Source organism: Mchenga conophoros, linkage group LG23 (genome assembly GCF_057382185.1).
Source record: "Mchenga conophoros isolate Kocher_MC1m ecotype Shallow Benthic linkage group LG23, M_conophoros_male_GT1.1, whole genome shotgun sequence".
In the NCBI taxonomy this organism is placed as follows: domain Eukaryota; kingdom Metazoa; phylum Chordata; class Actinopteri; order Cichliformes; family Cichlidae; genus Mchenga; species Mchenga conophoros.
The window spans coordinates 15,182,598-15,468,513 of NC_140547.1; the positions used below are offsets into that span (position 1 = coordinate 15,182,598).

The 285,916-nt window shown below is 39.8% G+C and overlaps 17 protein-coding genes and 1 non-coding gene across 37 annotated transcripts; 10 read left to right on the top strand and 8 right to left on the bottom strand.

Moving 5' to 3' along the window:
* The first annotated feature begins 333 nt into the window (after positions 1–333).
* Positions 334–26,339, top strand: btbd8 (BTB domain containing 8). 2 transcript variants are annotated; one of them, XM_085264275.1, is made up of 19 exons: positions 334–428; positions 1,258–1,379; positions 3,942–4,121; positions 6,192–6,316; positions 6,686–6,803; positions 8,913–9,002; positions 9,697–9,777; positions 9,864–9,960; positions 10,418–10,506; positions 12,063–12,165; positions 12,619–12,801; positions 12,910–13,080; positions 15,151–15,280; positions 16,200–16,261; positions 16,829–17,372; positions 17,985–18,072; positions 20,074–20,198; positions 20,283–22,235; positions 25,400–26,339. In XM_085264275.1, the coding sequence occupies exons 2-19, from the start codon at positions 1,273–1,275 to the stop codon at positions 25,897–25,899; spliced, it is 4,746 nt and encodes a 1,581-aa protein (XP_085120401.1). In that variant the 5' UTR covers positions 334–428; positions 1,258–1,272; the 3' UTR covers positions 25,900–26,339. The 2 variants fall into 2 exon arrangements, with proteins under 2 accessions (XP_085120401.1, XP_085120402.1); XM_085264276.1 differs by lacking the exon at positions 334–428 and adding an exon at positions 475–687.
* Positions 26,340–26,710: 371 nt separating this feature from the next.
* lg23h1orf146 (linkage group 23 C1orf146 homolog) lies at positions 26,711–62,841 on the top strand. 3 transcript variants are annotated; one of them, XR_014890667.1, is made up of 8 exons: positions 26,711–26,896; positions 27,127–27,220; positions 27,768–27,939; positions 28,422–28,500; positions 28,605–28,722; positions 61,546–61,675; positions 61,795–62,019; positions 62,497–62,841. XR_014890667.1 is itself a non-coding variant. In XM_085264289.1 (5 exons), the coding sequence occupies exons 1-5, from the start codon at positions 26,831–26,833 to the stop codon at positions 28,743–28,745; spliced, it is 552 nt and encodes a 183-aa protein (XP_085120415.1). In that variant the 5' UTR covers positions 26,711–26,830. The 3 variants fall into 3 exon arrangements, 1 of the variants encoding a protein (XP_085120415.1); XR_014890668.1 differs by having other exon boundaries at positions 26,712–26,896; positions 28,605–28,718; XM_085264289.1 differs by lacking the exons at positions 61,546–61,675; positions 61,795–62,019; positions 62,497–62,841 and having other exon boundaries at positions 28,605–28,745.
* On the bottom strand, positions 28,723–35,657 carry LOC146546888 (glomulin-like). 3 transcript variants are annotated; one of them, XM_085264284.1, is made up of 18 exons: positions 35,447–35,657; positions 34,910–35,035; positions 33,940–34,050; positions 33,754–33,862; positions 32,773–33,022; positions 32,567–32,657; positions 32,303–32,469; positions 32,167–32,220; positions 32,049–32,079; positions 31,879–31,968; positions 30,905–30,946; positions 30,727–30,800; positions 30,369–30,453; positions 30,181–30,290; positions 29,511–29,574; positions 29,296–29,431; positions 29,096–29,190; positions 28,723–29,010 (listed from the first exon to the last, which is right to left on the bottom strand). In XM_085264284.1, exons 1-18 carry the CDS (start codon positions 35,486–35,488, stop codon positions 28,915–28,917), a joined length of 1,773 nt encoding a protein of 590 aa, XP_085120410.1. In that variant the 5' UTR covers positions 35,489–35,657; the 3' UTR covers positions 28,723–28,914. The 3 variants fall into 3 exon arrangements, with proteins under 3 accessions (XP_085120410.1, XP_085120409.1, XP_085120408.1); XM_085264283.1 differs by having other exon boundaries at positions 29,096–29,187; positions 30,774–30,946; XM_085264282.1 differs by having other exon boundaries at positions 30,774–30,946.
* gfi1ab (growth factor independent 1A transcription repressor b) lies at positions 54,085–60,101 on the bottom strand. 3 transcript variants are annotated; one of them, XM_085264287.1, is made up of 7 exons: positions 59,962–60,010; positions 57,462–57,800; positions 56,751–56,939; positions 55,878–56,257; positions 55,414–55,551; positions 55,103–55,268; positions 54,085–54,923 (listed from the first exon to the last, which is right to left on the bottom strand). In XM_085264287.1, exons 2-7 carry the CDS (start codon positions 57,664–57,666, stop codon positions 54,745–54,747), a joined length of 1,257 nt encoding a protein of 418 aa, XP_085120413.1. In that variant the 5' UTR covers positions 57,667–57,800; positions 59,962–60,010; the 3' UTR covers positions 54,085–54,744. The 3 variants fall into 3 exon arrangements, with proteins under 3 accessions (XP_085120413.1, XP_085120412.1, XP_085120414.1); XM_085264288.1 differs by having other exon boundaries at positions 54,122–54,923; positions 57,462–57,575; positions 59,962–60,101; XM_085264286.1 differs by lacking the exon at positions 59,962–60,010 and having other exon boundaries at positions 57,462–59,471.
* evi5b (ecotropic viral integration site 5b) lies at positions 60,214–103,976 on the bottom strand. Of its 5 annotated transcripts, none has more exons than XM_085264277.1 (20): positions 103,688–103,976; positions 95,953–96,185; positions 89,088–89,277; positions 85,872–86,096; positions 85,629–85,703; positions 85,414–85,539; positions 85,182–85,325; positions 84,354–84,443; positions 84,071–84,168; positions 83,537–83,597; positions 83,388–83,441; positions 82,406–82,438; positions 81,871–82,023; positions 80,969–81,100; positions 80,683–80,823; positions 79,709–79,867; positions 79,093–79,239; positions 78,849–78,944; positions 66,399–66,494; positions 60,214–62,118 (listed from the first exon to the last, which is right to left on the bottom strand). In XM_085264277.1, the coding sequence occupies exons 2-20, from the start codon at positions 96,102–96,104 to the stop codon at positions 61,843–61,845; spliced, it is 2,448 nt and encodes an 815-aa protein (XP_085120403.1). In that variant the 5' UTR covers positions 96,105–96,185; positions 103,688–103,976; the 3' UTR covers positions 60,214–61,842. The 5 variants fall into 5 exon arrangements, with proteins under 5 accessions (XP_085120403.1, XP_085120404.1, XP_085120405.1 ...); XM_085264278.1 differs by lacking the exon at positions 103,688–103,976 and adding an exon at positions 97,338–97,498; XM_085264279.1 differs by lacking the exon at positions 82,406–82,438.
* A 3,692-nt stretch (positions 103,977–107,668) lies between these two features.
* On the top strand, positions 107,669–115,858 carry rpl5b (ribosomal protein L5b). Its single transcript, XM_085263739.1, has 8 exons — positions 107,669–107,797; positions 108,297–108,366; positions 108,459–108,574; positions 110,671–110,805; positions 111,031–111,233; positions 114,530–114,707; positions 115,406–115,494; positions 115,698–115,858. Exons 1-8 carry the CDS (start codon positions 107,795–107,797, stop codon positions 115,795–115,797), a joined length of 894 nt encoding a protein of 297 aa, XP_085119865.1. The 5' UTR covers positions 107,669–107,794; the 3' UTR covers positions 115,798–115,858.
* Positions 115,859–115,902: 44 nt separating this feature from the next.
* Positions 115,903–127,944, bottom strand: dipk1ab (divergent protein kinase domain 1Ab). The gene is made up of 5 exons (XM_085263737.1): positions 127,690–127,944; positions 117,753–117,887; positions 117,550–117,657; positions 117,290–117,463; positions 115,903–117,200 (listed from the first exon to the last, which is right to left on the bottom strand). Exons 1-5 carry the CDS (start codon positions 127,741–127,743, stop codon positions 116,388–116,390), a joined length of 1,284 nt encoding a protein of 427 aa, XP_085119863.1. The 5' UTR covers positions 127,744–127,944; the 3' UTR covers positions 115,903–116,387.
* An 8,972-nt stretch (positions 127,945–136,916) lies between these two features.
* On the top strand, positions 136,917–139,237 carry LOC146546893 (uncharacterized). The gene is made up of 2 exons (XM_085265966.1): positions 136,917–137,298; positions 137,400–139,237. The coding sequence occupies exons 1-2, from the start codon at positions 137,118–137,120 to the stop codon at positions 137,615–137,617; spliced, it is 399 nt and encodes a 132-aa protein (XP_085122092.1). The 5' UTR covers positions 136,917–137,117; the 3' UTR covers positions 137,618–139,237.
* Positions 139,238–153,553: 14,316 nt separating this feature from the next.
* On the top strand, positions 153,554–165,166 carry scinla (scinderin like a). Its single transcript, XM_085265952.1, has 17 exons — positions 153,554–153,679; positions 154,512–154,704; positions 154,805–154,959; positions 157,302–157,463; positions 157,579–157,728; positions 157,843–157,929; positions 159,002–159,134; positions 160,031–160,119; positions 160,227–160,439; positions 160,517–160,650; positions 161,455–161,545; positions 162,124–162,294; positions 162,391–162,565; positions 162,645–162,760; positions 162,901–162,978; positions 163,073–163,133; positions 163,686–165,166. The coding sequence occupies exons 2-17, from the start codon at positions 154,527–154,529 to the stop codon at positions 163,829–163,831; spliced, it is 2,139 nt and encodes a 712-aa protein (XP_085122078.1). The 5' UTR covers positions 153,554–153,679; positions 154,512–154,526; the 3' UTR covers positions 163,832–165,166.
* Positions 159,670–159,741, bottom strand: trnac-gca (transfer RNA cysteine (anticodon GCA)). Its single transcript has one exon. It is a non-coding gene; the product is annotated as a tRNA-Cys (tRNA).
* A 153-nt stretch (positions 165,167–165,319) lies between the features above and the next one.
* On the top strand, positions 165,320–167,909 carry LOC146546896 (retinol dehydrogenase 8). Its single transcript, XM_085265955.1, has 6 exons — positions 165,320–165,564; positions 166,329–166,490; positions 166,589–166,768; positions 166,846–166,939; positions 167,312–167,495; positions 167,580–167,909. The coding sequence occupies exons 1-6, from the start codon at positions 165,468–165,470 to the stop codon at positions 167,808–167,810; spliced, it is 948 nt and encodes a 315-aa protein (XP_085122081.1). The 5' UTR covers positions 165,320–165,467; the 3' UTR covers positions 167,811–167,909.
* Positions 167,910–169,579: 1,670 nt separating this feature from the next.
* On the top strand, positions 169,580–172,816 carry dr1 (down-regulator of transcription 1). Its single transcript, XM_085265956.1, has 3 exons — positions 169,580–170,455; positions 170,580–170,743; positions 171,624–172,816. Exons 1-3 carry the CDS (start codon positions 170,236–170,238, stop codon positions 171,768–171,770), a joined length of 531 nt encoding a protein of 176 aa, XP_085122082.1. The 5' UTR covers positions 169,580–170,235; the 3' UTR covers positions 171,771–172,816.
* A 126-nt stretch (positions 172,817–172,942) lies between these two features.
* LOC146546898 (protein wntless homolog) lies at positions 172,943–177,345 on the top strand. 2 transcript variants are annotated; one of them, XM_085265953.1, is made up of 12 exons: positions 172,943–173,126; positions 173,714–173,977; positions 174,076–174,200; positions 174,280–174,447; positions 174,560–174,696; positions 175,287–175,455; positions 175,542–175,639; positions 175,715–175,767; positions 175,895–176,016; positions 176,144–176,227; positions 176,362–176,527; positions 176,636–177,345. In XM_085265953.1, exons 1-12 carry the CDS (start codon positions 172,943–172,945, stop codon positions 176,734–176,736), a joined length of 1,671 nt encoding a protein of 556 aa, XP_085122079.1. In that variant the 3' UTR covers positions 176,737–177,345. The 2 variants fall into 2 exon arrangements, with proteins under 2 accessions (XP_085122079.1, XP_085122080.1); XM_085265954.1 differs by having other exon boundaries at positions 172,944–173,126; positions 174,292–174,447.
* A 1,625-nt stretch (positions 177,346–178,970) lies between these two features.
* Positions 178,971–207,482, top strand: gng12b (guanine nucleotide binding protein (G protein), gamma 12b). 3 transcript variants are annotated; one of them, XM_085265318.1, is made up of 4 exons: positions 178,971–179,223; positions 183,405–183,468; positions 205,192–205,312; positions 205,422–207,482. In XM_085265318.1, exons 3-4 carry the CDS (start codon positions 205,220–205,222, stop codon positions 205,545–205,547), a joined length of 219 nt encoding a protein of 72 aa, XP_085121444.1. In that variant the 5' UTR covers positions 178,971–179,223; positions 183,405–183,468; positions 205,192–205,219; the 3' UTR covers positions 205,548–207,482. The 3 variants fall into 3 exon arrangements, with proteins under 3 accessions (XP_085121444.1, XP_085121445.1, XP_085121446.1); XM_085265320.1 differs by lacking the exon at positions 178,971–179,223 and adding an exon at positions 179,345–179,364; XM_085265319.1 differs by lacking the exon at positions 183,405–183,468.
* A 2,191-nt stretch (positions 207,483–209,673) lies between these two features.
* Positions 209,674–211,534, bottom strand: gadd45ab (growth arrest and DNA-damage-inducible, alpha, b). Its single transcript, XM_085265257.1, has 4 exons — positions 211,404–211,534; positions 210,996–211,097; positions 210,687–210,894; positions 209,674–210,482 (listed from the first exon to the last, which is right to left on the bottom strand). Exons 1-4 carry the CDS (start codon positions 211,451–211,453, stop codon positions 210,369–210,371), a joined length of 474 nt encoding a protein of 157 aa, XP_085121383.1. The 5' UTR covers positions 211,454–211,534; the 3' UTR covers positions 209,674–210,368.
* Positions 211,535–212,252: 718 nt separating this feature from the next.
* On the top strand, positions 212,253–228,583 carry sec16b (SEC16 homolog B, endoplasmic reticulum export factor). 5 transcript variants are annotated; one of them, XM_085264892.1, is made up of 26 exons: positions 212,259–212,404; positions 212,740–212,814; positions 212,889–213,167; positions 213,410–213,498; positions 213,596–213,698; positions 215,758–215,960; positions 216,036–216,187; positions 218,029–218,090; positions 218,214–218,352; positions 218,475–218,705; positions 219,138–219,235; positions 221,403–221,484; positions 221,585–221,702; positions 221,780–221,891; positions 222,058–222,163; positions 222,803–222,940; positions 223,036–223,149; positions 224,784–224,859; positions 224,939–225,098; positions 225,211–225,374; positions 225,478–225,506; positions 225,662–225,769; positions 225,857–225,952; positions 226,031–226,145; positions 226,460–226,503; positions 226,892–228,583. In XM_085264892.1, exons 3-25 carry the CDS (start codon positions 212,905–212,907, stop codon positions 226,474–226,476), a joined length of 2,775 nt encoding a protein of 924 aa, XP_085121018.1. In that variant the 5' UTR covers positions 212,259–212,404; positions 212,740–212,814; positions 212,889–212,904; the 3' UTR covers positions 226,477–226,503; positions 226,892–228,583. The 5 variants fall into 5 exon arrangements, with proteins under 5 accessions (XP_085121019.1, XP_085121017.1, XP_085121021.1 ...); XM_085264893.1 differs by lacking the exon at positions 212,740–212,814 and having other exon boundaries at positions 212,253–212,404; XM_085264891.1 differs by having other exon boundaries at positions 212,257–212,814.
* Positions 228,584–229,020: 437 nt separating this feature from the next.
* Positions 229,021–231,378, bottom strand: znf648 (zinc finger protein 648). Its single transcript, XM_085264896.1, has 2 exons — positions 231,282–231,378; positions 229,021–231,004 (listed from the first exon to the last, which is right to left on the bottom strand). Exon 2 carries the CDS (start codon positions 231,002–231,004, stop codon positions 229,538–229,540), a length of 1,467 nt encoding a protein of 488 aa, XP_085121022.1. The 5' UTR covers positions 231,282–231,378; the 3' UTR covers positions 229,021–229,537.
* Positions 231,379–245,302: 13,924 nt separating this feature from the next.
* On the bottom strand, positions 245,303–252,998 carry glulb (glutamate-ammonia ligase (glutamine synthase) b). Of its 2 annotated transcripts, none has more exons than XM_085264378.1 (7): positions 252,877–252,998; positions 247,202–247,385; positions 246,931–247,092; positions 246,701–246,847; positions 246,476–246,603; positions 246,189–246,388; positions 245,303–246,104 (listed from the first exon to the last, which is right to left on the bottom strand). In XM_085264378.1, exons 2-7 carry the CDS (start codon positions 247,365–247,367, stop codon positions 245,786–245,788), a joined length of 1,122 nt encoding a protein of 373 aa, XP_085120504.1. In that variant the 5' UTR covers positions 247,368–247,385; positions 252,877–252,998; the 3' UTR covers positions 245,303–245,785. The 2 variants fall into 2 exon arrangements, with proteins under 2 accessions (XP_085120504.1, XP_085120503.1); XM_085264377.1 differs by lacking the exon at positions 252,877–252,998 and adding an exon at positions 247,755–247,883.
* Between the last annotated feature and the right edge of the window lie 32,918 nt (positions 252,999–285,916).

Below are 285,916 nucleotides of genomic sequence, written 5' to 3' on the forward strand. Positions count from 1 at the left end.
TTCTAAATGTGTTGAAATCTTCATATTCCTGCCATATATGCCCGCTCCAGTACGCGACCCCCCACCTTCTAGTTGTTTGATAATTCTAGGTTTTTCTCTTGCTAATGTCACTTTAGCATGCTTTCATTCTTTCTGTATTTATAATCACTTCTACTGTATAAAAGAAAATAGATTTCAAAATGTGGAGCTACATTCCATGTCTCTCATCTCTGAAGTATTCACCCAAACAAACCAAACAAACCCGTCCATTCTTGTGTTTGTCTGTTTAGAAGAGGCTGTACGTGAATGCATCGTTTTCTTTAGCTAGGTAGCTTTTTAGGTGTACTGCGCATGTTCCGAAGCTTCCGGCTTGTCCACTCCTTTTTCGTTTGACAAACCGCGTCGTAGTGGGTGGCGAACAGCGTGTAGCAGTGATGTCAACAACATTGGTCAGTGGGTCAGCATATTCATTTATTTTATCCTTAACGAGCAGTTACCGAGCCTCGTGCTCGCAGGCAGCTATCGACTGGAGTTAATTTGTGCAGGTGTATTTTTTGACGAGGGTAGTTAAAGGTTAAAGGGGGTAGCTTACTGTTAACGGTAGCTCCTCGTAGCTAGCATGCTAGCAGCCAGAGGAAAATGAGATTGATTTGCTTACAGTACCAACTGGAGCCCACAGAGAACGAGGAAACACCTGAGCTAGAGCAGGTGAATTTGGGCTCCGTGTATTTAATTTTGTAAAAGGATTGCTTTATTGAGTATTAAACTTCACACAAACAGACACTGGTTAATATTTGCGGTGCTGGGTGTGTTTTCTGTTGGAAACACACGAAAGCAGGTATTTTACCATGGATAACATCATCATCCTTTTTAAGGGTACGGCTAAATAAATTTCTCGGTCACGTAACGTGGTGATTTTCTGTCGTTATTGCGGTCACCTCTTCCAGGTTTCATTGATTTCGCTAAACTTTGCTAACAGCGCCTCTTTGGATAGAAAAGGAAAGCGAATATGAGTCAGCGACTGTGGAGAAAGATGGTATTGCAGCACATGATTACGGGAAAAAAAAAGGTGAACGCAGTAGCCTTTTGTTGTCCTGGACTATGTGACAGCACTTGTCAGGTGATCCTTGTTGGTGTAGTTGTCACAGTTTGTGATGATCTGCCTCACTTTGTCATAGTGTGCACACAGCATGCCACTGGAAGATGTGGTTCCCATTCCACCAGAACACCTTTGAGTTCACAAGCTGAAGTGTGTCTTCCCTCTTGTCTCACTTTTAGAGAACATAACACACCATGATCACCAGTGAGGCAGCGAGACTCGAATTCCAGGTCAAAGAGCGCAAACACAAGGATCAGCTGAAGAGATGTTTATCTTCTGCTTTGTCTGCAGACCTGAACAGGTAAGGTGTCTGACACTGACTCATAAAGCTCAGTGTTAAAGGCTGGGCTTTGACACATGTGCAACAAGTTTTCATCCAGCTGTCCAAGGCAGTTCCGAGCTGTCAAAGGATAAAAATTGACCAGTTCTTGTGTCCAGTAATGTGAACTTGTAGAAAGAGCTGATTAAATCAAACAAAAAAACACCACTTTTAGCTTAATTAATTCAATATCAGATTTTGCAAAGAAAGAGAATCTTCAATTTAAGATTGAGAAAAACAGGGAAAGAAAATGTCACTGCAGTACTTCACTTTTCAGGTAAAGTGTAAACCTATCCCAGCTGCCATAACGCGAGAGGCTGGGTACACATTAGACAGTTCATCAGTCTGTCACAGGGCTATCACATAGAGGCATTCAGCGATTCATACTTAAGTTCACACCTGCACCCCGTTTATAATCACCAATTAATCTGATCCCACTGCCTGCCTTTGGACTGTGGGAGAAAGCTGAAGTATCTGGGGAGAACTAGGGCTGTGCGATATGACCAAAATCTCATATCCCGATATTTGAATTCTATCATCCAGATAACGATATAAATCACAAAAATGTAACATTTTCTGTAAATTCTGTGACTCTCTGGCAGCTCGACTTGCGGGAAGTGTTTCCAGCTAGGCGTCGCGTACCTGGAGTCCAGTGTTTTAACAATGTATGAAACTATATATTTTTAGACATAAGTTGTAACGGCCGCCGTTTTCTTTGTATTTATTACACGGTGTGCTGCAGGGAAAAGCCTGTTCTAACGTTTGAGTCTAAGGTTTATTTTTTAGCACCTGGTGTCTTTTTTTTTTTTACTTCTCATCCGTAAATAATCTGCTCTTTCACGTGATTCAGTTTATTTTGAAAAGTCTCAACAGGATCTTGAGCTTTATTGTGAAAGGTTTATGTGGAACATAAACAAGCGGACACGCGATGGTGTTACTATCGTTGTTGCTAACCACAACGCGTAAAAACAGGCGCTTGTCCGTCTGTAGTGTGGTTATATTAAATATAAGAGAAAGAGAGAACTTTAAGAAATTAATATAGCCACTACAGTGACCATCAAAACAGTGAAAAAATATTGCCATAAACAGTTTATTTTGCGACACCACAAAACAAACAATAGCATAAAATGAAACGATAGACTTTTTATATTGTCATCCGATATATATCATTATATCGAACAGCCCTAGGGAGAACCCATGCAGACATGAGGAAAACATGCAAACTCCACACAGAAGGGCCCTGTCCAGATAGCAGATTTGAACCCAGGACCTTCCTTTAATGTGAAGCAACAGTGCTAACCACTATGCCACCTTTGTATGCTACTTAAAAAATATTTCTAAGATTTAATTAAAAGCTTCTAAAAAAGCAGCAAAATGTGGTTATAGAAAGTAAAGCTGAAGTTAAAATCTAGTGTCTGTACCTTAATAACCCAGGCTAGATTTTCTGAATGTTCAGTAACACACACACACACACACTCATAGCATTTAAACCAATTGCACAGCCTGTCAGACAGCTTTATTGATTAAAGATTTGGTGTCACACTGAGATATTCATCACCATAACTGAGAAAAAAAAACTTTTTAGCAGTAACTCCAGTGCTGTTCAAATGTTAAGAGTATAGAGCTGGTTTTCACTCCTGTATTCGTTCTTTCTTTGTGAAATAGTAACCCATGTCATCTGACATATTGTCAGTATTTCTTTGTCTGTTGGATGAAGGCGCCTGACATTTTCTTGTCTTTTTAACAAGCTTCATTGGCATATACGTTACCTACATGTACTTATCGACCATTTTGACACAGTCTAATAAATGATGTTGTTTCACAGCCAGTGCTCTTTTGAATCAGGCCAAGTTTTCCTTTGGGGGAAAAAAAAGATTGCTTTCCAAATGTCTCTTAAACGTGCTTGGCTCCATATTAGAGTTATAATAATAAGAAATGACAGAAGTGTATTTGTAAAAACCATAATTATTCATGATGTGTTAAAAGAACACAGAAGCAGAGGAATTATTGTTGAATAACCTCTAGAAGGTACAATGTTTACTATATTTACTTACTTTCAAACTTGCATTTAAGAAATGCCTGCCGTGGGTAGAGCTTTTCCTCAGATAATAGGATCAGTGGATCTGGAATAGAAAACTTGGTGCAAGCAAAGTTGCACTAGGTTTCACAGATAAATGGAAACTCTGGGATGTGGATCTCCTTGGTGCATGGGCAGCATTTCTAATCAAAGGGTAATACAAGTGGACACAGCACCGGAGTTTGAAGTCATAGTGTCACAGTTGGCCATCAGCTGACTGGTTTCTGGATCATTGGTTATTGAGGCTGAATGAGATGATAAGACCACCTCAGGACTCTGCTTGTGTTGTTCTCAAGTGGAAAAATGGGCCATCAGATGAATCTTCAGAGCCTTGGGCCTTTTCTTCATTGTCTCCTTTCTGTGTTTGTTTTTAAAGATCAATGAAATACGAAACTGTTTCCCAACTTTTGTTGTTTTATTTATTTTGTTAAACACCGCTGTTAAAGTGTTGTGATGTGTTTCCCCAGGCTACTGCAGGAGGAGCTGGAGGCTGATGTTTCTCTGTATGCTGGCTCTGGCTCGATCCGAGCACACAGAGCTGTATTGTTGGCCAGAGCTCCTGATGTCCTTCAGGGACAGACGCACAAAGATCCCATCATCATCCATCTGCCAGACTATGAGCTGTCTGGGCTCAAAGATTTCCTTAGGTAGGTCATTTCACTGAGTATACATGAAACCTTTGCTCTACATCTGCTTCCTTGTAGGGGTGTTATGAGACGGTAGTTATTCCCTGATGTGTTATCTTTGCTGCTTCAGTGTCTGTCTGACAGGGGGCGCCAAGTGCTCCATATTTATTCTGAAGCGCTGGTAATCTTGATTCAGTGAGCTCTGCAAATGCTGCAGCTATTGAATAATAAATTACACTGCTCATTTTCAAGTTCTTGCTGAGACGCACAAATAGCAAACTGAGTTTTAATCAAAGCCTTGCAGCGCAGGCTTTGATCCAATGAATGGAGTCTCATTAGCAAATTAAAATTAGGACAAGAAGCCTTCCTCTTACGACTGCACTGCCACAGAAATGAGAAGTCACTTTAAAACTTCTTTCCCAGCAGCACTACTTATTCTATTACCTAGTTCTGGAAGACGTTCTTAATAGTTAGACATAGCACTCTAAATAAGGTCATATAGAAACTGCTGCTACTGAAAGGGTTCAGCTTTGTTTTGTTTTTTCCTGCTATATGTGGTAGGTGGGAAGCAAAAGAGTGATGTTTTGTGGATGGTGAAATTTAAATGAAACCTCACACTAAACCTTATTACTAAAATGAATAAACTGCTCAGAAATCCTTATGAAAATGTCCACCGTTGTGGTGGTGCAGGAAAAAGTGATCTGTGCAGCAATGTCACCAAATTTGTTCAAATTTTAATTAAACTTAAACTCATCCTGTGTGTCATTTACAGTGTAGCTAAGCATGCTAGTTAAACAAAGAACTCTAAATTTTATATATTAATTCAGGAGATTAAGGGAAAGAAAGAGGTGGGGAGAAGCAGTATTTCTGGATGTTTATTTCAATTAGAAGACTCGTCAGAAGTCTTTTAAAATGTTTCGGTTATTTAAACAAGAAATAAGGACAGTGGCTGAAAAAACACAAAAAAATGGATAGGCAGAAAGAGAGGGAGAGATCACTATTCAACATGCTAAAAACATGAAAGAAAGAAAAAATGTTTCCTAGGCCAACATTAAGTACAGAATAACTCTTAATCACATCTATGATAAAAAATTATGTAACAACAACAGAAAGTTGACGCATACATAAACTGATAAAGTACAGAGGATATCTTATAGCACTGAACTGCACCTCAGTCTTATAGAGTGAGGACACGCAGCGAGGAGGGAGGCTCTCGTGATAGTCAGCTCCCTGTTTCTGCATCTGTTTGCACTAACTTAAAATAGTTAAAAACAAGTAAGGACAGTTGGTTGTTAGATTTGAATAGAGGAGATTACTAAAGCCTCATTCATTACACCAGCAAAAATGATACGTTTTCGATCTTTAAATGGCCACTGGGAGCAGCAGCAGTGAGCAAAAAATGAATATACTTTCAAGCATGTGGCTAAAAATTTGCATTTAGCTGGTAACACCTAGGCAAGGTTATTATAGTGAAATAAAACAAAATGAGGTGTGAAAAAACATTTTACTCGCTGATATTATATTGTTTATACACTAAAATAAGTATATATAGGAATGTCTTAAGTTGTAGTGTTTTATAGTTTGTCTAAATTTGTTATGTTTGCTTTGTTGCTTTTCTTTGAGACTCGCATGACAAGCAGTGTTGTGTCTGTATTATATTTCTGAACTTCAATTAAAAAAAAATTGAACCAAAATGAGCAGATCTCATTTAAGTGATTAAGTGATTACACCATCCAGCTGACTTGGTAAGACGTAAAGAGTTTTTGTTTTTTCTTTGTTTTTGTTTGTTTGTTTTCTTTCTGGGGGAAACCACTCAGAAAATGTCTGCTTGGTTCGTTTTTCTTCCTCTTTTGTTGTTTTGACTATGACCGTGACTCAAACTGATACAATAACACAATACCCAGAGCAGAGCAATCGCCTTTCAGAAGGTGTTAGGGCAGAGGTCTGGCCTGCTAGCCTCTTTATTAAATGCTTCACTGAGCAGGAACAGCAAATTCGGCACACTTTAGATCGCCTAGCTGCGTCAGATGAGACTGTCATTTTAATATGTATGAAAGATTCTTAATTAAATTTAGTCTTTCTCCCCTGCAGGCGAGTGTACACAGCAGACCAGAGCATGCGCTCGGCTCCAATAATCCCAGATGTTGAGGGCTCCGTGCCAGAAAGTACTCTGCCTGCTCCCGACACAGCAGACCTTCATAGATCCACTGAATCAGGTAAACAGATCCAGCCTCTTTTCCATGAAGGGTTTATTTCAAGTTATGTGACGGCTCAGCTGCTCAGCAACTCTCCCGCCTCCACTTTCTTCCCATTATGTTATCTCAGCCATAATCCACTTAAGAGCTAATCGCTTTGAGATCCCTGTTGTTGTTGGTAATTACAGCATGGCCACGCTGTGGTTAGTTCATGATTTTACTCTGCTTTTATATTTTACAGTATTTTTAACTTGGTTTACTGAGAGCTATCTCATATACACACATTCTGTGTGTGGTCTCAGCAGATTAATATAAGCCTAAAGCTTTCCTATTTTTTTTCCACCCTCCACTTCCTGTCCTTCCTCATTATCCTTCTCAACTCGTGTGCAGATGCTGTTGTTCTCGAGCCAGCCTCTGGCCTCGGAGCTGACCTGCTGGATCTGTACCAAAGGGGAGAGCAGTGTGACATTACTATCCAAGTAGCAGATCAGGTCTTTTCCTGCCACAGGTAGATCTATTCATGGCAACATTTTCAGCCATCTGTATCCAAACACTGGGAATAAAAAACGTTTTTTTGTAGCTCAATTTACAATTATTTCTAAGCTTATATGATCATATACAGAAATTACCCTTTTTTCACCGTAACTCAAAACGTGTAAAATTATATGCAGTTTGAAGGAAAACAAGCAAAGATTAAACCACTGGGCGGTGTTATATGAATGAAAAAGTGAGGTGACACTGTAAGACACAGTTAAGTTAATTCAGGTCATTTCACTGAATTAGAGTTAGCCAAAAATCGGTGCAGTATTTGGATCGGATATTGTTTGATTCTGACTCAGAAGGCTGAATTGGGCTGAGCTACGTAGTGTCTGTTTTATTCTTTGTTCATTACACCACAGAGCAGCAGCAGCAGTTCACTAATGGCTGGCTTGAGAGCTAACATAGTATGGAAGAAGGTAATACAATTTAGAGGTATTTCACATCTGCTACCCCAGCAGCTTTGCTTTGTCTCTTTGCAGCTGTTTTAACTGCAAACTCCAACCAAGTGACTGAAAGCTCTGACCATGGTGCTTTCTTTGTCAGCTCCTCTCTTTCTCCATATGTTTGGTTTCAAATTTTTGGGAAGCTTAATGTTATTACTCGTTACCTGTCTCTTGTCAGCTGTTCCCCACAGGTGAGGCTGGAAAGGAAACAACTAGGATGACCATAAAATAGTATGCAGTAAAGACTCACTGAGCTCAAATAAAACTCGAGCAAATATTTTTGTTGAATAACATGAATTAGTTCATGTTGTCCTTCATCTTTGTCTGATGTAATTTGTTCTTTTAATAATAATTACCAGTCCAATGTTCAGTCCAGCAATATTGAAGTCAAAAATTGCCTTGGTATATCTTTATTTGCCTTATTATGTTCTTTGTTTCCTCTGATAAATTTCCCATAGATTCTCTAAGTGTTATGTGTTGATGGGATTGAATTTAAAGCGCCTACGTGTGGTTTCCATTTAATCTTGGTTATTTTTTGGTTCACAAAACATCGGAGGCAGCGCCTCACTTCAGCACATCACAGACACATTTATCAGATGTTAAACAATAAAGCGCTTGTTGACTCATGCAAATGTGAAGCAGCGGTGGTGGGCGGTCATTCAGCAGTGCAGAGGTTGTAGTAGCTATGGAGACAGGATTTTCCCAGCTCCTGCTCAGGGGACCCATTAGTCATAAAAAGCTCAGCAGAGAGGAGAAGCTGGGCTCTTTTTCTTTTTGTTGTTCTTTTTTTTTGGGGGGGGGGGGGGGGGGCTTTCTGTGTGGAGTTTGCCCGCTTGGTGTTCTCTGGATACTCCAGCTTCTTATGGCATGTCCAAAAACATGCATGCTCAGTCAGCTGGTGATTCTTAATTGGCTAAAGGTGTAAATCTGAAAGTGAATGGGTGTCTGTTTCTGTCTGTTAGCCTTGTGATGGACTGGGGACCTGACCAGGGTGTACCCTGCCTCTTGCCTAATGAACACATGGGATAAGCTCACCATGACCCTGGATTTAATGAGTGGTGAAGAAAATGGATTAACTGTTAGAGTTCAGCTGTAGTCAACCAAAAATATTTGAACCCCTCAAACTGTACCTACTGTTAAACCAATTGACTGATGACATATCTTTACCTTAACAAAATCTGCCAGAAGCATTTGTGAAACAAACTGCCTGCTATCCTATTTAGCCTAAGAAAATCAAAGTCATTAATTAAATGTGTGGTTTACCACATTTAGACTTTATTTTACATGCCACTAATATTTGATAAACGCTGCCATAAGACAAGAAAGAAAGCAATGTGGACTCAAGGGTGTACAGTAAAAAAGGAATTTATAGAAAAATCTCTCGTGTCTTTAATGCCTTTTATAAATATTCTAGTCTGGTGTATTTTTACACCAGTGATGGTACAGTGAGGTCAGAGAGAATAAAAATAGCCTTTAAAGATTCAAGAAAACTCAATTTCTTTTATTTAATTTTTTTCTTCTTGCTTGTCACTTCAAAGCTGCTTAAGTGCAAACAATTTCAGTTGCAAATGATGTGAAGAATAAATGGTAGGTGGCTCTCTGACATGCAGCTGTCTGCTTTATTGGGTTTCTAGGGCAATCCTGTGTGCACGATCTCAGTACTTCCGAGCAATGCTTAGCGGGAGCTGGATGGAGAGCTCCAGACAGTGCATCACTCTGCAAGGGTAAGGCCAGTACATCAGCATCACGTAGCAGCAGGACATAGAGATCAATAATACACCTCCACTTCTGGTCTAACGTAATTTCTGAACTGTGCAGTTGCATATAGAGCATTAATTATTCATGTATTGCTACAGAGGTGGCTCTGCACTGTATGTGGTTTCACTCACAATGCCATGTTTAACTCCACACTTCAAAAACAGACACAGCCAGTGTGCTGTCAGTGAAATCTCATATAGTTGGCTCAGATTTCAACCAAGCAAAGTTGGAATGTTTCCTCTGCAAGGCACATAAATGTCTTCTCATCCTTTTCCTCCTGAAGAGCCCCCGCTACCACCCGCCCACTCAGCATCACCATCACCACTCGCATTCTCCTTCTTTCAGAATGACAGAGGCAAATGAAGCCCATTTTTCCCTCCGGGGAGAGACGTGTCACACACCTCAGCATTACTGATCTAAGGGTAACGGGGAAGACAGAAATCAGAATAGAGTGCCTGCACATGTAGGGGAACCTGTGAGGCCCGTATATTGCACATGGATCGAGTGCTGCATGATAAATTGATTTTTATTTACTGGCTTATTTGGCTTTATAGCCAAAGAAATGTGCATAGATTGAGAATATTAGAGTGAGATCTGGGGCAGTTTCGTTTGTTAACCTCCAATTCAAGGCTTATAAAGAGTTTGTTTTAATCTTTTTAGCTTGGGGCCAGATGAGATGGAAATCTTGCTTCAGTTCATGTATGGAGCCATTGTGGATCTGCCCAGAAGAGCCAGTGCCAGGTATTGTATGTACAGGGAACTGACAGAAATAAAACTCAGAACCAAGAAAAGATGCTGACGTGGATGTGGTGTCTGTTGTTCCACAGTCAGGTGGTGCTGGCTGCAGACATGCTGGGTTTGGAGGGGCTGAAAGATGTAGTGGAAATGGTTCTGACCCGAGACTACTGCCGCTTCTTCCCTAAGGTGAGCTATTGACAAGCAGAGTACTTTGATGGATGGCTTTCATGGACTTGAATGAAAATGTCATTAAAACCAGCACGTCGTTGAAGTTTGATTTTTCAGATACGTTGAATTTATGATCACACGGCAAAAAATAGTTTCAGCCTTCACACACAATCTTCACACAGTCATGTGTCTTCAATGGCCTCAGAAAAGTCCCTAGTTCTAATGCAGGATGTGTCCTTTTTTAATGTACATAATAGTATGTGGCATCATGGATTTAAAAAAAGAAAAAAGTTTTTGTGGTCTCCACACATTTAGCTTTACGTGTCCTTAGAAAATCTCTTCAAAAAGGTAATCATCTCGTTTTCTTTAGTCTCTCAGTACTGAATGCTACTGCATCCTAAATGAAACGGTTTGAAAGCATTTTATATATTTGTATTGCTGTTTGGTTTTTTTTCTTGTCTGTGTGCGGTTGCAGCCAGCTGATGGAGTTCAGAGAACAGTCCTTGAGTGCCTCTCTTTCACACATGCCTTAGGTCTTCAAAACCTCCATATGCAGTGTAAGCGGTAAGTGTCTGCACTCAGCACCGTTTGGGCAATTTAACAAGACTCCCACACTTTTGGAAGCTTTCTTACGGCTTACAAATGCATATACTCACAAGGTTTCAGAACCCAGAGGGTGAAGCATCTCTCCAAAAGAATGGACTGCTGTGTCTTCTTAGCCTGGGCCTGGCTGGAGTCTATTCAGTGCAGATGTCCAACTCCAGAGTAGCAAATCACACGTATAGACTCGAAGGTTCCCGCAATGGTGTTTCAGTGTTGATCCATCGTGGTGTCTGTTAATGCCAAAACTCTCAAACTTAGAATCAGTCAATATGAGATTTTGTTTGTGGCTTAGCTCACCTCTTTGGCTTTGTTTCTCGTCCTGAGATTTGTTTGAGACTACAACTACACAGCATTCATTTGACAGATCTTTTGCTGATTGGAGTTATTCTAAATAAAGTAGTTCTTTATTTAGCTCTTTCTTTATTTGTTACAAAGTTTATTTTCAGTTTTGATTCATTGTTTACTTTTGATGCTTCTAATTGAGCTATGGCTTCGAGTGATCCAGAGCACTGCCTTCTTAGGACCTTCACCGAGCTGTGCTTGACGCCAAGAAAACAGGAATTTGACTTGTGACTTTTTCACAAATTTATCTCATAATTTATCTCATAATTGCCAATGCATCATTCATAACTCTCATAGGAGTTAGACCTATGCACAGGATACGTAATACCAGGGGACCTGGGATAATTTTTAATTATTGCAAACAAATATGTGATATTTGTCCCATGCTAGGCTTGTGTATTTATAATTTCAGTGTAAGTTACCAACCTCTAAATATTAATGCTGTGTGAATTGATGTCTGGGTGTCTACATTTTTTGTTCTGATTCTGTGCTTCCCATTACAGAGCCTTTCATGGCGTGTTTCAAACTACCACAGTGCTCAGTAAAGACATTTACTTTGGCAACCAATGAAGCAATCACATCATCACATGAGAGTGAATGAATTTTGCTTCAGTGGAACAATGAAGCTCAAAGAAATCCGGTGTTTTGCACCAAAACAAAACACCAGTTTTACAGCAGATATTACATATTTTCATTCTGCTCTCGGATTTTATACACTTCACATGCGATGCGCATCTAAGTCTTTTTTTTTTTCAGTTTCGCATCTGATACTACTGCACACTGTGGTGTTGCACTCTGCAGTGAGTGGGCAAGAATCGTGTGAATGTAGGTCAGAGGAATCGGATGTGTTGAGGGAGGCTGTGAGCTGGCTGTGATGGGTCTTATTTGAAGTGGTGTGTGTAGATGTAAGTTGTGGGGAGGAGGGGCTGCCCTTACCCTGTTGTGTCTATTGAGTCTGATGAGTCACGCGACTGGGATGGTGAACCGAACAGTGCTGTTCTCTGCAGCAGTGCGTTACCAAGCCTCTCATGCTCACTCAGTCATTCATTGTTTTTTGCTGCTGGCTGATACTCAGAGCCTCAGGGTTACGGTGCAGAGAAATTATTTAGGAATAAGTGATAGAATTGCTGAAATGAAAATTAGCCATCCTATTAATCTCTAATATGTCATTTTAGGTGGGTTGCAGAGCATTTTGTGAAAGTCTGGTGTGAGAGGAACTTCTCCCTGTTGCCACCTGAACTCCACAGAGCCTGCCTAACAGCTGTAACTGAAACAATGGTAAGTCTGTCCCTCCCAGAGTCTGCAGCTGTAATTATTCATATAATAGATGGTCATAAAGTATCATCAAGCCGTGTTGTTTGGGGGTTTTTTGTCACAGGAAGGAAATTTGAACATGATCTAATTAAAGATGACCTTTATTAAATTCTTGGTTATTAATGGGTGGGTGATTGAAGAGTATGATGCAGACAGATGGGGAGTGAGCCAGCCTTTTTATTGATAATTGAGTCGTGAGCCTGTCTTACATCACTGGGGGGATATATTGCTCATGCTTGCCAAGTACTGGGATTCTGTGCTGGCCAAGAGTGGTTGCACAATGCGGGGGAATTCCTCAATTGATCAATAGGTCCTGGGCAGGAGTAAAAGAGTTTTGTATGGAGTTGTGCTCATTCAGCTTTAATTTGTTTTGTCACGTAGCAAGAGTTTCTTTAGCTTATAGATATTTCCATGCAGACTGTGCAGAACGCCGTGACCATGCTCTGTAGAACTGAGCAGCTGATTGGCTCTCTCCCTGAAGTCAAGTGGGCCCAACAGGTGAGAAGCCTGGCCACAGAGCTGCAGGAGGAGAGCTTGCGTGTCATTGTGCAGCACTTCCCCAAAGTCACCGACACTCAGGCTTTCAAGGACCTTTGCATAGTGAGTTGGTGAAGTAGCCATACAAATACACTTTGATTTATTATGATCGTCTGGAAATGTAACAAGAAGCAGCCCCCATATTTATCTCTATGTCTGATTGCGTTACAGAGAGAAGAGTTTACTAGAGAGCCCACGCTGTTAAGGAAGCTTTGTTCAGCCATCAGGGAAGGTGTGACTGTGGATAACTGCTGTGACCTTTTCACTGCTGTGCACTCGCTTTGCGAAGATGACTTTGAGGAGGATTTTTGCATGGAGAGGCGATTGCAACAACTAGAGGAGGTGAAATGAGTCACAATTCTATTATATTACTGTATCACATCTGTGTATGCAGTTAAATGAAACTTCCTTGCTTAGTTCAGTCCATGTAGATCTGTAACATTAATTACAATCAAAGGTGGGTAATAGTAAGTCACCTAGACCACCTGAAAAAGCAAGCAAGAAAATTTTAGTTCACCCAGGATATGTTACGCCAATATTTTTGTTGACAAGTTATTAAGCAAACATTATTTTACCCTCGTATTTAATAATCTGTTAAATCAGCAACATTATAGGAGGACTAAATATTCTAACATTGTGTTTTATTAATGTACGACACCACTTAACTGTTGGTTCTTAGATTTTTCGCAGCCACTTTAAGTGGTAGGTAATGGGGGAGCACATGGAAACAACCCTCATAAAAAGGCAAGGTGGAAAATGAGAGACAAACAGATGATGTTACAGGATTTTAACGTGCAACATGGATGTTGCATTTAGCCTTTGTCAGCAAAAACTTATACAAACATACGTTACCACTTTCTGTACAATCAGCTGGATGTTGACCTGTAGGCAAAGAAGGCTACTGGTGGTAGCACTGCTAATGTTAGCTATGTTTAGCAAACTAACCTGTGTGGAGTGTTTCACGTGCCACAAAATGTGGGTTATTGGTTAAATATTTGTTGACACATGTGAGTCATGAGTTGAAATAGTTTTCAAATATACACACAATAGTTAATCTTGTCAGTCAAAATGTTCTCAGTTTTGAGATTCTTCCTTTTTAGGAAATTAGTCGCCAGAAGCATCCTTCATATTCTCTGCTTCTGTCGAAGTGTAAATGCTTGCACACAGATGCTACCACCTCATGGAGAACTACACGTGTGACAGTTTCTGCTTGGTTGAGTGTTGGTGAACTTACATGTACTCCTAGTAATCTCCTAGCATCTTTCACCAAGGACAGAAGGCTTGTAACATTCATCCTGTGCATCCAGTGTTTATTTATTTATTATAATTTGCAGTTTGTTTGGTTTTTTGTACTCACTTCACCTTTTCTCTTTAATTTTACCCAGCACAAGAGGTGTGGGGCTACAATGAAAGTTTCATGCGAAAGTTTACACAGCCTTTTTGGATTTAAATCAGGAGGACTAATGATATTACACAAAATACAATGCAAAGACTGAAACATCTAAGATGTAAGGAGGAAAATATTCATTAAAAGCATTTGGCCTGGAATACTTTGATGTCTTTAAACGGACTCAACAGTTATTAAAATTAACCTGAGGTCTGTAGATAGAGAGCACAGATGTCTGAGCAAAGCACTGACTTTGCTTATCCTGTGCAAATGCACTGTACAAAACACACTCTTAATCCTGTGACTTTTGGACATTTGGTGAAATATTTTACAATATTTTTAATTAAAAAAAATTACAGACATGACAGATTAAACATTTCTAGAGGCCCCTTGTAATATGTTTTCTATACAAAAGGAACTAAAATGGAAAAAATGTGGATTCTAATTCTGAGTTATTGGATGAGCAAGTATAGAAATAGTGGCATGTAATGTGTCACTGTTTATTTAAAGGGACTAATAAAACCATTCAAACAGGAACGTTAAGCTTGTGAGAGGACTTTCAGGAGAAAGTGACCTGGCTGAACATGTCAAAGCACATAACCCCTCTAAATACTGTACAGTACGGCACAATGGATTAAGCAGAGGGAGACTGTGACGTGTAACCCTCACTAATCTGCGTAGCCTGTGTATCTGCCAGAGAAGGGTATGTGTTGTGGGTAAGGCGGAAGAGGTGGAGATCGCTCCTCCCTACTTGTCCAGCCTTGTTTTTTTTTTTAGAATCAAGCGAGGAAAAAGGAGTGTCCGCATCAGCCCGTGACATCACAGATTTCTCTCAAGGGAGCCCAAGTTGATTCTGCAACAGAGACGGGGAAGGAGAGGGAGGGGGCAGATTCAGCGAGCAAAGGGAGAAGGGAGGGGGTATTTGTTGCCATGGAGAAGGGTTCTTGAAGCAGCTGCTGATTCGCTTGTGCTTTAGCGCACCCCTTCCATTCTTCTCCTCCCTCTCTCCTCTGTATTACCGCCAGCCGTTCAGGCAAGAGATTTGTGCGCTACGCGGCCGGCTCTGGACCTTCCTGCTTCAGACGTTTTACGCGGTTCGCCACACGCAGGGATGGGAGACTCTATCATCCAAACACAGAGAGAGGATACTGGCAGGTAAATAATTTTATTCCATTTATGGGACCTATTATATCCAGGCACACAGAAGGTTCTTAATGCGGTGTGTGGATGTAAGTGGGTTTTTTTTTTCTTTTTTTCACTCTCCCTAACCCAGCCTAGTGCTGAGGCAGTGGTTCTGCATCATCAGAGAGGAACCAAAGCTCCGAAGCATATGCTGTTGGCTGATTTAATACTTCTTGGCTTCTTTCTGCACTGTAACCTGGCCACTGCTAACCAATTTATTGTCTAGCCAGGGCTCTTTTCTACACATTTAAGCTATATTTTAACAGTGTTTGACAGATGTGTGCACAGCAGTATGGTAAAGGCACCAGATACGCCATGCTTGTTTTTTAATGGGTGTGAATGAAAGGCTGGATTCCTGTTTTTTGTCGGTCTGCACTGCTTTGCACGTATTAATAATACACTGCTTTCTTAGAAGTGTGTTGAAATGTACTGCATGAATAATATATTTGGCTGGTGTCGGTGTGTGATTATTACTGCTATATTTCTTGCCTATTGCAATCAGAATTCACTCTTGCATGCAAACATAACAAATGCACTTTTGGCAAATAGAGTAAATTTGACTTTGCTTTAATTTTTAGCAATATTAGATATGAAGTATAGAAATGGCCATCCTCTGTCTGGACGAATGCTTACCAGACACAGGTGACCCCATCAGTCCACTGATTTAATGTTTGTTTCTTTAGTGGTAAACATAGGGTGTGGAAACAGGAATTTGTGAATGAACAGAATGGCTGCTTTAGCTCAGATAACGAACGGGACATCAGGACGGTGTCATTTACAAAAAAAGAAAATGGTTCCACCTTTTCATCTGTGTTATGCTCAGATTTGAATATTGGCAGAATCCTGATTGGCTTATTGAAATGAACTTGATTTCATCCTTTTTTTTTGACAGATGCGATTGATAAAGGGGACAGTCGAAGACTTGGAAAAAAGCCTGTATTCACTAGTTCACAGGTAATAATTTTAAATGGTTTGTTTTCTCATTTAAGGTCCTTTTTTATTTATTGTGGTTGTTATTAAGGACTCTGAGTTTTATGATTGCGAGGCTGCTTTAGCTCAGAGAAAAGTTGTGGCCTGTCTGTTGCATGCCATATGTCATCATGGCTTTACCCTCACAGGAGAAGGATACCGTATGAAAAGAACAGCAGATGTGTCGATAAGATAAGCTGATTGACGCATTTCAGATAGACATTGCCAAGAGTGGTTAGGAGCAGTGGAGCTGCTGAAGATTTTCAGGAGGTGGTTTGAAGCAGTGCGAAGAGGAATGTACAGCTGATAGACTCTGAGTGAAAAAAGACATAGAGATACATAATAGAATTCATAGCTTAGCTCTAACTATAGAGTGCTCAGGCGGCTGTCTAGATCGGAGTTGATAGATGGCATTGTTTCTAATGGTATGCTCTAGTGTTCCGTAGGAAACTCTAATATGATTTACTTTCTTAAGGCAGCGCTCTGTTTTGTGGCTTATTAATTCACTTCAGTAATACTGTTACATAACTAATGTGCTTTTTTCCCCTGCAGTCAAGGGCTATAAAATGCCCTTCATCTGCACCTGAGAGTCCTCCTGTTCATAGGACCCAGCGGGTGTCTGTAAACAGAAATCCTTCCTCTCGCAGTGCTGCATCAGTCATGAAGTCTGATGGACTTGGGGCAGCTAACAAACCAGGGGATGGTCAAACATCCAAGGCAAAGAATGTGAAGAAACCAGCAGACAGAGGTGTAGCAGCAAAAGCAAAGACAGCATCAGCTGGGGTGCCAGTTGTCAATGGCACGGGAGCTGCGGGAGCTAGACATGATATAGCCAGTGCCAATGGCCCCAGAAGCTCTCCTGGGGCTAAAGAGCATGAAAAGAAGCCAAATCCAGGTGCAAGGCCTAAAACCTCTCCCACAGGCGGCACATCTGCAAGCCAAACAGCAGGAACGAAAGCTCAAAAGAGCTCAGCAGGAAAGGCTGACAACACTGCTGGCACCACCCAAGCCCAGCCCAACACTTCATCTACATCAGGCAGTGCATCTCCAGAGAACTGTGCCAGCAGCCCTCGCAATGACACCCACTCTGTTCCAGGTTCACATTCTTTATTGACTTCTTTACATTCTGACTGACACCAATTACTGTATAGTACATCACAGCAGCCAGGCTGAAGTGTTAGTGAGTCAGCTCACTGACACTTCAGGGATAAAACTGTAGCTGAAATATGAAGGGGCCTCCAGACTAATTAGTATGATCAAAGTGGCGTTGTGGCCAGGAGGGATTTTGTGGAAGACAAGGGCAGTGTCATGTATGAATGTTGATTCATGAGGAAACAAAGTGCATGTGCCTGTCCTTGGAAACAAAACAGCAGAGGTCAAAGCCCTTTACAGCTGTCACACAGGGTGGTGTGACTGATTATTTGAGCTTTTTTTTTACTGAGTGAAGCTTTAAAGAGTTGATATCAGTGTTCACAGCTCAACTGGGCCTCAACTGGTACAAATGCAGCATGTGTCCCCCTGTACTCCACCCTGAAAGCAACTGCCTGTAATGTGAGCTTAAGCGCTAAGAGCACCTACATTAGGCCACCTTTCTATTATTTCCTTCTACTCTCTTGTTTTTTTAAATATAGTTGGAGGGATGAAATTAGTGCACTCACAAACTTCTGCTTGCAGCAGTTCTGCATGTGATCCATGTTCTTTGTTTTAGGCGCAAAGCCCAAACACCAGGCCAAGGCAGTAACCAAATCCCCAATGACAAAAGCTCCTCAGAGATCAGATGCAACAAAGACTAGCAGGTGAGTTTAACTCTAGCATTGCAGCACTTAATATGTTAATATATTCAGTCAAATGCTAATGGTTACATTTACCCCTTAGATGTTCCCATTTGGGGGCTTAGTATCAAATGACATTCAAGTAAAGTTTTAATATGTTAAATGGACTGTCTCTTGTATCTTTTTTCTCCTCTAACTGAGCACTCAAAGCACTTTTTACTCACTCACTCAATCATGGTCAAACAATCATGCAATGCTTTATTCTTTATCTTTAAGTGCATGCACCAACTCATGCACTGATGGAAGCATAGGGAGCAATTTGGTCCCAAGGACCCTTAAATGGTAAATGGTAAATGGCCTGTATTTATATAGCGCTTTACTAGTCCCTAAGGACCCCAAAGCGCTTTACATATCCAGTCATCCACCCATTCACACACACATTCACACACTGGTGATGGCAAGCTACATTGTAGCCACAGCCAGGCGAGGCTGCCGGGCACTGGCGCCACCGGGCCCTCTGACCACCACCAGTAGGCAACGGGTGAAGTGTCTTGCCCAAGGACACAACGACCGAGACTGTCCAAGCCGGGGCTCGAACCGGCAACCTTCCGATTACAAGGCGAACTCCCAACTCTTAAGCCACGATGAGACTGAGCGAGTGTCTGCTGGATGTGCTTATTTTACAAATTACGTTTAATATACATGAACACAAAATTCTCTGCACTCTCACACCTCTATTTGGGTGACTGAGTTACATAAGATGACCCACTCCACCTCCTGAGCCACAGCCAGCTGTTTACTTGAAGGGTTTGGGAAACAAACAGTCACTTCCTTTTGTATTTTGGTTGCTAATAACTTTCTGTAAATAAGCAGCTTTAAAAGAAAAGTGTAATAGACAACGCTCTTCTATAACTCAAATTTCTGTGACCAAAAAAACCCACTTTTGCCACCTGCAGTACTGGAAATATGTCAGAAGGTCAAAAACAACTCAGTCACCCAAATAGAGATGTGAGAGTGCAGAGAATTTTGTGTTCATGTATATTAAACGTAATTTGTAAAATAAGCACATCCAGCAGACACTCGCTCAGTCTCATTGGTTTCAAGCAGTCAGTATGTAGAAAACCAAACATGCATGAGACCGCATGTTTAGCAATGTAAATCTAGGGCAATTAAGATGTGCACTGCAGCACACTATTGCCTTATTTATTTCTTTTTTTTTTTAGGTCACATGTGGCTGTCAGGAGGATAAAAGCAACTGTGTAGTGTATTCTGACAAGCCTGTTATGGGTCTTTCAAAGGTGTTAAAAATATCGGTTTCACAGTCAGCATCACCTGACGTCTGCATCACAAGGGAGCACATTAATATTTCATTGGCTCCCCAGAAAGAAACCAACAAATCTTTTTTTCTTCTTCCTTAGCCTGCAAATACTTGAAAAATATCTTTGTTGCATTTTTGGGTCCGTTTTGAGTTTTCATCTGAGTGTGGTGTGGGTGGTGGATTGTGGTAAATGGTTATCGCTAAATTGTCTTTTCACATAAATTTTTGTGAGAAAACTGATCGTTTTTTCTGTTTTTGCTGTTAGCAATCACAGCTATCAGAGGAAGCTTCTGTTTACCTCTGCTGTGTAAACTCTCTCCTAATATCTCAGCTAAAAAAGACATTTTGACCTTGAGCCCACAGCATGTCTCAGACTGTAAAATGTCCTCTGTGTTTGTGTTCCTGAAGTCTGACTTTGTTAAAAAGCCAAGAAAAACATCCTTCACAAGGACACGAAGTAACCACTAAAAGTTCCTTGGATTTATAGTCTGCTCATGTCTCAGAAGCTTGCCCTTGACCAAATTGGAGAAATAACATTGCTGCCCCCCACTGGTGTTAAATATTAATTCATGGTTTGTTTTTTTTGCAGCTCTTCCTGTAAATATTTTTATGATGATATTGTCCCGGAGTGTTAATTAAGTATTTGTTTAAAAAAAATAATTTTCTCACATGGTTGTTTTTATTGCTTTGTCTGCCTGTTTCATCAGTCCATCCAAAAAAACTGGTGGGAGAGAAACTAGCAAATTAAAGACTGGTCCAGAAGAGAAAGTGGCCACTGCAGTGACAGCAGCAAGAGCAGATACCAAGGGAAGGAGCACACCAGATCACCATGGTGAAGTTTTAAAATCTTCTTAATTTGTCTGTCTTTACACCATTTGCATAGTATTAATGTTCTGTCCTTTTTTTTTTCTTTAAGGCTCCAAACATGGATCCTCCATAAGAAAAACGGCTTCTCCCAGGAAAGAAGATGGCAAAGATCCTTCAAAACCATCAGCAACAGATAAAACAGTTAGTGAAACTCCTAAAAAGAAGATCACAAAACCCGTTTCAGCCACTGGAGTCTCTGCGAAGTCCAGTACTAAACCAGCAAAAGCCTCCTCAGCTCCTTCCAGGCAATCCTCAGTAGCAGCTGCCAAGTCTGGATCAAAGCCAAAAAGTACTACAGAGTTCTCTACAGAGAAATCTTCACCAAAAGCTGCAAGAACCTCTAAAACCTCCGCTACAGCTGCTGCTGCCTCCAAGCAATCAGAACCTAAAGGAAAAGAGGCAGGGAATAGTAAAAAGGCAGACTGCGAAACAGAGCCTGGTCCAAACGAAGGCTCTGGAGATGCTGTTGAGCAAAAAGATGTTGCACAGTTAGTACCCTCTGCTCAGCTTGCAGCACCTAGTACGCAGCCATCAAACCAGGATGGAGAAGAGTCACGTCATCTAGAGTCAAGCCCCAAGCAGAGTCTCCAGAAGTCTCAAGTACAGCTGGAAAACACTGCTGGTGGAGGAGACAAGACCAGTGATGCACCAGCAGCTAAAAACGCCACCCGTGTCAGTTCTCCAAAAGCAGACGTTTGTAAAAAAACTGAAGGCAGCAAAGTGAAACAGCCTCAAAGCAATGCCATCCCAGCTCACATCAGCGAAGATGTTCATGAGATCAGCTCGCCAAATCCCCCAAGAGACACTCAACAGCCCGTAGATAACCCCTGCAGTGTGGGAAGCACTGAAACCCCTGTAGAGGATTCTTGGAGCGGCATCCACCATCAGGTCAGCCCAGAATCCGAGACCGGCAGCACACACACCACTTCTTCTGACGACATCAAGCCCCGCTCAGAGGACTACGATGCAGGAGGTTCACAGGATGATGATTGCTCCAACGATAGAGGCGTGTCCAAGTGTGGCACCATGCGTTGTCACGACTTCTTGGGTCGCAGCAGCAGTGACACCAGCACGCCGGAAGAGTTGAAGATGTATGAAGGTGGGGCTGGGTTGAGAGTGGAGGTCCGCCTGCGTGGGAGAGAAGCGGAGACCACCAGCGAGGAAGAGGGAGTAAGGCGACGCCCTCGTTCGTGGTTGCAAAGAGATGAGGTGCCAGTGGAGGAGGAGCACTCAGAAGTTGAGGCCACTGTGACTGTAAAAAGTGTCCCTGACCACCAGCTCTTCTCTTCTGAGGAAGAGGAAGATGAGGAGGAGGAGGAGGAAACAGAAGACGAGCGATCAGAAGTTGAAGTGATTCCAGGTCAGGGTCTGCCACTGCCAACTGAACCCTCACCACACTTTCAGGGGATAGTCAACCTGGCTTTTGACGACGAAGGTGTGGACCAGGAGAACGAGCAACCAGACTATCAGTCATCTAACTTCCGTCGGTCAGTGTTGCTATCTGTTGATGAGTGCGAGGAGTTGGGCTCAGAGGAGGGCGGTGTCCAAACTCCACCTCAGCAGCAAGATGTGACTCCCTGTGATGTTTTTGATAATGACTCTTCTGCTCCTCAGTTCAGTAGCGCCCCTTTGAGTGACCAACAGAACCACCAGCCACATCATGTTGAAAACACAGGTATGAAGCACAAAAAACCTGAGGAGGACCAGGAAGAAAAATCTGTATTCCTTACAGAGATCCAGGACACCACGCAGAAGGAGGAAAATCACATCCAGGTAGACAGAGTGAAGTCCAGCTGTCCTCCCCTGGGCTCTGACACCAGAGATACGCCTCCCCAAGAACGCCCATGCCATCTGGATCTGCGTCACACTGAACAGTACAATGGAGGGATGAGCAAAAATTACTCCAATCCTTCAGAAAGCAAGAAAGCTGATTTACATCTAGACTTAAATGAGTCTCAGTTGACAGGGGACTCTCCTGTACATGCTGCACAATCTCCAGCAGGTAATGTATGATCTCCGGATCCTTCCTAGACCCCAAATCCAAACCCATCTTATCCCCCCACTCTCCATCAGTGAAGGTATATTTTATCCCCACAGGATTCATTTACTTTTACTTTAATTCCTTTACCTTACTTACTTCCAGTATATACCTTACCCCACCTTCAGAAAAAAAGGATATTACAAAGTGTACTAGTTTAGTAACTAGTAACAAATAGAAGTTCAAATTCAAATAAAATCTATAGTCATAATTCTTTAATAGCTAAAAACGTTCTCTCATCTCAGCCCTCTCATGTAGCTGGTGTGAATTTGAATTTGCAACATCAATATCCTTTTACAGATGGAAATTGGTCCCATCGAAACTACATCTTTTAACAACTGAACTACCTTTAGTTTGAGGCATGTAGGCTCAAACTCAGTTTACTCATCAAAGAGAAAAACAGTGTACATTTCATTAAAAATGATCATAAAATTGTATCTGCCTAAAATAATCTGCCTTGTTTCTGACAAGGCTTGTGACATAGGTTTTTCAATGCACTTTTATGTACATAAAAAATAAATTTCTTTATAATTTTTTTTCATTTCTTTTATGCAGTGGAAGAATCTTTGGCCGTTTTGAGCCACAGATCATTTGAAATAGCTGAAGGTGCTACATAAAGCATTTTAATACCAGTTTATCGATTCATTTTCTTTCGCTTGTATGATTCCTCGCACTATAAGACTATAGTTTAGTTGATCATTTTGTTATGCCAGTAATCAAGATATTTTTCATAAATCTCACTGGCTGCTGTATGAGAACATGCTGCTACAGCACCTGTTTTCTTTCTGACAATCTATTTGTGTTTGTTTTTCTGTTGGTGTCTTCTTAGGGATAAATTGCACTGTAGCATGTAGCTTGGCTTTTTCCCCCCACATGGACACTTGTACTCCAATTCTAATTGTATTAAAAGCTCAAAAATGATAGAATCCAAATTATAAACCACAAAGGTTAAAATAAACATTTTGTCTTGTTTAACTAAATTGCTTTCTAGCTGTATCCTTCCCGTTTTGACGGATATCAAGCAGCAACCTTCAGGGCTGAAAAATGTAGCCAGAGCGGAAGTGTTAAAAACAGTTCCTCTGATAATAACCACCTGAGGCTGACTCCAAAGTCACACCAGATCAGCTCCACTGTTGAATTGAAAATAACTCTGTTACAGACTGGATAGTTTCTGTCTGCGTGAGTGAAATTTTAGTAATTTATTAGCCTGTTACTCAGCACTACCTAACAGGTGCAGTTTATTGATACAGCTTGCTAACCAAGCATACAAACATCAGCTGATAACTTGGCACTCCAAGTCTAAATATGTTCATCTCTTGCTCAAGAATCGATGATGAGATTTAGAAGTGCAATGAGTCCATTAACCAGTAGGTGGCATCACAGTGGCTACATCCAGCTTTTATTAGAGTATGATTTAGTATAACAGCGGTTTCTGAGCTCCACTGTTCCCCTGCAGGGTTGTTTTTTTTGTCGGTTTTTTTTGTTTTTTTAAAATAAAAGTACAAGTACTTAAAAAGAGGGAGAGGATTTAGCACAACATTATAACAATGACTGCTGCACTGAACAGTAGACATCCATCTTCTGAGCAAAAACATGGCAAAGAGACGCATTAAGAAAAACTAATGCATGGTGCATTGATTCACTTTCATGGTTGTCACAATGTTGCACTTAAGTGCTTCTACGCATGGAAACACCAGACTGTAATAAAAGATGTTCAATGTCTTATTACATGGAAACAGATTACCTCAAATCTTCAGTAAGACTGAGAATCATGTGGGAGTGAAACTGCAGCGGAGTGATGTTTTATTTTGTTGTTCATAGATGATTTTATTTTTATTTTTTTGGTGTTAAAATGTTATACGTAGCACCTTTTCAAAATTGTAATCAGGTAAATTACTTGTTAGGGTTTTTTTTCTTTTCCTTTTTCTTCCAAATCTTTGGAGAGTAACTACCTGACTTAAAAGTCCAAATATACAAACTGTTTGTACAAAGTAGATGACACCAAACTGCCACTGCTGCTCAGAAAAGATTGTTATGCTAGGAAACGTTTCCCTGGCTTTTCTGTTTCTTTTTATTTGTATTCAAGATTGTACCTCTTTCTGACTTTTGTTTACCTTTTTTTCAATTTTGCACAGCACACATGCATGCCGTTGTTGAAATTGCTTTATCATTATCAGCACCATCCTTTATTTATGTTTTATATTTTGATTTTTCCATCATCTTCCATCATACCCAGTAGACCTGTGTCTAGACACGTAGAGGTCCATCTTTTAAGGAAAGTGTTTTGTTGTCTATACACTTCTGTTCAGTAGGTTTTGTGTAGTGTCAGTAGCCTCCTCTGTAACGTACGTAACGTGTGTCTAGAGCAGTCTTCATTGTCCTGCCATGTCTCTCTTTTTTCACTATCATATTCCTGAAAAAGAAGTCCTGCTGCACCACTTCCAAGGGTTTATCCCTATGCAACCATGAAATATTTTGTAATTATCAGTCTTTTGCCATTTTTGTAATTTGTTAAAAGTAGAGAAGACAGAGAATGTCTAAAGAAACATGGTGTTATGCCATCTTTTGTGCAACTAAGTAAAAGCATTGTTGCTCGCATTTCGGTTTCTGTGACAGTATTTAAGTCTGTTTCTTACGTCTGCCTGCACGTGAATATCAAAACATATCACTGTTACTTTCTGGCAAATGCAAAGCTCACTGGTGCTGGTAGTGCATGGCTTACTTTGTTTGAACAGGTGGATAAAGAGATGCATCCTGCAAAGCAAACCTCTGTACATTACCTTCAAAGCAACTGTTTGCCTTTTGACGTGCATATCTAAAGTGATGAGTGAGTTTTGAACTGATGAACTTGAAATTTGTGGTGATAATCATATGTGATCATCAGTATCACTGCTCGCTCACTGTGTTGTCGTCACCTGACATCACTACGGGGTTTTGTGGGGTTTGTTTGTTTTTTTTGTTGTTGTGTGTTTTAAAGGGAACAGTTGCATTAAGGGTAAATTTTCTGTCATGTTTTTTTTTTATATTTTTTTTATTTTAGTTTGCAGCGATTAGTCTCTGATTTGAGTAAAAGACCTGTGCAGGAATGATTCAGTTTGTCATTGTGCAGTATTGTCAATTGTTTTTAGGGGACATTGGTTGTGACAGATTGGATCAAAGCTGCAAACATGACCGCCGACCATCCAAAGCCCTGTCCCCCATTTACGAGATGGATGTGGGGGAAGCTATTGAGCACTTTTCGGACAAGGACAGGAATGTTAAACGGCAAGCAGAGGAAGAAAAGCAAACAGGGGATGGGGATAAAAGCAGCGATTTTGCCGAGCGGGACTGGAGCCTGCTCAAGCAGCTCCTGACAGACCACGCGTCCAATTTGGGTGTCATAAACCCTGTACCTGAGGAGCTCAACCTGGCCCAGTATCTTATCAAGCAGACTCTGTCTCTGTCACGTGACTGTCTGGACTCGCAGGCTTTCCTGTCCCCAGAGAAGGAGACCTTCAAACGTTGGGCGGAGCTTATCTCACCCATGGAGGACTCCTCCACTAGCATTACTGTAACCAGCTTCTCCCCAGAAGATGCTGCTTCTCCACAGGGAGAGTGGACCATCGTGGAGCTAGAAACACATCACTGACTTCAGCGGAGAGCCCTGCCGGACAGTTGACGCCTTCTGTTTGAACTGAATGTCATTACGTTGATTTTTGTCTTATTTTATTATAATTTAAAATATCATTTTGTCTCTGTTCTTATGACTGGTGTCTTTTGTTGGACTCTACGGAACTCTGGATTCTGTTTATTTGCATTCCTCATAGTGCCCTTATTGGGCTGTTTCTCAACACAAACAGGCTTGTTATGCATGCTGACATTTTTGTATGTTTGACTGTTTCATTGGTGTTGCTTCAGAAGCTCTAGAAAAGAATAAGGGTCAGAACTATATTTCCTTTTCAGAAAAATCCTTTGTTGACAGTCTTCTAATTATAATAAGAACTGAATTTCTTAAAGAAGAATAAAATTAGCCTCATGGCTTGCATTTAGTGTCATACTGAAAATAAAAGTTTGTGTTTCTGAAAGAAATGAGCAGTGTGATTAATAACTTTGGGTCAAGTTGACTACTTTGTGCATTTTTTTTTCAGACTACGGCTAGAAATATAAATATGCATTAGCACTTGCACGTGCCAAACTTTATTTTTAATTGCATGACAGCAAAATACGACCAGCATTTGTCTAATTTTAATATTTTAAGTTTTGAAGTCTACAAATTGGTCCATATTTAATCTTAACACTTTTTAACTTCAGCTTTAAAAAAGCTGGTATTTGGAATGGCAGATAATTACAGGAACTTTTTATTTCATGCCCCATTTAAAGGAGAAAGGGAAATTAAACAAAACAAACGCTTTTATCGATGAACAGGACGTTACGTTTTACCGCAGCGCCCCCTGGTGGCGTCCTGGTGGCATGACACAACAGACGGCTGAATCCGCTGCAGGAACAGCTTTGGACCAAAAACCGGGTTGAGAGTGTCGTCATCGGAACCGTGTCGTTCACTTGTTAATAACTAGCAGGCAATGGCGACATGCGGAGAAGGGACTCCTCAGTGGAAAACAACGATTATTGTCAGCACATCGCTTCAGGTAATGTTAGAAAGTTTAACCTGAACCGTCAAAAATGTTTTGCTCGGTCGGTTTCTGGTGGCAGTTATAAAAAAAATAAGTTAACATAAAGAGCTTTAGCCATGAAGCCAAGGCACTAGCACCGACAAAATACGTGAAATATTAGTTATTTGCCCACCTCTGACTTTGAATAAAGAACTGTACCAGCTAACGATGCTAGCAGTTAACTTATCTTCATTTTGTTTCCACAGAGCCACGAAATCATTAGGATGCTAAACGCTCAGCAGCACCGCATCAGGTTTTCAGACAGTGTTCATCCCGGAGCCTTCATTTTTCCTCTATCGGGTAAACCCGAGTCCCCCAGTACACCTGCCGTGTATTTTATAACCCACTATAAGACATTATTCTGTTTTCTATAAGACACTCAGTGGATTTTAATAATGTAGTGTAAAGTTTTCATTGTTCACAGTAAATGACCTCATACTTTGGTTTAGTGTGATGGTAGTGGGGGGTCGGGGTTTATATCAACTGGGAAAGCTCTAAAACTTATGAAAATGCAGTCAAAAGTTCAAAATCTTTGCACTCTTTCACATTTTCTAAAGCTGTCCTAAAGCCCCTGGGCCTTATGTTTAACACCCCTGATTTAGACTCTTTACTTAAGTCATAATCCTATTTAAGTAGCCTAGTGGGAATGTTTTAGCATCAAAATATGTTTCAAGTGATTAAGTAAAAAGTACTCCTACATATACATTAATTTAGCACCAGAGGAGAGGGTGTGAGTGTAACTCGTTTGGTCTGATCCCTGATTGTGGCAGAATTAAAGCCCATACTTACAGATATATATATGTGTGTGTGAGGTTTTTTTGTTGTTGTTGTTTTTTATTTATTGCAGGTACTGCATTCCTGATGGTTGACCCGCAAGACCTCCCAGAGCCCTCTGAAGAATCGGGAGTCTTTGAGAGGATAAAGAAATTTGTGCAAGTCCACCGCAACTGCTTTTTACTCCTTCGTTCACCATTTAAAGGAAAAAAGGAGCTGGAAACGCTGACTGTGATTCAAAACCGGTAGATTAATAGTCATGTTGTGTCATTTTTGCTTTACTTAACTGATTCTAACGCTCTGGTTACAAGGCTTTGTGACAGCAGCTTGAGGATATAATAATGATGATGTCGGAGTACCTCATGGGTCAGCCCCGGGTTCTTTATTATTTAGTTTGTCTATTGATTGCCAACCTGAAATTTGTCCACCTACAGTAACTTCTATGTTGATTATATGGCTATCTACATATTCAAACCAATAAGCAGGCTACAGGAGAATAAATAGCCTCTGAAAAATCAACCATAGATATTTATGACTCTGTAAGTATTTTCAGAGTAATTGTTTTTTTTAATTGTCATTATTGCTATTGGTATCTTTTTTGTATTTTATCTCCCCTAACTTTGCTTTTTTTCTTGTCTGTCAAAGAATTTGTGGATTTTGTTTTTAAAGGTTCTATATTGAAAACAGAATAACTATATTGTACTAAGGACGTCTTTATCTCTTGCAGATTCTTTGGCAGCAATCTCAGGATCCTGCCTGTGCAAAACACTGATGAAATTGTTAAAGGGATGTTAACAATTGCCAAGGTAACAATGGAGGCGCAGCTATTTGGTATATTTTAAATATAAATGAGATAAACTGATGTGTCCTTGTGAAACCTTGAATTAAATTAAGCCACACCTTCCTGCAGGCCACCAGTAAACCCCATGTAGACAGCATCCGGGACCGGATTTCTCTGGCTCGGGCTCACATCATTGAAAGCAGTCCTGTGTGGGAAATGTTAAGAGACATGCTGCAAAACCAGGCAGGTGATTCGACATGTTTTATTTAATGCTAACCAGCAGGAGCCCAATGTGCTGAACATAGAAAAGCAGACATTTCAGTATATAGTATCATCTTGTATACATTCTTGTATATAAGCACACACTTTATTCAGTCAAACAAAGCAAACCAAATAAAGATATATTTAGAAAAATATTGAAGGGTCTGAATTCAGAGCCTCAGTTTAGTTTGTTCTGCTTTTCCTCTGTGATCTCTTCGATTCGGACTATAAGACTCTCCATGAGGTCAAATGTCACCAAAGCACTCTGCAGCACCTGAGAAACATGACAAAAGTCAGCTTGCTAGTCGTAGAGTCCAAAACATAAATGAAAATTATTAAATTAGAAGAGTTTTCCTGACCTGATGCTGGACCTCCGGGGACATGTTGGACACTTTCTCCTTCCTTACTGTGATGCTTTTGACTAATTTAGTGGGTCGAGCAGCATCTCTGGCTTCTGGGCAATAAGAAGTGTTGACAGTATAAAAATAGACTCTTAAACTATTCGTGTAAAGCTTATTTCACTGGAATTTTGTCACACAGATTAGTAGCTAATTCCTACCTTTTGCTTTTAGCTTTTGGTCCTCCCTCAGTGCTTTCAGTTCAGAGGAATAATACGCTCTTGATATGCTGATACATACACGCAGCATTTTTAGGTATTCCTCTTTGATCCTGCACAACTCTTCCCACACATCTTCCTAAAGGAAGGCAGAACAGATGATCAGCGTCCTGCCCTAACCAGGCATTAACTGAAAGCTTTGTATTAGACTTACTTACATTGGTTCTCAGCTCTTCGTCTCTGATAAGAACATAGCGTAGCAGATTTAGGCTCTCCATTACCCTGGATAAACAAAGAGTGCTACTTAATGGCTCAATCTGGATGAAGCTTCCCAGTTCACACAATGACAGACTTTTGTCTTTGAATCTCTGCAGGATAGTTTTTAACTTGATTAGATCTGAAGTTGAAAATTGCTTTAATTTAGTTCCATTAACTCCATGTATTTTGGTAGCAGATACGGTTTTCTGTATTTCTTTCAAAGGTCAAAATATTCTAAGGATGCCTTTGAGCCTATATTCCATCCATCCATTCGCTTCCGCTTATCCTTTTCAGGGTCGCGGGGGGCGCTGGAGCCTATCCCAGCTGTCATAGAGCGAGAGGCGGGGTACTTAAGGGTAATTATTTCAATTTCCAGGTGTCCCAAAGTCTAGGTTGTAATTATAATGACAGTTAAATGGAATTTGCTTCATTAAAAAAAGTTTTTTCTTTTTAAAGTATAATAAAGCTACTATTATGCTCTCAGCACATGCCAAAGTATCCATGTTTACGATTTTGCCATAATCAAGAATTATAATTACGTCTCACTCCACTGACTTTGTGCTTCAGGTAACCAGGTTCCACCTCCTCCAGTCTGCTGTAATAATGCTTCAAACTTTTCTCGTTACTCACTTGTCCATACTGCTGAGCAAATCTGTCTGAGCACCTTGTGGCAAGCACAGCACCAGTGTCATCAGTGAAATAAACTCCGTTCCCAAGAACCACTCATTGGCGTTACCCCACTGTAAAAGAGTTGTAGTACATTTAACGTGTAGAGAAAAAAAATGCAGGCTATGGCGTGACTCTCGTGTTTTTCTCACCTTCATAGAAAGTTCAAATTGATTCCTGATGTTCTTGATTATATAACTTTCTATTCCTGCGTGATTGCTGGTTTTTAACATGCACCTACAACAACAGCAAAAAAAACAAAAACAGCAAGCGTTACGTTAAAGTGTTAGAAGACTAAGAGAATACTGTAAACATTTGTCAGCTGGAGTGTAACTGGAAACGCTAGATGGAGAGAAGCAGCAGTAAATTAATAGAGGGACAAGTTAAGAATATTCTGTGGGCCATTTGTTTTTAATAAAGTGTTAAAGTAGTCTATATATAGCTGTATAATGGGCGTTAATTTCACACCTGGAAAGAAATTGCAACTGCAATTGAAACTGTTTTTCTCACCTGAAGAATTTGTGCTTTGCTTCTGCATCTAATTTATTGATGAATACCTGGAAAACCTGCAGGCCCGATTCTCTCTGGGGGAGCAATGATCAGACGGAAGAGCGAACAGATGTATGCCTTTTATAGTGTAGCAAAAGTCAAACATTTTCCCCATATTGACCACTAATGAAGCACTCACCAAGTGCTGTATTGGGCAGTCGGTAAGAACTCGCCGCAGGTTCTGAGAATTTAAGCACAAAACAGCTCACTGAGCTTTCGGTGTTATGGTTGAGTCATTTAAGTCAGCTACAGCTGTGAATCGCAGTAAATGTTACAACTATAATATTATAGTTTACAGCCACTTCACAGGCTGAGTCTCAAAGTCTCATCACGTTAAAAAAAACAAAAAACAGCTTACTAACTGATGCTTATTTTGTAGTTTTGAATAACATTTTTAGGCCACTAGAGGGGAGCAGAGAGCTGTATCACGTTAAAGACACGGATCCATCCTGCAGTGCAAGCAAGCATTCTTCAGCTTCATTTGGAGCTCCCTTTGTTTTTGCCAATTGGGTTGCTTAAGTTACTTGACTAGCTTGTTTTGATTTCTTAAGCGCTTTTCACTGAAAACAGCTGCCTGCTGAGGATAAAAGCACTGAGAGCAGTGAGTGCGAACAACAAATGGTTTATGTGTGACAGCTAAACAATGAAACATAAAACCCTATGAAACTGAGGTAGGCTGCAGATTGACAGTTCACTGTCAGTTCTTTACCTAAAGCAGCTTGGCCTCGAGAATGAGGATTTTGAAATTTGCTTGCTTGGAAATTGCTTCTACTAAAAGTATCAGATGAGTTTGATTTTCAGTGACCTTGAACTCAAGGAAAGGTCAAGTTTCTAAAAATCTTGTAAATAATAGCTCGAGAATGAGCCAACTTAGGATTTTTAAATTCATACCATAGAAGCAACCACGAAAAATCTCGGACAGGTTTTGAATCTCAGTGACCTTGACCTTAAAGGTGAAGGTCACAGAGTGACATGCATGCACTGACAGTGATCTCAGTGAATATGCAAACAGACTTAAGACATCTCAGGTTTTTCTGTAATTCTGCTGCTCCGGCCTGTGTGTGTATGCAGCCTGAGAAATAGAAATGAGTCTGGCACGGCTGCTTGTCTTACCTGTGTCACACTGTAGAAGCTCTTCAGATCCAGCAGACTCACTGGGAGGCTGTTGTCCTGCACACGCTCCAAGCTTTTTGTGAACAGCGCCTAATAATAGATAATTATGGGCAATTAAAATGAACTCAGTCTTCTGCTTTCAGATGTTTTTCATACTGATGGGCTCTTACCAATCCTTTGAGCAAATGTGATTCTTTTTTGCTGTCAGAGAAACACAGATATGACTCTGATTGTAAGTTTGTTCTAAAACAGAAAACATGTTCACTTAATGTTGTGTTAACAGCATACCTGCTGAGCAGCTGACTGATGTATTCCATGTTGCACTGGAGAATAAACACATGGCTAGAAAGGCAGGAAAAGTTCAACATTAATAGTTTTTAGTGAAAGTAAATTTAAGTAAGTAAAATGTGGCTGCTCACGTTACCTAAACACTGCTGGAAAGTTGTCAATGGTAATGAGCTGAACAAACAGCAGATAAGCCAGACATGCTCTCGCCTCCTTGAACTGATTATTGTCCATCAGGATGTTTTTCCTCAGTGAGCTGAAGAATAAGAGCTCCGGAAGAGGCTCTTTGATTGCAGAAAGTGTGACCTGCAATGCACACATGTGACTTGGGACTAAACAACTAAAACATGTTGTGTTCTAAATAAAAAAAAATAGAAGTAAAGTGAAGTGACTTTGCCCGTACCATTATCTCTACTGCAAAGAGCCACAATGGTGATCTTCTGTCGTGCTTCAGTTCAGCCTCAAGCAAAGGCTCTCTCAAACTCCTCATGCAGCTAAACAGAGAATGCAATCAGTTATTCAATTCGAAGTCATTTTGCTTTGCCATTTGTATTTAATATCATTAATAATAATAACTACAAATAAACAGAGTTGCAGAGAGAAACATACAACTTCAGAAGCTCAATCTTTAGCTCCTCATCTTCAGCTGTAGCAGCACAATTTCCGTCTGTCCTTTTCACCTCCTCCACAAAAGGTTCTGTGAACACAGTCAAGGCAGCGCTGCAGCGGCACAGGCCGTACTCATCAGCCTCCTCCTGCTGCTCCGTGTAAGGCACAGGCAGCCGGGACAGCTGCTTCTGCAGGGCCGACAGAGTCGAGCCCACACAGGCTGCCTTCCCCTCATCCAGTCGGAGAAGTACTGTTTAAAAACACAGTTTGTTAGTTTACAGTAAGCGTACAGCAGGGGGAGCCCTTTAAAGAAAAAGAAAAAGCAGCATTTACTTGTTCACCATAACCCACCAATGCATGGAGAAGCAGTAACCGCACTCAGTAAACCAGGCTACATGTGATGCACATGATCTACATGTTGTCTAATACAAGAACCCTGCAAAAAAAAAAGGTGCTATGACGGTAAAGGTGTTCAATGTTTGTCAAAAGTGCTGAAACTGTCGATTCAAACGTATTGTTATTTTGGCCGATTAGTTTGAGGTGTTTTTGGATCGTGTTAAATTTTTCTTATTTTATCCACTGCATTTATGTCAGCTTAGACAACAGCAATAACAACTCTCCCCACTCACCTAATAAACTAGCAAGCGACTCCACTGACCTGAGCGCGTCCACCGAGCTGTTCGATTGATAATGTTACCAGGCCTAATGGGGATCATTTGATTATTGGTTATGGCTGTGCAGTTTAATGCGATAAAAGCAATTCTACCATAAATTCATTTTTACTATTGCAAATCTAAAAATGTTGTCAAAAAAAGTTGTAATTGTAGTTTAATATTGCCGTTGTAGTGGATGATGGTGAATCAGGCTGAATCTGCAGCTATTCCTAAAAGCTGTGTTTGTTTCTATGGTAGAGGTAGAATTTATGGCCGAGACTGTTGTGTTGATTTAGTAGTAGTACTGTTGCATGATTAGTTGTGTTACCTGATTGAAGATGCGGAAGAAGGGCTAGGATTGTCTCGGAAATGGCACCTGGATCAATGCCTTCAATTATTTCAAGCATGCAATCCAGGAGTTCATTTGGCCTGCAAGTCTTAACGAACAGATGCAACGTTTCAGGTGATGCACGGGGAGCGTGTTTCACTATGTAGAAGAACTGCTTGCACCTACCCTGGTCAGATGTGTGATGGCAGCTTGGTATTGATCCAGACCCTTAGCTTTTTTTACAACTTCGTTTAGAAGAGGTGCCAGTATAACACAGCCCATAGATTTCACAATAACCTGCAAGTGCAACAATAGGCAATCAGTACACGTCACCGGGAACCTTAAAAGCGACCCTGTCGGCATATGAATTTGATAGTCCCTTCCTTTCCATTTGCATGCATCGCTGCATAAACTGATGCATGCAAAAGAAGTGCAGTTTCATCTTCACAACTGCTGGTTAAAGTGTGATCTACCAGATCACACACACACACGAAAAAGGAGTGGAAGAAGGTGCAGGTTTCACCTTCTGAAAATAATTTTAAAAAGGCATTAGACTATATAGATAATCTGTGGAAAAAGATTCTTATTAAAATCATTTGTTGCAGAGCTGCAATCCCATGACTGTCAGTTCACCTATTTGTTCTTCTCCGCGCGGCTTCTTTTTCGGCAATGGTTTTGAAAGTCAAAATCCAGGGATTTCTCATTTTATAATCAATCATTTGCAGCCCTTGAGATTGTTTTAGCTCAGAAAGAGGAAGGAGTGAGAGATGACACATGCTTTAAATGTAGGCTACAAATAACTGCACTGAGCGTGGAGAGATGGGACAACCAAGGGCACTTAGAGAAGCGCTGTATTGAAGAGGGTTATCAGTGGAGCGAGAAATCTGACTGAATATCTGCTTGTTTTCCCAGCACACCTCCAGGTCAAGAGGCTAGGAGGCACAGAGTGGTAGCTGCATGTTAATGTTTAGCATAGTTGTGTAGCAGGCAAGAGGCTGCTCGCTTCAGTAGGTACGATCCTGCAGTGTAGCCGTGCTTTTAGAGCTGTATGGCAGATTAACGCTGCCAATCTGCTGTCACTTCATATCTGTGAGGTGTAACTGCTACGGAGGAAACAGCTGCCCTGATCTGCTGTGTTGGCAACGACGAGGAATACCTGGTTTTTCTCATCTTGTATGAATTTTAAGAGCTGTTGACTTTCACCCTCACTGAGACTGGCACATCCCAAAGTCTTGAACTGCTGGTAGTCCTCAGGCTTCAGATCGTCTTCTTGAGTATTTCTCTAAATACAGGACACAGTATATTACGTCATAATGTTTTCTTTTACTATTGCTGATAAACACCATTGAGCTTAGTCATGAGTTTCCTCTCAGAAGCAGTAGATAGTGCTAGTATAGTGTGAGTAGATGTCAGGATATCCTGCATAAACCCTAAGAAACAAATATATTTATTTAACATGGACTTCCTCTTGTAATGTTACTGAGTGAGGAGGATCAAACGAGATATAATGAAGGCAGCGTCACCCAACGCACCAGTTCTTCTATACTCTAATGCTAGCAGCTAATCTGTCAGCCGTTATGCTATTTTTCCCCACACTTGAAGGTCATACTTCATTGCAACATCAGGAGAGGAGATCCTGAGTACGATAGCCTCAGCTAAAATGTGTTGCCATGGCGCAATATTGTTGACTTACCCATCTCTGGATTATCTCTTTCACCTGATCTTCATTCATCATCAGTTTCTCTTCAGCCCTCACAGACAATCTTATTATCAGTTGGCCTTTATTTTGACAGATGATGCAACAGCACAGAATCAAAATGATCAAATATATAGCTCTCCTGGTGTCTTGAAAGAGAGACAGAGAAAGAGGGAGAGATTCACTCTGTAAGGAAGCGAAACATAAACCTCTTAGGTCTCTTTGTGCTTGACATGTACCGTAATAGGATTAAACCAGAGCAGTTCAGTGTGGTCACAGAAAGTGCAGACATGTCTGGAAGGATCCAGTCACATAAAAACTGTACAGAGGTTGTCACTGCTTAGAAAGAGTCCAAAATAGGAATTTAAATATGACAAAACTGAAACTTCGGTGTCAAAACTTGTGCTCATGATCTATTTACACCTGCCCTACCACTGAGATATTTACCTAATTTCCTGCAGTGTAGGTGGGGATATGCCACTTTAGCATAGTCTGCAACTAAAATAGAAATTAATATGCATGCTAGCAGTGTAGTTTGTGAAAATACATTTTTAGTAGATTATATTTTAAAGTTCTGCTACCTTAAAATGAGGTCATTTACATAGAGGGAAATATAATTTGTGTATTAGCACAAATTTAGTAACCTTCATTGTAGTTTGGGGGTTTTTTTTCTTCGCCTTGTGAAGTACACCTAGTTTAGTACACGTACGTTTAAATTTATTTGGGATTTTTTCTTATCCCCAGGGTTAAAAGTATACACAATGTACCAAATACATACATACACCTCCACTAATATTTAATTAAATTCCCCTTGTTCCAAAAATTTTCAGTAGGGTTGAAGTCGAGGCTTTGGGAAAGCTGTTCCAGAAACTTAATGTTAGCTTGATTTATTCCAAAACAAGTTTTAATGTCTGTTTGGGATCATTGTCCTGTTGGAACCGACACGTTTCAGCTGTCTAGCTGCTGCTTTGAGGTAACATTGAAGAATTTAGGGGTAGTCCTCCTGGTTCATTTTTCCATCCACTTTGTGCAGTGTACCAATAACACCAGCAGAATAACAGCATAACAGCATCAGACCGTGATGCTACCACCACTTATGCTTGACCTTTGGTGCAGTGTTTTCAGGTTTGAAAGCCTCGGCTTTACTCCTGACCTGAAAACCTTTCTTCAAAGGGCGTATGGTTTGTCAAATTTCAGTTGAGCCTGAAGGAGTCTGTTTTGGAGCAGGGGCTTTTTTCTTGGTCAGCCCCCTCTTAGTCCATGGCAATGTAAGACCTGCTTCAGTGTGGACAGTGGGAGCAGTTTTTAGTTCATGGCAGGCTTGAGCCTTGGTGTTTCCTGAGTTGTTCCTCAGTAACCTAACCTCCTAACCCATTTCCTCTCAGCTGAGGGTGACAAGTTGTTTGTTTTTTCCAGACCTTGTCAAAGTAGTAACATGGCAGGGGTTAAAGTTCATTTTATATGCATTGCAGGTATTGTTTATAGTGTAAATTATATTGGAATGAGATCATATACATATGATTTGTAGTGTACTAAAACATCAGCTATACTTCTTTTCAAATAGATTTAAGGAGAGAACAATGTGTAGGACCCATTGTGATGTGGCAGTATCTATAGAAAAAATAAATCCTGTGACACACGCTGGCTGCAGCAGACTTCTCAATGTAATTAAAAGGAAGTGCCTGCTGTACACAGATGCACAGGGATTACGAATGCCTTTCCATGATTGCTTGATGACAACATATTGCTCTTCTGTGCAAACACAAAGGCCTCAAAGGCTTTGATCGCCTCTCCCCCCTCAGCATTTACGTGCGTGTATAATATAATACAAGCACAATCACTGACTTCCTGCTCCTGCTTCAGCAGAGGAGAAGCTCATGTCCTGATTTTAGATGAATAGGTGTAGAGGCGTGTTTGAACGGTCGGATTTAGCCGACATCTGCCGCCCAGGTTTGCTCTGTGTATTGCGCTGTGATGAAAGCCTTAGACAAAAGCCACAAAGCAAATACAGTACACAGACTGCTGCTCAGTCCGTCTTTGTCCCTGATTTTGCTGTCATTAATTGCAGGCTGATGAGGTTTTGTTTTGGCAGTGCTCCTGGGTACACAAAATATTAAAGCACACAAGGTCTAGGCTTAGGATAAACAAACGCAGAGTTAAGATTTAAAATAAGCTTAACAGTATTTGAGTCGAAAGAACCATTATGTCACAGAATAAGTTGTTTTAACTGGTATGTAATTCCTAATTTAAAATTTCTTCAGTTTTGTTTGAACAGTTGATGCTCCACAGTCGTGAAAACATCGTGTCTCTGATTAACAGATTCTCGTTTTAAAGCGCAAGAAATCGGAGGACAGAGTCAGAGCAGTGATCCCTTTCCAACTCAGGAGGGCACTGTTTGTCTTGAGGGCTTAACTCTGATGGCAGAATCAGTCTGTGGATTCAGCACCTCATTGTTAAATTCACACATAGGTGAAAAAGATCTTTTAATTTTAGACCCATGCTAAAGTTCAACTTTAACAATATAGCAACACAGGTAAGAGACTTGGCATGTCTTCCGAATGTCTGAATAAGCAATAATCAAAGAAAAAACATTTTGGCTTAACATTCTTAACATTTGGCTGGAAGGTAAATATGGTAATAAACATGCATCACTATCAAAGCAACAGGGATTCCTGAGCATCGTCAACAAATGTCAATTCGAGGCTCACAGTCAGGGTACTGAGGCTGGTGTCAGAGCATCAAGAGCCGTCAAACACAGATGTCTTTAGGAAAGGAGCTGCCACGGTCTTATTCTGAGAGATGTATTAGCTGGTCTAGGGAGAAAAAGAGCTCAAATGCTGCTCGGTTGACTAAAGTCTTCTTTTCACAGCAAAGTCAAATTTTGCACTTCATTTGGAAGTCAAGGTCCTGAAGTCTGCGGTGTTTGAAGTCCAGTGTGAAGTTTGTGAGGATGTTGGTTGCCATGTCATCTGCTGATCTTGGTGATAGTTGGTCCTCTGTATTTTATCAAATCTACTCCATGCTGAGAAGCTTTATAGATATGCTGATTTTATTGTCCATAAAGAATTAGTACCTGCTCACAGAACCAAAACTATTATCAAGTTGTTTGCTGACTGTGTTATTACTGGTTAAACTTTGGGGTAATGTCAAGAGGAGGATGAGAAACACCCAGCTCAAAAAATACAGAGGAGCTGAAGGCCGCTACGAAAGCAACCTGAGGTTCAGTGACACCTCAGCAGTCCCACAAGCTGATGCCATGCTGCACTGATGCACTTACACTAAATGTGTAACGTACTGAGTGTATTTTCAGAAATATAATGTTTCTGTTTATTAAGTCATTTTTTTTGATCAGTCATATGGAATATTCCAACTATGTGAGATCTTGAGTAGCCATAATCGTCAAATTTATCACAAAAAGGCTTAAAAAAAATCACTTTACTTTAGTTTCAGTTTTCTTTAAATTCAAAGCGAAAATCTCACCAGCAAAATTGCATATATTATTTTATAATGTCAAACAAGAAATTTCATGACATTACTGTGGATCCAGTAGAGAGGCCATTTGGCAAATATCAATAACTAATAAAAAAATATTTTAAAGAAACAAATACAAATATCCTTATTTGTACCCTTAATATACACAGTATAGCCATTAATACTGCTACTTGTATCGCTGTGAAATGTGACACTTAGTCTTCATGATGCAGGATGTTTTACACCGGTATCATGTCTTTGATTAACAAGTGAATTCATTTGAGAGTCAAAGAAGTATCTGTTTTCATGAGTGCGCATTCTGAGCAATCATTGGAGTGGTGGAGATGCTGTCTGGCAGTCTGTAGGCATGTGGAGAGCAGTTTGCAGTGTTCAGAGCCATATCTCAGGTCACTGATATCAAATATCCATTTATATTTAATAGATCTGTGTTGCTACAGCAACCAGTATCCACCTCCAACAGATTCATTCAGGATTTGGTTTAAGGTTATATTCAAGGGGCACTTTTAAGACCTTGACCGTAGTTTCTTAGATTGAACGAATGAGTAAAATGGACCATATCTTTTCAGTTGCGGAGCAGATGTGTGCAGTATTCATAGAGCAGTCTAATATGCAAACATTCAGCAGTCCTGTGAGAGTGGGATAAAGCCTCTCCATTTTCCTTCCATATTTCCTTGGTGACCTCTTAGAGAGCAAGAGAGTCTAAGTGAACTATTTATCCAGTCTGCTTCCCCCCGGAGGCCTCTGCAGACTGCTTCAAGCTCTCCTGTCTGCCTGAAACCTCCCCAGGCTCTGCAGTGCTTGTCAGGAAAAACTGCCATGTTTAGGGCCTCTCCCCCGGGTCCTGCATCAGCTACACTGCTGCTTTATGAGGCACGAAGATGAATTTGATTTTGAGATATTTCCTTTATACCGTCCAGATTTGCTTTTGTGATTGCTGCATTACTATTGGGAGTGTTTTTTTAAATGTCTCTTAATTTGTGAAATCCCAAAACTGTTTCCTCATTTACCCAAATTCCTTTGATGCATGCAAGGTGCTGATGAAAAAAATCAATCACATTTTTATTTCAGACGTATAAGTAACAAGTGTTAAAGAACAAATAAAATCAAAAAGAAATCTCATTTAAAATCTTTAAATTTTTATCTTATGTCGACCAGGGAACATTGCAATGTGTGCACATCCTGCATATATTCACATGTGAGTCAGCTGGACTCTACAGAGATATTTATAGCATGTCTAAATATCTCTGCGTCCATGTCTGTGCTCTTCCTTTTCTGATGGGTAGATTTTGATTGATATGCCGGTTACCACAAGTGACGCAACTTTTAAACTTGCACAACACATTTCTGCCAGTTTAAGGGTACAGACGTGCCCTGTTAATGCATTATCAGGGAGTAAAAAATAAAAGTATGTGTGATTTATTTCTTTTATTTCTTTTAATAAAACATGCTATGGTTCCTCAGGATAATCTGCTTGTCACGACTGTTTCTTTGGTGGAAATCATTTTCAGTAAGACTGTCTACACTTTGTGGATTTTCTAGAGCAGTGGAAAATGCATACAAAACAGCATGAGGGTGTGTCTGATAACGTGATTCCAGAAAAGTTGGGGTGCTGTTCAGAAGATATTCCAAAGGAAAAAACCTGCAGATGTGCCACTTGTTCCATATGTCACAAATACACAAAGTGCCTTCATCTGACAAAACAATCAAAAAATGTACTGAGAACATATAACATGGGATTAAGTGTATTTTGCACTCAGTGTGTGCACAAAATATTTGAGGCAGGGCAGGGAAAATGAGTTTCTCCGTGTTTTTAGCACTGCAGCCGTGCACTTAGTTTTTAGTGAATGTAACTCAAACATAGGGACATTGTACATTACTCAGAGACTATAGTCAACCACTGATTAATACATATTTGGATTTTTGGCAGCTGGAATTAACTGTGGGATTGAATAAATTAAAAAAAACTGTGTTGTGCATGTTTGTGGATACAAATGAAGGATCGGTCAGTGTAAGACTACTCATGTGTTTTTTAGATGAATAAAATAATTGAACTCTGTGGCATCGGATCATCTTTGGAATCAACGGTACTTGTGATACCTGATCAGGTCGTTGTTAAAATTGCTACATGCTTTAAGCACTACTAAAGATCTGTTGAAGCCCATTTTATTTTTGTGACTGATGTCTCAAACCTATGAAGAACTTGATATATTTGTGTTGGTATGGTTAATTAAATGAAATCTTGATATTGTTTTGGTCAGTACAGAGATGCACGCTGGCACTTTTGTTCTTGTTTTTTCTTCCATGAACGGTGCTGTGGATGTCTGGAAGTTGAATATCTTTAGGGAGAAACGGATACCCCAGTGAACTGAGAGCTAATGGAGGTGGTGGTCTCACTAGGGAAATACTGACCTTGGCCCCTTTTTGTAAAAGCTTTGCCTCTGTGGCAAACAATTGCAGGGAGGGGCTGTGCAGGCGCGGTCCGAGTGTGTTTAGTGAACATCTGTTTGCGCTTTGGCAAAGACTGTTGCTATAATGTCGTCCTGTCTTTTGCACATCATTCAACATGCCATAAAGCAGCTCTGTCTACCAGTGTACTATGAGTTGAAAGCTCCCAGGGTGAGACAAAGGCCCAGGCTCGACACCTCAGTGTTTCCTGACCTGCAGTGCCTGACTGGTATGGATCGACGCTCGGGAACTGCAACAAATCCATATCTAGTGGACCACGCATGCAGACTTCATCACCGCCTGCTCAACCTTTTGTCAATCGGCATTTTGATGACAATTCCCAGTGTCGAGTTGTTCCCAATCAATACACACAGAGCGGACACCTTCATACACGCAGATAAATGCTGCTTGCCGGCTGTATCTCTGGGCTGTGGAGACTGACACCCTGTCTGACTCTGATCGATAAGCGGCGCGCGGTGCGGCGCACAAGCTCGGCCGTGCCCGCTCTGCTTTAACACACGGGGCTTGGTTTCCCCCGGCAGCTGGGTAAAACTGCCCAGCAACTCCCCAAGGTGGATGAATCGGAGATGTTACATGTGAACTGGCTGTCAAAATGATTTTGTCATCTCCTCTTCTCTCCGGTGTTTAAAGATGCTGACACACTGTTTTTTGGGTTCCAACGTCTTGTTGAAAGTGATGGAAGCTTTTAGCCTTTTTTTTTCCCTCCAAACTCCCTTTATCCATTTAAGTGTTCGCTCAAGTGTTAGAATTTCTGTTTCACCTGCCACAGATGTCTCCTGGTACTTCCTGCCCGCTCACAGCTCCCTTTCAGGTCATCTGATTTGAACCCTTCTTTGAATTTACAGACTTTACAACTTCATTTAGAATATTTACTCTTGTTACTTGATGAAGTCTTTTAGATGCTGCTGTTATACTACTTTTTGTTCTTAGTTTCCCAATTTATTGATTTGCTGAAGCTTTTACTTTCTGCCATTTAATTTCGTTAGATTACATTAGCTTAGCCTAAAATGAAAGTAAATCTTAACACAACTAATCAATACTCCTTTTTTATATACGTGAGAGTGGCTAACATTAGTGGGTAGATAGATCAGAGTAAGAATAAAACAGTGAGTAAAAAAGGCCAGATCAGATTCAGCTTGGGGTCATTAATGTTTCAGAGGATGCCAGAGGGAGAATGGGAGAGTCACTGCACCGCCGGGATCCATTTCCTTTGACTGTGGCTTTGTCATTTTGGATCAATCCCACCATAACCAGGCCTATTGTAAAGTGACTTGGCTCTAATGGAGTGATAGGCAACATAATGGCATCTGGTTAATAATAAGGTACTGGGTTAATGTGTTTTAAAGGCAAGTGAGCCGATCATTTCTAACGGATAAATAGAACTTGCAATGGAGGACTGCAAAAACATGTTCTTGTGCAGGATTTGGCAGCAGCAGCTTGTGTTAATATAGTTACAGTGACCTCTCTTTCTCACTTCGTGTTCCCTAGCAGTGGCCCAGTGGAGATCTCAGGGGTTGTGGAAGTACTTACCGTTTCCTCCTCTAAGCTGTGATCGTCACAGTGGCGTTACTCCCGCTTTGATCCTGCTGCAGTCTGACACATGACCACACAGACCCCTGAATGGGCATTAGTGCAGGCTTCAGCAAACCCAACATCTGTGCCTCCCAGCACTGCCACTGCTCAAATCATTCATTAAATCAGAACACAAAAAGTAACTTTACTTGAATGCCTCAGCATAAATATTTGATCATGGCTGAGAATAAATCTTTGTCATTTTGTTCTCCTTCCTCTGGCTGCGGGCTCCTCTTATAGATCTTCCTCGCCTCGTTCTCATTTTGCTGTTTAGATACAGGCACGTGCTTGGCTTGGTCATTTGTGAAATGGATCTTATGAATTTTTTAGAAAGATTCATAGCTACAATCAGCCCTGGTTTAAGGGACGACTGTATCACAAAGTAACATCTTGTGTTGCCGTTCTCACTCACAAATCGTCCTCTGCTTGCGTAGATGATATAAGCTAATAGTTTCTGTGTTACTTTGACAGAGATGCTAAACTTTTATGTATCATAACAGATTTTAACACCTTGTTAGCATTTGGCTTACACACTAGTAATCTGATTTGTTTATTTTTGCATACAACAGAGTCATTCTAACAGTATTTGCTTAGTCAAGCTCTGGTTTTATTGCTTTGCATCAGTATAAACACAACAGGAAAAAATCTCAGTTATTACTAATAGATTACATGTTTGCATTTATATTTACCTAATAGTCCTACTGTGCATTGTTTTTGTTCCAGATAGCAACTCAAAGCATTTAGAGTGTCGAATCATTACTTGTTGGATGCATCTCTGTCACCTTTACAAATCAGGGCACAGCCAATTTTTTCATTCTTCTTCCCAAAAATGCTTAAGATCTGGCAGGTCACATGGGGAAACTGAGGGTTTCTTAAAATTCCATCTTCATGCAGTTTTTGAGTACAGCCTCCACAACGGAGATTTGTAGTCTTGCTCCCATTTTCACTCCCTTTTTTCCTTTTCCCTAATTCTACTGGGATAGTCAGAGACTAGAAAATGCTTTGACATTTAACAACCTCAGCCTACTATGCTGTGTTTTGCGGTGTTACCAAAACAGCTCATGCCCGCTAAGGTGTAAACGCTACAGGGCCATCAAAGGTGACATTGGACATCGTACTCCAACCAGTCACCAGTTTTTCCATTCATTGCTGACTATAAGATCCAGATAATCTTTGCTTTTTTAGAGATGCTCCAGCTTAGTTGTCTGTCTGTAATAATGAGCCACCACTAAAACTACTTGGGTCTTATACATGCCTTTCCCCCCCATGTCAATAACGTCGTCTAAGACAGCATATGTCCCAGAATTTGAGGCATTTTTACAAGATTATTAACATTAATGTGTCATCAGTCACTGGCTACGCCCAGTTGTTCTACATTCAACTAATTAATTTACTTCTAAAAACTAGCTGTACCAGTGCTGATGTAGTTGTGTTTGATTAAAGGGTTAAATATTTACACAAACCTGTATATTATAATAACTGAGACAGAGCATTTGATTTATGCTTTAGCAATATGTAGGTGGCATCCAAAATGTTATGGGACTCATAATGCGATTCATATGGTACCTTTCTATAAACACCAGCTTAAAACGAGCAAGCCTGTGTTGTAAAGAGTTGAAAAATATATCTGAGAGTATCTTGTGACTGTGCATCATGGGAAATCTTCATAGTCACTAGTGGGAACTTGGACAAATTTGACACTGGGGTAAGAGACTATTGTCTGTTGATGTTATACTAAAGAAATCCATCAAGATTTTCGAAATGATAATCAGTGGATAAAGGGAGAACTAAAAGCATCACAGGGGAAGAGGAAGCTAGCTTGCAGATTAGCAATCAGGTTAGACTGATGCAGAAAAAAAGAAATCAGGCTGTTTCTCAGCAGGTGTAAAAATATGTTTAAGCAGAAAATGTCCACGTAAGGTCCTGTGAAAATGTTCTTTTTGGCATGACTGTGAGCTGATCTTTCAGTCACAGTGCAACATATTGTACTGTTGTATAGTAACTGCTGAACAGTCTTGTATTCAGCATTAACAACACTGTGGTTTAATCAAAGCTTCACAGATTGACATGGCGTGAAAGACTCTACTTACTCTACTTTTAATTCTTTAACCAATTAAAATTCCAGTTTTGTGGTCCAACATTGATAATTGACAGTTTTTTTAATACTCTGTCATATGAACATATTTCAATCAGCACTAAAATAAGATACTGAGGTTTATTCTCTAGTCTTGAAAACATTTTTTTCGCACAATTTAACGCACATCTTAAACTGTGTAACATGCAAGGATTTGTTGCAAGTTCCTCACAGCTTTACCTTCCACCCTCCATCTCGAATTCCCAGCCACGTAAAACCTTTTACGACTGAACACGAATATCGTGCGCACATTAAAAGGCTGCACAGCTCTGTTTCTTGTCACTTGTGTTCAGAAGATTTCTTTTTCATGCGTTTTCTTTCCCCCCAAAGACAAGAGGATCTTTTGTTATCAGAACCTTTTAACCAAAGTGGATCCTTTTAACGTCACCTTCAGGATTCATACGTTATTAGACATGACTTCAGATGAAAGACAAAACCAGGCCAATGAGGTAAAAGTGTGGTGTAGAAGCAGATACAGTACAAGGACTGAACACAGCTTCGTTTTAGTACCGGTGCAGAATATGAGATCAGTTGTGTAAATCTGTCCAGAGAGGAGGGGGCTTGTGACCGAGCTGCAGCAGAGCAGCTTTTTTGTTTCTGAGTGACAGCTCACATCCAAGTAGTCTAGTGATATGCAATGCTAAATGAGCCGGATAAACATGTCTTTAAATGAGCGAACAGCTTTCCCAACCCTCCTGCCCTTTTATCAAACCAGCGGGTCCCCAACCCTCCACCCATGCACACACACACACCCCTTCCTGACCAGCCCCCCCCTTCCTCACCATCACGGCCTCACGCTGTTCAGGGCCTCAGACCCTCAACAGAGCCCGGCTAATGGAAAGCTTTCAAGGCGGCGGGAGCAAAACGTCGGCTTTCATTTGGCCTCCACCATTTTCTGATGCGAGGAGTGTATAGGGTTTTTTTTGTGTGTTTATGTGGTCGTGGCTCAGGCATCACGTAAACACACAATCACCTAGGGACGTGCCTTTATAAACAGGCCTGGAAACTGAAAACAACAACACTGTCGATGCCCTCCAACCCCCCATCCACACGGATGCATGCACGTAAACACACACACCTGCATAAAAAAAATGCTGGTTGCCTATTTTTATTAATTTAACACTGGTGTTAGAAATGCACGTCATAAACTCAATTTATAAACAGCTGGATATAGTGTCTTGAAACTTAAATGATTAAATTTCTGAAATATTTCTAAAATAAACAAAGAGCTAGTGTAAAGAAGCTGGAAGAGGTGTAAAATGATCCAATCATCTATTTCTAGTTTTGAACAGCATGTAGTGAAGGTAAGGCCAAAGATTAATCACAGTAATAAAGACAAAACTAAATGAAGACATGCATGTTTCAGTAATTTGACCAAATTGGTTTGGAGTATTATACAGTACTGTGCAAGTTTTGAGCTACCCTTTATTTCTTTATATTTGCCACCAGTGAAAATGTGACTGTCAAGAAGGTAAAGAAACAGGGAGAAAATCCCGAAATATGCCAGATTACACTGGACTGAAAATCAGTGGCAGCAGGTCTTATGGAGCGATAAATCAAAACGTGATATGTTCGGCTCAAATCGTTATCAGTATGTACAGAGGAGGTCAGGAGAGAGATGCGAAAGCTTCTCTTTACCACTATTTACCATAGCAAAAGAAAAAGCAGATAATCCCTGCTTATTAACCATAAAATAACAACACTGCTGATCTTGCCCTGTAAAGCTCTGGTTGTGGTTTCTGACTCTCAGTCACACCAACGCCGCTGACTTGAGGCGCATCCCCAGGAATTCCATGCATTTTCCAATTTTTTTTCAATTACATTTTTAATATTCACAATATTTATTAATTAATCAATTTTTTCCCCCTTTCCTCTCCTATCTATCAATTCCAGTGAACCAGACTGAACGAAAAGAGCATACTCACCATACTCCACATTCATTCACACGGACACTTCTTCTAACCTCTTCTACCAGTTTTGTCTGTGTTTTTTTCTTATTTCTAGAAATGAAAGTCTTAAAAAAGATTGCTGTAGGTTCTGTCATGGTCAGGTCTCTTCTCAAAGATGTGGGGGTTCTTTGGGTGCTGGGGATTTGGGGACGTTTGCGCATGCTTCAGCACATCACTGCACCTATTTTAGATGTTCCTAGACATGTATAAAGGAATTAAGGGTGGATCAAAGCTTGTGTACTTTATAAAATTGGATAAAATTACATTCAAATGTTGCGCAATATGAGTCCTGTGTCTGATGTAGCCCTCTTCTTCGACCTATAGACTTCACTACACCAAATTTTGCATGTCTTCCCTTTATCCTACTGGCTTCTTTCTGAGGGCTGTGATTTCCTCCCACAGTTCAAAGATGTGCATGTTAGATTGATTAGATTAGTTGTGGGTCTAAATGTAAAACCAAACCACCATACAAATGTGGCTTTGAGAGTGATTGCGTCTTGTAGCGTAGAACGCTTTGACTGGTCAGTAAGACTAAATGAGCGTTATACACAGTCTCAGTCCATTTCCATTCTCAGAAACTGTAAGTAAGCGTGTCTCCTTGTTCACTAACACACTGCAAAAGTCTGGAAGTGTGCCTCAGCCACGGCTGGCCTTCCACGAGGAGGAAGCTTGTTAGCCCGAAGAGGCCTGCTCTCCCTGCACATGTTCGGCCTGTCAGCTGCCTCACTGATGTCTCTTGTTATTATTTTCCTCTCATTCTGCTGCCTTTTCTTTGCGGAGTCATGAATAATTTGTGTCTACGCCTTGTTGCTTGATGACAGCTGTGCAGTTGGTTTGCAGTCTGTTTTTCAGATCAGGTGAATAATGAATAAGCCTATGCAACAAAAGAGCTGTGTTCTATATGAGCCCTGCCTCTCTTCATCTGCCCCAGTTTACTTGGCGTGTCAACCACAGGTAAGCAGGAAAGTGTCTCTGATGTTGAAACTTTCCCGAATTAAAAGCGTAAACAGAAGAAAACGGTTTCATTTGATATCTTTTAATCTCCCGTGAATTTTTCCGTGTGCGAACATCTTAATCACTGCTTTTTCACCAAAGCTTGCTGTCAGAAATCCTGCATCTCTGTCAGCTTATCTCACCTTCGAACTCGTCAAACCTGTGTGAAATCTGCTGAACAGCGTATGAAAGCAAATACCGCATTATTATGACAATATACACAACAGGTCTGCTCACCCTCAGGGAAATAATCACGTTTGTTCTCTCTCTCTGTGTCTGTCTTCTCCCTCATAAAAAGTAAAACACCGTTCGGCAGATGTTTTCCAGATATTGTCAGCTGCGTGGGTGTGAGCTTTATATTTCTTAATCTGTGAGGCGCTTTATATAATGCTTTAATCGTTTCTTTTCTTTAGTCCCTCAGGTGACATATCACAATTGTAAATCATTTCATGGGGATCTGGTTTTAAAAGTGGTTCCAGCTTGCTGACCTGGGGCAATGTCTCCTATATCTTTTCTGAAGCTTTATTTCAAGAGTTTTCTGCCTTTATATGGTACAAAATTAAAAGAGTGGTTACATCGAGCAGTGGTTCCCAAACCTTTTCATCCGATCAGCTCCAAAGGCTTTTCAGTACTTAAGAATCCATCAACAGCAATGTAGCCCCTCCAATATGCTCATTTAACCCATCGTAAGCATGATCTCGACCACTTTCTGCTTACCATTGGTCAATTATGGCTAGTGAACTCTCTCAGACATTTTTCTATAGTTATTGACTTACTATGTCACCCGTTTGCTCCCTGTTTGATGTTACTCCTGCATTTGACAGCTGTTCATACCGTTTAAAGCCCACAATCATTTATCCATGCTTTTGATTAGTAATGTAAACTTTTCTTGACATTTCTAGACTTTTTAAGCAGTTTGAATAAATTTTATGTTCATTTTTAACTCTTTTAGACTTCATCATTTGATCGATGCAATGCAATACAACGCATTCATAACATATTCTCATTTTTGCATTTCTTTCAGTTCAGGTCAGTTACATTTTGCTAATATAGGACAAACTCACAACACCAGTCAATTCAAAGGTCGTTATAACATAATGCGAAGATCCTACAATAACACAGAGCAAACCGCAACAATCAGACGAGCCCCTGTGAGCAAGCACTATGAACAAGAAACAGCGGGAAGGAAAAACTCTCTTTTAACAGGAAGAAACTTGTTGTGCATACAGACAGGCTGTGAAAAGAGGTGAGTGAAGAAGAAATAGTCAGTGAGAGTCATGGGAAGCCCCAGCAGCTTCGACCTATTAGCATACGGCGAGTTCAGGGTCACCTGATTCAGCCCTAACATTATTCCTTATCAAAAAGGAAAGCTTTAATTCTAATCTTAAAGGTAGAGAGGGTGTCTGTCTCCCATATCCAAACTGGTAGCTCGTTCCGCAGATGAGGGGCCTGAAAGCTTCGCCCTCTATTCTACTTTAAGAAACTCTAGGAACCACAAGTAAGCCTGCAGACTGAGAGTGAAGTGCTCTAATCATGTGATATGGTACTATGAAGTCTTTAAAGTTCTTTTATTGGTTTTTAAATGTCTTAATGGTCTTGGGCCTTCTTATCTCTCAGATCTGCTTTTACCATACGAACCCTCGCGGACCCTGAGGTCCTCTGGTACTGGCCTTTTGATTGTCCCTAAAGTCAGGACACATACTCACGGAGAGGCAGCTTTTCAGTGGTATGGTCCTCGTCTGTGGAACAGCCTGCCGGAGGAGCTCAGGGCCGCAGAGAACGTACATGTTTTTAAGAACAGGCTCAAGACCCACCTTTTTAATTTAGCTTTTACTTAGCGTTTATTTATTTTTTATGCTTATTTATTCTATCCTGTCATTCTATTATTAATTTAGGATTTACCTAATATTTTTTGATTTTATTCTTATTCATTTTTTAATCTTCTTACTCTATTTATATTTATATTGTATCCTGTTCTTATTTATTTTATCATTTTACCCTGTATACATCGTATTGCGTCATATCTCCAGTGTTTCCTCGGAGGGCGCTCTCTGCACCGGGGCTGTTATTGACCGTGGCCGCTGGGTCTCTGGGGTCCTCTCAGCCTGGTTGGGGGGCTCCTTGGCCTCCCTCCTGCTGTGTGCCCAGCCCGGAGGCTGCGGTCTGTGACCGGCTCCCGGTGCAGACGGCTCTCTGTTATAATGTTTCCTCACTTGGCTCATGCGAGCCCAGCCCAATTTTTACTCTTTAAGCGTGCGCGTGTGTGTATGTGTGTGTGGGTGGGGGTGGGGGGATATATGAGTGTGGGGAGTGAGTTGGAGGGTGGGGTGGGCTGCTTTTAACTATGTAAAGCACTTTGTGCTACATTTTTTCTGTATGAAAAGTGCTTTATAAATAAAGATTGATTGATTGATAATATGGGGCCTGATTATTCAAGACCTTGTATGTGAGAAGAAGAATTTTAAGGACTTGATTCTGGATTTAACAAGGAGACAATGAAAATTAGAAGAAAAGAAGCTTATATGGGAGAAATATGCACTTCTTTTCTAGTCCCTGTCGGTACTCTTGCTGGATCAACTGAAGCATTTTAGAACAACATAGTCTACAGCCTACAATTAAGAACTAGTTTTTCAGCATCACTCTGAGACAGGATGCTTCTGATTTTAGCAATAATATGTAAATGTAGGAAAGCAGTCCTACATATTTGTATAAAATGAGCATTGAAGGACATATCCTGGCCAAGGTAATACCATCCACAGTATCATGTTAGACACCATGTTTCTAAGATTTTGGGGGCCGAGTGCAATAACCTCAGATTATCTGAAATTAGAAGCAGGAAATTAGAGTTCATCCAGGACTTTATATCGTTAAGACATTCCTGCAATTGAACTCATTAGTGCGTGTCATCCGGCATCTACATAGCAGTGAAAATGTATGCTATGCCTTCGAATGATACTGACTAAAGGAAGCATGTATAACGTGAACAGAATAGGTCCTAGCACGGAACTCTGTGGAACTCCATAATTAGCCTTAGTGTGTGAAGAGGCCTCTCCAGTTATTTTAACAAATTAGAAACTAGATATAATTCAAACTGCAGCAGCGCAGTACCTTTAATACCTACAGTGTGTTCTAATCTCTGTAGTAAGATATTGTGGTAAACGGTATCAAACGCTGCACTGCGGTCTAGCACTACAAGAACAGAAAGGAGTCCACTGTCAGAGGTCGTGAAAAGATCATTTGTAACCTTCACTAAAGCTGTTTCTGTACTGTGAGGAATTCTGAAACCTGACTAAAACTCTTCAAATAAATCATTCCTCTGCAGACAATCCATTAGCTGTTTCACAACTACTTTTTCAAGAATTTTAGAAATAAAAGGACGGTTGGAGATTGGCCGGTAATTATCTAAAACAGTTGAGTCAGTTGATGGTCAGTTTTTGAGTAATGGTTTATGGTAACTTCACCTTAAAGGCCTGTTGTACGTACATTAATATTAATCTTAAATTGATCATATTTAAGATTGCCGCATTATTAAATGGTAAGACCTTTTTGTGGGAGCTTGTAGGAATGGAGTCTATTAGACACATTGATGGTTTAGAGGAAGTACAGCTATATTCCCTCAGTGTACCCAGCGGTTCACATTTTGTTTATTCAGACATGTAGAGAAACTTCCTGTCAACCACCGCACTCAGTTTGGGTAAATCAGAGCTTTCATTATGAAGTTATGGGAGGTCGGGTGTAGCATGTCCCATACAACTTGGCTTTATTTTGAAGTTTTTTCATGTATTGATTGTGCAATAATATCTATATACTTGACCTCTTTTCAGTAGATTATTTTTATACAAAAATATTTTTTGTATAATGGGGGGGAGGGGGGGGTCATCTATCCCATAATACCCCAAATATCCCATAATACTAGCTAATAATTTGATTAATGTCTGTTTTTTCAGACATTAAAAATCAAAAAAAGAAAAAAGAAATTAAACACCCAAGTCTCTCTCCCATCTTTTATTATTCATGTATAATCTCAGATTAATAATAGATCATCCAAGACCACACAAACCCAGACCTTGAACTTTCTAATTGCACAACTATGTCTGTCAGAAAAAATTAATCCAGCCATACCTCTGCATGCTGTGTGGCTGCGTGCACAGATGAGTGCATGTTTATCCACCGTGTGCACTTACGGGCCAAAATGCAGGCCTCAGACTGCAATGCTCTGATTATTCGCCCACTCAAATCAATCGAGCCATCTCCTATTCATATTTGATATGCCTTTAGGCAGTGGGATAAAGTTTAAAAGAAAAATCTAGCCATGCACTTGGAGGAAATCTGGTCAGCCTATTGACTCGTTTGAAGATTTTTACTTGAGAAGCTTCACTCTGAGATTGTGCTTGAAGAGCATCTCTCAAAGGGACTCGTCATACAGCACTCTATGAGGTAAAAAAACAAACAAAACATCCATCATAAGCGATCTAGGTTGTTCAGTTGCTTAAACAGTTATGAGAGGAGCTCAGTGTCACAAGTTCAGCTGAAGTCGACCTGCTCTGCCCAGCAGTGAAACGTCCCACCTGAGAGAACCTGCTTGCTTGCTTACTTCAAAGGTGAGGTTGGCGGCTCGGGGCTCTCTGAGCGTTAAAGGCACTGGCATCAGGCATCAGGAAATTCCCCTGTCACCAGATTCAACCTCATTCAGTCTGAACAAAAAGTGCACTCCTTTCAAGCAGCGTAACCTCTTATTTCCTTTATAGATTTATTTTAAAGGAGCTTCAGTTTTGAAGTCTTTTCAAAACTGAAGCTTTTTATTCGCCTTGAAATGTGTGGTTGCTGCATATAAAATGCATTTTCGTTTGAAAAGAATAAACACTGTGAGTCTCTCTGCCATGTAGCTGTAATGCGCACAGCTCCACTAAATCTTGCTTTAAATGAGCATGCCTGTTCCTGTTCTCCTTTAGTCTGTTCATCCTGGGGTTTAAAATATTCAGTATTTTCGCAGGCCTGGATGTTGTACGATTTTGAGGCAAGTGAGGCATAGAAAATCCTTGTGAGTCAGTGATTTCAATCAATGTTGAGTGAAAACGACAAAGTGATTGTTCCTCTTTCCGCCTCTTTTGTGTCGGAGGTTAAAAGATAAGAGTTTGGAAGAATTGGTAGATTAATAAGGCGACTGTTTATAAGCTCACCTAACCAGTTATGAGAGGTATTTTCACAGTATTAAACTGATTCTATCTATGGAAATAGTCTCTATGACAGGGATACCACCTGTTTCTTAAATGTGCTGTAATATTTCCAGGGAGCGTTTTTGTTTATCAGATTAAACCCTTTAATCTATTGTTTATGTAGCAGTACAGAAACTTTGACAGGGTGCTTCCCGACTCTCATTTTTCCCAGGATCACAGCTGCCACATGTGATATCTTTTCTGCCAAAGCTCGTTTTTTTCCTCCCCCCCCAAATAACAGCCATGAGGGTAAAACGCATTTGGTTAACGGTTAAATCAGCTCATACTGTTTGAGGTCCAAACAAATGTCTGCAGTGGTCAAAACAAACAGTAGCCTCTGGGCAATCACACAATCACGGCAGCAAGGTGGCTCAACGTCCTGGCGCCTTTGTTTTAAAGTTTACACTCTGGAACGTAAAGCTCTTATTCGATTAGATCATAGTTTTATTTCTCTCTCTCCCTCTGTGTGTGTGTGTGTGTGTGTGTGTGTGTGTGTGTGTGTGTGTGTGTGTGTGTGTGTTCGATCGAGAAAAAATCTGAAATAACTGTTGCTAATGACCTTAAATCTACCGACGCGTCTGCTGACAACAGTGAAAAAAAGACGCTCTGTGGAATTTTTTTAAACTTAGGTGATGAAACCCGACCTTTACTTTAATGTAATCTGTTTTATTTTTATGCACGCTTTTTCCGTTCCGTCTCTGTTTTCGTTTGGAAAAACTTAACTCATCCATATTTTTAACTGCATTGAAATTTTGATAATAATAATAATCATTTTAAAACATCAACAAGAAACTGGAATACATATTTGAAGAGAAGTAATATTTATTTGTAAACGATAGAAGTTTAAATTTGACAAGAAAATGTGCAAAATAGACCAAAGATACCAGCTTGGTAATGGAAGCGATTATTAAATCAGACAGTGGAAGAACTGTTTTGCCAGCATCGCTGTAGCTGACAACAAAATCCTACGTCTGTTCTTTTGGAGAAGCGCAGATTTGCATCTGTTTCTTTATGGCTCTGCCAATCCTGTTATTGAAGTGTGACTGCTAATATTTTGGGCTTAAGACACAGACAATTTTATTATTATTGTTATTATTATTATTATCGCGCTTACATGTCATGTATTTTAAAGTCCACAGCTTATCTCTGGTTTTGTGAGCATGTAACATCCTGCAGCAGGCTGGTCTCGTTAGTGTTGCTCGTCTTCGCACTGCAAAAAGTCGCCCGTTAAACGTTTTTTTCCCTTATAAAATAAATAAAAAAACACCATCTGTCGTTGTTAAATATAGGTTCAATGCACGTTTAACAAGCTAAATGAGAGTCAGAGTCGATCTTGATCCGAAAAATGTCCTCAAGGTGGATGGCAGAAGGAGGAAAAGTCGAAAATGCCGGATGTCTAAAAACGACTTCCTAGGAATGAGCAAATGATTGCTCTGAAGTCAGATTAGATTGACTCCATGGTGCCGCGTCAGTTCATTTCAGCCCGTGCTGCGTCTCCTTGTGTCTCCTCAAATCCACCTTTCTCTGGAAACCTTTGCCGCAGAGGTCGCAGCCGAAAGGTTTGTATCCGGTGTGTTTCCTGCTGTGCGTAATGAGGTTGGAGCTCTGGCTGAACGCCTTCCCGCACACCTGGCATTTGTGTGGCTTTTCACCTGAAAGAGAAAAAAAATAAAAATACATTTGATTTAGGGTTTAAAAATATATATATAATAAAAATAAACGAGAGGTATACATTTTGCTGCTTAAAAATTGGATTTTGCGCACAGATCTTTTACCTCGGTTACAGAACAATCAAAACAACAAATGTAGTTTCGTCCCTTTCTTCGCTCACCTGTGTGGATGAAGGTGTGTTTCTTCATGTCCGACTTCTGATGGAACCTTTTGCCGCAGTACTGGCATGGGTACGGCCGCGTGTCGGAGTGGATAAGCAGGTGAGTCGACAGAGTTGACGACCGCTTGAAACTTTTACCGCATATTTTGCAGTCGAAACTTCTTTCCTGAAACGTGAGCAGAGGCCTGTTTTAGTCAAATTTTCGAGTCAGCGCATCCACGCTTGACAGGAAGGCGGGTTGAAAGTAAGATGTGAATCCAAAAAAAGAAAAGGGTGCAAACTGCATCTTGTGGTTTGAGGTGTGAAGATACCTGAGAGTGCACGGCCTTGTGTTGTTCCAGGCTCACTGCGTGTCCGAAAGTTTTGCCGCAGATTTCGCACGCAAATGGCCGGGTGCCGCTGTGTGATCTGCGGACGTGCACTTCTAAACCGTGGGGAGTGGAAAACACCTGAGAACAACAATGAATTGACGATAAGAACTTTTTAAAATTTGCAATAAACCATCAAAGAAAAAAAAAAACAACCAAATTCGATTCTGTGTAACTGGAGAGTCAATTGTTTGTGTTTTGTTCCACCTATAGAGAGGTCAGAGGTCAGCCAAAAGACAGCAGCTGCAGTGAGTCTTTGCTTGGGGCCAAGTTGAGCGGAAATCAAATTATCCCAAGTTTTTAAATTATTGGTGTTTTCTTACAAACATGCATGCATTTTATAGAAGACACTATATTAGACTGGACTATATGAAATCACACCTCTCTTCGTTGCTCTCTGTCCTCACCTTACTGCACTTGACGCACTTGTAAGCCCCATTGAGGATGAGGCTAGAGCACAGCAGATCAGACTGCGCGTTCACGTCGTGGGTTTTTCCGTGCATGCCTGCCTCAGGAAACAGCAGAGCAGCAGCGTGCCTCCTGTAGTTACCATAGGTCTCCTCTCCCAGAGCTCGGTCTGCATACAGGGCAGGATGGGTGCTTCTGTCTCCGTAGAAGCCCATCGCAGCCGGGCCTCTTTCTACCTCCATTCCCGTATGGAGGCTTGGCTGCACCAGCGGCCTCAGCTCCGGCCTGGGATAGCTGCTGCTCCAGGCGTACGGCCGGAATGGAACGGTGAAGGGCTGAGTCTCGTCCACCAGGGGAGAAAGAGATTTCTCCGAATCAGCTGGAGAGGGGAACAGATAAAAATTTAATGAAAGCAGTGAAGTGACCGAAGAGGAGCACTTCCAGGGATCTACGGGGCCTCAGAGGAATCATTGAGGGGAAAACTTATTTCAGATTCCCCAAGTGATGATTTGTGGTTGAGTCCGATTAAAATGAAATTAGATTAGATGATATCTGCTCTGATTTATTATAAAAACTGAAAACGTATTTGTGTGAAGAATAACTTCAATTTAAAACAATCTCAGAAAATGATTAAAACAGCAAAATATGTAAACTATCACAAAGGCCTGTTTTGCTTATTTAGTTTGCCGAAACGAACATTGTATTGTATGTTTTCTAAACCATGGTGGAAAAAATACAAATCAAAGTCTGCATTGGATCTGTGCGTCCTGGACGCTTTACAGTTTCCGCTCTGGGTCTTTCATGTGTACATGAAATGTAATCTATTGCAGGATCATCAGTATGTGTGTATGTATGTGTGTGTCTTTGTCTACCTGGCGAGGCGGAGGGAGATGGAGGCCTCCAGAAGTCCTCATAGTCCGGGGAGCGAGGGCACAGGCTGTCGGCACAGCTCAGCGGAGACTTGGGGGAGAAATCTGCTGCGTCGCCCAGGTGGGAGTCCGGAGACAGGTTGTACCTGTCCACCGACATATCCGTGTCTTCTTCTGGGAGTTTATCTCCCTCTGAGAAGCACAAAACAAATGACAGTCAGCATCGTAATGACCGGTGACTCAATTAAAGCCATTCTTATGTTGTTTTTAAAGGGCTGATAAATGACGTGGATGGTCGCCAGTTCGGTAATTTGTCAAAACAAAACTGGATTTTTGGTGGACAAAATTAGTCAGAGATAACGTCAATTTTTCTTGTGGTAATAGTGTTAATACATGATATGGTATAACAATAAAAATAATGTTGTAATATGTAATAAAACTGTGAATAACCCGAGATATTTAAATACATGCATTTAACCAAAAGAACAGTTTCAGAATTGAATACAAAACACTACAATGACTCTTAACTGTAAAGTGCTTTTCTTTTAAAGCATTATTCATCTTACAAATTATTGGCAAGTGTTGCGATCAAAAATGTATTTTACTTTTGAAAAATACCCCTCATCCCGTCAGATTATATCGATATCAAATACAGCATTGAAAGTGTCATCTGACAAAGAGGGGAATATTGAAGAAAAGCCTCCTTTTGCATACCCGAGCATATGTGCGCTAGTATCGTGTCCAGCTTGTTGTAGTCATCCTCAAAACTTCGGGGTTGGTGATAACTGTGCGCCTTCTTACTCTTCACCAAGAAGGAGCGGGGCATCTCTGAAGCGGAACAGAACAAATCAGTGACAATAATCCAGCTGTAGAGAGCAGTCCTCCTGCGCCCGAGGCCGCTCGCTCCAAGATTTGACATCTACTGGTGTGGTGATGTTGCTCCCAAGTGCTTTAAGAGGTTTCAACCTGACAAGGGAGCATGCGCGGACTGTCGGTCACGCCTGCCAGGTGTCGTCGGACAGGTGTCGAGGCTGCTCGCCACAGCTCAGTGCGCTGTAAAAAATATCCGCCTGCAGAGTTTTAGTCAGAGCAGGCTGTAGGAAAACTGTCTGCAGCGGGGGCGACGTCGTCTTGCATCTTTAGAGCAAACGGACTCATTTCAGAACCCGACAGTGGTTTCCTTTCTTACAAGAAACGCAGGTGGAATGAAGAAGAGAAAAGTTTATTTATTGTTTAAAAGTACAACTTGGGACGATAAGTCTATGAGACACTTTTTGCAGTGTTTAACTTTTCCACAGCTTGGGGCTGCCGAAGTTCTCGCAGACTGCAGCTCGTGTCTCCCATGGAGCCCGTGGCAGTCGGGAGAGGTGATACAGGCTTTATCGGCGCCTTTCTCAATCTTTAAAGGGGGCAGGGGGAGAGGAAACGGGGAGACACACCCCAGGGTGCCTTGCTGGGGAGCTTGAAGTAGCACGTCGTGGTAAAATAAAGGGGTGGGAGAAACTTTGAACCGGCGGGGTAGTCTTATTATTCTTATAGGCTGCAATTAAAATTTGACCAAACGCTTCGGGTTTGCCAAGAGTGTCTCCGGTTGAGTTCAGCCAATAAAACGCTAGAGGAAAAATAATTCATTGAGAATAAATCCTCACATAAAAACGCACCGCAGTGTCTCTCTGATCAAAACTCACTGCCGGCTCCACACAGGACAAAGTGTTGTCCCGGTCTGGTGGTCACTTGAGCCCATAAACTGTTATTATGTGACAGACACTCTCCGTCCTAACGCCTGCGGTGACCGTTTCACATTACCCCGAGAGGAAGAAGCAAATAACGGAGACAGTTTGTTTTCTGTTCGCACAGGTCGAAGATTAGAGCGTCATTACGCGCTGATCAATAAGACGGAGTCGTGCGTCCTGGTGCCTTTCATCCACTGCAGGTGTAATAAAACAGTTTTGAGACGGCATTGAAGTGAAAGTGTGATCAAAAACCTGCATTCGTTTGCAGTAAATACAGGTGGCTATCAGGCCATGTTTGCGCTTTAAAGTTTTATTGTTCGTGGCTTGAGACGGTTGAATTGCCACGGAGCCGAAATTCACACATGCGCATTTTGGATGACTTTTCATTTCATTGCGTTTCTTTACTTATTATTTTAATATATCACCAGGTAACCGTTAGTAAATCCGCTCCGGTCAAATCCTCCACGCCTGTAAAGGTGTGAAGTTTCCTCCAAATCAGACAACTGGACGCCCAAAAAGGTTTCCGACCGTTTACACGGCTTTGGCACCAACATGTCAGTGAATGCATTTATAATGTCGGCTACATGCAAACCGTTATCAGTAAATAAAGGACAGGAAATTAAAGGACCACATGTCCCAGCTCGATTAGACGCATCACGGCATCCGGATACAGTTTTTTGGAGAAGATATGAAGCTCGAACCGATAAAAGCAGCTGCAGCAGGGCCTGCTGCCCGATAGGCAGACGGTTTCTTAACTGTAGCATCATGCCATCAAAATTAAATACACGCACATAATAATAATAATAATATTAATGATATTAATAATATAAATACATTTAGGGATTTGATGCCGCAGGTTGTTAGAACTTCGCGGTTTGAAACTAGATTTGATTTGATATGCGGTTGTTTATAACCGCACAATTAATTAACTGCGTCATTATTTCTGCAGTATTTAAATATTTTCTTCTCTCCGTTGAAATTCAGCTTTTAAAACGCCTCTACATGTGAACTCACCAAATGATTCACGCCTCCCACACTGCGCCACTGTATCGCGCTCTCCTTATAGTAAACATTTCAGGACGCACGTTTAAATCTGCTCGAATATTTGCAAAGGTCAATCAAAGAAAAAGAAATCAACAAAATACATAAAATCAGCTGTATTCACACACCCGTGTCTGCGCAGGAGTACTGCTGTTTAGGTTGTGCTAAACTCGGGTATTATTAATAATAAAGCCGAATTTTGAGATTAAAATTGAAATGATTAAAATAGAATTGATGTGGCTGTAACATCTGGCACCCGCTATAGAAATAAGCGACCTTCCACTGCGCCACGTTAAAAAAAAAAAAAAATCGCCAACCTTACTAGTCAACGCAAGTTCTAAAAATCTGAGCTTACATCACTAACAGACTGGCCTCACTGTCCAACACAAACTCATCATCAGCATTTTGTGGGGGAAAAAGCCAAAAAACCAAACACAAACCTGGTAAATGTTTCAGTGCCCGAAGAGAGATGCTCTTTTTAAAATGTGGTTTTCTGCATGAAATGATTAGTAGTTGAGGCTCAACTTTGAAAACCGCGAGAAAAATCACTTCCTGAAACAGTCAATCTAAGCTAAGAATCTTCAGAGGAAGGCAGCGCTGAGACTAAACATCCCACATGTGCTGTTCAGCCTGCACGAGGAGACTCTGGTTAGAGGTTTGCAGCCACCATTACAAGACAGACCAGGCCAGGAGTTTATCAAACAATTTTATTGTGAATTCATCCCTTTCGCTCACTCGCTCACTCGCTCACTCCCCCTCTCTCTCTCTCTCTCTCTCACACACACACACACACATGCACATACATATATATATATATATAAAACAATCTCATTTAGTTTGCAGAGTGTGCTTGACTGCATCCATCATAGTGTGTCCATACTGCACTGCAGACTCAAAAAAAGTGCCATTAGGTGTTCCTCTTCTATTCCATCAGCAAAGAGACATTAACATCATCATCACCTGCTCAAAGTCAGAATCTTTGCTGGTTCCTGGAGACTGCGGCTGCCTCGATTCATACAGAAGTTAGTGTTCAGACATTCAGAGAAATTCACTTTTACACATCCAGGTCATGAAATGGAGTGGCTTGTAGATCCAGAACATAGGCCTCGCTTTGGTAACACTTTGCCGGTCCCGATTAGTTTCCATGTTGTGTTATTGAGTGTTGCTTTATCTCGGCTTCATCTCCTGACCAAAGTTCTCTCAGACTGTCATCAATTCCGTGCAAATTAGTGACACTCAGAACATATGAGAGGCATCATTCAGCTTTGAGTCATCGGTAGATGCATTATGCACTGAAGTGATTCGCCTTTTACCTCATCGTGAAAGTGAGATCGTGATACTTTCAGAGAACTTTGTAAAACAGCAACAGTAGCTAAGAAATAAACCTGTCCCCATCTGCACTTATTAACATGCTGACTGCTTTAAGAACGGAGAGTTCAAAAGCATCTAAAGAGGGGTGACTAGTTATTCTACCAGGAATTCACCTCCCTCGTCTCAAAAGCAGGATTTGTTATTTGTGTTAAACTACATTATATGTCCCTTTACTCTCAAATGTACAGCATATTCTAAACACCAGATATGCATTTTCAAGTTCAAAAGGAAGTGGGGGGAAACAAACAACATGATACACATTTACATATCTACTTGTACGCAATGTCACTTTGACCTTGAAAGGCATGTGGCACGTGCTAAGGCCAAAGAAAGTCATCAAGTCGTCGCTGGCTGATACAAGCGAGTTTGATACCAGGCTGTGATGAAGCTCTTCAAGACATTAGAAATATAGATATTTATACATGCGCACGCACAGCACTCATACAAATCTGCCTCTGCATGATGGAGACTTAGTAGTAACGGCATCAATGCATTTCTGATGTTCATTTATAAAAAGCTTTAAAATATAAAAACATGAAGTGTGTAATATAGAGTAAAACGTTTTTATTGCACAGTCTCTTTTTCTGTGTTGTACCTAGAAGAAGCGGTCAGGAGTGATAGACTGAGATCTCCCTTCTCCTCCTCTTTGTCAGGTCTCTGTGGCCCAGTAGAGTCTGAGACGCTCCACGTGATTTGAGCCTCTACTGAGGTTCAGGCTGAGCTTCTGGCTTTACTCACAAAACCCCCCCAAAACAACAACAAGAAAAAAACTGCAAAAGGAAGGTAAAGAAAACTAAATCCACGTGTGATTCTCAGGATATCAAATGATGATGATGCATTTCATTCTTCAAGTTCAGGAGTCTCCTCTGAAATGGTTTGCTGGATGACCCTCTCTTCCACAGTTAGTGCTGACAGCCTCCGTCTCCACTTCAGCAGCCGGCGGGCGCCGCTCACACGGAGGTGGTCTTGTGGCTGCTGCTCTGAGGAACAGAGATCCGCAGGGCCTCTCCGTCCTCCTCCTCCTCATCGCTGTCGGTGTCCTCGAGTTTGGGGTGTAGTTTGATACGGCTCCTCTGCTGGGGGACCTGCAGGGGGGAGACCTTGACCCCATCGTCGTCCGAAGACTGGTAAGACTCATCATCCGCCCTGTAGTGGTTGACAATATGGATCCCATCAAAAGTGGGCTGATTGGCCAAGCGCCCCCTCTGTCCTTTTAAGCAGCGAATCTGTGAAAGCAAACAGTGAGAGTCAGGAGCCACACAATCTCCCACAGATCAGACTTCTGTGCCTGAAGGCAGCTGCATGAACACCAAACCTCTTGAAAAAATTACAGCTAACATATTACGCTTTTCTTTATTTTCTGTCATAAATACACTGTTACAGTGGTGGATGCACACATTAAATATAGCCAAAGTTTCAAAAAAATGAGGTCAGCAAACATGCAAGTTATCCCAGTAAGCCAAAAGCTCCAGACTCTACACACCTGGTTTGTGACCAGGGGGCTCTACAGGATGTCAGAGACGGTGGATATCCTGACATTGTCACATGTGTGAGCACGCTCAGAAGAAAACTGGCTTAAAGGAATCTCAAACTGCTTGTTACAGATGCTATATGACCCGAGGTGCTGTGCTAAGGCCTGGATCACCTCCCTGAGATCCTCTGCTCCAATATCGTCGTGGACCAGCTCTATTTTTGCTTCACTGTCTTGTGTCTCTGAAGCAGGTTTAAGTGTGAATGATTAAAATGGGTATAGTTGTATAGACAGCTCACTAATTTATTTATTTTTTTCGGTTGCTGTTATTGTACTCAGAAGGAAAGAGGGAGGAAGAAAGTCTTGGTCAAACCTTCTTTTAGCCAGGTGCAGGAAATATAGAGAGCGGATATCTAGTTCAGCACTTCCTGTCCTGTCCGCTGTTCATTGTTTACTAATAAAGAGAAATTTAAGACAGTTTTCGGATTGAATTTCAACAAATGTGTTTCCTGTGGCCAGTTTTACTTAGTAGTGCGACTTATCAGAAAGTTTACAGAATCATTTTTCCCTTTGATTCTACAGAGTGATATGTTTTAATGCAGCTGAATTCACAACATAATTATATCCACATTTTTTCTGTTAGTGTCAAAGTAGCGCTGCTACAGAAAAAAAAAAAGCAGCCAAGCTGTGACGCTAATGTTTAAAATGAATAACGACAGAGAAATATGACTCTTGCACGGCTTCCTGGACAACCTGTGACTGCTAGCAACTCAGTGAGATAACAAAAACTTGACACACGTGATATGAACAAACTGTCAGTGGGAGCTGGTGACATTTTACCAGAAACACTGAAACAAATAAGATGAGATGTCCTCTACAAATTCAACATGCAGGCACCAGTTCAACCAAAAATAAAAACAAAAGGGAACAATGCAATAAAATCAGAGCCATACTACACACCAAGAGTATACAACTGGTGAGTGTCCTGTTTGTATAATTAGTAGACATGAAATAAATATTTTTACAGCACTCACACGGAGGAAGACAAGTTGTCCCTTTTAAATTTGTAGTAAAAGCTTTTATTCACATGTCTCAATATAAAATTATATAGAGATTTAGAAATGTCACCGTCCAATTCACAAAGCCTATATGCTGTCTTTGCTTCAATCTTTGATGAGTTTATTGAATGTGTGCACGAATGTGCTTTATAATCTCAACACTTAAAGTCAATGTGTAGTATGGATTTGGGACAAAGAGTCATATAATTATGTTCCATTTAAGACTGCATGGTAGCAGGAAGCACCTTAAACCACGTTAACAGTTTAAGGTGCTTCCAGAGCTTCAAGGCAAAGGAAAAGTGTCTGAGACTGGAGGATTTGTTTTCTCTCGGAAAACAAAATACCTGGTAAGGAACTTTTTGCATTGACTGTATATAAAAGATGGCTATAGCCAATCTGGCGTTCATCCATTAATTTTTTAGACTTGCATTGCTGCACTTTTTTTTAAAAGTCAGAAATATATTTAGATGATAGAGAGCAATGCTATAAGCTAATGCTATCCAGGTTAGTTAGAAATAGGGCTGCCACGATTAGTCGACTAGTCACGATTACATCGACTATTAAAATCGTCGACGACTAATTTAATAGTCGAAGCGTCGTTTGAAGCTTTGTAAGATCCAAAAAGCGCAGGAATAAGTAGCAGGATTTAAGAGTGTAATAACGGACTGAAACAGAAGATGGCAGCACTGCATGTACAAGGATGCCAGCTGCCGTTAAACCCCAAAAGAGAAGAAGAAGCTGTGTCCCAGAATTCATAGCGCGGCCCTGCTCAGTTTCCAACAATGCCGGCAGCTGGTTAGTTTTAATATTACTCTTATTATTCTTTCTGGGTCACAAAATAAACGTTTAACATATTTTCAGCCGAGAATGTAGCTGTGTAAACCTCAAATATCTGCTCAGTTTATCAAGACACCGCATATTTGCAAAAACACTCCGACGTTTTCGGAGACGTCTGTTACCCACCAGCTCGATAGCTAGCCGGGGGCAAGGCTCACTAGAGCCCGTGAGAACACCGGACTCCCGGCAAATCGTTTTCAAACCCACCGCCATCTTTCACTACTCAGGTTAAACGTGATATATAAATCACTTAGATAATTTAAAAAATTTTTTTAGTATTTTATTTGTTCCTGAGTAAATCGGTTTGGCTGAGATAAAGTTATAGTTTTTACACAGCTGAATAAACGTCAAGCAGACAGCTGATTATCAGAAGTGTGAGATGCTCGAGAATATACTCCGGTGTCCTGTTATATTTTAGATAGCAAGGAGCAGACGGCTGAGTTTATTAAACTTCACCGAAACAATCTGCAAATGTCATTAAAATTTAATAAACTATCATCTTGTCGTTATTTTTAGTTAGCACAGACCTTAAAACACTTAAAGCTGTAAGCTAATGATAGTTATAAGAGCAGATGCATGCTGGTGCAATAAGCTGTACGCTTTACGTCCAATGGATGCATGATCTGATTAGTCGACTAATCGCAAAAATAATCGTTTTATTGTTTTTAATGAAGTGCTGTCCGAGGATCAAAGATCACAGCATCCAGTTCTTGGCCTTTTCTGCACACAGAGATTTCTCTAGACTCTCTGACATTACGTACTTTAGATGATGAGATAGTTAAAGCAATCAAAAGCATACGCTATTTTGAAACTGTTGCTGAATTTGTAGACTCAGTTTATAAACCTTGCCACTCTAAGATGCTCTTTTTATACTAATTCACGTTACTGACCTTAATTAACCTAATTAGTTCCAAGATATTCTTTTGTTTCTCCTGTCCCAACTTTTCTCTTACATCCAATTCAAAATCAGCTAATAATTTTCATGTCTCAGTTGAGATTTGCAAATCACTGCATTCTGTTTTTATTCACACTTTGCAGAGTCCCAACTATTTTGGAATTGGGTTTGTATTTTCTCCGATTATCTTTCAGCTATAAGTTCAAAAAGGGCCTACATATGCACTAATTTTAAATTTTATTTTGAACAGTGTATTTTCAGTTAACGTCCCCACCTCCAGTTTACAGCCGTGCACGGCCGCTTTCTTTAGCTTTACCTTGAAGCACTTGGGATGGTCTCCTACACCATGAATTAACCAGACTCAAAGAGGGGTTGGGTAAAGATCAACACATGGTCAGGCTTGAAAAGCTGGGGGTGTTACACAGAACATCTGAAAACACTCACCTGGGTTGGCCTGCCATGCAACAGACAGTCATGTAGAAAGAGATGCATTCAGAGGCCAGTTTAGAGCACAGTACATAAAAACGATAACAACAACCCAAAACCCGAACAACCCTACATTTACCTGGGTCTCTCTAAACTTGGCACACTGCCTTCCTGTTGCTGTCATGTGAAAGGAAACGGTGATCTAATCAACATCTGAGATGCTGCACATAAAATTTCAAGCTGTATGATGTTAATTGAAACTGTGCAAGAGGTGCATGACGGGACTTAAACCAGTTTCAGTTTTGCTCATTGTGCATGCTTAAAATAATAAGAATCATTGTCGGGCAATCTAAAACTCAAAGACAACTGGCAGGGAAGGGAAACGACTGAGACAGCACTCTTTAAAACACCTTTTCTCAAACACATGACATAGGTCAACAAGCTTGACAGGACCAATAATAATGAATAAAGGTGACTAAGACTGTGGGGAATGTGTCACTTCTGACGTCATATGTGACATTTTACTCATTCTTAGATATCAATCATTTGAATGTGCATCCATCTTTGCATCGTGCCTCAATGTTCTGCCATATAAACCTCTGTAAGTCATGTTTGTGAATACATCTCTAAGAGGTTCGCAACTTCAGCACCACACAGGAAGTCTCTGGGTGTAGTTAACACTTCAACTAATCTGTTCAAGTCAAAGTAAAACCATATCTGAGGGATTGTTGTGAAATTTCGATCAAAGCATTTACACCAACAACGAAAAACTGGTAGTGTGACTGAGGTGAACATGTAGCTTGTTTTTAGGAGTCTCACCTCATGTTGTAGCTCTGCTATCTGGTCTTTGAGGTCGCGGATGTACTGGCTCGAATCTGTGTGGTTCAGCTGGCCTTGGACCTTTCCTTCTTCTTTCTGTTGAGACAAAATACACAACTTTCAAACATGTTCCACAGCTTTTGGAAAAAAAAGGATTGTGTTAATCATCTACAGGGTCAAAATATTTTAGATTTCTGGCATATTATACATACACTTAAATAAAAAAGGGTCTGTGGAAATTATACTTATGTCTTCTTGTTTATGGTTGAAAACTCCTGCACAGGCAGGAGAAATAACGGCAGCTTTGAGAGCCCCGCTGCAAAAAAAAGCGGCATCGCGCGGTACCCTGCATGTATGGCGGGCGAACAAGGTGACAGATGTCTGGTGAAACACAAAACAGTGTCATTTGTGCTTGATTTCCTCCTGGGGCCCTGGGGATGAGGCTGGTTGTTGCCTCTAACAGTTAAACAGCCCATGCGATGTTTACCTTCCTAAGTGAAGACATCTGCAGGCACTGGAGACAAACACATATTCTATTTCAAACCTCAATCACACCCCTGAACCTGCCAGTTCCACACTGAGATAAGTTCAAAACACAGGCAGCAGCACTGAGGCAAAAAAAGGGAAGACGCGTGCTCGGTAAGGGGTGGGGTGTCGAGGTAAAGCGGTGACACCGAGTCTTCACCACCTGAACAACACCCCAAAATACAGATAGGGTTTTAGATTCCTGTGGTGAGGTGGGGTTCAATATGGCGGGTCCCAATAGGCCTTTTTTTTTTTCACATGGAGAGGTCTAAACAAGAGAGATTATTCCAAGAACCTGTTGTTTTTGAGGTTTTGCTGCTCCAAAACACTGCAACGACAAGGACAGGCAGTTAATAGAGACTTCCTGGTGTTCAGCTGTGTGAATCGCCAGGTGTCAGGCTGTGGCCAGGGACAGCAAACGTCTCACAGAAACATCTTACCATTGTATCTTCAAGTCCCAGTGTGTTGTGGTTTTGTTTAGTTCAAATAGTGCAGTGTAGGGGCTTTCTGCATTCTAAAAAGTACACTACTAAATTTGTTCAGTCTCCTGGCAGATCTGAACTGAGCATCAGATAATCTGAGATCATCCTTTAATCATCCGCCCATTTCATCACATCCTGGGCAAGTGGGCAAAAATCACAGCTCATAAAAAAAGTGCACATGAAATGCCGATTGCATGCGACGTTTCAGTCGGCTTTACGCGCATCTCCAACATTGTGGTAATGACGTAAAGGTTATTTTGAATCTGCAAAGACGTCTATGAAAGATGTGTGAAAATTAAGTGCTAAAATATTTTTTGTTCCTCTATCAAGTTTAAGAGAATTTAGCCTTCTGCTGAAATAAGACAAAACTGTGACTAGGATAAATATATGGCCACTGCAATGATAGTCATCATACAGATTTGTTTCCAGCATTAGCGTGACACGTATGCAGTACACATCTGAGAAGTCAGGGGTTTTTTTGGTTTTTTTTTTTTAAACACACTAAAACTTTTAGTATAAATCTCTGAGTATGTCATAGAAACCTCAAAATAAACCATGCATGTCACCTTTGGCAGAGTTGCTGCTTCAAGATGAAAAACCACTTCCTTTAAAGCCCAAAGACAACAGACGCCATGGTTGCGATAGTGAAAGAGTCCTACACACAAACCCTTCTAGACATCTTGGTTTCACTGAAATGTGTTTTCAGTGAAACACTGTATATTATCATTATTGTTCATCTCTTCGTTAAATCTCTGCAGCATTTTCTGACTTGATACTCAAGCATTTGATCTTCAAAGTAATGTCCTACATCGATATTTGCTACAGCTCTAAGTACTAAGAGTCGCAACATTAATCTGATTCCAGTCTGACCTCTTGTACGAAAACCGAGGTGCAAACTGTCACCAACATGTGTCACCATCTCTGACGACAAAGCTATGAAACTTCTGCTCTTTTTTTACCTTTTCTTCTAAATCAAACCAAAATTTTACCCACAGGGTATATAGAGACGGTAACCAAACCACAGACCAAGAAGCCCAAAAGGCACAGTGATTTCATACTGTGGCACTGACAAAAAACAAAACAACGAAAAAATCTGCAATTTGAACTCTAGACATAATTTAAAAAAGAAAGCGGTAAAGGTCTAAAAATGCGCGACCCTTGTTGCTAACGTATTTGAGTCAGAGTTCATTAGGCAGATTAAGAAAGCACGAGGGCGGCAGCAGTAAAATTTTTGGTGTTGCGTGTTTTTGCTCCATCACTTAGTAACCAAACCTCAGACCACACTCTGCTTCTGAAGGGGAAGAGGGGGAGGTTTTTTGTAGGTGTCAAACTTATAAATAGCATGGCCCTCCAGCTAAGATGATCAAAAACACCCTAAAACTCATGAATACAGAGGTTATTTAAAAAGCACTAAGTCACAACAGTTTCCATCAGGACTCATCGGATAACCAAAGTTTCCAATTTGACACTGAAAGGAAATTATATTTACCATAAATCCATAAAACATAGGAAGTATAATCATCAAACAGAACCAGAGAAATGCATTAACTGACTAATTCACTCAGTGTAGAAAATTATTTGTTACAGTGCTTCAGTATTACTCACGCTGCATGCGTGATTGCCAGTTAACGTGACAACACTAAACTTTTCATCTACCCACATATCTGCAAATCCAGAAGATCTTTCTTTTGGTAGTCTATTTAAGTATCACCACAAGGTCGACGGCCAAGTGAGTGAAAAGCAGTCCTTGCAGCACTTCACAGAAACATTTTGTGGTGAGAGTGACTCCACTGTAGGAAGGAGTTCAGACAAAACGTGAGACTCTACAGCTCTGGTTGTCTCTGCTTATGTTACGCTGTGCTGTGCTTGGGATCACTGTCCTGTTGCATGATCTAAGCTTTAGCTGGTGGACAGATGGCCTCAAATTTGACTCTGAAATACTTTGGTATACAAAGGAACTCACATGGTTGGTCCCCAGGCGTGGCTGCAAAACAAGCCAGAATCGTCACCCCTCCACCGCCGTGCTGACAGTTGGTACGAGGTGTTTGTGCCGATATGCCGTGTCTGGTTATTGCAAAAATGTTGCTGTGCAATTTGGCCAAACATCTCCAAGTCTGCTGTGCTGCCACATTCTTTTAAGAGAGAAGAGGCTTTGTCCTGTCGTCCAGTCTTATTCTAATCATACTGTCATTATTTTTTATATTTAACATGTTCACCGAGTTCTGTAGAGTCACAGATGCTGAGTTCTTCAATCTCTCAAGCACATCAAGCACATTTGATTGATTGATTGATTTGCTACTAGTGGAACTAGTAAGGGTGTATTTTTCTTTTTACACACGGCTGTATGCAGAACTGGGAAAACTCTTTTTCACATGACTGTTTAATCCCAAGTAACACAAGTCCTCCACTGATTGTTAGGCTACGTCCACACTAAAGCGTTTTCGTTTGAAACCACATTGTTTTCTCTCCATTTTGGCCTCCCGTCCACACTGAGACGGTGTTTTGAAAACGCTCTCGAAAACAAATACATTTGAAGACAGTGCGTTTGCGTGGCAGTGTGGACAGAGAAAACGCAGACTTTCTAAAACGATGACGCATTTTAGTCATGTGATGCAGTCATGTGACCAATTAAACTAAGATAGCGGAGGGCATTAAACAGCAGTTGTTTTGTTTGCTCTCAATTTTGACAGCCCTATTAAAGGTTAATATCAGTTTGTACATGCTCCAGATAGCTTTTCTTCAAATTCTTTAATTCTCACTCGCTTTTGTAACGTTGTACTTTCGTGTTACTCGCAGCAACAACTCCACCTCATTGTTAGTCCATTTAAAAAACTTGGTGCTTTTCCTCGACCTTTTGCCGCGACGTTTCAACGAACCGGAAAGTAAATAAACGGCAGACAGAAATGAGGCAGGCTGAATCTTCTTGTGCTTCACGCATGCGCAGCCCTATGTTGAAGCACAGTATGTATTATTACTCTGCGAGGCTCCTGACCATCAAGCAGTGTGGCTTCATAGCTTACCAAAGTCGTGCTAAAACATTTTGACAGATTTTTTTAAGCACCGCGTACAACATAAAATCAGTTCGCGGTCAGTAAGCAAAACCAGAATTCATACATAAGGTGCACTTTTGAGGATTTTAAAGGATTTTAAGTGTGCCCTATAGTCTGAAAAAATACGGTACTGAAAAAGTTCTTGTGCTTAACGTGCTTCACTGAGCTGAAATTTAAACGTAAAATATCTTACGATATATGTACAAAGAAAGTCAAAATTAAAAGTGCCTTAAAGGCTTTGAACTGAACATCTCAGTATCTGAACATCTTACCTTGGGCCCTTGACTATCTCTAATTGGTTTAGACCACAATATGGGCATAATGTGTGTCTATTGTTGACCACATGGAGACTTTCAGAATTGCAGAGACTTTTTTTTTTGTTTCTTTTACATGAACAGCTGGTCGCACCGGTGCGATCTAGGATTTTTTTGAACATTGGCACATTGGCGGAATGTGCAGGTGTCGCCGTGTGCTATTGGATTATTGTGGGAATTCCCTATGTCATTTCCCCTTCCTGCGCGTCTGTGCAGAGACACGCGTGTGACACACAAGTCAATCGAACAGCTACTCTAAGCAGCACCTTCATGATCAGTTAAGGCCTCGATATTGGCATAATGTTGTGTGCTGTTGGCTACACAGAGAATTTCAGAGTTGTGGAGACCTTTTTCCATTGCGCCGGTGCGGCCTAGGATTTATTTGTTTTGTCACACCATTGAGAAATTGGGTCGCACTCTAAAGCCCTGACAGTAGTTCCAGTGTGTGCAAAAGTCTGAGAAACCTTTTAGTTAAACCAAGTGAAAAGTCAATAGAAACAGTCACCTGACTGAGAAACTGAAAATGAAGATGTGCCTATTACGCACAGGAAAGTAAAAAAAACAAAAAACATAAAGTGCTTTCAGAATTCAATTTCCATCATCTGAAATGTCGTTCAAGAAACAACAGTTAAAGGAAACTTCTAAAGAAAACTGGGCAAAAGGGTACAACATAAAAATAACTTCACAATAGCTGCAGTGAGGTTTATGTGATATTAGAGCCTTGCTGCATTGCTTCACTGACGTGCAACCAGTTTAAAAGGAAGAATTATAAGTAAACTATCTGCCACCTCATCTCAAACCATTAGATACATGTAAAACAATATCTGGATAAACCGAGCAGCTTTTGTAACAGGTTTTAGATAGATCAAAATAACTGAGCGCTCTATTCCAAAAGCACGACAAATATATTTCATGGATTAAAGAAAAGTTGAGATAACATTTTAGCACAAATGAAACAATCCAAACATAGAACTTTACTGGCGTTTTGAAAGTCTTTTTAATCTAAATTTAGGAAAATTGTTAGAGCACAAAGAGCAAATCACCATATGACTAAAAAAAAGAAAAAAGTAGACAATCAGAGCACTGGGAGCTGCATTTGCATTTACCACAATTCCTGTAACACCCTCGTCATTTACCCGACACTAAATTAATCACTGTCTGCCACAAATGTTTGCACATTAAGTACGAATTACAAAGAATGTCATATTGCTCACTGTGCACCAATACCTTCTTATACAAGTTTGCCCTTTTGATGCCCTGACCTTGAAAATTTAGAGGGGGAATTTGAACATGTTGCATGTGTAGGAGCCAAAAAACCCAAACAAAAAACAGCAGTGGCGTTTGCAGGGTTACTGAAGTTGGACTACCTGGTATACAATGTTGTGCTACGTGATTGCTAGCGACACAGCTATGTTAGCATAACATTAGCACAGTGAAGCTGGAGGATGAACGCCAACTTTTTTCCACTTGATAAAAGTTAACGTGAGGGATTCTGGTGGTCAGGGACAAATGCAATTGCATAGCAGGATGCTATACACGGGCAAAACTTCAGTCAGGAGAACAACTGAGATTATTCATCCACAATACGAGGTTAGTTATTAATATACTGCAACAACATGGGAATAGAGCAGCTGCGAGAGAATTCAACACTAATGAATCAATGTTACGGAAGTGGAGGAAGCGCAGTTTTTGGCTTTCCCCATATTTCAAAAGTGCTTCATCTCTTTGCTACGACTGTCGCCCGGAATAATTTGCAGATGATAATGGTTGTAGCCGCTTTCGACCAAAGCAGGCGCAGCTTGATGACATCATCAACATGCGCTATCGCAATAGAGCGGTATATGGCCTGTATTTATATAGCGCTTTACTAGTCCCTAAGGACCCCAAAGCGCTTTACATATCCAGTCATCCACCCATTCACACAAAATCTCTATCGTTGGCCAAATATATTGTTTCTATCGTCCACCCCTATCATCAACGGATTCAGAGAATTTGAAGAAATCTGAAGAATATTAAAAACAAGTATAATTTTCTGTCAGAGAAATTCCTGCATGCACTCAGGAATGCCTTCAGAAATTTCCATCTGTGAACTCAATTGTGTCAGTGCCACCAACATATACAGGTTAAATCTCTATCAGGGAAAGAAGAAGCCACACGTGAATATAATCCAGGAATGATTTTGTCCTCTCTGGGCTAAAGATAATTTAAAATGAGCTGAGGCAAAAAAGAAAACTGTTCTATGGCTTTTGGAAAAGCTGGACACTGTGTCCTCCAGACTAAAGAGAAGATGGACCATCTGGATTGTTATCATCTATGATGATGCTTAAGTAATTGACAGCTCGTGCACCTGGAAAGGCACTATCAGGTTTTGGAGTAAAACATGCTCCTATCCAGATGACGATGCTAAACTCCACATTGCATCTATTACAACACCATGGCTTCTTACTAGTAGTAGCAGTAGTAGTAGTAGCAAGAACTACATTTGGAAACCCAAGAAAGCACAAAACACTACACAGTAAACGTCTGTTTTGTGTAACTGCAAAGCTGCAAGGAGAGATTGCAGTTTTTGAGAATTAAAATGAGCATAAATCACCAGCTGCAACATCAAATAATTGACCAAGGGTAGAAAACAACTATTCCATCCATCCATCCATCCATCCATCCACTTATCCTTATCAGGGTCACCGGGGAGTGCTGGAGCCTATCCCAGCTGTCACAGGGCGAGAGGCACAGTACACCATGGACAGGTCGCCAGTCTGTCGCAGGGCCAACACACAGCGACAGACACACATTCACTCGCGCATTCACACCTATGTGCAACTTGGATTAACCCTTTAAAGCCGGTCGGAGCGGGCTCGCTCTGTTTTGCATAACTAGTTTAAAATCCCGGTAGCACTGCAACCACGTAAGCTAGCTCAATAATTTTTTTTTGGATATGAAACCGGACGCGTTGTACTTACATCTTATGCCATCAGCTTGTCCTAGGTCACGGTTTCCTTCCACATATAGCTTTGCAAAAACTGCATAAAACGCACTTGCAGCAACAAAAACATAATTTTCCAGAAACACGCTTTGCCGATCCTATCAGCTGTTCATAACATTTCCTACGTTGGAATAGACGTCAGCGCAAACTTTCGCATGTCCGCCATTACCTGCCCGAAACCGGAAGTGACGTCATTTTGCGGAAATGTAGTTTTTTACCATCAGGGCCTCATGAGCCTATACTGGTGTTTTTAAAAGTTATCTTTGACTTTATGACTTTCTGTGTCATTTCTGGGATGCTTAGGACTAATATTGCACTGCTGGAAATAGTTTATTTTGATGCATATGTTGCTTTTTTGCAAATTTGCACTATAATATTTATTTTCGTTTTTCCTGCAGTATATAAAAATTGGTGTATTTCAAAAATAAAACTATGAAGACACTTAAAATAAATTTCCTGTGGTGGGAAACTATTTTGTGCAACTTTTTTGTATTTACAGTTTTGAGGGATAAGCCTCTTAAATTTCTCTAACTAGAAATATATGTAAAAAAAACAAAAAAGATTTAAATTTTTTTGTAGTTTATTGCACTTTTTTGCAATTTATGTAATTACTATGCACTTAATGCATACATATTATTAACATTTGGGCTATAATGGTTGTATTGATGTATAGCAACTTGAAATGCTCCCAAAAATGGCACTACAGCATGTAAAAATATAATATAAGCTCTGGCGGACTTGGTTCTATGGTAGGTCTTAAAGGGTTAATCACAAGCTGTGTGCCTTTGGACGGTGGGAGGAAGCCGGAGTACCCGGAGGGAACCCACGCAAACACAGGGAGAACATGCAAACTCCACACAGAAAGACGCCAGCCTGATGGTGGAATTGAACTCAGGACCTTCCTGCTATGCGGCAACAATGCTAACCACCGAGCTGCACAACTATTCCAACCTGCCATATTATTTATAGCTTCAAGCATTTTATTAAGAATCATTTCAACCCCACAGGATGCCTGATAGCTTGAAGTCATGCGAGCCCAAGTAAATGGTCATGCCCATAGCCTTTGTTTCTTCAGGTTACATACAAGTATTACTTTGGCAGAGGTGCGTGACGCATCAGTTCAAAAGTAAGATAAGATAAAAAAGTAATTTTTTATCATCATCATCAACAATGAAACTAGCAATTTTCATTGTTAAATGAAAAATAATTCTTCCCTCACCCCAACCCACAGTTTTTAGTGCCTAAACCTAACCGGCAAGTGAAAGTGAAACCAAGTAGATCATACAAACATCCTAAGGAGACCCTGACCACAGTTTCCTGACTGATAAACCTGTTCCTGCCACCCCTCCAACACCCTGAACTTTGTGTTTTTTGCATCAAGCCACTTGTCCCAAAGCACGCCTTTGTGCATAAATGTGAAACTAAGGGACAAGCTGACAAAACTATGGTATTTGACACAGTGGGATGGAAAAGCATTGATCTGTTTTATGCGTGTAACTACAGTGGTCCCTCGTTTATCGCGGGAGTTACATTCTAAAAATAACCCGCGATGGGTGAAATCCGCGAAGTAGCGAACTTTATTTTTTACAATAATTATAGATGTTTTAAGGCAGTAAAACCCCTCACTACACCACTTTATACACTTTTCTCAGACAGACATGAATATTTTCACACGTTTCTCTGTTGTTTGAACACTCTCGAAGTTCAAACCTTCGAAGAAAAGTCCAGTGTTATAGAATGAAACCAAAGGCACCCGCGGTTGCTTTTGATGGTGCACAACGTTTCGTCGACATTGTTGTTGTTGTGTTTGTTGGGGAGAAAACTTACAAACAGTACAACACTGCAGAGCCACACTGCTAGTGATCGAACATTTCTGTAAATTTGACAAGATGAATGCATTCTGTACTGTACAGGAGACACAGCACGAGATTGATTGACAATTGTCTGCAGCCGATCAGGATGCAGAACACAATGCGCTGTAAAAACAAACAAACAACAACAACAAAAAAACATGCAAAATTGCACACCAAGAAATGCACGAAACAGCCAGGCCACGAAAGGTGAACCGCGTTATAGCGAGGGGCCACTGACTGTACACAGGTAATCTGTACATGACTGTAGCTTGTGTTGATACAGATGAGGAGCAGTAAAGCTACTCCTGCTAACACGGGGCTCATGCTATTCCTCTACTGTGTATGCACTGTGCAAGGTGCAAACATGCCACACTCATGTGCCCACACTCCGGTGCTTACAAAAAACAAGAACTACTTGAGAAGCACTTAAAACTGAAAACTAGGACTGCGCGATATATCGAGGTTTTAAAAAAAAAAATATATATATATATTTTTTTTTTCATACGAGATATAAGATGTGACAATATTGTTTATATCGATATAGTATATGTTACGTTATAATTATACTTGTGGAGCCGCAAGTTTGTCTCTCTTTCGTCCACTTTTGTCTCTCCGCAACGTAACTCGGCCTCGCCTCTCCTTCACTGAACACAACTTCCCCTCCCCCATAGCATTGCCTGCAGGCAATGACAAGATGGACCGGCAAGTTTCCGTTAACAAGTTACCCCGGATCGCCCCGTGCGTGGGGCTGAACGGCGTCAACGTGTTAGCGAGCTAACCGCGCTAACGCCATGGCCTAGCATGGCCTAAAATCCTTTCATTTTCTCATAAATCGACAGTGCGCCTTATGTATGAATTCTGGTTGTGCTTGATGACCGCGAACCGATTTTATGTTGTACACGGCGCTCAGCAATCTGTCAAAAAAATGTTTTAGTACGATTTTGGTAAGCTATGGAGCTGCACCGCTTGATGGATTGTCGGATCATTACGGCTACCGTAGTCTGGAGCCTCTCGGAGTGATACGTACTGTGCTTGAACGTAATATTACCGTATTGTGTGTATATAAGGACCACAAATTGGCACCTGTAAGAGACACGGTTACGAAGCGGGTTTCAAACTCCAGGCTGTCAGTCACGCAGTAGAAGTTGGGAATAGAGCAGCTGTGAAATCTGACTATCTTTGTTATTATGCTCAGCGTCTTTTAGTTTACATTTTGACGGTACAATTGTGAGCTTTTTGTTATGCACAAAAACAACATTGTTTTCTTTTATTTATGGAGCATTATTATTTAATAAATGCTGATAATTTATTTTTGAGTAATTTCTTCATGTACATCTACGCTGTATGTTAATAAAAGTGCCTGTGTGACATCTGGGACACAGCTTTGACTAAGAACTCTTTTTGTTCTTGCCTTATGTCTTTAAAATATATATATATATATCGAGATATATATCGTATATCGCCATCCAGCTAAAAAAATATCGAGATATGAATTTTGGGTCATATCGCCCAGTCCTACTGAAAACATTTAAAACTTTCAGCTGACAAATTTTGAAGAAGCGGCTTGATAATGTCACCAGCTCACTGATATTTAAAGAGAGGGATATCGATTGTGGTGCGTGTGAAAAAGTCTGGTGTTACGTTCAAAAGCATGGGAAATTTCAAAAAGATCTGGAAAACTGCAGTGGGTGGTTATGCAAAGCAGATGTGACAGAAGGGCCTTCTTCTTGTAGGGCTGTATGTCCTGCTATACTGGAGAAACTCCTGAGCAATTCCAGGTGCACGCAACAGGAATAAAAAAAAAAAGCACAAAGTTGAGCATCCGCAGAGTTGCTTCAAGTGTTTCAGTGCAAGGCATCACTGGACATCCCCCAGTTTCTATAACTGAAGACGTCAGAAGTGTTCTATGAAGGTGTTTGTGACTTATCTCTGTGTGTGGGTTCAGTGCAGCCACACAGAGAAAACAGGAAAATAGATATTATACTGGTGGCTCCCACAGCCAGCTTCCAAATAAGTGGATTGAAAAATCCCCCAAAATCTGTCCCAAAAATGACAGAAGACTTTAACCTTATTCAAACCTTATTCGAATCAGGTGGGGATATTTTCCTAAGTTTTCTTTCCTCATATGGAAACACTTTGGCTTGGAGACCATAAGACACACATGACACAAACTCACTAGCGGTGAAAGCACTGGACTCTGTAATAAGGATCTAGCAAGTTAAGGACTGGTTAATGTCAAAATGCTCAGGGCTGCATTGCGTGTTTTTTCTAGAAGGGTGCTTGTACAAGCCAAGTGTTTAAAATCATAACGGAAACCATCTTCACAGATATTTAAATTCCATTTTCACACCCATGCCCTATAGCCAGTTTACACACAACAAGATTATCTGCTTGTTGCAACACTCACTATTCATCGAGTATCTTTACTTGTATGAAAGTGGCATGGTGTGAGAAGTGTTGAACCCATAAACACCTTCAACAATATCAAGTCTTTTTAGATCACTTTCTCTCTTTAGTATTGTTGAGTGTTGTCACTGGGAGAACAGGCCTGTATTTGTTTTTGGTTAAGCTTGTGGAGTATGTTGAATTCATTGGTGGGATAAATGCTACTACTTCCTTCTCTCCTGCTTGTTAAGACTTGTAATTCCCATTTACGCTGGGAATAAATATAGATGAAGGGGACATGCTTTAATATTTCTGATTTGTGCAAAAAAGCCTTTCCCCCCCAAGTTTTCCACATCAACTAAAATCAATTAAAGTGCATTTTTTCAGAATTTCCAACAGATCTGCATATGTATTTGGGTTATGTAATAACAGTTTAAAAAGTTAAAATGCGCTTCATTGGAACCGGAAGAGGTTGCGGCTTTACCAGATTTGATTGACACTGGTGTCTCCTAGGCAACATAAGGAAACAATACATGAGATTCATATCATCAAAGCTTTGAAATGCTGATTGATTAATGGAAATTCAGACATTTTCTTTCCCTTCTCCATATCTTAAAACAGTAAAGAAGCTCAGACTGAAAACCACAAATCTGCCAGGTCAAACAGTCACTATTATGGTTATAACTTTGGATGATGTCTTCATAGGGCCCAAAAAATATAACTTGGGTTTGTCACCACATCCTTGTATGGGACATTTCCTTTTATGGCTGAAGGAAGCTTACATGTAATGTGGTTTGTGAGGGAGTTGAGGAAATCCAAAGCTTGGTGCAGTGGGTGAAGTGTGAGTCAAAACCTTACCTGAATCTCGAGCTCAGAGATCTGTTGCTGGAGTTCAGCCATAGCAGCAATGTTGTCAGCTTCCCTCAGCCTCACTGCCATTACTTCTTCCTTGCTCTGCAGAAAACAAACCAGAGAACTCTCAGGCGACAACCTCTAAGAAATCAATTCTTTTTTTTTTTTAACTTCACAGATTTAAACCACAATAGCGCTGCAACGGTTTGCCCCAAAGGTGCAAAGTGTGGAGTGCAGCAGCAGTTTGTACCTTGCATTCAATCTCAGCTTGTCTCCTCTTGATTTCTTGCAGTTGCACGTTCAGATCTTTGTTTTGTGTTGTCAGTTTCTGCACGCGCTCCTGCAGAGAGCGACTCTCCTGCTCCGCTCGACGCAGCTGGTTGTTGTGAATCTGATTCTGAATAAGCACATTTAAAAAACAAAAAGCAAAAGCGGATTATTTCACGTTATTGACTGATAGGTTCAGGATAAAGAAACTGAAACCTAATGCGACTTTCAGCACTACTTCACTGTTCCAGTTTCTGTGTTGCATACAAAGATAAATGCTGCCCCCTGAAGGCTGCTGTGTGAAATTCAGGGAGGGAATTTTCTTACTGATGTTTTCATATTACAATGTACCTTTAATTGTCTGTAATTAACTGCACTGCAAGTACATAAAAACTCTGAAAACAAAAGTCTCTTCCTAAAGACTGCATACAGTATGAATTGTATCTCTGGACTGAGAAGGATATCTGAATCACATATATTTGTGAACATGTGATGAGGAATTTGAATAATGCTTTTAAAGATCTAGATCAGGTTATAATCCAGATAACAAATCAAATCATAAATTATATTAGTGCTGTTAGACCGATTCAACCTCTGACCTGTGTCTCCAGCTCCAACATCCTTTGCCGCATCTCTCGAAGCTCTGCCTGAGCCTCGGCCTCACGTAGCCTGACGCTCATCAACTCGTCCTGCAGCTCGCTCATGGTGTTCTTCTTAGAACTGTCCTTCCAGCGGCTAGCGGTGCGTGCCAAGTGACGCTGGAGAGGGCGGGGACAGTCAGTCCTGTTTACCATCACTTACCAAATAAACACTTGACTTTTACCATTTGTGTGTCATACCAGATCTGTGCTCTGTAACTAGCAGGAATTACAGGGTACCTGCAAATCCTCTTAATACGACTTTAAATGGAAATACACATCAAAAGGGAAAATGTACCCTCTTCAAATAAACACACAGATGTGTCTAATTAGAGCAAGAATTTTTTCAAAATGTTTTTAATAAATGTGAGAAGAAAACAAAAATATTATTTTTACTCTAAATGATAAGCCATTGTTCAAGGTTTTAAACAGCTCCTTTAACTAGCTTAAACTTGCATCTTCATCTTTCTTTAAACTAAGTACTACAGCTGAGTTAACCAACCTATCTGTTCAAGTTTTCACATGCTTCATGTTTTCAATCAGCCTGAATGGATTAATTAAACGGCAATTAAGCCAAATCAAATGTTCTGAATTAAACCCATTCTATCTTAAATAATTACTGTAGTCAAACTCATGAATCACTGTTTGAACACAAGTTTACTGTGCCGTTAAAACTTCACAGCCTTAATTATGCAGTTGCGTTTAAGTGTGCAGAGGGAGAAAAAACAGAAGCACTGCATATGAGCGTTTCTCACAATGGCATGACTAAAAGCAATCTAAATTTAGAATATTTAAATACTTTTTGAAAACCAAAATCCACTCTGATTTTAAACAGCGTAGTTTGGTGTGTGTGTGTACAACATTTGCATTATGATTTGTTGGGGTTTTGATCAGCTATTTCAAGTTGTCCTGCGTGCTGAAATCTTGGTGCTCACCTGCCAGTGGTCCTCCAGATCTCTAACCTGCTGTCTCAGCTCTTTCAGTCCAGTCAGCGCCTCCGCTTCTCTCAACTTCACCCCGATCAGCTCTTCTTGCAGCCGCGCCACATTGGTGTCATCTGGTAGCGACGTGTTCCTCTGAAAAAGGTGGAAAAATCAAATTTTTCTTAAACCTTTAAAAAAAGAAATGACAGGGTAGGCCTAGATCACAGTAATACTCTTTGCCGGCTGAGGTTTAGGCAGTACAGTCCCACTGCAGATGCATTAAAATGACACAACTCACTTTTTCCATATCGAGAATCTTGTCTTGCATTTCCTTGAGTGCACACTGGGACTCTGCTTCCTTTAGTCGGGCCTGCACGAGCTCTCTCTCCAGCTGCAGGACGGACTCCTCAGAGAAGCGTGGGGGTCCTTTCTACAAGGAAAAAAAAAGAAAGAAAAGAAAAGAAAAAACAGAACAAATGAGCACGCAGAAAAAAAGCAGGAAGGACAGCAAACATAGCTGTGTGCACTCACCTCAAACTAAATTCAATCTCCAGTAATGTCCACAATACTTACACTGATCCAAGTACTCTCAATTCCTCTTTACATTCATTTCAGCTGACATCAACCATTTTTCCTTTCACTTCCACATAAATAATTCATGAACAATCTTTGTGTAGCAAGATAGCAAATTATGTAAAACACAGTAAAGCCTGCACATTATCATGTGGAATCCAACCATTAATAATTAAGGAGATGTGTTGTGCAAGGTGAGGATTCAATGAACAGTGGGCCATGTGTGAAATCTACCAGCCTGAGATACAACCTGCTTACAAATTCATGAAAGCATTTCTGAGAATGCAGAAGAACATAAATTGAACTTTGTAGAAATCTGTGTCTCAAAATGAATCCATGCATGCCAAAACAGACCATTACCTAAAGTGAGAAAAGTCCTGCTCTGCCATTGCAGATGCCCCACCATGTATCCAAAATCAGTTGTTTGCAATGTTTACAGGCCCAAAAGTAATTTGTAGCACACCTAATAATAATAATAAAATAGTCATCCTGAGGTTGTACGTACTGCACATCACACACAGACCTGGGCAATACCCCAGTCTCAGTGTCACAGCTCCAGTCACACTCAGGTCAGCCAGATGAGCCAGTGCAACCTGCCTGCCTCAGACTGTCTGTGGCTCTTCTTACCCCTTGTGGCTGCTGCTGCTGCTGGAGCTGCTTGATGGTTTTCTTGGCCTGCTCCAGCTGAGCACCGGCCTCCTCGCTCTGCTGTTTGACTGTAGCCAGCTCCCGTTTGACCAGGTAGTTTTCCTCTGCCTCTTGAGCTCGAGTCACTTGTCCCTTTGGACATAACCAACCGATGAGGGGTGGAGTGAGCACGACAGGAAGTGAAACGAAAGGACGGAATGGGTGGGCAAATCAGAGAAGATGAAGGATTGGATTTTCTAAGGACATGCTTGTTTTTAACTCTAAGCAGCGGGTGATTTAGTTTTAATTCCTTAGATGTATTTAGCATCTTTTGTGATTCTCTTACTTTGTCTAACATGCCACCATGTGGTTTTCCATGCAGTTATTTAATGATGTAATCAGCTGTCATAATCTGGATTAGCACTGTCACTGCCCTTTACTAATCATAAGCATGCATTGCTAAAGAGAGACAAAAAGATGGAAGAAGGAAAGTCCAGCATAAGTTCTAAGGGTAAAAAGAAAATGAGGAGTATACCTGGATCAATCTATCTGCCAAGGAAGCGCTTTCCTACAAAACAGAAATATCAACAAGAGACAGCAGAGAGAGAGAGAATCCAGAGGACAGTTTAAAGCACACAAAAGAACAACTGATTCTTTAAAAGAAGACGTGCAATGTTCATTTTCCCTCCAAAAATATTTGGTTTACGCAATGAGGTATAAAAGGAACATTGCAAAGCAGGTGTGGTGAAAAAGGTGCAAAAATAAGCTGGTGACAGAGTGAAGAATTGGGCGGTGCAGATAACAAAGAGGTTTCAGACAGGAAAAAGCACAGGGCAGCCCGAGAGTGAAGTTTGCTATAATAGCAGCATGACGACAGTGTTAAAGAGCGGTGTTTTACTTAACAGAGGCGCTGGGGCTCTGTGGTTTATCCAAGCTTTTAGCGGTTTCAGTTAGTGGAGAGTTAAAAGATCCTGAGAGTTACGTGACGAGGAGCAGCAGCCTCGAGTTTGGTTTAAACTAACGGACTCGTTTCCGCCCTGCAGGCAAACACAGCGTAGCAGACACCCTTAATATCCTCAACAGACCTCATGCATGGTGCCTTTACCAGGCAGTAGAAGTGCCCATTCAGAGAGACTCAGTGTTGTGCACAATGACACAAACAGTGCACCCTGACATGCAGTGCTTTGTATGGACGTCAAGTATCAAGCAGCTCCGTTCACATTTCAAACAGGCTTCTCTGCTTCTGTTAGTGGGGTCAGCTGGGTTTTTAAATTCTCCACATGACCTAAAGCCCAAATCCATCAATGTTTCTGACTTTATCTACAATCAGAACATTCACCATGCCAGTCCATGATGGCGTACCAGCAACTTTCAACTAACACAGCTCAGTTAGTGAAAGACAAGACTCCGTCATTAGGAAATACACATGATATATGGACATAAACAGCAGAATGGGTTAATGTAAAGTTGATGAGGAGAGCGCAGTGTCTGACTGTGACAAACACTGATTCACTCACTTTCTCTAGTGTGTCTATCCTCTGCTTCAGAAGCCTGTTCTCTGTCCGCAACCTCTGAAAAAGACAGAATTGCAAAAAGACATGAGAAAAAAAAATACTACAAATTGTTTACATGGGATGCTCTGGGACTTTAAAGTATGTCCACACACCTTTATCTCCACCTGTTCCTCCATCTCTTTTGTTTTGATTGTAGTGTACTCTTTTTCTAACCTAAAAAAAAAAGCACAGAGCATCTGTTAAAACAAATCAAGCACAGAATGATTAGAATGAAGTCGGCTGAATTGATTTCCATGTATCAATTTGGGATACAATCACCTTTCCTTTTGTCTTCTATATTTTATTGCTTCTAAAAAAGATATACGTTTCTTTAAAGAGACACCATTACAAATGGAAACTCTGGAATTTCCCTGGCCCCTATACTGAACAGGTACACAGAACGTTTAAATGTGTTGCTTCCTCCACTTGGAACGGGTATCAACCAAGTTTTGAATTTGCAGCATTCAAATATTAGCAGTCAATTTGCTCCAGTGCTGACTGAAAAATCTTGTCTAAAGTTATGCAACAGTTTAAAAACAAAAAAACAAAAAGGGGGTTCAGCTGTAAAAGAGGAACAATGAAAAAACAATCACAGCAAAAAAAAAAATCTCTGAAAAAGGAAGTTATGAAATGCCTGCTGCGCTTACTTTTTCATCTTCTTGGCGTTGTATTTAACTTGATAAGCAACCTGGATGACCTTATCTGGTCCACTGTCCAACTGGTGTGGGATGACCTTCTGAAAGTGCTGAAGCACATAAAGAAAGCGGGGGCAAGTGTCACACCAGAATGCATGTTTTAGTCACAAGCTTCTCTGACCTCAAAGGACCGCACTAAACATCAGCATGCCCACAAACTGGGACGAGATGAGAGGTTGCACATAAACAGAGGGTGATGGAGGCTTCTCCCCTGGAAGTGCTGCTGGTGATTCACCTGTAACATTCCCTCCATGTCGAGCTGAATGAGTTCCGCCTGGTTCATCTGCAAGATGGCGAGCCCCACGCGGAAAACAATCTCCAGGCCCTGAAAAAACCCCACCAGTAATGAGCATGAAATAATACTCAGTGTGCTGTCAAATTTATTGGACAGTGGACTGAGAAGAAACAGCCCGAGTGATTGTGATTTAGAGAAAAAGAAAAAGGCCACACTGCTAAAGGTGACTGTAACTGTAGTGCTTAATTTTGTCCAACAGGTGGCACTAATGGATAACTTTTATTTGATAGCTGATTTTACCTAACTGTTCTTAAAGCTGTAGAATAAGTGTACTGGCCTGAAATCATCTCTAAACAAATACTCTTAAAATTTTAAGCACAGACTCTGTTTTTCTGAGGTGGGGCTATTAGTTCACAGTGACTTACAATAACAGCAGCTTAAGATATAACCCCCAAACCCTTTTCAGATTAGACACTGATATAATGATGGCTCATTTCCAAGTGGACCTATTGCACTCATTTCCAGCTCAACGTTTTTATTCACAGGCTTTACTAGAGTAGCCTTGCATGAGTCACAGTTCAAAATCAATCCTGGGCCTTGGTGCACCCCCTCAGTTCATACACTGGCAGAAACCAGCAGTTTTAGTTCCTCTTTTAGATCGCAAAAACTACAAGCAAACAGAAGTTTAAAGAAAAAAGAAGACAGAAGAAGCCAGTGTTGTAAGAATGTGAACACAGGTGTAAATTTCAAGCTCAGTAAAGAGAATGACAGAAAGATTCATACAAGTTTACAGAGCTTATCGTTCAGCCACAGTTTGCTTTAACTGACCTCACACATGAAGATGTCAAAGATCCTCGTAGCAACGGGCAAAGGGAAGGAGGTGAGGAAGATGGTGAGGAACCAAGAAGAGGCATACATGGAGGTATGAAAGCTCTGAGCTTGGAAATGTATATGAAGCTCTGGGAGTTGCTCCTGTGAAAAAAATAACAATCAGACTCACTATTGTTGAAGCTTACATGTTGGCAAAGCGTTGTTACTCCCCAAGCTATGAGGTGTCTACCTGGATCATGTACTCAAACTGATACATGCAGAGTCCCAGCTCAGCCATGCTGGGTTTGAAGAGTTCTCGTAATCTGTAGTCCTGCATCAACTTCACAAACACGCAGAATGCTTCCTCTTCGGGCATCTAGAAAAATATTATGATAGTGATCAAATTACTAGCTGGAAGTTTGTGTTACAGTGTGTGAGAGTATGTGTGGAGAATACAATCATTACCTGCATGAGCAGCAGACCCACAATGAACGCACTTCCCTGACAATAGCCGACCTCACGGTCCACCAGAGAATATGCCTAAGGTAATAGAGATTATCGTTACAGGAGTCTCACTGAAGATCAGATTTCTCTCTTTTTCTTTATTAAACCACCTTAAAACCAAATACCAGTTCTTGTTACTGGAACACAAGACTTATCTCTTTATCTGCATGCAAACAGGTTTCTTAGACACCGCAGAAGACACACCTTCATGACATTGAAGAGCACTTCCTGACCCAAGCTGTCTTTCTCCTTGAAGAACTCGTGTTCGGGATAAGTGCGAGCGATGTCTCTGCGTATGAGCTTTTCGCAGGGTGACGTCATCTTTAATAATTCTGAGTACTGATCCTTGATGGGCATATTCTGGGCATTACCCAACAGCTGCCACACTATAGCTCGAAAATGATGAGGAATCCCTTTCCTAACAAGATCCTGTAGAGAAAAAAAAGAGCAGATATTTTCTTGATGTTCTTAAAGTTTTCTGCAGGGTGTAGGCAACAACTTTTTAAAATGAAACAGTTTTGTTCTTTGTTCAGGTTTTATGATAGTGTCAGATTTAATATCCAGTCACACAATTCACCTGAACAGCTACCCTGAGACACCCCTGAGCAAGGTACCGTCCCTACACACTGCTCCCCGAGCGCCCAGTGGCTGCCCACTGCTTCACTGAGTGAATGTTTTAAATGCAGAGAGGAATTTCCCCACGAGGATCAATAAAGTATACATTTAAATTATGTTTTTTGTGTGTGTCAAAAATCTTTTCATGGGAACCGCAGTCTAATAACGCAAATGTATCCGTTGCAGGTTAAAATAATTAAAATCTTTAGTGCACAGGTCTGTCAGAGAGTCAACTCAGGCTCATCAGGCCAATGAGTTTCTAATTCATTAGTGGAAATCCAGCATTCGCGTACACAGGCATACACGTGGTAGTGTAAATCACTGTGGATGTCTCTTAAACAGTGTAGTCATGCAGCTAGAGCATGTAGCTGATGTTAATAAATAACTTTTTTTTCTAAAAAGTCTGCACTTCTTCACTTTTTGTAATGTGAAAAAAAGCTTTTCATATTACATCTGCCAGAGTATAAGTGAAAAAAATACTAAGAGCTCCGCAACTCTATTCATTCATTTGAAACACCTTTATACTGCTGCACTGTATTAGCAGTGCAGAAAAATGATGACTTATTTCCACTCAACTTGGAGGAATCCTTATCAGTACTGGTTTCCCCTTCAGTGGACGTGTCGAACCACAAATGGATCGCAAAAGGTTGTTTTTTTTCCCCACACTGAACAGTTTATCATAAAAACATCTCCCCAGAGAGGCAGTGGACTAGCTTCATGAGTTTAATGGTAGGGGAAACCATGACAATGTAAAATGAATCCATGGGAACCTAAACGCACATTTGGGATTCTTTTTTCAGCTCTGAATGTGAACAACAGAAAGAAAAACACCAAACCCTTCCGTGGAGAAAAACAGAGACCTGCATCTTAAACAGGATTAAACCATGGGTATGCCTCAAAGCCTAATATTTCTTTTTCCACTTCAGCACACTGTGCATCTTTTTTAATAATACAGTTTCCACTGCCAAACATAATCTTGTCAGTGATACATTCTGTAGAGTGATTTATTTCCATATACTACTGCTGATACAATTTGATTAAGCAATTTCCTGTGCTGACAGGGAACAGTCATTTTTCCTGCTATGCGGCCACGTGAGTGAGTGTGTGGTTGTGTATGTCTGTCTGTGTGCGGTGTCTGCGTGCATCTGGTCAGTCCAGGGTGCATCTGGAGCAGAGGTCCACCCACACATGCTTTCAGCAGGGGACCCCTCTCCCCTCTTAGAGGTTAGATAAGACAAACCAAGCTTTGTTCTAGACTGAAACAATGCACCACAGTCTCAAACCTTGACTGTTGAACGAAAGCTGCCTTATGAGTCACAAGAACTATTCAAGAGCAGAGGGTCTTAGAAGATTACATATGAAATATAAAGTATTAGAAAGACGAACAAATCAGGGATTTTGCTGACAAGTGCAGAAAAAATTTACGTTTCTTCCTTCGTGCAACAGAAACTGTGTTTCTTGTAAGCAGAGCGGAAGAAAACAGCAATTTTGCGGAGGCCTCAGCAACTGTCATTAATATCCTAGGCTAGTTGCACCCATGCGATGATGACTACTTCTGTTAAATTACATAATAACACTGTGTATGTTCACAGCTCCTTCCCAGCACTTCCCCATTTAAACATCCAGCAACAAGAACAACAGAAACTCCGTCCCTACAGAAGACATTAGTCTTTTGCATGATTATTTTAATTAACAGAAACTTTACAGTAAAATATTTCTCTGTGTCAGTCATCTAAGTAACAAAAAGAAATGGGCTTGAAGTCTCTATGGTTATAACAAACGTCTGACCATAAATGCTGAGCACCTAGCTGTTCTGGCACAGCTACTGGTTGTCAGTTTTCCTAAATGACCCAAAGAAGGCTTCAGTTTGAGTAGAATTCAACAAAACTTCCATTAACAACACTCAGTGCATAAAGATAAAAAGCACCAACTGTAGATCCCCAGTAACTTTCAAACTGTTGCAGCTGCACTGAGTCGTTTAACATCCGGACACACCAGGCTTTCTGCTGAATCACCACTATCCCAGACTTGTGGCTACAATCAGGTGGTCCAACACACACCTGGCACGGTTTTACACAACAAACAACAATCACTGTGTATGTCCACAGTCTTTGTGCAGTTTAAATCAGACTGCCACTGCCACTGTCTGGGCACAGGATTATTACGGGGCTTAACAGAGTAACTGTAGAAACAAGCAAGCTAAAATTAGCGTCAAATATCTACGTCTGAAATAACAAGTTCAAGGGCAACCCCACAGGGTCACTGAGGACAGAGATAGCCTTTAAATTATCACTGGACCAAGTAAACAGTCACGTGAACTGGGCCTTTGTAACATTTGAGCCAGGGAAATTCAAATGGCAGCAAAAAATTATAAACACAATTATAATAACAATAAAACAAATAAGCCATGATTTGAAATATGTTAAGTTAAACAATCTTAATGCAGAAACAGCAGCATCATTGGACCCTTTTTTGCAACCTAGAATAACTGTCATGGAGTTTTACTGTTTTTAAGTGTAAGTGTGAAGAGGTTTATACAGGTTTGAGACTAGGAGGAGACGCAAATCCCATTTGGTGTTTTGCGAGGAATGGCATCAAATTCTGCTAAATCAAATATGCACAGCTATCTGTTTTGCTGACCCCGTGTGAGTAAAGGAGCAGCTGAGAGAAGGCTCTTTACCTCGTCTTCGAGGCGTCAAATGTCTATTTGTAAGCTAGTAAAACAGCCCAGGCTGAATAAGCTCTTAAGCAGGTCTGCACATGATCAACCGTCACCTCACAGGTAGTCATGTGCACGAGTCTCACCTTAAGCTGCTTCTCTTTCTTCTTGCGCACATCCTCCCATTCATTGACAATTCGCCCCCACAAGATCCATGAGTCCTCCTCCAGGTGGGAGAGGTTGGATGAGGCGGAGGAACTGGACACCAGGGATGAGCCACTGTTTCGCCTGGAGCCATTCATGGAGCGCAGCGACTTGCTGTCTGTCTCCAGTAGCCTTTAGAGAAGGTGAGAGGCGATATATACTGTGAACATTTAAGAAACTGTGCAGAGACGCAACTACATTATACCGTGACTTTGTCAATGTCTGTCCATCAGACATCCCATTTACCAGGCAAAGTACAATTTCACATCTTCAGGGAAACCCAGACCATAGTGAGATCATTTTGCAAAACACTTTGCAAATGCAAAACACAGTTTGAATGAAAGCTGTGTGGATATATATAGAACTTTCAACATGACAGGTGCATGAGATATTATATGAAAGCTAAAAACAAAACTAAAAAAAGAAGAAAGAGAAAGGACTGTAAAACTATAGCAAATGGAAATATTTACTTAGCTAGTTTATGCATTCTTTTGAGGACTATTATTTACACTAGTGTATCTAAACAGCTACTGTTTTGACACATAATAACCGTCTGCCCTTTATTCAGATCTGGGTCAAAGGCCAGTGGAGTGAGTAGAGATGCATAGACTTTCTTCTTTCTAGGGATGCACCAAGGTATTGAAAGCCTGTCTTCTTCTGGCTGGACGTGTCCCAAACACTCGAGCTAGGGGGAAATCCTATGCAGCGGGATCTTTTTGATGTGGACAAGCAGTGGCTCTACTTTGAGCCCCTCAACCTCTTTCTAAGAATGGACACTCTTTGGAAGAAGCTACTTCTGCCACTTCTATCCTCAGTCTAACTCTTCTAGTCCCTACCCACAGCTTGTGGCCACATAAGAGAATCAGGTAAATGCTGTGACCTAACATTTATATTTATATATGAGCCAAATCTCACAGGTTAATACTGAATCAGACTGAAAGCTGACCAAAAAAAGGGTTTAAAACACTTCTGTTGAGTGAGAGAGAGAGATGACATTTATTTAAAATCTAATGGCTGCAACTGTAAGTGGTTGAAAATAAGCTGTAAAGGTCAGTAAAATATTTTCTGACTCATTTTGTTAATATCATTCATTTCTTTCATATGTGCTCAGCATGTCAAGTAGCACAAAAAGCCCGTATGTCACATTTATCACACACTTCATCAGTCTTATCAGTCTTTCACTCACAAAGTGACCTGATCAAAGATTAGAATGTGGGGGAAAAACGCGGTGACTCCCAACCTGCGTGGCACCGAAGAGCTTATGTCACACAAACAAAGGTTCAGACACCTGATCTCGGAAAAAGGACGGGGCCTCTCCAGTGGAGCCTGTGATGTCACCGAGTGCGCTATCCGAATGGCTAGGGTTACAGCCAAATTTGGGTTGTGTGGGAGGGAGTGAAACGGACGGCCCCGACAGAACAGCCTGCAAGAGGGCCTCTCTTTACTTGTATTCAGCTTTGACACCGAGCTAAAGAGAGCGCTAAAGTTTCACAGGAACTACCCGTTTTTCAAGCAATTCAGTCAAATGATCGAAAACAGTGACTCAGAAAAATTACAATACGTGTTAAACATGAGCCTAAACATACTTACAGCTCTGCTAGTAACTCACTAACAGCCAAATACAAAACCAAAGCCTTCTGAATATAACAAACTTGTAGCTAATATTTTAGTGACAAAAACACATTCCAGATAAAGTGACAAGTGGGGAAAAAAGTGCGTCATGCCCACAATTTTCAAGAAAATAAGTAATGAAATACTGCAAACTTACCAAGATAAACTCATGATGTACTCTACATGTCTCAGTTTTCTAAGAATTCAGGAATTCTGGCAAGTCTCATTAACAAATTGAAGGCAACAGTGCAGGATTTCCTCGACTGTGTGACACCACTGAACCAACGCTTCGGACTTTTATCTGCTCTGAAGAGTACAAAGGGCTCCCCAAACACACATGCACCTGATAAACAACCACAGGCCGCGTCACAGAATCTGTAACTAAGTCCTCCTGCCTGCCATTGCACCTATCTTATTAACACCTAAGTGACAAAATGAAAAGATTTGTGTATTAAGGTTGCGTTAGGATTTTGCGGCAAAATAAAGACACTAAACGGGCGTCGTGAAGTCAAGGAAGGGTCAAAGGTTAGACGAACTTGAGCTCTGTGATACAAAAAATTTTATTCGATAGATATGGATGTGGTTTGAGCTTTATAAAGGACATTATGAAGAACATGTCTCTGATTATTTTTGATCTTGCCTAATCAAATGCCACTTGGCATTATGGGGCAGGAGCTGTGGTAGGCGTTACCGATGAGTCAACGACCGCTGCGTTCAACAGAGCTTTGCTGTGACACAGTCTGAGTGGCACACTTGGTTTCTATGCTGACACAGAGTGTACTATCCATGGGAGAGATCTACAGCAGGGAAAGAATTCACAAAGCTGGCTTTAGAGAATAGTTGCGTCATCCTCTAACAGTACTTTTATGTGACGTGAACAATGAGAACCTCGGGGACTGCACACTATAGTCTTCTCTCACTGATCCAATATTTAAATAAACCCATCCACAGCCAGACATGCTCTGTTGTGGCTTTGAGAGTCCTTATCAAATTCTGGATCTTGTTGCAAGAACCGTTTATCTGATCGAATCTAAATGAGGAACCAGCACAGGAAAAAAACACTCCCAAAGAGGCCATAGTCTTCATTTTAATGTTTAATGGACATTGCTTCAGCCATGTGAGCTGTTTACTGTTTACCTAGCAGTACAGTGTGCACAAATATGGGTACAATATGCGAGTCAACCTGAGGGAAAATTTCCATTCGGAGTCTACATGCAGGGAACCTTCACCCCGGAAATATATTCCACACCCTGAAACAACAAAACGGTCAACAACAAACTAAGAAACCTTCGAGATGATCTGAATATAATTTTTGTGAGTTGTTTGGTGGGTTCAATCGAAGCTTTACCCAGTGAGCTGAGTCAAAATCAAGTACACGAATTAAAGCTTGCACTGTGAGTAGGGCTGCCACGATTTGTCGACTAGTCACGATTACGTCGACTATCAAAATCGTCGACGACTGATTTAATAGTCGACGTGTCGTTTGAAGCTTTGTAAGATCGCAAAAGACGCAGGAATAATAGCAGGATTTAAGAGTGTAATAACGGACTGAAACAGAAGATGGCAGCACAGCATGTACAAGGATGCCAGCTGCCGTTAAACCCCGAAGAAGAAGAAGCAGCTGTGTCCCAGAATTCATAGCGCGGCCCAGCTTAGTTTCCAACAATGGCGGTAGCTAGTTAGTTTTAATATTACTCTTATTATTCTTTCTGGGTCACAAAATAAGCGTTTAACATATTTTCAGGCGAGAATGTAGCTGTGTAAACCTCAAATATCGGCTCAGTTTATCAGGACACCACATATTTTCAAAAGCGCTCCGACGTTTTCGGAGACGTCTGTTACCCACTAGCTCGATAGCTAGCCGGGGGCTAGGTCACTAGCGCCGTGAGAACACCGGACTCCCGGCAAATTGTTTTCAAACCCACCGCCGTCTTTCGCGACTCAGGTTAAATATATATGAGTCACTTAGATAAATTAAAAATGTTGTTGTTTGGCTTTTTTTTTTTTTTTTTTTTTGTATTTTATTTGTTCCTGAGTAAATCGGTTTGGCTGAGATTAAAGTTATAGTTTTTACACAGCTGAATAAACGTCAAGCAGACAGCTGATTATCAGAAGTGTGAGATGCTGGAGAATATACTCCGGTGTCCTGTTATATTTTAGATAGCAAGGAGTTTATTAAACTTTACCGAAACAATCTGCAAATTTCATTAAAATTGAATAAACTATCATCTTGTCTTTATTTTTAGTTAGCACCTTAAAAGCTTAAAGCTGTAAGCTAATGATAGTTATATAAGAGCAGATGCTGCTGGTGCAATAAGCTGTAGTTTTACGTCCAGTGATGGTTGCTGCATTTTATTTTTGAAGGACTTTTTGTTTATTTTGGATGATGATGATGATCTGATTAGTCGACTAATCGCATAAATAATCGGTGACTAGTCGACTATCAAAATAATCGTTTGTGGCAGCCCTAACTGTGAGGCTTGCACATTTCCATATAAAATGATGATGTAGAGAGAAAGAAGCAACAGACGGTCTCTTACTTTCTTCACTTCACTCTCTTTAGAACACATGGTGCCTGCACCATGAGAGCAAGCTGTTCTTTGCAAAGCAGTACGATACTATTCAAAGTAGACTGGAGCCTTTCCCAGGGGGAGGGGCAGGGCACGATCTGAATGGTTAAATATTTGATAACATTTAAGTTGAATATTTAGGCCCTAACAAACGTATCAGACCCAATCTTCTGATAATGTAGCTTCAGAGGAACAGTGTTTCGGCTTCTGGTGCAGCCAGCTGATATCCTGAAAAGACTTCTGGTAATGTTTACAGTTCTGACTATAAATAATAATAGGAACAATAACAATAACCTAATTATCTTATATGGATAAGGGAAGGTTTCAATGCATTCCTCGTTTGTCCTCCCCATGTGCCTTTAACCTCCCACCTTCAACTACCCCAAATTCCAAGAGTAAAAATGAAAATAGAAAGCTTGCCTATTCCTAAAGAATCTTTATACTCATATTCAGATATCTATCAGATATATTATATCAAAAGCAACACACCATCTTGCATTTATTGGAGAAGAAGGCATTATTAAAGCACCTAAATGTTAACAGACTAGAACCTGACTAACTACTGAGTGTTAACTTTTATTCCATCAATACTTTACGCTCTTTCATCTAAAGGTGGCTAGTTTGCAATCTGAACATCACTAATGTGTTTCTGCATGTGTAGCAAAAGATACATTTGTAGGATCTGCAAAATGATTCAGTGACGGTAATAAGAGAGGTGTGCACAACTGCCCAAATACAACATAATAAGACAAAGGTTTTGTGGATTTGAGATTTTCAATAAGGTTTAAATAATTAATATTCAACCACTCCACTATATGATTAAATTAGGTTGTGACTTATCTTAGATAGTATTTGCACCGATAAGAATAAAGAATTTTTTCACTTGCAATTTTGAGTATATTATTGTAAACACCAGCAGAACAAAACCAGACCAGAAACAACTGTACTTCCTGAGGAAGTTCAACTTGTTTGGGGTGTACAGGAAGCTGATGCCCTACAACATTTGCACATTTCAGTGTGCCTGCTGCTGACAAGAACAAACTGCATAGAATAATGAGTTCCTTTTCACATCATCCATCATAACCTGCTTCCCATTTTTAGGCAGGAGGATGAATATTCCCTCAATGCAATTGTCACAGTCTGAGTTTAGTCCATTAGCACTTACATTTAGAACATCATGAGCTAGACTGGGTCACACTGAGGTTCTATTCCATCAACTAGAGCTCTGAAGTGTGGACCAAAAAGCTCATATTCATGTATTTTCAGACTGAATAGTGGCATACAATACTGGTATTTTCTACTTAGCTCAATACATGATCAGATGGTACTGAAAGCCATGTGTGATTTATCACACTATTAAAATAAACTGTGACCAGAACACACAAAAAAATAATTTCATAGGTCATATTAAGCCACAAGTTTCTCAGTCACGAGCTACTGGAAAATCCCTGAAGCTTAGTAAGACTTTCTGGTATATCTATTTAAGATAAATAAAATAACAATACTCAATAAATGTGATTCCAGCCAATGTTTCACTGTCTCCATGCGGCTGTACCATAAATACATGATGACACGCACAACTAAATCCAAACAGTGTATGCTGACTCTGCCGTACTTTTTGCTTGTGTTGTTTCAACAAATCAACAAACCATCGTTCACAGGTGCAAACTGGGCTTGCACATGGCCCGTTCTGGGTTAGAATGGGCATTTAACCGTACAGCTATAAATTAATGTCATTAAAAAGCTCCAAATGATAATACTGAAGTAGTGGACATGAACCATGAAAGACAAACAGGCCCATGTTCACCTATGATACCCGTGTTTAAGTGGTAAGCCTCACAGCCTGCCACTTTAAAAAAAAAAAAAAAGTCATTGCAACGCCGGTGATTTTCTTTTTGGCTCTGGCTAAAATAGCTTTGGGAAGGCTCCAATGAGGTTCTTGCCAGGTTTGCTTGCAGAGCACAGAAAGAAAGTGTATGGGCAAGCACTACAAAGAGTAAAAGAAGCAAAATATAAATGCTGGCACAGCTTTACACAAGGTAACCTTTCTCAAAACGCCATAAAATTAAATTCAGCATACTGTAAAGTGTATTATCAGACCCCTTTTAAATTTTAAATCACTTTGTGACTTTTGTTCTTGAACAGCCCTATATGAAGTAATTTTATCTATTTACCCTATGCCTAATTTTAATACATATCAATATACTTATAATATACTCTCCAGCCCTACTATCAACTTTCTAAAATCTTACTTCATAGTTAATACTACTATTAGCAAAGTTTACCTTAAATGGTCAGTGAGTATTGCTCACATGTCACATGCCATCATAATCTTGGTAAATGGTAAATAGAATTGTCAAGATTCTATTCTATAACCAAGGATTGTGCTTCATGACTAGCAAACAGAGGTTATAGTCTACATTGTCCAGAGGAAATTAACTTTGTGTCTCTGTAAGATCTCAATGTCCAAAAACCAGTTCTTCCAACTATCTCCAAACCAGTCAGACTGTATTCTCCACCCCTCTATAACTACATCACAAACTGTCTCAAAGAATGGTTCAATACAGTCCATCCTGTGCCACGCAACCTGAAATCAAACATGAGTCAGTTCGCACGAGAAGCTTACCTGTTCTGCTCCTCGAGCTTGGCAAGTAGCTCCACATCATCAGGACTGAGCTGGGCCGGCGAGGATGGGGAGAGGCCAGGCGAGGACAAAGAGGTGGAGGAGGAGGTAGCAGTGGTCTGCAAGGATGTGGGCGTGGCCACCTGGCTAGCCATCTGACTGACCGTGTGGGACACCGAGTTCTTCACCCATGAGAGAGTAGAACTCAGCTTACCAGCAACCTTGTCTGTCGCCACCTGCAGAAGATGAGAAGCATGAGCCCAAGCCTTCTGAAATCTCTCAGTTTCATCAAAATACAGTATTAAACACTTTCACTAACCACATCCTAGTCTGAACTACACCACTTAACATCACTTCCAGTCACTTACATGAAGCCTACATTTACAAAGAATTAAATATTTATCAAAACATCTTCCTCCTGATAGAATATCAATACATCCCAGCAGCCTTTAGTGCTACATTATCAGCTTTGTTGGAAGCAGCGCCAGGAGTCAGTGTCAGCTGGATCGATACACCTGCTTAGTTTACAAAGTCAGCATTGGCAAACAAATCTGTCTCTTTCTGATACCACAATCAATACTTTAAATGACTTGCTCGTATTCCAGTAAAGGCGCGTTGACCAAGGACGAGATTAAAATAATTCTGTCACAATTCTGGAGGTTCTTAAAATGATGTTCTGTGGATTTTATTTACTTTATAGGAGAAACATTATGCTTTTACTTGCATATTTGCAATATGTGCGTTACAATGGTTGATGCTCATATTAAAAAAGGTCCAAGTTTTAGATAATGAGGTCAGTACACGTGCAAGTAATCTGTACGAGACAAATGTTCAGTTACAGACAGTTTAGCTGTGAACACAGAAGCTCCAGTTTGTGGGGGATAGCCAAACACCATTTATCCATTTAAAGTGGAGGTAACCTTCAAAGGACAGGAGCTAAAACTGAGGAGCTGCTTCAAGTCAGCGCATGAAAAGATTAATGATTATTTTGAAGTATAAATCAAGAAACCAGTTGGAGAATAAAAATATATATGGTGTAGGAAATAAGAGCAATAAATCCCTTTAAAATAAAGATACTGCTTTCTTTATCTGTAAACATTACTAATGCACAAGTACCGTCCATTCTTTTTGGTCATAACTGACATTTCAGGTTTACCGAGGACGGGATTTTTGTGCACTACATGCCACACCACTATAATCGGTGACAATACTGTCTCTGTTTCACTGGACACTACTGACTGCAGCATGAAGAATGGCTCAAAGCAACACTTGGAAACTGATAATCTATTATCATAAAGAGAGACTATACTGGATAAAAATAAGAAAAGAAGAACAACCATCAAATAACAGCATAAAATGAATGCAGGACATCTTAAATCCACTCCTACCTGCTACTCCAAACAATCCAAGCTACAGCTGCTTTCCATGAGGAAATCCAGCATGCCTTCATTAAAAAGGACAGCTTAAATATTTCAAATCCAACGCAAAAAGTATTCCACTCTTAAGAACCTTTGATCGACTCAACGACACACGGTCCTTTAGTCATATGATGATCAAACTCAGAAGGGGTCAAAGTGCTCCAAACGACCGGCTTCCTTGAAGTGAAACAAGATTAGAGCAGGAAGCATATCACTGTGCTCAGCAGAAAGAAATTCACCTCACACCTGAGAAACACTTTTTAACTTCACCTTCACCCCGACAGGAAGTCTGGATACTGAGACCTGACAGGAAACCAATCATTTCAAAAACTACCCTGAAAAAGATGACTAATTTCTCTGTATCTAGTATCACATCATAGGAGGAGGGACAATTTGTGGTAAGTGTGGTGATAGGAATGAACTATGGTGCACACTGAAAGTGTCTTAGCTAAGCTTTTTTTCCTCCTGCCAAGAGAAACAGCCAGACTTCGTGACAATATAAGAAACCGTCCTTTAATATAGTATCTTCACTATGAAATGATTTGATGTTATTGAGCTTTGGATACCACTGACGTGAAATGCAAATCTGAAGTAACAGATCTAAAAAGGAAACAGAACAGTTTTTTTTTTTCAGTCTCATTTCACCACAAACTTAATGTATATGACATCGAGCAGTCATCTCACAAACAGGAGCAAAACTGCAATGCAAAGATTACAAAAAACAAAAACAACTCACTATCTGAGAGACTAACTACAGCAATGACTACCAGTAACACTTTCACTTTGAAACCATTAATCAATCATTATTATAAACTCAATCACCCAAAAAACAAACAAAGACCACGAACAATATGCAGAGAAAACACATTAAAACTCAATCCATCACATATACAATGCAAAATTAAGGACACAACAGCCTGTACGTGTTACACTATCGGGCTATTGGCTCAAACTGCTCTAACACAACTGTGTCAGCTTAGAAATGCAATGCCCTCTCTGCAGCGCATCCTATGGCACTGTCTGAAATCTTATTATTTTGTTTGTTAATTTTCCCTCTTTGGGCAACAATGCATGCTGGCTCCCTAAAACTGCACAAACCCTTGCTCCTTCAGTATCATCTGTGTAGGTCCTCAGTCATCCAGGTCATGGTAGCCTAAGGAGCTTGAAAAGACGGCGACTGGACTTTGCTGGTTCACTCAGCTGTTTACGCATAGTTTAGCATCTCTACTCTGAATGACTAAAAAAAAAAAATATATGATTTATCCCACTGAATATGAAACATCTAGAAAAACAAAGATGCTTTACTTTGTCATAAAAGACATAGCATCTAATATAAACAGGGGCCTGTGCCAAGTCTATTCTGGAACAGAGAGAAACAGGAAGTTGATACACCAACTTTACTATTTTCATAACACCACCCAGCTGCTGACCTGTCACCGTGGGGGACACATTTACTGACCTTCATCGGCGATATGACGACAGAGCTAAACAAACAAATCCTCATTCTGCAGCTCTACAGTGTCTCTGCATTAAGTCAACATGGATGGAGAACAAAAAGACATCCGAACACACAGAGGGTAACATTAACCTTGCAGAAAAACAAGACAAAAGCAGCAAAGGTCTGTGCAATGAGCGCACTCCCACAAACACATGAAGGGTTATTTAAAAAGAGGAGCAGAGAACAAGGCAGGTAAAATATTAACCATTTACTATAACTAAACCATGAGTGCATCAACGAATTCATTTCCATTTGATTTGTGAAATCCTACTAAAAATGACGGTTTGCATGACCATCAAGACCACTGGCCTTTACATCTACCACTAAGCTTTTTCCAGTCAGTCCAGCACTCACAGGACAACTTTCAACAGCTGTTGAGACCTGCATAGAATGAGTTACTAAAACCAGCACTAACTGATGTGAGCAGTGCAAGGTCTCTGTCAGATTTTACTCAGCCCATTTCAGCAATCAATCAAACAAACAATCAGCAAAATGAAGCTTAGAGTCCAATCAATTCATTCATTCAATTACAAAACAAAGCATTGGCAGTACTGCTCCTTGATCGGAAAATCATGATAAATATTTGAATTACAGCCATGTGAATCAAATTAAAAAAAAAAAAACTACCATAAAGATAGACATTATTAAAAGAACATCTTAACAAATTTATTCTTTGTGAAAACTTAAACTGTCAGGGAATCATTAACTGATCCTGAGAAATGGACCTCTCTAGGTTTTATCTTGCATGGAGGTCTCTTTTAACTCAAAGCTTTGTGCATCACTGAAATAGAATACACTAAATGTGTAAAGTGAACATCTAGCCTTTTCAAAACTGATGTAAAACCTGGCTGATGTCACACAATCGTCAGCCATTTACATTGGGTAAAACCCATGTTATTTCCTGACATGCACTGGAGGATTCCTATAACCCAGCTAAATTGTGAATCTCATTAATAATGAGAATCATTGAAAAAAGTAAAGCTCAAAAACAAATCCTAGTGTATTTTATATTAGATGTTTCTGTCAGGATATACAAGCATTCTGAGAGTAGCAACTAAAATGTAATCATCTCACGACAGGACATGCTTAGACAGATGCCAATGTCCAGGTGGCCTTAGGAGACATTCCTTCCAACAAGGCACGCCAACTGCAGCAAGGCCTCTCTATAAATCCTGGATACAGAGATTGTTGCTTCTTTTGTTTGCCAAAGAACTCAAAGGGGCCCTGAGATGCAGTGTGCATAGCTAATGAAACCCACAGAAAGGCCAGAAGAAGGCGTTAGGGAATAACTTCATGGGGAACTGAGAAAGACCACAAAGGCAGAAGCATTTACTGTCTTTACTCAAAATGAACAACACCTAACAGACAACTCTCTTAGCTCAATGTAAAGCTTGAAGTTTCAGTCAAGAAGATATTTACAGTCACTCGGCTTTCGTGTTCCCATTTCTAGGAGGGGAATTACATCAAATTTGTCTGGCTGAGCATGAGAGACCCAAATCTCAGAGGAGAAAAAAAGTCCATGTGCTTTGTGAGGGTGTTAAAACACAGGCCTGACTTATAATAACACACACAGACACACACTCTGAGGTGGGAAGGCCTTTGACTTCACACACACAAGTGCAGATTTTCCCAGTGTACCATCAGCATTTCAATGGTCTTGCTGAAGGCTATTCTTCAACGTGCACCCACATAATGAGAGCTACATTTGGCCCACAAAAATCTAGCATTACAGTAGTGTGGGAAATCATATGTGCTGGCAGCAGCTCATTTTATATAATACCAGTACTTAAATTCCAGCAATGGATGGTTTATTCACTGGGAGAAACAGCTACAGCCAATCTAAAACATTAACTATAAGGCTTTTTTGTCTTGCTTTTTTATATAAATATACACTAAATATAATATAAATATAAGTCCAATCTGCCTGATCATACTTATTAAATAAATGAGGATAACATAAACACCAGTTAGTGAAATTGTGGGGAAGAAGAGAAAAACTCACAAGGGGGAAAATGGTGGCCGGGGGGGATCAAAACACTGAAACTACACTGAAGTGACAGCATTACTGATTTGTGGCTTTTAGGATTCTCTTTCTGAGCTACACAAATAATGTAATGCATTACTGGTGATTGTATTTGTAGGTATTATCTTTGCTTTGATGCGCCACAGGGTGGAAATCATAGGCTTAACTGGATGCATTCAGTTAGGTACTGCAGTTATAAGATTTCTCACGGGCCACACGCTAATATAAACACACCTGACACATTGTTTACAGTAATAATTACAGCTTGGCTTTTCGTCTCACGACAAGTTAAATGTTACTTTTTGTTTTCAGTACTAGTTGTTGGCGATAAGTTCTCTGAGGGAGAAAACCACTGTAATCTGTGTAAAATGACCAAAAATGGATTCAAATGTACTTTTTTCTTGTTCAGCCACAGGCACATACATAGAGTGTAGGTGGCGAGTACATAACACGATCATCCTCTGCTTCGCTTAGTCACACACGATTTATTGTAACTCCTTGATCCATGTTCTCCAAGGACTCTTAAATATGGGGGTCACAGGAAAGTTCTTGAAGCTTCATGTCCCCTGGGTTCACAGATTTGACTTGCTGACATACAAAAAGAGTGAGAAGTTGTTATGTGTTTGTTGGGAATTTGGCAATTGACACCACATGAGCCAAAGTTGTTCACCGATGCACTGTGGCTCAAACTAGGGCTGTTCGATATAAAATATATATCGGATGACGATATAAAAACGTCTATCGTTTCATTTTACGCTATCGTTTGTTTCGTGGTGTTGCAAAATAAACTGTTTGCATATTTTTTTCATCGTTTTGATGGTCACTGTAGTGGCTATATTAATTTCTTAAAGTTCTCTCTTTCTCTTATATTTAATATAACCACACTAAGGACAGACAAGCACCTGCTTTATGGGTTGTCGTTAGCAACAACGACGGTAAAACCATCGCATGTCCGCTTGTTTATTTTCCACATAAACCTTTCACAATAAAGCTCAAGATCCTGTTGAGAATTTTCAAAATAAACGGAATCACGTGAAAAAGTATGCACAGTATTGACGGGTGGGAAGCAAAAAAAGAGTCGTCAGGTGCTAAAAAATAAACCTTAGATTCAAACATTAGAACAGGCTTTTCCCCGCAGCACACCGTGTAATAAATACTCACAAAGAAAACGGTGGCAGTTACAACCTGTCTAAAAATGTGTAGTTTCATGCATCGGTTAAAACACTCGACTCCGGGTACAAGATGCCCAGCTGGAAACACTTCACCTACCCGAGATTCACAGAATTTACAGAAAATATTAAAATATTAAATTTTTTGTGATTTATATCGTTATCGGAAGATAGATGTTTTATATCGGGATATGAGATTTTGGTCATATCGCACAGCCCTAGCTCAAGCTACAACAAAAAAATAAATGCTAATCTGAGGTAAATGTGTATTGAAACTGATTATTTATTATTATTTATTATTTGTGTATTGAAACTGATTATTTCAGTGAAATGATGAGCTAAGTACAGGTAGAGGAAACGATTATTATACTGGCATATTGGCAAATAAAATGACATTGATAGCTGATATTTATCCTTTGTGTCACATCAATTTCCACCTGGCCAAATGATCATAGCGATATTAGCAACTTTTCTCTTCTCTCTCACATAGTTTGTTTGTCATCTCTTTTCTCCTTCTCTGAACAGTTAAGGTAGATAGCCCTTCCTCACTAAGTCTGGATCTGCTGGTAAATTCTTCCTGTTAACAGAGTTCTTCCTCCCCGCCATTTTCAAGCTCATAGGACATCTGTGATCGGTACGGTTTTTACTCTAATATTGCATGGTCTTTGGTGACGGGAAGACCATGCAATATTAGAGTAAAAGCCTAAGATGACTTTTGTGAATTGGCACACTCTATATTAAACTAAAAAACACAGTCTGCGCATCCCTCAATATAATGCACTGTATTAGGTTATTAATCTGGCAATATTATACATTTAGATCAGTTTAAATTGCTTTAGGAATTTAAAGTACGAATGAAATGCACTTTAATTGAGTCTGGTGACGTTTCTTCCTGTTATAATAACTTCTGGTGGGTTAAAAGTCCGCTTGATCTCTACTTTGAGAGCTGTTGCAACTTGCAAGTCACTTCTTTGCAGCTGGACTGACGCATATGCTTAGCTGCAACACAGCCAACACTACTGCTGAGCAGTTTAAATCCTTTGCTTAGTCTACTGACACACACATAATATTGTTTACCTATCAAAAACACTTTAGGGGACGGGCAGTAAGCTGAGTACAGATGCATTAGACGCCGAGCTCCCGATTCCTTTTATGGCTTGCTGATGTTGTGAAATGACGAAATGGAGATCTAGCATCAAATGCAACAGTATGCACACTGTATGTCTTCCAGAAGGCTCTAAAGTCGACGCCTCGGACAACACTACAGGAGGTTACATGTTGAATAAATGTGACTTTAACAGACACTACCCTGCAAGAATAAATACACTGCTTATCAAAGGATGAAGTGTTTTTTAGGTTTGGGTTTTTTGTTCCAGGCGATAGCCAGAGTCCTTTATAAAGTAGTTTGGAGATCAACAGCAAACATTTAACACAAGCAACAGCGCCAACAAGCCGTGATACACGCTGATACTAAACCGCAGTTTTTGAGTTAAGTAAAGCTAATCTGCTTTACTTTAAAGTAATGTCGCATTGTTCACGTTAACAGTCACGGGTGAGAACTAAGATTTTACGAGTTACTGATCGTTCCAGTATTTAGACATAGCCCGAAAATAGCAAGAACATCATTTACCTTGAACCGTCTTTAGCCACACGCAGCAGACGTCGCCTGCTTCCCATGCACGAAAGTGTGCTAGTCCTGATACTATGAGAAAACGACAGGTTTTCACACGGTTCACCCAAGTACATATGTTACCCAAGATAGCCTAGATCGGTTTCCACTTGAAAGCTAGCCAGCGTTAAGTTAGCTCGTTCCCATTGACTCTTGGGTCCAACCCATGCAGCCGTAATACGTGTACACAAATGTCTGCGGAGCTGGGACAGACGGCGGCCTACCCGAGTGTTTACATCCCACAGAGCATGCCTGATTTGGAACAATACTGACACCAAGCGTTCAAACTGCGCAACTGCACCTCCAATACGTCATTTCTTTCATTCGTTGTTAAAAAAAAAAAAAAGAAGTATAATTTTAAAAGGGAAAATCATGCATTTGTTATAGAAAATATTGGAATTAAGTCACGTTTTTCTTCCCTATGTTCCTTGTGAATAGCTTTAAGATCATCAGCTAGATTGATGATGACAGATGATTTAGCTGTGCTTCTGGCTGTACCCGAGGACGTCAATACTTTTGCTCTTTATGATCACTCTCCGCGGCAACACAAACTGTACAAACACAACTAAAGTGACACCTTAAACCTGCTTGCCAGGACAGGTTTTTCACATTATGTTAAATATCTTGTTCAAAAGCTGGTTAGTGAATTAATTAAGTTTCATTAACAATATTTATAAACTAAGAGTGAGAGTGAGTGAGAAGTTGTAACCTGTTTATAAAAAATATGGATAAGAAATTTTAAGAAACAAAATACGTAAAGAATCCTGTTATCAAAGACAGAAGCAGATACACATGAAAGATCTTTGAAAGGAATCAAAATTATAAGGCTGTATTAGGTTTGTCTAAGTATAATTATGCCTTTTTTCCTTATTTAAATTTAGCTCCAAAGTGTCATAACACGCTACAGAATGCACAAGGCATTCAGGGAACAGGATATAAAAAAGCAAACCATTCACACACATTCAAATTAGGCTCATGTGTCTTTTTGCCAACGATACGACAGACATCACCTCATGTCATGTCTGTTTTTCAACAGCTTCTAATTTGGAACCAGTGTGTCTATACAATGTAAAATCTTCAAGTCAAAGAAAAGAGCTCCACACATATGTTGTAATGCTTACCTAATTTTCTTACCTGAAATTCATTGCTGAGAGAAAACTACCTGTGTTAGATGAAACCTGGAGGTACAAACACTTTGGTTGTTATAAATTTCAGTTAAATAATCTTATCTTCATTGAAAAATCAGAAAAAGACCAAAAACAAGTCCAGAAAAAACTCTGGTGTAAACCTTTAAAAACGACTTTAACGTATGAGGAAATATTAATTTGAAAAATATCTATAATATGACACCTCAATCAAAGTGCCTTCAGTAGCTATATGTAGCTCATAATGCAGCAATCACTTGCTCTGGTAAAAATATGACTCGACTGACTAGAATTACATACCATGCACTCATGAAACCTACTTTTCAGGTTTCACATGAGAGCAGTGACGCATTTCTTTTGTTGACAAGCTGGACACTCCTTCCTCGATGACAGTGGCTGAAAAGCAGCTCGAACTGTAGATGACACTTGGCAACACCACAGTGAATGTAGGCTTCTAACTCTGAGACACCGTCAACAATGACATCTCAGCCCGTCAACCATAAATATTTACATACTTATGGCTACGCACCCAAATTGTAATGCACACTATTAGGGTAGATTATGACGAAACAGTTGAGTCACAGAGACCTTAAAATAGATGAGAAAGTTGGCTGGCTTTTTATAAATAGATCTTTATAATGTTTTGTGCTAATATTGGCTGAGCCAGCAAAAAGCCAAATTATTGTGAAGGAGCATCATCAAACTGTGACTTTGCTTGTGTTGTTTGCAGTCACACACTCCTAACTGATGTCTACAGTTATCGCTCAATTTTTGATGTACACTTGATTAACATCCATACTACTGTGCTATCTTGATTTTGACCACACTTCAAAGTGCACTGTCAAAGATCAGGACATGGAAAATGTATTTTTATGTTACAAGGTGGATTCCCGTAATTGCATAGAAAATAAAAAATTCCAATTAATTCAGTTGCATTTATATATCACCACAGCATAAGTCCAGTGTCCTCAATGCAGTCTATGACTCCTTTTCTGCTTTGGAACCACAAACATGACTGCACTCAGAGAGAGATCTACTCTAATGGGATGCAATGAGGCCTTTATTTTCTCTTATATATGCTCGCCCACAACTTTATTAGTTTATTTGTTTATTTGTTTATATAGAAGGAACCCCATTAGCTTCCACAACACTGGTTGCTAGTCTTCCTGGGGCCCAAACCATCAAATACCATCGAATAAAATGTTACACAATGAATTGGATGCAAAATATCCACGTAATTTAGCTCTTACATCCACAATAAGGTTTTACAATTCTGAAAATATAAGCATGTAAATATTAAAAAATATAAAAAACACTCAAACAAAATACACAATTTCCATTACAAGTGACATTGCCCTCTTACAATATTTACAAATAAATTAAAAACTGCCTAAATAGGCTTTTAGGTGATTTTTAAAATTATGAATAGAAGCCAATTCTCTAATTGCATAAGGCAACTTATTCCACTGAAAATATGCTCTAAATATAACAGAGTTTTTCAAAAAGTTACTTTTAACTCAAGGAGTTACTTAATAACACATCATCAACTGCTCATTAATGAAAAGCGAGCATCAGAATAGGAAAGAAAAGTCATTTAAGTGACTTGAACAAGGCATATTTGTGGGTGCCACATAGGCTGGTCTGAGTATTTCAGAAACTGCCGAGCTACTGGGATTATCTAGGGTTTACAGATAATGGTCAGGGGGAAAAAAATCCAGTGAGTGGCAGTTCTCTGGTAAAAATGCTTTGCTGATGCCAGAGGTCAGAAGAGAATGGCCAGACTGCTTTGAGCTGACAGGAAGGCAACAATAACTGAAATGACGACTTGTTACAACCAAAGTATTCAGAAGAGCATCTCTAAACCTTGAGCAGATGAGCTACAGCAGCAGAAGACCACACCAGGTGCTGCTCCTGTCAGCTAAGAACAGGATACTGAGGCTACAGTCAGCATGGGCTTACCAATACTGAAGAACAGATGACTGGGAAAATGTTGTCTGGTCTGTAGACGTGGACTCGTGTACTGGTGTCCAGTTGATACTACCGCGATGAAATCGATACGTTGTTTCTACCCTCTGAGTTCAGTATGTAGCTCGGTGAATTATGTTAAATCAATTATTTTCTTTGGAAACAAAAAATATAGCTCAATGGCACCATGAAAACTGTCTGAACCTTTTGTGTTGATGGTCACATCTATTTTGTTTATAGTCTATAATACAGTTAAACAACATAAACTGACAAAAAGTGCTTTAAAGACAGACACATTTACATTCCACGTCTTCAAAAAACCCAGTTTCCAAATACATGAAAAGCTGAAAAGTGTGTCTTATTGTGTTAAGACACACCCTCTATTTACTTGATTTCTGATTGATACCAAATCAATCAGTGCAGTATCTCGCAGTGCTAGGCTTGAAATTGACTCTATTCATTGTCCATGACAGGGTGTGTCAGTGGCTATGCACAAAGAGTCTGAAACTGAAGGACCTAAGTGGAATGCAGCTGCAAACTTGACATACACCTCAACTTTGGTGACGTGTTTCATGAAACATGCATTTGTCGAGACTTACTATCGCTTTCTACAACAGGCTGAGATAGGAGCAAAAAGACCAGCTGATTCTGAGGGGATGAGGTTGGAAATGTGATGTAATCTAAATGATTTTACACGGGAATATTAAAACACCAAAACAAAACAAACAAAACAAAACAAAACACACACCAAAACCCCAAGCAGATAATCGGGTAAATAGCTTCCCCAGCTCTCTAGGAGGCAGTGTTGTGAATCCAAGGTTCCAAAGCGGCACGGCTCATCCTGTGACGCGGTACTTACTGAGCGTGCGCACGATGATCTTCCTTTTTCCAGTGCAGCGGAGTCAAGCCCCAGTCTTTGGCTCCGGGCTCCTTCATAAGGAGACAAAAAGACTGCAAAATGGTTTGTAATCTGTCCACATATGTGCCTATATGTATACATTAGGCGTACATCTTGTGCTGTGTGGTGTCAGATGTTTGAAAACACATTGCTGCTGTTCAGATGAAGATAGATTCAGTCTTGCCAATGCCTACCCTGGTCTGCTTAAACGTGGCCTACCTGCTGCCTTTACAAAGTTACCGCTTCCTGTTGTCTGTAAAATGTTTGAAACTTTTACATTGATGTGTGACCAGTAGGTCCTTAAGATCACGTCCTCTTAATTAATATTTTTAAAACTACGTTTGGTCCTGTAGCTTAGCGACTGCCCTACTTAGCAGTTAAGCTAACTCCTCCCGTTGATTTTCATTGGGTCGGCTAGCTGATGTTAACCGACTGTAGTTCTTCTGACAGTGACAGTCCAGCTCATAGCAGCATTATAAACCAATCTCCAAGTGTCTCACTGAGGAGTTAAGGTCTGTATTAGTTTTTGAACTTGCTGTTAAGTTGATACTTCTTTTTTCAGGGTTTTGTTAAAGTGGTGAAGAACAAGGCCTACTTTAAGAGGTACCAGGTCAAATTCAGGAGGAGGAGAGGTAACCCATACCCGTGATGCTCCCAGTCGTTTTATGTTTGTCTTATTATGGCTGTCGTTCTGTTAGTAACTCATGATTTCTGTGTCTGACAGAGGGCAAGACTGACTTCTTTGCTCGCAAGCGCCTGGTCGTTCAGGACAAGAATAAGTACAACACACCCAAGTACCGGATGATTGTCCGCTTCTCCAACAGGGACATCATCTGCCAGGTAAGCATTTGTTGCACCTGCACCATTATAACTGCAGGAGGTCAAAATATCTGACAGCCCCTACAACATTTGGCTGAGAAAGGGTCAGAGTATATGCTGTTGGTGTTCCTCTGTACCTCACTCTGAGGTCCACTTTTTACTCAAATCAGCTGACAGATCCACCAAACCACTTGTTAATCATTTATAATGCTGATGTCAGGGGTAGAGAAGTGATGTGTATATTTTTAAAAACATGTTAATGGTAGTAGGTGTTTGTGACGTTGGCTTTAATAATTTGTAGGCTGTCAAAGTTGATGTGTTAACGCGGATTAATCCATCATCACATGTCTCTGTCAACGCATTTCAGGCAGTTTGTCCAAAGATTGTCCATTCTGTCTTCCAGATGGGTTAAATACATTAAAAATGTTAATCATGTTAAGGTTGACAGCCCTAATAATTTGATAACTAAAGTGTTCGTCAGTCATTTTTACAGAATGGCACATCAGTTTCGTTTCTTCATTGCATTAATGTTTAGAATTGCTTAATTTGTCAGAAACAGCTGGGTTGCTGTTAAGAACCTTAACATCCTGCCATCTATCGTACCATTTTTGCCTTCGTAATGCAGGAAGATTTGATTGGGAAAATGGTTCTACTGTTTCAGCCATGTTTGCTGGGTAGTAGCTGGCTTGTAGATCATTTTAACAGCTCATATCCTTCATGCCCATCTTAATTCAAGGGTAAAAAGCTGTGCACATGCGTACTTCTCAGGTACAGCACAGTAGTTTTTGATGAACAGAGCCTTGCAGACTTAAGCTAATTCAAGTTGGTGCTGGTATAACTATGACAGCAGTAAGTCTGGCTTGCTCATGCAGATCAAAATTAAGCGTCAAAAGAAAAGAAAAAAGCACGCACCCCGAAATTCACTTACCGTATTTCCCGGACTACAAAGCGCACCTAAATATTAGCCGCACAAGCTAAAATCAGGGGAAAATCCTGTTTTGTACATACATTAGCCGCACCTGACCAAAAGCCGCAGGTGTTTCAATGTTGACTTATCATATGTAAGAGAATATGCACAAAGGGAATTGTCAGGAAAGAGATGGCTGTTTGGAGACATCACTTTTATTAATATTTTGAAAAACAAGTTATGGGTACATATTTGCACATGTAGTACATAACAGTAGCCTACAGCACACCAGAAAAATAGATTCGGACTACCTTTTAGGCTCAGGTGCAGTGACACAGCTTTAACAAGAAGAAAAGTCAGTCATTCACCACCATCTTTCTCTTCTTCCTGCGCACTAAAACCACCAAAGTCCTCTTCTCCAGTGTCGGATACAAACAGGCTCAGGATGGCTTCGTCATCCACTCTTCTTCTCTCCTTCGTTGTCACTTTCAAAACCAAAGAAATCCTCATTGTCAGTGTCAGAGTCGAACACCCTCAGAAGGGCCGTGGCGGTGTCCTCCTCTCCATCATGCAGCAGTCCAGCCCTTCAAAATCCGTTGGTGATCGTGGATGTTTTCACACTTTTCCACGCTGTCAGAATCCACCGGTGGAGTTGGGCATAACTTGCAAGTTTATCGCCGCTCATCATCCACGACTCCCGCTGAACGCATACCGCTACTTTGAAGTTTGTTTTTCGCGCTACTTCGTACGGCACTACGTTGCCTGGCGGACGGACATGTGACTAACATACCACTCTTGAACCCCGATCCTTCCGCCAGGCAACGTAGTGCCGTACAACAGCGGAACACACAAAACAAATCGTCTTACGATATGACAAAAATCACAGACAATCCATAGAAAAGCCGCACCTGACTAAAAGCCGCAGGGTTCAAAGCTTGTGCAAAAAGTAGCGGCTTATAGCCCGACATTTACGGTACTTTCATCTCTAGAGATCAGGTTTATTTTATTACCAAGTCAGTTTCCCTTTTGTTAGCTGCAATATTCTAATAACCAAATCTCGCTAAATCTATAAAAAGTTTAAAATTAGTTGCTATTAAATCACTGTGATGTGCAGCAGCATCATGCTGAGCTGCTTTATAGTCCAGAGTATAAATACACCTTCAAGATTTTTCTCCTCCTGTGAATTCATTTCCTTGCGCTTGTGTTGCAGATCGCCTATGCCAAGATTGAGGGTGATATGATCGTGTGTGCTGCCTACTCACACGAGCTGCCAAAGTATGGAGTCACTGTGGGCTTGACAAACTACGCCGCAGCCTACTGCACTGGTCTGCTGCTGGCCCGCAGAGTATGTATTAAACCTGTTCCAAGAGACTTAAATTGACCTGAAATTTTAGCGATGAAATTCATAGTCCTTTGAGAATGTTTAAGCAGATGTCAGCCTCTTAACGATTTGCTGAAATCGGGGCAAATTTGTATAGATAAAGTCTTGGAAACCAGAATAAAGGTTTTTGATTGCTGATCCAGAAATATCCAGCTGTTAAATCTCTTAAATGACATTTTCTGTGCGCAGCTCCTGAACAAGTTTGGCCTGGACAAGGTGTACGAAGGCCAGGTTGAGGTGACAGGTGACGAGTTCAACGTGGAGAGCATTGATGGTCAGCCAGGCGCTTTCTCCTGCTACCTGGATGCTGGGCTTGCTAGAACCACCACAGGCAACAAGGTGTTCGGTGCCCTGAAGGGGGCTGTGGATGGAGGCCTGTCCATTCCACACAGGTAACTTCTACAGACACAAAAAAACAAAACAAAACATACCCAGGTGTGAGGTGTGCTGCCTGGCAAATCACATTTTGGTGCTGGGCAGCAAAAATGCTTTTCTAGCTCCCGTTGCAAAAAACGCTCCAGCAATTTAGTTCTTAAAATATTTATACTTTTGAGAAATTGCTTAAGGGACGGTCTTACATCCTGTAATATTTTGTGTGGATGTCATAAGGAGTAAATCATTAGGTCTAGTTAAAGTCTAAAAGCCCTGTAAATGCCATAGATGCATGCAGAAAATAAAACGTTCAAACATCTTGGTGCTACAGACCTTCATGGAATGCATTTGGCCAAGTCTCAGCAATTAGAAGTTGGTTTACATGTAAGGGTTAGTTTCGGTCTTGGTATTGCGTGTGCTGACTGAGGAAATTTGACAGAAAATATTTATCATTACCGTTATTAGTGTTGCCTGCACCTCGCCCGCTGAGAAAAATACCTTTTATGTTGAGCTTGTTGTCTTTGAGTTTTCCACCAATTTTTTGATAAAGCGTCTTTGAGTTGAAGGCTGTTACTACCGTGTCATAAAGTGATTACTGAAGTACCTCAGTTGGTTTGGGTGGCGGTAGAAAAGCAGTTGTTTGTGAATTGAATCCTATCGTGTGACAGTGCTGTGAATTATTTCAAGACTCTGCAGTAGCAGCTCGGTAAAAGTGGTTGGTTTCAATCACAGTACCTCAGTCAGAACCACAGGTGTTTTGAGTGGGAGAATGTGTCACTTACCTCTCTTCAGCAGAGAATAAGTAGGGCTATTAGGTGTGGGAATGATTACATGTTAATAGTCTGTCGTCAGAGAGAACATTGCTTTGCAAATGTGTGCATCTCGTAACACACCCACTACCTGGCCCCTTTTCTTTCAAATTACCCATCAGCTTGTCAGTGTTGCGAATTTTGAATGAGACTGCCAGTGCATCGTGTCGGATGAGTCTTTGTAGAAGATGGACTTATAAAAAGAACAACAAAGCGGTCGTCCGAATGCTGTCAGAAACGTCCAAACTTGTGTTGCTTAAACAAAAAACGAAGAAAAGAAACAGGTCTTTGGATTGCCGCTTTAAGTGCTGCGGTGAACACGTGGGACGGTTATCTTTTCCTCAGCATGAAAAGTAAAAGATAAAGCGATCAGATTCCCGCTAGCACAGTTAAGGATCCGCCGTTTTACGGAGTTAATCGCTGCACAGTTATTGAGTCGGACCGAGCAGGAAAGCAATAATAAAATAAGCATCAGGATTTGTATTTATTTTTTCATATACAAGCTACAAACATTAAACTACTGAATGTTATCCTGCTGTTACTCGTCTTACAAACGCAGACACGTGGAAGTAATTGATGGATCTGAAGATCAAGTGTAAAACGAGGCAGCTGATATCCTCCGCTTTCGGTTGGCTGTATTACTCACTACCATCAGTGTATCTGAACTCGCAAGCTACACAAACAGTATGCCTGATTGCAGGTGGATAATGCTTGATCCTGCAGCGGTTCTGTGTGGAATTGTATTGATTTTTGTAATTGAAACAGAGTTTTGCAATATGTGAAGCCTGTGAGACAAGAGAGCAGCAATTAGTGGCATGTCTTTAAGTCTCCAGCCATACAGGGTGGATCAAAAAGAATAATCTCATATCAGAGTCCTTTAATTTCGCTGCTATTCATCGGTGACGATCGATGTTGGGGGGAAAAAAGGCATTCGTGAGTTTCTGGTGATTGCTAGTAGCCTAACAGTAGCAGTGTGTCCAGACTTGCAAAAGTAACAGTAAAGGTTGACTGTGGATGGCACGGCATATTTTACTTGTGAACATTGTAGGTTTTGTATGTAAAATTGTCCATTAGTTAAAAAAAATAAAAATAAATATAGATAGCGATTTGAGATCATTGATTCTTTTTATACATTTATGACATTTAGAATACTTTACACTGCATTGCACAAATATGAGTAAATGTGTTGGGTTCAAAAATAACTTCAGGCTGTATTTTGATCTCGATGCCTTTTTCTTTTAAAAGCATGTTGTTAAGTAGATTTATTTCACTAGTTCATCTTACCCGCTATCATTTGCTTGACAGAAAGTATATTTAGTTTGTTCTGGGGAGGCCACTATTTTAAAAAGCGCATTTTTAAAAAAAAAATTAGAAATAAAATGGTTTATGTAACTAATTCTTAAAATAATTTCTTTTACTTCTTAGTCTGCACTTGATATCTTGTAATGCACCTATGCTCCCTGAAGATGGCAGTAATGCACCTAGAGGCAGTTTGTTTGACCTCATTTACTGAAAGTGTTAGCTGCGTGTGGCAGGGAGAGAATAGATGCTCCTCTGCAAACAGTAGAAACATAAAAAGCCAAAGAGACTGAAACCGCATTCTCAGTGAGAACAGAAAACTAGAATGTCCAAATCTTTAAAAACAATGCCCGATCACTGGAAAGTGGAGTAGGGTAGGCACACTAGCCCGGATAGATTTGAAAATGGCATTTTTGTCTGAAAACACTCCGCGTCCACACTAGCGTTTTCAGTCGTTTTCAGAGTTGTGCGTCCACATTGAAACGGCCGAAAGCACTTATGCTCCAGTACTGCGCACGCTTGAAACGAAAGAAGTTTTTTGACCTGCCTCATTTATTATTTCCTTTCTGGCTCTTTAGACCGTCGCGGCAGAATGTTGAGAAAAGCACAGAGTTTTTTTTAAAATGGACTAACAATGAGGTGGAGTTGTTGCTGCGAGTAACGCAAAAGTACAAAGTTGCAAAAGCAAGTGAGAGTTAAAGAATTTGAAGATCTGGAGCATGTACAGACTGATATTAATCTTTAATAGGGCTGTCAAAATTGAGAGCAAACAAAACATTAAACTGCTATCTTAGTTTAATTTGTCACATGACTGCTTCATATGACTAACATGCGTCATCGTTTTAGAAAGTCTGCGTTTTTGCTGTCCCCACTGCGAAATGTGTGCTTTTTCGAGAGCGTTTTCAAAACGCTACGTCTTCCATCAGCCAAAATGCCGTCTCAGTGTGGACAGGAGGCCAAAAGGGAGAGAAAACGATGCGGTTTCAAACGAAAACGCATTAGTGTGGACGTAGCCTTGGTCTTGGCTAAGTGAACTTATTGGAAACCGAAGTGAAAATCTGACAACTTGCTTAACTGAGCCATTTTTGTATTCGAAGACTAATTTAAATAGACACAGATAAGACCAAGTGTGTGGAATCTGCACTGCATATCAACAGTGCTTTCTCTCTTTTTTTTTTTTCTTTTTTTTTTTTTTTTTTTGTCTGCAGCACCAAGCGCTTCCCTGGGTATGATACAGAGAGCAAAGAGTTCAACGCTGAGGTCCACCGCAAGCACATCATGGGCATCAATGTGTCTGAGTACATGAGCTATCTGATGGAGGAGGATGAGGACGCTTACAAGAAACAGTTCTCTCGCTTCATCAAGAATGGAGTCACCCCTGATTCAGCAAGTTTACTTTCTGCATTATAAAATTACCTTTGAGTTTTGTGTGGATTCATAGATTTAGTCAAATTTCAGGTGGCAGGGGGCTCTAGTTTTCTTTAGTGTTGGAGTATATTGTTTTTTTTTTTTGTTTGTTTTATTGAACCTTGTGCACTGTAAGTGTAGTTAATCTAGGTTAAGCTTGGGCTTTACTAAGCAATGGCCCTTTGCCATTCACAAAGTAATTAACTAGAACATTCTAATCCCAGTGACAGGGTATTGATGATTTTCAAAATGTGTGATAATGGTTTGAGGTTCAGTTCTAAAGTGATCTCATGTCACTTCCTGAGGCTAAGCTGTTGACTTACAAATCTTACATCAATCACAGCAAATTTGTGCCTTTGTACGTCTCAGCATAGAACATTTGCACAACACATTTGCCAGCTTAGTTTTGTGTGTTGAGCAATTTTAGCGGAGCTACTTCAGCTGGTAAAATGAGAGCAGGATTTCGGTGTGGGGAATGAGCGATGCGGTGCACGAATGAAGCATTTCATCATTGATGTAGTTGCCACTATTTGAACATATTGGTTCTTAGAATAGTTTAGGGCTGAAAAATCAGCCAAATGATAATAATCGAATCTATTCTTGTGTGTGTGTACATTGTGAAATCCAAAATCTGTATTTTTTTAGGACATAAGATTGAGTCGTTATCCATTTTTCAGATTGAGGAAATGTACAAAAAGGCTCATGCTGCCATTCGCGAGAACCCAGTCCATGAAAAGAAGCCTCCCAAAGAAGTCAAGAAGAAGAGGTGAGAAGTGATACCTGGGCTTTGCTTTACTCTTTCTCAGAACTGAAATTTGAAATTGGGAGGGAAATGTCAGTTTGAGATCTAGGCTAATTCATAGGGAATACCATGACTCCAGTGCCTTTTTGAACTAGTTTTGCCACAGCGGCTCTGACGCAATTAATTTAAACTAAATTCTAATTGTGTCTATGTGTGTTTCTGCGAAGGTGGAACCGTGCCAAGCTCTCTCTGGCCCAGAGGAAAGACCGCGTCGCCCAGAAGAAGGCCAGCTTCCTCCGGGCTCAGGAACAGGAGGCTGAAGATTAAGGCGTTGGTCTGCTCCGTTCCGAATGAGGAAATTTGTTCTAATAAAGCTATTGAAAAGGAATTGGTCCTCTTGTGAGTTTTTTTTTTTTTTTTTTTCCTACGGCATTTGCTGTAATGGGTGGCTCTTGAGACTATTTTAATATTAAAAATATATTTTGTTTTTGTAAAGTTTAGTTAATCTAAGTAGGTCAAAAAGAGCAAAACAGGGATTTGCCAAAAATTGTGTTGAACTGGATATCCACTGGAAGCCTTGGAAGACTGTTCATTACACCCATAGGCTCAGTCAGCATATAGTACACAAGCTACCCAAAAGAACATGCAGGACCTTACTTCAAATTTATTATTCACCTTCATCCTGGTTTCAAAAAAATTGCACTCAGTTTACTGCAGTTAATCCTAACGGAGTCCGTTTGTGTACATTATTTAATATTGGTGATGTTGCTGACACCTATAGTGCCAACTTAGAATACATCTGTTAAACATTGAATACCACAGGATTATTAGTTTCCACGGTGAAAATGATTGTCCATTTTATTAATAAACTTAAAGGGCAAGCGTCAGTCATTGTGCTGTTGTGCAATCCTCGCTTATTAGGAATCTTTCGTGTGAGAGATTTTCTTCCACAGCAAAGTCTTGAGGTTGTTTAGAATGAGCGAATGTTCAATTTCCATCTGTTCTGCTGAACCTTTCAATGCGATGCAAGCGTACAGCTGCTTCTCGAGCTCCTCGCTCATATCAGATGGCGCTCCCCTCAGAATGTAGTCCTTGAGTGCGTCGCAGGCTTTGGCTAAGTTTGGCCTGGTGACTTCTGTTGTGCAGCGATGCTTTGTGAGGTCACAGGAAGTTAGGCAGTCGGCTCCATACAGACAGTCCTCGTCCACGTCGCAGCGCTGCTGCCTGATGACTTCTTGGAAGATGGCTTCAGGCACGATGTGGCGCGCGTCCATCACCTTCAAGTCGTGGCGGTCGTTGTAACCGAAAGTGGTGGCGCTCACGTCGCACATGAGGAAGCTTCCGAAAGTGCCGTGGAAAATATCCTCGACCAGCTCCAGCAGTCCGATGGAGATCTTGGCCTTGTGTGGCCAGGATGGAGTGAACCACTGGTCCATGCTGCGGCGCAGACCGGCAGGGATCCACATTTCGATAATCCAGGGTAGACTAATCCCATACAAGGGAGAGTGTGGTACTTTCTCCATGACATATAGATCTCCACAGAAGCCCAATAGCTTGGGTGTGTGCTCTCTGTCGTGCAGGACTAAAGCCAATAGGAATTCATTGAGCTGCAACAAAGCCCATGTGGAGCGAGCCTCTGGCAGTGAGATATGGCTGTCCTTATTGCCATCTGCAATGGACAATACTTGAGTTGCCAGCTCAGCGAGGTTTGCCTGATCCCCCACTTTGGCCTGTAAAGAAATGTAGTTTAAATGAGGTTTAAATCCAAACTGAAGCTTTGAAATTGGATCTGACAGTATTTAGTGTTTGGCTTTCTAACCTTTAGGTGGTCAGTGATCATCTCTCTGAACTTTTCCACTGAGGTTCCCTTGGTTGGTTTGTTGAAGGCTGCAGAAGTCTCTTTCCTGGGCTCACCTCCCAAATCATAACGAGGAGCCTCCTCCATCTGGCACTTAATAACACCCTCTAGGTCTCCCCAGCTCCCCGAGTAAACCTAAAATAAAGATGCAGCCAAATTAATAAAAAGCAGACTGGAGAGTGATGTTTGCATTTATAAAAAAAATAAATAAAAAAGCTGACCTGGCTGTTGGGGTTGGCAGTGAGGCACTTTCCCAGGTAAAGAGTCTGTTTCTCACACAAGCTGCTGCAGGCTGAGCCATCAATGACTCCTTTTTTGTATTTGTCACACTGGAAAATAAAAAAGAAATTGTCACAGAACTGTAAACATTTTGTAGGACCTGATGGGATTGGGCGGGTACATAATGGGAGTATGAAATGCTCACTATTGAGTTTTTGCACTCGTGCCCACGACACATCTCTGTGTAGGACGAGTACTCCACATAGACTATCCAGCTCCCCACGAACACTGCCAGCCACGAGAAGAACAGGTACTTCATGTGCAGGTAGGAGAACCTCGCCTGTTGGCAACATATTTCAAACATTTACGTTACTTTTGGAGTGAATTGCAACTGTAAAACTGTATTATGGGAGTTCATTGTTTTAAATTCATACACAGAGTGATATCAGGCTTTCAAAAAAACCAATCTGCACTCTATTATGTTTCAGTACTGTAACTGCATGCAGATATCTGGATATTGCATTAAACTGTCAGATCTGTTAAACTAGAGATTTGACACATCATAATGGAGATTAATGAGAGAATAAGAGTCATATTTGTTACTTGAGGCCAGTTCATTGCTCTTCCTTTATTTGATGAGCACACACTGTACCTTACTTCATTTTTTCTAATTCACATTTACAGATAAAATCAGGACCCTGCTGCTAACGTTGACTGAAGCATCGCTCCACATATTTTAGATGTCAAAGCCAGCTCGCTTGTTATGATCAGAAATCACTAACTTGAAAACCGCAACAACGGTACAGTGACATCAATTGCATTGTGCAGGAACACAAATATGCATAACAAATCGGAGGCCTTGAAACAAAACTACAAGTTAAACTTTGGGGAAACAGTGTTTTCCCCCAAATCAGCATTCAGGATAATTAACACAGTTTTGTCTTTTGCAAAGGCTGAGGTTTTCCACACACTCTGCTTCTTTAAAAACTTAATTCAACCGCATCAATAGACTTGTGACCTGTCCAGGGAGTACCCCACTTCTCAACCTAACACAGCGGGGACAGGCTCCAGGCCCACAGCAATTCTGATTTAGATAAGAGAGTAACAAAATGGATGAGTGTGTCTGACACGGTTAACTTTAATGGGTTTATCTTCTAAAAAAAACAAATTTAAGGCCAGTACACACAACTTTCAAATGAACACTGACATCATTCATTTGGAGAAGTGGCTCAGGAGTTGATTCCAATGTCCTTGACTGAACTGCACATTGTTCTCAATGGTTAGTTGTGTGCCTTGTACAACAGTATGCTAACAGTGTTGAGGGCGGGGTGCAAAAAAACCAAACAAAAAATGGCAAAAATTAATTTTAGTTTTTGCCACTTGAGGGCAGCAGAACAATCTCTAAACCAAACACTTTCATTGCACGTTATGTCCTCCTTGAGATTACCAGTTTATATACCCAGCAGACATAGAAGAAGAAAGATTAGCATTCATTGAGAATATTCATTTATTCTGCTGTTGCTTTGTTTGAGCACCGTTTTTGTTCTCCACCAGTTGCTGACAAAAAGCACTTAGAATTCCACCTTATTTAATTAATGTTAAATGCTCTGGCTTCCTCCTACACATGCATGTTAGACTAACTGGTGATGCTTAATTATCTGTAGGCATGTATGGGAGAGTGTGTGTGGTGGACTGGTGACAGGATGTACCCCTTCCGCTCGATGACAGCTGACAGAGCAAATGACTGTTGACATTTAAGGCTCATCGTGCCCTCTCACCATCTTGTGTGTCTGACCTCTTTCTTGCATATGATCTGTATATAGCCTGAGACTCTCAGGCAGAGGGCTTTTATTTGTTCCAGAGGAAAAGCTGCAAACTAGTGATGGCATTGACGCAGAGATCCAAAACTGAGTAACAGGCTGCCTGAAGAAATGAGGGCAGCAGAGTCAGCGGCCTCTTTAAAATCTCTTTCTAAGACATACTATTATAGGAAAGCTTCTTCTGATTCCATTATGTTTTTTGTCAATTTAGTGATTTAGCTTTTTTTCTGTTAAAATGTTTCCTTGCTTGCATCCTGTACACGGTGATGGTTTGTTTTGTTGTACTGCCATTCGTTATTTGAAGCTGTATAATTATTATTATATTAAATGACAAGTTAATGGTGTTAGTGCTTTGATCCTCAGAAAAAAAAGTGAAGAAAAAAATAGTTTGTTTTTAGCTAATAAATAAAATTGCTACCAGTGGTAATGTTACTCTTCTTCTACTTCTTTATTTTGGCTTCTCCCTTTAGGGGCACCACAGTGACCCCTACAGTCCAAGCACATGCATGTTACTGCCTCTGCCTCCATCTCACCTGATCCCTATCATCCTACTCCGCATGTCCAGCTTCACTACATCCACAAACTTCGTCTGAGGTCTTCGTCTTTTTTCCCCTCATACCTAGCAAGTCCATATTTAACAGCCACTATCCCTCCTTTTTACAAACCATTTTACCCTTGCCTCTCCAAACTGCTTAACTTAAGCTGTCTCTCTGATGTACTAAATTCTAACCGTGTATGAAATCGTAGCATCTTCAACTCTGCCACCTCCTATCAGTGCCAACATCTCCAAACCATACATCATAGCAGGTCCCGCTTCCATCCTGTAAACTTTCCCTTTCACTCTTGCACTATCTTTCTGTCACAAGTCACCCTTGACACTCGTCTCCACCCATTCCACCATGCCTGCACTCTCTTATTCACCTCTCTTGTGCATTGTGCATTGCTTTGGATGGTCGATCCCAGGTATTTGAACGCATCTAACTTCATCTAAGGAGCTCGGAAAGACAAGCGACTAGACTTCTTTAAGTTTCTTTAAGACGTTTCACCTCTCATCCGAGAAGCGCCTTCAGTTTTAAGCCCAAATGGTGGCTAGTCCCTGATTTGAAGTTCCCTAAGAGGGTCGTCGACTACTATTGATCATGTGCCTCATCACATGAGCCAAGGTGCGGAAAAGGCCATCGGTGATTATCAGCAGAGGTTATGGGTGCAACCATTGTGACACCCAAACTTCTTAACGTCCACTCACATCTGTCGCATGTGTCAGTTGATCTCAATAAGTCACATGACAGGGTGAGGCAGGGTCTCAACAATGTTTTCACCTGAAACCTCTGCTGATCGTGGCATGGTGTGCTGCTTTTTCAGATGTTTTAGGGCCTTTAACTTTGCCAGACACGTTCTATTTAAAGTATTTTTTGATTCAACAGGTGTGGGTAGTGTTAGTGACATTTAACTCAGCTTTCCAAAAAATGTGGTTAATGAAAGTTATTATTATTTTTTTAAGAATAATCAAAATAAAATTTGTCCAAGTATATGAAACATTTACAATTATGCCAAAAACGTAGAAATCAGGAAGTATTCAAATACTTTTTCACAGAACTGTACTACCACAGTACCACTAATGGATGTCTCCCTTTTACAATATTCAGACTCACAGTCATTAAAGTAATTAACACAAGCTTAAGGGCTAAAAGATGAATGAATTTGTTGCTACACAGCTGCTGAGAAAATGCTAAATTCAAACTTAGCACTGCTTTAACACAGTATTATCTATGGCTTTTATTTATGGGTGAATAAAGGACTCAAGCAGGTCACTTACAAGCCGTAGAGTGCACCTCAGTACCATCATTAACATTACTGTTCCACTTTTTGAAGAAAATAATTATGGAAAGCTCAATCAATTTGGAAAATAAGTATAAAAAATGTGTTTACAGTTGTAATGGTCTGGTGTAAGTGAATAAAGAGACCTTTTAATTGATGTTTTCAGTGGTCATTTGGTCTATTAGTAAGGGAACAAGCCTGTAAAAGGAATGCAAATAAGCTCTAAACTGAGTTGTATCACTGAGTACATCATTAAAGCAATTGCTTCTAAATAGGTGCTCAGTAATTAACAGTAAATGGTGTTTGCGGCCTGCTGTGTGAAACATTTAGAGTGACTCCAGACTCATTACTGTGTCTTTTGATTTTCTTTCTAATTCCCTGCCTGATAAAATATACACTCCACTTAGATCTATATGGCATTTTTCCAACTGGAGAACATTAGTGAACAAAAACAGACTTTTTCGCAGTCCCACTTCCTTCTCTATTAATGGTTCTTGCACTTAGTGCTTGACAGTGATGGACACCCCCTGCTTCCCACCTCTGCCCCTTTCAGATCCAATTTATTTATTGGCATAAGTCACTCTGTCTCTGTCCCCCTCATCTTCTTCCTCTCTGTAGCACTCTACAATCCATCTTCTTCTTTTGTCCCATCAATGATAGTTTAATAGCAGTTGTAAGACAATCTAACAATGTAATAAAAGTCAAATATCTGATTTTTTCCAGTATTGGAAAGTAGATTACGCAGTATTTGTCATTCGTATCTCTTTCCAAATGGCTTTGTCAACCATTTTCTGCTTTCAGCACCATAGATAATGCAGAAATTTTGCTTTCAGACAGCCTCCATATGTCACTATCTAATCTAATTTTCTGCCACGCAGTGACCTCAGATCTCACGGTACTCAGTCCTGGTATTATTAGGATGAAAGGAGCAGACAACAACTAAACATTTAAAAGCAGAATTAGATTAATTTTGAGTTGTTTGTTGGCAGTGTATCATGCCATAAACACACTATTGAACCATTATTTTGTTGTAAAGTTAAAGGCCCCATAATACCTTATCACCCCAATAGAGCACTTGGCACTCAGACTGCTGACTTACTTGTGGTTGGGATATTTAAAAGTAGAATGGGAGAAGAAGCCTTCAGCTTTCAGTCTCCTTTTCTGTGGAACCAGCTTCCAGTTTGCATTTGCAGACACGTTCTCTGCTTTTAACATCAGGCTTAAAACCTTCCTTTTTGATAAATCTTATAGTTATGCCTTAGTTTATTGTTCACTCCCTGTGTGTTTACACACCTCTTTGCATTTAATTATTAGTTATTATTAATCTCTGGCTCTGTTCCACAGTATGTTTTTTGGTCCTGTCTCTCTCCCATCACCCCCAACCGGTCGTGGCAGATGGCTGCCCCTCCCTTAGCCTGGTTGTGTCAGAGGTTTCTTCCTGTGAAAAGGGAGTTTTTCGTTCCCACTCTGGGTTTTCTCTGCATCACTGTAGGGTCTCTACCTTACATTATAAAGCACCTTGAGATGACTGCTGTTGTAATTTGGCACAATACAAATAAAACTGAATTGAACTGAATTGAACTCTCACTAGAAATTAAATGCTGAACCTATTTCACTGGCTGATTGCTAACAGTGGCTCTCTACCATTTGGGACTGTGAAGTTTGAGTACATTATTTTACTTTATGTTTCACTAAGGTCACTGAAAAAGCAACACACAAAGTCAGTATCTATTTATTCTGTCTCTATGGTGTTTAAAGAGGTTTGTGTCCTGTTGGTCAATGATGCAGAAACACAGTAAAGGAAGTAAGATTTAAAACCACAGAAACATGTCAGTTATCAGTCATTCACTCCCAGCAAAGAGTGAGGAGGAAGAGAAACATTCAGATCATTTATGTACCAATGAAACCTATTTTGGAAAGAAAATCAAACCCCGGTGCAGTGCTTGTTCATGTTTTTGCATCTACAGTTTCAAAACGTCCCCTAAACTTTTTGTTCATAAAGTTACTGTTCTGAAAAGAGGACAGCTGTAAGGCTGCATCAACTGAGTGTGGATGTGTGAGTGTGAGAATGATCGTGACTGTTAAAAACGTAGCCGTGCAAAACGGGCAGATTGTGGGCTGTCACTTTCTCAACCAAACAACGCTCAGCATTATAGAATGGCTGAGTATTTGTAACAACAAACCATAGAGACAGAATAAATAAAATTTGATAAAACATTTTGTCGGCCCCAATTTGAGTTTTACACCATCAGAGTGACATTCTGTAAAGGTTAGCACCTTGGGCTGCATGTCACTTTTTCCACATCTCCACAGGATTATTTGAGATTTAAGGCTTAGGTTTAGTGTTTAAATTGGAATTAAACACCGGCTTAGATTGTTGAAACAGAGGAAGAACAGACAGACAGACAGACACTTAAAGATTCATGATGCTATTAGTAAAACTCCATTTTCTCTTACATTTTATTTATGTAGTGACAATTTATAATAATGGATTGGATTTATATAGCGCTTTTCAAGGCACCCAAAGCGCTTTACAATGCCACTATTCATTCACTCTCACATTCACACACTGGTGGAGGCAGCTACAGTTGTAGCCACAGCTGCCCTGGGGCAGGCTGACAGAAGCGAGGCTGCCATATCGCGCCATCGGCCCCTCTGGCCAACACCAGTAGGCGGTAGGGTAAAGTGTCTTGCCCAAGAACACAACGACCAGGACAGAGAGCCCAGGGATCGAACCGGCAACCTTCCGGTTACAGATACGCTTCCCAACCCCCTGAGCCATGGTCACCCCGAACAACAACAACAGCTTCATTTATACCATAAGGTAAAGACCCTTGATTATTAGAGAAAGAACCTTAATGATAAGGTTAGACGTCAAACATTTCTTTTTGATAAAGCTTAATGTCAGGACTGAATCAGGTATCTTAATTTTCATTCCTCTTTTGTTTATATGTCACTACCAAATGTCATTAACTTTTGTCATTTCCAGTTTGTGATTTGTCCTTGTCTCTCTGTGCTCCTGTTTTTTCTCTACTCTTTCTCCTCACGCTTCAGCCAATCGCAGTAGATGATTGGCTGGTTCTACTGGAGGTCTCTTCCTGTTAAAAGGGGTTTTCTCCTTCCTACTGCTGCCAAGTGTTGCTCATAGGGTGTCATTCCTTTTTTGACATTTTAAAACAATCGTTCATTCTGACTGGCGCTGAGATCTGCTGGCCCTCACACATCTTATTCCAAATTCTACACTTTGTCAATGTGTCTTACTGATAATGTTTTAAAAAAAAAAAGATGCACAATCACTGTGCAAGTGCCCTGCAAAAAACCAGGAAATCCACTGAACTCTTGCTATTTAAATATCATCGTTGTTGCTTTGTCTATTGATTGATGTACTTACAAATCTGATCGTGCAGATCCACAGCAAATTTAACAGCAGTAACCGCACGAGTAAGTGCTCTGTGTACCTCCCATCTATTGTGTTGTAGTTGAAATATATCAACAGCAAAAACATTATGGAAATGGTGCTCTATGGGGAAAACAAATGCATGGTTGGCCTTTTTCTAATCGATAGTTTGTGGCTTTCGTTTCAAGTCTGGCCTATGCTTTTCTATCTGCTGCATCATGTATTGACCCTTTGTGAGTTGAGAGAGTTACACAAACATGGCTAATGAGCCCATATTGATTGTGGCTGCTGTGACAGCTATTAATTAGAGACTGACTGGGAACTGTGGCCATATGCTGAGGTGGGTGGAAAGAAACAGTCTGTCTTCATCTGGTTGAACTCTCCTCTAAACCAACCCACGGCTCTGTTAAAAGGCTTCTGTATTTAGCCCTGAAGGTCTTGTGAAATAACATTGAAAAAATCGAGGACGTGCTGTACTATTACAAAGGATCACCTGCTGTTGATCTGTTGAAGCAGAGAGGAGATTTAAGCTGATCACGAGCACCACATCACTGTTCTGCTGTTCTGACACTTGGTTTTTGCAGCGTGCACACCATTCATCCATTATGTATGATTATAAAGCTATCCCTCAGAGGTTGCTGTTTAATGGGCTTCTGTGCAGGGATGAGAACGGCATGAGAACAGAGAAACAAAAGATGGAGAGGCCAGGAGGATTCATTTGCAGAGAGGTTGCTTAATATCACTGACAAATAGAAAAGCGGGCCAACATAAAGAGAGATGCAGCTAAAGGACTGATAGAAAGATGCATCAGAAACAGCCCGGCCACGCTTCTCCGCTTCTTTATTCTTTGAAGTCTCTGATGTGAGAAGGAGGCCACATTGTTGGAACAGACATTATGAAGATCTGACTCATAACTGTACAGACAGCAGACAACCCCTCCCCCTGTAATATCCTCCTGAGTAATGCAGCAACGTTAACACATGTGAACTTTATCACCAGTTGTTCTCTCTATTCTGAAGTTAGACATCTAGCTCTTTGACATCGTGGCCATTTCCTTTGCAGCGATGCATGCAATAATAACTTGCAGACCCTGCCATTTACTTCCCGTTGTTCTAAAACAACAAATCTTAAGCATCTTTTCTCTTTTACTGATATCTTTGCAGTATTTAAATAATATACATAATGCGCTGTAGTACGACCAACTAACAGATGAGCTTCTGTAGCTCAAACTGAGGAAAAAGCTCATGCTGCTTCTGATAGAAAGATGTCAGAATTCACAGTCCATCACACTTTGTTGTGCATGGGGCTGCATAGCCACAGACCAGTCAGCCACAGACACCAGTGGGCACGTGAGCGTCAAAGGTGCACCACAGAGCAGTGGAAGAAGGTGATAACACGTTTCTTTTAAATCATGTGGATGGCTGAGTGGATGTGGCTCGTTTGCCTGGGAAATACCTGGGACCAGGGTGTACTATGGGAATAAGGCAAGCCAGAAGAGGCAGTATACCAGTTTGGGCAATGTTCTGCTGGGAAGCCTCCAATCACGCATCTGTTGGATGTGCTGGACAAACAAGTCCAATCCATGGAGGCCCCACATCGCCATTTAAAGGATCTGTTGCTAACATCTTGGTGCCCGATACTACAGCTCACCTTCAGGGGATTAGTGGCGTCCATGTCTTGATAGGTCAGGGCTGTTTTGGCAGCAAAAGGGGGCCCAACACAATATTAGGCCGGTGGTCATGATATTAAGCCGGATTGGTGCATATGTTCGACCTTTCTTTCTTATTTCTTGGTTGAAATTTTACATCTTTTGAATCTTTACCTGTGATGAAATGCTTCATGTGCAGCTCCATTTGGAGACAACATCGATTCTTGCTGATTTCAGTTATAATATATATACAGTTGAACTACTCATGGAATTTGAGTCATTTCAAATAATACCGTTATTATTACAGGCAGCCTTAGTAGCGCAGTGTTTAGTGCTGTTGCAAAAAAATACTATTTATATGCACCCCCCCCCCCCCCCCCCCCCCAACAATAAAATAAAGTATTTCACTATTTCAGTGGAAATAGCTTCTCTCAAAGGATGACTGAATGACACTTCTTAAGTCATCACTGGAAGGCTAGGGTGGCCTAGAAAACTGAGCGATACTGGTGGCTGCGCCTTGAGACTGACTGTCTCTTCTTTTTTTCACTGCATTTGACAGTTTTGTTTCTAACATGCATGAGTACGGACAGGAAGCAAACAGGAGCAGCTGCCGAGATAAAAGAGTGAAGAAAATGGTGCCGATTAGATAAGGAAATTTGTTAAATTAGGTAAAGCAAACGAAACAAAATGCAATAACAATAGTTTGACAGAGAAGTGAAGCATTTAACCCTCTTTAGCCAAGTGGAAAACACGCTGAAGTTGACTTGCTACTCGTCTGTGCATTTCGTTTCCTGAGACCTCCACCTGTCCTTGAGGGACTTCCCCAGTTTAATTTTTACTTATGAACAATTCCTCTGTGGACTTCACCTAATTTCACTCACAGAAAATGATTACACAATATTCTTTCAAAGATTCTCAAATGAGGAGCATAATCATATCAAACAGAAATCTAGAACTTTATATTAACTTACATCAAACGTTTGCAGTGCTTAATCTAGCCGAGTGAAGGTAAAACAGCCATTAATATCTGGCGACTCTTCTAGATATGTCACACTAGATCTACGTGACATATCTGAATGACTTACATAATCAAAGGAGATCTTAAACTTTTGCAGCATAAAAAAGCCTCTTTTGAATGGATGGCAACCAGCTAAATGCATCATGGAAGTGGTTGCTACAGTAACGGAGATCAGGAGGATGGTTGAGTCCTGTCGAGTCGTCGAGCATCAAGTGACTTTATGACTCATTGTAAGAAGCCTACACAGTATTCTGTAAATTACCTCCAAATCCATGTGAGATATCTGAAGGTTAAATAAAAAAATATATATATATATTTAATTAACAGTAATCAAGCGCAGCGTCACTCATTTAGGCTCCCTGTAACATCCGAGCGCATGCAAACATACATCGACAGATTTTTAAATGGACTTCACACCAGAGTGAAGATGGATTTTCTTACCTGGATGTACAGAGGCTTTCTGAAGAACCCCCATGGAAACAGACCTCTTGCCATGGCAAATGCCGAACATCTCACAGCAGCTGCTGAAGCAATAAATTCGGTGTGCACTTCACATTCGTATCAGGCAACGCCTGTTGGAGTGACCCTGGAAAATTTCCACATATAAATCATCATTATTAGTGTCGGCAGCACCGTGGATGTGCGTTTAGGCGCCGAGAGACAGCGGACTGAGCTGCACCGCTTGCTGCAGCGAAGTCAGACTCATATTGGTTTATGATCACTTCTGGAGGCGTTTTGGCCAATTACAGAAAGAGGATGCGCACCAGTTTGCTAACCTCACCGCGTTTCCTTAACAAATGCTGGCGATTTGGTTACGTTTTGGTTCTGTTTTTGCAAATTAAGCCATAAGGTAGTTCATTCAGTATTTTTTTGTTCATGCGAACGCTTCGGATATAAGTTATTTTAACGGGTAAATCATTTCATACCACTGGCAAGCCATCATTCTGCTGAATATTGATTTTTCAATTCTGCCATGTTCTTCTTTTAATCATTAAATAGAACAAAAACATTCAGATGAGTCAGAAATAAAGGCTATTTTTTCCTGTTATTCGGCTTAGTGACAGAGCACTACGAAACAGAAACAAAAATACCTACATCAAACAGTAATAAAAAAAAGGATATTTATATTTGTCTAGGGGCAGGCGGAAATCGAAAGCTCTGTAGCTTTACACCTTTACACCTTTCTGTGTAAAGGTGTAAGGCTCAACTTTAGGACTTGAAATATAAACAAATCAGTCAATCAGATAAGTGGATTTTGTCATAGTTTCGTTTTCTTTTGTTCAAAATTATGTATAATGTGAAATGCTTGCTTACATTACTAGTAATTAAACGTAATATTTATTATCAATGTTGTAAAGAAAGTTTGTTTATTTCGTTATACTTAATTCAAACAAATTTTGATTTTTGAAAGTTGAACATGGAAATGAAGATAAACCAAATGATTCCTGCAAGTGGGAAAATATTGTGTAAGTCATAGACTGTATATAAAAGAAGGACGTATGTCGCTTCCAAATCTGAAAGGTGAAGCTGAAGTATTCTTTAAGTCATAGTCAATACGGAATGGTTTTGACTTTGTAAATTGTGGTCCCATTTAAAGTAAAAACAAAAACAAGTGATGACATATCAACCCTATTTCTGTTTCCAGTTCTCTACTGTATTGATTGAGGTCGTCATCTTTTATTTTACTGGTTGTAATGCTTTGTGTCTCTTTTCTTTAAATTAGAGTTCTGAACCCTAAAACTGACCAATTTCCAGCCTCTTGTGCAATTTATGTGCAGCATGTTTTCAAGCAAAGTTTTTAGAAACCTTCAGAAAGTGTTAACTTTAAGTTTAAGATCACGACATTTTCATAGCAATCAATCCAAACCACGGAGTATTTTAATGACTAACCTTGTTTGGTGGACAGTGTTGGGGAGTAACGGAATACATGTACTCGCGTTACGTATTTAAAATACAAAATATGAGTAACTGTATTCCTTTACAGTTACCGTTTAAAATGGTGGTATTCAGAATACAGCGGTCTTTTCTTGTTTCATATGTTAGGCTATGCCCTCTCTATTTTTGGTAATTCCACGCTGGTGGAAACCCAAACAAAACACGCATTAAGAGGCTCTAATGCCTCGGTCTCAATCTCGCGGCCCATTTATAGAATGTAGCCTTATGGGCATTGTAGCCCAGTTGTAAGTAAGCTATTAAGACTCAGCTGTACACTGTGTTCGTGTTTTTCTCAGAAACCATAAGTTCCGTTGGAGCAGCCTTTCAACGCCTCTCTCTGTCTCTCGTTAACAAAGTTGACCAAGACAACAAAGTAAAGCTAGTTTTTGGCCACGAGCCCGACACGGAACCCGACCTATTAACCAGAGGTCCCTTTAATAGAGCTGCTGTTTTATATACGCGCGGAACAGTTTTCTATACGAGATTACTGCAAAAAGTGCAGCCTTACCTAATGTCCACCCTATTGTTACTCATTTTGGATTAATATTTAAAGATCTAGTTGGTATTGGTATGGCGAGTATCCTTCAGTAATAGTAATAAATCACACAGCAATAGTACATTCATGTAGTTGTAAAAAGAATGATAATGTATTATGTAATCCAAAGTATTCAGAATACCTTACTCTCATTGAGTAACATAACGGAATACGTTACAAAATATGTTTTGGGGCATGTATTCTGTAATCTGTAGTGGAATACATTTTAAAAGTAACCTTCCCAACACTGGTTGTGGATGGACAACGCGTTCTCATCCCAACGCGTAAAATACAGACAAGTCATCTGCATTTTACGCTTTGGGAATGGGTTGGAATAAATCTATAAATGTGTTGAAAATAATAAACCTAAGAAAGCATTATCCTGATCACTCTGGAAAACACCATGTGATGGCCACAACATGAAACTATTTTATTGTTGAATTATCAGTGATACTTTCATGTGTTTGTGTTGGAATGGACGTCTGGAGCCTCTGCTCTAAGCGTCTCTTACCACTTACCTTGAAAAGAAGATGACCTATACAAGTTATCGCAGGTCCTGAAAAAAAAAATCAGGAGCTTCAGGGGAGAATTTTAATCATTTATTGGGTAAAAACAACAGAAACACACAGTGCACAAAAGCAGAGTAATTCCTGGCAGACTTTCACAGTTTCCCTGGAGAAAGAGACAGTTCCCTGGTGATGTTCCTTAAGGATAAATCTCAGAGCTCAGAGGGAGCTTGTATCAGCAGAGGAAAGTGGAGAACCAAAAGCATTCAGCTATAATGCCAGAGTAGGATCATGTATAAAAACATTCCTGATTTGATGTATATTTTAAGAGGTTTTGGCACATACCTGCATTTTCTTTTAATGGTGTATTTCAACAGGTGTAGTGGATCTCTTTATGTCCTAAGATTACAAAGATTCCTCTTTACTGTATTTTGCTTTGAGATGAGAGTTCTGTTTCTGGTATCTAATAAAGAGATACAGTAAGTCTGGATCTCAAGAGAGTGCACCAGCAAAAGGTAATGGGCACTCAGTTATATGGCACATTAGCAGGTCCAGCACAGGTATTATCATCCATCAAAACAGACAGCCGTCTTATATTTCTGTGATTGTTTTTCATGAAAGAAGAAGTGTTGCCGAGCAGATGGATTGCTAAAATGTTTATGTAATGTGGTTTCCAGGTTTGACCAATGAAAGACTGTTTTAGTGTTTAATGACTCCCATTCAGTGCTGGTGTTAAAATGTTAATAAAACATGTTTTTCTGTAACTGTGCAGTTTACTGGGCACAAAAATGAACCATTACCGAAATCTCTGTCTATTTAAAGTACACCATAATGTTAATGTAGTGTAAAAGTGTACTTATCTCTCCTGGACTTCAATTTGCTTCATCAGCGTGGACTATAGGTAGCCAAGGACTGCTCGTCTGCATGCAGAGATTGTCTGTTGCCAGATGGAGGCAGAGTTCAAAGTATGTGATACAACCAGCCTGTGGGCTACTTTTGCTTGGGCTGTTGGTCCATTAGCCAGAAATGGACGGCAGCAAAGTTATAACATACAAAGAGCTGAAATGAATTAGAGCATGTAAAACAATGAAAGGTGAACAATTAAGAATGTGCTCGGAGTAGAACCGCTGCTTCTCCCTGTCAAAAAGAGCCTGTTGAGGTGGTTGAAGACCGGTTGCCTTACTTTAAAGGTTGGCAGGAGATGCCAATGTAGTCCTATAGTCTGCTGGAGATATGTTATAACTCATCTGGCCTGGGAATGTGAGGATTCCCCCCCAGGAAGAACTTGAAATTGTTGCTGGGGAGAACAACATCTGCAATACTCTTCTTTGTCTGCTACCACCATTAGCAGGAGATAATGGGTGTATGAAAATACTATTCATTTAAAAAAAAAAAATCAAAACGTAGTGGTCGTTTAGTTATCCAGCACGTTAGCAGGTGAAGCACAAGCATCCTCATCCATAACAACAGACTGCTCTTAATACTCCTATATTTCTGTGATTGTATGTAATGATCACAGAAATATATGTAACAACATATTTAGACATTAGTTAGACAGTTTATTTCGACTTTTCTAGATGTGTGTAATGTGGTTTCCAGATTTGTCCAACAAAAGGACATAATGACTAAGACTGCTGTAGCATTAAAGATTCCCATTCAGTGCTGTGCTTCAAATGTTAATAAAATTGTTAATAAAATCAATGTTTCTGCAACTGTGCAGTTTACTGGGCACAAAAATGAAAAATAACTGCAATCTCAGCCTTTTGATGTGCACCATAATATTAATGTAATGTCTTATCTTCTCTCTCATGGGCTCAATTTGGTTTTCTGTTTGGTAGCGAAAAATCAAAGTATGTGCTCTGCTGCTCTTTCTTGGGCTGTTGTTCAAGGCTGGTCGCCTGACTTTAAAGGTTTTGCAACTGGGAAGAGACGCCAGCGTAGACAGACCTATGCTATTTTCTATTATTATTTATTTGAGTTACACTTTTTAGAAAAAATATAAAGCTCTCTAATCAAAACTTAACTGTTTTTCAGTGGCACAAACACAACCTATCCAATTCTGAACTTTTGATATGATTTATATGGAGGAGGGGAGGAAGTTGCTCTTGATTTAAAAGATTTTAAAAAAAGAAAGAAGATCCTATAGTTGAATGAGATACATTGATGCTCTGGGAGACTTGTTCTCCCATTACAATCAACATACAAAATATGCCCTACTTCTATACCAAGCTGTTTTAGTATTGTTATAGCATTTAAAAGATATTTCTTTTCCCCTTTTATTAGACCTTATGATATTTAGAACAAATACAATGAGTTAAGCCTTAAGTTATTCTTTAACTCCAGTTACAAAAATTTTGTGACACTGTAAACTATAAATAAAAACAGAGTGGTTTGCAATAGTAGGTAAAAAAATATGGGAACTGAAGACACCAGCTGCTGAACTTTTGGGAGAGAAATGTTGTTCCATTCTGATGTGAAACATATGAACTGCATGAGGCTACAAGATCTGGACTGCAGGTAGACCATTTAGCACCTGGACTCTTCCACTACAAAGCCATGCTGTTGTACTGTAACAGATGCAGTTTGCAGTTTAGCAATGAACTGGCGAAAAATGCAAGGACTTCCCCGAGAAAGACATGGAAGCATATGTTGCTATAAAACCCATATGTACTTTACAGGATTAATGGTGTCTTTTCAAATGTGCAATAAATACAATATAATTATGCCTGTTTTAATGCCATGCCACCTGATGGCCTGAAAATCACAGGAATTCAATACTGATTTCTGGCCTAATTTTTTCCACACAGAGATTTCTCGAGATCTGTGGAGAAATCCATAGATATTTCTTTTCGATGATAACATGAATGACATATTAAAAAAGGTTTGAATTTTTACACTGAGCAATATTATTCTGAAATTATTCCATAACTTGACATGCAGTTTTTTGTAGATTGGTGAACCTTTGCCCATCTTTATTTCTGAAACTCTCTCTGCCTTTCAGTGGTATTTAAACTTTTTCCAACCCACATATAGAAATTTTTATCACCAAGAGTAAACGAAAGCTTGGGGTGAATTTAAACAAACAAGCTTAGCACTCTTTTTTGCTTCCATTCATAAATCATATTCATGCATTCAATGTATCACTTCATGGTGTAAGTTAAACAGCATTTACTATATTTAAAAAATAAATAAATAATTAAGTAATAAGTAACACGCAGCAGCTACACCAGCAAGGATCCCAACAGTGAATCATCGGCCTCCATCTCATTAATAACATCCTCTTCTGACACACAAACTCTCTCCGTGTCCTCCATCACAGCATCCATAAATCTTCTTCTTTTTCTTCCTTCGACTCCATCTTCTCCATCCTTGTATGAATGTGAAACTTTGATATGTTAATAACACAAATAACTACTTTCAGCTGGTGCCTTATTTTCTAAGGGGTCGCCACAGCAGGTGAATCTACATGTTTGATTTGGCACAGATTTTACACTGGATGCATCTCCTGATGCAACCCTCTGATTTACCTGGGCTTGGGATCAGCACTAGGAGTACACAAGCTTTTGACCCGTTCTCCTCCTGCTCTCAAACCAGGGATCTTTTTCATGTTAGGCAAATGTATTATTAGAGGTGGAGGCTTCAATATAGAGTATCTTAATCTGTCATTCTTGCAATACAATTACACTAAACAGTAGGAGTGCTCCCTGCCAGATCAGCCTATTTTTAATCCATGTTTTTTGCTTTGTTGTCCGTACCTTCAGACCCCACGTGAGAGTCTGAGAACCACTGCTTTAAATGCATATACTGTTTGCCAAAGCTCAGAGGGCTTCTACTGAAGAAGCCGATTGTATGAAAGGGCTGCAATTGTTTATCTTCATCGGCACAATGAAATTCAGCACATATCGTGGGATGTGTTTGGGTACATTTAAGCACTGAACCTACAATAAAACCACCATACACTTCCCTTCATAAAACCTCCCAGATGGTTTAATCATTCAGTATTTTGTGCTTTGAAGTGTTTGAGAATTTCCTGAGATTATTTTATACATGCCATATGGGGAATTATTTCTGGAGCAGCATTTATAATAACATGCTGGTATAGCTTAAAATTACATAACAGATGGTGTGCATCACTGCAAGTGACTTTTATGTAAATGTGATGACTAATGTTTTCAAGTTGTGCCTGCATGTGAAATGAGGTGGTGAAACACAGTGGCCCTTCTATGTCTCAGTCTCTGATGTGGATATTTTTTAGAAGCAACTTCTAACAAATGGGTTTGTTGAGAGCAGATTTAGGTGGATAAGTATGGCAGGATTAGCAAAGGCCATTTCTGTTCAGAGTCACAAATTAAGTCACAATTACTAGGCTAAAATTAGATTGTGAAATGCAGAAGGGTAATTATGGGATTCTATGTAGTAAGTAAACAGTAACTAGAAAGTAAATAAACAATATCTCTATTTTAATTAATAAAACCATTATTTAAAGTGTCCTCGCTGTGTTCACAGTTCTTTATACAAATGAATATTACTAATTACCATGCGCTCATTTGATCAATTCTGACATTGTCTCTGTCTCTCTTTCAGATATAAAAACAAATCCACAAAGACAGATCTGGCTTATCCATCCATTTGCTTCCCTTTATCCAGTTCATGTTAATGTTGAGCAGGCTGTGATTCTGTGTGCATTTTTTGAACGCTTTCAAGAGCACAAGGGTTCATTGTTGATCAAAGTACACCAGCTTATTCACTGACATTTTAACACAGTGACCTATTATGAGTCACTTGTCTAACTCGGTTGGCCTGAGGGAAGAAGTTTTTTTTTTTCTACTTGAAAAACATCCAAGAGTTTATATTTTTCAGAGTGGCAATGTGTTCTTGTTATAATAAATATAAATGTGACTCATTCAATGGTATCTCTTGTTTTATTACTTTGTAACTGAGTCACACAGCTAATAAATTAAGGCTTGTTAAATGTGAAGAAAAAACAAACAAATAAACAAGCACACAGCTGAAACCCAGTCACAATGTTTGATTACTTCACATCTAATGGAGATTTATTCATTAAAACACTGTTATCAAAATGCACGTCTGATCCTAATTCTGAAAAGATGCTGGTTGTACATTACAGCACTGGTGTTTCATGAGGCTCACGGTTTGTGTTTAAAAATAAATCTTTTGTTAGTATCTATGCATGTAGCCACCCTGGAGGAAATCGTTGACTTTAGAGAAAGTCACACTACAAAATGAGAAAAGAAGCCGTGGAAAGCTTGTGAGGTAGGATAATCCATGCAGAGAAATGTGGCAAAGTAATAAAAGCTCAGGATGAAACAAATTTTACATTTTATATTGATTAAGAAGTAACCTGCATTTATTTCTAATCACTGCAATCAGTAGCTACTGATCATTTCTGCTTGGTTCCAGAGAAAGATGCTTGTAGTGTTTGTAGCACTACCTTTAATCCTACACTGTTCCTTTCTCCCAATACAATGTCAGTAACCCAAATGATAAAAATACTCAGGCCACTGCAAATTATTTTTTTTACACTGGCTTTAAGAGTCGTTATTTTAAACTTAATGGGTAAAATGAACAAATCAATCACCTTTATGGATTAGACGTGCAAAGCATTACCATTTACTAACATTTTTACCAGCTGACAATCTGGAAAATCCTCTTATTCACTTTCCTACAGACAATTAGACGACAAGATCAATACTAAAACTATGTCTTTCCATTAAATACAGAAGACAGCAAGCCTAATTTAGCACAGAGTCGAGGCACATTGGGAAACCACTAGCACGGCCCTGTCACGGGTTCACAAAAATAGGATGCTATACAAGAAGCCTCATATACAACATGAGGTTTTTTAATAGAGCTATTGAAAGAAGGTGAATCAAGGGAGTGTATGAGATTTGTTCTATGACTGACTGGTTGATTTGGTTTGTGCATGCTTAGAATTGCATGTAAAGTAAAAGCCTATTTCTTTCTCTACAGGTAGAGTCTAAAAAGATATACTCTCTAAGGAAAGCCCTTTCCAAGGGCTGTACATACTTGCCCTGTTTCTTCTAGACTTTAAGATCAGGAGACAGCTTGTATTTAATTCAATTCAGTTCAATTCAGTTGTATTTATATAGCGCCAAATCACAACAACAGTTTCCTCAAAGTGCTTTATATTTAAGGTAAAGACTGTACAATAATACAAAGAAAAAATACAATCATATGAGCCCCTATGAGCAAGTTGGTGACAGTGGGAAGGAAAAACGAAATTTTAACAGGAACCAGGCTCAGGGACCGGTTGGGGATTAGGGGAGAAAGACAGGACAAAGACATGAAAGTATTATCAAAATACAAAAAAAAAATTAGGTTAAATAGACACTAATGTTTAGAGTCAATAATAAAACAAGACTTGCAGCTTCTGTATGAGCTTCTTTCTTCATGGTGTTTTACCAAGCTGCCTACTACCAAACACTAGGCTTACATGATATGTTATTAACTGCCTTTTTCTGTCACCTAATAACAGTGCAACAATTATTCTTTAGTAAAGAAAGATGTTTGGAGCCGGTCTTATGACTTGGAGTTTGTAACAGTGTGTACTGAGAGATGCTGTTTTCAGATGACTTCTGGGTATGTACTGAGGTTTGGGCCTATAAAAAGCCAAATGTTACCAGCAGCGCCTTTAAACTGCAAACAAAGCAGTCTTTTATGTGCTTCCACAGCAGAAAGAGAAGTTTATGCTTTTCAGAGGCTTTAAGAGTAGTGCTTCATTGGATGATCAAAACAGTTTTATAGCCATCATCCTTGCGTCTTGTCTTCGCTAAGGTTTCTGGCCGTTCAGTTGTCTTCATTTTTTCTGTGTTCAGTTTTGGGTCTTGCCATTTAGACTTTTAGCCCTCAACATGAGTAAGTGTCACAGTGAACTGACTCAGAAGGAGCAGGAGATGCTGAAAATTCGGCGGGACAGCGACACAAAGGCGGCCGAACTTGTCAAGATGGAGAGGATGCTCCAGCAGACCAAGAATCTGCTGGACAAGAAGACGGAGTCTGGTTCGAAGAGCTTGGGATACCAGGAGAACATGGGTGAGTGTTACAAACAAGGCTTTCTAACTTCATATTTTCACTTACAAACATTCTCGCTGCTGATCGCAGTCAGTGACATCGTTTTATGTTGCTTGCCTCAGTGGAGGACCTGGAGGAAAAGGTGCGCTCCAGCAGACGATACAGGAGAAACTCCCTCCATCACACGCAGATGCTGGAGAGCCAGATGAAAACTGTGAAAGGTGAGCTGGTGGGCACCCTGGACCACCTTCAGGAGCTGAGGAATGTCCTACGGCGTTCACAGCAGAAGGCAGAAGAACGCAAGGCTGCAATGGAGAAGCTGGCTGCAGGGCTCAGGTGAAGAACCTTGACCGCAATAAACCTGAAATCCTACATCTTGTCAGAAAGGCTGTGCAGAATTCACATCTAACGAGATGGCACCAGTGAAATCATAGAGGAAGAAAGTCCTTTCACTGTTTTTTCCCATCTCAGCAGTGAGGCTGTAAATCTTCATCATTTGGACTTGAATCATGAATATGTTTCAACTACTCTTCCTTCGCTTTTTCATTAATCTCAGTAAGTCTCATAGCAATATAGTGAATTTAAAGCATCTGATTCTTTGTACCTTCTGAAAGTATTTGAAAGATGATTAACCATCGGTGTTTATGCGAATGGGAAAAACCCATTACACATGTCTTCATAGATATTAAATTATACATGTAGTTCTTCACATTACTAAGAAGTACCTTTTAAGCCTGATATATGGAGCTTAGGCTTGTATTAGATCCCTCATTTTAGAGGCAACAATGAGTCGTGTTATCTCCTAGAAAGATGTCCTGAACTCTTCCACATTCATATGTTCCTCTTTGTATGAGAAGAAAAACTGTCAGTGATATACAGTAAATCTTATATTTATCTTACATTTCTTTTAATCACATTTAATGAATATATCTCTGTTAACTAATAATATTTAGGTTTTTACTGAAATCAGAATTTGAATTTATTAATAAGTCAGTCATGACATTACTGAAGGTAGTATTATTGTTATTACTATTATTCACAACTTATTCGAATGAGAGTTCTTACTCAATTCTGCTATATATTAAAGTGATAAACAGCACATAGATTTATATCTTTGTCTGAATAGTATAGAATAAAATGTTTGTTGATGACTTATTGCACATAAATATAGAATTATGCAATTTAACTTTAAACATTTTGCCACAGATGGTCTGAAGAATTATAGGAATGACCCTGTTGTTAACAATGACCCTTATCAACTGCACTGCACTCACTACGTTGAGTGCAATGCCGAAGTTTCCAGTGTTTCAACTCCCTCTGGGATCAATAGGCTGTTTCTGTCTGTTTCCTGTGGTGAGTCATCTGAAAGCTGTATTTGTGCCTTCCCTGTGGCTTGGATGTTTGCTAATTTAGTACAGCTTGTTTCACAAAGCATCACATGCTGTGCAGCTGAGAGGGGATTTCATATGCTGGTGTTACTTTTCTGATGTTGATGCTTTCTGCTTGATCGTAACTTCCTTCATACTTTTGTCCCATGTAAAGTATGATTTCGATATTATGAACATCGCACAAATGCATATGAATGAGTGCTAAAAGTAGAACATTGGAGGTGATTTATGATGACCTGGAAAGTAAACAAACCCATATGAGATCATCACAGATCATCACACAATGTTCCTGACAGATTAATTTTTCAAACTGAATTACATAGAATTGGACTGTTTTCTGTTATTTCTCCCTTTCAACTGGTGCAGAAGTCTTTTTGAGACAGATATAGCAATGAGCCCACAGGGGACACTGGAGACATCTCTGGAAAAAAGCAAGCTGCATCGTTCTTCCTCTCCTGCTTTAGACCACACATTAGGATTTGTTTGCTTGTATTGTAATGAGTTTGATGCATTCAGAAATGTCTAGATAAGCTTTTGTCCAAAACAAAATAATAAACTGCTTTATAAATATTCTTCTCAGCCTGTGGCACAACATTCATTTCCTCCATCCATATGTTGAAGTATGCTTGAAGTAGATTTACTGTAGTACATCATAGCAAAGAAAATAGTTCTAGTAAAGGTAATGATCTTCTGTTGGCTTCTGACAGTGAGCGTATCTTTGTTCTTGTCCTGTAGACCTCATTCAACTCATTCTCACTGGCTCCAGTGTCATCACCATCTCTAAGCAGCATATCACATCACATTTGTGCAAATCGGTTGCATGCTGTGTGGTCAAATGTTTGTGCAGGTCGAGATATTTCTTTTATTTGTTCTGTGTCATTGTTGCGGTAATTACTCAAAAAGTAATGTATAACACACAGAATATTTTTCTTAAAAGTAATGCAATACGTTACAATATTACTCACAGCAAAACGTAATTCATCAATTGACTTGTTACATTGCTTTCATGTTACTGTAAAATGACCTGAAAAGCAATTGCCTCATAATGAACAGTTAACGATATAAACCTATAGGCTACACTTATCCAAATACCAGTCCTCATGAGGACACACATTTGATCTTTCTCTTAGTATTTAGGTATGAATACAAAACCGACAGCACAAAGCAAAATGAAAACCAGTACAAAGAAACTTTAAACTACAGTGATTCTACTTTAGAAACATCAGCAACAGGTAGAAATGAAGCTTAACTGCTCATCAGTTTGTTACCTGTTTAAGTTCAGGATCTGGCAGCTGGACTGGGGTCAGCATTCACTCAGCTTTTACGTCACTCTGGGTTCTTGGCTAGCTTAGCATTAGCGTGCTGTCTATGCAGATGCTTGCAAAGAGCTGAACTTGTGTTTGCAGCAGTTGTTTCTGCCCTGGATGCCGTTTCCAATCTACCATCACACTCTCATCCTTTTGTGCAATAAAAATAAGATTAATGTTCACATCCACACTGCAGAGTATGACACTATGAACCTAAATCAGCTGACTGTACCACAAGTGCAAGTGGAACAGATAAGCAGGATAGATAGACAAGCCAACTGACAGTTCAAGGACTTCAAATGCTGGAAACTGGTTCTCGATTCCCATCCCTATATCTGATAGATTTAAGTTTTTTAACAGGGTTCCGCAGGGTTTTGTGCTGGGATAAATATTATTATTTTTTATACATGCTAAGTTCATAATGTTAGAAAAGCATATCCAAATGAAACCCTGAACCCTCCCTTAGCCATGCTGCAATAGACTTAGGCTATTGAGAGAGCTTCCCATGATGCTCCGAGTGTTTGTGCTTCACTCACCTCTTGTCACTGTCTGTGTCTTTACTCTCCTTTTAATCTTTAGTTAATCATTTTCTTCCACAGTGTGAATTTTGTCCTGCCTCTCTCTGCTTTCTTCTCTTTTTCCTCATCCTCAGTTGGTCATGGCAGATGGCCGCCCCCCATTAAGCCTGGTTTTACCAGAAGTTTCTTCCTGTTTAAACAGAGTTTCTCTTTCCCACTGTTACCTAGTGCTCACAGGGGGCTGTCTGATTCTTCATTTTCATATTGGAGGGTCTATACTTTACAATATAAAGTGAGGCAACTGTTGTAAAATTGGCACTATATATATAAAATCGAACTGATTTTAAGTAAACATTGTTAGAATTGTGGATGCTCATACTAAACAGGGTCAGAGTTTCAAATAATGATGTCAACATCAGACGTCACTACCCATGAGTCACTCAAAACCTCAGGTTTCAGAATGCGTTAAACACGCAGAATAAGACGTCCTTTATACTGTTGGCTCTGTATGATGTCAGTGAGAATAAATCTTCTTAACATCGAAATGTGTGTAACGGATTTTTCTATATTGTCTTAAATTGGAAGAGAAGGGAGCAAAACCAGCTTGTTTCAAATGGTGGATGAACTGCAGTTACCCCCAACACAACCCCACTGATGTCACAGACCGCAATCAGCAGTTAATCGGTAACCCTTTTCACACATTTTTATCAGACTGCAAACTGCATTTGTATATTTCTCGAGTTTACCACTGCAACCATTTTGCAATACATAAAAAGGCGCTAAAACACCTAATAGTGAAATTAATGATTTTGGTACATACATTCTGCCCTTAGATAGGAAATGTAAACAAAAGCAGAAGCTTTTGATGTTAAAAAAATGTCCATGTTTTCCTTGAAATTTTGCTTATATTTTTTCAACCATTTTTTGACCTTTGATTTTTTTTGAATTTCTATTAAAATAAGTTAGAAAGAAAACAATAATCAAGTATTTTTCACCTGTGTTTTCCACCAGCCAGCACAGTAGTACTGGAATTGTACAGTTATGCCCCCTGGTGGGTCATAGAGGCACTGTAGGAGGGCTGTGACCATGGTTAAATAGCATTATAATTCATGAAGTGAAAGTAAAATGAAAGTAAAGTGTAATTAGTGTGTGTTGATGCTATGAGTGGGATCTGTATTTCTGGGTTTTTAAGCTCATAAAAATGAACATACCAGAAAAACTTTCAGAAGCACTGGTGTGACACCTTCGATTCAGTTTGAAGCTTAAAGGTTTAAGGTCTTACCTAACTGTAAGACATTTTCATTAAAAGGAGGGCAGCGAAAGAACAGGTTAGCCCACTTGCCAACAATCCTCTTTGTTAAAGTCTAATTATCTCTCTGAACATTTCTGAAAGCACCACCTGTGCATTAGCCACAAGCATTATGAACTCCGTGGTATTCTTTTCACTCAACTGCTATAGTAGTCTGACTGTGTTGCATCATGAACCCACTAAATGATTGAGCAAACACTGGTGAAACACCAGTAGGCCTGATGAATGGTTTGGAATTGTTTGTGTGAACTGCTGATGCTAAGTTTACTGTATGCGCAGAAAAACATATTGTCTGCCAGAGCCGTGACAAATGTTCTTGTTATGACAGCTTTAAAACATTTACTCAAACCAAAAAATTGTAAAACAGGCACCACGACAATGAGTGTGGTGATCACAGCCCAGTTTTTTTTAAACCAACTCCTACAAACAGTTGTAGTGTCATAAGTTGAGGTTTGAGATAATCTTATTTAAGTCATCCTCAGCAAAGCAGTTCCTAGTTCAACATAATGAGGAAGTTGATCCATATTTGGATTCAGGAATTTTGGAAGGACTCATTGGCATAGTAAGATTACACATTTGCATTATAGTTTCACAAATACACATCAAACTGCGGCGGGCGTGGTTCATGGCGCGGCTACAGGGAGGCTGACACACCACACCACCACTGCCAATAAGAGCGAACTGTCCTGAAGGATGATGTTGTTGTTGGCGGTGATGTGTGATTGGCTGGCGGCTGGAAAGCTGCAGCTGTGTGTGTGAACAGCAACCGTAAGGAATAAAGTCAATAAAGTATGCTGAAAAGCATTGAATTGTGGACTGGTCTGCCGTGTGATGTTTACAGAAACTAAAAGAGAAAAAGTGATAGACATCTTATTGGTGTTTTCATGAAAATATCACAAGCTAATCCAGATCCATCCATCCATTTTTTTCCACTTATCCAGGGCCACTGATCTGTCGATCTAATTCTCCCCTCTAACCTCACTTGTGAACAAGACCCTGAGATACTTAAACTCCTCCACTGGAGGCTGCAACTCGTTCCAAACCCACAGTGGGCACGCCACTCTTTTCTGACTAAGGACCATAGCCTCAGACTTGGAGGTGCTGATTCTCATTCCTGCCACTTCAGACTCAGCTGCTAATGCCTTAAGTGTGGCCTGGAGGCCACCACCCGATGAAGCCAATAGAACCACATCACCTGCAAAAAGCAGAGACGAGATTCTGAGACCACCCATGTAAAAGCCTTTTGCCACATGGCTACACCTAGAAATTCTGTCCATAAAAATTATTAACAGAATCTGTAACAAAGGACAGCCCTGGTGGAGTCAAACACCCAGTGGAAACGAGTTTGACTTATTGCCAGAAATGCAGACCAAGGTCTTGCAAAAGTTGCATAATGACTAAATGGCTTGTAGCCATGGGCCAGACACCTCAGAGTCCTGAAGCACCTGTCACAGACTACTCAGAGGGACACGGTCAAATGGCTTCTCCAAGTCCATAAAACACATGTAGAGTGGTTGGGCAAATTCCCATGCACTCTAAAATATCCTCGAGAGGGTAAAAGGAGGTAGAGCACTGCTTTCCCCCCTGAGTCGCCTGACAGTTTGCCAGAATTTCTTTGAGGCAGTCTGAAAACCTTTTTCCAGAGCCTCACTGAACTCCCAAACCTTTCACATCTCAGTTTTTACTTCAGCTACTGCCTGGGTTGCATTCTGCTTGGCCTCTCAGTACATATCAGCTGTCTCCAAAGTCCCACATGCTAACCAAACCAAACAGAACTCATTTTCCAGCCTGATGACTCCCTTCACCTCCAGTGTCCACCATCTGGTTAGCAAGTTACCACCACAACAGGACCCAACCACCCTGTGGCCACAGCTGAGTGCAGCAGCCTTTGCAATGGATGTGGTGAACATGGTCCATTCGGACTCAAAGTCCCCAGTCTCCATCAGAATACTGTTGAAGCTCTGCCTGAGGTGGGAGTTCGAGATCTCACAGACGGGAGCCTCTGTCAGGCAGTACACCCTCTGATGATACTGTGGCGGTAGACTACTGTTCCCATAAGGCTGTGTGTGGGGGAATTTCCGGGTTACGAAGTAAAGTTGGTAAACATCACCCGAACGTGCTGCATCCGGTGTCATCATTTACACGTGGTGTCAGTGCGAACAGTGGTCTCCACAGTATTTTCGAGTACAGTACGGTGCAGTTAACTTGCAAGAGAAGTTTTCGCATCGGTGACCCAAACAAGACCGGCATGCAGGTGAAGCGTGGCCGAGGCTGTTACCAGCGCTAGCAACAAGGCGCGTGTGCACGTGTGCGCGCCTGGTCGAGCACGAGCCTCACATGTCGGCGTACCGGAAAGCTTGGATTCTGAACACGAAGAAGCCAGGGATCCACACGTCACGATGGCGACCACGGTACAAATAACACCCCCAGAAACATTTGACTTTTCTCATCCTGCCAAATGGCCAAAGTGGATCAGAAGGTTCGAAATATTTCGCATTGCAACCGCTCTTGATAACAAATCAGACGAGTATCAAGTTAACTCACTCCTGTACGCTATGGGAGATGCATTTGACAAACATTACGTAGGAAAACATTTCTGAAAGAGCACAGTTTAACTCCAGACGGCAACAGGATGGTGAAAGTACAGAGTCGTTCATCGCTGCTGTGCACAAACTTGCAGAAAATTGTGCATTGCCACAATACAGACAAATACAAAACGTGGGAAAACGCAGACGTGGCAGAAGAAAGAACAAAAGCCAATCAAGCAAAGGGAAAAGGAATGTGGCCACTGTGGTTGCAAGAACAAACACTCATGGAAAGAATGTCCAGCCAAAGAGGTAGAGTGTCGAAAATGTCAGAAAAAAGGGCACTTTGCTGCGGTCTGTCGCAGTAGTGAAGCTGCAGCACTATGCGAAGTGACAGAAAATCAGAAAGATACAGACAGCAAGGATTGTGTGTTCTTGGGAGAAGTAGAGACTGAGAGGTCACAGCCCGGGGTGCAAAAGGTCAAGTTAAATGGGGAAAATGTATATTTTAAACTCGACACAGGGGCGGATGTTACGTCTATTCCAGAGGGTTTGTACAGTCCAGACAGGGATGGTATGCTGCAGAGACCCAGAAAGAAGTTACTAGGGCCAGGCAGCTGCCCACTCAATGTTAAAGGCTGCTTTGAGGCGCAGCTAGCAGTGAAAGGGTGCATTGTTTCTCAAGACGTCTACCTTGTGTCAGGTCTAGTACAGCCACTACTAAGCAGGCCAGCATGTGAGGCTCTGGGTCTTGTGTATAGAGTAAGCACAGTAATGGAATCGGTGACAGATTTCAGGGCAGCATACCCAGACGTTTTCAAAGGTTTAGGCGTGCTGAAGGAGCCTTACCACATCGAGGTAGAGCAAGGAGCTGTACCAATAGCCCTATCTGCCCCAAGACGTGTTCCTCTTCCCCTCAGAGATGCAGTGACAAATGAGCTGCACAGAATGGAAGAAATGGGAGTTATCTCCAAAGTCACTGAGCCTACAGACTGGTGTTCAGGCATGGTAGTGATCCCTAGACCAGCAGGAAAGCCCCCCAGTATATGTGTGGACCTCACACCCCTGAACACAGTAGTCAAAAGAGAAAGGCACATCCTCCCAGCAGTAGGTCAAACACTAGCGATGATGAAAGATGATAAAGTGTTCACAAAGCTCGACGCCCGGTCTGGATTCTGTCAAATTCCGCTCACTCCAGAGTCGAGGCCACTCACTGCTAGTCTGACAACTCCTGGCGACCAGTCACATACATCTCAAGAGGTCTCACAGACACAGAGAAACGCTACGTGCAGATAGAAAAGGAGGCGCTCGCTGTAATGTGGGCGTGTCAACGACTGTCATCTTACCTCATGGGCCTACAGTTCACTCTAATCACAGATCACAAACCCCTGGTCCGTATTCTGAGCACAAGAGGCCTGGACGACCTGCCTCCACGCATCCTGAGATCCCGCCTCAGGCTGCTGCGCTTTACTTTCACCATTGTCCATGTTCCAAGGAAGAACCCCACTGATGCCCTCTCATGAGCACCGCTGGTGGGCCCTCCTTCTGCTGGGTATCTTCAGCTGGAAAAAAAGGTGGAGGTTTTCGTGGTCTGTGTAGTTTCCCATCTCCCAGCCACAGATAAAATGCTGGAGGAGATTAAGTTGGTGCAGGAAATGGATGACCTGTGTAGAAAGGTTGTGTATCAATGTGGGACAGGCTGGCCAGAAAAAGGTAAACTAGATCCAGAGTTAAAGGGGTACTGGCAATACAGAATGGACTTCAATGTTGTTCATGGTCTTCTTATGGAAGGGGAGAGACTTGTGATACCACCTCAAATGAGAGCAGAGGTTTTGTCACGTTTGCATGACGGCCATCAGGGCGTTTCCAAATGCAGGGCCAGAGCAAAAGAGTCGGTGTGGTGGCCGGGCATCTCAACCCAAATACCTCAGATGGTAGACAGGTGCGATAATGAGATAAAGGAGAACAACAGCCTGATACCTGCAGGCCTGACAGCAGGAGATGTATCACTGCTGTAACACCTGTAACATTCAGCAGTTGCATCATTGTTCTGATACACACAACAAAACTATTGACTACACTACACACTAACTACACAAGATTTGTGCTAAACGTCTCTAATCTCTTACACCTCAAAACACCGCCGTCACTCCTAAAACTTCCCCCCTTCCTAAACAACTAGATGCCATGTTGCCATATCATTTTTTGATTGGACGACATGGTACACTTTTCGACCAATGGGAAAGGGTCGGGGGTTTTTTTGGTGTTGTTTTTGCTCACAGGAGGAGAGTGCTTTTGAGCGTTTTCCTTATAAAACGCTGTTTTTACTGTTTCTTCCAGTAAATATAAACAACAATAGTATTCAGGAAGAAAACCAAACATTGCATTGTTCACAGATGAAATGAGCAGCCCCAGCTACCCCCAAGCCAATGGGGAGGCAGAACGCGCTGTTCGTACCATTAAAGACTTGTGGAAAAAGGACTGTGACTACAACAGAGCACTGTTAGCGTACAGGGCCACCCCACTGGAACTTGGGCTCTCGCCGGCGCAGTTGCTTATGGGGAGACACCTGCTTACCTCACTGCCACAAGCTGTGGCAAAGCTGGTGCCAAAGTGTCCTGACCTACAGGCTTTTCGCAATAAAGATGAGGAGGGGAGGCGTGAGCAGGAAACACACTGCAACTGCAGACATAGAGTCAGACCACTTCCGGAACTATCGTCAGGACAGAAAGTGTGGATTACCACTGAAGGAACTACTGGAGCAGTAGTTGGACCTGCCAATGCTCTCAGATCTTATGTGGTAGAGACAGACAGGGGTTTTCTGAGGAGAAATAGGAGCCACCTCAGACCAACAGGGACTATTACCAGATCTGGTCGAGTGGTGAGACCTCCTGAAAGACTGGATGTGTAATTCTCTGAAGTTATCCATTCATGCCCTATTCAAAGCTGGGTTAAGCTGTAAGGGATGTTTACAATAATGTGTTTCGTTTAAATGTAAGTGAACAAATGAGGGATGTGCATAATTTTCACATTTGGTTATGCTCCGCATTTCTGTTCTTGTGAGCTGTTTGAGTCGTTATGAAGTGTGTCTTTAGCTAAAAGGAGGAGGTGTAGCAGTAGACTACTGTTCCCATAAGGCTTTGTGTGGGGGAACTTCCGGGTTACGAAGTAAAGTTGGTAAACATCACCCGAACGCGCTGCGTCCAGTGTCATACGATTACAAAATTGGTCATCGACATGCAGCATAGGGTGTCCTGGTGCCATATGCACTTATAGACACCCTTGTGTTCAAACATGGTGTGATTTGCACAGAAGTCAAATAACAGAATACCACTCGGGTTCAGATCAGGCAGGTCGTTTCTCCCAATCATGCATCTCCAGGTCTCACTGTTGTTGTCCACATGAGCATAGATCTCTCCCAGTAGGACAACCCAGGTGGAGCACCCTCGAGCACCCCACCCAGAAACTCCAAGAAGGCAGGATACTCTGAACTGTTGTTCAGCACATACGTGCAGACAAAATTCAGGACCTGTTTTCTGACTTGAAGGCACAGGGAACAAACCCTCTCATCCACCTGGAAAAACTCCAATGTACAGGCAGCAAGCCAGCCCACCCTAGCCCATTGCCTCTCACCAAGGGCAACTCCAGACTAGGAGTCCAGCCCTCTCCAGGAGACTGGTTCCAGAGCCCAAACCATACTTGAATGAGCCTGACTAGAGTTCTGCATCATAAATGAGTAGTCTGAATGTCATGCACATGGAAATCAGGTAAATTTGGTATAGTAACTGGGAAGTGCCAGTTCTGCAATTGAATTTGATTAAATTGTTGCTGCACTGGAGCAGGGATGTCCCATTGCACACTGAAGACATATGTGTGGATCCTTGCCTGGTATCCAACATCAAAATTTCTAGGGTTTGACACCAGTTTGCAATTTCCATTTCATTGAACTACATTTTGTTGAACTTTTCATCACTTTTAATCACATCCTAGCACTGATTTAGTTACTTATCAGTAAACACAAATGATAATTAATTATAATCAAGACATTGCAGAACGTGGTAAACAATAGATGCAGCAAAAATATTCTGACATTCCTGTCTTTTGTCACATATCGTATGTTCTTTTGGTTTGGGTGCTCTGATTTAGAATATTTAATTCTCAGATGACCAGAGGTATACATTTAAGAGTGTAATTTTGTATATCTGTGTGTCAGCCCCTGATGGACTGGAAACCTACCCAAGGCACCACACCCTGCACAAACGCTGCAACCTCAGGTGGGATGGATGGTTGAGAAAATGAAATGAAATGAAACAAGCGGGCTACTTGTTGTTCCAGTAGCCCACTATATATAAAAAAGTTCCCTCTCGCTGTTCTTAGCTTAGCTGTTCCTAGGATTGCGCGCTTCTGGACAGAGATCTCTGAGGTATTTCCTGGGATCTGCTGGAGCCACTCACCTAGCTTAGGAGTCCCTGCACTTAGTGCTCTGATTACCACTGGGACCACTGTTACCTTCACCCTCCACATCTTCTTGAGCCCTTCTCTGAGCCCTTGGCACTTCTCAGGCTTCTCATGTTCCTTTTTCCTGATGTTGCTGTCATTTGGTATTGCTAAATCTATCACTATGGCCATCTTCCTCTGCTTGTCCACCACTACTATGTCTGGTTGGCATAGTATACAGATGTTTCTGTACACTATGCCAGACACTTTGTTATGGCGTTCCATGTATGCCCTGCCTGCTAGCATCTTGCACCCTGCTGTTATGTGCTGGATTGTTTCAGGGGCATCTTTACACAGCCTGCACCTTCGGTCTTGCCCGGTGTTGTAGACCCCAGCCTCTATGGATTTTGTACTTAGAGCGTGTTCCTGTGGTGCCATGATTAGTGCCTTTGTGTTGTCTTTCAGTCCAGCTTTGGATGTCAGCCACTTCCTCTATCTGCTGGTGGTATATACCGTGCAGGGGCCTGTCCTTCTATGATGTTTCCTCCTATTTCTTGGGTTTCTGCTGCCTGAGGTATTCACTGAGCACGCTGTCAGTTGGGGCCATCTTCCTGATGTACTCGTGGATGCTTGTTGTCTCATCCTGTACCATGGTGCTGACACTCACCAGTCCCCTGCCTCCTTCTTTCTTTTGGTCGTATACAGTTCTAGGCATTCCAGGACCCATGTGTGAGACACTGAGTCTTAGGGTTTCTTGTACTCAGTCCAGGCAGTACACAGGTTGATTAGTCTGGTAGCTGGTGTTCTCCCCCTCTTTTTGTTGCTCCTGCCAATTCCATTCTGGGCCCCGCTCATGTATTGAGCCATGTGAATAGTCATCGTAGCCGCTATAATGCCTGATAGGCGCTTCCATGTGGTACTGAGGCAGATTATTGGTAGTTGGATGGGAGCGGTCCCTTCTGGGGATCTTTGGGGAACAGGATTGTCTGGTCTTCAGCTAGCCCTTCTGGCTGTGTCTCGTCCATTAGCTGGTTCATCTATGCTGCCAAATACTCATCGAATGTAGTTAGCTTCTTTAGACAGGAGGTGTGACTCATGTCAGGGCCTGGTGCTGTCCAAACCTTCATGCTTGTGATGTCTGCCACTGTGATGGTTACTGGAACCTGTTCAGAGAGGTTCCCTTCTGCTCTTAACTCCACTAGTTTGCCACATTGTTCCTCTGCTACTGAGAGTAAGGCAAGGCAAGGCAAGGCAAGTTTATTTGTATAGCACAATTCAACAACAAGGTGATTCAAAGTGCTTTACAGAGACATTAGAAACAAAAACAAATAAAAAGCATGATTTAAAATTGATTAAAACAAGCAAACAAACAAACTAATTAACAAACAAACAAAACAGTATATAAAATCAAAACAGATAAAATCAGAACAATAGATAAAATCACCTTGGATGGTTCAGTGGAAAACAGCTGATTTATTCTCCTGGCTTCTAACTCTTTGGTATACCTCTTCAAGTGGCTTGGCAAGGTTGTGAGCCTTAGCTTGGTCTCAGGTATGGGCAACTTGCTATCTGTATGTCTTTGGACTGTGCAAGGAGTACATCACCTAGAGTAAACCCACACAGTAATTTGAACCTATTGCTGTGACGCTATAGTAATGACCACCAAGCCACCACGCTGGCCTTCTCTGTACCAGTTTTATTCTGAGGTAACAGCAGGTAGACTGATTAATGCTTAAGTGTATATAAATAGGCTTCTGGCATTGTTTTAACCATTTTAACCAAAGGAAGGGTTCAGATACCATAACGTCTTTAAAAATTAATTATTATTATTTATTTTTTATTAATTAAGCTATTAAAAAAATCTTCACTTGTCTTGTTTTTATTCAACCCTCCTTGTTATTGGGAATGTAGAAATTCTGTTAAAAATCTGCATTCCATAAAAATTTAGTCATATGTATAAAATTCAACTTACACAGTTCACTCACGAGAGCTTCCTATGATTAGTACATTTTATATAAAATGAAATGAGTACCCCTTCAGGGACTTGAGAAGTCTGTGCATTCAGCCTGGCTCAGTTTTAAAGCTGCTGATTTGATAAATTCCATCTATTTTACAAATGTATGCAAGTTCCCCTTTAACTATGTTTCAGTGCTGTCTTTTCGTAGCTAAGAATATGTTCATGAACACACTGAGGAGCACAAATTCAGTTTGTACAGTCCTGACCCTCACCTCCTGTTCAACTGCACACTTTAGGTGAACTCATACACCGAAGACTGAATACCTTGTCCTTTGCAGCATTATGCAGTATTCCAGCTGGGTTATTGTTCTCCTTCTCTGTATCCCGTATGAATCCCATATACATCTAAAGTAAACCTTGGTAAAAAAAAAAAGGGAAGGGTGTTGTGATGGGCCTCATGGAGATTTTGCTTAATCCAGAAATATTGCTTTGCAAAGTTCATCTAAATATAATAAATAGAAAACTTGCTGCCTTGCTTTATTGGTCTTTCAAATAAGTCAGAAGTAGGAGTTCAGTGACTGCACTAAAAGCTGAGGCTTTGTTATAGAAAAATATATTGCTTTAAAGAGCTATTCTGGGAAAACACACACTGGCTTTTTCCCAAGAATCAGATAAAAAGAGTGACTACCTACAACTATAGCAAAGAGTAAACAGCTGCTGTGGTTAAGTACAATGGTTCATCCCTTACCTGTTTCCTTTGCCTTCAGGCTGCATTCAAAACTAATCTAACTGGATGTTTAGGAGTGTCAAGTTAACATGTTATAAAAGACTGTTTAAAACACTGAAATGCTGGTATTGTATCAATATTGCATATACGGTATAAAAACAGTGTAAGAATTTATATTATTTATCTTTTTGCCTGGTTCTGTACAGCCATGGTGAAAGATTCTCTGGACCAGTCTACTACTGGGCTAACACTGAGAGACAGATATTCATGCTCACATGCACACCTACGCCCAATTTAAAATCACCAGTTAACTTAACATGCATGTGTTTGGAGTGTGGGAGGAAGCTCAAGTGCTAGAGGGAACTCACACAGACAGGCCACAACAGGCTAGAGAATTCAACCCTAGTAGAAACTTTCCGACTTGTAAACAGAAACACTACAGACTTGTATTTTATTTATTTATGTATTTTTTTTTACTTTGGTTTAAAACAATTAGTTTAACAATATCTAAAAAAATCAGCTCTATCTACCTGTAGATTAAAGTTAGTGATAAACACTCAGGTATACTAATCAGTTCTACTAATACCACGGACCTCTCTTTGATGGCTGTGAAGGATTTTCTATATGAATGAGTGCTGAACAATTCTGAGACAAACCTACAGTCAGTTTTTACTCACTGATTCATGTAGCCACATGCATACCAGGGAGAAGCTCTGCTATGTAACTGTGTATGCTTCAGTGCATTATTTCAGTAAAATGCTGCTGGGAACTAGTTAACAATTATAGAACATGAAATGCAAGGATGTTTTAGCCCCACTCAAGTTAAAACAAGTAGGATGCAATCGGCAGCCTTTGTGCTCAGTCACTATGAAAGGATTGTGTATGCTTTTACTTGTGGAGGCATGGCGGTATGTCCCAGACACCGACTGTGTGTGTTTTGTGTACACTGTTAAATGGGGCAGAATGTGCTGATGCAGCTCTGGCAGTGGGAGTGATGGAGCAAGCCCTAACCTGAGGGGACTGGCGGAGCTCAGAGGAGAGATTTGTGCCTTTGCTTTCTGTCAAGCTGCCACATGGGAGTCCGAGTGGTCGCTAACTTAAGCTGCTGACAGACAAGTGACACACGATCACACCCCAAACTCAAATGCATCCCCAACCAACTATGTGATTGCTACATCAACTCAGTTTTTTCAATCACTGGTCATACAATCCATTTGCTTCCAGAAGAAGGACAGCTGTTCTTGCCATTACAGGTCCAAGTAGGATTTCGGAAGGAGATGATTCAGCATCCTGTTTTTGATCCTTTTGAGACGTTATTGTATTTATTGTATTGTATTATATTTTTCTGGACCACTTTGTTGGAATTTGAAACGTTTTTGTAATATGAGATAAGGATTTAATTGTCACTCTAAATATTTCTTCAGTATGACTTTATGAATTTCTCAATGAAAAAGAAAATGTTGGCTTAAATAAAAGTTAAAAGTTTTTCCACACCTAATGCACACACTTTATGGATAAATGCATGGATTTCATCAAAGGTGGCTCCAGTCAAACCACCCTCTTCCATAAAACTAAATGTCACTCATTCAAGTGTTGCATTAAAAGTAAATAACACATAGACGCGAACTAGACAAGGGGATGCAGGTGATAGGGGAGACAGAGCAACTAAAGAAGACAGAGACATAAACCATAAGACAGAACTCAAAGAAACCAAAAAACTAGAAAATATAAATAATATCATAAACTCAAAAACCCTGGGTCAACGACCCAGGCATCCTAACAGAATGTTGGAAGAGGTGGAGCTTTTTTTAGCACTGCCCAAAACAGGGCTATAATCAGACACTTTACACTTTACAAACTATATAGTATTCAGCATCTAAAGCTGTAAGATACATAAATAATACATAGATAATAACATAAAAATGAAATTCGGCAGAATTTGGTAGAAATCCACCGCTCCAATTTAATCGAAATAGGGAAGGGGGAATACGGAACTGACCTGCATACTGGGCTTTCAAGACGAAAAAAAAAAGCATTCCAAACAACTAAACCAACTCAAGGGCGTTGTTTTCCATCACCCGCTGTTCTGGGATGGGCGAACTGACACGCCTCTCTCAACGCGGATGTTTGTCCAGCCTATATAGCAGAGGACAGCTCAGGAAACCAGGGCGGAGAACTGGAAGAGCAGCAGCGCATCTTCTTAACACCCAACATCTGTCTACGGTCTATACCAGGTAATATAAAGTTTTCTTATGTGCTGCAGAACGAATGCTAATAACTCGCTGGCAGTTAGCCTTTCACACAGCCTTTATAAAGCGATGCTTACAATGCTGAAGTATGCTACTCTAGAAAAGCTCTTCCTCATTTTGCATTAAGGAAGTCAAACTAAAAACTATTTTCAGTGTCTGTAACTAGTTACGTTGAGGATAAAGAGAGAATGCGTGAATAAACGTGCTTATCTTCTTACTGGTTAAGCTTTTAATATAAATTTCGTCGATAAACTGTTGTTTATTGCATTTTTCCTTGTGTCCATATTTTACATGGTTGGGTAGAAAACTGCACAAGGTAGTAGTACCGTATTATACAGGCAGAAGATAACCTACAAATGCCTGCTTTTGTGGTTGCTTGTTGGGAGCGGCTCTTCGTTCCCCCACAACATAGTTTGCCACTGAGAGCAGACACACCTTGTGATATGCGTACCGACCGCAAGCACCTGCGTTACAGGTTAAATAACAGATACTGCAGAAAAGGTCTTGAAAATTGCATTCTTAACAAACATGGATTCAATGAAAAGTAACTGAAATAGTAATATAAAATGTTGTGATGTGAACTACAGATGGCTTTAAAAGAAAGTGGGGATCAGCAGCTTTCAGTATGAAGGCAGATTTTATATCTATTTATATATAAAACTGGGGCTCCAACAATCGATTATTTTCATTGCTGAGTCTCTAAATTGTCAGAGAATGATGTGAAAATTGCTTCTTTTTGCCAACCAAAAGTCATATAATGGTAGCTGTTGGCCTTGCTGTGACCTGAAGATTTTAATGAAGACAAATCACCTTTCAGGTCCTCATCATCACGATGGCACACAAAGAGTTTGAGACTGCAGGGAAGAAGCCTGGCCTGCAGGTGTGGCGGGTGGAGAACATGGATCTGAAACCTGTTCCCCCTGCACTCTATGGAGACTTCTTCACCGGAGATGCTTACATCTTGCTTTACACCACCAAGGCTCCCTCATACAATGTTCATTCATGGATTGGTATTGGATTCTCTGCTGACAACCTAATAGCTAAATTCCCTCCCTGTCAATGTTCTGTTTTATTTTCCACACTGTTTATTTACCATCCTTTTTATCTTAGGCGATGAAGCTTCCCAGGATGAGAGTGGGGCAGCTGCCATTTTCATAACTCAGCTGGATGACCACCTGCAAGGAGCTGCAATCCAGTACAATGAATTTCAAAACCAAGAGTCAACCACCTTCCTGGGCTACTTCAAGTCTGGCATCAAATACAAGGTGAAATTTGCATGCGTACTTATGGTGGTATAAGTCATTTGAATTTGTTTGCCTCAGAAAGGTAAAAGTTGTGAGTCTAAGCTACCAAACCATGACTGTGACTTTGTGACAGTTTATTGGATGTCTGTCAACTCTGTAAATATACTGTTACAGCTTCAGGGAAGGAAACAGTTCTAAAAAGTCATAATTCACCACCCACACGACTCCAAAATGAGCGACTAGTCTGACTGGGACCTTGCTCTTGTTTGTCATAGGAAAAGGAATGATCATTCTTCCTTGAATTTGTCCTTTAAACAGGGTTTTTTTTCCCCCTGTTAGACATGAGCAGGTCTTTTCAGGACAAGCAGAGGAGTATAGTCACTGTGTGCAGGATTCGAGGCATGTTATAACACCTTCTCTGTTTATCATGTGATACACATTGGCCCAAAAGAATTTTTCCCTTTCACAATTCCTGGAAAAGGAGAGGCAAAACATGGCGACATACAAGAGTCTGAAATCTTTCTTTATATTATGAGAATTTGAGTCTAAAAACATTTAGATAGTCAGGGAGACCTAAAATATTATGTTGAATATTATGGTGTCATGCTGTCCATTCTAAAGAACACATTCTATAAGCCTCAGGTTTGAGAAGTTTGGTGAACACCTGGGTTTCCTTGAAATGTAATATATGAGCATAAACCATTTAAATGATTAAGGCACCATCTTTTAATTCTGTATTTACTTCTTTTTTATGTGTTCACAGTTTTAACAGGGTCCTTAGACTCACTGATCAATCTCCAGCATTAGAACTGCCTTAGTAATTGCTACGACCTGCTACGACCTGAAGACAGCTGTTTGAGATAATGCTCGATGTTATCATGATTGCTTCATATCATTCGTGCATATTTGTCAGCCACATGTTTATGCAGCTAAACCCCTATCTACCATAGCCAAAGCTGTCACGAGAAGTAATACTGGGTTTAGAACTATTTTTAAGAAATTATTACTTTATTGCATATTGATGATCATCCTGTATAAGTATGATAACTAGAGGACCAGAACTAAATGGATGGTGGAATTCAATAAAGAACATTCCCTGCATTTTTACACCACTTGTTCATTCAAAGAGGGGAAATCCTGGTTACTAACTAGTTTTCCTGCCTCTTAGCACTGGGTTATGAAACTGTGTTAAGAACTAAAGGACTAGTATATAAAATAAAAACAGAGAGCGAAAAAAGGTCCAACTATTGTGCTACTTAAACTATTGAGATATGAATAAAAACAGTGCTTATTGGAATGAAAATGGCACGGAAACTTGTGTTTTCAATCATCATGACAATTCAAAGCACCTGCATTTGCTTCACTTTTCAGAATCAAAGACTACATATTTTTTTATGTTTAGCATACTGTGTATTTATGTGCTGGACTGTTTCTAGGAACTGACTTCCTAGAAACAAAGCTAGTTGTCTGTCAGGTTTGCCATACCTGCTCTTGCCTTTTATTTATGTATTTTTCCAGTCAGCGGTAGGATTTGCTGACATTTTGTGCACAGTGTAAACAAACGAGTAGGCGTGATCTTTAGAGATTATGTTGACTTTAAAGAAGTGAATTCTTGCAACTAGAGCAACTACAGACATAACAGCGGTGTCAGCTTTCTAAAACGTTCATATAAAAAGCACTCCGAAAGCACAGACCTCCTCTATAAGCAGCTCACTGTGCTGTATTTTGTATATCAGTTAAGGGTACCTTGATTACTAAAAGATTATACAGGAGTGGGTAATGGATAAAAGCTATTGATTTGTAAATAAGTGGACATGAATAACTTTAGCTTATTATATTATATTATACTACAGTCTATTTCTAACTAACTAGGCAGGTCATCTTCTTTCTACTGACAGTACTTTCTTTAAAGATATAACATGCTTTTCAGTCAACTTGAAAGAAAGGCAGATCTAAAATTTAAAAGTGAGGACACAGGTCAAAGAAGACATGCTACTTGGATGGAAACTATAATGTGATATTTAGATCCCAGTATACCAGTGTCATTTATACAAATATAGTAGAATTTTAAGTACTGTTTTAAAGATAAAATACATTTTTATTAAAGTTTGACCTTGAAGAACAGGTCAGAGGTCCAGGAAGGGGAAAAATGTCAGTAAGAAATAGATTTAAAAAGCTGTATTTAGCATTAGTATCACTTTGGCTTCCTATCAATCTATTGGCCTTGCAGGAGAGGTCAGGGGTCAGATGTGACACAATATTTTAAATCTTTATATGGTACTTTATACGGTACGCTGCCAAAAACATAACTTATGCGCTTAGATCACTTACACAGAGCATAACTCAGATTTTTTTTAACACAGAAAGGTGGAGTTGCCTCAGGCTTTAAACATGTGGTAACCAATGATGTAGATGTCAAACGCCTGCTGCACTTGAAAGGTCGTCGACCAGTCAGAGCAACTGAGGAGGATCTGTCCTGGCAAAGCTTTAACAAAGGAGACTCCTTCATCATTGATCTGGGAAAGGTGATCTACAATTTAAAATGTTTTACAGAGATCGTACAGAGTTTAGATGTTGCATTTTGTCATCTCAACCTTATTTACTTCTTCTTTTCTTTGCATCTTCTCTGTGAATTAATAGAACATTTACTGCTGGTTTGGCAGTGAAGCAAATCACTTTGAGAAGCTCAAAACCACTCAGATGGCCCGAGATATTCGTGATAATGAGCGAAATGGCCGCGGTGAAGTCCATACAATTGATGAAGGTAAAGAGCCAGAAGCTGTGACAAAGGTAAGTTTTAGTGACTTCCTCCTTGTTTAGAATCATTGTGACTGTAACAAATAAGTTATTTGTCTCATTTGGTGGCTAGAGAGGATGTTAAGTACAATGTTGTATTCATTATAGGTACTTGGACCCAAGCCTGATCTCGCACCAGGAGGCAGTGATACAGATGTTGAAAAGACAAACAGGAACAAGGCGTCACTTTATCTGGTAAATACACACATACAGAGAAGCCCAAAAAGTCAAGGAGCAGCAGTGAAAAAATTTCTACTTGTATTACTTTTTAGTCTAGTAAAAGGCATTTCTATTGCAAAATTTCATGTTGGCTGAACAGCTTAAATCAGAAGTTCTATTTCTAAAAAAAATGTCCACGAATTTGATTTGCTCCAGTTTTGCAGCCCTCAAGCTCCATGGACGCTATAAATCTTTGTAACACCTGATTATTCATGTTATCCTGCCATTGTGTTTTAAAGAGCCTCGGGGGTTTCTCAGTCTTCATGTGCCCAAAATACATCCAGTGGAGTTGAGATCAGGTGATTGAGGAAGAAATGCTCTTAAAGATCTCAGCCCATCTTAAATGTTTAGCACAGTATAGGTTAATAAATGATGGTGGGTTTCTTATTACCCCTGATGCTATCCATCCATGCACTGAGATCTCCCCTGCACAGCCTTCTGCTGGCAAGACTTTTGCTGATTGCATTCTCTCTTACCTGTAGTCTGCGCGATTGTGGTTGATGCTACAATTTCCACAGATTCTTCATATTGTCATGGAAAAGCCCATTAAAACTGAAGCCCTCATTCAAGTGCAGAGTTGATGCTGAGTTTGATTTCACTGTGCTGAAAAGAGGTGCAGTGGCTGCAAGGTGATTTCCCTCAACACGCCTCTAATGAATCAATTAAAACGTTTCATCTGTTCTTTGTAATACAGTTTTATCTGAATGCTGCTTCAGTGGAAATCCTACCTGCGTTGTGTATTGCTTTGTACACAAGGCAGTCAAGCATAGTTAATGCCACTATACCATGTGCTTCAGATGAATCTGATCTAGCTAACAATAGAGGAAAAACTTAAATGTTTGATTTTCTTCATTCCTTCCTGTGTGGATTGTGTATAGGCTTCTGTAATTTAACACTATGGGATCTTTTCAAGGTTTAGATGAAAATATGAGAGATTATTTAAGACTCTGTCAGACTTTCAACCGTGGCGTATGGTCCCTTGACATGATCCTTGTAAATAAGACATTCAGATGACAAATACAGATGCTCTGATCTCTCTGCTGTCTAGATTTCTGATGCTGCTGGTGCCATGAAGACATCTTTGGTGGCTGATAAAAACCCATTCAAACAAGATATGCTCAACCAGAATGATTGCTACATCTTGGACAATGGATTGAATAATAATATATTTGTCTGGAAAGGTATTAATCTTTTACATCTGTTTATTTCTACAACTTCTCATCTACTATATTAATCAAGTCTCTGCTCATTTGAGTAAGTTGTTACTAACTCTCTTTAGCGTTAAACTCTTTGTTTAACGCTAGAACCTAGAAGAATTTTAAACCCCAAGTACTGTCAGTGGGTGTCAGTTTGACCCCATCCTGCAACAGCAATATTGGGAAAGAAAATTTTCCCTTTTTTTGAAGATTAGTTGTCATCAAATTAGAAATATAATTAATATAAATTTTTACATGCAGATCAGTATGGATTGTACAGATAAAATGTGTATTTGAATAAACTAATAAACAAAAAGGTGCAACAAATAATTATAGAATAAGACTGTTATTAGGAAACGCTAAAACTGAATTTGAGCTCACTGTGAAACAGATCAAACAACTCATTGGTGATATTTCATGACTGACCTCATAGTTGTCTACAAAAAACATAAATTTTGAATATATTAATTACTATAAACGGATAACACTCAAAGTTGTCATATTGCAATAATGACTTTTAAATGAACACCCAGATTTGAACTGGGGACCTGTTGATCTGCAGTCAAACGCTCTACCACTGAGCTATACCCCCTCTGTCACTGAGCAGCTTTCATATGGAAATATGTGGTTCTAGGTATATGTGGTCATAAAGCTTTTTCCTACAGACCCCCAAATTTCCTGTTTGATAAACAAGCCTTTTATAGGACAAAAAAAATCATGAAATATGTAATGATGTGGATTTATTTTAACAGAGTTACACAATTTTTAAAAGAATCATAATGAACCATTTGATGGTTTCTACTGTTAAACATACATGAGTCATTGACTTTGATTTGACCAGTTTAACCTCTCTGATCTCTGTACCAAACTTTAATCTGCAGGACAGAAAGCAAGCAAAGAGGAGCGCAAAGCAGCGAAGGCTGCTGCTGACAAGTTTATCGCAGACAAAAATTACTCCAGTAAAACTCAGGTAATGTTAGCATGTAGTGATCATCTGCTGCCAGAACTTCATCCTTCTGCTGTCTCATTGTGTTTATGACTTAACGTGTTTTTCGTTGTTTATTATGTCATGTGCAGGTCCTGATAGTGCCAGCAGGGAGTGAGCCCACCATGTTTAAGCAGTTCTTCTTCAAATGGTTTGAAGGGAATATCACAGGCCCAGGGCAGACCCACACAGTTGGTCGTATTGCCAAGGTGGAGCAGATTCCCTTCGATCCATCCAATCTCCACAACAACCCCGCCATGGCTGCCCAGTATGGCGTGGTTGATGATGGCTCTGGGAAAGTTCAGGTACAGTAACCAGCTTGACAGTGTTTTATTTATTTTAAAAATTAATAAGTAAATGCAACATTGGTGGATGTCTGCAGATTTGGCGTGTGGAAGGAGGCGATAAGGTAGCAGTGGACAAATCCACCTATGGACAGTTCTTTGGAGGTGACTGTTACTTGGTGCTGTACTCTTACAACAGTGGAAGCAGAGAGAAGCACATCATTTACACCTGGTGCGTAAAACATGCTCAATGTGGCAGAATTGTTCTTTTAAGGGGTACAAGGCAAAGATTCCTGCCTTGGTACTCACTTTCTCTGTTTAGGTGAATGAAAAATGTAAGCATGATATGAACTTGTGACACAACACACACAGAAGTAAAGCCACTGAGTTGTAGAGCATACTGGTCTTTGTAACAAGATTTTTATTCATGAAGGGTTTGGGTTTGATATAGAGAAATTTTGCTTTATCTTCAAGCACTCTTTAATATGATGCAGAATTTGTAGATGAACCAATAAATGAAAGTGATCAAAGCTGGTGGGATTGTTCAGTTGCAGGCATGTTAGGCAGGGTTTATACACATTGACCCATTAATGATTCTAAGATCCTGGAAGGAGACACAATCCCCTTTGAGGTTGCTATGCCGACCCCTTCTGAATCAGCCTAAAGCAGTTTTAATGTTTCTAGAATTAAATGAGTGCCAATATTAATATAATCTGAGAGTGGAATGCAAATGTAACAAATTTCATCACATCCATTCTGTCTGTCTGATATGATGATGCCACAGAATGAAAACAGTTACCAGTTATAGTACTGCTGAAATCTCATGACATTGTGATTAAAAAAAAACCAACAACATTAATGATTTCTTAAACTTGTGGTAAAATAATAAAATATAATTGTGGGTAGTCAGTTTATGTATTTAGTGTTTTTGTAAGCTGTGTGAGGGTGCTGAGAGAATCAAGAGTTTTTGAAACATTACTTTTATGCCTTAATTGTGAATATCATATTTAATTGTGCTTAATTTTGCTTGCTGTAGGCAAGGGCAGAAATGCACTCAGGATGAACTGACTGCTTCGGCCTTCCTCACCGTCAAGCTGGATGATTCCATGAATGGAGTAGCAACACAGGTAAGATTTTTCCAGATTTCAAGTAAGAGTTAAAATGTTAAGAAATAAAAGTACCTGGCAACAGTTAGTGAAAGGAATGATGCAACTCTCAGGTCCATCTTTTATATTATGAACAAGAAGCAATAAAATACACAACACACTTGCAAAATCATTCACATTAACAGACTTTTTTTCCATTTTCAACCAACAAATCATTAAGTTGACCTTGAAGACTTTGGTGGATTTAAACCAGATTTTAATGGAGTGTTAACATGACCCCACTCAACACACCTACAAAATGTTATCAGAATTCATTCAAAAATGTTTGAGCTATTGTGTTTACAAACTGACACGATGACATGCATGCAGACACTACCAAAAACATGACCTCCTTGGCATCTTGCAGCTGTTAGCTTAGTATACAAACTGGAGAAGAAGAGGTAGGTTGATGTTTTTAACCTTCATACAGAGGAACTGCTGTCCCCTGTTTTCAGTCTTTACCCTGAGCTCCTATTAACCAGCTCCCAGCTGTACTTAGAGGTAAGTCTGGGATCAGTCTCCTCATCAATTTTAATGACTGTGTGGCTGTATCTCCGCAGGTTCGGGTCACTCAAGGTAAAGAACCCCCCCATCTTGTGAGCTTGTTTAAGGACAAGCCCATGGTCATCCATCAGGGTGGGACATCCCGCAAGTGTGGCGAGACTAAGCCAAGCAGCACACGGCTCTTTCATATCCGCAAGAGCGGCAACAATACCACACGAGCTGTTGAGGTCAGCCTCATTTATTACACCGAATGTTAATAAACTGGTTCTTTATAATGAACAGATGCCACCACTCCTCCCTATCTTTCTGTCACACCCACACAGGTGGAGCCCACTGCATCCTCTCTGAACACCAATGATGTGTTTGTGCTGAAGACTCCTGATTGCCTTTTCCTGTGGAAGGGAAAGGGTGCAAGTTCAGATGAGATGGCTGCAGCTAACTATGTTGCCAGCCTCCTTGGAGGAACTGCTACTGGGGTGGAGGAGACACAGGAGCCAGGTAAAGAGCTTTGATTTCCACAAAGTAGTATTTGTGAGATGTCCCCAGTAGAAAACGGTCCTTTTCTCCTTGTTTCCAGCTGTTTTCTGGGCTGCTCTGGGTGGTAAGAAAGAATACCAGACGTCCAAGGCCCTTCGGGGAGTGGTCCGACAACCACGACTGTTTGGATGTTCAAACAAAACTGGCAGGCTAACAGTGAGTATTCAAGTGTTCATCAATCAGATTTTTTAAATGTAAGTAGTTATATTTATATAAACAGTTATATTGTTTTCTTACCAACTAGTTTAACAATTTTTAAATGGCCACTTTGTAATTGTGTGCTGATCAATTTTCAGGTTGAGGAAGTTCCCGGGGACTTCTCACAGATCGATCTGGCAACTGATGATGTCATGATTCTGGACACATGGGATCAGGTATAAAAGCACTTTTGATGAAAGACTCGAGTTGTAGCTAGTTGATGTTTTCCTCCTTTTGATCCTTGAGCTCTTTGATTACTGTTCCCATCAGATCTTTGTTTGGATTGGAAACGAAGCAAATGAAACGGAGAAACTTGAATCACCTAAGATGGGTAAGAGAAAACTATTAGACATGAGAAGGAATTACAGAAATACAGCAACGGGGTCAATTCAGGGAGAATAAAAACATATATAGAGGGAATCATTTTCCCAGAAAATAAGGCATGAATTATAGATATTAATTCTGATAGCAAATATATTTTATTTGAGATAACTATTGTAAATTTATGAGTAAGGAAATGACCAAATTTACCTAAAAACAATTTCTTTAGATTAATATTTGAGATTATTAATTTACAAATTTATTTTCTCAAAAATTTGACTGTTTTTTCTCATATTTTTCTCATATTATGTTGTTTGTAAATTTGTTGATTTACTCTCAGAGAATAAAATATTTTTGCTGGACATTTAAGATTTTAATCTTGCAAATTTATGACTGAATAATTTTAAAGAATATTAAATAATATTATTTTACATTCATTTCTAAATTTACCACTCTTCCTATAATTTTAGCTCCAATTTGAATGTGGTTATAGTGAATGGCCCTTTAAGCCTACTGTACAGAAGAGACCTCAGTTCACAAATACATCCTGCTTTCCTTTCAGCCAAACAATATGTGGATTCAGACCCCTCTGGCCGCCGTGGTACCCCCATCACCATCTTTAAGCAGGGGGAAGAGATCCCGTCCTTCACCGGATGGTTCCAAGCTTGGGACCCAAAGATGTGGTCCCAAAATCTTTATGCCCAGTAGAATTAAATTGGAACAAACGCATATTTTAAGCATCTCTGAAAAATCTGGATAGTTTTGATGTTTGCCATTTTTTGTTGACCTTGAAGCATAAATTGGCACCTAAGATGGAACTTCTCTGCAGGTGAAGTGCAGATGCAAATATGTGCTTGAAGCTGTGGTGCAGGTTAAAACGTAACCCATCCGATTTCCAACCCATTTTTTCAGAGTAAAAAAAAATAAATATATATATATAGTCAAGCTACTATTTAAGAAAAGAAAAGTACATTGGCTTTTACACAAAATAACATTACAATGTTCATAAATGTTATAGAAGAGAAGTAATAATTAATTTAAGGCAATATCTACATAAGTGCATTCAGGCTCTTTTCAGCAGCTGTCAGTGCTGTGTTCCAGCAACATGTGTAACCCAAAGAAAATGTATCATCTTAAAGTTTTTCTAATAAATGAAGGCTGTTTGAGGCTATAGGAGAAAATGACCAGATAACTGAAATTTTCATACAACAGCTTTAGGTATTCTCATGACAAACCAACAAAATTTGGCTCTTGGAGATATCATTTAATGAATCTGTCATTTAAGGACCTGTGAGGTGTCTGCTTTGGAACCAAAAGGTTTCTGATTTAGCTGTCCTACTCAGTTGTGCTCTCTAGTTTTCAGTCAGAGCCACTTATTCCTGTTTTGTAAAAGCAGTACACGTTATTTTTTTGTTTTGTTTTCTTGAGACTATAACCAAACTCACTGACTCAGTTTCACAAACTTTAGATGTGCTGAGATGATTGTAATTGAATGATTAATGAATTTAATGGGATAGACTTGCTTTAGGTGACTCAGCGTGCTATTACAACAGATGAATGGCAGTTGGTGAAAACGGGCCTGTGTGTGTGTCAGCATAGATATAAAAAAAAACCAATGTTCATGTTAAATATTAATAGCATTTCTCATCAACTTGACTTTAATTTTCAAAAATTATTTTTTATCTCAAAACTTTGAGCAGTAGGGTACATATTTAAAAAACTGAATTTAATAATTCACAGCCCACAGTAAAAAAAAAATAAAATAATACAATGTTGAGAAAGTTTTATTTGCTACAGCAATGAATGTTTTTTTTCATCTACTTTACATCTACTTTAAAAAAAAACCCCAACCCACTACATTGTCTAGATTAAGTGTGGTCTTACAATTTACTCAAAATTATTTTGAAAACTGTGTTTTAAATAGATTCTTTTAAAAACCACAAATTAACTTCTCCATATTTTTACAAAGAACTTACCTTTTGCTGTCTTTGTTGCAAAACAATTTGTGGGAAATTCCAAATTTAAATAAAATATTACACCATTGTCTGATTGTATTTTATTTTATTTAAATAAGATGATGCACTTTGCTTATAGGTCTGATATTTTCTTCATATTACAACTGGATTTATCATTAGCCTAAATCCTCACCATGTAACAGCACCATGTGAATGCCACGAATGATACTAATCTTCAGACCATGTGCACACAGCTTTTTGCTGAGTTGTAAACCTCTGATTAAGGAAGGGGCTTTAAAAGTGCCCGCATGTGGTCTGTTGCCTCTCCTCTTTTGTTCCCGTTTTATTCTCTACTGCTGGAGCTGTAAGAAAAGCACTAACCAGGCACGATGAACCAGAAGGTGGTACTCATCACCGGCTGCTCCTCTGGGATTGGCCTCGCATTGGCTGTCCATATTGCAAAAGATGAGAAGAAGAGGTTCATGGGTAACTTTTTAACAGACTTTTTCTAAGATAGCTGGGGTTGTTGACTACATTTCAAAACTCTGTGTCAGGTGTGGAGGGATCAAAGAAAAATATAATGTATTTAAATTGTGATTGAAAATGCTTCAAATGAGAGAAATTAGAGGAACTATGTGAAAAAAACTAGCACATAATGGTGTAAAAATGTGTTTTCCTTTTGAATTTTTTGGAAGTGTGTAGGATGTTTTAAAATATTACCATCTCACATGTACTTGAACTTTCCTTGAACGTTACATGGCTGCTGTGTCTGGCTCAATAATTTCTACTATTAATACTTTGCAGACTATTCATTAAAGTTAACTGTGCAAATGTGATACCAGTTTGAAACCATTCACTAGAAGGATATTAACTTGATAAAATTCACATTATTTACATTATCAATATGTGATGGGTTTCTTCTACAAACAAAATATTGACAAGTTCTTTTTTTTTTTTAACTCTGGTTCCAGAAACAATCCATACAGCTCACCATCAACAGTTTTTATCTTAAACATGTTTTATGGAAGAAATGGTCCTCCTGGTCTGTTGATTACCCTGAGTAACTAGTAACCATGTCGTACTGATGTAACAGGCAACACCTGAAAGTTGAAATCTGAGAAAAATCCACATTTGCTGCTCCTGGTGGAGATAATTTTTGTGATAGTTTCTCAAATGTAATGTAAAATTTTAATTTCAGTTCTAAATTTAATAAAAATACAACAGCTTCAGATGAGTTTTTGTTGTTGTAGTCTATGCCACCATGAGAAATCTGAGTAAGGCTGAGCCTCTGGTTGAGGCAGCAGGTCGGACCCTGGGCCGGACCTTGGAGATCAAGCAGCTGGACGTATGTGACGAGGCTTCCATCAAAGCCTGCGTGGACAGTCTGCCTGAGCGCAGGGTAGACATTCTCAGTAAGCTCCTACCATTTGCTTTGAAACAGTATTAATTTGGCTTTTCGACCGTCTGTGGAAATTTAAATGATATGTGTCTGTGTGACCTTATTTCACAGTAAGTAATGCTGGGATGGGTCTGATTGGACCCATTGAGTGTCAGTCTATTGAAGAGATGAAAAGTGTCATGGACACCAACTTCTTTGGACTTGTGCGATTAATGAAGGAAATCCTGCCCGACATGAAGAGAAGGAAAAAAGGTCATATTGTGGTCATTAGCAGCGTCATGGGGATTCAGGGTAAGAGCTGCTTCACCTGCTGATCATGAGAACATTTTTTTAAGACAGTTGCTTCACAACTTCTTTCCCTGTTTCAGGGATTTTATTCAACGATATCTACGCAGCATCTAAGTTTGCACTGGAAGGCTTTTGTGAAAGCCTAGCGATACAAGCCCTGAGGTTTGGTCTAAAGTAAGATGCTAGGTCTATAATTTTTTATTCCTGTTCATCTTTTACTAGCATGTTTGTGAGAGAAAAAAAGTGCAACCAAAATGTAACTACCTGAAAACTAGCCCTTGCATCTGGTATATTTGTGAAGTCATATTGAACAACAACACCTAGCACTTTCTGCACCATTAGGAGGAAAATATTTGAACCACAGCACACTGTGATGTTTAGGCATGTTCTAACACAGTATCAAATGATGACTGAATATTAATGTGGTTTCTAAAGTTTCCTGTATAATGAAAGTAATATTTAATTACCTTTCACAGTTGTGCACTGAATTTCAGTTTCCTATTTCAAGAGATTTTTTGATGTTCTTCTCTTCTGTTTCTTCCTCAGCATCAGCCTGATAGAGCCAGGTCCAGTGATAACCGAGTTTGAGCGTAAGGTTTATGACGAGGGCCTAAAGATTGATCTCAGCAAAGCAGACAAAGTGACTGCTGACATGTTTACAAATGTCTACTTAAAGAACTACAAACAGATCTTTGAAACCCTCGGACAGACTCCTGAGGACGTGGCAGAGGTATCATTTGGCAAATACTTCACCTTTAACCTTTAATGCACTACAAGAGCAATAAACTATATTATGAATGATCTTTCTTCATAGCACACCCTCAAGATCCTCATCATGGACAATCCCCCTTTCCGGCACCAGACAAACACTCTCTATACCCCTATGACCACACTCAAGTACGCTGACCCAAATGGTGACCTCCCGATTGAAACGTTTTACAAAATGGTGTTTGAACACGACAAGGTCTTCACGGCCAGCCTGAACTTCATCAAGCTTTTGCAGTGGAGAAGCCGAAAGAGTTTTAAGTTAGAGAAGAGCAACTGAATCATGTCATATCTTTGTTATTTTTGTGACATGGGCATATTTGGCTGTTATTGTCTAGCAGTGTTACCTCCCTGAAATAAATAAAGCTATGAAATGCCATGACAATGCAGTCTCTTTTCATACGTGGCAGTAAGCTCTTGCAGGTTTAAACCACACCCTGGTGCATTCAAGTGGCATTACTGTCTTAAGTTGACAAGCCCTTGAGCCTTGTGTAATATGGGAAACAAGCAAAGCTATGCGAACAGCAAGATTAAATCAAAGTAAATCAGGTAGTTCAGAGTTATAACGACTAATTTATGAACTTTTTGTCTTTTTAAAAGCATTGTTTTGTTAATGGGTTCTGTTACAGTGTCAGAAGATTATGTATATCTTACATAATCTTGTGTGTGACTAATAAAGGTTATTTTATCTTATCTTAATCTGCTGGATTACATAACATAATTACTCATGGCTTAATCTGGAATATAGCCGCTGAATTCTGAGCCTCGCGCCACATGGACTTTAATGTGAGAAAACTTTTATTTATTTATTTTTTGTAGGATATTGACAGGCTTTGGTTAGAAAATTGATCATGTTAGAATATAAAAAGAAAATAATAAAGTAAAAGCTGGTATTCTCTTGATGGACACTAGATGGCAGTAAACAATTATTAGGAAATTCAAACATCTGTGAAACCAGTCTGGATGCTGCTGAACACTGATAAGTCCAAAAATAAAATAGATAATTATTGCAGAAATAGGGCCATAAATGACTGCGGCTCAAATTTGTTTCAGCAAGATCTGTGCTTGTGCTGAAAAATATACATGAAAAAGCATTAGTAGACACGTTATCAGACGTACCCTTCCGGGGAGGAGATAACAGGGTTAAAAGAGATGCTCTTGATAATTATGTTTACCACACGAGGGTAACATACAGTACTGTACAAAGATACTGGTTCACTACACGAACCAGTGTTGTGTAAACACATAACAGACAGCTTAGCAAAGAACCCATTCTAAACGATGTCTTTAGGCACTTTGTTACTAGCAGCCTGTCACCAAAGCACATAATTTGTGTTGTTGCACCAACAATATAAATCCCACTGAACTATTAGGCGAAAACCTGGCATATTGCACTGTGTGCTTTTTTTTGTTGTTGTTGAGAAAACTGGACAAGTGGAGGACAAAAGAAGAAGTGGAAGGTCTGAAAAACTATGTACAGCAAATGAAAAGTCTTTGGAAATCATGTCCTTAATACAAAAAACCCTAGCAAAGACTATCAGTTGATCCACGAACAGAAACTTCATTAGAAGAGGTTTCACTGGAATTATGGACACAGGGAGAAATTGCTGAACTGGACTGAAGATCAATGGAAACAGGTATTATGGAATGGTGAATATGAAAAATAAACAAAAAAGTGAAATTCGGGAGATGGGTACAACAAGACCATCTGGAAAGCATCTGATTGGCAACAGCTTCATTTTTTTTAAAGATAATGTAGTAAAAACATACCTGGATATAAAACTCACACAATCAGCTATGGATTGGCCTCATCTTTTATGTTTTGGATGTGAGGTGCATATGGGATTCGGTCCTCTGACTGTATACGAAATATTAGCTACCATCAAAATATATAGATAATGTAAAAAAGTACATATTCAGTTTATTTGTTTTGATCTCGATGTTTTTCCACCATCTGTATTAATTCTCCAAACATATCTTCTAAGGGCAGTAATGGACGACAAATACCACAAGGACACAGCAATGCGATTCAGACAGGCTTTAAACACCAAAGAAGAAGAACGGTATCCGGCTCTTTGTTTGACGTTGCATCCGGACTGAATTAAGCTAATGTTGCCCACATTTCAAACGTATAAACGAATCGATACCATGTTTCTGCTTATCTAAAATGTCCAAATCATCTCTCGATGCAGGGTAGAACAACAGGCAGTGTTGTGGCACGTGTGTCCCGTTTCTGTGTCTATGCAGCTAACTGTTTAGCCATGCGGGAGGCACTTCATTGTTAGCCTAGCGGTAGCCATGCTCTCCGCTTTCACTTGTCTTTTGCGTTGCGGCGGCTTTCTGGCGACAGGGACCACAGCTACTAGCTAGCCTGGCTGCTAGCTAGCTAAGCACTTTCCACACAGTATTGACGTTTTGTCTTCTTTTATGGTGTATGTGCTTTAGCGTTTTCTAACGGTTTCTTTTCTACCACGTTCCGCACAAAGGCTCCACTCTGCGGAAATTGTTTCAACTATTAGCTACTAGCTAAGCTAGCCGGCTAACTTGGAGGAACGTCACTCTCCCATATGACATTTAACTCTGCGTTGACGTTGTCTTGACCTGACCGTTATATTTTAATTCTGCCGACCCGAGAAGTTTCCTTCCGTCGAGTATCGGAGTTTCTCTTTCTTTTTTCCCTGGTTTCTGTCCCGTCGACTGCCACGATGGCTTCTTCCTCTGGAAATGACGACGACCTCACCATCCCGAGAGCAGCTATCAACAAAATGATTAAAGAAACTCTCCCCAATGTACGGGTGGCCAACGATGCCAGGGAGCTTGTTGTTAACTGCTGCACAGAGTTCATCCACCTCATATCCTCAGAAGCCAATGATATATGCAACAAGTCGGAGAAGAAAACCATTTCCCCAGAGCATGTCATCAACGGTGAGTCCAGCTTTGTTTTCCCTATACCCTGAAAGGTGTGTGTATGTGTGTGCAGCACCATGTAATGAGCCTTAAACCACAGAGAGTGATTGAAACACTTTCGCCTCTTGCTTTCGCACCGCAGCGCTCGAGAGCCTCGGTTTCGCATCGTACATCACGGAGGTGAAAGACGTCCTGCAGGAGTGTAAAACTGTTGCTCTGAAGAGGAGGAAGGCCAGCTCGAGACTGGAGAACCTGGGCATCCCTGAAGAAGAGCTCCTCAGACAACAACAGGAATTGTTTGCAAAGGTATGATTTTGAGAGAGGAGACACAAGAAACAGTACAAATCCACATAATTCAGCTCAGGGAACTGACTTCCACACCAGGTCATTTAGTCTAACTCTGAGGGGCATTTAAAAATCAGGTTTAAAAACAGCAAAGACATAATAAAATGATAAAAAGCAGCTGTTAGAAAATGTCCAGGTGCTTCCAACAGCCACTGAACTGAGCATAGCTGTTTTTGAAGTTCTGACTAGAGGAAATCATTCTGTGCTGCTTTCAGAGTCCGCGAAAACAGTGGAATTGAAAATGTGAATTTATTGCTGCCACACTGTGTTCTAAAAAATAATTAAACAAACCAGCACAACTATGATTGCTCAGAAATGTTATGATAAACAAAATTATTGGACCAGAACTTCACATTATGTAGAGATCTGAGTCTTTCTGAAGTAGGTCTTTTGTGATTGGTCTTTTGTTTTGGGCTAAGTTCCTTAGGAAATGAGTAAACCTTTAGGGAGAAATACAACAAAGCCATGTCCGATTTAAATCATCTGTGTGCTGAGTGGCTGTTACACATAACCACTTGAGGCACATTATTTGCACTATACTGTTCAGTAATGCATGACAGATCCATTTAGTTAACTTTCAGCAGTACTTTGCTAATTATTAACTCAATCCCTTTCTAGAAACAAGTATAAGCAAGTATAATTCAGCGATAGTAATATGTTGCAGAAACTTTATTTTCATTTTTTTCAATGTTCAGTGCTATAGTGACATATAAAACGAATGTGTCTTAAAATATTCAAGTTCTAATTAGACATCAGATATCACCACCATGAGCTTCTCTAATTGCCTGATATAATCCTCATTCACCTTCGCCTGTTTCATGCCTCTCATGTGTTTGTGAAGGCGCGACAGCAGCAGGCAGAACTCGCTCAGCAGGAATGGTTGCAGATGCAGCAGGCCGCCCAGCAGGCACAGATGGCGGCAGCATCTGCCACTGCTGCCCAACAGGCCGGTTCCTCTCAGGATGAAGACGAAGAGGATGACATATGATTCCAGGATACCGTTCAGCTTGTCCGAATCCCTTCCTGGGACAGTGTTGGCGGGCAAACCTCCCAGTGCTGTTGTTGACAGAGACTTGAGATGTGTTTGACCGCTGGTGCACATCAGTGACACAAGGAAAATGCACATTTGGTATCGACAGTGGAGATGGAGTTGGAGGGGGATGTCAACATGATGATACCAGAACCTGAAATTTGTTTGGTTTGAAAAGCTGTTAATAAAATTTGGATTATCCCCCCGCCCCCCCTTTTTAAGTTACTTCCGTTTAATTATGTCTTGATGTTATGTTGTGAGTAATTTGTAGATTTCTGGATGTACTGTGGATGCACTGAAGGCACATTTCACTGAAGTTTGGTAATGGTGCAGCAGGTGTTTGCTCTTTCAGGTACTGCACCAACTAGCTTGTTTATGTCAACCATAGTGCTAGATAACAATCAGTGGTGTAGGCGAATCGCTCCTGACGACTCCAGAGCATCTAATTCCTCTTCTCTTGTCTTTGCCATTTTGTCAAAAAGGGTTTTCTTTACCCCTCTGTGGAGTTATTTGTTCGACAGTGGAAGAGTTGAGGGGGCGTCAATATTGAAATTGTACTATTAGATAATGGAAAAATACATTTTTGTTTTAGCTTATTCAGAAACATTATGTTGTTTCCTTTCTACCTTGAACTACACACAGTATTGGTTCTTAGCTGCACCTTTGAAAAACTGAATATTTTTGTCTGATAGAACCAAAGATAGACTAACAGCCCAGAGTTCGTGTTTTGTTTTCTTTTTAAGGTGTAGGTGCTACTGTGATTCTCATTGCTGGCTCCAGATCAGTGTGAATAATGTTAAATATTATTAACCTATAACTTTGTAAAACGCTTTGATATCGAGGCCAGATTTGTTATTTCCCTTTTCCTTGGGTGCAGTATCAAACATTTGCATTGTGACTGTGGTCAATCCTCAGTGTAAAGATAAGTAACCTAGTTGTGATACACATTCACTTGCCTATACTACAAAGTTGTATTCTTTAAGCAATAAAGGAATCATGTTTTATAGACCAGTGTTCTCTGATCTTTTTAATGCCTAATGATTCCACCTCCTGTCCCTTCTGCACATGCTCTGTTTGAGCCTAATGTCTGGCGTATCCCATATGAGAGTCAGATGTGTGTGAGCAGGTAGATGAGCTTCAGTGGAGCACTTGGCTTGTCTGGACAACACTTTCTTTTTATATTTTTTTACCCAAAATATTTTTTACAAATGGCAGGAGCGATCATAGAGAAGATGAGCACTAAAAAGTTGGTTTTATTTGTTTTCTTCATTTTATTATTCCAAATATTTTCCATCTTGGTTGGAGCATTGATATGTAAGTAGATGATTTTTTTTAAAACATATTTTTCCATTTGTTTGCAAATAATAATGTTTTCTAATAATTATTTGGAGTAATTTATCTTATTCAATCTTTGTTATGTGCATTTAGATGTTACTGCACTGCAGATTCTACTCAGCCAGCCAATGAAAGCTGGCGACATTCCTTTAATGTTCTCAATTATTTCCTCACTGTTTTCTATTTTCTATGTATTCTAAAAACTAAACATTTATTTAATTTAAATTCTTGATTGCAAGCAGTTTAGCTTGTTTCTACACCTGGGTGAGCAGTTTTGCATCTTTTATCTTGTAGAGTTTCCATATTTAATTATATTTATAGTTTTTGCATGGAGTTTCTTTGCACCTACTGTATATTTTTTTTATTGTTTGTGTGCTTTTGAGCTACTCAGCTTGATTGTAAATGCAGGATAGCCCTCAATGATTTCAATTTTAGGAAAATGAAGTCTAATTAACATAATTTTTTGTGTTGGAAGCGCTCTGAAAAACAAATTTTCCCAATGCTCTTAATGATTAAGCTTTAGTCTGTCTTTTTTCATAATATATATCTGATTTCCTTTATGATAGCTCCCAGTCCTACCACTGCAATCAGCTACTTGGCCACCAAATGCATCAATTTCCACAGGACACGTGCTTGGCTCATGCCATGGGGCTCAAATCGATGCCAGCAGGTCCACAGTTTTGACGACCCTCTGGCAAAAACGCTCGATGCCAACGACATTGTTTTTGCTGTGCATGTACCCCTACCCAACACTGAAATGAGTCCGTGGTTTCAATACATGCTGGCTGTTCTGCAGTTTGACATTGCATTCAAAATGATAAATCAGATTGGTAAGACGTGTGTCTTGTCTTTGTCAGAAATGTAAATAGCGTAGTTTCCTAGTTACAGTGGGTTTCTAATAAAATGAGCAATTTTCCTGCCTGTGTAGAAGATGATGTGGTCATCACTATCGATGCCCGTCTGGCGTACAGGGACGACATGACGTCTGAGTGGACCACAAAATTTCACTCGGTGGAGCAAAGGCCACTCAGATGCACATTTGCAGTATCCAAGGTAAACCTGCATGACTTCATGTTATACACAGAAATGAGAAATAGTTACACTTTTCTCTGCTTAGTGAGGAAAAACCCAGTGTTTTTTTCAGACGTATGAAAACGAAGGGCGCTTTTATCACTGTGACCCAATACCATTCATGGAGCTGGGAAGTGTAGCCCACAAATATTTTTTAATGAACCTGCGTTTGCCAGTGAATGACACAATGAACGTTGGCATCGGGGAAATAAAGGACATCCATGTAGTGGTGAGTATAATTTCTACATGTTAACTTCTGTTATACGGCATGTTGTGTTTGAATTAATCTCCAAAGCTAAAAATTTGGCACTCTGACATCTGATGTCCCTCCTCTTCCTCAGGGCATCCACCAGAATGGAGGCTTCACCAAAGTGTGGATCAGCATGAAGACTGTGTTCAGTCCCTGGATATCAGTGGCTACAGTTTGGTACTGGTACAGGATTTGGCTCTTGGCGAGACCTCCGGTCCTTTTGGAAAAGTATGTTTTGGCTAGCCTGCATGTGGAAAGAGAGATTAAGAGTGACATTTTAACATTTAAGTATATTTATGAATTTTATGTCAGAATACTGAGTTGAATTTTAATAATTTCTCAAATGATAAAAAACAATGTAATAATAATAATAATAATAATAATATTACTACTGCTGCTCCTACTACCACTAATAAGAATAAGAATATTTAATTTTGAGCACTTTAGGTTGCGATTGCTGCCTCTGCGGACTGATTTTATTGAGATTTTATTGCAGACTGAAACAAAATCATCTTATTTAAAAGGTAGAGTGAAGTTATACAATACAGCTACTTGTAAGGAGCTCCTGGCTCTTTTATACTCAATGAGAACTTAAAACTGCAAGTAAACCTTCTGGCATACTTTTAAGAGCTTGTTTTTCAGAAGTCCAACATACTTTTGTGTAGCATTTCCAAGCAGAGGAAATGAAAAGTTTTTGATCTAAGTGCATGATTGCCTAGAGCTAGGTCATTTCTCCATTTGCAATAGAGCAGAAGGAGTTATTTGTCTGTTAGAGTGGATGTAAGTGTTTCTTTCACTGATGTATTCATCCTGCTCAGGGTGATTTTTGCTCTGGGCCTCTCAATGGCCTTCCTGGACATGCCGGTGGAGTGGCTGTCCATGGGCTTTGAGTGGACATGGATGCTGCTGTTTGAAGATGCCCAGCAGTGCGCCTTATACTCTGTACTCTTCTGTTTCTGGATCATCTTCTGTGGTGAACACCTCATGGTTAGCAGGTCTTTCTTTGCTGCTTGCACATTTCTCTGCACCTTCCTGCCAGTTGTTACTTATTCTTTCATTCATTAAATCACCAGGACCAACGTCAGAGGAATCTCCTCTCAGCTTATTGGTGGCAAGTTGGGCTTGTGGTGTTTGGATCTTCTGTTCTTCTCATATTTGACCTGAGTGAAAGGTAAATGTTTTTCATTTTTTGTGTTATTGGTGTGGATTTAATAAAAAAAGTAAGTTGTTTTCTCTCTTACCGAAGGGGGGTTCGTTTGAGCAATCCATTCTACAGTGTGTGGGCGTCAGAATCCAGGAGTAAGTTTGCAGTATCCTTCAAATATCTATTCTTTATTATAAAAAGTAATTCAGCAGTCAGGCTACCATTAACATCCAAGATTTTTTTCTTATCTGAAACCACATATTACCTTCATTATTGTGGCAGGGATTTCTGTTTGCCTTTATTTCTTCTCCCTGTGTCGCATGGTGCACTGCGTGTTCAGAACCATTAGTGGGAAATTGCAACAGCTTCCTACAATGCCAGAGACTCGGAGACTGCGCTATAAGGTTTAATTTTATATCAAAATCACATAAGAAAAAGTAGTGAATTTGACAAAAAGAAAAAGCTTTTCATTCACTAGATTATGCAGAAATTCTACTTACTTTACTGACTGTAGGTGTGCTTTCCCCCCAGGGTATTATTTTCAGGTTTAAATTTTTAATGCTGGCAACACTCACATGTGCTGCTCTCACCATCATCTTCTTCATCTTAAATCAAGTAAGTTTTAGCCTTCTAAGGAGCAGCAGTTTTAATTGCAGTTTGTTCTTCTTTAAAATATGTTTATGATTTGTTATTTGGACATGTTTGGGTTTCTTAAAAATTATTTCAAATATTCTTATTTTTTCAAATAGGTCAGCGAAGGTCATTGGCACTGGGGAGACTACACTCTCCAGGTCCACAGTGCTTTTCTTACAGGAATCTATGGCATGTGGAACCTGTACGTTTTTACCATTATCTTCCTCTATGCCCCCTCACACAAGCACAACAGGAAGAAGTTAGGAGACACTCAACACACAGGTGCGTAACAGTTCTGTTGTTTGGTCAGAATCCAGTTTAGCGAACCGATGGCGAGAGATATTTGCTTTGTAAATATGCTGGAGGTGTTTATCTGAGATTATGTTGCAGATATGACGGACAAGCCCGAGAGCCAAGAGACACAGCTGACCTGTGGAGAGCAGGGGCCGACAGAGGTCTACAGGATCACTGGGAAGGTGGCTGAGGAATAGCTGCTGGGCTCGTTTCAGGATATTTGTGGTGTGTTATCTTTTAATTTGATGTTACTTGCCAGAGTCTTCTACACTATTGAATGTACAAGTGAGCCATTGTACAATGCTGTAACCTTTAACAAGTGAACAGACTGGGGAAACAAAAGCTACAGGAAGCTACAGTATAAGGAAAAGTGAGGAAAGCTTGAATATTCAAAGTTAGATTCACTGGAAGGTCAGACCTTAGAGGCCTCCAAAAGCTGCTTATTTTAAACTTTGTGACCGTGGGAAAAATAATTAAAGCATGCTATAAATTGAAGTTCTTATTGTTATCTAACAGACATCTTCTACGTGGTATGACAGGAAATTTGTTAACTTGTGACTCCCCTTATGTGATTATGTTGTTACAACCTCCTATAATGTAGATTTGTTTCCTTAAACTTGTAATGAAAAGAAAAAGTGGCCAATCTTTTCACTCTTTGTATCTTTGCAAAATGCCAAAATAAATCTAAATCCTTTGTTAAATACTTGGTTTAATACTATATATATACAGTGTATGGCTCAACAAAGTGCATGGACAGTTAAACATTTCTTCACAATTTTTCAGGTTTTGTGCACATTCAGTCTAAAACACAGATACAAAATACAACTTTAATTTTTTTAATGTAAATAGTGAAAAAGCATTGTGTGAAAGTATTATATATATGCTTTCTACTAATAAAACAGTGCTCAAATTGCTTATTTCAACTTACTTTGCTACTGAATGTTTCTGGCGTTTATTACTTTATGCAAGAATGAGCTTTCATGACATGCAGCGTAAGGTTGTAACAAACAAATGAATTAAATCATACATCTAGACCAGGGATCTCAAATATGTGGCCAAAGCGCCAGAACAGACCCATGTAGCCACCAGATGAAAAGTCTGAAAATTAGTCTGAAGTGTTCATTTTATAGACGTCTAAGATATTTCCCATGGCCTGCCAGAGATAAACCAAAAAAATAAATAAAAAATTAGGTGTTTTTTCCAGCAAATATTTGATTATATCACTGAAAATTTCCTGCTTGTGTTTCAGTACATCCACTGTTCTGTTTGTTTTTATTTATGGAGCAAAGTCCGGGTAAAAGACTGCTAGTACTGTATCTGTAACTTTAGACATTTATTTCCTTGATTGTGGTTAAAACCCGAGGAGTCCAGCTAACAGCTCTCTTTATCTACAATAACAGCATTTCTTTAATGCGAAAAAAAAACAAAAAACCCTGAGGCCTTTTGTTGGAATGGCATGTAATTTTCTTCATCATCTCAGACTGTTCATCTGCAAGATGCTTTATGGAATGTAAATGTTTTCAGAATGTGCTAAAACCTATACTAGAAGAAATGGGAAGAATTTTAAAAATGTTTATTTGGTTTATTCATTTTTAGATTATTATGCAGTTGTTTTATTGGTCAAGTCAGTAGATGAAGCTCTGAGAAGTCCATGAATTAAATTTGACACCACTGAGCTAGATAAGTAAGTAAAATTAGTTGATTTGCTTACCAGTGCTTCAGGTATGTCTTGGATATATATATCTATATCTATCTATATATATATATATATATATATATATATATATATATATATATATATATTGTGTCCTTGGGCAAGACACTTCACCCGTTGCCTACTGGTGGTGGTCAGAGGGCCCGGTGGCGCCAGTGTCCGGCAGCCTCGCCTCTGTCAGTGCGCCCCAGGGTGGCTGTGGCTACAATGTAGCTTGCCATCACCAGTGTGTGAATGTGTGTGTGAATGGGTGGATGACTGGATATGTAAAGCGCTTTGGGGTCCTTAGGGACTAGTAAAAGCGCTATATAAATACAGGCCATTTACCATATATATATATATATATATATACACACATGTATACATATATATACATATATATACATATGTATATATATATAAACTTCTCTGGGTATTGACAATCAGGAGACAAAATTAAAGGGGGAAAAAAAACCTATTTCTGACTAATGAAAATATTTGTATTTTTTATTTATCAAGATTACAAAAACCAAAACAAAACCGCACTTCATACTGAAAATATATTTATGGCAAGTGCAGGATCATTTTGAAACGTGGACGTGGACACCTGGATTTCTACATTTTGAATATCTCAGGTGCAGATGTAGCACAATCAGGATCCTATGAATTACCATCTGTATAAGCCACCGACAGGGGGCGCTGTTGCCTTGTCCAAAGATTAGGAAGCGGCGTGTAGTCCTGCCCAGCAGCAGCCAACAGCAGATGACTGAGCGCGTCTCCCGTCACTGCGCTTTCACCTCCACACGGCTGAATGTTTGTTTAATCCGAGCTGAAACTTTTCAGTCGACATTTTTGTCGAGTTGCGAGAGCTTCGTGTGGGATTATTTCATGGCTCGACTTTGAAACCACCACCCCCAAACAAACAAAACAACCACATAAAAAACAAAAACAAAACAAAGGAACAAACCCGGTTTTGGATCCGAGAGGCCAGGTGAGTATCAGTACAGAGATTACATAAATAATCTTTCTTCATTCTGCTGTGTCCACACTGCTGCTGCTTTTAATAAACGCCAGATGGTAGACTGTGACTTCCAGTCCATTAACCTGAGGCAACAACCAGTGTAAACACGAGGTAAGAGTATGGGAAAGAACACTTTGCAGCTTTAAATGGTTGGCAAATTTTTTTTGTGCAAATACATGGTTGGTAAACAGGTGTTTCAATCAGCGGTTAGGATTCTTTTTTTTTTTCAAGAGGAGACATGAGTGATGTCATGGCGATATTTCTGAGAAAACATGCTGGATAAATCTCTGTGAAGGTCAGCGAATATTTGAGAGATTTACAAGTATGATGGAATATTACACTTCTTGGAAAGCCTACCTGCAGCAGGGCTTTCTTTGAATTTAACAGCGCCAGTATTACAACAGTGTGAAAACACTACAGCGTGTTGTGGGAAGTTATCATACTGTAGGTTATCAGAGCGGGGAAACTGATGCTCTTCTTTTTAAACGTAGTTCAGTAAATGTGAGTGAAGTGCTTTATTAGAGCTGCAGTAAACAGTAGATTAACATAGTCTGCCTTAAATGTTTAAACTTCTCTTTAACTCAGACGTGTTTCGGGAGGAGTTGCTGTTCTTATAGGAGTAGCAACACTTCATTATAATATCTGACGTTCCAAGCGGTGTATTTCTCAGGTGAATGTGCTCAGCTAAAATCTGAATTTAAGATGTGAAGTCGCATTCTTAAAGCCTATGCATTGCACAAACTCTTGGACTGGACTTTTAGTAATGTAGATGATAGACTGATTTATGATTAAAAAATAACTGTAGAGTTTAGCTTTTATTTAAATGTTAATAAGTGTTTAAGAGTGTTTTTAGTACTTACATTTATTTGGTATTAATCCCTTTCTGATTTCTGATCCGTTTACTCCACACAGTATCTGTTTTGTGGATAATATGAAGACCTGCACTAGTCTTTAGTCTTTTTTTCTGACTTTGAAGACTGCAGAAACAGAGTAGAAGACAAAGAATTGCATATGACTGAGTTGTGCAAAAGCTTCTGACATTTTGCAACATCCAACTGTCAGGAAAACAAACATGCCAGCAATGATAAAAGGAAGTTTGAGGCACATAATTCCCATGTATTGAATCAGTTGGAACCACTTCTGGATTCCCATCTCCAATTACTACAGAAAATTGGCAAAACTAGTCTCAGTTTACTAACCGAGCTAGTAATCTATTAACTCTCAGTTAATAGCTTTTTTTGTTTGTTTTTGTAGCTAATGAGACAGGTAATGATGATCATTTTAAATACGTATTGATCAAGATTTTTAGTACCAGGAAATCCATCTGCAGTATTCAGCAGTGTTTTAGTGTTAGTCTGTCAGACTTTTTAAATGAATAAAGGGATGCATTTGAAAATTTTGCATTTAGGGGGCATTCAGTTGAAGCTTTTTTGTTGAGCAAATGTTCGGTCCACCCCAAAGGAAAGTGCAGCATGCCAAAATCTAATATAAAAATTGAGTGTAAAACTGGCAAAGTTTTGATCAAAACAGCTGTCTTTTACACTGCATAAACAGATGCTACATATTTTTCTAAGCGCTACACGTGTTTACTTTCTTTCAGTAGTATGATGACGTTTCTGTGAGATAATTTTGGTATGGCTGTTATTATTATTGAACCTGTGAGCATGTTTGTGGAGAGCATGCAACGTAACTCTGTGTGTCCATGACAAATGATTTTCATCTTTCAGGAGAATTATCTTGTCATGGCTTCTGGCAGTCCAGCGTGACTCCACCTGAGTGCATTTGTGGTGCTGACGTGGGTATGGTCATGTTGCCTGGTTACCCCACACTTACTGGTGCAGACCTTAGCGTGGTTTAATCTCGTGAGAAGGTCCCCCCCTACCCCCCTTCTATCCCTTGACTCAAATTCCACGCTCAGCCTCTGGGGAACTCGTCTGTGCGTCACAGCTCTGGTCACAAAGACCTTTAGAGAGAAGTTCCAGTCAACACAGCACAGTCGCCGCCGGCACCCTCGAGCTGTTAGTCCACAGCAATATGTGAAAAATGTCCTCCTGCTTTGACGTATGTCAGAGCTCTCTTAGCCTCCTCACTGGAGCGTGTTGCAGTGATGAAGGTATTATACCCTCAACGAGGAGAATATGTCGCACGTAAGAGGGCTGCTTAGTGCACAAGGCATTAACTGCTTATCAGCAAGTGATGAAAGGCTTTCACAATTAGCTTTCAATGACTTTATCTCTCAAATACTTTCCATTTTTAAACCGATAGTTAGTTACATGCACCCTGTAATTACAGTGTTGACTCTCTCTGTCTTCAAACAAGATGCGGCATTTCTGAAAACTGTGTGATGGCCACCAGGCAGTGTACTGTTCTATTTAAAGTTATTAGATTAGAGAAGGGCTTTTGTTATTAATATTGTAATATTCAGACCTTCTACAATAAAACCAGTGTAGCTCTTAATCAGTTAATCAAAATCAGACCGTTGTTCACACAGCAGCTGTTTCCTCCAGATGTCATGGAGACAGTTAAAAGCATGGACATTTAACAGATATTTTAATGCAGGGAACTAGTCAGCTACAAGTTAATTGATGCAGGTATTCATCAAGCAGCAATTCATAAAGGTTCTGTAAGTGTAAGGATTCCCTTTTTTTCCAGTTTAAACCTTTATAAAAATACTTAGGATTTATGTCAATATTCGGATAAATAAATGAACAAAGATGTCACTTGGGATTGTGTATTCTTTTACTATTTGTCTACTTGGAAAGCAATTTTGAAATGAGCGCCCTATAATGTAACATTTCAGAATGAAACGCATGCACAATATTTAGGTGGTTTGATTGAACAAGATGATTGTGTAGTCAAATAAACTCTCTGTATATTTGACTATAACTGCTGTGCCACTTCAGTTCATTTATCTGTCTATAAACCATAGATGGTATGTAGAAGATGGATGTAGCCACCATGACGTCATCTGTTTTTGGGATTCCACATGTTGAAACCTCAGTCCTGGCTTTTTTCTTTGTTGGATTGGCCCTGGAGGTTGTTGTTTTATCCAAACCAACTCACGCTCTCGTCTCTTACTTCGCCTTACTTGTTGGCTTTCTTGTTGCTCCCAATATTAGCATCTTAGAACATTGCGTGTTGAAATTTTATTACTTCTGCGTTCTCATCAAAGATTCCTTTAATTTTCCAAATTATTTCCGCCGAACATCTGCTGTAAACTCCTTTAGCGGGAGCAGAAATTGCAGCCTCATTGTTGTTTTTCCCATCCTTGTGGCAGGATTAACATCTCATCTGCCGCGTCTCCCCCTGACCCGCAGAGCAACACACAGACCCTGTGTGACAGTAGCCAGGTTACTTGTTCGTGTCACCCTGTGTCTGATCTCAGTGACATTTTGGGACTTGTCATATTGCTGCAGTGGGTTATTTATAGACACGTGCTTCGTTGAGCAGTTCTACATGATGTACAGCTCAACTGACAATTGCATAAACCAACTCCAGGACTGTGTGTGTGTGCTTTGATTTGATATTGAACATGTATAACTACTGTAAATAATGACTAAATAACAGTTTGAATAAATGGTACCTTCAGTATGAATGTTTGTCCCCAAAAACTCTACTACTCTGTGCAAAAACCTTTTATGTTGTATTTAATTGTTGCATTTGTTTCAGTTAAGAATATTATTTATATGTTAATGCTTATATACCAACTCTTCCGAGTATTGCTCAGGCTTGAAGAATGTGTAAGATGAATTACTACTGTGGAAAGAAAATAATAAACAGTGGAAAGTACTAAAAATATTTGAGGATATCTGTTCCTTACTTTAAACCACCAAGTCCTGCCTCTTCTCTGTTGTTGGGACAAACTGCCCAGACACAAAGTTCTCTGACTAAAGGACTGGCCATCTAACTGGTCTCACTGGAATGTGGTAATGAATGCAAGTAGAGCAGTGGGTTGGGTATACCCCACCCACCACTGCTTCACATTTTGTCCTAAATGATGTGGAAACTAGTGTCAGAGGGCTAGCATTCATTAATTACACCGTGGGAGCTCACAGCTCTTTGTTTGGCCTCATCTGGAAGAAATGGTAAACATGAATCCACGATTGGCTAATTTTTTGAAAAATAATATTTTCTTTGCTTTTTCTTTCCAGATTTATGCTGCCCACTCAGACAGAAACACCAAGTACATGCTCCCTGAGAACATTTCGCACACAGGTCTGTGTCCTTGTTTATAGGCTGCCTCCCATCTTTAAAACAACTATCGCCACCAGCCATTTCTGTAATTGCAAGGTGGCTCAGGTTGCAAACATTGTTTCACCAGCCTATTCATTATTAATTAGGCACAGCCTGTTTGAGTATTTCATATCTTCAGACTTAAGGACCATCTGTGAGGTGCTGCCCTCTTGTGTTTAGAAAGAGTCTACACTGTATCTTCTTATATTCTTAAATCATAGGGGATTGCTCTTTAGGATTATGACTTGGGTCCTACATTTACAAAAAGGCATCACAGGTGTGGAATTTGTAAGATACAAATACATGCTACTGATTACATTACTGGTAATGTATGCTTCAAACACAGTGAAACATAACATTTATAATTTGTTTCACTTAACTGTATGAAATTGGATCTTACTCACCCCTGCCCCTGTTTTCAAGCATCCAACTTTATACTTGATAACCCCTTTAATATGAATTTACTGTGAGGGCCTTAAATGGCCTATTTTCTGAGTGGTTCTTCATTTAATATTAGAGGGGAAAAATGTGAAACATTACTAGATTCAGGCCAGAAAGAAGAAAGGAAGAAAAGCCTGTACACGTTTTGGCTCCAAATGATATCAGTACTTAAAACATTTCTACAAAATCATGATTTAGATCCAAAGAATCTTCTCTAACTAGAAATAGAAGCTGTTTTGATAGCATTAATGAATTAATTTCTCTAAATAATTACCTATGATTAGGTGCATTGGATACTTACTTGAACTAATGTTTGTTATTTTCTTGGTCAGGAAAATATGCACCTAAATATAATAAAAATGTCTTGGCTAATAACTCAGTTAAAAGTATATTACACATAATAAAAGTCTCAGGTTTGCCAATCAATACACATGTACTAATAAGGAAACAATCTGTTCTTTGTTACTTGTATCTGTTTTAATTAAGAGATCTGCTGCTAACACAATATCAATCTAGGAAATGAAAGAAAAAGCTAGTTTCAGATTAGTTTCTCTGTGGATACCTTCTTACAGATAGTTGTATGACTCAATTCTACAAATTTCCTCCACATGGTGGCAGTATTATACAGTCTATAGGTTTGTCCTTATGTTAGGCGTGAGATAACCCTTTCATTGCTGCAGCATATTGAAGGTCTGTTAAATTAATAACTGATGTAGAAACCGCTTTGTTTTTCCTTTTTCGCTTATGCCATTGAAACACTGAGAATCTGAAATGTCCCACACTGGGACCTCCATAAGCATGCACATCTGCTCATTTGTTGCAGCTGTGTTGGGACTCTTGTGTGTGAATACTCATGTGTTGTGCAGAGTGACCCTGTTAAGAACTTTGCATTTGTTAATAACGTGTAGGTTTTTTATTTATTTTTTTTTTTTTACATGTTTGTGTAGGGGTACAACACAAACCTTTTGCCTTTTATAGGAACCTGTGGGTGTATAGTGAAATTTATGGTGTGTGTAATGTAAACTACTGTGCAATTTGTGGGGGCAGCCCCTCAGGAAATAAAAGCTTTAAATCAGTTGTAGGTCCAAAGTAAGTACTTTGAAAAATATGCATTCACCTGAATTTAAATCAAACAGCAAGTGAAAAAAGGTGACCCAGTCTACATGCAGGTGTTAAACAAAGGCTCTTTTTGCCTGTGTGCAGGTGTGTTATTAATTGGCTGCAGGGCCTCTGTCTATAGTCTTTCCACTGTGCTAACAGAAACCTTGTGGGGCAATGTCTTGCATTTGGTGGGACTATCTTGGTTCCTCAATAACTGCTTCAATTTCTAACACCTTTTTTTTACTTACTGAGCAGGTTTAATGTGAGATCTTAACTGAACACAGCAGTTTACTGTGCAAGCGTCAGGATGCATGAAAATTGGGGCTTGGCATTTTTTGATTGACAGTGTGTGTGTTTTTATATGTGTAGGAGGTTTTTTCACATTTACTTAATTATTTCTGCACCCACGGGAGATCCCAGGCCTCTTCAGTCATGTCCTCCATCCTGTTTCGTAAGCGCCTGCTCATATATGGGCATCTTCCTTCCTTCCTTCTCCTCTGTTGCACTGTCTACTTCCTGAACAACAACCCCACCCCTCCCTTCGAATTTCCCTCTCACCCCACAATCACTTACTGTACACGCAAACATGCACGCACACTCCTACTCATGCCGGTTAGCAATGGGCTGAGGCAGGAGTGGCCGGCCCCTCTGCAGGAAGTAGTTTGCTCACCAGTTCTCATGCCGGGTAGCACTTATTTTGTACTTTGCTTTGCGAAGTTTTTTTTCCTCTCATGTCGCACATTCCATGCTTCAAGTTGTTTCTTGGAAAACGTATTTGAAGTGTATGGGAAGTGAATGCGTTCGATAGCATTTCTTTTTCATCTGGACTTTCTTTTGCACTGGTCCCGTGTTCCCAGAAACTGCAGTGAAACAGAGATTTAAGTTCTAGTATTATTTATGTACCTCTAACATGGACTGGCGTTCACTGGGTGGCCTTTGATTGCCCCGAAGGCTTGCAGATGCCACTTGAGATTAGCTCTTCTATCTGCAGAACTATAATGTAGACACATGTTGGCTTTGAAGTAGGACAAACAGATTCATCAAGTTTGCAAGTCAAAGAACATAAAGTCTCAGAAGTGTGCAGCTGGGGCTACTTCAGCCACTGATTCTACTTGCTCCTTGTTTACCTGTAAAACCCTTTTCAGTGGGAACCATATGCATTAGACTAATACTATAAATCTACTATGTAGTTTATTGTTAGCACAGGAACCTTCTCCATGGCATGCTTTGTGAGAATAAAACAGAACGTCCAGTCTACCCATCATTATGTAGACATAAAGCCACAAATGAATTATTGCTACAGTTTCAGATGTGTAATTACAATGTCGCCCTCTTGTTGCTCCCGATGAAATATCAGCTTAGTCAACAACTAGGTCACTGCATATCCAGTTTCCATCAATAGAATTTTCATGCAACTGCCATGAAGTTTTGCGCACGCATGCATGGTTCAAGAACTGAATACATTCTCCAGTCTGCAACAACAGAGTTGTTTTCTAAAGATGAACTGAAAGATGATCCACTGCCATTTCCTTATAGAAAAAATAATTGTAAATAATGGTTAACATGGTAAACATGATCCGTTTCAACATTAGCATTATGTGGGTAGGTTAGCAAGATTTTTGTAATTACCCCAGTTGTGGACTGTGTACATCCTCATGGAGATACTAACACGGCAATAGGCAGTTAAGCTGTGTCCACACAGGAAGCGTTCAGTTGTCCCTGTACTGCATATCTGATGATGTAGTAATGATCTTCATTAATCAATGCATGCAGCTGTCTGCACAGGCTCCATGCATTGTTTAGCTCCATTTCTGTCCTTGGTACACATAAATGCAACTAAAGGCATATTTTTATCCTGCAAACCTGCATTCCTGTTTTGTTTTGTTTTGTTTTTTGAGCATGCAACTATAGTACCTGTCCACTCCAGCTATAGTTCATACAAAGCATGGGTGACTTTCCCTTGTAGAGACAAAGCAGCAGCTGCTTGTTTTCATATGTATCTGTCATTGTACATGCTATTGTATAGAAGGTATTAGAAAGTGCTTCTGCATAGCAACAAATGTGCCCCGTTTAAAAAAAACAACCCAACGCTCTAATCATGGTTTCAGGGCCCTGACAATAAACAGTGCACACAGGCTGCTTTATCTGTTCGTGTGCTGTGGTGTCCACTTTGAGACGCTCCTGTGCCACATGTCTGCCAGACGAGAATTCCAGCCACCCTGATCTTTGCTGCGGAAGCCGTTCAGGGAGTGTTGGCGTCCAGTTAACAAACATAAGGGTTTGGCAGTTAAGAGAGGGAGGCCAAGCAGCCGTCGGGATGTCATCCTGCCCAGAAACTCTGCCTAGCCACTGGTTGCATGCCTGGGATTCTTTTGTACAAGCTGCTCTTTCCTGCTTTGATTTTTTTTTTTTTCCTAAAACATTTTCCTCTACCAGACAGTGGCACAGCGAAATATTTTCCAGTCCAGAAATAAGTTGCTTTTAATTGCATTGCCTTACAAGTATACACTTGGTGGTCTGCGCTGCTGTAAAAATGTGCCTTTGATTGACATTCATTAGAGATGAAACAGGGTGGTATGCAGCTCAGCACTGCAGCCACGTTCCAATGCAGTTGCACTGTTCTCAAAACAAACCGCTCCAACTGGTGCGCACATACTTTCCCTGTGAGATCCTGGTCGGTGCTTTGAATGAATGCAGCATTATAATACTCCAAAATGCATGACTGAAAAAGGCTCAGCCACCATCTGAACTCTCTGCACTGGACCGGGTTTGACTGTCATATCATGTAGGTCATGTAGGCAGACTGAGGTAATCTTTTGGGAAGTTAAATTGCTTATTTTGGATAATAAGCAGGTCGCTATTGCATGAAACTACAGATTTCTGCACTTTTGAAATCGCAGACCTGTCTAGGTCTTTGTAACCTAATGACAGCATAAATGCTCTTACTGATGTAAATGCTTAATTGCCAAGAGATTATATATTGAAAAGCGCTCTGTTTAGCTTTCATTGTTAAAATCGAAGCAGCTGTGATTCACTTCTCAACAGTGACACAGCAGGTCAGAACATGTGGCAGACAAACTGACATTGAAGTTTTGAAGTTGCTGAAGATGCTGAGAGTGAAATGCAAGTCAGTAATGAAATTATTCAAATTTGGTGTTCAAAAGTTGCTTTAACCTTACTAAATGTATGAAGAGTGAAAAAAGAAAGAATGAAGTGATAAAGTAATTAATTTTTAAATGCAAAAGGTCAACCTCACTTTATAATATTCTGCAAAAATGATTTTCTGTCCGTTGTGCATTGTTTAGGAACTAGAGGGGAAAATGTGAACTGCAGCTTGACTGGTTGGTGGCGGCAGTAAATCCTGTTTATTTGGTGTTTTAACTGTCATGACTGGAAATGAGCAGTATCACTGACTGATCTATTGCTCAGCATGCTTCTGACATGAGCCATGAGCCATGATGCATGACTACAACACAAAACCTACACTACATTGTAAAACCTTGTTAAAGCTGCAGTGCATGGAAATCTGAAGTCTTATAATCCCTCCCTTCAATGCTTTCTCTTTGGAAAGACGTACTACAGACTTCATTGTTTCTGTCTTGGAGATGAAGGCAGGAGGGGTTGCAGAATTCTTCTTATATCTTACAGAACTGGAATGACAATATTAATGGTTATTATGAGATTACTGCACAATGACGCCATGTTTAACCTCCTAGGACCTGCCGTCCACATATGTGGACATCACATTTTGGGGTATTTCGACCAAAATACTCAATGTTGCTCTACAACGGCCTGATATCCACTTATGAAGACATTATACTGCTGCTGTTCTATCGAAATTTTAAACGAATATCCTCATGTGGCTCTTATTTTTTAAAAAACAAAACAAAATTAAGGTAAAAAAAAATCAGGTAATTCTTTGTTTTTACATTCATCGGGCCCCAATATGTCCAAATATCAAAGAGAAATTAAAAATGCATGTCGTGGAAGAGTTCGGGTCTTAGGAGGTTAATGGTAGAGCCAGTTAATGTGAAAGTGAGAACTGATTTGCCTTGTAGACTCTGAAGGTCTCTCTGTCCTTTGCCCAGTCAAAGATATGTGCCCTAACTAGTAAAGACATGCTTTTATTTTCATTTTAGCTGTAACTATGTTATTAATGTAGCTGGCAAACATCTGGTGTCTATAACAAAACAACTTTTGTAAGTTGATAGAAAACAAAAACAGAGCTGAAAGAGTAACTCGCATACAAACTTAAAAAGGTATAAAATATGATTATTATTTTTAATTTCTTTTTCAGGAAATCTGTTGAACAAGTGTATTTGCTTAACTGCGCTTTATAATTGCTCCTGTAAAATACATTTAAAATATTTATGATTGAAAGTGTGACTGTTTAAGGTGACACATTATAAATGGGCAAGTTAAAGACAAATGCTTAACTAAATAAACTAATGTACTTTCAAATAGTAATTTTGTTCTTCTTCTTATTATTATTTGGGTTCAGTCAAAATGTCCACTGAGATTGCAGTTGCATTCAGACCAGTTAAACTTGAATTTCCGTGAAAACTAAATCCTCAGTGATGTGCTGTATAGGTTTTTGTCATCCTGAAACTTTCCCAAATGTACTTTGCCTCCTTGTGCAGAGATGGGCGAGGTGGATGTTTCGAATTCTTTCTCAGTTAATAATACCTGTTTCATTGCTCTCAACTCAGTGTATGCAAACTCTCTGGTAATAACGTGTTAGTCCAAAGGGCAGATTAGTAATGGGTTAGGACTGCAGGTTTACAATCAGGTGTCACGAGACATAAGCTGCAAGCACTTGTGTAGTGTCCCTATTAGGACACTTTTGCACGGTGTCCACCCCATCTGCTCTTACGTCTGCAGCCTTGTCTTCTGCCTCTCCCACGGCTGTTCATTGTGTGCTCACTCAGCTCTGGGGTGCTCTAGAGTTCACCGGAGGGAGAAGAAGAGGGAGGTGGGAGAGTTGTTAGTGTGAGGTCAGAAGGCTGTGTTTTTCTTTCCCATCCCTAGCCTCTTTTTATGCCTCTCTGTCCTTTGTTCGTCATGATAAGCAGTCAGGTGGCAGCAGAAGTAGTCTCCCTGTCAGCCACTATCACTTAACACCACCTTCTCTCACTAGTGGGCATGTTTGATTACATCATGCGATTATATCAACTTCTCTACAAAAACCACAGGAAGCTCTCATTTGACTAAAAACCAGACTCTCATTTTATTTGTGCAGACAGTATTATATTTGCAGGTTGTAATCTGCCATGCAACGTGGTATGCCATACCAGAATAAATTTTTTGGTTGCCTCAAAATCTAGCATGCACCCAATGCATGTTAGAGTCACTATGATTATTGACAACAAATTTTTTTCCAGTTTATGAAAAACCAGAACATCAGCTTAGCATAATAAAGAGAAGAGTTTTTCAAACTTCAAGTGTTTGTTTTAGATTTCAAAAACACCCATAAAAGATGTAAGCTGCTAAACTTGTTTGTGTTTGATATTGGTATGGAGATACAGTTACTGTATGTGTAAATATGTGTTAAACTTAGCAGGTCTTCAGGTCCAGCTTTCGAAGCTCAGCTTGCTCTGTAAGTCATGCCATGTAGTCAAACAATGTAATGCAATAAATATGTGCAGTCTAACTGTCTAATTATCGCATAAATTTGTTAATAAAAACTATATATATTTTTTAAATGGCTCATTAAACAATCCACACTTGCATAGTTAAATTAAAACATTTAATCGATTTGTGTTTACATTGCTCCCATCACTCAAATGTGACCTGTGAGTGCATCAGGTTTTGTTCCATTGGCCACTTTTGAAGTAGAGCATATACCCTGCATGGAGTCGGATACATGAACTACAGATTCTATGTTTCTGACTCAGATCTGTCTTGCTTGAGTCTGATTCCGTCACAGAGACGACATATATTTCGGGAAGGGAAGTGCTGTTTCTCAGATGCTTATGAAACATTCTGTGTTGCATCTTGTGCAATTGCATTCTTTGAATCGGCTGAGAAATTGCTACCTTAAGAGCATAGAGTTACTGACGGTTTCCCATTGAGATCCACCTGATCATGATGTTCATGATGCCCACTTTGTTCTAGACTTCACATCATGAAGCGTTTTCAAAGTAACCAATAGATGATGCTACAGTGGCTATGTTCATGTACAGTTCTTGCTTAAAAAATTCACACAGTATTTGAAGTATGTTGAAAGAATATATTTAAATGTAGTTTAACATTTACTGACAATCTGGATAAGTACTTCAGACACATAGATTTAGCTTGATTTAGTTTTATGTAGGAGGTGTGATAGTGGAGTCATCAAAAGAAGCGGGGTGGCACTGCGCCTGCACATGTATAGGGCTCAGACTTTAGTGCTACACCACTGATAACACCAAAACTTTGAGTCTGCAAAGTCTATGTGCTGAAATCAAGCACATTTAGAGTGCTTAACTTATTTTAGTTGTAGATCAGTTATCATCCCTGCTTTTTTAAATTGCAGGATGGAGTTCTTACATGAAGATAAACTGGGTCTCATTGAAATGTCCTGACAAACCTCAGGAGGAAGGGGTCATTTTGACCTTGGTAGCAATTGCGAGCACAGCAGCTGATCAAATGAATGAATGTGTTTGCTGATGTCAGTTACAGAATAATCATCTTTTCTTTTTTTTTTAAAAGTGAAAGTGACTAAAATTTAAAAGCAACAAATCATTAAAGAAATAACATTTAAAAAAAATGAGTAGTAGCTTCAGATAAACTTCCCTTTTTAATCCTGGGTAATTGGAGCAACTTTCCACTGACCTGCTTTGCATTGCAGTGGAAAAGAGTAGAAAGGAGAGTAATATCTGAAAAGATGGACACAAAAATCATCTATAAAAGTAATGGACTGCATTGTCTTTGCAGGAGTCTTTTGCACCCTCCACAATATAAATAAAAAATATACTAGATTAGATTTTTACCATCATTAGACTCAGAATTAGACTCAGGATGCTCATAATTTCCTACACGTTCTTACCCTTTTAATCGCATGCTTTCTTTGCAGAAAATGTGCACTGAGCATTGATAAAATGTATGCTAATGAGTTGCCACAAAATGTGGTTTCTTATTTTGCACTTTTTTTTTAATGGTTGAGTGAAGTGTGAAGTACTGCCTGCTATTAAATGTTCTCAAAATTTTATTTTATAATAGAATGTATATAAAATGTTTAAACCTGCCACCCAGTAGTAAAGGTATAGTGAGTTAGCCTTCCTCTCTGGCAGAACCAGTAAAGAAAGAACAACCTTTGCATGCATGTAAGCTAATAAGTGTATGTGTGATGGTTAGGCATGCTGAGTGTGGGGAAGTGGGGAAAAGGTGAGAGCACTGTGTGTTGGTAACCTTGGAGGAATGGCATGGAAGTGTCAGCTGAATGTGTAATGGTGATACAAGGGAGGACGACCTGCTGACGTTTATCCTTGAGCAACAGAGCATGTAAAAAAAAAAGTTGTAGATTACTTGGTTTGACATGTTATTCAACTGTTCATTCACACCCCTGTCTGTGTTCAGTATTGCTGTTTTTGAAGCTAAATGTGAAGCGTCTTGTGATGTGATGCTGCAGTTTAATGTGGACTGAGAGGAATTTCCTTCTCCCTGTTTATTTTCCCACAAAGTAGGGAGTAAAACGGGTTGGTCTTCTTGCAGAGAAAGAACCCTTTGGAGCTAAATGCATCCATTTCTGTTCATGAATAACAGGGTGGTGCAGTTGGTTAGAAGTGTAAATGCTGGATTATTTAAACAATGAGAGCTGTGACTTGTACGTTGGGTGCCATGTGAGAGCTAAAGGTGGTGCGAGACTGAGGGGTTGTGGGTTTACTGAATTCCTATCTGGTGAGCGGTGCATTGGTTTCTGTCTAGACAAAGCTCAGTTGTCGGGGAGACCCATGCAGATCCAGGACTGCCCCAGGCTCCAGGAAGTATTGGTGGGAGAGAGTAGGCTGTTATTTTTTTTTCCTCCATCCTGCTCACTTTTCTTTCCTTTGGGGATTTCAGCAAATGCAGCCTATTGCTGAGAGTGGGGTTTTTTTTGTTTTGTTGGTGGTGGTGGGAGTTTTTCTCCCATGATCGGGTGGAGACAGCTTGGTGCATGTGTGCAGTGATATCAGTGGCATAAAAATCCCACTGCTTTCATGTCTCACACTCACCAGGAAATAACATCCTGAATACTCACATTTACAGATGCATACACACTCAGCCACTTTGTGTAGGGCCCATCACAGTTGGATCACAGTTAGAACATTTTTACAAGTAAAACGGGTCTTTAGCTTTCTGATTATGGACGTCCTTTGTGTGGCTCAATTGTCTCTGAGTGGCTGTTTGCAGCAAGATAAGTCAAAGACGATGACTGTCAGTGAGCAGACAGAACTAACTAAGGGTTCATTAACTCTTACACTCAGCCATGCCTTGAGGGCTCTTTCCTGGAGCCAAGACAGATTCTTGTCTGGAGGATTTAGGGTTGACAGCAGACTTATTAACCATTTCCAAAATCTAAGTGACGATAATAAAGTCTGGATAAACACAGAAATATCCCTGCAGACGCCTCGTCCCCTTCAATCTGGATGTCTGGCTTGTCTGGAGTAGGGCGCTAGTAACGTGGTGTCAGGGAGGATTGGGCGATTATATTAAAATGTTAAACTTTTCACTACTGTCAAACAAAGATACTGAATACATTTCTTTGCACTACTTGGGATCAGTAGATAGTTGCCTTCTAACTTTAAAATGAACAAATAGGTGGTAAAAAATGTGAGTGCACACTCTATAACATGTCTTTGTGATGACTTGGAGTTTGTCACTAATTTTGAAGTGGAAACTCATGTGTGCTATTTCAGGAAAGTTCATCATTTCAGATGCTAGTAACAAGACTCAAATGATCGTTTAGTTCACATATTGCAAGCGTAACCCCCGCGAAAGCTTGTGCATTATTGTCTTCAAATACATTTACTGTATGCTGCTTAAAGCATATGTTGGCTATAAACTACATTTCCCACAATGCATTTTGATTGTTTGAACATCGCTTTAAACAATCGGGGGCAAGCGGGAGAACATCTAGCTTAATGTGATGTACCGCCAGATCTGTTGTTTGAATATAGACAACAGAAACATCAGAATCTCAGTTAAAAGCTCATAAAACCATTTCAACAACCACCAAAAAGCTAAATCGGCAAACAATTAACGAACAGGTGCGGGAAGCCAACATCTCCCAGATTCCAAAACTACAGATTTTGTCACTCTCCAACCAAAATTCACTGAACCAGCAGCAAAAGGAGACGACTACTTTACACCTTACGTTTGAAAAACATTGTAATGAATTCCCACTTACTTTGGCTGTCTTCCCTCACAGCTTTCGCTCAGTGTACTTTGAGACCAGTTTCCCATCAAAAATCTCTATTTTCTGCCTTATTTGCTTGCTCATTACGCATCAGTTTATCATTGTGTACAGTGTTGTTGGCCTCCTTTTTTTCCTCCAAAAAATGACATCTGACAAGAGAGCCTAATTTCTGCTATTCAGTACTAAAGAGATTTCAACTTTCTGACAGATTTCTTTTCTTTGTCGCAGCAACTTTTTCTTTAAGATGTAGAAAACAGTCAAATATGTGGCTTCAGAAAGGGGAGTTTCACTTCTCCGGCCCACTTAAGATCAAAGTGGGCTGTAGGTGGCTCGCAATGTAAAATGAGTTTGACATCCCTGATTTAGATGGAAAACTTTTTAAGTTAGCCATCAAACAACTGTTGATGGATTGCAGTCAAAGTGGGTGGATGAAAAAATCAACAAGTTTTTAAAAAAGTGTTGTTTCAAAGCTCTTTTTATTACACATGTTCAAAGTGAGTTTTGCAACAGGTTTGCATGATAACCCCCACCCACATTAATTTCCATATTAATAGCAACAGCTGCTGGCTGGCATGTTGTCTTGCATCTGGCCGTCCAGATTTAGCTTCAGACATGGTGGGGTAGTTCCTCTTTTGTCCGTCTGTTGCTCTTCTGTATTTGTCAAATAAAGGCAATATCTCCCAAAGCCAAATCTAATTTCTTTGGAAAATAATCAAAGCAGAGGGAGGAGGAAACTGAATACAGCATGATAAAGTGTAGTAGAAGAGAGCAGCACCTGGTTTGGGGCTTTTTAGCTGCTTGTCTTTCACTAAATTCCAAGTACATAAAAGACAAGTTGCCAGAACTTCAAAGAGCATTCTAATCTATAGATGTCATTCACTGTACCTCTCCACAGGGTGTGTATGAAAAAGACCAAGATGAACTTATTTCTCAGGGAATCAGAAGCACATTAGTCAAAGCTTTGAACTTTTAAACGGCTGCGCCTGTCTGCAGGCTGTGTGACCGAACATGCACACGCTCTCAAAAGAAACCTGTTTTTCCGCACATGGGGCCCAGGTGGGAAGAAAGGACAGGCAGACGGAAACTGGAGTGAAAATCTGTTGTCCTAAATCTGACCTCACCCTTGGTTTTAAAAAAAAAAAAAAAAAAAGAAAAAAAATCTGCATGCCAGTAGTTCAGGAAATGGATGTAAAGTAAAGTGAGAAGCTCAGAGAGAAACTTGCAGCCTGTGACTCAGCGGCTCGGAACCCCGATCTCCTTTTTAATCTGCAGCGCAAACACCGACACCTTCTGTGATTCTTTTCATGTCTGCTGACTTCACACAGTTAGGTGTTCAAAGCTTTTTGGACAGCACCGCCGACGCCTTTAAAGTCTGTCACCATCAAAGCTTGTAATCGATGATGCTCATGCACACATTGAAATGTTATAGCATTAGTCATACAGTTTGCCTCCTCCAACACTCAGAAGAGACGCTGTGTGTTTGTCTCTCTTTGGGAGGCCTCTGTCTCTTTCCTCTGCACGCCTGACTGGGCAGTCTGGTTCCCTGATAACATCAGGCTGTCTGAGATTAGTGCTCATGAGGGCGCAGTTAAACTTGTAAAAGCTCACAACTCCTGTCCCAGTTGCCTCTGTTGTGAACAATGCAAAAATAGCTGTTGTGAGTGTGGCACAATACTGATAGCCTGTCTGCATTGTCACTGTGCCTCTCAAATGAGCCTAAGCCTCAGAGCTTATTGTAGAGGCTGCCACAGATCCTGGCCCAGGAGTAGACTGTGGAGCCTGCCGGGGTTGTCTCAGTGTAAGGGACAGATAACAGAGGTGCTCTGTGTCCCACGGAGCAACACTTTTGTAACTGCAGCTGATAACTAATCATACAGGACATGGTTAGTAGCCTGCCTTTAGTTGGGCAAAACAATGAATAACACCTTTGTATGCAATAGATAGGAGTTAATGAAGCATTTGTTCTTTATTGAAGCAATTAAGTATTATAAATAGTGATATATTGCAGCAGAGTATTGAAATTACATAGTCCATCCAAAGCTGTAGTTGCTCCCCTTTGGCTTGTAACATTGCACAGAGATCTGCCTGACCAAACACTCTTAATGGCTTACTGACATATTATCATATGTGTGCTGAATCCTTCAGATCATCAAAGAATTTGTAATGTTAGACATACACAGTCCGAGTAAAGACAAAATGAAGATTTGAAATGAAAATATGATTTATTAAAAGCCAAAAAATATCCAAACCTGGTCCTTTGCGAAGAAGTAATTACCCCCTAGACGTAATAACTGGTAGCGCCACCCTTTGCACTCTATCGTGTTTGTGATAGCTGTGATAGCTTCTTCGCTGATATATATATTTTTTTCAATTTAGCCACTTTGGAGGGGTTTTGAGCATCTCAATGTGATTTAAGTCCAGACTTTGACTTTTACATATTTAAAAAAAAATTTATTCATTTAATTTGCTGGAGTATTTCAGAATCATTTGTACTTGGTAAATGGCCTGTATTTGTATAGCGCTTTCCTAGTCCCTAAGGACCCCAAAGCACATTGCACCCACATTCACACACTGGTGATGGCAAGCTACATTGTAGCCACAGCTGCCCTGGGGAGCACTGACAGAGGCGAGGCTGCCGAACACTGGCGCCACCGGGCCCTCTGACCACCACCAGTAGGCAACGGGTGAAGTGTCTTGCCCAAGGACACAACGATTGAGACTGTCCAAGCCGGGGCTCGAACCGGCAACCTTCCGATTACAAGGCGAACTCCCAACTCTTGAGTTGCCCAGCTTGAGCTTCAGGACATGAGCTGTTTCTGTGTTAGTGTTAGTTTCATGCCAGATATAACAGGACGCAAACCTTCCAGAAATATCAACTTTTGTCTCATCAGTCCACAGAATCTATTCATCAAAATGTTTTTTTCCGTGTTGTTTCTGGTCAACAGTGGTTTTCACCTTGGACCTCACCAGTAGATTCCATTTTTGCCCACTCTTTTTTTTTTTTTTTTTTTTAAATATTCTGAACACTGACCTTAACAGAGACAAGTGAGTGCTGCATGTCCGTAGTTCTGGGTTCTTTCTTGCTCCTGGAGTAATTTTGGTAGGCTGGCCACTCCTGGGATGGTTCAAGGTTCTTTATTTGTCACATGCATAGTTATACAAGTATAACACACAGTGAATACTGCAAGCAGGCGAATTCTGTACATTAATATGAATAGACATCTGACTATTTTACAGGATAGACAATATAAACATGTTTAAAATTAAAGGAGTTGAAATGTACATTGTGCCTGGGTTTAGAGTGTCTGGAAGAGAGTCCTGTCTCAGTCAATTATAGATGATGTGAGCGGGCGGGTGTGTGTGTTTAGGGCACGGATGGCTTGGGGATAGAAGCTCCTCTTGAGTCTCTCTGTCCTTGCCCGGAAGATGCGGAACCTTCAACCAGATTGCAGAAGTTGGAACAGTTTGTTGCCAGGATGGGACGGGTCCTTCAGTATCTGCGCTGCTCTAGTCCAGCATCTCCTGGTGTAGGTGTCCTGAAGCGGGGGGAGAGCAATCCTGCAGCAGCGTTCTGCTGTACGGACCACTCTCTGGAGAGCCTTTTGGTCCTTCACACAGCTGTTCCCAAACCACGATGTCATGTTCTGTGTGAGGATACTCTCCACAGCGCCTGTATAGAAAATCCTGAGGATCTTTGGAGAGACCCTGAACTTCCTCAGTTGTCGTAGGTGATACAGGCGCTGCCTAGCCTTTTTGGTCTGGACCTGAATGTGGGCAGCCCATGTCAGGTCTGAGGAGATGTGGACACCAAGATACTTGAAGGACTGCACCCTCTCCACTGGAGCTCCATTGATGATAATGGGCTTGTAGTCTCTGTGCTGACCCCTTCTGAAGTCCACCACCAGCTCCTTAGTCTTCACCACTGATCCCAGTTTTTGTCATTTGTGGATAACAAATAAAGAACCTTGAACGGCTTGCAATCTGGCTATTAGTCTTTCCAGACTAATAGATATAAATAACATTGTTTCTCATTTGTTCTTTAGATCGTGGTATGATGTGTTGCATTTATAGATCTTTTAGCTTACTTCATATTATCAGACAGGTTCAGATTAAGTGATTTCTTGATTCAACAGTATTTGAAATAATTACACTTGTGTCTCTATTGAAATTGAGCTCAGCTTTCCAAACAATATGGTTAATTAATGAGTTAACTCTGAATTGAATCATCATGTAAAAAATGCATTTTGTTTTTATTCCGGTTATCTTTGTCTATTGTTGTTATTTGTTGATTATCTGTAAGTGTGATGAATATTAAAAAAAGAAATCAGGAAGGGGGGAGTGCTTTTTCATGACACTGCCACACTGTTGACAGGCAATGCGTCAGTTCTAACCCAAACCCTGTTATCAGGATGAATACCCTGGTGCGTGTCCTGCTTGCACTTTGTTTATTTTCTCCACTTGCTGATTTGCTTTATTTTTCAAGGTCCTTTTCCTGTCGATTAGGGTTAGGAAAATACTGTTTTTCAAGTTGAAATATGCCCTCTCACAATAGTAACCTTGCTTGTAGGAGTTTTCCGTTACACCCACATATCACTAATGTCATCACCCAGTGCGTAAGGGTCCGGAAGCTAACCTTGTTCCTAAATGAGCCATGTGAGCTTATTTAGTAAAACAGAACTAAAAGCCTGGGGATGAGAATGAGCTGAATCGATGCATAAAAATCTAGAGCTGTAATTAGCCTGAAACATGCAAATCAAAGACCAGCAAGTGGGCTGTAAGCCAGCTAAATAACAGGCTTCAGTATTCTATTGCAGTGCTTCTCAAAGCATGGAGGCATGGAGACACTGCAGGTTGGGCGCACATGCAGGTGGAAGTGCATCACCTTGGGAACTCTTACAGTTTGGTTTTCTGTTACTTTTTGTTCTCACTAGCTTTTTACTTTTGTGGTTACTCTCATAACTCGTGTTTAAAAAAAAAAAAAAAAAAAAAAAAAAAGCTTAAAATTGCTCACTTCACAGTAACTCTGTTTGGAAATGAAAGCCACTTCAGTAACCCAACCTGCCATTACCCAGTGCCACAGGACAGGACACTTTGTACCTAAATGAGTCACAAATTTAATAAAATACCACTAAATGGTGCCTGGGGAATGAGAACGAGGTGTATCGATATAACGGCGCAATAAATCTCTAATTAGCCTAAGGTTTGCACGTCAAAAACCAGAAAACAGACCAAAATGTCAGTTAAATAACAAGTTCACTTCTCAAACTGTGGGTCTTGGAGCCACTGTAGGTGAGAAAGGGAGATGCCAAGTGAGGCTTTGGAACTGGAACATGCCAAAAAAAAAAAGAGAGCATGAGAAGCATGCAGTGGGGCAATTTAAGTCATTTGTAAAGCATCAAGAAAACGGTACCCATGCTTTTGAAAGTTGCACCGAAAATTAATTTGTTCAGTTGTATGTTTGCGTGTGCCTATCTTTTTCCACCCTCTTGACCATTTCACTCTTGAAAAAAAAAAAGAAAAAAGAATTGTCTCAGAAAGGTTAAACACAGAACATAATTTTAAAAAATGAAGAATTTGCAGCACCAACAGCCAATTCTTGAACTCTTGCTAGTCACGGATGGAAACGGGAATAGTTTGAGCTTTCATTAATGAGTTTTGCAAATTTTTGTAGCAATCACTCCCGCTTTGAGCTTGTTAGGGTTAGGGAGGACCATATGGACCAAAGAAATGATAATAACAGCTAAGGAGTATTTCAGTACACATATGGGCATATGATATGTCATTAGGCCATTAGAGTATTTGGTCAGGCAGCAGATCTGTGTGCACTATTACATACTAAAGGGCAAAAGCTGCTGTCATAAACTCTGCAGGACCTCTGTGCTGGCACTGTGAGGGCCCACCTGTGCAAAAGCCCTGAAGCCACATCAAAGTAAGCCCTCCGCTGTAAAACTTCAAATATGTTTTCATCAATCCTTTCAGTATGCCACATGTTTACATTTGCCACACATAAGCACACACGCTAGATGCAGACAGGCGCAACACAGCTGAAGACATTTCAGACATTCTTTTGGCTAGCAGGATCTTAAAGACTCTGCCGCACTTGGTATCACTACTTGTTTATGTTTGTTTTACTGGAATGAGTGCACTTTTTTTTTTTTTTTTTTAAACCACGCATTTGTTTAATTGAGGTCTTATTTCAAAAATAAAATTTCTAGTGTACTAAAAAGTGTTCCTTGCAGTAGGAACTATCTGCATATAGTGCAGTGGTGGTTTTAACTCAGGAATACTTCATGTTTTTCAAGAAGTATAAAACATAAACAAGCTCATTTGGGGCAAATGAGCTTGTTTATGTTTTTTGACTTTGGGGCAAATCCAGGTTAAACGTTTCTTGTATTTGAGTATGCATGCTATAAACCAGTCCGGTTTGCCTCACTACAGTACATACATATTACGGGAAAAGTATGGGAGTTTTTTTTCTTCTTCAAGAAATATAAAAATACTCATTTTATTCAAATAGCTTTAGTACGGTCAGAATCTTAAGGAGAACCTACAACAAAAGTCACATTATTGACATGCATGAAATTTAGAAGTAATTAGTTTATTTTGATCCCTCAGAAGCAGCAGGGTTACTGTAACACTAGTCACTGCCTTGACTTATAATAAGGGATTACTTGGAATCCAGCTCATTTCAGGAGAGGGACCTCCCTGTATCAGACAGTTCCTTTGAACGAAGTTGCACAGCAGAGTCTGTGTGTGATGAACCAATCCTGCTGGAAGGATCTGTAAACCCATTCACCTCTTTCAGTCTGGCTGCTGAAGACAGTATGCCACATCTGGTCTCTGCGGTCTCCACGTCTCTGTGACTGGTGGACGATCACCTCCCAGCAGCTACTTTTTAGCTGTTCTCATGAGTTTTTTTTTTTTTTTTTTTTTTTGTAACCTGGAACTTATTTTTTATTGCAAATAATTTCACTTTGTTTTTCTTATGAACTTTTTACAGCCTTCTATAGAAAGTGGTATAGGTTACAAATCTTTTCACAAATCAGCAGCAGAGCCAAAATAAATCAAGCAATTTGATAAATCGGGAAATAGCACAAAGGTTTTAAACCTTTTATCTGTTTAATGTGCAGAAAGAATTGTCCATGCTTTTACTTTTAGTTGTCTGGATGTGCAGCTCAAAGGATTATCAGGTAAACATCCTAATTTCAGCTCTACAGGAAATATGACCACTATAGCACCTGTACTGAGGTCATTGTATTGGCTTTTGCTTGTTTTAGAACTAAACCCCTAATACTTTTTTTCTTCTTCATTGCCTGCTTATTCTGGGACATCAGTCAAAAGTGGTGAAGTGTTATGGATCTTATGGGTATATTCTTAGTTATTTTATTTATTCACTTGCTCACGTCAGTCTGTTGACTTAGTTTCATATTATCTGACTAGGTTTGTGCCTGCAGCCTCTGTGGTAGCTCGTGCTTTGTGCAGCACATTGAGAATCCACCTAGAATGAAATGTGCTGTATAAATAAGTTCTGCTTTCTTTCTTGCCTAATAGTTTAAGTGAGAAGCTGAATCTCTAGAAAAAAAGTACATTTATTTCAGAATGGTTTTATTTCACTCTTTGTATTTTAATAACATCATGGACACAAACTGGCATGATCTGACAGTGTTCCACTGAACTTCTTGAGATGCCAGGAATACTTGTCTTTGAAGTGCCCCCACAAATGCTCTTTGAGGTTGAGGTCAGGTAGCAGTCCACACTCCCTGGTCTACTTTGGTGTTCAAGTAGGCCCTCAAAGCTTTGAGGTGTGTTTGGATTCATTGTCCTGCTGCAGTATGTATCATTCTCCAGAAAAATGCAGGGTGGAGCATCTCTCTGAAGAATGGAGTGTGGCTTGTTTTTGGTCAGGGTTTCGATTAAGTTCAGGTACTCGGCTCCAGGGTAGACACACCTGGTCTGCTGGAAATGTGAGGCATAGCCAGGTTTACTTGCTTTCTTGCCTAATGGTTTAAGGCATAACCAGTGAGGGAACAATAGCTAAAAGTTGCTTCACCTAAACAATCTGAAAGCCACCAATCTGCTTCACTTTCAAAGCTGTCATACAACTAGTGCAATCTTAAGTGGATCTTCTTAATTATGCGTCTAATTGACAGCAATTCCATTACTGAATTTGTTTATCTATTAAATTCTTTAATTCCCTTGACCCAGTTTTATATGAGCAAAGTAGTACACCTATAGAAGTTTTCTTTTGGATCAGTATATCTGCTATAATATTTGAAATTCCAAACAGGTTACTCATGCTAGCTGTAGCATGTTTGTGCAGCATTCCTTTTCATTTAGGCATAAAATGTGCTAAGCAGGATTGCAATATTTAGAAGGATAAGCTGCTTAGTTGGGAAAGAGTTTTTTGGACTCTAAAGTGTACTTATTATGGCAGTTTGTATGGGGAATAATATGCAACAGGGGGTCACAGTTTTTTAGGGCATAGTGCCCTTTGCTATACTAACATTAAACATGCAAGCTGCAAGTAAACCTACACAGCCATACCAGGATAGGTATGGATGCCCTAAATACCTTAGATGTTTTTTAGTCTGTGACTTGTGTTGCAAGATGAAAGGTCTCTACACTTCCATCTCAAAAATCTAATGTTTAGTTCAGTGTAAACAGTCACTGTTACCCAGCACTTTTATGTTTCTGGTCTCAGGGCTTGATAGTAACAGCCAGCGTCACACAGTGTCCGTGCAGACGTTAGTGGGTAGTTACTAACCCTGCTGTGACGCAGCTCTAACCTTTTTCAGAGTCCACTCCTGCCTGGCCAGCACAGCTGTGTTGACGAGAGATGCATGACATGAAGTGGTAACTTCCTTTGTACAATGAGTACACAGGTCCAGAATGTTGTACACGAGCCTGACAGTAAATATGTGCAATCGTGCTTTTGGTTTTAATGTCAGCATGCAGGTTTTCAGGAAAGCTACCTTGACAACTGCCTTGCAAAAGCCTTGCACTCCAGCAATAACAGCTACACTTTCTCTATCCTAGGTTATTATCCCATGTCTGTAGCTTCTATTTTTAGCACCTCCACCCCATATTTAATCATTTATACTTTGGAGGGTAACAGGCGATACTGCTTCCTGTGGAGGAAGCGGAAAGGAGTGGGTGGGTGAGGGGGGGGTTAGAGAGATGTATGGTCTTGTCTTTTTTTCTGTAGGCAGTTCTGCAGTTGCCCATGTTTCATCTCCCTTCCGTTTCAGCGTGTTCCCCTCCTCCGTAATATCCTGCATCAGAGCACAGAGCTAACATTTACTGCACCACATGCCAAAGGTTATTTTTGTCAGTCCCACAGAGCTGCTCTCTGCTGTGTTTTCTTAATGTGTTCCAGGAACAAAAGCTGCAAATTATCAGCTGAACAATTGCTATGCACAGTTTAAGTTCTCAATAAAATTGCTCAACAGTGCATTTACTGTGTTTTACTCTAACTTTGAATACAAGACATTGTGTTACTCTTGCGTTAGAGACTGTTTCTGGTTTTTAAAGGAAATTGCTTTTAGTGGAGAAAACAGAAAGGAAACACGAGGATTTGTTCAAAGACTGCTTCCCCTTTGAATTCTGCCTGACAGTTGGCTAAAGTTAAATGTAAAAAATGGCCAGCGTGTCGCCTCCCCTACGAGCAATGACGTAATGAGTCGGTAAAAGCAAACCAATGTATCCTGGAAGTGGGAATTGTGAAACTGGGTTGGGTCACAGCTTTTACGCATATTGAATGAATTCAGGATTTGGTCAACTGCCACTTCTGAGAAGTTGCACAGTTATAGAGTTTGTTTCAGCTTCCACATTTTAGTAACTTGATTTCTTATATCTAAGGACATCATGCATAAAACCTCTAATGCGTAAACATGCAGCTTTGTATTTTTTCTTACAGCCCTTTTTTGTTAGTGAGTGCTTGCCAATAACTGAAATATTTCATGTATTACATAGATTGTTGCAACATTTTTATGCAGACATACACAGTGATATAGACTGTATCTCAAAGATGGTTAAAACCATTGGTCCTTGATGTTTTGTCTAGAACCACCTCGTGTAGTGTCAATAAGTGATCTGTCATTTGATTGGATTTTTACTTTCCTGGGAGAATCTTATGGCAGGTGGAGGAAAATCAAGCCAATTGATGTCAGGTATGACAAATCATGCCACAATGATTTGTCGTTGGGTCATGAAATAAAATTGCACTTCCCACTTAGTACATCAGCATTAATTTTTTGGCAGAAGAGACTTTTTTGTGTTCTTTTGTTTTAGTCCGAGCCAGATTCCTTCTTGCTCCGTTTCAACTTTTATAGCTCTATTTCACATCTTTCCTCTTATTGGTATCATTTTAAAACAATATTTTTTTCAACATTTAATTTTGTAACTTAATATTGCATTTAAATGCTGTAACCTTAGCAGAAAGGTAATGTGCAGCTGGGACATGGGAGGTATCGAATACAGCTTTTAAGCCAAATAACTGCAATTTGACTTGATGCTAAGCTCATTCGTCTCTATATACTAATAGCATCAAGTCTATGTTCATCAACTTAGATTCTGTTTTGTTGCTGTTATAGCCTCGCATGTATTTTTAGCAGCAGCTTGGCCTTTGTGTCACTTCTTTAATCTCCCGCAGGAACATCTTGTTGCCAGTCAGCATATCAACAAATTAATTAGACTGTGGTTTATTTGGTTTCCTTTATCTAAATACCAGATGCATCTCTACACTAATTAACGTGCATTCAGTAAGGATCATATTTTGTCTTACACAGGTTTAAGCACAGCTGTCTAAAAACTGCAATGTCATCAAAAATGCAGAGCTCCAGTAGCATAGTTCAGGCCAGACGGACGGTGCAGCAGCTGAGGATAGAAGCCAGCATCGAGAGGATAAAGGTATGTCTGCAGTCACATTCACACCACTATGACTGTTCCACTTTCTTTTTTTTTTTTTCTTTTTTTTTTTTTTTTTAGGAGATTGGTGTATTTACTGATTTCTTTGCAGGTGTCCAAGGCTTCATCGGAGCTGATGCGCTACTGTGGAGAGCACGCCAAGAATGACCCGCTGCTAATGGGTATCCCTGCTTCAGAAAACCCTTTCAAGGACAAGAAGCCTTGCACAGTTTTGTAGGGAAACACCTGAACTCTTGCTTTTGATGCTAAATCCTATGTGTAAAAGCTCTGCTCACAACTTGCCTTAAGGCCAGTATACCCCTTAACTTTTTCACATGCCTGCTTGAGTTTGATAAGGAATGTAGTCCTCTCTGCCTTTTAGTCAAATAGCTGTGACACCAAAGAACGGGCAGAAGGCTGAAGCCGTTGCCTCTGATCAAAGCTGCGGCTCTAACAAAGATGATTAAAAGTGGTGGCTTTTGTTTGTCTGCACTGTAATCTGACAGGATCTGGAAGGCCACAGACCTCAGCCTGAAAGGAGCTGAGAGTTGGGAGAGTTGATGACTGTAATTATGACAGCACGTATAAACAAGCCCCCTTCAAGTCATTGGTCTAATCAGATTTAGGCTTTGGGTTTTCACTTCTTGCTTTCATCAGGAAACGGTTTGTATTCTGTTCAGAATGAGACAATTAACAAGATAATGATATCCTGTCAGATGAGTTAACTGTCCAAACTCTAATGGACCTGCATTTCCGGGATAAACAGAAAGGGAGGTCCATAACCACTGATGTACTTTTTATTGTCACGCATTTTGACTCAGAAGAAATGGTCTAAAATCATCAAAGGAGACCCATTATGATAATTTCCAGCTCCGCATTTTATCCTTAGACTCTACTACAGTAGTTTTATATGATTTTACAATTTAAAATATTCCTTAGTTTTTGTGCATTCTACTTTACTTCCTATTCCCCTCCTCTTATGTCACGTTTAATCTGATTGGCTGCCTCTCACAAGTAGGTGGGGCTTCTGCACCATACCTTATTGCCCAAGAGGGAGGGGGACTGCCTGAAGCTGTGCTTAGAGCAGTCTGAAGGCTGAGCTTTTAGATCATAGGGATTACTCGATCATACGTGTCTCTTATATCTAACCTTATATAACCTTTCCAGAGATGCAAAGAGTTTGTTCAAATATAATTCAGATTTTGATTTTTTTTAGACATTTCAAAAAATGATGTGGTGCACTTGTACAGTGCAGTGCCAATATTTCAGGATGAATTGATGCTTAATTTTGCTGTAAGCTTGCTGTTTTTGCAACTTTGGTTGTATTCAGCGGAGAGCGATAAAAGAACACGAACATGATATCTGTAAGTCTTACGATGCAAGTACTTGGAGGATGACACTCTTAAATGGAGTAAACCTTAACCTTGCCATGAAGCCGTTACTGTAGAAGAAAAATATTTACAGTAATCAGACTCATCAGATCTAGTTTCGCTGCTTCTGTCTGCAGACCTGAGGCTTCTTGTTTGTACACTTCAGGCACTGTGAAACTAATGAACACCAAATGACTGTTATGAGTTTGAAACATTTCATGTTTACAGCTCAAACTTCCTTTGATTATATCATGTTGACATAGCTGCAACTTTATGTCATTTGTGAGCTATACTCTTGCTAAAACATGAGCAACTACTTTTGTAATTTTACCAGCCAGGGCCTTAATAATGAAGTTAATCCTACTTTAACCTCTTGACTACCTTTAAGTCACATAAGTGCTGTTGTCTAAAACTGTGAATTATAAGATTCTTTAGGTGAATTAAGAGATATATGGGGTATATCTTACTAAAGGCTTGTAACACTGTGCCCATGTACCAGAGTATGTGCTTGCTTGTAAATGTTCTTTTCAGGTTTCAGTCAAACCTTAACATTTGACTTTCTATTTTGTTTCATGATTTCAATGTTTGGGATTAAAAAGTGTTACGTGTTGCTGTGTTAACGATACATCTGGTTGATTTTGATCAGTCTGTATGGATTTATGTTTTTGTTGATAAGTCTGTGGTTTCTCACACGTGGTGTCAATAACAGCTTACTGTCATATTCAAACCTTTGCCTGTTGTTGCATATATTCAATGCAAATAAATATGGAAAACAAGTTAAATTATTCAACTAAATTTACATAAGCCTGTTTTAGACATTTTCATTGCATGAATCATCATTTATATAATCAAATGGAGGGTCTACAGTGTTCATTTTTCGGCTCCATATGTTTGATATTGGACTTTACAATAGTAGGTTTTCATCATTTAAAGTTCATGATGATCCTTATTTGTCTTAGACTGAGCATTGGTGCAGATCTTAAGTGAATCCAACATCTAAAACAAACTGAACTACCTTTTAAGCAAGCTATCTGCTGATTGGCTGCCCCTTGTAAACAGCAGGGTTTGAACAGCTGTGGTTGTAGCTGTAGCTGTGTTCCTGACATTAAGAAATTCATAGTAGGGATATCCACTCTCACTGACATTATGTAGAGCCGAGAGCAGAAAAATGTCCTGATATCGAGCATCTAAAGCAATTTGGAGCTTGAGCTTTTGGCTATGAGGGGTTGCTGACCTCATTAATTGAGAGTTTGAGCATGTTTTATATGCACGCCCACCACTGTAATTATATAGAAAATGTCTTATTGTAACAACATGAATATTACTCCTTTGTCTGAATCACAAGTCACAATGTTTAGACAAGTGGATGAGTGAATCAGGTCAAAGACCCAAACATTTTTGATTGTTCTAATTTCTCAGCAAAGTTGTTTACATGCCCGTAAGCCATGAGTACCATGTTATGCAATAATCCCTACTTCTGTGAGCACCCTTTTATCTCCTGTCTCAGTCTTCTCAGGTGCGATGTTACATCCACAATCAGGTCAGGCCATATTTGTTGGCCCACATTCATGTAAATCCCCACTCAAGTCAGATGACTTACATGGCTGGCTTTTGTAGCAGCATCATTTGCAGTGATAGTGTTACCTGGTAATGAAGAAGCCCTGGGATAAGCCAATAATCCACTATCTCCATTATCTCACCTACTTTTAGAAGCTCCTCCCTCAGTGTCAGGAAGGCCTTTCAGTGATCAAACTGATTTTCAGGAGGTGTCATGTCATACAGATCAGACTCTACTATTTCTGATATTGTTTAACAACCTAAAAAACCCCTTCAGATCTAAAAATTCTATCAAGGTTAACGTTATTTACATGTACAGACTTCTATACAGTTTATCAGATTTGCAAAATTTTCTTGTTTATTGCGGTCAGTTTAAGACAACCACAGACCGTGTAGCTTCTGTCATACCCCACAATCCTCCTCAGTCTTCCAGTCCCTTTTTGACCCAGTTTTCCCTCCCCATCTGTTAGCCCTCCGCTTGACAGGAATGTTGTCTTTGTGATATCCCTGCCTGCAAACTGACATCTCTTCAGTGGGTCAGTCTCTGTGCGTACACTGCATGTTAATTACAAGAACTATTATTGCCAGTGGTCAGAGGGTATGCCTCTATTCATGTGGCTATTTTTAGGCATAAAGCTAAAGTACTGTACAGCTCTAGCAATAGAGCTGAATAGCCCTGACTCATGCATCCTTTGTCTCGTGACGCTCTGTGTGGAAACCTTTGTCCTTTCTAACTCTGTGCAAGCACCATAAGTTCTGGTTTTCTCTTTTTACAGCCTGAAAGGGGTCTTCAACATTTTTTTTTTTCATGCCTCACTGCTATTTTTAATTCTCTCAGCAGTAAATTTAGCACTGATTGCGTGAATGCAGAGGGGTGTGAAGAAGGAGCTGTCACAATGAGCCCCATCCCACTTAGATTTGACTACAATGGGAATTCTCCACCCCTCTGTGTAATAAGATCTCCAAGATGTGCAAAAGGTCAACGTTTACTAGGGTTCCCATGCAGGAGTAAACTTTATTTCAAGAAACCTAATGCCTGCAGCACATTTCAAAGCCAGCTAATCTGGTCTGAAAAGACTTGTAGTTGTCCATTTTTCTGCCACAGGCTAGATTTTTTTTCCCCCCCTCAAGCTGGGAAACAAAGCCCAGATGAGGTGCACAACTCTAGTTCCTTCTCAGACCATGTGGATTACTGAAAACACGTTAGCTACTCCACTTCTGTCTTTGTTGTACACCCTCCTAAACAGGTTGGCTTTATGCTGAAATGCAAAAGAAAAGAAAAGCGAAAGCATATGTCAAGTAAATAAATAAACGAGTCACTTCCCTTGTGACATGTAACAACAAACTCCAAATGTCAGGAAATTCATGCATGATTTTCTAAAAGTGCACGGATGGAGTAGTTGCTGAAAAGGTAAAGCAAAACCCATCTGAGAACTGTTTTTAAATGTTATTTTATTCAAATTTTCAAGGCACAATCTTTTCAACTATGCACAATAAATATAACTTATTAAATTAATAACATAACAAGTTACCGGACAAACATTGTATTGTCCATAATAATAATAATAATAAACTGTGAAAACTTTCCCTTTTGAGTTATCAGAGTTATCAAAGTGACAAGTTTTTAAATAAGATTAAGTAAATGTTCTCTTGAAGAAATGCTGAGTCAATTTGGTCAAATTTTCATGAGGAGTTTTTCAAGCTGACAGCTGACTGATCCACTCTGTTGTGGTCCAGTTCCTGGAGTCTTGTCAGCTGAGACACTCTGTCGGCTTTTCCCCCAGTCCATGCGCCTGTGCTCGGCACCACGTGTGCTCCATGCTCACATGATTCAGTTTCCTCGAAAATTATTCTTTCTCGGCAGAGAAAGGCGCAGTCATACGTTAAAATCCGGGAACCCAGACAGCTGAGTCACTCTTCCTTGGCCCACAAGTTCACCCTGACCTGGTAAATTTGTTGGAACGCTTGTGCTCTTTTTTTCCCCCCTTCCTTCTCCTAACTCTCCCGTCGCTCCCTCTCCACTTCTCTCTCTCTGGGGCGCTTTCCAATCAAGTCCAACACAGACATTAACACAGGCCTTAGGCAGTTACTTTTTCCCCATTGCACACAATACATTTATATTCCAAGCAGCTTCATCGGTCAGGAAGGTTGATAACAGGCACCCACTGATCCAAACACCGGCAGTCTCTGCAGAATCTGTTCAACTTGCTCAGTGCAGGGTCCTTCCACGGGGATGACTGCGGATTCTGCACAGGAAAGAGCAAAGCGGTTACCATCTGTTCTTTTATGAAACTTGCAAATAATAATTCAGATTGCATAACTGGTGCCAACTCCCAAGTGCTGACAGCAGAAACGAGAAGCAATAAACCCCAGGTACATTTGATTGCTCAAAAGGAAATGAGCAATATTCCCAAGGTTTAAACTACACGGACGTGAGTAACAGTACTTACAGTAACTAGAACACAGTGTAAGTCCATTGGCTCTCCTCCAGGCTTCACTCCGCCGAGTATCTCTGCCAGACGCCTCATGTTGCTCACACGCAGGATGTTGATGTCATTCTCGCAGCAGAATGCCTGTATCAAGGTAAAGTGAATCTGCAGAGCCACATCCTCCTCATCATCTGTGGCCAGTAGACACAACACCACATTGTCTGGATCCCTAAAAGCAATGAGGAAAAAGATAAAGCAAACATTACTACTTCATGCTCATCCCAGCTAGTTTTTCATAGTGCGGCAGTAGCGAGCTTACTATCAACTTACACATTGAGTGACTTTGCTGCTTCATAAACTCCGACAGTGATGCAACCCTGAGGCAATGCAGAGCTCAGGACCTCCTCTAACGCTGTAGCCACCGAGTCCATTCTAAAGAAACAAAAGTTTAACAGAACGCGCATGATCAGAGAGGCTGTTAGTTTAAGATTTGATGCCCCAATTTTCCATCTAACGCCGTTCACGTGACATGTGAATGCCAGCTCGTGATGTAACGTTGCATGTGTGATACAAATGCAAGAACCGGGGGACGGCTCAATATAATAGGGCTGAATGTCGGTCACAAAGGGCAGTGTGCAATTATATCTGCAAACCAATAATTCTAACAAAAAGTTTCTAAATTCGTATTAAAAACAGAATTAAATTAAAGGAAAATGCAGAGTTCAACGCAAAGCTAACCTTTCTGTTGAATTATCTCCACTGGTATCTTCAAAAGTCATATTGCACATCCAACCGGGTCTTGGTATAATGTCCAGAGCGGAATCTGTGCGTCCTCTGTTGTCTAGTGAGACTCTCGCTGTGCTCGGAGCGTCCGGGTTCCAGTAGTAAAAATCCTATGTACGCAGAACTCATTTGCATAAAGCCTACCCAGTTGTGGATGACTGGTCACGTGATTCACATTGAACCTGTGCTTAGAAGAAAGCGACATCCCGTGGCCTAACAGGACAATGACTAATATGAGAATAATCAGAACTAGTTTCTGGAAATATAGTAAAACCAATTCGTCAGTAATCACGAGGCATTTTCAGAATTACAGCAACTAACCAAACATTTTATTTCACTTCCACACGGTGAAACAAAGTAACATGTCATAGCTTCTATGAACATTTGCCAAAAAAAAAAAAATCCCCAGTAAATATTCATTTTAACAAATAGACCCCAAATGCATTCATGTGTTTTTACAAATACAGATTTAAAACATTAACCTTTAGTGATTTCGTTTTACGGTGCAAAGTAGTTTCTGGCTTCAATATAAAAATGTCTAATAATTTTACAATGGTTTCTTGAACATGACAGTAAGTTCACTGCACTTTAATGACCACCACAGTCACCAGATCGCAATCAAACGGGGTGTGATAGAGCGCGAGATTCGCGTCATGGATGTGCAGCCTACACATCTGCAGCACCATGTGATGGAAGATGTAAATATATGACTTGAATGAAAGGAAATGTGGGATATAGCGCCTCTGCTGGTAAGTAATGTGTACTTTTTTTTTAAACTGTGAAAAAACGTTGGGCTCTGACGCTTTCGCTGTCTCGAAAACTAAATCTGATCGGAGACCAGCTGACCGTCATCTGCATCCTGCCTACCGGCAACGTGGCAAGTTGCGCTTTTTTCTGCACATGCAACCTACAGTCGAAGGCACGGTTTGTCATGTTGTGCTGACGTAGACCAGAAGGTCAGTTTAGTTTTTATTGTGATTATCCCGAGGATGAGCGTGATTTCCTCTTTTACAGCCCCCTGGAACAGCAGCTGTCAAACTCTTCAGGGCGTGCTCCACTGTTTACCTTCAGATCACTGAGATACACAATGCAAACACAACGGCGATCAAGGAATGTGCGCTCATGTGTGATTTTTAATCTGTTTAATATGTAACTATGCTATGCTAATATATATATTCCTCGCACTTGGATTTACTCTGATTTCACCTCCAGAGCACCGAGACGACATTTTTTATGGGTCACAGTATTTTGTGAACTTTATCCTCTTGTTATCATACCGATTTGTTATCAGCTCATGTTGTGAGTTTCCCATGGAGTGATGTGGCATTTGTGGATGTACTTTGACTGTGGCTGGGATGTGTGAGCTGTAAGTATAACAAACGTTTGCAACTTTCTTCCTGCGAATTAATGATTGCAGACATTTCCCATTTTTTACCGCAGGTGTTAAAGGGTCATCATGGATCACAGAGGTCACTACTGGCCGGACTCAGGCCGTCATTCCCACAGAACAAAAGACAGAGAGGGATACACCAGCCACTCTCAGCAGGAAAGGGACCAGCTCTATCCACCTCCGGACCTCAGAGAGAGGGACAGGCACTGGGGCCATCCTGATGCCCGTTACAATGTTCATTTCCCTCTGCCTACACCTGACTTTTATCCATACAACAGTCAGCAGTATCAGTATGGGTATGGACCTGAGCACCAAAGACCTCTGTCCAGGTTTGTACAGTTACAAGTGACCCCAACTGGCTACTAAGCTGGAGTTATTATTTGGGTATTATTAGTGTGTTTGTGAATGCAATGTAGGATAAAAGTTGCACAACAGTTGGTAAAAGAAGCCTGGTTCCAACACTGAGCTTAGTGTAGCTTTCTGTCCTTGCTAACAGTGCATGCTGGGATATGCAGTGCATCACAGATGATGGAAATGTAATGACTTCATTAAGATTCTCCTTTATTTTCAGGCATGGTTATGACTATCCACCTTACAGCCACTGGGACTACAGAGACAGCTATGGTTGTTATGACTACAGAGGGCAGCATGGACGACAAGGTGTAGTGATACAAAACAGCCAAGCTTTTTTTTTTTAAAGTCATCTTCTACTCTCTGTATAAGAGAGATGGGATGATGTGTAACGCTGTTTTTTAAGATGGTGGCCAGTGGGGTCCTCAAGAACCATGGAGAGCAGATCGGTACCATGACAGGGCACACAACCAAGAACAACTAGGAAGCGTGAATGCTCAGGAGTACAGGTGGGTCAGTGCACTCTACTTCTATCAAAGCCAGTGCCTTTGCTATCTGATGATACTGTGAAAATGATACCTGCACAAAAGAGAGAGGTACATCCAGAAATGTTGACAGGTTAAACGGTTCTCTAGCACTACAAAGTTTGTATGGAGGGTTTAATAAAAACAAAAAAGAAGAAACAATAAAAAGTAAAAGAAAACCTATAATGTTGGGGTTTCAGTATAATATGTTGTGGTGATAGATGGTCACTCTTGATCAAGAGTGAGTGTAGAAATAAGCTAGAGGAGAATGTGTACACAAGAAATCAACAAACAGGCAAGTACAGGGAGTGCAGAATTATTAGGCAAATGAGTATTTTGTCCACATCATCCTCTTCATGCATGTTGTCTTACTCCAAGCTGTATAGGCTCGAAAGCCTACTACCAATTAAGCATATTAGGTGATGTGCATCTCTGTAATGAGAAGGGGTGTGGTCTAATGACATCAACACCCTATATCAGGTGTGCATAATTATTAGGCAACGTCCTTTCCTTTGGCAAAATGGGTCAAAAGAAGGACTTGACAGGCTCAGAAAAGTCAAAAATAGTGAGATATCTTGCAGAGGGATGCAGCAGTCTCAAAATTGCAAAGCTTCTGAAGCGTGATCATCGAACAATCAAGCGTTTCATTCAAAATAGTCAACAGGGTCGCAAGAAGCGTGTGGAAAAACCAAGGCGCAAAATAACTGCCCATGAACTGAGAAAAGTCAAGCGTGCAGCTGCCAAGATGCCACTTGCCACCAGTTTGGCCATATTTCAGAGCTGCAACATCACTGGAGTGCCCAAAAGCACAAGGTGTGCAATACTCAGAGACATGGCCAAGGTAAGAAAGGCTGAAAGACGACCACCACTGAACAAGACACACAAGCTGAAACGTCAAGACTGGGCCAAGAAATATCTCAAGACTGGTTTTTCTAAGGTTTTATGGACTGATGAAATGAGAGTGAGTCTTGATGGGCCAGATGGACGGGCCCGTGGCTGGATTGGTAAAGGGCAGAGAGCTCCAGTCCGACTCAGACGCCAGCAAGGTGGAGGTGGAGTACTGGTTTGGGCTGGTATCATCAAAGATGAGCTTGTGGGGCCTTTTCGGGTTGAGGATGGAGTCAAGCTCAACTCCCAGTCCTACTGCCAGTTTCTGGAAGACACCTTCAAGCAGTGGTACAGGAAGAAGTCTGCATCCTTCAAGAAAAACATGATTTTCATGCAGGACAATGCTCCATCACACGCGTCCAAGTACTCCACAGCGTGGCTGGCAAGAAAGGGTATAAAAGAAGAAAAACTAATGACATGGCCTCCTTGTTCACCTGATCTGAACCCCATTGAGAACCTGTGGTCCATCATCAAATGTCAGATTTACAAGGAGGGAAAACAGTACACCTCTCTGAACAGTGTCTGGGAGGCTGTGGTTGCTGCTGCACGCAATGTTGATGGTGAACAGATCAAAACACTGACAGAATCCATGGATGGCAGGCTTTTGAGTGTCCTTGCAAAGAAAGGTGGCTATATTGGTCGCTGATTTGTTTTTGTTTTGTTTTTGAATGTCAGAAATGTATATTTGTGAATGTGGAGATGTTATATTGGTTTCACTGGTAAAAATAAATAATTGAAATGGGTATATATTTGTTTTTTGTTAAGTTGCCTAATAATTATGCACAGTAATAGTCACCTGCACACACAGATATCCCCCTAAAATAGCTAAAACTAAAAACAAACTAAAAACTACTTCCAAAAACATTCAGCTTTGATATTAATGAGTTTTTTGGGTTCATTGAGAACATGGCTGTTGTTCAATAATAAAATTATTCCTCAAAAATACAACTTGCCTAATAATTCTGCACTCCCTGTATAAACAATTAATGCCTAAATATTTATTAAAAAACAAACATACTTCCTGCATTACTGTCTGTCTAATAATCACTGCAAATTCTGTGAGCAAGAAAGTCACACGAATACAGCATAGACTTAACTGCTATGTGTTCTCGCAGTGAAGAAGAAAGCAATGCACATGAAAATGCATTTCTTCCAGGTACAACCAGGTGAGAGACAGCTCTCAGCATTACCTCAATGACTTTGAGGACAATCCCTCCAGAGACAATGAAGAGATTTCCTCTTTTTACCTTGGGACATTAGAAAGCTCCAAAAACTCAGGGTTATCTTCCAGCAGCTATGAGCTGAGTCAGTACATGAATGGAGCCGAACACAGTGATGCTGCCCCTCAACCCTATGGAGGTGAGCACGCAGTTCCTCTCACGTCCACATTGTCTCTGCTTATGCCTCTTTTTTTAAAGCTTTGTATTTTCTCAGACCAAGCACATGTGCATCAGATGTCAGCTCCTCTGAAGTACTCGATCCCTCATGCTGTTATCAGTTTTGGGCCTGCGGGTCAACTGATTCGGGTCACTACAGGCTTGTCAGCACAGGAGAATGTCAGCCACCTGGAAATCCACAGTCTGGAGGTAGGTTCAGTCAAGTTGTTTAAAAAAAGCAACCGATTTTCATGGAGGATACTACTAATCTTTTACCAGATGAAAATTATAGCACTCTCATGGACCTTAAGGGTCCTAAAGGTATACTATAGTCAGACTAATAGGATTGATTTGGGTCTGTTGGAAAGGATTTCGCAAATCCACAATTATTTTGCTCATGTCAGTGATAATTAAGCCATTAACATTAATATTTCATGCATTGTCATTTGTTTAATTTAATTTCCCTTTATTAAAGAAACACATGGGTCCATAACAAATAAAATAAATAAATACATACAGAATAGGGCTGTTCGATATACCGATATATATCGGATGACGATATAAAAATGTCTATGTTTCATTTTACGCTACTGTTTGTTTCGTGGTGTCGCAAAATAAACTGTTTATGGCAATATTTTTTTCATCGTTTTGATGGTCACTGTAGTGGCTATATTAATTTCTTAAAGTTCTCTCTTTCTCTTACATTTAATATAACCACACTACAGACAGACAAGCGTTTGTTTTTATGCCTTGTCGTTAGCAACAACGACGGTAACACCATCGCGTGTCCGCTTGGTCCACATAAGCCTTTCACAATAAAGCTCAAGATCCTGTTGAGACTTTTCAAAATAAACTGAATCACGTGAAGGATGCAGAGTGTTTACGGATGAGAAGCAAAAAAAGAGCCGTCAGGTGCTAAAAAATAAACCTTAGACTCAAACGTTAGAACAGGCTTTTCCCCGCAGCACGCCGTGTAATAAATACTCACAAAGAAAACGGCGGCCGTTACAACTTATGTCTAAAAATGTATAGTTTCTTAAAACACTCAACTCCAGGTACACGACGCCTAGCTGGAAACACTTAACGCAAGTCGAGCTGCCCGAGATTCACAGAATTTACAGAAAATGTTACATTTTTGTGATTTATATCGTTATCGGACGGTAGATGTCTTAATATAAGGATATGATATTTTGGTCATATTGCACAGCCCTAATACAGAATACATTATTTTTTCTGTTGTTGCTTTGTATTCCCCTGAAACGTGTAACACAGCATGTATAATGGTTTCTTGGAAACCTAAAAACTCTTTGAGTTTGAAAATATTTATGTCACAGAGTAGTTAGGGTTATTAATTGGTGAATATTGATTTGTTGAGGTCTTTCCTGCACATTGGTTTTAAGTTTTCCACTACTCAGTAGCTACAAATATATGTTTTATATTTCTACTCGATGTGGCACATTTTGTCCACCATGGTTTTAGTTCTGTTTTGTCTGCTGTCAGTATCAGTATAAATCCATGTTTTGAAACTGCACATGGGAGAATAAGTCTTGATGGAGGATTTTTCTCTTCAAATGTACCTCTAGTGTTTTAATTTTTTAATTTTTAATTTTTAATTTTAATTTTAATTTTTACTAAAAGTTATAGTAAAACAGTGGATATGAGTCTACAAACAGTTAAACGCTTCCCCATGAAATTTAGCCTGCTGGGTAATACTCGGGGTCAGAGGCTGGACTTTTTTTCTTTTTTTTTTTTTTTTTAACACAGAGGGCTGATCCAGACTTCCTGTATTGGGGTTCTGGTTCAGCAGACTGACACCTTATAATCTTAAATATAACCACTAGGTACGTTAGTAACTACAGTAGTTAATACTATCCAGTTTTCTGTACTAAATAGTAAATCTTGCAGAAATGGGCTTTTATTTTATTTTTGTTTTAGAAATACCTTTATAATTTACAGCTACAGGAGAGTAAATTGGCCCTTACAATAAAACATTAGCAGTAATGTTTCCAGTAAGGTTTCAAGACATTATTTTTGTCTTTAAATGTACATAGGTTATTCTAAGTGAGACACAGGAGCAGCATGAAATGAGAAGCTTCCCAGGGCCTTTAACCAGGTAATAGTCTTTGGTTTTGTAATTCTGACAATAACAAACTGCATTCAGCTGTATGCCAGATCTAGGATTATTATTAGACTTGTGAGACTTCCATGTTTGAATGTTATGTATATTTTACTGAAGGGAGGATTTGCACAAAGTGGATGCTATAGAGTTTGCCCACCAGATGGCAGGCGCCTGCACGAGGGACAACAAACTGCAAGATAAAAGCTCTGCTGCCCTTTTGTGGAATCTTCTGATATTGCTCTGCAGACAGAATGGAGTAAGTGGATTATGTGTTGGCATTACACAGTATGTAGAGGGATCACATTGCCATCAGAGAGACATCAGGGCAATTATTGTGATTATTTTTGATACAGTTGTCACTGTATTTTGGTATTTCAGCAAATAGTCGGGTCAGATATCGCAGAGTTGCTGATGCAGGACTCACATTCAGATGGAAGCTGCCCATCAGATGCCCCCACGCTTATTGACTTCAATGAGGATACAACTGCTGAAGCACCACCTTGCAAAGGAGACGACCTGCTCACAGGAAACCGGAGCAGCTTTAGCTCAGAGAACTCTGAGAAGGGCCTGCAGACCTACACTCAACTACTGCTGGCTGGAAGAAAGAAGGTCTCCACATTCACCTTGAATTAGCTTTTTAACAGCTGCTGACAAGTCTAGCATTTAACTCTAGTGGCTTCAAAAGACGTCAGGCCCACTGCACAGAGCCAAGATAAATTAATGTGACCATGAGACATGATTTTAGTTTTAATCCTCTGCACTTTTCTCTAATGTTTGATTTTGCGTGAAACATTATAGAGACCTCTTTAGAGCAACAGGTAATATGATATTGTATAATGAATGCAAATTTACAATGTTTCCTCTGGGATGCTCTGGAGTAAATATATAAATTAGCATAAAATGAAACTAATCAAGTTAAATTCATGTGTATATATGCAAGAATTTAGTCAGTCACATTTAGTCAGGATAAAATAATCAAATATTAATCAGTCTGTACTGTGTACTGTAGCTCAGTCTCTATCTTTCATATGTGGTTTTCAGGAGGCCCTGGAGTCGGCTATGACCAGCGGCCTGTGGGGACATGCACTTTTTCTGGCCAGCAAAATGGACAACAGGTCCTATATGACTGTACTGAACAGGTGAGAAAACTCATGGCCTCTGAGACGTGACAGCTGAGAGAAATCAGCACACAGCTCTATGTGGTAATTTGTCAAGAATTGCTAAACTTAGATATTTATGGCTTCCTTCACACTTGCGTTAGCACTACTAGGAAGTGTGAGAAATGTTCCTGTCGGTCCATTTTGGTCCAGACTCAAATTATTTGATATATTTCCACAAAATGTGGACTTTCAAATCCTCAGAGGATGAAAAATAGAAACTTTGATGTTCCAGTAACTTCCTCTAGCACTCCCAAGAGGTTTTTCATTTGTCCAACAGTACCTTAGTGATCTGATATGCTAGATAGAAATATTTTAAAATGAGATCTGATTGTTTTTGCTGAAAGCAATCACAGTGAGTACCCAGACTTTCCTGCCTTTAGGCGCAAGGACAGCTAAGATTAGGAGTAGTGATGAGAAGGTTACTTTTTAAAAGTAGAGGTTACATATTCTGCTTCCAGAACAGGAAACTAGACTTGGAGTGGTCTTGAGCAATAGTTCTCCAGGCTTTCTGAAGGTCTTTCAAAGTTTTTTCGTTGGACATTGACTGCTTTTCACTCATTTTCAGTCCAGTTCAGTCCAGTCGTGGTCCTGAACTGTCCATTTTTGAGATTGTTTCTTTTTAACACATTTAACACTGACCTATGACTCATTCAAACATAACAAGGCACCGAACTCAAGAGATGAACCAGTCTTGTGTCTACACATAGCAGAAAACTTAGCAAATAACCAATCTTAAATGATTTCTTTAATCACTTTGTCACCAGCAGCCTGTCGCAAAGGTTTAAATTATTCCCATTTATGTAGTTGAATCTATAAAGGACACTGAAGAAAACACAGTTTCACAGGCATATAATATATTTTTGTCCCAGCAAGGTGATTCCTATAGAGCATTTAATCAAAAACCTGGCACATATCCTAAAAAATGAAAACGGGAAACTTGACAAAGGGGGGATAAAATAAGGTGTAGCAGCCCTAAAATCTACAGCAGATGAAGCAGCATCTGAAAGCAATATCCTTTAGAAATAGGGGGAGAAATCCAGCAAAGAGCTGAAAGTGTACCTCAGAATTACATCTGTCACTTCATTTGATCTATCTACTGAAGCTTCCCTAGAATTGATCCCACTGGATGAGCCATTCCACTATGCTAAATTAATCAAAACATGGACTGACAATCAGTGGCAACAAGTCTTGTAGTGAGTATCCACCACCATTCTGAAAACACAGTGGAGGTTCTGTCATGAAGCAGAAGCCATCAACCTTCCAAAGAAGAGCTTTGAGTGTCCCTCAAAAAGCCTGGAGAAGTATTCCTGAAGACTACCTAAAGAAATTATGAGAAAGCTGCTTAAGGGGGTTTAGGTTGTTTTGAAAAATAAAGATATTCATGCCTGATATTAACTTTGAAGATCATTATAATTGTACAAACTCAGTTTGCCATAAATACTCCGTTTGGCTTTTGCACCATATTGCATTAATTTTTTTGTTTTATATTTTTGTTTCAATTAATTTGAGCGTCAGCTATTTTTCAGAGTTTCAGAGTGTGTGTGTCTAACCGCGCTGGTTGGTTTTAATTGTTTTCAAAATGTTTAGTTTTTTTGTTGTTTTTTTAGTTTCACTGTCATTTTTATTTACTAACTAATTAATGACAATATAGGTGCTGTTTGTCAGTGGAAACGTTTGAAAAGTTCACCAAACGTATTAGAGAAGAACAGTTGGCTTTCCCTCATACACTAAAAATCGGTACCAAAGCCTCGTAATTAAAATCATTTATTTCTAGTTTTCTTTTTTGTTTAGTTTTCATTAACAGTAATAAACAGAAATCATTATAATACAGATATTCTCATTAAACTCCCGTGAGCTATTTATCATGTAACCCAGTCTAGTTTTTACAGACTATTTGTACAGACTAAGTGGTATGTCTCAGCAGCCCAGCAGCAGGTTGTCAGTAGAGGAATGTCTGGGGAGAAGGCTGGCAGATAGGCAGACTGATTTTGATTTGTAATTGACAAGAGGGGCAGAATCTGAGCTATCAGTGTGGTGTTTCACTTGTGTGCATACTAGCAGAACAGATGCACTTTAAATGGGATAGTTCCTGTTTTTGTAAAGCCTTGCTTAAGACGTGCAGTGACACAGGCTGCTCTGTTGGCAGGTTCACAGGCCAGCTAACGCCCAGTGATCCCCTCCAGACTCTCTTCCAGCTGCGTTCTGGGAGAATTCCTGCTGCAGCCACGGTAAAATATCCAGAACCTAACAAAACTCTTATATGAAGACAAGCTTATGCTATAGCCTGTATCTTATTACTAAGGTTTAATAGTGATTTTCTGTGCTCAGTGCTGTGGAAATGAAAAATGGGGAGACTGGAGGCCCCATCTGGCTGTTATGCTCTCCAATGAGACAGGAGATCCAGCCATCCAACAGAAGGCCATCGTCACCATGGGAGATACACTCGGTACTGATACACCGACTGACTGACAGGTTGTCATGCACACACATACAAACTGATGTGTGTTGCTTTTCTCTGTGCAGCCTCCAGAGGCCTCATACATGCTGCCCATGTGTGCTACTTGACAGCCAGTGTTCCCTTCGGGGTGTTTACACAGAAGGCTGAGAGACTGGCACTTCTAGGCAGCAGCCACAGGTGAGCTGTGATTCAGACTTGCTGCCATTCATCAGTCCAAGTGCTGTTCATCTGGTTATACTGACAGCACAAGCTTAATTTTCTGCTGAAACACGTGCATGTCTTATTTTGATCTTAATTTCTGTCAGCTCTTTGCTTTGAATTTGTCTGTTTTTATTTCCTCTAGGAAATTGTTTGAGTGCTTTGCCACAAACACTGCCATCCAGTGCACTGAACTATATGAGTATTGCCAGACTCTTGGGAACAAAAGCTTTTCAATACCCTCCTTTCAAGTGGGTGCTACTTATATTTTTTGTGTTAATGGTGTACCAAATGGAAATATCAAATTTAAAGGCACCGAATATTCTCTGTGTCATCTAACATCTAACATTTTTCCATTATAACACAGCTCCACTAGCACATAGAATACATTTCCCCCCATCAATTTATTAGACACTTTTACACAGTTTAACAAAAGGTTTCTAGTTTGGATTCAATACAGGAAGATAATACATTAACATTTCATTCAGAATCAGAATATCTTTTTGTTGCAATGTATGGTCCTTGAGAACATCTGGAAGGTGAAGGTAACAGTGGTAATTGGAGCACTTGGTGCAGTGACCCCCAAGCTAGTTGAGAGGCTCCAGCAAATCCCAGGAACAACTTCCAAGATCTCTGTCCAGAAGATCGCAGTCCTAGGAACAGCAAAGATACTGCTTGGGACCCTCAAGTCCTAGACCTCTGGTAGAGGACCTGATCTTGAAGGATAAAGATTGCCGGCAAAACTTTGCCCATCTTTTGTATCTCTGGACACTATTTTAGACTCACTGCATTAGATCAAACAACCCTTAGCAAAGACTTAAATATTTGGAATCATTACCATTAAATCTGCAATAAATGCATGACTGTGGTTATTGTTGTATTTTGGTCAGGTGTATAAGTTCCTGTACGCCAATCGTCTGTTGGACTGTGGGCTTTCATCTCAGGCCTTTGATTATTGTGAGGTGGTCGGACAGGCGATCCTCAGGCATCAGGAGCCTTTCTTTGTGCTGACTGGTGAAGTCGTCAAGGTAAACCTACAGGTTGTCTTACACATCTGACTAACTATCAGTGATCTGTTCAATTACGACACAATGGTTATACTGTATGTATGTTTTTCTTGCAGCTGTCAGACAGACTGAGATACTCAGAGGGTCAGTTCAGTGAAGCAGGGCTCCATAGAGACGGGCAAGAACCTGATTGGCTGAAGCACCTACGTGCTAGGCACCACAGTTTACAGGTGATCAGGTTCTTCAGTCTTTTCACATCATACTATGTTTACCTGTGTGTGAGAGGAAATGTCTCCGTTGTCACTGCTGTACAAGGAAGAATTAAATCGTGGAGGAAATGTATGATATATGAGGGTTTCTAATTTAGCTTAGCATCAGTTCAGCACTGTCAGCAATCACAACTGCTCACAAGTGACTTGTGATTTTATTGTGCACATTTTTCCCTCATCACACCTTGAACAGGAGTGATACGAGGTACCTAATCAAAACGGTAAGTGAGGCATATTTTTTCAGATATCAGTGGTATTATTTGCACACATAAGTTACTGTTGCGTTCCTGTGATATAAAAATAAGTAGTAGGAAGTTGTTTCATGAATTAGGCTCGCAAATCATCATTGTTCTGATGGTTGTGTCATGGTCCCTGGGTCTGGGATACCTTTTTTTTAAAATTAAAGTGTTTCTTGGTTTCTTTTTATTTTATTTCAAAATTCTGATTTCACATCTAGTTTTTTCATGTTTAGGTTTGGTTAGGGTCTCTGTGTATTCCTGCCTCCCTTAGTTATTTCCTGGTTCATTTTGTTAACCTTTGCCCTACGTGTTTAGTGTTCAGTTTTACTTTCCTGAGTCTAATTTCCCTGATTAGTTCCAGCTGTGTTCCCTGGTGTTTCCCATCTATCTAAGTACCTTGTGTGTATTTATAACTCAAGTCTCCTCTTGCCCTTTTTTGTGTCCTTTCTCAGTGTTATGTGCTCCTCTGCTCCATGCTTTCTGTGGTTCCTGCGGTTCCTGCTTTACTCTCGGTTATGTGCTCCATTGTTCTGAATTTTACCCTAGATTCGTAGGTTTTTGATTCCTGGTTACAGCTGTGAATTGAAGACTTCACCATTAGAGCTGTTTTTTGAGTTCATGTTCCATTTCCTGAATCCAGCGTATTGGGTTCATATCCTGCCTCACAGCCATTTATGATAGACCGCTAAATATTTTCATTATATCTTTCTCTACATTTCAAATCCCTTTACTTACTCATTAATAAGAAAAAAAACTACTTTAATAGATTTTAAAGGAATAAAAATGGTCCCTTAAATTGCTTCAGTTTCCATATTTATGTAAACATTCAGGGCTGATTATGCTACTAAAAATAATAATTATTAATCATTATAAAATGTATTGAATATTGGTTATGCCAGTTGTGTAGCAAAGCTTTTTTAGTCATGTTACTGTGTCAGTAGAGTTGGTAATGTTATCCCATCTGGTGGTTGCTCCTCTACTGTAGAGCGAACTAAAATATCTCAGCAGCTATTGGATGGATTACCATGAAATTTGGTACAGACATGCAGGGATCCCAGGCACTGTAGCCTATGATGACAAGTTTGACATAAGATGAACATATTGAATGGTTGCTTCTGAATTTTGCAAAGACAGCTCTAGCTCCTTTCGTCTAGCACCACCAATATTTCACTTCTTTTTAACTATTGTCATTTTGGCTTTATAACAAAATGACTGTCAAATTAATTTCATCACATGGTAAATGTTGTACTTGGGAAATATTAGCATTTGTGGAGTGTACACGGTACAAACTCACACTGCTAACATAGCTGTAATGGAACTTAAACTCTGTAACTAATATGGTGTTATCTTTATTAGACTGGAACTGTCGACTCTACTGAAGCATACCAGCCAGCTCCTGGGAATACTGTTATGTCACATGAAATGCCCTCAGGTAACTTTGCATTGTGTAGCTTTTTTCACACTGTAGAGCAGAAGTATACCTTAATAAAATGCTTTTTTCCCCTATGCAGAATCAGATTTAGATGATTTGAGCCACGGCATTCAGAGTCCTGAGCCTGAACTCCTTTATTATAGAGGACATGAGGACCAAGAAAGCATATTGCATGAAGATGGAGGAGACACTGAGGAAATGGCAGTGAGGTCATGGGGCATGGGAGCAGCTCAGGACTGGTGTGCCTCATTTACTTTTTCTTTCACACAGACAACACTCTTACTTGATATGTGTAACTGAGTCCTGACAGAGTCTATTATGTCACTGATCTCTCTCTGCCTCTTTGTCTAGGCCACAGGCCCACTGCCCGGCTACACCAGTAACAGTGGCCTATACTCCCTCAGTGCCCACAGTGGCTCCAAGCCAGAACTTCAGTTATCATAACACAGATAGTGGTGAAGTCAAAAGTGCCTCACAACATTGTCCTCCAAATAATCTGCCAGCAATAGCAGAGGGTGAGACTCTAATGTTAGACAGCAATCATTCCCTTCTCTGTTCGGGTATTTACTATGGCCCGCGGTGAGTCAGTGTGACATTTTCTTTTTATTGCTTTTACAGGGGCCGGAGCATCCTCTGGAGCAGGGATGGTGAGAAATGCATTTTAATATTCCACTGGCAACTTTTCGCTTTGATTTATTTATCGCATAAGCATAATTTTAAAGATTACATTCAAATGTATTGTGCTGTGCATTGATTAGTGCTGCTTAGAAGTTAAAATGTTTGCCTTTATTTGCCTTTGAAGATGCACGGTCAGATGATTGAGACGAACTTCGGTCAGCCGGGACAAGTCGAGCAGATTGTCCCTCAAGGATTGAAAGCTTCTGAGGACACCACTGAGCCTCCTAAACAGGTGGGTGGGCTGCCTATCATATGTCACACAGCTTTCAGTGACATTAGAATTAGTTTACATGCATCACACTTTGTTCTGTGTTAAAAGCAGAACACAAAGAAAGGATGGTTCAGTGGCTGGTTCAAGTCAAAACCTAAAGTGGTCCAAAAAGAGGCTTCAGAGCAGGGAGGCCCAGCTCACACAGTAAGTATCAAGCATACTATGAGCTCAGATGTGATCTCAGTTTTCATTTAATGATACTAATCGCTGTGTATGTTACAGGACTTTTCGCCATCTGCTGACGTCTGTCCTCCTCCACCGCCTGCCAGTATCCCTCCTGGCACGTTTCCACCACAGTCTTCCACTGCTGGGATTAATCCATTCTCACGGAAAGCAGGTGGGTCACGTGATCAGTTACATAATATTCTGGCTCTGTGTCAGTGTTAGTCACTTATCACTATTTTAATAATAGATTTCAACATAAACATGTTGTCAGCTTCCACATTCTTATGGTATGTTCTGAGGTCAATGAGTGTCTTAGCTAGCGTGTCCAGTTTCATATATTACAGTCATGATGGACACCGCTTGGATTTTTTTTAGTGCAGAAACTTAAAACATTGCAAGTGTTTTGGCTGTTACTGAGGACATTTTACCTCCATTTAACTCTACAAATGTGAGCATTTTCTTTAAATACCCATGTCTTCACTATAGGCCAGCAGCTGGGTTAGAAACCGTGAGACTCACCTCTGTCACAGGTAAATGACGTTACTTAAGCTCCTAGGACCTGCCGTCCACATATGTGGACATCACATTTTGGGTTATTTAGACTAAAATACTCAATTTTGCTCTACATGGGCCTGATATCCACTTACGAGGGCATTATACTGCTACTGTTCTATCAAAATTTTAAATGAATATCCTCAGATGTGGCTCTTAATTTTCTTAAAAACAAAAATAAGGTTAAAAAAAAATCAGGTAATTCTTTGTTTTTACATTCATCTGGCCCCAATATGCCCAAATATCAAAGAGAAATTAAAAATGCATGTCGTGGAAGAGTTCGGGTCTTAGGAGGTTAAAGATAAGCATATTGATTCTTTATAATTCTTTACGGATTCACATTAACTAAACATGTTCTGTTTGCAGGGTCATGCGTCTTGCACCAAAAGTGAGGATATCACAATGTCACACCACATGTCGTGTACTGTAAGATGCATACCGCTCACTAGTTCTTTTTTAGTAATGCCCTTTAAAATCCTAGAGCTTGCAAACCATGATGTTCCTTGTTAGTTACAGGAATACTCTGCATCGACTTGGATATCAACTCATATTGCAGTGACAAAAACAGCTGAGGTGTGTTCTAAAAGCTGACTTAGGGGAAATTACCAGCAGACGCAGTACATATCTTGGGAAAGGGATAGCTTAACTCAGAGCAATCACGCCAGCAACACTGGGGCTGAAGTTCTACTGTGGCAAAAAATGTTGGTGTAACTGTGATCACTATGCCACGATCATCTGTGCTATATGCTGCAATTAAATATCCAGCTAAATATAAGCATGGAAAATATTTAAAGATATACACACATATACCACTGCAGTTATATTATCTATGCTCCAACCACTGTTTTAAAACAGAAATAAGACGCACACTAATAAATGCTGTGGTCACAGAAGCTTTTTAAGCATAATTTGTAGCCCAGCTTTGCAGAGCTGTACCACATCATGGGCAGTACTTGATTATTTTCTGTCATCTGAAAAGTGCAACAGTTGTATTTTAAATTGCACACGGGACAGAAAATAAATGCTGAAAATAAAATTGGAATAGTGTCTTCTCATGTTGTCATACTGCCAAGATTGATGATACCACATGGCGAGAGAGGGGAGGATAGCTCAGGGAAGACCTCTACCAGCCAAATACCCAGTACCCTCTTACAGCCTCTACACCCACCAGAGAGCAGACGCTTCCAGGACCAAACTGTTTATGTGCTGATGACTTATTTGTAATGAAATGGAGCTCAGCATATAAAAGGTTGATTTTACACACTGCTCTTTAAATTGTATATAAAAAACAGTAATATATACTCTTGTAATTGATTTTAGATTGACCTTTTTTATTTCTGTGTCACCGTGTAAACATGTTTGGATGTAACTGGGATGTTGTTAAGTCATTTGACTTTAAGTTTCAATGTATTGTGTTTTTGTACCTCTATACGACCACATGAAATGTGTTTATTCTCTAGCTTTTCAGCAGATTCTCGCAGCAGAGGAAAGTATTATTAAAAGCTGTATCTGCAGTCATGTTAATAGTCACATATTGAATAATTACATCTTGCCAAGAAATAGCTGCAATTCCCGACAGAGCCTCTCAATTAATGTAGAGCAAGTGACAACACGGCAGGTGCCGTCTCCTTTTACGATTAGTCTGCAGTAGCCAAGAATGAGTGGCACACGCTGGCCTTGAATTCAACACACGCACAAACAAACACACACATGCAGATGAGCAGCATGTGAACTACGGCATACGTCCTGCCAATAAAGTGTCACTATACAAATTATCAGAGTGGATTTATGAAAGACTGCTTAAAATGGCATCCAGATGAGACTATACTAGAACCTAATATATTTCGAACAAAGTTACATATTTTGATAATTGGAAAATAAACAAATAAAAAAACCTCAACAGGCAGACATCTTATACAAAATCTTTATTGAGATTCGGATTCACAGTAAAATGCTAGTTCACTTTTACTCACTGATAAACTCCAAACATGCTACGCTTCTTGTACATGTAGCAATATGATTACAAAGAAGCAAAACTCAGAAGATGGCAGCATGCATGATTAAAATACATTTAAACCTAACGTATAGGAATCTGACATCTAGTACAATATCATAAATGCTATTACTGTGTTTAGAAAATATCACACTCTGTATCCGGGCAAACTCAATTTTTCTCACTATGTGTATTTCTGTTGGTAAAATAGAAATTAAACTACAAAAGTAAGCATGACAAATGCTGTAGTTGAATAAATAAAGCGCACTATGAATACAAAGTACTAGTACGTGAAATTCACATCCAAAAAGTCAAAATCAGCAAAAAGAGTAAGCAGTAACTGACTGGCAATCCAGCTTCCCTGAATGATTACAAATGCACTGGTCTATTAATGTTGTCACAGTAATGTTTTTAGTATCAGTGATGCAAAATCTTATCTACTCAAGAGCAGTACTTAAATATTGTAATTGTATTTGTATTATTCTTCGCAAGGGTTAAGAACAATAAGCTGCCTATCATTTGAAGCTGGTATGTCTAGTGTATGTTTGGCTTCTGCCACTGTTGCTACAGAGTGGTGGTGCATTTATGTATTTCCACACTTCCTTTGGGAAATGTGTTGTAAAGTTCATGGCTGTAGTGCATGATTGAAGAAGTCGTATGATAAAATGCCTAAATGCAAAACTGCTATATTGTGGGTAACATTAATTACATTTACAGTGCATTCACAGTTTTAAAAAAGGGTTCAGTGCTCTTTTAATGAGTTTCATATCACACCATTAAACTGTCAGCTCCAGTGTCAGTGCTGTGCTGGCGGTAATTTTTATCCCAAGACATTCTCGTGGGAACCCAGCACCCTGGGGAAACAGAGTGAAGATTTAAAGCTCATGGCACTCTAAATAAATATTGCTCATTAGCATATGTAAAGTGGTGCCCTATAACCTTTTGTCCAATGTTTCTTGACCTTAATAACTGAAATGAAACAGCTGTAGCACAGTAATGGATATGTACAGTTCTTGTCTTTAACAGGCTGCGACACTTTTGTCCCCATGTTTCTGCACATGCTGTGCAAGTTTTCTGGAACACTGGAAAGATTTGTCACATTCTGTGCAAACAAAAATCCTCCCTGCACAGTTTTGCTCCTGATGAAGCTTCAGTTTTGCTGGGTGGCTAAAATTCTTGCTGCAGCCCACGCAGTTGTGGGGTTTCTCTTTACTATGTATGAACTGGTGACGAACAAGACGGGAAGCCATGGCAAATGCCACGCCACATTCTGTGCACTTATGGGGCCGCACTCCGCTGTGAATGGCTTCATGCTCGGTCAGGTTGGAGGACTTTGTGAAACACTTGGAGCACACAGAGCAGACAAAAGGACGCACTCCTCTGTGGATTTTCTGGTGCTCTGCCATGCGGCTAGCCAGGGCAAACCTCTTCCCACAGTCGGGGCAGGAGAAGGGTCTTTCTCCCAGGTGCTTACGCTCGTGGCGCTTCAGAGCTAGGGGTTTATTGAAGGTCTTGCCGCAGTGCGTGCATGGGAAGGGCTTGTCATTGGTGTGCATGTTCCGCTCATGCTTCCGCAGGTCTGAAGAGCGGATGAAATCCTTGCCGCAGGTGTCACAGATGTATGGCTTTTCACCAGTGTGTGTACGGATATGCTTACGGTAATCTGAGGACCAGATATAGGTTTTGACACAGAAGGGGCAGTGATACGGTCTTTCACCCGTGTGCAGACGCTTGTGTTGCTGCAGCGTGCCTTGATGAGAGTAAGCCTTGCCACATATATCACATACATGCGGCTTGAGGCCTGTGTGTGTTTGTAAGTGACTCTGCAGGTTGCACAGCTTCTTGAAAGCCCATTGGCAGTGCGTGCATTTGAATGGACGTTCCTCTGTGTCAGTGTCAACTCCATTGCGTTTTTTCATTGCTACCAAAAGTCGAGGGATTTTGTCGTCTTTACACTTTTTAAGCAATTTCATAAGTGAAGGACTATATACATTCAGATGTTTGGTCTTATTCTCACCTTCGCTTGGAGAAGATTCCTCACTACTTAACTCTAGCTTAGATGTCCTCTGTTGGTCTGAGACATCACTTTGGCTCTTGGATTGTTTCAAGAACATGCTTTCATTCTGTGTCACAGCATCCTGGAGCACGTCATTTGGTTTACATATTTCATTGGTCTTAGTGTATGTAGTGCATCGTAGCGATGCCCCTTTGTGTTCTTGCTCATCCTGGATTGGTGTTTCTTCTCCTGGTGAAAGCCCTGCAAACCTCTCCACAAGAGAGAAGTTTGGTGTTTGAGGATTCAGATAAAGGATTCCAGTCTCATTACTCTCTGGGAATGGCTCCATTCTTACACCATTACTGCCAAATGAAGACTCTATATTCACACTGTGAGTGTTACTCAAGATGTATCCATCCAGGGGAAAATGAGTGACACTTCCCTTCCTTTTCCTTTTCCTTTTTTTGTCAACATCTGTCCCAGTAGACATCTGCAGAATGACACTGATTTTGTCAGAAATGTGTTTTGAATTATTTATTTATTTATTTTTTACTCATAACTGATGCCACACAGACTTTCTGCAGCAAGTCTGCTGTTGCTGCATGCACCAGTATCATGTAAATATCCCACACATGCTCTGACACCATGCTCGTCATATGACACCAGAACTTTACTATGTGTTCCCGCAGCGTTATATTACTATAAAAATAAAAACAACTCATTATTTTGTAATTTCACACATTAAATCGTTTTATAGAGCAGCTTACCCTGGAGTCTCCACGCGAGCAGGTCAGATCCCGGAGATGCCTGGGAGATATACTAGGCCGGGTACTAGTATAACTCTATGAGAGATGTTCGGTTGCGTTAACGGGCGGAGTTTGGCAGCAAGCCTCTGTAGGTCAGCATCTATCCTGCAAGTCAGCAGCAGCAATTATATCTTCACAGCCGGGCTCAATTTACCCTCCGCTCACTGAACTTGCCACCCGTTTTACATACGACTTGTTGAGTAATTGCATCAGACGGAGACTTTCAGATTGCGTTGGACGGTAGAAAGTCGGAAACTTTAACAGTTTACTCGCTTAAGTTGGATCCTTGAACTGGAAAGACTAACTTTTAATTAACTTTTAGTTTACCAACACTCTTTTTGACTCTTTTTCTTTTCTTTTTATTAATTTGTTTTAACAGCTTTAAAAAATAGAAATAAAAACAACAACAACAACAACAAAAAAAGAAGAAAATAAAATGTTTTTGATAATGTGTGAGTTAGTGCCGCCGTCCGCGCATTGATATTTAGGTTACGCTCTCAGTAGGGCGTTAATGAAACGTTCAAATTACCTTTAAGCCAAGGAAGAAACAAAATGCAACACTCTACTTAAATTACATATCACAGACCTGGAAACATTTTTGCTCAGTTTAAGTTTACTCGCCCTTGCTATTAGTGAGTGACATATTTTGTTTTTGAACGGGTATAAAATAATGGTCGTATTTGTAAGTATGCGACTAGTGCATTGATATTTTAATTAAATGCATTATGAGGTCAGGTGGAGACGGACAGAAATTTAAACCATTTGCTTGTTAAATAATTACACTGAGCTGAAAACATTTGACCAACACTAACCGTTTCAGCACAGCTAATATTCAAGTATATTTTCATTCCCCGTTAAACTCTAACCGTTAGTAATAATCTAAGAGTGAGCACCGTACTGTCCAAAAGTCTATAAAGTATCACATTGATGACGGTGTTTCAGATCACAGCAAAGTTATTTTCACCTCTATTTTAAGTCCATGAGCATTTTGGGGTAACGACCACAAGATGTCACTGTTCACCTGATATTTTGCCAAGTCAGAAGCCAAAACTGTGGAAAATCACCAGCTCTACGAAAAAGAGAAAAAAGGGTGAATTTTAGAATGCATCTTATTGTAGACATCTGTGTTGCTTTAGAAAAAAACACGATGTTTTCAGCTCAGTCTCTGAATGAAAAAAAAATATCTATGGATATATCAACAGATGAATCTTGTTGATTTCGAAACAACAGAAGTTCTGAAGGATACTTATATGTGCCCGAGGTATGCTTAACAAAATCAACATGGGAGAATGGCTTCAACTTAGTGCCCCCCTTGTTTAGAGAACACTGTGTACAGCTTTTGTGATAAATAAGTTGCAGTCCAGTTTTTTGCCAGTAGATGGCCTCGAAATATCCATTCAGTAAACAGAGTCATCATGGAAAAGGAAATAAGGGAATCCACTTGTCCTGTAATCAAAATATAATAATATTTCTTTCATACTCAATAGTAGGACATGTCTTTATTATTTTTGAGAACTCGTGTTTTTCCCCTCCCTGATAAAATCCTCCAGAGCTTTCCTATTTTTCCCTGTCAGATTAATGGTGGTTTTTTTTGTTTTTGTTTTTTACACTATAGGGACTGACAGGATTTAAACCTGCATGTGTTAAGTAACTTAAATCTTAATTAAATTGACAGTTGTAGTCTGCACTCAGAGCACTTTCCCAGGAGAACAGATTGAAATCAGATCCTTAACAAATCACCTTTACAAGGCTGCATTTTCCATTCGTTTGTACCTCAACACAAAGTTTTGGCTTCAGTTTCCCACACATATCCACCACAAGAATACCTGTACATGTCTTCTCACGTAAGCTTTCAGGGATATTGCCCCCTTTGTTGAACAGTAGGTACAAATGGATGATTTGATACACCAATTTAGGACAATTTCATAGATATCACAATTAAAAGAAAAAACAAAAAGAACAATGAAAATAATCTCTGGAGTTGTGCATATTTATGTGTTGTCCAACATTTAGTTTTGTGAAAACCATCATTTTTAGTTTATTTCAAGTTTATTCATCAAGTTCCAAGTTTGAAAAAGTAACTCTAACTCTACATAATGTTAAAATCAGATCAGGAGTTAAACTGGTAATTACTCTTTTTCTTTGTATATGTATCAACTTGAAGCTGTCATAACAAAGCTTTGGTGGATGTTGCATAAGTGGGTTGCAGTGACGTGAACCCGGATGCCGAAGCTGTACTAACAATCAGCATGAAGAGCATCACCCAGGAAGTCTCTGTTGGGAGTAAAAAGATTGTGGTTTGTTAGTCTACTTTGTGTTTGTGTTTTTTCCAGACCCCCAGTAAAGAAAGTGTTATAATCCCCTTGTGATTCCTTCAAAGCAAGTAATGGAAAGAGAGCGACTCTTCCTCCAAATGCAAATTTTAGTTCTACTCACTCTGACTGACCTGCTTTTCCTTGGAAGTTACACTTGAATAAACATTTTATTGATTTCCATGCAACTCATTCAAGTGCACTGAAAAAGTGCAGAGTCATCCTGGAGGTGGTTCTTCAATTTCATGCTGGAGAGTAAACTGCCTTAATTGAGAACATACCCAAATGGGGAATTTTCCACAGACCTTCACTCTGTGGCTGTGGAAATTGTTGGTTTTTTTCACTATTCATCCACTTACATAAGTTCTACCTTAAAGGACATATTGTACCACTCAATATAAATTTGGTGTGGTTTCACTTTTCAGTTTTTCCATGTAGATTTTCTTTTTGTGCCAAATTGGTTCGTGCATGGGGTGATGAGGTACAGGGGGAGAACAAAATGAAAACAGCTTACAATAGAGTGCAATGCAAAGCACAACAGTAACCCGAAAGAGCTGAATTAAGATTCTTTATGATGCTGAACACTGTAAATGATAACAAACTGTAATGTATTTAATTCAAACCTGATTTGATCACTGGTTATTTGAATGTAGTCACATAAGCTGCAGGCTTACTTCTCATGTGCACAATTAGTGGTTCAGTATGTTTGCATCTTGGACGGCGCTGACAAGCTTGGCACCATCGTTGGCATGCAGGATTCATAACTTCAGTGTGCTTCTAAATATAGTAAGGAACAGTTGTACCAATGCACTGTCGAAAAACATCCTGTTAGAATGACTTTAGTGTTGAAAGGGGTACTGGCTTATTATGAAAGTGTTTACTAACCTGTTGCTGGTAAGTATCCTTCCTAATCTTATTTACTATCTGTGGACATAAGGTCACAGAAAGATGGGACCCTAAACTTATACCATTCATTAGGGTGAATATTACAGTATTGGGAGACTAAAAGCTGCCCTCTTTGTCCTTAGTAGTTTTTTTTAAGTGAATTTGGTTGTTCTTCAAGCTCACACCTGCAGTTTCTCAGTTTACAAGGATTTTCATTCTATTATTTCTCTGCAATTGAGAAAATTTAAATTAGAGTCTATTAAGAAGTGGACTTGTATGAGTCCAATTTACCTTAGTATGTGATTATAGTTTGCCATCAGCAATTGCATTTGACAGGTACTGTTGAATAAGTATAATTAAAGGCTTAAAGCGCATACAAAGCCCATACAACTAATCCACTTAAAGCAAGTTCCAGCTCATGGTATATTTTGGTATATTTTTATTTTTGTTGTTTGTTAGGCTGCCCATACTAAAACTTAGATTATGCTTTTATGTAGTGTTAATGAATTATTATTTTTGTTTTGTTTTGTGACATGGATTATTTTGTAAACATCTCCTTTGTGTACAAAGTTATCAACAGTACTCCTAATTCCACTCTGTCTTGACTGTTTTTAAAGTACACACGCTTACAACATTTGAGTCTGGGGAAATTTTTATTTCTGGAAGTGGCTAAAATTTAGGGCTCCAACTTTACAGCAACAATTTGGGAACCTTTATTTATTTGCATGCAAGAGTGAGATAAGAACAGATGAGCTGGAGGTGCTGGAAGATGGACTTTGTTAGTTGTTATTTGGAAGGAGCCACTTCTGTTGATTCACCATACTGCTAATCTGTTTTCCCACAAGCACCCCAGCCCTTACCTCTTCTAGATGTTATGTAACAGATGTGCATGGGAGAACACAATTGTCTGAGGCACTTTGATTTTGGCATTCACTTCTTCAGCCAGTTTCCAAAAAACAAGTTAGTCACATGTGAGAACAGTCCAATGAATTTCCAACAAGCGAGCGGGTTTAATGTATCTAGTCCCCTGCACTGTCTGCATCTCGGTGCTCTCACCTAACTTAAACTGTGTATTTCCAAAAGTGAAAACAATCTGATTGTCACGATCTGAGGAGGCAGACCGTGCGGTGATGTGTGTGGTGGACCCAGGTGCGAACACACGAGAGTAGACTGGAGTAAACTGGAGTAAACTTAACTGAAAGCGAGCCTTTATTGTGGCTGGTGACAAGGAGTGCAGACAAGGCAGAAACGCAGTGACAAACTAAACTATGACTAAACTGGGAAAGTAAAACTAGGAAAAACTAAGAAGACACAGGAAACCATAACTATGACTACTAAGACTGGCTGTGACAACATGGAGGGTGGAAACACAGACGACACGACACAGACGACACGACACAGACTACATGAAACACAGAGACTAAATACACATGAGGGATGATCAGGGGAAGTGGCCACACATGGGAGCACAGCTGACACACATGAACCTAACGACAGGACAGGAGAAACTAAATACACTGACATTGAATACAGACTTTCAAAGTAAAACAGGAAACATGGAGATTAGACATGACATGAACTAAACATAACCACGCAGACATGATGCATGAACCAGGGAGACTTAGTACAGGGGGAGACAACAAGACTAAACAGCAATCTAGAAATTAACTAGGTGAACTAAGCTAAGGCACAAATAAATACAAAAGATACAAAAAACTCAAACACTGGGTCGCTCGACCCAGGACCATGACACTGATGGAGTCAGTCAGAGAATATCTCCTGCTGTGTACTACACTGGAAAAAGGACATCAGCTGACCATTCAAGTGAATCAATCTACTGACTCACTCAAGCCTCATTTTCTTAAAAAATGGAAACAGGGAGAAAAGTTGTGGTAAACAGAATTGGACCTCTGATGGGGTGATGAAGACAAATTTTACTTTTACCAGTGTGTTGATAGAGTCAAGGTAACTCCACCAGTCATGGATTGGCCTGCCCAGAGCTCAGACCTGAACATTATCGAAACAGTGTGGGATCATTTTACCAAAGAAGGGAACAAAAGGCAGCCACCATCCAAAGAAGAGCTTTGAATGTCCTTCAGTAATCCTGCAGAACTACTCCTGAGGACTATGTTAAAACAACAACAACACTTGCTTCAAAGAGTTCAGGCTAATCATACCAAATCTAGATTTTCAAGTTTGTTAGAATCGTTTTTCCCCTATATACTGCATTTCCATGTACGATTCTATTTCCCATTTGTTTTTTGGGTCAAAAATCTGCCCAGTTACCACATCTGCTGCCTGCTGAGAAATGACGAGTTGAAAGTGACCACCCTGTCACTTCTAACCAAGCCCAAACCAAGTTGTTAAAATACTAGTGATGGCGTAACACTGCATATGAAAAGTTAGGAAAAAAAACGTCTTTTCAGCGACTTTAGAATTGATTGATGAGTGAGGAGTGACACCATTGTCCTCTGCAATGTGTATCCCAGTGAATCAAGGCACAACTGCCAAAGGAAACATTATGCCCAAATAAGCGAGTCCAGCATTTCACACCCCAGAAAAGAGAATGAGCAGTAATGACACAAAATTGCCATAAAACTGTCGTCATCCTGCAATATGTGCTTCAAAGACCTTTCAACAAGCCAACAGAAGACAATTACCAGTAGGAAAACAGCTACATCTACTAGCAACTAAGGCTTGATGCATACCATGCTATGTGTAGCCTGGATACTTTGACTTTATATTAATGAGCTTTATATGTAGCTTGTAGTTTGGTAAATTGTCATTAACTTAAGCTAAGATAAGCTAAGCAAAACTAAGCAGCTCTTATTTGTAAGAAGATGGTTCCCAAAATGTTATCTGATTATAATGTTTTACAGGGACATAAACAATCGGATTATTGCTGTCATCTAGATTTTATTTTGTGGCCGCCAAATATTTTATTATTTTCAATCACTTATATAACATGACTTATATGAACAAAGATTTTTAACATAACAACAAGAAATGACAAAGGTTATCAAAACCAAAGGAAATATTAAAGGACAAGGTCAACTGAAGACAGGATGAGTTAAGGCAAACAGCAAGATTGAACTTTTGTCACAAGATTCTTTTGTCTTAGGACAGGATAGAATGATATCTATTGAGCTTACTGTGCAGACAAATAAGTCTCAAATATCTTAATTACTGAGGTATTTAGGTAGCCTCTGACATATAATAAAAACACTTTAAGTTAGTGTTTATTATATGTCAGAGGATGATGATTTATTGACATTTACAGCTGTATAATTAGGCAGCTGTTACAGTACTTGATACCAGTTTTACTCATTATTGAAAAAGGATTACTTTCCTGGCTCTGTTTGAATTTAAAAAAGGATCATGCTTTTTAAAAATCTTGCTCTGCACTTCTTTATCAAAGTATACAATGAACTATGTATGAATGAAATGTGCACTAGAAATGTTTTTTTCTCCAAGGTTTGCACATTGAGGGTTGCACTTTGAGAACACTGGTTCAAGAACATGTCATGATCATTAACAGGGTAAAGACCTTGAGTGCCAGGGGACATTTGAATTCCAAAAATGGCCACAAAATCCATCAAATCCTACAAAATGTGTATAAAAATGTACGTCTCTAAGAATGCCAGAAAATAATTTTTACTACTGTAATAGTGACAAAACTGCTTTGTTTAGTGCTTTCATGTTATTCTACTTGCCTCAGGCTTACAGGCTCTATCTGATTGCGTGCTAACCCTCCTCTCACTTGTGTGACCTTTGTAAAATTCCACAGCCTTTAACTCTGGGGTGGGGGTGGTGTTGTACTTCTTGTAGGTCTTGGAATGGGGCATTGTCAATGGCAGGATGAGATTTTAGGGGGAGAGGGGAGAATTTGCACTGTGAGAACCACAGAGTCCAGAAAGCCAATCAGAGTAAGGGAATCCATTTTGAAAACAACTCACAACTCAGTTAGCTGCTTTTGTTTCAAACTTATCCATCCCATTTGTTAGCAGTGATTAATTCATTGATTGACACTTTTTAACTATATTTGGATAGACAGTGACAAAAACAAATATAGCCAAGGATGAATTTATTGCTGATTGTCCTTGTCAGGGCAAAGACTAATCTGTTGTTTGAAGTAAGCACAGAAAATAGATCTAATCAGGGTTTTTTTTACATTTTTCCAAAGACCACAAAAGCATAGACACATGCGTACATACACACACACACACACACTTAGACAGAACACTGTGTCTCAGTGGCATACTAACAACATGAGACCATTGCATTCTCCAAAGGTGGATGTGGGTGAATTGTGGGGCTGTGTGTGCAGGGAAACACCACACTTATCTCACATTGGCCCCAAGTGGGTATGGCTAAAAAGGGTGAACAAACACAGACCAGTTTTGCTCTTTTGGACTCCTATATGGATTTTCTTTTGGCAAATCCACTACGGACTTGCTCACAAAATACCCATATGGGCTAACCCATGTGGAGCCCATAGCAGTTGTGTACTATTGGGTCCCCAAGAGGGACTCACTCATTGCCCCCGTGGGTTACCCCTCTGGGCCCCATGACAGTTTTCTGTGGGCAAGCTTTAGTGGTGTTGCTCACAGAAAACCCATATAGGGACCCCAAACAGCAAAATTGCTGTCAGCTATACCTATAGTGGGTGTATAGGCACACCCAGTTGCGACCCATGCGGAATAAGTGTGAATTTGCACTGCACACACAACACCACAGTTCACCCACCTACCCACTATGGGCCTGCACCGGCATGTTTGCTGGTACATTATTTATAATGTGTAAACAGCATGCAGGGAAATGGGAACTGTGGAGAAGAGGAAACCACATAATGTAGTTATTCTGTCAGAAGTATGAGACTGAGAGTGAGAGACTAAGCCATGGAATCCAAATTCAAGTCCCAGGGACCATGAAAGTTCGACTATCAAGCAAAAGTTCCCTGGTTTGAGCTTTGAAGGAGACATAAATCTTTTGTGGGATGGTATGGGACACATGTGGATCCCACACAGAGGGACCCAGTTGGGCACCCCACTGTAAAATTATAAACATTTTACATATTTTTACTTAGTGTAAATCACAAAAAAAAGTTTTAAACTGAGTCATTTTGTAATGCTGGTTATATTCTGAACTATTTCTTTCAGTCTTTTCACAGTCAAGCTGGTAAACACCTAGCAGCTGCTTCTCCAAATGTCTATGCTAAACCAGACAAAATCCCCCCTAGCTGTTTATACATATTTCATCAGGTACCAGTCTTGCAGAAAGTGTCAAGTCAGGCTTCAGGTGTATCAGTTTTAAATTGAGAAAAGTTTCCAATCGCATGTACCATTCTGTGAAACAACTAACACTAACTGATTTTTTTTTTTTTTTACATTTCAATGTATTCAGCTTATACTTGGGACTGTCACTTTTATGCTTTTCCATGTCTCCTATCAGCAGGTCAGCTGTGGTGGATGTGCAGCAAGAGAGCAAAACTGATTAGGGCACACATACAAAAACACAAAGCACCTCCTTGTCCAACCATAACTGACTTTTTTGTGCAGAGTTTGGATATATCTTGAACTGAGCCATGTTGTTTCCCATTATCCAGCTGGAGAATGTACCTTAGTAACTGTCTGGTGGAAGAAGATGCATCGCTTTAAGGTCACATTTAATCCTGGTGGTGAAGCCGGTTCTCTTTGTGCAACTGCTGATTGTTTGTTTAAAATGGCAGTGACGTTTGTCACAATTGGTGGTGGTCCAGGCTTCGTCCGTGCTCCTTCTCCCAGGGTTCTCTAACCTCTCTGTCTCACTGTGCTGCTCTGCTTTCACAGCTGCACAACTTTCCAACCATCAGACCAACCACATTGCAACGATTTGTCCCCAAAACTCACCACCACGTGAGTTTGGGGGGGGGGGGGGGGCGGCAGTCACAACCAGTGTGCTGTCACCAATGACAGTGCTGATAGCTAGGCTTGAAGGGCCTCCATAGAACAGGAGATTGCATTCATGTGATGAGATTAGACCTAGCACGGACAAGCATGGTGCTTCATTTGCTGTCTGGACTACAGATATCTGATTAAACTGTGAACCTCTGGCTGAATTGCAAATAATAGTGTAATCCCACTTCTTTCTATGGAAAGAAGTGGGATTACATAGTGTACCTCTTTCCATAGAAAGAAGTGGGATTACATAGTGTGCTGATTCTCTGTTGTAATACACCAGATTTTTTAAAAAAAAGCAAAAAAGCTGCAGTCTAGGTTTGTAAACTCTGTTCTTTGTTTTGTGTACTATACATATTCCTCAACTGCCGCTGTTATGTAATTGCCTGGTATGGAAACCCAGCCCCCACCTCTCTTACACACACCAGATTGCTTGAGCTTACACTGTGGCTGCCATGGAAACAAAGCCGAAGGCGTTATCTTTCTCTTCACGAGACCTTCCTTCTGACCAGTTTATCTCAAATATTGTCATGTTGTTGAAGGAAAACTGACAAAATTACACACCTTTCTACAGACAGTCCACCGGGGTTAAATAACATAAGTAGTGGCTGTGCTTGTAATACAATAGGACAATTCAATAGGTTATGAAACAGTATATATGCAGCAGAATAAATATGCACGTACAAGGAAGCTTGAGTATGTGCTGATGGTCTCGAGCTGTAAGGCTTGTTTGTGGAAACAGATTTTTTGGTTTTTCCTCCACTATATTTAACTAAAACAAAAACTATATAAAAAAAGACAAAATATGCTGTAAGGCAGTAACTTAAAATGCCTCTCTACAAGTGCTGGAACATTTCCTGAGCTTGGTTGCTGAGCATGATTTAAGGAGGCCAATGCGTGTGATTTGAAGTTCTTGTTTGGCAGTAAGCTCTTAACTAAATTGAGTTTGGTGGGTTCTAAAACTCCTATCACGTGTATTACTGTAAGCTACATGCACTTTGGCTCCACTTTTCTTAAAGGCATCTGAGCTCAGAACACCATATTGAGCTGAATAGAAACTGACAGTTGAATCCATATACGTTAACTGCTTATCCATCCATTGTTGTGTGGCTATCCCAGCTGTCACAGGTAGAGAGGTGGGGCACACCCCGAACATGGCACAAGTCCATCTCAGGGCTTATACAGAGAGATAAACAGCTTGTAATTTCTTTAAATAGTCTTCTACACTATTTCTCCAGGCTAACTGAAGGGCATTCAAAGCTCTTCTTTAGATTTTGGCTGCCTCAAATCCAGGTAGGCATTCAATGCATTCGCAGTGAGTTTGAGATTACACTGAAAAATAAAGCCATTTCTAATTTCCAGATGGTATTGCATCGTGGATCAGAATTTGATGATATTTTGATGTGTTCATAATTCCATTAGATTTGACAGTAGATAGATTGACTGAAGAGCCAGATGCATCTCTCCAGTCATGTGTCAGGTCTTTGCTGGATTTTTTTTTCCTGTTTCTTAAGGACATAACTTTCAGACACTGTTTGTCTGCTGTAGATAGCTTTTTTTCCCACTTGCCACTTCTTCTGTCTTCCGCTTGTCCAGTTTTCTACATGTTTTTAAGGACGCATTGCACACCATACTGAGATATACAAAGTTTTCAGCTGATAGGTCTTTATGAAACACATTGTTGGTGCACCATTCTGTTTTATTCTTGTGAAACTGTATAATCTTTGGCATTTTTTAATAGATTCAGTTAAAGAAATTGGAACAAATCACATGTTTTTGTGACAGGCTGCTGGTAACAAAATGCCTAAGCATACAGTTTAAACTGAGTTTTTTGCTAATTTGTTTTATGGTGCAAGGAGTGGACTGAACATGAGTGAAAAAGCAGCCGATGTCCAGAAAAACTTGGAAAAAAATTACAAGAAAATCTGACCACTTCGATGCAAAATGTAAAGAGCCATTATTTTAAGGGGAAAACTGTGTCTAAGAAACTGTGAAAACCGCTACTGTTCTGGCCATCTGTTCTGAAAAAAGCATCCTCACTGAATGAAGCAGGTAGTTAACATGTTTTACCTTTTATGCCCCAGGTGTTCACCCCATGAACCTTGGAGAAAGTATGTTTTACAGCAGGTTTAGCAGACCAGAGCACTCTTCCAGACCAGCTCTTGGTCATGGTTTAATTTTCAGCAAGTGAAGCATGGCATGAAACGAACTTCCCAGGCCACCCGTGTTTATGATATAGCCCCTCAAAGCTAAACTAAACTATGTTTCAATTTAGTTCTGTCCTAGTCATTTTAGACACACAAGTCAAAATCCATCTAAAATATTAAAACAGTAAAAACGAACTCCAACAACATAATGGCAACAATGATATAATGTTGTTGTCTGTATGTTTTATAATAAGTTATCACCAGGAAAGTTCTGGGCTTGAATCTCCTGGCGTGCTTGGTTTGCGTTTTCACCCTGTGTATGCAGTCTCCTGCAGCAAAGACACACGTGTTAGGTCAACTAATGATTATTAATTGGCCAGACATGTTTACAGGGTTGATAATGTGAATAGAGTTAGTAAAAAACTTTAAGTGGTCAGTAAAACTAGAAAAGCACTTCATAAATGCCAGAACACCATAAGTACATAAGGTCATTTGTTCCAGTGTTTCCAGACAGAAGAGGAATACTATGTGTCTCTCAGTAAAGGCCCTTATCATTACATTTTCACAATCCATTACTCGTCAAAAGTAATGTATGCAACAGATTCATGAGCAAAGGATAAATGGTGGAAACGATTCTAGTTACAAATGTGGCATCCACATGTTCTTTTTTTTTTAGCACGATCATGAATGTGTCATGAAATCTCAGCTGAAGTTTTGCAGTTTTTTACAATAAAGTGGTGAATGGTAGGCTATAAACTGGCTATTTTAAAATTGGTTAATAAAATTTGAGCACCTGAAGGTTTACTTGTACAGAAGTGACAAAAAGTTTGTTTTTCTGACGGTGTCCTTTAAAAAAAAAAAAGTGCTATTGTGCTTAAAACTCATACCCAACATGGTCTAACTTTCAAATAATGTTGTCAACAATACCGGATAAATAAACATCTCAGGGTGCTTTATATTGTGAGGTGAAGAGAGAACACCAAAGATGAGAAAAGCCACAAAAAGCAAACACTTGGCCTCAGTGGAGAGGAAAAACTCCCTTTTAACAAAAAGAGATCACCAACAGAATCAGACTTAGAGAATACTGGGAGTACTGGTTGGAGGTGGGGGGAGGAGCATGGAAAGATCATGATCAGCAAACAGGACAAAAACAAACTACAGGAGCGAAAGTACAAAAGTTGGATATTATCGTTATTATGATTGCTTCCCAGTTAAAGTTAAATAACACCATACTACAAACCACAATCTGAACAGTTTCTGGGGAGTTGTTCCAACTTTTAGGAGACAACAAGAGTAATTCATCAAAGTATGATACATCAGATGGTAAATACGTCACTCCAGTTCTGTACATTTGGAAAATATCGTCCACATGTAAATAAAAAGTATTTACCCTTTCAGACCCTGTTGGTCACTAGGAAGGTTCAGATGTGTTTCACCCCGTCTAACTTTCCACTAATACACGCTCCATAGCTGATACATGAGGATTCCTCACGCTTTTGACTTGATAAACATTTACCATGATTAATTCAAGTCAAGCATTTTAATGCATCCAGTAATAATATGTGTGTTGTTCATAACAATTGCTGTGTGACACATTATCAATGCTTCATATTTGCTTTGAATCTCCTGTCACTGCAACAATAGGGCCTTATGAACAACGAAAGGAGGGAGGACTCTATCCAAAGCCATGCATGTTTCAAATCTTTGCAAATTGATTTTCATGGGGGAGTAACATAAACAGACTAGCGGCTGCCCGACAGAAAAATTTAATACACTTCTGCATGCTTTGAGAAAACAATAAGCAGTCGTGCAAAGCAGAACTGAAAGTGATTTGTGTAAACCATGAACAAGATGGGGAGAGGATGACCTGAGGAGCTGTCATGTCAGGACTAAAAGTTTGGCATCAAATCCACACTGAGCATCGAGCACTCTTATTTTGGCAAGTAAACACGTTTGGCACGTGCGTGTAGGGAATAACTCACTCTCATCAGCTCAGGTTTATTACAAAATGAGAGGCACCATATGTGGGTCTACATTGTGGAGGTTTTAATTGAATTTGAATCCTTAGTACAGTATGTATGTGCTTTTTAATGGAGCAATGGAGATTAGTAGTCAGCCTTGCTTATTAGTTCAAGTTGTGTAATGGTGACACAATTTGAGCCATTTCTTTTTTATTATGATAGCTAAATAGTATTGTACAACTTCTCGAAATGAAGCGCCTTCCCTTTTCCATTGAATTGCTGGTCTTTAGACAGACTTTAGTACAAAGGCTGCCATCCTGTCTTTACTTTCTCAACCTACTTTAAGCCTCTAGCTTATCAAAGCTTGTGATTAAAACAGACCAGAAAGACAATCACACACTATTTTTGGACAGGCCTGTGCTAGAGTGAAATCTACTGTGATGTCCTTAGCACAATCAGTGTGTTCAAGCTTTAACATGAAATGATAAACCTACCAAAACCACTCTAAAGGTTCAGCGTAATCTTGTGCTTGAGTTTTTAAACTGAGAAGGGGAGTGTGGCTGTAATTTGTCTAAATTAATCACAGTTTGTTAAACATTACAGTGCATTTTCCCTTAATAACAGTCACATTTCAGGGATTCGTGTCAGCTGACAGTCCTGTGTCATGCGAACTTGTTCCTGTTGGAATAGAACTCCAGATAAAATGAAGTGTGTGGGATTAAGCTGCAAACAAGGCATACATAAAAATGTTAGCAGTTTATTAAAGAGCGCAACAATTACAATTGTAAGAAGAGATAAAAACAGACATGCATCGTTTTATAAAACCTACAAAAGTAAACTGGCTTACATAGTAACCTTACCCATCCACAACCACTATCGAGACAGAGGCCAAGATTGCTTAAACATTCAAACGCCTTTGGGTTTTTGTCCTTTGGGGAAATGTAACATGAGCTCCAGGAAAACTCTGCTGTACTTAAATTTCCTTTAGTACAAGTTAAACACATTGTGTTAGTGTGCATCTATACAAACGATCAGCTACTGTGACACCAAGACAAAATGTGGCAGTGTTTGTGTCAGTTGAATTCACAAAGAATGCAGGAATACTTAAATCATTATTTCATGTTTCAAGTAGAAATTTCAAAAAATAAAGATTGGTTTGTCGAGTCTTGAAACAGACACAGAGCTAAATACAGTACTGCTAATGATACTTTTGTTTTAAACCGTTCACTTGCTGTAATTTGCGGGCTCTTCGCCCTCTTCTTTGAGCAAACATGTGCGCACCAGTGCCTCTGTGACAGCGTAAGGATCGCAGTTAGCGGATGGGCGACGGTCCTCGAAGTAACCTTTCTTGTCTTGCCCCACTGAGCGAGGAATGCGGATGCTGGCCCCACGGTTGGCCACGCCGGCTGAGAACTCATCAATGCTCGAGGTTTCGTGACGACCAGTGAGACGTCTGGCGTTGTCGAGCCCACCCTTGGGATCGTAGGCCCGGATGTGATACCTGTGTCTTTTTGCCAACTTTTCAATGGATTCCTCGATGACTCTGAAGATGAGAGTTAGAGTTAGAAACACACCAAAAACCCACATTTCATTTATTAAACTTAACTGACTTTGAATTCATCCTTACTTAAGCCCGCCATCCTCTCTCATCTCCTTTGTGCTGAAGTTGGTATGGCAGCCAGCTCCATTCCAGTTCCCTGGGATAGGCTTGGGGTCAAAGGACACCACAACACCAAAATCTTCACAGACTCTGTGAAGGATGAAGCGAGCAACCCACAGGTGGTCTCCCATGTCGATACCTTCGCAAGGCCCAATCTGGAACTCCCACTAAAACACAACAAAGGCGGCATTATTAACAGTTACACTAATAATTACCGGTTTTTACACACTGCCTTTGTCATGATGGAAAATTACCTGTGCCGGCATGACTTCAGCATTACTTCCATAGATCTGAACCCCAGCATACAGACAAGCTCTATAGTGCGCCTCCACTATGTCTCGTCCGTACGCCTTATCTGCCCCGACTCCACAGTAATAAGGCCCTGATTAAGTGGAAAGAGACTAAACATTAACACTCAGCTGTGATTACTGATGTATTATAATTCAACAAAATGAGCCAAGTTAGAGGCCAACATTCACCTTGTGGACCGGGGAAGCCGTTGGAAGGCCAACCAAAGGGATGTCCATCTGTGCCCAGGATAGTGTACTCTTGTTCCATACCGAACCATGAGTGGTTGTTTTCCACCATGTTCATAATCTTCTTACAGGTGTATCGGAGGTTGGTCTCTGTTGGAACGGAGTCAGAAATTAGCTAAAACTTAAGACGGCTTAAAATCTCATGACGCCCCGGTTTGTAAATTTCCACTCACCTGCTGGTTTGCGGTTGTACTTGAGCACTTCACAGAGCACCAGCTTATTAGGGTCTTTTCTGAATGGGTCCCTGAACATGGCAGCAGGAATTAGGTACATGTCACTGTTGGAACCCTCTGACTGGTAGGTGCTGGAGCCGTCAAAGTTCCACTCAGGGAGATCTGGCAAAAAACAACAACAACCCTGTTCAAAAACCTTCTTAAAACATGTCGCCATCCGTGCTTTTTTATTTTCCTGAATCATATTGATCATACTGGAACTACATCTTACCTTCTATTGTCTTGGGTTCAGAATCCAGAGTTCTGGTCTTACATCTCAGTCCCTCTCCAGATCCATCTATCCAAATGTACATGGCTTGTACCTTCTCCCCCTGAGGGAGGCTCATGTACTGCTGTTTAACTGCTTTGTTCAGTTTTGAACTCGCTGAGGTGGCCATTTTCTTGACCCCGAAAACCTACAGAGATAAATGGACGCATGATGAGCTTCAATTCAGATCAATGTGTATGAAGGCATGTGTAAAACAGCAGGCAGGATGTCAAAAATATACACAGAACACAGGTAAGTACACCTAAGTACCTAAATGCAACTGAAATCTCCATCACGACTGATTATACAACAGGTTCATCTGTGATCAACCGGCCTGATCGACTATTGCTCTCACACAAACAGCTGTTTACTAGGAGCTCGCGCAAGTGGAAAAATACAACACAAGCGCAAATGGACGTTAGATGCAAGTTAACACTACTATCATTGTTTTTCCTCGCACGCACAAATTCTAAAAGCATTTAAAAAACGATTCGATTCAATTAAAAAAACGACTTACCTAATGTTAAGTGTAAGAAAATATTAAAAGATGTACAGAGTCTATGGATGTGTGTTTCCTGTGTAGGTTTCTATTGTTGTTCATTCCTGCTGCCCCTCACCGCGTCCCCTGTTGGATTTATAGTCCTGCTCGAACCACCTGATTGGTGGAAGGAAAACGTGATCAGCCCGTGACGCGGAGGAGACGTGTGAGCGAGTGTGTTTGTTCTCTGTGGCTGTGGCAGCAGATAACAAAAGGAGAAAAAAAATCACTACTTGTTCATGTTTCTCACATGAGCGCGTGAAGGCACTCCCGTGGTTAAACAAAACAAACCGGCTTAAACTGTAACACGCAAAGTGGGTAAAACGACAGTTTTCATCCACAATGAGTGTCGGCTGGCCTTGGAGAAGCGATAAACAGCATTGCGCCCTCCATCGACTGCTCGGTGTACTGAAAAGATCAGGCTGTTCCCAAAGGCTCACATGTTTGGGAATCATTTAAAGCAAGGTAACATATAGGGACCATTTACCACACGTGACCTATAAATCCGATGAAATTCGCATTTGCAAACCCATGAAAATCGTTTCATGTTATGCATTTTGTCATTTAATGATGTGAAATATCTCACAAGGTTTGGACCTTGTAGTGACGCCCTAGAAAAGCTGATTGCGGTGTTGCAAACACTGCTGTTTTTATGGGAGGTTAAAAGATTTAGCAACACAGAGCAGTTCTGTTGTTTGACACTGTCTTACATGCTGTGCTGCAATGCTTTACCACACCTACGTGCTACACATGTAAATATAGTACAGTACTATTGAAATTAATATTGTGGGATTTATATCTACCTGCTTGGGTTTTATATATCTGGACTTAATAAAAATCAGCTGGTCCCTACTATGACTTAAAATTAGATAACATGTGTGGAAAAATAAAGCCTACCTTTCCTGCTTCCATCAGAAGTAAGAGGATAAGTAAGGATAAGGATAAGTAGTAACAAGAAGTACTTGATGAATTATTATGATATTTTGCCATAATGCACAGCACCATGTTTATAGAAAACCAACAACAGCATTTTAGAACAAAAACCTCATATCAACTGTAAAGCATCTGGAGGGGTGATGATTTGGGCTCATTTTGCAGCCTAGGCAGATTGCAGTCATCGGTGCCTAGGTCGACCATGAACTTCTTTTTTCTCTTTTTTGTTCTCGAGTCAAAGCTGTACAGTTTTATCAACTTTTTAAACGTTTGTTTTCAGTTTTTCTTTTCAGTGAATTTTAATCCAAGCTAGTTCTAGAGACAGTTGCTTGTGTCACTGTTGTTTCAGAGTTTTATTCAAACATGTTTAGATTTAATTTAATAGTTGCCCTGTTAGTTTAACTATTTCTAAAATTTGAAATCAGGTTATGCATATGTCACAACATTTCTTCCATGTTTTTCCACACATATGGATAATTCTGGCACCAATAAAAGACGTTTGGGGCTGACAACCAATATAAATTGGTTTAGGTTATTAAACCTTAAACACATTTTGTAATATGATGGCCAAAAATAACAGGGAAATGCATACTCCTGCTAAGTGAGGTAACAGAGTGTCTTCCTTAACTACGCGTGAACCAGTCATGGTTACATTACCTCCAAATAGCCCTTTAGAAAGTGAAAACTAAAAAATATTTATTATAGTTTGTTTTGTGAGTGAATATAATTTCAGTCATTTTTCATTATTTCAAGCCTAATATGGGACTCTCGTGCAATATACGGGAAGCTATAGCTCCCATTTTATCAATAAATGAGGTCAATAACTGTGAATCTTCTTTTTAAATTCCTAACATAAACTATGAATCCAGAAGGTGGATTGTGTTGTCTACAGTCTTATATTATCATACGATTTATTTATTTATTTTGTGGTTGAAAGAAAATGCTAGCAAGGGTCCATATTGTGGTCTGCTAACCACTGGTTCAGACCACTTAAAAAATCAAGTGCAGATCCCAAAGTTGTATGTCATGCTGACTGTTGGAAAGATGTATTTAAGAAGATAGGCATCTAATGTATCAAATGTATAAGTTGGCTATTTTTTTAACAAAAAACAGAAAGTCTGAGGTCTAAATTTAAAAAGACAGCATGTTTGTTGCTGAGAAAGTCCCTGCAGTACTATCCAGAAGTCTTGATACACCCCTCCTTTCTTTATATTTTGCTTCCAAGGAGTCAGACTTTCTTGTCGTTTTCAAAATGGTCTTGAGAAATACATCTCCAGGCTTTCTGAAGGTCTTTCAAAGTGTTCCTTATGAATATTGGCTGCTTTTTACACTCATTTTCATTCCAGTTCTTCTACCTGACCATTTTCAGATGAAACTTTTTGTATGTTAAGCAGCTTAAGACCTGTACTTGACCTATGAATCATTCAAAGGCATCTACCTCAACAACTAGTTATGTGTCTACATATAACAGTCAGTCAGCTTAGCAAAGAACCAATTCTCAAAGGTGCACTTTGCTACAAACGGCCTGTTACAAAAACACATAATTTCTTCCTCTCATTTTTTGGAGACGGGTTTTCTGTTGATCATTGCAGCTAGGATTGTCCCACAGATGCAAATGATACGATTCTGTACTGGAGCACGGCTAGATTAACCTCATAATGTGCCCTGGAGCAAAATGTCAAGTTCATAATTTCCCCAGGCAACCAGGTACCCGAATGAAGAGCTGAAATAAATGCTTAATCAAAATAATAATTAACTGACAAAAATTAATTAGGAACATCTGATAATCTGATAGCGTCTTCTCAGTAGTGAACATATGCTGGTTTCCAAATTTTCTGTTACTCTTACATAGAAAAACAAATCCTCTCAAAGTTACAGTGGATCTGTTATGATGGTCATCTCAGACACAAAAACTCTGGCTCTAAGAGACCCACCCATCTTCTGCTTATGAGGGGCAACCAGTCAGAGGAAATATAGCTGGCAGTGATGGTGGAGGGACTACCTTCAAAGGGACAGGAGCTAAAATGACTTGTTTCAGACCGAGGATGATTTAAAGGGCTGGACCAAGGAGTATAAAATAATGATTATTTCAAAATGTGAATCATGCAAATCCACATTAGTAGAGTTAAACAGCAAAAACGGTTTGCTTTCGAAAGTGGATGAACTGAGATACCACAACTAGGCCCAGTATAAGATAAAGATTATTTTGAACTGTGAGTCATGCGAAGTAGAGCACAAGAATATAAAAATGTTGTACATATGAACATAATATGCACAATGTAATATGCAGTTTTCTTCTTCTTCTTTTTTTTTTTTTTAGAACTGTATACATTAATCAATCAATTATCAAAGAAAATTCTCCATACTTCAGTGTGACTTTTGCTGCACAACAAATAACTTCAGTAGAAACTGGCACATGTGGGGCATTTGAGCAGGTGTATTGAAGATTTACAAAAAAAGAAAAAAAAAAAGATTACAACCAGGGGCGTAGGTAGGAGTCGGACCATGTTTCTTTTTAGCTGAAAAACATTACACCCAGGTAACCTGCTGTGTTGAAAACGTGTTTTCTGACTATGTTTGCTACCCTACAATCCGTCCTGCTCTGTAGTAAATTCAGCGACATTTGACCGTCCTGTTGCTCCCATTGAAATTTATATAGCCTATTTAAAATCGAAAACTTGTTACCACTGGTTATTTTGTCATATGTACATGTGCCGATATTAAACCCAAGGTAGTAACTAGCTAACTGAGTGTGTGTGTGTGTGTGTGTGTGTGTGTGTGTGTGTGTGTGTGTGTGTGTGTGTGTGTGTGTGTGTGTGTGTACAGAGAGACAGCCAGGTTCATAATGGATATATGGACGTTTTTTCAAAAAAAGGAGCCACATAGGTAAAAGTGTAAGATCAAATGATCCGTCAATCAAGAATAATGTTGCATCAGTGTTTCAATATTTATATGTTTTATGTACGTGTGGTTTGGTTATTTGCCTTTTGGTTCAAAGTACACTGAGAGAGGTCTTCTTTATTAGTGATTAATAGTATTTTTTTTTCATATTAATGTATTTCTTTCATCTAATTGAATACAATCTATATGTGTATGATTGTCAGTCCAAAGAGGGAGAGAGGAAAGCATATAAAAATATAGCAGGCTGACATTGAAACAAGAAGAAAAGGAAAGACAGTCAGCACCAAGCACCAAGGAGACAGTCAGAGAGAACTCAGGACAACTGGAGACATTTAAGGATGCAGGGACCGACAGATTCAGGGAAGAAGTCTCATTGTGATGAGTAAAGTTTATGTTGCCTGGCTGGGCAGCTCTCTGGGTGCTCAGCACCCCCAAAGCTCTGATCCTAGAATCCCCCCTGATTACAACTAAGGTTAGTGAAGAAAACAGGTCTGAGGTCAGAGTGCTCCAGCAAGCAGAAAAAAAGTATTTCCAATTGGAGCTGTTTCAACAACAATTACAGCACGAACATCTAATTTGAATACACGTCACCAGTAAAACGCATCTAGACCTGTCACTGTGCATAAAAACAGGGATTGGGAAGACACATTATATGACGTTTCAGATATGTTTTTACATGTTTACCTGTCAAAAACAAAAGGCCTTATCTGTTGTTAAAAGTCATCTAGGCAGAGCAGGTCTGAGGTCAACACGTTCTCACTCCCAAAGCCTATGGCTGTCTCCCAATTCAGGGTCTGCAGCCTTATTAAAGTACGCAGCTTCAACGATCCTCAAGGGCCGCGTACTCAAAGACCGCTAAGGCCGGAAGTGCGAGGCTTGTGAAATGGGACGGTCTAGCCTCCGTTGCGCTTATACTGTTGTTTGTCAATAAAGTTAAAAAAAAAAAGCCCAGGTTGCGCTGCCCAGGTTGCCAAGCAATCATGATACTAACCACTGGAAACGTGTCATAGCTTTGTTTGACAGAAATGAAGGAGAAAATCTTTTGTTCATTTGTTTGTTTGTTTCTACATGAGCTTTGATCATTCTCTGTAGGATTAAGCTCAGCTATTGAACGGCGTGTATTTTAAAGTAAAGGCTTTAAAACCAAGTTAGTACAAACGTCACTAATGCCACATAACTTTGCCGACATCTGGCCAACAGTAATGTTTAATGTTCTTCGTTATTAAACATTTGCACATAAATAAGTGACATAATATTCAGTACTTACTTTTCACAGTTTACTCTTCGGCCACTCCGCTTCTGCCGTCTGCGGCAGAATTCTCCACACCGACTGCCGCGCTATGAATTGTGGGATATATGGGACCACGAAGTCTACACTGCCACAGCCTTAAAATTCAGGGAAATGAAGGACGCATTTCAGGGCCGCATTTCGAGCAGCCTTTGAATTGGGACAGCCTTCGGCGCGCCGCTGTGACGTAATCGGCCTTGAAATGTGTACTTTAAGGCTGCAGAGCTATCAAAACTCTGTATTCCAATGCTAATAGTTCTATTAGAATGAAAAATGGCACCACTTCTCGTTTTAGTCTTAATCGAGGTGTACGCCAAGGTTGCCCGATTAGCCCTTATCTTTTTTTACTTTGCACCCAAATTCTTGCCTCTCATATTTCGAATAGAATTTTGTGGAAGCCATCCTGAGACTGTGCAACACCTCTTCTGGATCTGTTCATACGCTAGAACATTTTGGAAAGACTTCGGTAGATTCATTGCTGGACATCTCTATAAAGACTTTACTGTGAAATGGGAAAATGTTGTATTTTGTTTCTTTCGAAGGCAAAAAAAGAAGATGTTTACTTTATAATAAATATGTTAGTTATCTTAGCTAAATTTTATTTTCAAAAATGCAAATACAGAAACAAAAAACCTAATTTTAAACATTACTATAATGATGTTTTATGTTACATAAAATTGATTAGTGGATCACTTAATAAAAAGGCTATGAAAACTACTATTTGTAGTAATTACAAATTATTTGAATGTTTGTAATTCTTTGTATTACACCCCCTGGCTTATGTTAATTTTATTCTGATTGTATACATGTTCTGTATACTGTTTCTTAATAAAGTTTAATATTTAAAAAAAAAAAAGGCTGCAGACCCTGAAATGGTGAGGCAGCCTATTTTACGCTAGGTGACAAATCGTCAACATATTACATTTTCGGGCAACTAACACGTTCTTACGTGACGACATCGGAAAACTGAGGACATATGAGAACCGTTTGGGTTAGGGTCACCTTTCGCGTTCCTCGGGAACGCCGCGGGACGTGACAAAACGTCGGGATGTTACGTCTCGGGAGTGAGAACGGGCTCCTGAGGTTTGAGCTCACATGCTCAGAGCAGTGTGTCGTGTTGAAATCAGAGTTGTCTTAGATAAAGCTGGGGACAGAAGTCAGTCGAGCCAAAGAAACTACAAAATAGAACTAATTCTTTCTGTGACAATGGAAACACAACTGAAAAACTTCAAAGACCATCAAAACTATTGTGGTTTAAACTGCTTTCTTTAAAAGTTTTAGGTCATTTCAAGAGGTTTCAGTGCCTCTTTTTAGAATTTGTTTACTAAAATTGTAAAAAAAAATAATAATAAAAAAACAAACAAACAAGAATCAGTGTAAACTTTAGAGCTGACATATTATTATTTCCAATTGTTTTGCCACATTGTTACAAAGTATCATATTAAGCCCATATTAAGCAAGGAAAACAAGCAAACAAAACCACAGGAGGTGATGGGGTGACACCCTCCGAAACATAGTGTTTCATTCATCCATTTGGCTTAACTGCAGGTGAGTACACCATGGACAGACAATCTTTCTATTAACGAGCCAACACAAAGAGACTCTTAGTTAACCTAACATTCTTGTCTTTGGGCTGTGGAGTTGGAGTTCCTTCTGTCCATACTCTACACAGAAAGTCTACAGGTAGTTGGCAAGTTCAAATCGAGAACCTTCTTGCTGTGAGGTAACAGTGTGAACCACTGCATCACCGTGTCACCAGCTTTAAATATTAACTTTTTAAAAAGAAAAAGTCCTTAAGGGGATATTCCTAATCTTCCAGTCTCAGGCACAGAGCTCTGTCTGTGAGCAGAGCAAACCAACCCACCTTTCCCAGCCTAACTTTCTGTTTCTGCAGTCAGTCAGAAGAACAATGGCCTAAAGGGATGACAGCCTTATAAGGAGAGGCACTAGAATAGCTTGCTTTGAAGTTAGGGGTTCCACCAAGGTCCAATATTAGAGAAATGAGGATTAATTTATACTGTGAATCATGCAAAACAACTCTCTGCAGTCCCAAAATTAAGATGTGAATCACAATTTGTGTGTCTTGGCAAAAGAATATCTTAAAACATGAATTTTTCATCAGTTAACTATTTGAATGCACAATGTATGTAATGCCATACAATGTTCCCCAGCAACGGTATACCTTCAAAATAAAAGCATATACTACAGTACTACAGTGAGACCAAAACCTTATTTCTACTTATAGCTTTGCATTCAAAACTACTAAAAACTAATCATGAAGGCTAGCAGAAGGTCTGCCAGTACAAGCAAAAGTACAGCTTAGCCTATTTTTCTTGCCAAGTCGCTCTCTCTCTCTCCCTCCCTTTCTTTCTTTCATTCTTTCACTGTCATTTTTTTTCGCAGACTATGGTGAAGTGTTTCCATTTATTGAAAACTCCAGAGCTCTTTATACCGGTAGGGTTGCTAATTAAAATATACATCTAAATGGGTATTTGATGTAACAAAAAATAATTTTAGTACAAAATATTTTAAATAAAATATAGATAAATATTTGCCCCTCTTAAAAAAAAAAGCTGATGTAACTGATTAAGGCCCAGATAAGAGGTTGAGGTCTTTGTAGTGCCAGAGAGCTCAAGGAAAAACAGTTTGCTGATGTGGAATAAAGCTGGAGTCCAAAAACTGAACGCTAAAGCAGTTTGACTTATTTTCTTACAGCTAAGATGGGCTACAGTCAAAAGGAAGCGACAAAATGACTGATTTTAAAAATAATGCGTGCAAGTAAACAAGTTTAAGAGCACCATTAGATGTGGTCAGACTGCGACATCTGGTGGTACATATGCAGAACAACACTTGTATGAATTGTGCAGTCTCTCCAAAAACATCTACAGATCTATCTGAAATTGTTCGTGTTTTACCCAAGTTTACCCAGCGTTGTCATGAACCCTCCGCATGTTAATAAATAATAATAAAACGTAATCACAGCTTCAATTAAACTTACTGCAGAGGAATAAATTGATGCCCACCAAAACTCGCATTAATGAGCATCTTAGTTCAACTGGACTTAAAATTAGATTTTACATTTTAAAAGATATTTTATTTTAATGACAGTGAGATGGAGGTCATGTCATTGTGAAGGCCAAACAGTTAAAATAGTTTTGAACAAATTCAGTCAGTTGATTATTATTATTATTATTATTATTATTATTATCATTATTATCATTATTATTATTATTTATTCATATGTCCAGAGTTATTTGGCTGCACTACGACCCTCTTAGACAGCGTTATATGTGCTGACTGGAGTTTTGTGTTCTGCGATGAAGCAGATTTTCTGTCTCTTAATAAAGAAACTTGAATATGTTAATCGACTAAGCTGTGGTAAATTTAGTTCTCCCCAATGCTTTGCATAGAAACTGATTCTCGTTCTCCAAGGTATTTTAGAGAACGAGTCATGACCCACCACCTGGAAAATTTAGCCATGAACTGACACTGAGAATAAAAGTTTGACGTCCTGTTTTCCACCATCAGCGTGCTCATTGTGTTGAATGATCAGAGCAATCATTCAACGCTTGACACACCGTTATATTCATGGCAGGTGAACAATGGCTGCAACTTGAACAAGCCTGTAGTGAGTCAATTAAAGTGTCACCTGAACATTGCTTTAATGGAAGTTTACCACCATTCATTGATTTTACACATAGAAACATTTTGTGTTTCTTAATGTGAATTTTGGATCGTTTACACTTTACCATAAAAGTAATTTTCAGGGATTTTTTAAATAGCTGTTTACATACGTCTGGACATTCTTGGTGTTTCAGAAACCACAGCTGACATGAAATGAGAGGCGAGTGAGAGAAATAAGAAATATTATGCAACAAACAATTTGGCTTCAAAACCAATCCATTATTTTCAAATCTAATGCAAGCTCTTTGGACTCCACTGTATATACCAGATATTGAACAGATTAAGGCTGATTTCATGACCTGCACCTCCAGAGTCGCATGCAGCTGTTACCCAAACCCTCTTACATACTGTAATATGCATAAACTGCTTTCATTGCTTTCACTGCAGTTTCATTTATGTAGTGTTATCATTGCAATGAAAATGTCAAGTTAAAGTACTGAATAATCATAAATAGGCTGCACTACAGCAAAGTAGTGCACATATATAATTACAAATCACCACATTTAACAGGCTGCGTCACCTTCATTATAAGGCTGGTTGGTTAAAAATGGATTCAAAAACTGCTTTTTTGGTAGTAACAGTTGCCAGTCCCTGACATATGGTCTATACTGCGCTTGGCTTCTCATCGTTGATGTGCATGATTGCTTAAAGTCCTCATGGATCATACGCTATACTCTTTCCATACTGTAAATCACAGGTGTCGAACTCCAGGCCTCGAGGCCAGGTGTCCTGCAGGTTTTTAAATGTGTCCTTGATCCAACACAGCTGATTTAAATGGCTAAATTACCTCCTCAACATGTCTTGAAGTTCTCCAGAAGCCTGGTAATGAACTAATCATTTGATTCAGGTGTGTTGACCCAGGGTGAGATCTAAAACCTGAAGGACATCGGCCCTCGAGGCCTGGAGTTTAAAACCTCTGCTGTAAATCTTCTATTTTATATACACAACATGTATTGCATGCCTACCTGTGATTAAAGAACAGTAGATTATCTGTAGTCCAGATTGTGAAGCCCATCAGTTTGTGATATTGCACTTTATCAGTAAATCTGCCTTGACATGATGACTGCCCCTGATGTGGCGAGTGATGTGGTGAGTCCGGTCTCACATGGAACCACTGCATTTGGTGTCTATATATTCTACACTTGCTTTAACCACAGGGTGGCGCAATAACTCCACATACTCTATTTTCACTCTTAACCACGACTGGAACCTGAAAGCGTCACTTTTTGCATTACTCTATATAACACAGTTTAAGGTCAAAGGCAAAGAGCATTTTAATCTGAAGATTACTTTTGCATCCCTGTTGCGACTATAAACATGCAGAGGCATTTTTGAGTAACAATACACCCTATAGCACGTGTGAAAATTAGAGACTCACTCATTATGGGATGGAAATCAAAAGGATTATAAATCATCACTCATAATTTAAAACATACATATTTTGGAAATTAGCGCATGTTCCGTTCCAGTGTGTTGTGTTTCAAAGTGATTGCAGTCCAGGGAGTGATATATTGGCTGGGTAATTTGCTCTCCAATCTCTCTTTTGGCTTGGAATACTAAATATTTGGGTGGAGAGATGTGAGTGTGAGGGGGGTGAAAACCATTAAGTGGGACACATAAAAGAGTGCCAGGCAGTGTGATGGTCATTTCACCCCTCAAACAGAAATGGTAATTGGCTAATTTCCGTTCTAACGTGTGCTATAAAAGCCTCAGCAGCCCTTTTAATTACGCCTCCATGAAAAGACTTACTTTGCACAATAAAAAACGGTGTCAATTAGTATGCAGAACAATGTTTAACATATCAGAAAATTAATCTACACAGCACTTTGAATTAAAAGTTTCTTTCTGGAATAACTGGGGCAGGCCAGCTGAGAATGCTATTGTATGTGGTCTAAATTACTCCTTTGTTACCACAGTTGAAAAGCAATTAAAACAGGGATTCGAGTGTGGTCGTACTCTCTGCAAACCTGTCACTGTTATACTGGAAATCCAAAAAAAAAAAAAAAAAAAAAGCTCTCTGTCTGCTATCTGTTCAAACTATAGCTCAGCCTCATTTATGTCGTCTTTTTGAGTGAATTGGATTCTGAAAGGATAAAGTATGGAGAAATTGGAAGCTCTAACAGAGCCCTGGATCATTCTTGCCAAAGGAGGTCCTGTTTACTCGTGTTATTGTTATGGAAGAGATGAGCCTATCTGATACCTCACTCTTATTAATGATGAAGGACTGTGCAGCTTGAATTTAAAAGCTGCCTCAGGCCATGTTTTTATGCAGCCAGGCCACATCCACACATCAGCCACACATTCTCCGGCTGTTTTATAGCACATTGTTAAAAAAGTGCATGATTTTATTGGTTACTTTTTATTATTTAGGATTATTTCGTTACAAATAACTATCTTTATTACCTACATTTACATATTTAAATGATTAGATTGTTAAATAAGACAAATAATAGCGAGACGTGGCTAAAAACAAAGTAATTTTCCACCAGGTCTCACGACAGTGTCGGGCTACTCCATCGAAATGCCAGCAATGCACTTCCTGGTGAGAACCACCCCAGAGGTGGTTGACAGCAGCTCATTTCCCTAAAACACACTCTTTTAATTAAACAAACAAGCACACTAAAGGAGAGGAAAAAGAAAAGATGCTCCTGCTATTCCCGTGTGAGACAGAGGTTCATTAATATTTAGAGAGCCTGTGGGCTCCCAGGCATTATCTGCTGCTCTGCTTGGCCTTCAGTAAGGTGGAAAAGTGCAGGCAGCATGTTTGTACAGCATTGTTTAAATGACCACTCTCTAACCAGGCCTGGTTAGAGGTGAAATTACTACATGATGACACAAGTATAGTCTGGACTACTGTGATTAGCGTTATTTGCTTTGTTATTTATTTTTTGTCCAACAGTTAAAAGAGGAAATCGGTAGCACTGACATTAAAGAGACAATTCACCCCAAAACTGAGTTCACAAATTACTCATTTGGCCTCAGTTGATTTGATTGCACCGTTTAGGAGATATAAGCTGCAGAGATGTCTGCCTTCTCCTGAGTATAACGAAGGAAGATGGTACCTGTCTGGTTTCACTCCAAAAAATCAAAATAAAGCAAAGCAAAACAAAACAAAAAAATCCCAAACTTCCATAAATCATGACCTGGTTACTCGGATTTCATAGAACTTGTCGTGAACATTTGTCATGTTGAAACTACTTTATTTCCACTGTCTACATCCAACTGAATCCAGCACACAGCTAGCTGAAATTACAGTTCGGCTTAGGGGGACACCTTTAATGTTTGCATACTGTCATAGCCTTATGAGCATGGTCCCCTCATCATCCGTCTGTTCAGCAAACGACAAAATAGTTTCTACACAAAACTTATCACAACATGATTTGTGGATTTTTTCTCAATAACCAATTCAGGATTTCTGGAAAGGTTTTGAAACTGGCATTTATTATAAGAGACAGGATCTCCCAGAGTTTCATCCTGGCACCATCTTTGAGCTTTTACCTGAAAATGGACTCTATTCATTGCTGCCTGCGATGTTTAGGTATCTCATCATGTGCATTTCTAGTTGTACTGACCAAATCAAATCAAATTTATTTATATAGCACATTTAAAGACCGAAGTACACCAAAGTGCTTTCCAGTAAAACCATGATACAGATCACAATATCACAATCATCAATCAAAATCACAATATAAAATATAAATTACAGATATAAAATATAAAATAATTGCATAATCTAAATGCAGAGCCAGATATAAATTACCCTAATTAGCCTTGAATGCCAGGTTAAACAAGTACGTTTTTAGACGTGATTTAAAAGATTGAATAGAATCTGATGCGCGACTATCAAGAGGAAGATTATTCCATAATTTGGGTGCAAAGGCACGGTCTCCTCTGGTCTTAAGCCGAGACCTAGGTTGCACTAAGAGCGGCTGGCCTGATGATCTTAGTGCTCTCTTACAGACAGAGGAGATCAGCTAAGTAATCAGGTGCCATATTATTTAGGATTTTATAAGTAAACAATAACATTTTAAAATCAACTGAAAACACGTGACAATACAAGTTTATTCATACTTCATTTTGTTGAACACACATTTCCTCTTCTTCACATCCACGGCTTATTTAGAATCAACTGTTAATCTAACATGCATGTCTGTGACCTTTAGGTTTTTTTACAGCAACTAAGCATACTTCCTGGGGTCACAAATCTGGCATCATATCAGGGTAAGATAAGATAAGATAAGATAAGATAAGATAAGATACGATACGATACGATAACATAACATAACATAACATAACATAACATAACATAACATAACATAACATAACATAACATTTGATTTACAATCATTACTACAGCACACACACAAAATTTCAAATTCATGTTGGAATTTCTAACCATGCTCAAAAACCAGACCAAATAAATATTGTTTTAAAAGTTGTTTTAATTCAGTTTTACTGGGTTCTCTGTCATCTGTATTGGTAACAAGTTCCATCTTCCATAGACTTGTACCTGCTGGACAAAGCTAGACTACCCAGAGGAGATCAGCACAGGCACAGAGAGAAATTCACATTTCACACACAGAAAGGCTCAAAACAGAAATGTTTTTGCTAACCGCTGTATCATCGTGCTGCCTGCCATTTGTGTTTCATTTTGTAAACCGTCAAGTAAACCAGTCTGGGGGTTTTTTTTAGCAGCAGACTAAATGTCCAGAAACCTGAATCAGATGATCATATGTCTCAATATCCTGGATTTTACTGGAGTACTCCAGAGAGGACAGGATGGACTCTTGAAAATCAGAATAAGACCGTAATCAGGTTACGTGGACATTAAGGAATAAACAAACATCATAACTATGATAGTTGTTTGCACACTGTGAACACAGGTGAAAATGTGTTGTACAGATTTTTTTAAAGACATTTCCTCTAGTGGCCATTTAACAGGATCCAAAACCTTTGATATAACTCATCCATGTAAATACTGAAATTATGGGATGCCCATCAGTGTCACCTAGGCTTCATTTTTGCAAATCTGAGTCACTGAACTGGACTTCTTGAATGTGTTCATCATCTTGGTGCTTTTAAGGGCATTTATAGGACACCATACACCATTTATAGGTCTACTGGCTAGATAGATAGATAGATAGATAGATAGATAGATAGATAGATAGATAGATAGATAGATAGATAGATAGATAGATAGATAGATAGATAGATAGATAGATAGATAGATAGATAGATAGATAGATAGATAGATAGATAGATAGATGATCTTCATCAAACTATCCATATATTAAAACGCTGTTGGTTTGTCCAATTATTTGGGCCTCTACAAATTGCTGTAAAAAATGGCTTTAATAGGTAAAAAATTAATGCAAGTGATATTTGTGCTGATGCTATGGATGTGTAATAATTTTAAAAATAAACCAAACGAAACTTTGAGCCAAAAATTTTAAAATTAAAATGCAAGCAAAAAGTTGCAAAAGTAATAATAAACTGAATGAGCAAAGTCTACATGTAGCACATATAACATATATGCAGTATGACTGGTAAAACAAATCTGGTTGGCTCTAGAATGCTTATTATCTCTACTGTAGTCTTTAGCATATACAGACAGACGTTTTGTATCAACAGAAAGTGTCAGGCAGCGAGCCCGAACTGCCTAAAGCAAACTAAACTTTGTACCTGACAAAATTTGAAACACAGCTGTGTACACTTTCATTTCTGTGGCTGTACATTATTAAAAAAGGATCAGTAAGACAATTGCTTTTGACATGAGACTTAACAATGCATGCATATTTCCTGGAATCAGTGTATAAGATACATATCCAACATGCAAAAACACTAGTAGAATACATTTGTTTTTGGTCCAGCATTAACAAAATATTGAATGTGTCAGTTACAGTTATTGTTGCTGACAGGGGGATTTTTGCATTTTATCCCTGCTTTCAGTATTTGTGCTAAGCTAAGCTAACTTTCTTGAGCTCCATACTAAATAAACAGATGTGAGAGAGTTTAAGAATATTTTAATCTTTTAATCTATCTCTCAGCAAGAAAACTTTAATTTTGAGAGTGAAAATTAGTCTTAAATTAATCAGGACAGACGCAGCTCTGACTGAATGCTAATAAGGCTCTCTATCTGCTGAGAGTGCTAATAGGCACCTCTCTGATAACAAGTTTCGAGATAACTCTGCAGATGTAGCAACCGTACATGACATTGTCTGCTTATCGGAGGATATTTTAAGAGGATCGCTTTACCTTGAGCAAGTTCACGGTGGAATATAGCAATATAAAAAACTTTATTTAGTATTTGGGTGAAATATTTTTCATAGTTTTTCTGGGGAGGATTGCTCAAAATAACATTGCCTTTTCAGTTACAGAGAATAAATTTGATAACTGTTCTTTTCCTCCTTTGGGGCTCAATGCAACTTTTGAAAAGCTTTGCAGTAAACCTGACTTTGATATCAAAGGAAACTGCTGGGTGCGTTGGGCTGCTGTTCCATTCTGTAGGCTTGTTGTTGCCTTTGTAGTCATCTTGTTGCTTGTCTCTTAATTGACAGAGAAAGTAGACCACAATGTTATGGATTGTGGGTGTTATCTCCAGTCTGGCATTCCCTCGGCACACTGCACAACTCATTTCTCACTTTTGTTGCAGGGGCTTGGAGCGCATCTCTTTCTTACAGCCCTCAGAAGTCAGGTGGCCCTCAGCCATTCCAGCTGTCTGTCGAGTGTCATTGTGAATCAGCATCACGCAGGGGTGTAAAAGACAATCACACAGTTTTACATGCTACATTTGCCTTTAATTGAGGGGAAATCGTGCGCAGAGCTGAGCCCCAAATAGAAATCTCCAGCAACACTTCTGTGCATGTGTAATTAGCGCAGTAAATCTCCTAATTAGCTTGTTGCGTTGTCAGTGGTTATAGCAGCATCCGGATGGCGGGGGGTGGGTGAATGGAGGGTCTGGGGTGTGGTGGTGGCGATGGTTGTGATGGTGGGGGATCCAGCAGATGGCTGCGTGCTGTCTTGCAGGCACACATTCGTGGAGCGAAGAGGCGGAAGCTGTGTCAGACAATCCTCTGTAAGGCCACTGCCAGGAGCCCACCGACTCTATCCCTCCAATCCCCCCACACACCCTAACCCTGCTCTCCTCCAACCCAGCAGCCACAGAAGCAGAAGTCAAGAATAGAGGAAGTCTTGTCACATTGGATGTAAAGGCATCCCATGTTCTGAGGGGTGATACACCCTGGAAACAAACAACCGCCGCTCGGCTGTGCAGCCCTGATGTTTGTCTCTTTCCCCTACTTATTAGTCCCTTTTGGTCAGATACTGTCACAGATCTGCACCGCTTGCAGTTGAGGTTTGGCCTCAAGTTGACATAATCCAGTGTCGACTGTAATGTTTGGTCCCTTTATTGAACAGAGCCTGAAAACACCAAAGTATTTATGCTGATATCATTACAGATTTTATATATATTCAAATTTTCTCGTCTGTCAGGAGAATGTGGATGAAAATGTTTAACAAGATGATGAAGATTCTGTTTGCAGACTGAATGTGATTTATTTAAAAATAAATTCTGTTTTAAACATGTAAATAAAAACAGAAGGTGTTAAAAAAAAATTCTCCTTAGTTGGTCATTGCTGCTAAAATATAACATATTTAGGACAAATCATTACAGCGGTCCTACATTGTGCCTCAGCTAGCCTGAAATCTGTTCTGACGCAGAGAACAAAAGCGGTTCGGGGGACTTTTTTCTCCTCCAGATGTTGAATTTGATTCGAAAAGAAAAGGTGATTTTGAGGGGGTTGGGGGAAAAAGGGAGGAGGGAGGTGGGTGCGCGGGGGACAACGACAGCTGCTGCAAGAAAGCAAGCAGACAGCAGTGGAGCATTACGATGCAACGCCGAAAGGTGAGAGTAAAAGACAAAAATATTCCAGGGCAACAACAGCAATGGGCAAGGTGTGCACATTGTTTGTCAAATCTTATTATGGCTGATGGATTTCTCATTGTGCTGTCTTGTTTTTCTCTTTTAAAGAAGAAAAAAAATACACACTTCATTAAATATATGTGCTCCCCTCACAGATTCAACAAAGTGGAAAGCTTGCCGCTCACTGCTCATCTAGAAAACTAAAAAGCAGCTTAAAGGTTAACTATTGAATAGTTAAACAATATTAAGAAAAATGTATAAATGTTTGTCCTTTTTAAGGTGTTGGCATAAGACGTAGATGGATAGATTCCTATTTTAGTTTTATACATTAAACAATAAAAGTTACCAATAAATTAACGAATAATTCACAGATCAAAATGAAAATTTGTTGTTTGCTGCTTTCATTGGTGAAGTAACATTATCTTGTCAAAGGTCTGTTTAGTATTAATTAACTGATAAAGAAAAAATTATTCAAATAATATATATATTTTTTGTTTTTATGATCAGAGAACTTAACAACTTAAGACCAAACAACTGAGGTATTAAAAGTAGATTTTGACAGAAGAGTTTTCTGTCAGTCAACCCACAGGATTTAAGACCTGATATTGGATTTTTGATTTTTTTATGTGCAAAAGTGAAAATTTAGCTGTTAGAAGTGTTAGTTCAGTTGTTTTATTGTATTGTTTTAATTAAACAGACCAAGATGTTAAGGGGAAACCTGGGACTTGTCTGTCTCCAGAGCCCATTATAGTGAATAAAGTTAGAATAAAAGAGCACCCAAAGCTGATACTTGAGGGACACGAAAGATGACAAAGGACAACTATGCAAGATGCCCAGAGTTTGCAGGGTTGTTGAAATAAATATAGCAGAAATGTAGATTGGGCACTATTTCTAGGCTCAAGTGCTCAAGCACAGATATTACTTATGTACTGTTGTGTAGCCTTATCTACAATAATGCGGCATAATATATTGGATTTTTATTTCAAAACCTTGACCACCAGTGCTTTTGGACTCTAAGGAATCCAGATAATGAGCATACCCTCAGAGAGACCTGAGAAACAAACAAATATTCATATTTAAGAAGCTGGTAAATCAATGCTTTTGTGTTTTTGCTTGAGAGATATCAATTAAGGAATGTGCTGCCAGTTACTTTGCTTAATAAGCTAAGCTTTACAGCACTAAGCGAATGGGATGGTATGCTGGTATCTGTGGAAATAATGAAACTGCAACTTGTTTCTTAGTAAAATATTTCAGCCATTGGGCCTTCAGGATATGAGATCTGCCTTGGCTGCTTCTGGACCACATTTTATAAACAATTCTATAAAATTTCACGTGTATGCTGATGATATACTACTGTATCACAGTTACTGTGCAATAACAACATTGTTGTCTATCCAGTGTAATGGAATGAATGGACCGGTGCTTATACAGCACTTTTCTTCTCTAACTGAGCACTCAAAGTGTTTTTGCTACATGCAGCATTCACCCATTCATACCCATTTTAGACACATTCAGGTTTGACTGTATTTGACACCATTTGACAAGAAGGTATTGATGCGTGTGCTGATGTGGATCTTCCAGTTGATGGTTGTACTTTAAGTAATTTCTTTAGAAATTCACTTTTTGTGTTTAAATACTTGCTGCATGTTGTCTTTTTTTTTTTGAGAAATGTTTTCTTTTTTGGATATCGGTCTTTTCTGTGAGCTCTAGATTTGTCTTTCTCTTATTTATTTAATAACCCTGTTATTACATTAGTATAATCTCTTTCTTTGTCCAATCTGTTCTTTTCACCTTTAACCGTTTTGGTCTAAAATTGTAATAAGTCTACAGTTGTATCACAGTATAAATATATTATAATGTAACTAGAGATTTAATGTAACATCCCCATTTTACTGCAATTAATATTAATGACAAGATGATGTGAATATTATTTTATCAGATGGCAGTTTGCCAAAGGCACAAAAATCCAGAAAGAGTTAAGTGTCAAAAAAATTGAAACAATTTGAGAACCAGCATGTCCTATATATTTCTGATATAGTTTAATTAAATGACATCCAGTGATTGAAAAAGATATAGTTTCAATTAAAAGAGGCTTAATTGAAAAAGGTCATTTCAAAAACTAAATGTTCTATTAGAAATTCAATTACCTCCCAGAGAAAAGGAATATAATATAATTCTTCATAATGGACTCTGGAATGTAATATGTCGACCAATTAACTATTTTTTATTTGATTTAGGTAGATTTTATGATCTTTGTTCACAATATCAATTACATGGAGAGCTTTGTGAAGGCAGTGTTCATAATGGCTGCAAATGGCAGAGGAGGAGAGAACCCTTGACTAATTAATGCATCCCTAACCAGCTTTCAATTATAACACAAATCATGCACTAACACACATGTAGGTCAGGATTCTGAGCCTTTGTTCAATGTGGAGTTTTAGTACAGAAAATTTGTCTTTTCCAAACCAAAGCCAACATCCAGCACAGTTTTATTGAAATTTATCGTTTAAAGTTACAGTACCGTGTGTACTTGTAAGACTCGAGTGGTGCTTTGAACACTGTCAGGTGAATCTTTGCTCCGTCTGGCTGCTTTTCCACTTTTGACAGATATCAATCAATCCAACAGATGAGGTCAGCTGTTTTAATTTGCTCACGCTGCGTCCTGGGAAATGAATATTCAGCACTTCGATGATAGAGCTTTGCTGTTTATGCACATTGAAGCACACATTAATTTGCTGGCACCACTGCTCTTTTTTTTTTTCCCTCGGCGTTTTTATAATATGCAGGCCGTAACAGGAAAAAGTTGTGCTGAGAACATTTTTTTTAAAAAGCAGAAAATATGAATATTTAGTGATGCCTCGCATACATTTTCCTTGTTTACCCACATCGGTTTGCTTTTTCCACCAGTGCCCTGGTTCATATTCAGTTTGGTGCAACAAATCGAGGAGGTGCATGATCACTAACATGACAAAGTTAAAATCTTATGGGTAAGAAATAGTCCAGTAATAAAATGTAACATTCATTGCTAATCTAAAGACTGACTTGTGGCCCTGGCAACAAATCTAAATTATATACCTGAGTATCCAAAGAAGGAACTTTACTTCATTATGTGTTACATTTCACGCCACATTTTGTCATTTTAATTAATCCCATTTATCTTAAAACAAAAGCAGGACCAACTTCCTCATTTGCGCTCAGACTCAAACGCTGGTGACCTGACTTTCTTTTCCCCCTTTATCATTACACAAAGCTTCGCACTGACCTTCATGCAATGTAAGATACATAATTATGCTCTTTCAGCCAGACACCTTCTGTCCTTAACTTAAGCTTGTTATCTCCCTTTTATCTTTGCATTCTCCTTTGTCTTTCTGTTAAGACCTAGTCTTGCACTTTCAATAAACACAAAAACAAAGAGGTCAAGGTTGGTGGCTCAGCTTCAGCTAAACAGCAGAAATAACAATCCAAACACATAATTCCTTATATTTTACCTATTAAACATATTTCCTAACATTGGGCTTTGTTCCGTGGCATACAATTCTGAGGTCACAGTGACCTCAGTCTTTTAAGCAGCCGTTTTTCTGCACGAGTGCTTTTACTTTTGACACTTTGCTAATAATCCTTTGCAGGGATGTTGAATTCAGAAATTTTTACATGTGGTATTACTTTGATGTAGAAAAAAGCAAAGCTATTAATACAATTAGGAGTCTTTACTATAATGCATAAGACCACAGCATTGATGTAAGAAAACATTTCTGAAATGAAGAAAATAACAACTAAATAACATCAATCATCGTAAATTAGGACTTGGTTAGGACATGATGAAACAGGACTGGCCAACCTCACCCTGCTGTTATGCTATATGGGCCCTTTTGTGGACACTTAATTCTATTTTTTTAAATAGTGTGAGTGATTCCAAGTACTTTCCCTGTTTCTCTTGTATACGTTCCGGGGGTTTTGTTGTTGTTGTTGTTGTTTTCCTTTCCCTGCCATTTCTGAATTGTAAATAACTGTGCAAGTACTCCCTCACAAACACAACACACACAATATTGTGTCTTTAATGTTTAAATATTACCAATGTTCTTATTCTGTTCAATGGTTTTTCCTATTTTGGAAATTTGAAGAAAGAAAGAAAGAAAGAAAGAAAGAAAGAAAAATGTCATTGTTGCTTGTAAAATGTTTTCTTTCCTTAGTGTTTTTGACAATGGCTTTATTATCTATATGTTATCAGTTAACTGTTCATTCTTACAGCCAAAAAGAAAGAAAGAAAGACAAATCTCCCAGGTTCTTTAGTGTATGAATTTCTTCCTTTTCTTTTCTATGCAACGCTTAAAAACCTGAGACAACTTAATATGTCACATTCAGCTTTGAAGAATAGTGACTGGTGATTTTCTTACATTTTCTGGACTTTGAACATCTGTCAGGAAAAAAAAAAAATATGTTGATATGTTGAGTTGCAGCTCAGTTTGCTAAAAATTAAAGCTCAGTCTGCTGTCTTCCAGCAGGGGGCAATGTTAACCAAGGAGGGAGGACAAGCCAACGCTGACTGAAATTAAGGTGAAGATTTGTTACTGAAAAACAAAACTGGGAGACAAAATCAAAGCATATCATATCAACTGTTTTCCAGGAAAAGAAACAGATTAAGTATGATCTTCTGAGCTGATGGCCTACAAACACACCGGCTCCCTGATCACAACATGCGGAAGTGTTCAACCTAATGTGATAAAAATGTTGTTGGAAATCCAACTCAATTGTACAGCTGCTGCAGAAGAGCAACGGCTGCTCGAAATGATGAGATCCCTTTTTGTAAAACGCACAAAATAAACGAACGCCTGATTCACAAGAGGCACTTTGATATCAGATAAACACACTGATGTTTCACACAAACCAGCTTTATTACACATTTAGTCGCTAGCTTGAGGATTTGTTTTAAATACAGTGCACTAATACGCACAAACACACGCACAGGTACACACATCACATACACATGTAAATACTACAAGCTGCATAATTTCGTTCTGCTTCCACATGAGCAGTGGATTATTACCACTGCATAATGTATTTTCACCTTGGTGAAAGTGTTGTGCAGTTATTCAGAATTGTTAGCAGCAGAAATTCAAAATCATTCCACATAATTACCTGCAGATGAAGGACATAATACAGGCTGCTGACATAGAAATAACTTACTGATATGTTGCCGAGTTCACTTTTGTCTCTCAACAGTGTAACTGAGAACAGTAACCAATTAGAGGGACTTCAGTGCAATATTGAGGCATTTTCTTTCAATTTAAATTAAAATTGCTAAATTCAATGTAACGTTGCTATAACCGAGAGTTTGCAAAGTAGATTTTATCTTACAACACAGCAATTATTTAATATGGAGCATTTTTAGTAGATCATTCATAGCACCATATCATGTCCTCTAGTTCAGACATGATTAAATGTGACTTTAAATATATTCAATTAGATGTAAATGCATTTGTTATGTATATGTGTATTTTTCTGCCTCTTCAGAATTTGGACTGTGCTGTTGTCTCTTACACTCTGAATAATCCAAATAAAGACTGAACTTAGATATTAAATGTCATCTAAGTTCTAAAGCATTGACAATAATATCCCAATAGTATATAACATTTAAGCCTATGCTTTGATTCATTAAGCCTGTTTAGCTGTTAGTACTGTGCTTTTCACATAAAGTAGTAAGATTTTTAATATGGGACTTCCACTACCATTGCTTTTAAACCTATTTAAAAGCAACTTTTAATAAACTGTTTGCTAAATACCAGAAAAGTATGAATTTAATTGCATTTAATTATTGGATAGTTTAAGTAAACAAAAGAGATGAAGTATTTTATTAAATAAAAACATCACAGTTCTGTTCTTTCTTTTCATTTTTTGTTCAGCCTCGCGTGTGCTCCAGCCACACTATGGGGTGTCTATCACACTTGTGTTGTGCTGGGAGAATAAGCTTCTGTGTGCATGACTGTATGAGTGAAGGGTTGGGGCGGCAGCTGGCTGAGGCTTTTTTTCAATGCACCCGCCTTGGGGAGCCCCCACTCCAGCTGTGATTGATGCGCTCCTGTTGCTGACCGTGCAGAGGCCAGAGCACGGGGACCCGCCGAGGCTGATGTTTATTTGTGGTCAGAAACCGCCTCGGTCAGGGGGCCCTGGTCGTCAAACATCTTAATCCTCGCAAACACAGCTCTGGGTCTGATTTTCTCCTCGGGCAGGATACATCAGGTTCTCTTTTTGTTCTTGACTCGGGTGCACTGCGCTAAATCTCTGCTGATTTTAGCTGTTGTTCCTTACCATTGTGTGAAATGTCAAACATGTTTTCAAAAGGTAAAAAAGCTTCAAAGATTTTATTTTATTTTTTGCTGTATTTTGGGAAATAAACTTTATACATTTTTTTTTCCTTCACAAAGAAAACATTAGTTTGAGAGAGCTTGTGTGTTTTCTCTGACACATGCAGCCAAATATAGTTATAGACACTGAAATCTAAACACTCAGGACTTATGGTTCTGTGGGAGAGTGCCAGATACATTCATGTCTCTTTGATCTCAGTGGACGTTGGCTTCCCTGCACTGAATGAAGAATGCTTTTTGTATGTGACATTCTGGAGCACTTCAAGGAAATGATCGGTCAAAGTGCAATCAACAGGCAAAGCCAAGACTTCGTACCTAACTCCCTGCGGGGCCATGAAGGTAAAATCACAGAGCCCTGAACTCACTAAGGGAGAGCTCAGGCAGAAGAGCACAGCAGTTTGTTTTTGTTTCGGCTGCGCTCTTTATTGTTCTTGCAAAAAGCTGTTATTTAAAAATTGTAATTATTCACTTCATTGCTTGGGGCTCATAATGCAAAATAATTTAATTGCTGTCTGACAATGAGTAAACAGACTTTTATACTTATGAACAGCTTGTCTGTCTTTCTGGTAATCATAAAAATATAACTGCTCAAATCTTCCAACTCATAAGGAGTAAATCAACCAATCACACATGAGTATTATTGTCACAGGACAACATACAAGGACCTGTCTTTCTGTTACAAAACTGGTTACTGTTGCTATGTGGTATTTGTTCTGTTTATTACAAGTATTTAGTACACCTCTGCTGTGACTTATACTTTTACCAGCATTGAACATTGTCATTGTTAAATGCTGAGAAAGATGCTCCTCTTGTTGTTGTTAGTGTACAGAACACAAAATACATGAGAGAGATGTAAAAGTCAGATTTCAGGCGGAGCTGTTGTGCACTTCACTGACATCTCTGGATAAAGTGATCTGTGAGTGCGCATCACAGTGTTACTCCAACTATTATTCCTAATATCAACTTCAATTTTGATGAAGTCTTTATTTAAGTAAATACCAAAACCTAACAAAATACCATCACAAGTCTGCACACAAAATGAATAACAATTATTAGCTCTGCTATGCTGTTATAGATGACGTTTGGATACATATTCCTGATTCAATAATGCTTACATAGTCTTTGCTGTTGTTAGTTGAGATGGAACCCGTACACTCTATCTTAAAGACTATTAGGCAGTTTAACCCTAACCCAGGTTTTGTGGATTTAAGCTTTAATGAGGTTAAGTAATTTATGCAGAAGTTTCACTGCTCAATAACAAGAAATGTTTAAGTATTTAAGCGTGGTAAATCGAATTGGAAAAATTCTATTACTAACTAAAATGACTTTGTAGATTCAGTTTAATTTGATTAAATAAATGTAAATTCAATTGTCATGTTTGAAAATACATGCAATCTGGGAAGCCGTTGGGAGTAACAGACCATTTTTCAGGGCTTCCAGTTAGGCATCGGCTATCTGGGCCAAGACTTCCTGTTTAATCTGCAGGCCTTTGTTTATAATGCAAATGAATCAAAAAAACAAATAAAATACAGATTACCATTAGACATTTTTCAATGGGCTGGGATTTCAGCAATGCCATGCTTCTTTTGCACTACACAGTGACTGTTCACCTGCATGCAAAAGCATGCAAGACCTTAATCAAATTTGATTGGTCAATAGAACTTGGAATGTAAAGGGAAACCAAGAAACTCCATTACCAAAAATATTTTCCCTTGCCTACAGATTCTGCATATTCATATGCAGATATCACCCTCATTCAGACCTGCTGCACAAGAAAGATTAAAATTTAAGTCAAAAGCTGCAAAATGAGCAATTTTTGTGTAACAAGTATTCAGACTGCTGGACTTGTTAAGCAGTTTTGACCGTGTCTGTGCTCTGATGGCACATCTGCAATCTGTGTTTGTTTTTATAGAGACCTGCTTTACTACATCTCTCAGCCCACATTACCACAGGTTAATGGTTGACTTTTAAAATTAATGACCCTGAAAGATATACAAACACTTGCGCTTAAAGGCATGATGTAGATGTTCGTGTCATCGTTGGGCACAATTTTCAGTGTGTTATTTGTTATCATGCGCTGCAACACAGAGAAGAATTTTACAACCATTAGTTTGTGGTTAAAAGTGAAGCTTTTGCCTTTGATTTTCACAGTTGTTATCTAAATTGACTCAACCTTTTACAAGTAAAGGGCCAGCGTGATGGCTAAGTAAATGCAAAATGATTCCAGCAGTATTTTATTGATTAACATCCGGTTGTGTGGCGACAACAGATGCTATGAATCCTTCCAGGTTAAAATTAAGCTTCCTCTTGGCATGCTAGTGTGACAGCGCTGTTCTCGCAGTGTCCAAAACATTCAGTGGATTACCAGGAATAATAAAACCAACACCCAGCACTTTAAGCGGGATGTGCCTATCTGATGCAAGAGGGGGAGATTGATCTCCCATAATGCTTTGTCTTGATGAGACAATGAAAAATGGCCCTAGCTGGAGACATGTCAATATCAGGGCTGGAGATGCACCGACGGTCCTAGGTTCTTATTTAATCCAGTTTCCTTTAAGATGATAGCTCTTGTTACATTTTCACTGCCTGTCTGTCAGCTTGACATCGCAATATTCCCCCTCTCCTCACTTTCCTGCTCAGTTTCATTTATTTTAAAACGCCATTTCACACACGGCTGACTTTAACAAGGCATTATACAGCACTGAGGGAAGGTCTGGGAGATAGAATTGTGACAGATACAACATTTTTTACGGCAAGAATACAGAATATTGTAAACAGCAGAGTGTATAAATGTGGCAGAGTTCAGAAAGGAAAGCTGCTCATGTATGTATAGATGTCATTCAGTTTCTTCTTCCCTGTGGAAATTACATACATGGGCAAAACACTATTTATTTAGAGCTTTTTAGCAGTAGGAGCAGCAATGGTTCCAGTTTTATTCATTCAAATAAAACATTCTATTTCACAGAGTGATTACTGAGTATTGATTATGTGTGATTTAGTTTCAAGGTCCTATTAGAAAACCATAACCAGACAAGTATGGAAATGTGCAATTTTAGAATAAGAAATGCTGAGCTGATCTACGGAAAGCCTCTTCACTTCTTATTGATACCATTCTGCTGAAATTCACTGCACTTCATCCTCAGGACGCGTAAAGGTAGTCCTTAAGGGATAATACTGAATGGAGCTAAATGGCAAAAATTTTTATTTACAGACCACTTTTTATTTTAGTTTTTGCAAATATTGTCTTGATTTTATAGTGACAATGAAATTAAACAATACTAAGATGGTTCAGTTTTTCTTACAGAAAACTGAAACTGGATTTTTTTCCCCATAAAACACATAAAATAGCACCTTTGTACAGTTTGTGAAATTAACACTGACAGATTTCCAACATGACTTACGGTTGGTGCACTTTTTCAAATAATGGCTAGATATTGGATGATCAATACTCATGGCCTGATGCTGTGCTGAGCTTACAAAGCCCAAGTGTGGTTAGAACACCCATGCCAAGTGATGATGGCTAGTTTAAGTTTTTGGTGTAGTTCACCCCAGTTTTGACAGTTGGCTTACAAAGTGGCAGCAGGAGTGGCAGCAAAGCCCCGCTTTGGCTATCACTAACCATAACAAGAGTACACATTGGGTATGTAGTGAAATCAAAACAGTAACATGTGACTGAAGTAGCCAATCACAAGCTAGGTCTTAGACTCAGGTAAATGTGACGGAACCATAAAAGCAGATTCATCAGGTTCATACACGCATATATAAACAATTAAAGATTTAAATAATAGATTTGGAAACACAAATATGTAAAATAAACTAATGATGAATAATATGACTTATTCAACATAAGTAAAATCTCACAGTCTTATATTTTATTGTATTTATTTTTCTATGGTTTTTCTCTTGTCCACTAACTAACTTGCAAAACACTTTGGTCAGCTCTGTTACTTTGAATATGCGATAGAAATACAATTGCGATTGACGCTGACATGACTGCATAAAAAGCAGCTTTTTGGGTGGTGGGTGGGTGACAGCTAGCCAGGAGCTTTTTTAGAAATTCTTATCTGTAATTGAAATCAATGGTGAATGCTAAAAAGTGGCATGGCTAATGCAATATCCCTGTTAACAAGGAAACCTATAAAATGTTATACTCCTTGGCACCGCCTCCCTAGGACCCGATGTATCCTGGATATCCTGGACACCCACTATGAAACCAGAAGTCCCAAGAGTGAAAGCTCTTTTATTTAGAAATTCTAAATAAAAGAGCTTTAAGGTCAACTGCCTTAAAGCAGTGCTGTGACAGAGAGGCATTTTTTCTTTTACTCCTCAATAATTCCCCCCAGAATCCCTATGGAAAACTTGTGATATTAGTGGTTTAGTATTTTACCCCTGTCTCATCTGCTGTAACCACTATGGCTTTTCACTGTGAGAGTGCAGTGACAGTAAGGGTGTAGTTGCTCGCTGCACCCTCCACGATGCAGCTGTGGGTGAAACACGCTGTGGCTGACATATCAGTGATGTTTATTAAGAGACGAGTCTATCAGGTCTCATAAGCCGGTTCTCGCAGGCGGCAGATCTTTTGTTTCTTCCGGAGGGTGTCATCAATCTTGCGTGGCTGCGCTCTCCTGAGCGCTTGATGGGAGATCACGGATTCCTCCCTCCCATTGCAATGGGTTCAGTGGTAGACGCAGGTAGACAGCATACACGCACACAAACACACACAGAGATATACACAGAGAGAAGACTACATGCTCTGTAGAGTGCCTCTATTCCGAGATGGAAAACACAGAGGGAGGCTCTGTTGTAGACATGACACTGTATTTCTTTATGTTACTATGAGGGATGAACTTGCCATTAAAAAGCAGTAAAAAATATACAGTATTCATATTTTTGTTTTGAAGCACCATGAGGACTTTAATGTTTAATATCTGCTCTGTTCTAGTATGTTTCATTTTCTCTCCTCTAATCTGTACCGGGAATTTTGTTCTAAATATATGACGTTCATTTTTTAGCTGCTTCTGTTTATCTGCTTGATTTTTCTTCAACTTTTCAGGGCTCCCAGAATTTTTATTTTATGGTTGCCAGCTAGTGCAACCATCTTCAACTGATCTGGAGCCCTCCAGGCCTGTCAGAATTGGTAATAAGTGGATTTTTTCTTTAAACTTTTGGGCTGAAATGGTTTCGTCCTTGATGCCCTGGAAGTAAACTACATCACTAGGCTGACCTTATTAAGAAATAAAAAAGTCAATGAAAATAAGCTTCAAGAAAGAATTTTCGACATTGAATAAACAGGTCTCACCTGAAGCAAATTTACCCAGTCAACTCAAAAAATTTGCCGACATAGACAAGCCTTTATAAAATTCAGGAGTGTTTCTCAAAGTCCCATTTTTAGATGTCCTAAAGCGTGCCAGTGTAAAAAACCACAAGTATTAGTATTAGTAGTGTTGTCATGTGGACAAGTGTAGTTTTTTGTTGTTTCCCCGTATAGAGAAGTATACTTACTAAGAGACCATTTAAAACTGGGAGAATTGATTGATTCAAGCAAAAAGTCTGCAGCGCTGCAAAGCAGCAGAGTGAACACACAGACAGGGGATATTACAATACAAATCCCCCCAAGAATGCATTTTTAAACCCTATTTAGAGATGCTCTTGACTTTCTGATCATACCATATCGCTGAGGTTCTGCTTGCAGCTTTGAAGTAAATATTAAATTCTACCTATTAAATCTTAATTAGCTTTTAGAGAAAACTGTGAAAACCTAAAGAGAAAATCTGTTATCCACTCTTAAATAAATATCATATAACACGTATGAAAACTGAACTTAAAGTGCATTGGGTGCGCACGATCCTGTAAGTAGTACTGCAATAGAAGTACAGCCATTGACGGTAAATATCTATTGAATGGTTTTTATGGTGTGGTCTTGCAGTGAGTGTCTCTTGCCTGTAATATTAAATTGATATACTTGGCATATGGAGACTTGGATAGAAAGTGCCCTCTGCACCAGCTAAAACCAAATGAAAGTAGATAACAGCATCGACTCGGAGCCTTCTTCGGTGTCATAACTTGTATGTAAATCTCTGTGCCTGGGATCGGAGACCTTCATTAAGTGCGCTTTAGTAGATTTATGAAGTGATCTGTGCAGGAGTCGTTTGTAGATGCTGTTCGCTTTAGACCTGGACATGATGAATATACTCCACTTGGCTCTGGCTGGACTGCTGAATTTGAAATTGGTGCTGTCCAAAGAACGCTGCTTTTTTCCAGAGCTGGATGGAGCACTCCTGTTTATTCTGGGAGTCGACTCTACCGCGTTGACCTTTAACAAAATATGCCACCACTCTTGCAAAAGGGCATTCATTCCTTTAAGTATTTTTTGCCATTATGATTCCTTTACATCCTCTGCTGCTGAGACACGGTTACCTTTGTCAGGATTATTAAGTGTGTAACATTAAGCAGCTCTCAGTGCTTCAGGTTTCATTACAAATGGTATTCAAGCCACATAGAAAGGTTAGCGTGTTCTGCCCTGAATCCTCATCCCTCTCTCCCAATAGTAATGAATTGAAGGGATCATTTCATACTAATTGCTTTTTCAGGATGATAATCCAAGCAATAAACTGCAAAGAGGCGTTGGCTGTCCGCAGGGAAATACGCACAAATGAAATAAACACCCGTTCACTTTTGACTCCGATCTGTTCAGCTGCAGACCAGAACACATGCTGGCGCCTGAACTGAAAGAAGGCGAGGAAGTTTGAATCAATATTTCCTATTAGAGACGCTGATGCTTAGACCAACAATGACCCACTCTGAATGAGGTCCAGAGTATTGTGTGTTCAGGTGTATGGAGTAATTGAATTCTCTATTGAAAAGGCTCCTCTGATTAAACTGAAGAATAAAAGGAAAATGCAATCAAAGAGACGGTTCCTTGGGACAAAGCGTTACCTTTAAAGTTTGTCATCAAAGTTATTTTGATTAATGTGGGAGTCTGTTCCTGGAATGGTGCTTTAAAAAGAACATACTGAATTATATTATTTTGCAAGCATGGCTGTTTGTGAGTTTTTAAATGATCCACAATCAGGCAGTCTCTTTCTCTTGCAAGTTTGTTCCTTGAACATGCATGCATTCACCGTGTTCTTATTCATGTGTGTTTATAGCTGCCAGGTGGTGTATTGTGTTAATAGACAGATAAAAATCAGCGAGGAAATGGCCCTCCCAGCGCTGACCCTTCCACCACCCCGGCTCTATCTGTCAAGCTGTCCTCCCTCTGACTTTTCACCCTCTGATCCCCATCTCCTGCTTTGGACTAAGAGAAAACAGACCAGTACTCCCAGAGCACATTGCAAGCCAGTTAAAGGCTGCTGCAGAAATGCCTTAAAAAGCAGGCATGGTCATGCAAATGCATAGACAAAAACTGTTTTATCCTGCAAACAAGCAAAAGTAAAGTATTTGCACTAAAGATGAGCAAACAGTTATAATTTTTTGATGCATATTTGCATTTTAAATAATTGAATTCTTTATCCCTAAACAAAACTATTACTTAATCCTTTGCATATATTTCCGTGCTTTTAAAAAATAGCCAATAGTTTGTGGACATATTTATGGCTATGATATCTACCATAATAGTGACTAAGTGACATCTGACAGCTGATGTTTGTAGTGGGACTCTTTGTCAAGTACCTCTGTGTTCCATTGAATAGCCTATTAGCCTACAGACTTTGAAAAAAGACGCTTGCCACTGGCATTCAGTTTTATCTGAGCTTGTTAAAACATAGTGAAATTTAAGTTAAGCATTCCTTTGCAAAATTAAACCCAACAAGGTTAAGCATCTACTCACACAAAGTAGAAAGCTTGGCTAATTATTTCTGCTTTTATAAATTAAACAGCAATTATTCACAAACCTTCACCAGTTTGTCTGCAAATGAGTTTTTCTGGATAATTCTTATATATAAAACTTGCTTAGCATTTATGTAATGTCGCATTTGAGTTGCTATAATGCAGCAAATACATCAATTCTCATTCCAACTATAATGTTCCAGCTTGAACATTAACACAAATAGTTAATGTGAATTTCTGTGTATGTAGTTCGCAGCAGGTTTGCCAAATAAATATAGATTTATCACACTTAATCTCCGCAATACCACAAACAGACCGCATGTAATTACCAGCCTGATCCTGTTCAACAGCAAACTGATACCAGACTTATGGTTGTGTTATTGTTTTGCTACACCAGATTTGCTCTGAAGATCGTAAATGGTGTTTTACATGGTCCCTGGCTTGGATGCAACCATTTCAAAGGCAATAAGTTCACAAGTTCATCGCACATGGTTGCAAAAATGTTAGTCAGCATTAGCTTGTTTATGTTACACTGATTTACTGATTTACATCATTTGAACCCGGACTCACAGCTGTCATATGAGCAAGCTTTGCTTCTGCCTTTTGCACTCTATGAACCCTTCTGGAGAATCATTACTTAAAACCTATTTTTCTAGACTTTGTTTGCTGTTGGAAGGCAGCTGTTTTAGCGATGTCTTTTAGAATGGCGGCCAATGGGGAAAAGTTTTTTTTTTTCTAAACAGTGCATGTATAGAAACCCTCACAGTTGTGAAATGGTCATGGACATACATTTCTTTCTTTTGTTCTCTTTTTGTTTTTGTTTTTTTGCATATGCACATTCATTTTGCATATTCATCACAAATTTACCACATGTTCAAAAGGTTTTCTAGGAAAGTCTTGGTAAAAAATTAGGTGAAGGCACAAAATAAATTTCCTGTTCCACAAACAAATACATTTTGAGCATATGTATGGAGCATTGTGAGCAGCTGGTATCTAGTCTCATCCAGGCTGTATATTTTGGGTAATCTCTTTCCATGTCCTCAGCTCCTTGAGTATCTAAGCATCAGGTGCAGATAAAGTTTGCTGTGATAAAACGCTGCTGCAGGAGAAAAGTAAGAATTGGTTGCTGTGCTGATTGCCTTCCCCTGCCTGTGTGTCAGATAGTGATCAACAAGAAACTCTCGAGTGTGCTTCATCCCATCTCCACCTGCCTGCTGCTGTCCGTCTGTCTGTCTGCAGCTTCTCATTCTGTTGGCCTGGCACAGCAGAGGGGAGAGGAGCAGGACTGAATAGATGTCTGAAGGCTGAGGGAGACCTCTCTTTTTAAACTCCCATCTGATAGGACAGGCACAAAGGAGCCAATCACGGTTCTGCTGAAGTCAGTATATTGGAGGCACATACATTACAGGGTTTCCAGGAGAAAGAAAGTAAAGGTGAAAAACAGAGAAATTAGACAGGCTTCTTTGTAACCCTTTCTTGTTGATTTTGCTCCTGCAGTCTCTGCAAACTGAAATTGATAGCCGGTTAAAATTAGATTATTTTCTTCTCCTCAGCTCTTGATGAGGCAGTAACAGTAATGCTCTTTAATCTTTTACTCCTGATGAAAAAGGAGTGATATCTTCATTATCAGCCTTGTTTTATTTGCTGTTTGTTTGCTATTAGCCTTTTTTAAAATATTGTTATTTTCACATATAATCTATTCCATGTTAGAGAGAGTTGTCTCTGGTGGAGCTGGTGGAATACTACAGTGTTGACATTCAAGTGGTTTAACTTCCAAGATTAGACTGACTTAAATATGACAGACATTGAGCACAACATTAGTTCAGAAAGACCTGAAGAAATCAAACAGCTGACTTTTGAGTCATTCCCTTTGCAACCCATCTCAAGCTCCTCCTCTAATGGTATATCTAATGTAATCTAGTCTTTGCTGGGTCTTGCTGCTGCTCTTAGTGCACAAGAAAATTCAATTCAGTTAAGTTTTTGAGCTGTAGTGGTCCTGACTGAAACATAGTAAGTAAAACATTGCCTATTTCACGTGATAAAATGAAATATCACTTCTTCGTTTCAAATATATGTGCATTTTTGATTTCAATGTTGTTTATCTAACAGTTTGTAAGCTGCTATATATACTTCCTACTTTATTATTTCAGGTATTTCGTATCTATCACATGCTATTATTAGGTCTATTATTATGGCTCTGCTGAGTGCTTGTATTATTTAGTATTTTTTTACTAAATAATACGTGTTTTTAGACATCTTTATGTAATCTGTGGAATAAATCTGCATCTACTAGTAAATCCAAATTTTAAAAATCATTAATAATGGCTTATTTTAAGCTAAATTTATAGTAATTTGCTTAGAATATACTGCCAACCTAACTCAGTTCACATCAATAGTGGTGTTCTAGTTGTGGCAAATACAGACATTCTTTACTTAAATAGAAGTACAGATGCCTGTGTTAAAAATAATACTATTTGCTCTCTACTTCTCTCTACTTCTTATGTAGAGGTTGACTTTGCCTCCACAAGTAGCAAAGCATGGGAAAAAGAATCACAATAATTTCTAATGGAAGCTTTAAGATTCTCATTTTAACATACCGATAGGAAAACCTGCTATGTCTCAGCATTTAAAAACGTTGTCTAAAAAGGTTTTCTGTTGAGATTTTTTTCATAATTTTTAATTTATTTTAAAAGGGGTTTTTCGTGTATTATTGTATTTTTTATTGACTATTATGGCAATTAATGTTCTTATTTATTTCACTCTTTTTTACATACAGCACTTTGTGATTGTTTATCGGTGACAAGAACTTAATAAGTAAACTTTACTTACTTTCCTTAGACAACTAAATTCAACAAGATACGAGATGTTTCACGAGCTCTGTTGGCTGATCCTACACTGACAGTATACTGTATATTGTCTAGGTGGAATTAAGTGAATTATTTTAGTGTCATCGGTGTAAATGCAAATCGATAACCTAATACTGACCATGAGTACCACAGCCACCGTGCACCAGCCGAACATAGTGATTTACTGTAAATTCACCACAGTACAAGCTAACCTTTTTATCCTGCTATGATGCAACATTTGAATAACACAAAATTTGTATACTTAGCTGCTTTGACATTTTACAATATGGAAATAAATAATTTATCATAATACATCACATACAGATCCAAAATGTGATTAAAACTGCATTTAATGTTTAAATCTGCAGTTTAGCAAGTGTCACTGAGCAGTCTTTACCTTTAAATATAACTTCTGTTCTTCTTGTCCTGTCCTGTTTGTCTTCTTACATCTTTCTCCATCTCTGATTGAACTTATTTCACACTCTTTTCTCTCTTAGGGAATAAAGAAGCGGGACCTTTAGCTAGCAGCCCACTATGCGACAAACTACACACGAACAATTTGTGTGTTTGCTGATGTTTGTTGAGCTAATAGAAAAGCTGCATTTAAAAATACCTGCCACTTAAAAAATGTTACTCCCTTTATTCAGCAGCAATAAGTAGATTCTAAAGTGACACAACTTACAGACACCGTTTGTTCTGACCCATTTTAACCCTTAACTATAAATGCTATAAATGACACAGCTGAACCTAAAGTAAAGGGACTGTTTTGAAAATGTAAGAAATTACAGATATTTGTGTAAAAATGTAGGGAATAAAAGTAAAAAGTTGCCAGAAAAATAAATACCCAAGTGAAATACAGATAGTTAAATACAATAATAAAGCATTTGTATGTTCGCTACTTCTCTGCCTTCCAGATAATTTTTAAAAAAATTATCCATCTGTCCTTCAAGAAAACTAAAACTAGGTCCTCAAATGGCTTGTTCCAAAACCTCAGTCTCGATAGACACTCGATAGACAAAATATCATCCCATATTCTCAGCAGAAAAACAAACCCAAAGCATAATATTTCCACCTCTGTGCTGGACTGTGGGGGTGGTGTTCTTTGAGCAATACTCAGCATTTCTATTCCTCTAAATGTAGCACGTTGACTTGATGCCAAAAAGTTAGATTTTGGTTTCATCTGACCACAGCACTTTCCCCCACGCTATCTCTGGATCATTTAGATGTTCACTGGCAAACGTAAGACTGGTCTGTACTGCACATGTGCCTTCTTGAGGAGCCTTGCCAGTGCTGTAAGATTTCAGTCCATTACAAAAAAGAGTGTTACCAATGGTGTTCTTGATGACTGTGGTCCCCAATTGCCTTTATATAATTAGCAGACTACTTCTATGTGGTTTTGAGCTGACCTTTTTCATGATCATCCACACCCCATATGTCTCTTCCGCTGCCAAAAAATCGCACCAACAGTTATCACCTCAACAGGCTTCTTGTTGATGGTCTTGCATTCCATTCTGGACGTGTGCATTTCCACAGCCTTATCCCTGACATCCTTGTTATGTCTTTTATACACATACGCTGAGGTCAGCAGTGTCTGTAATGATTCTGGCTATATACTTATTTCACTCAATGAAATAAGTAAAGCAAACTTATAAATTCAGCAGGGGATCAAATAATTATTTCCCTAACTCTATATAGACTCTATCCTACATCTAGAATACATTCATTATTTCGATGACCTAACCCTTTGTTTATTACTTCTTACTATTTTATTAGAACTTGTCTTAACAGTAACATTAGTAGTGATGTTAATATCAGCTTGTGTGCAGTGCAGTGCAGATATGGGGTCACAGGAAGTGTATTTTTCATGCAGATACCTTTTTAAGCTATAATTCAAATGTATAAAAAATACATCTAAATTTTCCAGCACTCTGTCATGACTGAATACTTCAACAGACAGTCAGCTGGCATTCACTCCCAGCCGCATCCGAGCTGACTCTGAGAGAAAATATTAGGCCGAAGTATCTCAGGCGTGATGTGCCTATTAGATTATTCCAGAGACCAAACAACAGAGCTGGGAGAGGAGGCAGTGGAGAGGGTGGCAGACTGGGAGTAAAGCCTCTCTGAGCGCTGGCAATCAGGTGGTATTAGGCTCTACCAGTTAGAAGCATCAGTGAGGCAGACACAGCTCGGTGTTAGCCGTACATGTGTACATGCTCTCAGTCATCATCCTAGACACAATAATGGAAAACCAGATACCTTATCAAGCTTAACTGTCAGTCTGGAGGCCAAGCTGAGGAGATTAAGTGCAGGATATGTGTGACGGTGCGATGCATGTGGTCGGGAAATGGGCTGGGAGGAAGTGTATGAGAATGAGAGTTAGGGGATAGAAGGGTAAGATGCCTTCCTGAGGTTTGGTTGCAGAATAGTCCCAACTGTATTATATCTGCTTTGTTACAGAGAGAGTACAGCGTGGTATTGTTCTCTTTATCCTACTGGGAGATCCTTAGAGTGTTTCTTGATTGACGCTGGAGATCCACCCACTCCGGGTTGTTAATGAGAAAAGCCCTGAGGACACAGAAATTCAGCAGACATTACTCCATGACCTTTGTGAGGTTTGCTTGGGATGCTGCAGCAAGGCATTCATGCAGCCACGGCGTGGGCCACGCGTCAGGCTCCTCGGGGCTCCACTCAGGGACAGGGAGTAACACTAGGGAGCCTCGTTATGTGCGCAACATCAAAACGAATCAGGCTCTGTCCGCCACCCCTCATCTCAGACCCCCATTGTGGGCTGCAGGGTGAGCATGTGGAGGTAATGAGACCGTGTTGCACTTCGGCCCCCACCGCCACCTCCACTACGAGACACTAACAACTACTGGTGCCCCAGGGATGTCCGTTAGATACACAGTGAGAAAAAGAAAGAGTGAAATGGGGGGAAAAATGAGTGTGAGAGAGAAAGAGAGACCAGGCAGTCCACCTAACCAGCTGAAGTGGAAGTTATCCTCATCAAGTGTGTGTGCATGTGTGTGTGACTCATGCACTGCCAGGGGTATTCAGAGGTCTTGAAGGAGCTGTGCCAAGTTGTGTGGAAGTTTCTCTTGTTGCCAAAAGGCGCTGGGGAGTCAAGCCTCGCTGCAGTCACACAGAGAGTGGTTGAATCTTTATTCATGAGTAATCCAAGTGTCCATGTAATCAGAGACTCATTGAATTAAAAATTGACAAAATACATACTCTTTGGTGTATTTTCTCACTAAGCACAGATGATTTCAGGCCACTAAATGGTCTGCAGCTGGAGAGAAAGAAGGAAAATCTTTTAAGTTCTGCAGTAAAGCTGCAGAATGACAGAACACACATCCTTCTCAAAAACAACACAGAGCCCCAAACAGTTTTTTCACCCAAACAGCCACTTGTACCAGTAGCAAGTACCAGTTTACCATTTGCACTCTGACATGATTAAGGTGAGTGATATAGCTTGGTTTGGCCATTGAAACATTAGTGTTAGAAATTCAAACATTAATTTTATCAATGTCACAACCATCTTGCACTAAGTACAGGTTGTAAATTGGTTGGAAACTGAGAGTAAACTGAGAGTTTTGGTAACATGCGTTCACCATGCAAATAACGCTGGCAGTAACTATCTTTATTCAACATGAGTCACAACAATAGGGATCTTCTTCCATGCTAACAGTCCCAAAATAACACGAATCCAGTATTTATGCACTTTAAAGGTTTGTTTGCCCACTTCCAAAAAGCTTATTTTGTCACTGTTTCATGCAGATAACTTGAGAATTTTTTCCACTGGAGATTTTGTCTGCCCACCACTCATCATAAGGATCAGCTGCACTGACCATTCCTTTTCCAGTAACAGTCAACAGTTTCATAATATCAAATTTAATTGCTTTTATGACGATGGGAAACAATATTTAAAAAGCTTAAAGTTTTTTGTTGTTGCTTTTGTTGTTGCTGCTGTTTTATTTCTCTTTTTGCTTATTATTGCACTTTTTCAGTGAAAGAAAGCCAACATCACCCATTGTGACTAAGACTTGGCAAATTATACAAGTGATGCTTTTGTTCGTCTGTGACATAATTAGTGAGCAAGTGTCTAAGAGGCAAAGAAAGCCATCTTTTGAAAAGATTCCCACACATGGTGTGTCATGTGTTTTCCTACGGTTCAGCTCTGCTCATCTGATTATTAGAATTACAAATAGACTAACTGTATTTATACCAAACCCTTCAGACTCAGGAGTATGTGCTCATGAATCTTTTCATGAACACATTATCTTATATAATAATTTTTGCCAAAGTTTTTCTGTCTTCTACCACCTGCACTATGTTGAGGGGGCATCTTAGGACAGAGCTGACTTTCCAAATGAGCTCATCCA

Coding starts and splice junctions, on each gene's coding strand:
- LOC146546888 (XM_085264282.1), bottom strand. CDS start 35,488: ATGATGAATGAAGATCAGGTGAAAGAGATAATCCAGAGATGG. Junction 32,658..32,772: donor AAGATTGAGCTTCTGAAGTT/GTATGTTTCTCT, acceptor TTCTCTGTTTAG/CTGCATGAGGAGTTTGAGAG. Junction 30,947..31,878: donor GCTTCTACAGTGTGACACAG/GTAAGACAAGCA, acceptor TTAAATTCTCAG/AACCTGCGGCGAGTTCTTAC.
- glulb (XM_085264378.1), bottom strand. CDS start 247,367: ATGGCCACCTCAGCGAGTTCAAAACTGAACAAAGCAGTTAAACAGCAG. Junction 247,093..247,201: donor TGAACCCAAGACAATAGAAG/GTAAGATGTAGT, acceptor GTTTTTTGCCAG/ATCTCCCTGAGTGGAACTTT. Junction 246,105..246,188: donor AGAGAGGATGGCGGGCTTAA/GTAAGGATGAAT, acceptor TCTCATCTTCAG/AGTCATCGAGGAATCCATTG.
- dr1 (XM_085265956.1), top strand. CDS start 170,236: ATGGCTTCTTCCTCTGGAAATGACGACGACCTCACCATCCCGAGAGCA. Junction 170,456..170,579: donor CCCAGAGCATGTCATCAACG/GTGAGTCCAGCT, acceptor TTCGCACCGCAG/CGCTCGAGAGCCTCGGTTTC. Junction 170,744..171,623: donor AACAGGAATTGTTTGCAAAG/GTATGATTTTGA, acceptor GTGTTTGTGAAG/GCGCGACAGCAGCAGGCAGA.
- rpl5b (XM_085263739.1), top strand. Junction 108,367..108,458: donor CAAATTCAGGAGGAGGAGAG/GTAACCCATACC, acceptor TGTGTCTGACAG/AGGGCAAGACTGACTTCTTT. Junction 108,575..110,670: donor ACAGGGACATCATCTGCCAG/GTAAGCATTTGT, acceptor CTTGTGTTGCAG/ATCGCCTATGCCAAGATTGA.
- lg23h1orf146 (XM_085264289.1), top strand. CDS start 26,831: ATGGCGACATGCGGAGAAGGGACTCCTCAGTGGAAAACAACGATTATT. Junction 26,897..27,126: donor TTGTCAGCACATCGCTTCAG/GTAATGTTAGAA, acceptor TTGTTTCCACAG/AGCCACGAAATCATTAGGAT. Junction 27,221..27,767: donor CTTCATTTTTCCTCTATCGG/GTAAACCCGAGT, acceptor TATTTATTGCAG/GTACTGCATTCCTGATGGTT.
- LOC146546898 (XM_085265953.1), top strand. CDS start 172,943: ATGAGCTTCAGTGGAGCACTTGGCTTGTCTGGACAACACTTTCTTTTT. Junction 175,456..175,541: donor TCTGTGGTGAACACCTCATG/GTTAGCAGGTCT, acceptor TTAAATCACCAG/GACCAACGTCAGAGGAATCT. Junction 176,228..176,361: donor TCTTCTTCATCTTAAATCAA/GTAAGTTTTAGC, acceptor TTTTTCAAATAG/GTCAGCGAAGGTCATTGGCA.
- scinla (XM_085265952.1), top strand. CDS start 154,527: ATGGCACACAAAGAGTTTGAGACTGCAGGGAAGAAGCCTGGCCTGCAG. Junction 160,651..161,454: donor AAGCACATCATTTACACCTG/GTGCGTAAAACA, acceptor TGCTTGCTGTAG/GCAAGGGCAGAAATGCACTC. Junction 162,566..162,644: donor GGAGGAGACACAGGAGCCAG/GTAAAGAGCTTT, acceptor CCTTGTTTCCAG/CTGTTTTCTGGGCTGCTCTG.
- gadd45ab (XM_085265257.1), bottom strand. CDS start 211,453: ATGTGCAATATGACTTTTGAAGATACCAGTGGAGATAATTCAACAGAA. Junction 211,098..211,403: donor GGAGATAATTCAACAGAAAG/GTTAGCTTTGCG, acceptor TTGTTTCTTTAG/AATGGACTCGGTGGCTACAG. Junction 210,895..210,995: donor GCAGCAAAGTCACTCAATGT/GTAAGTTGATAG, acceptor CATTGCTTTTAG/GGATCCAGACAATGTGGTGT.
- LOC146546893 (XM_085265966.1), top strand. CDS start 137,118: ATGAGTAAGTGTCACAGTGAACTGACTCAGAAGGAGCAGGAGATGCTG. Junction 137,299..137,399: donor GGGATACCAGGAGAACATGG/GTGAGTGTTACA, acceptor TGCTTGCCTCAG/TGGAGGACCTGGAGGAAAAG.
- gng12b (XM_085265318.1), top strand. CDS start 205,220: ATGTCATCAAAAATGCAGAGCTCCAGTAGCATAGTTCAGGCCAGACGG. Junction 205,313..205,421: donor CCAGCATCGAGAGGATAAAG/GTATGTCTGCAG, acceptor ATTTCTTTGCAG/GTGTCCAAGGCTTCATCGGA.
- evi5b (XM_085264277.1), bottom strand. CDS start 96,104: ATGGCTAGCCAGGTGGCCACGCCCACATCCTTGCAGACCACTGCTACC. Junction 85,326..85,413: donor AGTTTGAGTACATGATCCAG/GTAGACACCTCA, acceptor TTTTTTTCACAG/GAGCAACTCCCAGAGCTTCA. Junction 80,824..80,968: donor AGATTCTCGATATGGAAAAA/GTGAGTTGTGTC, acceptor CACCTTTTTCAG/AGGAACACGTCGCTACCAGA.
- sec16b (XM_085264893.1), top strand. CDS start 212,905: ATGGATCACAGAGGTCACTACTGGCCGGACTCAGGCCGTCATTCCCAC. Junction 216,188..218,028: donor TGGAAATCCACAGTCTGGAG/GTAGGTTCAGTC, acceptor AAATGTACATAG/GTTATTCTAAGTGAGACACA. Junction 225,507..225,661: donor CATCCTCTGGAGCAGGGATG/GTGAGAAATGCA, acceptor TTGCCTTTGAAG/ATGCACGGTCAGATGATTGA.
- dipk1ab (XM_085263737.1), bottom strand. CDS start 127,743: ATGGCAAGAGGTCTGTTTCCATGGGGGTTCTTCAGAAAGCCTCTGTAC. Junction 117,464..117,549: donor CTGCCAACCCCAACAGCCAG/GTCAGCTTTTTT, acceptor TCTTTATTTTAG/GTTTACTCGGGGAGCTGGGG. Junction 117,201..117,289: donor TGATCACTGACCACCTAAAG/GTTAGAAAGCCA, acceptor ATTTCTTTACAG/GCCAAAGTGGGGGATCAGGC.
- LOC146546896 (XM_085265955.1), top strand. CDS start 165,468: ATGAACCAGAAGGTGGTACTCATCACCGGCTGCTCCTCTGGGATTGGC. Junction 165,565..166,328: donor TGAGAAGAAGAGGTTCATGG/GTAACTTTTTAA, acceptor TTGTTGTTGTAG/TCTATGCCACCATGAGAAAT. Junction 166,491..166,588: donor GCGCAGGGTAGACATTCTCA/GTAAGCTCCTAC, acceptor CTTATTTCACAG/TAAGTAATGCTGGGATGGGT.
- znf648 (XM_085264896.1), bottom strand. CDS start 231,004: ATGTCTACTGGGACAGATGTTGACAAAAAAAGGAAAAGGAAAAGGAAG.
- gfi1ab (XM_085264287.1), bottom strand. CDS start 57,666: ATGTCAAATCTTGGAGCGAGCGGCCTCGGGCGCAGGAGGACTGCTCTC. Junction 56,940..57,461: donor ACTAGCGCACATATGCTCGG/GTATGCAAAAGG, acceptor TGTGCTTCTCAG/AGGGAGATAAACTCCCAGAA. Junction 55,269..55,413: donor ACAAGGCCGTGCACTCTCAG/GTATCTTCACAC, acceptor CTCACGTTTCAG/GAAAGAAGTTTCGACTGCAA.
- btbd8 (XM_085264275.1), top strand. CDS start 1,273: ATGATCACCAGTGAGGCAGCGAGACTCGAATTCCAGGTCAAAGAGCGC. Junction 1,380..3,941: donor TTGTCTGCAGACCTGAACAG/GTAAGGTGTCTG, acceptor GTGTTTCCCCAG/GCTACTGCAGGAGGAGCTGG. Junction 6,317..6,685: donor TCATAGATCCACTGAATCAG/GTAAACAGATCC, acceptor ACTCGTGTGCAG/ATGCTGTTGTTCTCGAGCCA.